Source organism: Marmota monax, unplaced genomic scaffold (genome assembly GCF_021218885.2).
Source record: "Marmota monax isolate L192 unplaced genomic scaffold, Marmota_monax_Labrador192_F-V1.1 WCK01_AAM20220418_F8-fsc00136, whole genome shotgun sequence".
NCBI classification, from domain to species: domain Eukaryota; kingdom Metazoa; phylum Chordata; class Mammalia; order Rodentia; family Sciuridae; genus Marmota; species Marmota monax.
The window spans coordinates 184,578-472,935 of record NW_026693905.1 but is presented as its reverse complement, the minus strand read 5'-3'; the positions used below and the strand labels follow the sequence as shown (position 1 = coordinate 472,935).

Sequence of the window (288,358 nt, the reverse complement as noted above, 5' to 3'; positions counted from 1 at the left end):
GTATGTGTATATATGTATGTATACAAATTTTCATTTATGAATTATATGTATTATTTTGTTTTTATTAGTCACTTTTTTAATTGCTTTTATTTTTTAAATACATGAGAGCGGAATGCATCACAATTCTTATTCACATTTAGAGCACAATTTTTCATATCTCTGTTTGTATATAAAGTATACTCACACCAATTCATATCTTCATATATGTACTTTGGATAATGATGTCCATCACATTCCATCATCATGGCTAACCCCTTCCCCTCTCCATTCCCCTCCCACCCCTCTGCCCTATCTAGAATTCGTCTATTCCTCCCATGCTCCCTCTCCCTACCCCACTATGAGTCAGTCACCTTATATCAGAGAAAACATTCGCCATTTGTTTTGGGGGGGTTGGCTAACTTCACTTAGCATTATCTTTTCCAGCTCAATCCATCTCAAATGCCTGATTTTATTCTCTTTTATTGCTGAGTAATATTCCATTGTGCATATATGCCACATTTTTTAATCCATTCAACTACTGAAGGGCATTTAGGTTGGTTCCACAGTTTAGCTATTGTGAATTGTGCTGCTATAAATATTGGTATGACTGTGTCCCTGTAGTATGCTGTTGGATTATATATCTTATATAATGTATACATAAACTCCAAAAATGAGAATCCCAATGTCAAACTCGGGGAATTTGGGAATTTAATGACTATGTGTTAAATTAAGATTTGCACATTGTATCATTTATATATCTATTTTTACATTTTATTGTGTATCATTTATGTTTAAGTTACCATAAAATGTATCAGAGCATGATTTTAATATTGCTTTTCCAATCCCTAGAAGGAAATAGAACAATAGGGACAAAGGTAAATGCACAAAAAGATAAGTCATGGAATTAAACCAACTGCTTTAGATCTTGCCACCTGCTGTCACTTAGGCTACATATACTATCTAAACAGCTCAATACAGTTGAAAAATCCACATTTGTTAGCATGAATGCTACCCCCAAGCAGTTCTTTCTAACATGTTACAATCCAAAATTTATTGGCAAGAATATTTTCAGACTCAAAGCCTTAAATTCCTGAGCACAACTAAACAGAGATGGTTAGGAAGAAACATCTATCTTGCATTGCTCTGAGCCTGTTTCCAACTGCTCTTCTTTGGCCTGGAGTGGGAACAAGTAGGAGACAGGATTGGAAAATTAACAGACAACATTCTGTTGTCTTAAAATGTTATGTCAAGGAATTTAACCTGTGACATCTTTAGTGCCTTTGCACAGAAAAGGTTGAAATTTGGTTTAAAAAAAATGACTTCTACTATCAAAGGTGGAAAATTTGGAAGTTCCTTCAAAGCATACATACAGTAAGTGAACTTCATGTCTATTATGACCAGGCAAACAATTTAAAGTTAGCTGCAATAGATTAATTCAGTATCTGTAAATACATATTGTTGTTATCCTTCATGCACATTTGAAGGGGTGAATAGAGGTGCGAATAGTTCTATGAAATTGAAAAAAATTCTACATCAGTCTTAAATGGGTAATTAGCCTATAGATCAATGACTTTTTAGTGCAAATGATTCTTTTTTTTGTCAATAGTTAAAACAGAAAAGATTTCTATGATATATGATTAGAAATAGAAGATCCACAAGGAAAAGAGATGAAATTTCCCTGAACTCAAAAAAGCTACTTCAGGGAATAGGACTGCGCTCTGGGGCATGAAAGTAACTAATGGCCTTTACTCCCAGTGTATCTTTTTTGTTATTGTGTAGACAGAATGATATTGCTGTCTCATATTAATATACTCCACACTCTCTGGTACCCTTTTATTCTCTGACCATTTGTTCCAATATGATACAATTTTCTTCTGATTATAATCTTGTTGTGTCGGCCTGCTCCATTTTATTTTCTTGAGAAAATATAGTTATTCTGAATGTTTTAATCCTATAAAATTCCATCTCTTCTCACAATAAATGTCATTCTCACAAAATGTGAATGTTCTTTTCCAGTTCTCTTACCTATCTCTTGAAGGCCAAATTGATGTACATACATGGTTAAAAGCTTTAAAAGCTTTTGTATGGATGTGGCGGATAGAAAAAATATGTTCTCTTTTGAAAGGCAGAGATCTCAGTATTGAATTTTTCCTATGATAACTTTGACTTTCCATAAAGCATACTGGTCCTCCCCTTTGGTTTCATAAGTAGACCATGAACATGCACTTTATCAATCCCTGTCATCAGCATATTTTTGAAATCACTCTTTTTTCCACCTTACTAGCTACATTTTTCTTTTGTAAACTGCCACATCCTGTGTCCTTTTCTGCCCATACTTCAAACATATCCTTCTGCTTCCTGCCCCATCGTTTCCCTTCCCTTATTAATCCTATCAAATGTTTCTACTATAATATTTCCTCTGATTTCCTAGTCTATGGTCAGGAATATCTGAATATGTTTTCTTACTTGGAACTTGGTCTCTTCTCATAACAATATTCAACAGGCACTTTTCACAAATGGAAGCCATTCATTTTCTTTTTTCTTTGAGAGGGTAAGGAGGAGAAATTTACATGATTTTTTTGTTTCATTTTATTTGATCCAGGATCACTTGTCTCCAATGAGCCTGAAGCAGCTTCCTGCCTTAAAACAAAGCATCCACACATATCCACTTAGTCCCACTCTAAACACCAAGCACTGGGCCATCCTTCCCTATTCTTGGAACACTGAGCACCTAGTTCACAGTTACCCTCTCTCCTTTATTACTGTCATCCTGAGCGAATCTCTAAGATGGTACACCTAATGAGTTAAACTCCTTATGCTCCAATATTAAAATTAGAATCAAGTCACATGACTATACCTGGGACATTTGTCTTTAGCTGAAACCCTTATACTTCTTAGAATTTGAATTCTGAAATTCCTATCTCTGCCTATAATATTTTAGCTCCCCCCACATCACCCCTATCCCTTTAATCAGCTCTTCATCAGAAACCTTCATCATAATTCCTCTGTACTCAACAAAATGTTCTCTTTTGAAAGGCAGTGTGTGATCTCAGTATTGAAATTTTCCTATCATAACTTCGACTTTCCATAGTTCGTCTTCCCCCTTTTAGATTTACTTCTCACCTTTCCTGAAAGAACCCATGGTTAATTATTTCATGTTCCATTTCCTGCACCCTGGGTCCCATTTAGTTCTTTTATCTCTCGTACATCTCTTGTCAACCTCAACTTAGCTCCATCTAAGGGCCATCTCGATGCATAGACCGTATATGAAGGAAAGTAAAAAGACCAGGTTTGGAGTTAACTTGGACCAGAATCTTAATCTATTCTCTGCTAGTTTTCTAGTGTTGAAAGTTTCAGTTTTATTTTCTTTAAAAGGAAGTTAACTTTTATTATCATCTTGTAGGATTTTTTTTTAAATGAAAGTTACAGGATGCAAATAACATGGGCTCAGACACACACTTGGTAAGTAATGGTTCTGTTTTCTTCTACGTCTTTCTCCACTGATATAGAGTCTATGACTTATATGCTGTTCAACTTTATCTTGATATTGCTTCCTGACTCTTTTTTTCCTGTTCTCTACAATAATGTATTTCCTTTTTGTCCCAAGACATACGCCCCCTGATTCTCAGCAGATGATATGCTCTTTTTGTCTCTTTTCTTACCCAGATAATATAAATCATTAGGTTTTGAATTCCCCTAGTTTCCCTTCTAAACTTATCTAAACATAGTTATTCCCTCATATCCACAGGAAATATGTTCCAAGACCATCCCCAACAGTGGATGCCAAAACCACAGATACTACTGAACCCTAAACTCTATTTCTTCCAATACCTGCCTACCTAGGATAAAATTTAGGTGATAAATTTTATCAGGCAAGAAAGAGATTAAGCACAGTCACTAATAGTGAAATATAATAATTATAACAATATGCTGTTATAAAAGTTATCTGAATGTGGTCTATCTCTTTCACAAAATATCTTATTGTACTGTGTTTATCTTTTCTTTTTTGGGGGGTGGGGGTGTTTCTGGGATTAAACTCAGGGGCACTTGACCACTGAGCCACATCCCCAGTCTTTTTTTTTTTTTTTGTATTTAGAGAAAGTGTCTCACTGAGTTGCATAGCCCCTCGTTGTTGCTGCTTGTGATGTTGTGAGATTATACAGTAGGGATGTGATGAGAGGAGGCAAACTGAATAACAATAGGCATTATAATATAGCATTAGGCTTCTTACTTTAACACAAATGCTACTCATCTACAACAACTGATCTGGTAGCCAACACAGCTACTAAGTGACTAACAGGTAAGTAGCATATACAGTGTAGATACTCTGGACAGAGGGATGATTCACGTCCCAGGTGAGATGGAGTAGTGGGATGACACATGATTTTATCATACAACTCAGAAAAGCACACAATTTAAGACTTATGAATTGTTTATTTTCGAAAATTTCTACTTCATAGTTTTAGAATGCAGTTGACCACAGGTAACCCCAAATCAAAGAAAGTGAACTAGCAAATGAGGGGGGACTATTGTATTTATCCATGAAGTACCTCATTTCCTTGACCTCCCCCCTTTATCTTTAATTTGATCTTGTCACATTTTTCTTCCCCTAGATCTTTCATCAATGACTTCTTCTCTGGTATCAGTAATCTCTCATCTTTGGATTATTTGCCCACTCTACCAATCTGCTTCATCCTTTAAAAAATTAAAAATGAGAATATGTATTCCTACCTTCACCTGAGTATTAAAACTCTCTTCAAAGGTCAAATATGTGAAAATTGGCAAGTCTTAGGCCTTCACTTGGTCCCTATCTCTATAGTTCTTGACATAGTTGTCCAGAACCTACTTTATGGTGATATCTTTCTCTGATGTTTATAATATATCCCTGCTAGGCTTTTTACCTTCCAGTTTCTTTACTAATCTTGTTTATCCCTGTTTACCAGTTGTTTATTTGCAATTCTACCATAAATATCTCCACATTGAGCTGTCATTATGTAAAGAAATGGTAGGATTCTGCCCTTTTTTCAGTGGACTTTTTTAGTAAACAAGTCACAGAAGTATATTAAAGCTATTCCTCTTTGTCTATCCTGTCCATACCTGTAACCCTGTCTCCTACCTGCCTCTCACTTTGGTTGCTGTGCTGCATATTGCAAAGCAACAGTGCTCACCATAGATATAGATTTTTCCCTCACCTTTACAGAGGTACAACTGATTCATAACATTGCATGTGCTTCATAATATGATGATTTGTAATACATGTAGAGTCAAATGATCACAACCAAGTTAGTAAATACATCTATCACCTCACCTAGGTACCATTTTTTTATTTGCTTGTTTTGTTTTCTGTTGAGAACATTTAAGATCTAGTCTCTTGGCAAATTTCAAGTATATAATAGGATATTGTTAACATATTATATTCTCACTTATATGTGGAATCTGAAAAAGTCACACTCATAGAAACAGCCTAGAATAAGATGCTATGTTCTCACTTATATATAGAATCTGAGAAGAGCACACTCACAGAAACCAGGAGTTAGAAGGTAGAGGAATGGGAGATGATGGTGAAAGATCACAAACTTTCTGCCTTTCTGTTGATCTTTCTTTAAAGATTCAGTTTCTTGGAAAATCCAGCTTACTACATTTCTCATGGGCCTGTGTGGCAAGAAACTACAATAATAAGCTTATGTTTCGGATATGAACAAATGAAGTGAGACTTCAAACTAGTTTTCTATCCTGGCCTCACACTCTTTGCCACTTTGAAGCCTATTTGTAGCTGACTGCTTTGCTTCTAGGAATTTAGTTCCCATCCACTGTGGTTGTTCCAGGTCACTTTACAGACTTTAAGGGTCTTCCACTGCAGTGGTAACTGTCAGGTTCCCAAATTCAAGTGAGCAGTTAGTGGGGATGCATTATGTCTGACTGAAGACCTCTAAAATATAGTATAGCTATAAGATATCCTCCAATGCATCTGCTCTAACACAAGTAGGCTTCAGGGAAATGCCATCATTCTTATGTAATAATAGACTACTCTGTTTTTTATCAAGATATGTTGCACATTAGCACCTGCTGTATGCCAGGAAAATAAATTTATATAATCCAACAATATGAAATATGAACGATATATGTATATTTATAATGTACAGTTTATTAGTAGAACTTTCCTTGTCTCCTCTTAATTTTGAATTGATTCTCAGTCTCATAGGTCTCTTCTGTTTGGACTACTAGAGTTATACCACAATCAGATATTACTGATTCTTCACATACCAGGTTTGAAGTTTGAGAATCTTATATAAAGCTCATTCAACAACCTAAATCCCATGCTGTTTTATGTTGCATTTTTAAATTAGAAAGGATAAATATCCTGTCATGTGATCTATTTCCTTTCCATGGCCAAATGGGAAAAACAGTAATCTCAGCTTTCCTTGAAGAATGATAATAGTGTAAGTAACTAGTCTCCATCATTTAAGCTTCAAAATCAAAGACCAGACTTCCTTTCCTGCAACAAATGAAAAAATAGAACTGCATACAGTCAAGGATGAAACAGAAGTTTGTGGAAAAAAGTAAGGAAAAAAACAAGTAATTTTCTGTTTAATATTGTTTAAAACATAACTTTGAAAATTCTTGAGGATACAAAGGTTGGGTGTCAAGGTCAGCACACAAGCATTTTCTTTGTGTCTTTTGTTCATACATGCAGAGATTACATGGATTTCAGAAACTTGATCCCAAGAAGGTTACAATTTAGAACAAAAGAATATGCCATTCTTCCATTTATAGTATTTTATAATATCATATATCCTAGATAAAAGGAGTAAAGAAAATGCAATATATATATATATATATATATATATATATATATATATTAGAAACTCTCAGCCATTCCTCTATTATCACTGCCCACCATCCTCCCCAAATAAATGCTGTGAGAATTATTCCCCTATGCTGCAATTTTTAAGATTAGAAATAAAATTTATATTGAAATTGAAATATTCAAATATATGTACCAGCAAATGGTAGTACCTACATTTACTGATGCTCTGAAATGGCAAAACAACATTCAAGAGGGGAAGAAAATCATGATGAATATTTTAGGTAGTCCCACATCTGTGAGAAAAATCAGAGGTTCTATTGAAAATGAAGTAAAAATATATGTTTTTTCATATTTATAAAATCCTGGTGAGGTTAAACATGCCTCCAGACTTTCTTAATAAAGAGAAATAATTACTTCAGAAAATTTGCTTTCAGAATAAAATAATAATACTGAGGAATTTGAGCAATTTTTGTTACCTTTAATAAAAATATCTCTTTCCTACTGCTAACCAATATTATGACAGTAATAGAGAAGTGATATATGCCTAAACCAAAATTTAGCGTTACATTCCCCTTTCGTGATACCAATGATTACAAGAGACATGACTATAAAACAAAGAAAGTGATTACAAGAGCCATGCATTGTGGGGTTTAACATGATGCTGATTATCTTCTAAGGAAAATATCAAATCTAATGTGTTTGTGTGGGGTCAAAATTAATAGATTATTCACTTGAAAAAACAAAATATCTACAACTGTCATTCAGGCAGTTATACATGACTTGGAATGCACATCTCTTAATTGTCATTTATAGAACAAGGGACAGAGAAACACTAGAGCAAAGCCCCCACCACACAAGAACAATGGTCCTAAGGTCCAAATTCAAAAGTTCTGGTAGGTGCCTCAGCAAAAGAGAGATCTAGATGACTTTGCTGATTGAAGTTTAAGGTGAGAAAAGATCCTTCTTTCATATAGAGGCAGAGATGAAGAAAGTAGGCAGTTTATAATATATACAACAGTGATGTGTAACATTTAATATACATATATATTAATTTGTATAATATATGTCTTTGTTTGCAATGCTGAGGAGCAAACCCAGGGCCTCACATGTGCTACATAAATACTCCACCACTGAGCTACACCCCAGTCCAAGAAATTTTCTATTTTTGCTGCTCTCTTATTTCTTTAAATATATACTGCCAATGATGAATGGTAATAAAAGAATTTCAGATTTTACTTTTTTATAATGATGATTTCATAAATTATAGTTATAATTGAAATAATGGGAATTTGTTCCTTCAGTGACAATTCTGTGAGCATCCACTGTATGTATAAATCAAACTATGTTCCAGGGAAATAGTAGCTGGTAAAATAGACACAGTTTTTGCCCTTGACCTTGTCAGTCTAGTAAGAACTAAAAGCAAGTGAAACAGGAATACAGTTGGATAAAATGCTAAAGCAAAACAAGGAGGAGCCATAGCTGAAATGGGGGCCCCAGAGGTAGGGTTAGGCCAGCTTAGCAGAAGACCCACCTTGAGCAGTATGTGACAGAATTTGGATTTTATCTTTTCATATACACTGCCTTTATGCTAATTATTTTAAACGAATTTCCCAAACTGTCTGCTTGGCATCCACATACCAGGAAGAGAATCTGGAAATGACTCTAAAAATATCCAGAATGATTTTCTTCAGATTGAATTTCCAAGTAAGCAAATTATCCAAAAATCTACTTGGCAGAGGTGAAATTAACTCTGACAATGAAATATATCTATTTATACACTAAAAAGGATGGCAAATTTGAGGGGCTACCAGTATAAGGATATTAGCCTGCCTGGATATTTAGCAGAAATAAGAAATATGTCTGTCCACATTTAAATCCCTTACCAGCTGATTCCTCCAGCTCCTGTTGCCTGACAAACTCACTCTTCTAAAATATTTCATATCGTAAACTCTTTTATCAGCTGGAATGGAGCCAAACAGAACATCAAAAACTAAATTTCTCAAAATGTACAAAACATTGGAGAGGCAGACTGCACCTGCAGCCCCAAGAGCAAATGTGTTGAATAATCAGGGATCCCAAACAGAGCTGCACTAGAGTAATTTACTCAGCTAATCATTATATGAAATAGAACATTTGATTTCTGCACCAAAGTTGCATTGAAGTAGATGCATACCTCATTCGATTAAATAAGACACCACAAACAAAATCATTTAACTCGATGGGAGATTCTTAGTAAGCACTCAATAAATCTGAATTCCTTTCTTGGAGAAGGCACTGTATCTTCCACTTCTTTGCATGTATGAGACAAGGTCTGCATGACATCCTCAACTATTGAATTTCACCTAAGTCCTTAGTGTAGAGTGGAAAGATGACCTATGCGTTTAGATATTTAAGTTTAAAAACCCCATAAGCGTGGTATTAGCCTGTTAATATGCATTGAATCTGAGTCTTTAAGTACACATGTGGGAACAGAGAGCAGGACTCCTCACCTTTAATCAGTCACAGAACTAGTCTCCAGCTACTTGGGTATCAAAGATTAGGAAGTACAGCAATCTCAGTTCACTTCTTTTCTTGGTGCTTGCTGGCCTTTCCCAACCTCAACTAATTTTGAAATGGATCTTCAGTTTAAATCGTTTTCTAGTGTAAATAAAAGAGTTTGGGTTTCCAAGGAAATATGAGAAAATGTTAGAAAATGTAAAAGCTGAAGTATCTCTAAAATGTGCTATTACAGTTTTCAGGAAGCTTATTAGAAAGCAGGCCCAAAACTCATTTATAAAACAGGGCCAAGATTTTTCTCTTTTACTTTGTTTATTTTTTCTTTACCTCTGCTTTTATATTCTCTCTTCATTTCCAGTGCCTAGAAAGTAGTTTACATAACATATCACCTCCTACATCACACGGCCTCTCAACCCATAAATGAATGAATGCATGCCAGAGCCCAGATACACACATGTACACAAATACACACAAACTACATACAAGAAAAAGCACTCTTCTATAACACTGTTTCTAAAATATTATGGGTGCATATGGCTAACTTGTGGTGAATTAGTTAAGAAGGAAGAAATTAAACCTGTATGCTTTCTTGTCTATCAATATATCTATTTTGGAGTTTTAGATTCTGAGCCATAGAAAGTTGGAAACTATATAACATCACACCTCTTATGACTTTTTCACACCTAAAGTGATATTGAACTAAGTACAGTGGTTACATCTGGTATAAGAGAAAGCGATAGGGGAGATTTCACCATATTATGGTATATTTCCTCAGTTTCACAAGTTAACATCACTCTAATTTTAAATAGTTTTAAAATCAATAATGTTGACTTAACTGAAAATGTTTTAATCTTCTTTAGTGTCACATAAGTTTTAGTGCATCTTATAATGTGTCTTAGATTCTATAAAACATACTATATTTAAAGCAGTTGCATTGTGGGGATATTTTTACTTATGATTTTTAGTATTTTAAAATATTTTAGATAACAATAAGGAGGAAATAAAGTGAATAAAAAGTAAAATGCTGGTAAAACAGAAGTTAATACTTGAATAATTCATGGCAGAATTGAATATTATAAGACACATTAAGTGCATTTTAGTTATTTGTATACCTGTCTTATTTCTAATTAGAGTACAAGAGACTATGACATCCTAATTACCTTTGAATTGCCTCTGGGATGCAGCACATTGCCTGGTAACAACTTCATAACTTAGTAAACATTGGTTGAATAAATGGATTATGACGTGAATTAACTATTAAGCATATTGTAAAAAGTCATATGTACCTTTTTTCACATTTCTCAGATTTCTTAGCATTTATCCAACCATGCCTTCTTGACCTAAGAAAACCAGACCTTCTGAAATTTAAAATAACAGGACCCAATTAGAAATTGATGATTTTGACTTTTCTTTCTTTTTTAATATATTTTTTAGCTGTAGATGGACATAATAGCTTTATTTTATTTATTTATTTCTATGTGGTGCTGAGGATCCAACCCAGTGCCTCATATTTGTGAGGCAAGCACTCTGCCACTGAGCCAATCCCATACATGACTTTTCTTTCTTAATAATAATCTAGTGTTATAGTGACACTATCTTCTGCACCTGTGATTAAAGACTTTGTTATAAAGTAGATTGAGGTTTGTTCCTTTGTTCACAAAGCTTCTGCCAGAGGACTCATCATTCTCTAAAGTCTCCCAACTATCTTACCTTTATGAAGAGGGGAAAAAGACACATTCATCTTCGTAACTGAGATGTTTGCTTAGTACAGTGTCTAGCGCTGGTCTTCTGTAAGTGTTGGATAAATGACACAATTGAAGAGCCTAGAAAGTAGTGCTTATTGGTAGCAGACCACAAAGATCCTCCTTAGGAAGATGGCCTTGTAACTATGTCAAGCAGATGTGGAAAGCAGACTCTGCCCTCTCTCCAAGATGCCCACATCCCTAAACCCTGGAATTTGAGAATATATTACCTTACTTGTGAACAAGATTTTTACAGATGAGAAATTCATGTGGTTTATTCTGGTGAACCCCATATAATTACAAAGGTCCTGGTGAGAAAGAGGCAAGAGAATCAGAGAGAATGAAAGAAATGTGATGGCAGAAGCAGAGGTAAGAAAGAGCAATATGGAGCCATGAGCCAAGAAATTCAAGTATCCCGGAGGAACTGGAGAAGGCCCAGAAATGGATTCTTCCCTAGAACTTTCCTAGAGAATGCAGCTCTGACAACCCATTTTAGTCTTCTGATCTCCAGAACTGTCCTGAGTTCGTATGTGTTAGAAGGAACTACATCTGTAGTAATGTGTGTTACTATGTGGGGAACTATATGGCATGTAAATCAATTAGGAATAATTTTTGGCATCAAGTAGCAGGAAACTCAATAGTAAAACAGCAAAAAAGTGCAGTGGCCCACATATTAAGAATTCTGATATGGGACAGAATGAGTGGCTTCATTGCTCAGCAATGTCATCATGATGTCACTTAATTTTTTTTCTGTATCTCTATTATGTTTTTCTCTTAAGACCAGTTCCCTTATGTTCCCTTATTAACTTGGGAAGGCTCCCAGTAGCAATTGGAATTAAACTTTTTTAAATTCACTTTTAGCAGGCAAGAATCAGACTTCTCATAATTACCTTGATAGACTTGAACTAATCAGGGTCCATCCTGGGAGCCTCCATCAAGGGTTACCCATGACAGGGAAGATGGCTGACCAAGATCAAGTTCTATTAATAAAGGAAAAGGGCATATCTCAAAATACTGTGATTAGGGGAGCTTGGGAATGAAAGTGGTTAAGCAAGCTCCAGGGACATGGTGCCCTTAGTTCCAGATCTAGGAAGCAAGCTCCAGCCTTTAGTTGGCCATGTTTCCCCTTGCTCTGTAAGGACAATTGTATAATAGAAGCAGCAGCAATTAGTAAAAACTCATGACTCATTTTGCCAGGCTGAGACTGGCAGTTAGTGTGGACTTTCCTCCACCTGGGGAATGGCAATGTGCCCAGCACCTTGGCTCATCATTCCACCGTCTGGCATACCTGCTGCGAGTCACTGAGCTCTGGATTAGATTGACAGCAGATAGCCTCTTGTGAATCATCCCTAAAAATGGCACATTCCCTTTGAAAACTGATAACTATTCATACATTCCTGTCTATACATTATTGTAGTCTTCTGTGATGTACTTCTATTAAGAAATCTACTTTTTAATATATGTTTTACAAGTATCCGACATGGTAGTTCTGGGGAATTTTCTCCCTAACCACTTCTGTAGCTAGACAAAGTTATACAGGGAAAAAAAGAGGACACACAGAGGATACTAATTGGATACTTTTAAGGTATGGATGGAACTATACACTTTGGGTTATTTTATTTAATCTCTAACTTTCAGAGAATTATTTTCCACAGTTTCACAGAAATTTGAAAGCTAAGTTGCAAACCCTGTAAATATCAGAGCTGTTATTAACCTTTGGGCAGTAGGATTCCGAACCCTGAGTTCTTTCTGTGTGCTTAGTGACCACTCCAAGAGTTGGATATCTGTATAGAATTAACCTACAGGAATTGTCCTCTCTTAACACTGTGCCTGTAATTTAAGAGTTATCCCAGGACTGGTTCTGATGCACTATAAGCAGACTGAGAAATCTGAAGAGCAGTAAACTTTCCCCAAATTTTCTTGGATTAGAGAGATGAAAAACAGTCTCTATAGTCTGGTTCCAGAAAAAAAAAAGTCTAGAATGGATCTAGTAGCATAGTGACCCCCTTAGATCTATTTTACCCCAAAATTAATTGTAAAGGAAACCTAAGTGCAATGACATTTATTGTTAAGAATGATTAGGATAGTTTGGCTTTCTAGATAGGTATACCTTTCCTCTACCTTAGCGCTAAGCATTTACAGAGGAATATCAGACAGAGAATTGTCCCTTAACATCCTCTGTTTCTAGAGATCTTTCAGAACAACACACAAATTGTACACAGGTCATGTGTACAGCTCAAGATAGCTCAGGTCTCTAAGAAAGAGCTCCAATAATACTAAATTTGAATAGGCTGAGCTGTAATATTTCATAATGATAGGCACTGTGTCTTATGAACAGTGCATCCTTGTTACACATGCAGAGCTTGACCAACAACAAATCACTATTGTTATGTGAAGGCATAAACTAAAGAAAGAAGTGACAATTTTGTAAACCTACATTTGATCAGCAGAGAGGAAGGCCAGAATAGAGCAAGATGGTGATACGGTGTTGAAAGGGGGGAAATTGGTATCATTATTCAACTACACTTACGGATCACTTAGTGATCTCAAACAATGAAGGCCAAACTATAGTGATGACCTTCAAAACAGTGCAAATTCCACTATTGGTGTTTGTAGGGTAGAAACTAAAGGTCTTTTTACCCAATAAGCATCACAAGAATTTTCAGCCTTTGCAAAATGTTAGTGTTTAAAAAAGCATTTCCAGTTTCTGGCAATCTGCAAGAAAATGCCTAAAACAATTTTCAGAAACGCTTCTATTGAACTCTACTGAAATTACATTTTATGCAGTCCTGTGTGGTTGCTTCTGCTTTATTGTTCAAGAACTGTTAATAATGAGTGAGAGTTTTAATATCAGAAAATGAGAAGCAGAATGAGACCCAAGGTTCTTTTATTTTATTTTTTTAATAAAAAAGTAAAGACAAGACCCTCTTAGAGTTGGTTTCCAGAGATCATTTACTGGCATATACATTGTTTAATTTATTTCTAATTTTGAGACAAATCAGTATATAAAGAAATTAAAACAGAGCATGTCTTTCAAATGAGATGACTCAAAGTCTCTCCCAATTTACCAGATATTTTTTCACGGTAGTTGTGAATTAAAATCTCAGAATAGAAATGACCACAGCTGTGGTTTGAATGTGGTGGTCACTGCTTGCCTCACAGCTTCCAGTGGATGTTTTCCATGACATAAGCTCAAGTATTACTTTCACTTCTGCATTGATGTAATTGGTTCTTGCTCTCCAAAGCAGAATTTATTAAGACAGTTTCAGTAAATACAGGAGAAGGACCCCAAATAACTACTGAATCCACTGGGTACAGATAATCTCTGATCTGATTCCAGATCCTAAGGGGATTCTTGGTACTGTTGTACGTTTAAAACTCTTTCTCCACTTTGCAAGGGAAAGAAGAGTGACACTTTTTTCTCCCAAGAAAATTGGTATGCTTAAAAAAACAAAAAAAAAATAAACAAATATAAGAAGCAGCACCTTTCAAAGTACTGGTTATCAGGTGTTTTAAGGACACTCAGGATGTATTCATAGTTGTGTTCAAAGGAATAGTCTGAGACCATCTTTTCTAAAGAGTTATAACTTCTCAGTTGCTATTAAGAACATACACGCTAAAGCTAAACTTCCAACAGTTTTTGCATCAAACCAGATCTTTGGTAACTTAACAAAATTAAGAGGTACTTTTCTCTCAATAAAGTTATTGCAAGTATGAAAGAGCAATGATGCTTTTCCACATGGGCAAGTAATTTCTGCAAACGTGTGAGACGTGAGGAGGCATATTTCCCAAAGTCAGTTGCCTCTTTTTCTGCCAGCACTTTTCATTTTGAGTAAAATATTTTCAGAATGCTCGAGAAATTTCATTATTTGAATAGGGAGCTGGAACATCACATTTACAGAATATTTGGCAAACTTTGAAATGTAATGTAGAAAACAGAACAATCTATAAAATTGTTGATGATTTCTTCACAATTTATGATTCTGAGTGTAGCCAGATTTGATGGGTGAAGGTAGATGGGGGTTTTCAGGTGAAAGGCAACATCAGCATCCATGTCATCTGCAGAATACTGGTGACTGCAATATTTCTGATCCTGAATAACCCAATTCAAATCAATAGGCAATTTGTTGTTTATCCCAAGTTAAACAAAACAGAGCAAAACAAAGTATTCCATTAGATGTCAGTGCTAATCCACCAATGGCTGGAACACCATTTAATTCCACTGAGGACAAGCAGTTCTGCCTCTATTATCTGAAGTATTGCTTAACCCTCAGCTTTGCTTTGAAAACCAGGCCTCACTTTGCATCCTGAGAGCAATATTAATTCAGAACTGACTTGGATTTGTTCCTTGGGCGAAAGGTTAAGTGATCCATAAATTTATTTCCCTGTAGATTTGGAAAAAGAAAAGCAAATATCACAGTGATTTGTTAGCCAAGTTCTGCAGCAACAGAATCATTGAATCTCTCTTCTATAACTAGAGTCCATGCCATGTGGTGAATAGAAAATAATTAAAATATTTATGGCTCACCCACTTGAATGATGTCAATGACCAAAAAGTTAACATCTCAGAGAAATCTGATTATTAAGGAAATGTCTCTAACCTGTTCGTGTGTGACTAAGGGCTTAATTCCATCGCAAATGTGCAAAGAAGCATAATTCATCCTTGTAAAATGGCTTTTTGTTAACATAACTTCCCTGTATAGAAGTCTTCAGCATCTTTAAACCAAAACATATTTGTTGAAAAACAGAAACTATATTTTTCAAGATCTAACTTTAGATTTGGTGGGTCCCTATCCAGTGACTCAACATTAAGTGTAATAAGTAGCTTTATAACTCATGGCAGGTGGTGCTATGTGCTGCAGATTTTGTGATTTCAGGTAATAGGCTTCACACGTAAACGCTCTCATAGAAGAGGATGTACTTGAAAAAGATAATAGTGGTGGAGAGATTCTTCAGGATGGCACCATCCTCTCTCAGCAACAATGGCTCAGTTGTTGAGCACTCATCAAGCACATGACACTGGTCTGTGCTTACTGAAAGTTTCCATATTGAATTCTATGTCTTTTTCTAAATGAAGAGGATTGTGTCCATGCCCCTTTGTGTCTCCAATTAATTGTTCAATATGCAGCCAAAGAGTAGGGTTTTTCCTCTGAGAATTGCGAAAAGATACACCAGATATAGAAAATCATGGACTAGAAGGGGCCTGAGATCAGCATTTTTGGGCTCTGCCTCTCTAACAATACTGCTGCTAACTCCTTTCATTAAAAAACATTGCGCATCACAAAACCAAGGGCTTGCCATGCCTACCCATGTCTGTGGCTCTACTCCATGCTCAAGCCCCCATCCTACCTTGCACCCTTCCTCACGCTCAGATCCCACTAAGTATACCTCCATTCTGTCAGGAAACTTATTGAGCATACCACTCTGTGTCCCTGAAATAGAGAGTGAACAAAACAGACATGTTCCAACCTTCGCTGAACTTATGGTCCAGTAGGGAAAAAAAGATTATCACAAATAGTTATTTAAGCAATTACATGTTGCATGGTGCTAGAAAGAGGTTCAGATACTCTGAAGGCCTATAATAAGGGGTCCTAGCTATTTCCTGAAAGATCAAAGGAAGTACCTCTAAAGAGGGAAATTTAGACTAGAACTTGAAGAACAGTGAGGAAGGAGGTGCGTGAAGAGGAAAACATTCCAGCCAGAGAATCTAAATGGTCAAGGATGGGGGCAAATCTTGTGAAAAGTAAGTGTGAGATTATGTAAACCACAAGTAGACCACAAGGCAACCAGAAACCCAAAGGATAAGAAGTGACTTGATCAGATTTCGATTTCTTAAAATTCACTCTGGCTATTGTGTATAGTTGTTGAGACAAAAGATTTTAATGACCAGAGTGGAAGCTGTTGTAACAACTCACACATACGGCAACTATCTGTTGGTAAAATAGCTTTGCCCATCAGTGTGTTATCCACTGACATATTGCATCTATCCCTCCAGGTGATTAATACATATTTAAGACACTAGACTCAGACTGAGAGTATTATTGTTTTGAATAGGAGCTACTAACCTGTCCAAGACCATCTCAGAGCATTTCAATTTAAAACCAAGTCTCCATTCTTTCAAGAATATGCAACAAAAAGCCTAGTACAATAAAATACACTGTGCCTCCTTTCCTCTTACTGCAGAAGATATCTGAATTGCCATGTCTGTGTGACTTGCTCTTCACAAAGGTGCAATAGTTACCACTTGGGCTGTTTTTATTCTAATAGTTCTTCCCCATTAAATTTTACTTTATCTATGGAATTCTCCTTTTCTACTTTGGCACTTATTAGCACTTTTTTTTCTAAAGATGATCCTGTGACAACCAGATTATAGAAGTTAAACAGGACCATTGCCAGAGCAATAAGAGGATGAATATACCACTAACTCCACCTCCCTGTCCCCAGTGTGATCTTTCACTCAGGAAGCTGTGCTGGGTTTCAGAATTATGCCCTATTCACATGAAGGAGGAAGTTTGGGCCAGTTTTCCTCCCATAGTGGATATCTGTCCTTTCCTCCTCCCTTCCTATTTCTTCAACAATGTCTCACAATCTTGGATGCCCTACCAGTGGACACTCTGCGTCCCTCTCCAGACAGAAGGCATATACTTACTTGCTGGTGGCAGAACATGTTTTCCAGGCAGGAAACCTTTCTCATTTCCTCAGTTTACAGAAAAGTTCGTGGAACATGCCATCTGCTGATCCCATTTCCAAAGCACATGGCTGCTTCGTCAATTGGTTATATTGAAAGCTAACTAAAATAAATCATGTTTGGGAGCAGGTAATAAATTTCATGCAACCAAGTCATGCCTGTCTCCTCTCAGTTCCATCCCTGGGTCAGGTTGGCCCTCCTAAAGTCCTCATAGTTGGAACACATTCGATTTTCCCCTTTGCAGACTTGCTGCCACTGAATTTCATTGTCATGTTTATATTTATTTTCAACACTGACAAAAAGAGACAGCCACAGAAAATCCATGGTCTACCATCAGATAGTATTAAAAATATCCTCTGTCCTTTGTCATAACATTGAGTCCTGAGGTATCAAGTCCCTGTGGTATGCCAGGCACTGTTTCATGGCCGTCAATGTTCCAGATGGGCAGCAGAGGTCCAGCATCAGGGCACCTGAGTTCAGACTCTGGCTGTGTCACTCAGTAGTTATGTGTTGAGGGTTATTTAATTTCTCAGTGCCTCATTTGGAAAATGGGATAGAAGATAACAAGAATTCCCACCTTCGGGGTTATTGTGAGAATTATGTGACTTAGTTTACGTAAAGTTCTTAGATGTGTTCCTGGCACATAGTCAACACTGAGTAAAGTTTACCTATTAGTCTCTTATTTAAACCACAGAAAATTTCCATTTGAGTTATGAAGAAAGCTTAAGTAACTACCACAAAGGCATTCAGAGTCCATGACCTTAACTATTTGTTTTTTATGTAAGGATTCAAGAATATTTTTATTTTTGGTTATACCTCTTTAAAAAAAAAAAAACTATAAACTTCTTTTTTGACTCTGCTGTCAGCAAGCATGGATTCAAAGTTAAAGCTTAGTAATGAAGTCATTGTGTTAAATTTGCTGGTTGCCATTTGGGCTTTCCCTGTTTTCATGATTCTGAATTTCTATTAATATTTCAATTCAGTTATTGTGGTGTATGTCCCTTTTATAATAACCACCTTGTGAAATGGTTCCAAAGAGCAAAGACATGAACATAGTTTTTTAAAAAGAAGATTTTCAAGAGGAAAAACCAGCTAACTATAGAAAACAAAGTTTATCAAATGGATGAATTTTGTTCCAAGAGGGACCATTGAGGTATAAAAATAAGGACAGTGTATAAAAATACAAAATGAGGAGGACTGCTTGTCTTTTAGCACCTGCCTACCTTTTCTATCATAGCTCCTATAAGTCATGTAGCTAGAAGTGCCCAGTACTCCAAAACTAATTAATGTAACTTCTCCAAACAGGTCAACTAACTTCACACACCTGCATCTTTTTTACATACCACTTCTGTACCAGGAAAGTTTTACTTTTTTCCATTGTGTATATATACCACATTTTTCCCTTTAACTTCCTTTTATGTCTTCAGGTTTACATCAAACATCATATTCTTTATGATGCAAGTGTTGTCTGACACTCTTAGACATTTACTAACTCTCCTTTTTTGTGGGTGCTTTTACAATGCCATGTACATAATATAAAGATTACCATGTACTGTTACTTATACTTTTAAACCTGGGGTCATGTTTTATCCATCAGGAACCAGAAACAGTAGATTCTTAATGTATACCTATTAAAGGAAAGACAATGGTATACATTCACATTCAATTTTCAGCCAAATGTAGAACTGTTCCAGTTTGCTCCTCTACTTTCTATCAGACTATGAATGTTTTTTTTCAAAGAAATAAAATCCATCCTAAAGTTCATTGCATTGAGCCCAAAGAATAAAAAGTCAACAAATAAATTTTCAAACATTATATCTCAAAGACCTGGAAAATCAACAAATCAACACCAAAAGTAGTAGAAGACAGGAAATAATTAAAATCAGAGCTTAAATCATGAAATTGAAACAAGAGAAACAATTCAAAAAATTAACAAAATAAACAGTTGGTTCTTTGAAAAAAAAAAAGAAATAAAATTGATAAACCCTTATCCATGCTAATGAAGAGAAAGAGAAAGAGAAAACTCAAATTACTGAAATTCGTGGTGAAAAGGGAAATATGATGATGGACACTATTGAAATACAGAACATAATTAGAAACTATTTTGAAAATGTATATTTCAATAAAATATAAAATATTAATGACATCAACAAATTTCTAGAAAAATATTATCTACCAAACTGAATCAGGAGTACATACACAATTTAAAAAGATCAATTTCAAGTAATAAAATAGAAGATGCCATCAAAAGCCAACCAACAAAGAAAAGCCCAGAACCAGATGGTTTCTCAGCTGAGTTCTACAAGATCTTTAAAGAAGAATTAACACCAATCCTCCTCAAATTATTCCATGAAATAAAAAGGAGAACCCTTCCAAACCCATTCTATGAGGCTAGTATCACACTGATACTAAAACTAGACAAAGACACATCAAGGAAAGAAAACTACAGACCAATATCCCAGATGGACATAGATTCAAAAGTTCTCAATAAAATTCTGGCAAATCTCATATAAAAATATATTAAAAAGATAGTTCACCATGACCAAGTGGGGTTCATCCCAGGGATGCAAGGTTGGTTCAACATATGGAAATCAATAAACATAATTCATCACATCATTAGACTTAAGGAAAGAATCATATCATCATAAATAGATGCAGAAAAAGCATCAGACAAAATTCAGCACCTCTTCATTGTCAAACCACTAGAAAAATTAGGGATAGTAGGAACATACCTAAAAAAGGTAAAAGCCATCTACAGTAATCCCAAGGCCAACATCATTCCTTTTTGGGGGGTGAAGTGGTGTTTAGTCTTTAAAATTTTTTAATCCATTCTAATTAGTTATATATGACAGTAGAATGCATTTTGACTCACTATACACAGATGGACCACACCTTCTCATTCCTCTGGCTGTACATGGTGAAAAGTGACTGCAGTAGTGTAATCAAACATGTAGGTAGAATAATAATGTCTATCTCATTCCACCATTCTTCCCATCCCTGGCGCCCCACCCCTCCCTTCAACTACCCTCTACACAATCCAAAGTTCCTTCATTCCCCCCACCCCAATATGGATCAGCATCTGCTTATCATAGAAAACATTTGGCCATTGGTTTTTTTGGATTGTCTTATTTTGCTTAGCATGATATTTTCTAGTTCCATCCATTTACCAACAAATGCCATAGTTTTGTTGTTCTTTAAGGCTGAGTAATATTCCATTGTGTATATACACCACATTTTCTTTATCCACTCATCTGTTGAAGGGCATCTAGGTTGGATCCATAGCTTAGCTATTGTGAATTGAGCTGCTCTGTAGCTGATTTTAAGTCCTTTGGTTGTAAGAGGAAGAATAGTATAGCTGGGTCAAAGGTGACTCCATTCTAAGTTTTCTAAGGAATCTCCATACTGCTTTCCATAATGGTTGCACCAATTTGCAGTCCCACCAGCAAAGTATGAGTGTACCTTTCCCCCCATATTCTCACCAGCACTTATTATTGCTTGTATTCTTGATAATTGCCATTCTGAATGGAGTGAGATGAAATCTTAGAGTAGTTTTGATTTGCATTTCTCTAATTGCTAGAGATGATGAACATTTTTTTCATATATTTGTTCATCAATTGTATTTCTTCTTTTTTTGAATGAACATAAATTTCTATTCATTTGAGTAAAGAGAAAACAATAGTTTTTGGATTGTATGGTAAAAGTTTAGACTTCTAAGAAACTGCCAGACTGTCTTTAAAAGTACCAATTTGCATTCTTGCCAGGAATTCTCTTTCTCTGTGAAGTGTCTATTCAGTTCCTTAGCCCATTTATTGATTGGATTATTTGCTTTTTTTTTGGTGTAAGGTTTTGGAGTTCTTTATATACCCTAGACATTAATGCTCTATCTGATGTGCATGTGGTAAAGATGGAAAAGATTTTTACCCATTCTGTAGGATCTCTCTTCATGTTATTGATTGTTGCTGAGAAGAAATTTTTAGTTTTAATCCTTCCTATTTACTGATTCTTAATTTTATTTCTTGTGCTTTAGGAGTCTTGTTAAGGAAGTCAAATCCTCAGCTGACTTTTGAGGCTAGTTTTTCTTCTATTAGGCCACAATGTCTCTGTTCTAATTCCTAGGTCCTTGATCCACTTTGAGTTGAATTTTGTGCAGAGTGAAAGATAGAAAATTAGTTTCATTTTGCTACATATGGATTTCCAGTTTTACCAGCACTGATTCTTGAAGAGGGTATCTTTTTCTCCAATGTATGTTTTTGGTGTCTTTGTATAGTATAAGATAACTGTATTTATGTGGGTTTGTCTATGTGTCTTCTATTCTGTACCATTGGTCACAAGTATATTTTGATGCCAATACCATGTCATTTTTGTTAGTATAGCTCTGTAGTACAGTTTAAGTTCTGGTATTGCGATACCTCCTACTTCACCCTTCTCGCTAAAGATTGCTGTGGCTATTTTGAGTCTTATTTTTCCAAATAAATTTCATGATTTTTTCTAGTTCTATGAAGAATGTCATTGGGATTTTTTATGATGTATAATTATATATAAAAATTTTTCAGGGATTTTATTGATTTCATTTTATTTTTTTAAATACATGAGAGCAGAATGCATTACAATTCTTATTTCACAGATAGAGCACAATCTTTCATATCTTTTTATATAAAGTATGTTCACACCAATTTATGTTCTATACATGTACTTTGTTTTATTTTGCATTACAATTCTTATTACACATATATACCACAATTTTTTATATCTCTGTTTGTATATAAAGTAGGTTGACACCCAATTCGTGTCTTCATACATGTACTTTGGATAATGATGTCCATCACATTCCACTATGTCACTGGAATTTTAACAGGAATTGCATTAATGGTGGCGTAGCCATTGTGACAATATTAATTCTGCCATTACAGGAGCATGGGAGATCATTCCATCTCCTAAGGTCTTCTTCAATTTCTTTCTTCAGTAGATCAAGGACCTTGGAATTAGAACAGAGACCCTATGACTAATAGAAGAAAAACTGGGCTCAAATCTTCAGCATGTCAGTTTAGAATGTGACTTCCTTACCAGGACTCCCAAAGCACAAGACATAAAATCAAGAATCGGTAAATAGGATGGATTGAAACTAAAAAGTTTCTTCTCAGCAAAGGAAACAATTAATAACATGAAGAGAGGGCCTACAGAATGGGTAAAAATCTTTACCACATGCACATCAGATCGAGCACTAATGTCTAGGGTATATAAAGAACTCCAAAATCTTAACACCAAAAAAGCAGATAACCCAATCAATAAATGGGCTAAGGAACTGAACAGACACTTCACAGAGAAAGAAATACAACTGATCTACAAAAAATGTTCATCGTCTCTAGCAATGAGAGAATTGCAAATCAAAACTATTTTAAGATTTCATCTCACTCCATTCAGAATGGCAATTATCAAGAATACAAGCAATAATAAGTGCTGGTGAGAATATGGGGGAAAAGGTACACTCATACTTAGCTGGTGGGAGTGCAAATTGGTACAACCACTATGGAAAGCAATATAGAGATTCCTCAGAAAACTTGGAATGGAACCATCTTTTCACCCAGCTATCCCACTCCTTGGTTTATACCCAAAGGACTTAAATCACCATACTACAGAGATGCAGCCACATTAATGTTTATAGCAGTTCAAATCATAATAGCTAAATTATGGAACCAATCTAAGTGAATTGATAAAGAAAATGTGATTGAGATACACACACACACACACACACACACGCACACACACACAGTGGGATATTACTCAGTCTTAAAGAAGAATGAAATTATGGCACTGACAGGTAAATGGATGGAGTTGAAGAATATAATGCTTAATGAAATTACATAATCCCAAAAAACCAAAGGCCAAATTTTCTCCCTGCTATGAGGATGCTGATCAATCATGGGGAGGGCACCTAGGGAAGAACTTTGGATTGTGCAGAGGGGAGTGAGGTGAGGGGTAGGGTTGTGGGGATGGGAAGGATGGATGGTGGAATGAGATGAACATTATTATTATCCTATGTAGATGTATGATTGCACAAACAGTGTAACTCTGCATCATGTACCGCCAGAGAAATGAGAAGTTGTGCTCTATTTGTGTACAATGAGCTGAAATGCATACTGCTGTTATGTATCACTAATGAGAACAAACTTAAAAAAGCAAGACACCATAAAAAATCAAATCCAACCTTAGAAGCCAACAATTTACCATCTCTGAAAATGCAAAAGCCCATGCTAGAGAACAAGGGTAGTTATATCATAACTTTTCTTTACTGCTCCCCAAATAATTAAAAGACAGATTCTTATTATGTTTTAATATCTTATAATGCAAGGGTTATCTTTGGGCATATATATTGCTTTTTCCCTGTTGAAATGATTCACACTTTGAAGGAATGCCCATATTCTAGATATAATGGTCTAAAAACATGTCTAAACTGAGGAATGGATTCATATTTTGTGAATCCTGACATATAAAAAATCAGAGACCCTCTTAAAGAAAAAACAGTACAAATTTGTAGACAGAAAATTGCTTTGATCTCTGTTTCCCAAGGCCTTGAACGAACCAGTACCCAACAGAGGCCCTGAAGTTCATGATTCACTAATTTCATGGTAAAACTGCCTGTGTCCACAGTTTATTATTAATGGGTAAAGACCACAATATGGAGACTCCTTAGAAAACTTGGAAGGGAACCACCATTTGACCCAGTCATCCCACTCCTAGGTTTATACCTAAAGGACTTAAAATCAGCATACTATAGTGATGCAGCCACATCAATATTTATAGCAGCTCAATTCACAATAGCTAAACTATGGAACTAACCTAGATGCCCTTCCACAGATGAATGGATTAAAAAAATTGTTATGTGTACACAATGGAATATTACTCAGCCTTAAAGCAGAATGAAATTATGGCATTTTAAAATGAATAAATGGATGAAACTTGAAAATATTATGCTAAGTGAAATAAGCCAATCCCAAAGAACCAATGACCAAATGTTTTCTCTGATATGTGGATGCTAATTCACAATAGGGGGGAGGGAATAGAGGTACTTTGGACCAGACAGAGGGGACTGAAGGGAGGGGAGAGGGTATGGGAGTAGAAATGATAGCTGAATGAATCAGACATTATTACCCTGTGTGCATATGATTACATGACCTGTGTAACTCTACATCATGTACAACCAGAAAAATGAGAAGTTATACTCCATTTTTATATGATGTGTCAAAATGCATTCAATTGTCATGTGTAGCTAATTAGAACAAATTAGAAGAAAAAAATTTTAAATAAAAAGAAAATATTAAGTGGTTTCAAGTGGTTGGGGAGAGGTTGTATTGGAATCTCTGTGGTGATGTAATGGTTCTATACCTTAATGTGGTGGTTGCAACACATGATAAAATATCATAGAAGTATATACAAACATTGTACCCATGTCTATTTTCCATATTTTTTTTAAATTTTTTATTGGTTGTTCAAAACATTATAAAGCTCTTGACATATCATATTTCATACATTAGATTCAAGTTGGTTATGAACTCCCAATTTTACCCCAAATACAGATTGCAGAATCACATCGGTTACACATCCACATTTTTACATAATGCCCTATTAGTAACTGTTGTATTCTGCTACCTTTCCTATCCTCTACCATCCCCCCTCCCTCCCCTCCCATCTTCTCTCTCTACCCCATCCACTGTAATTCATATCTCTCCTTGTTTATTTTCCCATTCCCCTCACAAACTCTTATATGTAATTTTGTATAACAATGAGGGTCTCCCTCCATTACCATGCAATTTCCCTTTTCTCTCCCTTTCCATCCCACCTCATGTATCTGTTTAATGTTAATCTTTTCTTCCTGCTCTTCCTCCCTGCTCTGTTCTTAGTTGCTCTCATTATATCAAAGAAGACATTTGGTATTTGTTTTTTAGGGATTGGCTAGCTTCATTAAGCATAATCTGCTCTAGTGCCATCCATTTCCCTGCAAATTCTATGATTTTGTCATTTTTTAGTGCTGCGTAATACTCCATGGTGTATAAATGCCACATTTTTTTATCCATTCATCTATTGAAGGGCATCTGGGTTGGTTCCACAGTCTAGCAATTGTGAATTGTGCTGCTATGAACATCGATGTAGCAGTATCCCTGTAGTACGCTCTTTTAAGGTCTTCAGGGAAAAGTCCAAGAAGGGCAATAGCTGGGTCAAATGGTGGTTCCATTCCCAGCTTTCCCAGGAGTCTCCATACTGTTTTCCAGATTGGCCGCACCAGTTTGCAGTCTCACCAGCAATGTACAAGAGTACCCTTTTCCCCACATCCTCTCCAGCACTTGTTGTTGTTTGACTTCATAATGGCTGCCAATCTTACTGGAGTGAGATGGTATCTTAGGGTGGTTTTGATTTGCATTTCTCTGACTGCTAGAGATGGTGAGCATTTTTTCATGTACTTGTTGATTGATTGTATGTCCTCCTCTGAGAAGTGTCTGTTCAGGTCTTTGGCCCATTTGTTGATTGGGTTATTTGTTTTCTTATTGTTTAATTTTTTGAGTTCTTTGTATACTCTGGATATTAGGGCTCTGTCTGAAGTGTGAGGAGTAAAAATTTGTTCCCATGATGTAGGCTCCCTATTTACCTCTTTTATTGTTTCTCTTGCTGAGAGAAAACTTTTCAGTTTAAGTAAGTCCCATTTGTTGATTTTTGTTATCAACTTTTGTGCTATGGGTGTCCTATTAAGGAATTTGGAGCCCGACCCTACAATATGTAGATCGGAGCCAACTTTTTCTTCTATCAGACGCAGAGTCTCTGATTTGATATCTAGCTCCTTGATCCACTTTGAGTTAACTTTTGTGCATGGCGAGAGGAGGGGATTCAGTTTCATTTTGTTGCATATGGATTTCCAGTTTTCCCAGCACCATTTGTTGAAGATGCTATCCTCCCTCCATTGCATGCTTTTAGCTCCTTTATCAAATATAAGATAGTTGTAGCTTTGTGGATTAGTCTCTGTGTCCTCTATTCTGTACCATTGGTCCACCCTCCTGTTTTGGTACCAGTACCATGCTGTTTTTGTTACTATTGCTCTGTAATATAGTTTTAAGTCTGGTATCGCTATACCGCCTGATTCACACTTCCTGCTTAGAATTGCTTTTGCTATTCTGGGTCTTTTATTTTTCCATATGAATTTCATGATTGCTTTATCCATTTCTACAAGAAATGCCATTGAGATTTTGATTGGCATTGCATTAAACCTATAGAGAACTTTTGGTAATATCGCCATTTTGATGATGTTAGTTCTGCCTATGCATGAACAGGGTATATTTTTCCATCTTCTAAGATCTTCTTCTACTTCTCTTTTTAGGGTTTTGTAGTTTTCATTATATAAATCTTTCACCTCTTTTGTTAGGTTGATTCCCAAGTATTTTATTTTTTTTGAGGATATTATGAATGGAGTGTTTTTCCTCATTTCCGTTTCAGAAGTTTTGTCGCTGATATTCAGAAATGCCTTTGATTTATGCGTGTTGATTTTATATCCTGCCACTTTGCTGAATTCATTTATTATTTCTAGTAGTTTTTTTGTAGACCCTTTTGGGTCTTCTAGGTATAGAATCATGTCATCTGCAAATAGTGATAATTTAAGTTCTTCCTTTCCTATTTTTATGCCTTTAATTTCTTTCGTCTGTCTAATTGCTCTGGCCAGTGTTTCGAGAACTATATTGAATAGAAGTGGTGATAGAGGGCATCCCTGTCTTGTTCCAGATTTTAGGGGGAATGCCTTCAATTTTTCTTCATTGAGAATGATGCTAGCCTGAGGCTTAGCATAGATAGCTTTTACAATGTCGAGGTAAGTTCCTGTTATCCCTAGTTTTTCTAATGTTTTGAACATAAAGGGATGCTGTACTTTGTCGAATGCTTTTTCTGCATCTATTGAGATGATCATATGGTTCTTATTTTTAAGTCTATTGATGTGGTGAATAACATTTATTGATTTCCGTATATTGAACCATCCTTGCATCCCAGGGATGAATCCTACTTGATCATGGTGCACAATTTTTTTGATGTGCCTTTGTATCCGATTCGCCAGAATTTTATTGAGGATTTTTGCATCTCTGTTCATCAGAGATATTGGTCTGTAGTTTTCTTTCTTTGAGGTGTCTTTGTCAGGTTTCGGAATCAGGGTGATGTTGGCCTCATAGAATGAATTTGGCAGAGCTCCTTCTTTTTCTATTTCCTGAAATAACTTGAAAAGTATTGGTATTAATTCTTCCTTAAAGGTTTTGTAAAACTCCGCTCTATACCCATCCGGTCCTGGGCTTTTCTTGGTTGGAAGTGTTTTGATTTCTTCTTCTATTTCATCTATTGTTATTGGTCTGTTTAAGTTGTGAGTATCCTCCTGACTCAGTCTGGGCAAATCATATGACTTAAGGAATTTATCAATGTCTTCACTATCTTCTATTTTATTGGAATATAGGTTTTCAAAATAATTTCTAATTGTCTTCTGTATTTCTGTAGTGTCTGTTGTGATATTGCCTTTTTCATCCCGTATGTTAGTTATTTGAGTTCTCTCTCTTCTTCTCTTCGTTAGCATGGCTAAGGGTCTGTCGATCTTATTTATTTTTTAAAAGAACCAACTTTTAGTTTTGTTAATTTTTTCAATAGTTTCTTTTGTTTCAATTTCATTGATTTCCGCTCTGATTTTAATTATTTCTTGCCTTCTGCTACATTTGCTGTTGTTTTGCTCTTCCTTTTCTAGGGCTTTGAGATGAAGTGTGAGCTCATTTATTTGTTGGTTTTTCCTTTTTTTGAGGAATGACCTCCAAGCAATGAATTTCCCTCTTAAAACTGCTTTCATCGTGTCCCATAGATTCCGATATGTTGTGTCTGTATTTTCATTTATCTCTAAGAATTTTTTGATTTCTTCCTTTATGTCTTCTGTAACCCATTGATCATTCAGTAACATATTGTTCATTTTCCATGTGATGTAGGATTTTTCCTTCCGTCTTTTATCATTGATTTCCAGTTTCATTCCATTATGATCAGATAAAATGCATGGTATTATCTCCACCCCTGTATATTTACTGAGGGTTGCCCTATGGCATAATATATGGTCTATTTTTGAGGAGGATCCATGTGCTGCTGAGAAAAAAGTATATCCACTTGATGATGGTTGATATATTCTATATATGTCAGTTAAGTCTAGGTTGTTGATTGTGATATTGAGTTCTATAGTTTCTTTATTCAGCTTTTGTTTGGAGGATCTGTCCAATTGTGAGAGAGGTGTGTTGAAGTCACCCATAATTATTGTGTTGTGGTCTATTTGATTCTTGAACTTGAGGAGAATTTGTTTTATGAACGTCGCAGCACCATTATTTGGTGCATAAATATTGATAATTGTTATGTCTTGTTGGTGAATGGTTCCTTTTAACAGTATATAATGTCCTTCCTTATCCCTTTTGATTAATTTAGTCTTGAAGTCAATTTTATTCGATATGAGGATGGCCACCCCTGCTTGCTTACGAGGACCGTGTGCATGGTATATTTTTTCCCAACCTTTCACCTTCAGCCTGTGTATGTCTTTTCTAATCAGATGTGTCTCCTGGAGGCAGCATATTGTTGGATTTGTTTTTTTAATCCATGTTACCAGCCTATGTCGCTTTATTGGAGAGTTTAAGCCATTAATGTTTAGAGTTACTATTGATATATGGTTTGTACTTCCAGCCATGTTTGATTATTTATCTTCTTCTTCTTTTTTTTTAATTTAGTTTGTTTCTCCGTGGTTAGCTTTCCCCCCGCCCTCTGTCTTTATAGAGGCACTTCCCACTGATGGTTTTGGTTATTGTTTTTCATTTCTTCCTCGTGTAGTGTTTTGCTCAAGATGCTTTGCAATGCTGGTTTTCTGGCTGCAAATTCTTTTAGCTTTTGTTTATCATGAAAGATTTTTATTTCGTTATCGTACCTGAAGCTTAATTTTGCTGGATACAGAATTCTTGGTTGGCATCCATTGTCTTTCAGTGTTTGAAATACGTTGTTCCAGGATCTTCTCGCTTTCAGCATCTGTGATGAAAAATCCGTTGTTAACCTTATTGGTTTACCCCTGAATGTAATCTGCCTCCTTTCTCTTGTAGCTTTTAGTATTTTCTCTTTGTTCTGTATATTGGATATCTTCATAATAATGTGTCTTGGCGTTGGTCTACTGTGATTTTGTGTGCTCGGTGTCCTGTATGCATCTACAATTTGTATATCCGTTTCCTTTTTTATTTCTGGAAAGTTTTCTGTAATTATTTCTTTCAGCAGGTTACTCATTCCCTTGGTTTGAATCTCTGTACCTTCTTCTATCCCGATGACTCGTAGGTTTGGTTTCTTTATGTTATCCCATATCTCTTGGATGTTTTTCTCGTGGTTTTTAACCAGCCTTTCTGAGTTGGCTAGGCTCTTTTCAAGATGATATATTTTGTCTTCATTATCTGATGTTCTGGCTTCTACTTGCTCCACTCTGTTAGTGATACTCTCAATTGAGTTTTTAATTTGGTTTATCGTTTCCTTCATTTCTAGAATTATTGTTTGGTTTTTTTTTATAATCTCAATCTCCTGATAAAGATGCTTAACTTCTTCTTTTATCTGTCTATGTAATTCATTTTCAAAGTGTTCTTTCACTGTTTGGATTTGCTGTCTCGTATCTTCTTTAAGGTTCCATTCCATCTGTCTAAGGTATTCCTTGAGTTCTTTATATGACCATTTTTCTGCTGACTCTAGGTCCTCCTGAATATTTAGGCTGTCCTTCATTGTTTGTACTCCTTTTCTTCCTTGCTTTTTTATGCTGCTCATGTTACTTCTTGTTCTGTTTGACTGCTGAGTTACTGTTTACTCTTATAGATTTATTTGATGCTTGAGAGGAAAGATATTAGAAGGGAAGGGAAGAAGTCACTGTCGCGCTGGTTTCAATGCAGTTATCTCCTCCGCCCGTGACGCCATTTCTTGTTCTTAGTGTCTTTGTCATTCAATCAGGAATCCTCTGGAACAGACAGGCAGATCTAGTGACATTCAGCGGATCCCACAGTGGAAGGAACCTTTGTTTATTAATTTTCCATTTTTCTTGCTTCCAAAGCAGAAAAAGATCCAAAGTGCAGGATTTTTTTTTTTAACCTGATGTCACTTTTGGTATGTTTTATTCAAATAATCAGTCTTAGTGAGACAAGTGTAGTTCACTTTGCAAGAATTCCATTAATCTTGGATTATCTGAGCAAATTGGATGTATGATGGTCCTTTCAAAGAAGTGTCCCAGGAAAAGTCTAAGTGATAATCACTCGAAGGGGCTCAAGAGTACTATTCACAATATGCTTGCCGCTGCCCGCAGTCGGGCCCTTGCCTGCTGAGTCCATCCGTCGGGCCCAGGAGCCTCAGAGCAGGACGTGAGGGGTGGCCCCTCTGCTGGGACTGGCTCTCAGAGAAGGGATGGGGAGGACCCGAGAAAGCAGCTGAGGCAGCTGCGTCCGAATGCGCCGCTGATACTGCCGATTCCCGCGGGCGGAAGGTGTCTGCGAGGCTGTGTCCCCGGGATTGCGGCGCCCGGAGCGCAGCGCTCGCCTCTGGCGCGGAGGCTGAGCGCCGGGACGCGGCCTATTTTCCATATTTGATATTTTTCTAAAGTTTTTTAGGTTATAACATTGGAGAAAATTGGATAAAAGGAACACAGAGACCCCTCTGTACAACCTTTACAACTTCCTATGACTCTATTATTATTTCAAAATAAAAAATGTAAAAAAATAAATTAAAAAAGGATAAAGACCAAGTTAAAGAAGATCTTTATACATATACAGATCCTCTTTAACTATATATGTGTGAAAATCTTCTTTAACTTGGTCTTTAGATATATATAGTTAGTTATAAAGAATATCTATAAATATGTAAATAATATACATAGATATAAAGATTATGTATAATATATAATAAAGAATATATATACCTCCTAAAAACTTAAGGCCACAATATGTTGTTTATATGCTTTTGTAAGCAAATAAAAACTATGGAATTATATAAACCATATTATTATAATCTGTGTCATTCATTAGGAATTAAACCAGGGCTAAGATGAGTTTGGGATGTGTGTGTGTGTGTGTGTGTTTGTGATCATCATTTTCATTTTAGGTAATTGATTTTTCATTATTATGGTGATAATGTGTTAACTTTTTAATTTCAAATACTGAATATAGCTTTGAGTGGGGTTATCAAGGAATGTACACAGCAAGGAATTCCAAAGAAGTAATTCTTTGGAGGCGTCTTTGGGATAAGCCCACAGTCTCCCAAGGTGACTGTGCGAATATACTACATGTACTGGTTTCAGAAATTCTGTTATATTTGTGACAAAATTAGCCACATTTTTCTGAGAACATCGGCTGTATTAATAGATTGCTCCCCAGGCCTCTCATAAACACATGCCTCAAGAGAAACAGATAAGAGGAGAGAACATAAAAGCTCCATGACCTACCAATGGGGTTCCAGGAAAACCATATCTGGTAAATAAAAGACTGCCCAGTATATCACCCTGAAATTACTTAAATCAATCACATTTTGAAACCAGGGGGGATATTCCTCTTTGGATAAGACAAACTTAAAATGAATACAGAGGCATACATAACCCACAAGAATAGAACATAATCAAGAAAAGTCAAACCAAAAATATACCCCTAGACTTCCATGCAGGTACCACCTGATTGTGGCAAAGGAAAATACAATGCACATTTCAAAACAGCTTATCATAAAGACAACTTAAAAGCATATTCATACCAGAAAGAAAGTTTTTTTTCAAAATAGCTGGTTCTACCAAAATTTGTGCAATCTGACCTGAGTGATAAATTTATGCCAACAGCATCTCCCAGCAGGAGGCTGTACAGTTCCAAAAGGCAGAGTTTCCTAGCCTTCTAAGGCTAATGATTACAGTGTAGTCCCATCCCCAGCTCCAAGCCTGAAAGCAGGTGTCTTTCTCATAGGTGTTCTGACAGGCAGATATTAAAGAGCAGCATGTGTCAGAAGATGTAGGAAATCTTCTGGCCTCTCTGACAGATTTTACAGTGCAGTGTTTGTACTGTCAGGGTGGTGGTTATGACAAACCTGAGAGATGACAGTAATAGGAGTGTTTAGGTAAGAGAACAAGCTTAATAGAGATGCCACTGTTGACAATAACATGCTTATGTTAAAAGAAAAGAGCCTGCTTTCATTTTGCTCTGGAAATTCCAAAGTCTTTTTTTAATGTATTTTTTTCCTCAATATTAAAACACTCACACACATTTTAGTTCTTTGCAGGGCAGAAAACTAAACTGCCCATTATATTGTCTCATCTTTTTTTCAAGATTCCTCAGAACATCATATCATTGACATTCTTCAGTCAGGGCATTAGTCTGGACTTGAAGCAGAACTTACACAGAATTTTGAAGTGAGCGTGAAATGATTGCCTATTTTTCTGGATTGCACTTCAAATTAACCTTGGAGCCCAAGCTCAGGAATGGTTATTACTCAACATTTGTCTGGAAGCCCAGCACAGTGTGCAGGGTACATACATATCATTTTAAACCAACTATCTGATTATTACGTATCTCAAAATGTATGCAATAATACAATCTTTATCTTCACAAATGAATATAAATTTTATATTTCTTACATATCTACAGACATTCAAGTTAATTACAGGGTCTATATCTCACTTCTAGCAGTGGCCTACTTCCTAGTTATTTGAACTCCTCTAGATATATTGTAGTTTAACTCTGTATGGGTGCTCAGTGGTACAGCATTTGGGAGAATGAAGTGCCAGTTGTAAATTGATGCTAAATGAAGGGGTAGGCTTTAAAAAAAGAAAAAGAGAAAGAGTCCTTTTCACTTCTAGGCTTTAATACTCATCTAATTATAATGATTCCAAATTCTCTCAAGGCTAAAATTAAACTTGGCTCTCTGGATAGCCAAACAAGTGACTGTTCTTCTACACCACCCTGCTTCCATTTTCTTTCAGGCTCATTTTGAACATAAATTGGTTAAAAACAGTCATATTTTGATTGCCAAATTAAATATCACTGAAAGTTATAAATTGAAAGGGCCATTCAAATCCAATACCAACCAATTAGAACCACAGAAGAACATCATCATCTCCCTTCCCAACGAAGATGGGAGAAGGCTGGTATTCAGGGAACACAACATTGGCTCTAGAGGGACATGTTGGTCAGGACGATGCATCCAACTAGATGGAGCACGCAGAGCCAAGGGGAACATTACCAGAAGCACAGTTCCAAATGAAGAGCCAGATGAGAGTCAAAAAGATGATCCAAAATTGAGCTGCCAATCTATAGCAGGCTTGCCAAAAGAGACAAGCCCATCCATGAAACTAATAGGCAGGAAATAAAAGGAGTTTTCCATGGGAAAGAAGCCTTGAAGCAAGTGCAGAGAATAGACCAGAGATATTTCTGAGGTAGGAGGACACTTGATTAGATATTATTAAGGGATCCAGAAGGTGTGATTTTACAGTAGAGATCACAAACTCTGTATGAGCATAGGTAGGATAGGTGCAGAGGGTTTAAAGATGACATCTTGGACCCAAGCTTTCTGAATGAAAATGTTGCCACTGATATTTAGGGGGCAATTTTCTTTATCTCTGTAGCTTTAGTTTTCTCTAAGATTGGTATAATCATGGAGATGATTTTGATGAACAAATTGGTGAATACATGTAAAACATTCTTAGTGTGTGAGAATTAAGTAAGAAGAAATAGAAATATTTGGGGGTTCATGTTTTTCATTCAAATTAGTATTTCTTAGAATTTGGGGGAATAACTTTTACAGTATATTATTATAGTATAGTTAATTAGTTTGATGCTAGAGATTGAACCCAGGGCACTCAACCACTGAGCCACATCTTCAATACTTTCTATTTTTTATTTTGAGACAGGGTCTTGCTAAATTGCTTAGGGCCTTGTTTAGTTGTTGAGGCTGGCCTTGAACTTGAATCCTCCTGCCTCAGCTTCTTGAGCAGGTTGGTATTCTTAAAACTTAGATTAATTCATTTATTTACTAAAAGACAGAAATTTGGCACTACATTTTTGTCAACCAAAATGTAAATTTCACATTGAAACATTGGTAACTATAGATTATATACCAAAGTCTCAATGTGGTAGCATCAGCTGAAGCAGATAAAAGAATTCCAAGTGGATGCTTCTGGAAATGGACCTGTGTGTGGTAGGAGAGGGTTTGGGATGCAAATCATTTTTAATTATAAACCTGTGGGGCTTGTTTATTTCTTAAAATGTATATTTCCCCAGTAAAAGTGAAAATTAATTTAAAATGTAAATATCTTGCATGGAAACTATCCCCTAATCTCTCTTCTTGAAAGTAGTTTAATGATATTTCATGAATCTCAAAGAGCATGTGGATAACTTATAACTGTCTTGGTTAAATGTTATAGTTGTCTTCCTAGTTATGCACTGTTCTTTGGTTGGAATTGCCTAGAGAAAACATGTAAGATTTAGTTTTTTCTTACCTTGTCCTAACTATTATTAGGCAGAGAAGCCTTGTCAATGACATCTAAAATTGGGTTTAAAAAGTTAGATTTTTTTTCCTCTCTGACTAGTACATTAAAGAATAAGTATAAAAGATAGAATATTGATTGAATTAAGTATGTACTAAATGGGAATCAGTATTTTCAGACCTAAGGGAAAATATTTTGATAAATATTTTTACCAAATAGAAAAATAATCATCTAGTAAAAGAAGCTGTCATACCTATCAATTAAAATAATTTAAGTCAAAATGTATGTGTATGATATGCATAGAATTTATCATTATGTCATATTTCTTTTAAGTTGCTTTGCATTTGATTGAAACTAAGAGTAAAACTATTTTAGATCCCTTGTGCTTTACAATACTCACACAGGGAAAAATTAGGAAACTATTATACTTGGGAGATATTGAAAGTATAAAAATAAACACAAAAAAATTTTAGATTTGCTCCAAAGAGTTTTAAAGGCCAATATTGTACTATTTTGAAGAGAGTTGTAATTTTAAAAACTCAGATCTCTAGTTTTCTTTTTCTTTTTAATTTTTTAAATAGGATTCCTCTCAGTCATAGGAAATGTATCACCAGAACTATGTCATCAATGTGAAGCAGATGGTGGAGCAATTATCTGGTGTATTGGGCACTACCAATGGCCAATTCATAGAATATGGGCCAGAAAATTCATTCTGTGCTTTCAATCTGCTTTCTTGTTATGCTAGGGTTTTTTTTTTTAATGACAATCTTTATATTAATTTAGTTCTCATTGTATAAGCTTCATCTAAATCTCTCCCCCCCACCCCACTCTCTCTCTCTTCAAATCAGTTAGAGTTACACAGTGATGATTTTAGGAATTGAGTAGTATGAGCTATAATTTACTTGTTAATATCAGTTGGGCTTAGTACTATTAATCTTTTGAGGAAATAAATACTGCCTCTACTAGTGTATACATTTGAATACTTCATTTATTTAAAATCATATGGTATGGTTCACAGTTTAAAGAAGGCACTGTATTTGTGAATTTTGATCCAAAATTATGTGCAAGAATAAAAGACTTTCAAGAAACATTTAATGCTCCTATTTCTCAGCCCTTAGGATAACACATCCTAAGTGATGTATAAATTTTATTTTTAATTAACAATGGGAAATGAGCTGGTAATTGCATCTTGGTTAGAAATTTTCAGTTTTGTTTTTAAAGACTTTATCTTTTTAGAGCAGATTTAGGTTTACAGCAAAATCAAGAGGAAGATACAGAAATTTCCCATGTGCTTCCTGTCCCCTCACATACACAGCCTCCTGCATTATCAACATCCTCCACCAAAGTGGCACATTTGTTACCCTTCATTGACATATCATTAGCATCCAAGATCCATAGTGAACATTAGCGTTCACACTTGGTGGTGCACTTTCTATAGTTTTGAATATAATTAGATGTTTTCACCATTATAGTATCACACAGAATACTGCTCTAAAAATTCTCTGTGCTGCTGATTCATTCTCCTCATTACAACTTTGACAATCACTGACCTTCTCACTGTCCCCAAAGTTTTGCCTTTGCCAGAATGTCTGATAGCTGGAATCATACAGTATGTGTGGTCTTTTCAGGTTGACTTCTTGTGATTAGTAATATGCATTTACATTCCTCATGTCTTTTCATGACATATAGCCTATTCCTTTTTAGTAGTGAATAATATTCCATTACTTAGATGTACCACAGCTTATTTATTTATTCACTTTGAAGAATATCTTTGTTGCTTCCAAATTTGTGTAATTATGAATAAAGCTGCTCTGAACATCCTTGAACTGATTTTTGTGTAAACATATGTTTTCAATATCTTTATGTAAATGCCAAGGGGCATGATTTTTTGATTATACGGTAGAACTCTATTTTTGTAAGAAACTGCCACACTGTCTACCAAAATGGCTGTGCCAGTTTAGATTTCCATCAGCAATGAATGGGAATTCATTCCTGTTGCTCCACATCTTTACCAACATTTGTTGTTGTCTGTGTTCTGGATATTGACTATTCTAATAGGGATATGGTAGTATCTCATAGTTACTTATTTTGAATTTTCTTAATGACATATGATGTGGATCATAATTTCATGTTTATTTACCATTTGTATATCTTCTTTGGTGAAGTGTCTGTCAAGGTACTTGGTCCAATTTTAACCAGGTTTTTTTTGTTGTTGTTGTTCTTTTGTTCAGTTTTAGATTTTTTTTTTTTTGTATATTTCAAAGAATGGTTCTTTATCACCTATTCCTTTTGCAAATATTTTTTTTCCTTGATGCTTGTCTTTATTCTCTCGGTGGTGTCTTTTGCAAAGCAGAATTTTTTTTCATTTTAGTGAAGACTTCCAGATTGTTTTTAATACATTATCATATTTAATATCTTCAGTTATCCCCAGGCGCAGGAGTGCATGCCTGTAATCCCAGTGGCTTGGGAGGCTGAGGCAGGAGGATCACAAGTTCAAAGCCAACCTCAGCAAAAGAAAGGTGCTAAGCAACTCAGTGAGATCCTGTTTCTAAATAAAGTACAAAATAGGGCTGGGGATGTGGCCCAGTAGTTGAGTGCCCCTGAGTTCAATCCCTGGTACACCTTTCCAACCCACAAAAAAATATCTTCAGTTAACACTATTTGGCTTCTATGGGTGCTAACAGAATTACTTAAACTAATTGTTTAGATACCCAGTTATAAAATATTTTGTCTGCTCTGAGAATAATCAAACATTTTTAGTTCTAAATGTAGACAATGACTAACAGCAATAACAATGGGCATCTTATTGTGTAATTAAAATTCTTGAAACTTTCATTTTTTATTATTTTCTAAACATTTATAAGAGTAGAAAAATAGTATACTAAAACCTCATTCACCCCTCACCCATGTCTAACAACTGTCAAAATTTTGTCGGTTTTGTTCCATTGATCTCTTCCACTCACATTTTCATGTTTTATATTAAATTTCTGAAAAAAATTTCCAAAGAATATGTTTCAAGTTTAAATATAGACTATAGAAAAAAATGACATTGTTTATGAAGATAATGACTTCACAAAATAACCTTATCAATTTGTGTGGGTGTTTTAGTAAATATTTTTTGCCATTGTAACTGGAAGAACTGGTGAGAACAATTTTAGGGGAGGAAGAATTTATTTGGACCTCATGGTCTCAGTTCATAGGTGGCTAAATTCATGGCCCTCAGCCAGGGGTGAAGCAGGACATCATGGTGAGAGTGTGTGGCGCAGGAAAAGCAGCCCAGAACATGAAAGTCAGGAAGCAAAGAGAGAGGTCCCCTCACCACAGGCAAAATATAAACCCCAAACGCACACCTCCAGAGACTTCCAGCAACACCCTGCTTGCAGTTACCACCCAGTTAATCCATTGAAGTAGATTAACACGCTGATTAGGTTTAAGGCTCTCATGACCCAAACATTTTACCTCTGAACTGTCTTTACATTGATTCACACATGATTTTTTAGGGAACACCTCATATCTAAACCAAAACTGTGTATTTGTATGTATTCTAAATGTAATTTTTATTTTAGAAATAGTTGAGATAATTGTTTTAGTATTCAGAACGCCTTACAGAACCACATCAAGATCTTTTGAATATGTACAAGATTCTCACTGAAACTAAAAACATATCAACCTAGATAAAATAGCTCTTAAAAAAGTTTTCTTAAGTTTTCCCCTAAAAATATGAGGACTATTAGGATAGCCTTATAAAAACATGACATATGTTCTTATTTTCATAATTATAATGGGTTCCTTTTTTTTTCTTAATTTAATACAGGAAATTCAATGTAATTTGCTGGGATAGTGTGCCTTTTGAGGTGGTATACCCTGAATATATTCTATTCAGATATGAATAATGTTAAATATGTGATTATTAATATGTAGTTAATGAAAAAAAGCCTGAGTTATGGAATATTTTCCATATTTTAGTTCAAGCTCTTTTATGTTTCTTTGTGACTCCAGTCCTGCCTCCAACTTCCCTGTAGTTTGTCCTCGGAATTTTTTCTTTGCTTTCTTTCTTTTTTTTTTTTTGCATTTTATAGCCCCATAATAAATCAAGGGACTCCAAACACTGGCAGTCTATTCAACAAAATAATTGTGCTGATTTTTTGAGAAGTCCAGATGAGTTTGTTTGCACAGGAGTCTTTCAAGCAGGCAAGAGGATGAGATGAGATGGAATGTCAAATAGAAATATAACAAAAGGTAAAGCATTATTTCCGTGGCCTAGAATGTGGCTAGTTTTGCTTGTTTTTTTTTTTTTTTTTTTTTTTTTACTACAAAAATGACTTTGGAGGCTGGGGATATAGCTCAGTTGGTAGAATACTTTCCTCACATGCACAAGGTTCTGGGTTCAGTTCCCAGCACCACAAATGACTTCGAATTGTACATCTGAAATTAGTATCTAAAGTTGACTTTTTTCCCCCCATTTCAAGCATCCATTCATTCTAAAATAAGAGCATTTTGTTTCCCATTTGAACATTCTCATTGTACACTCTCAAATGTCATGGTGGACTCTCAATGAGACCCTTCCACCTGCCTGTCACTTTAATTCATTCAAAAACAGACCATGATCCATGCAAGAAAATTAGAAGCAGCTTTTACCCAATGTGAAACTGCAGAGGAAATAGAGCTACTTTTTCTATGTACCTTGAATTTGGGAAGCTATGGGTGTGAACCTGATGGAACTGCCAAGTGGAGAGCCTGCCTGCAAGTGAATTTGCACTGTAGAAAATAGAAGTTAAAGGCAGGGAGTGGGGAACACATGTGGCACCACTCCAATGTCCTGCTTGTTATAAAGACATTCTTAAGACTATTCTTCCCTGCCACATTGAGTTAGTTGACTTCCTTTTACTTGCTACTAAAATTGTCCTAACTGATACTTCCTGTATTCAGACAAGTCAGACGCTCTATTTTTTTTTTCAGAAAAATTACAATGTTAACTTTGCTATTTTTATGCCTCATGTACATATCTAAATCCTGTCTGCCTCATTTCTTTAACCTGAAGTATTCATCAGTGTCCTTAATCTCAAATTGTCTACTTGCTTTTAGAAAAAGTCCATTTTATTCAAATGGAATAGCAATGAAGAGATTAAGTGTATCAAGAATACAAGCAATAATAAGTGTTGGCGAGAATATAGGGAAAAATGTAGACTCATACATTGTTGGGACTGCAAATTGGTGCAATCAACTTGGAATGGAACCACCATTCAACCCAGCTATCCCATTCCTCAGTCTATACCCAAATGACTTAAAATCAGCATACTATAGTGACATAGCCACACCAATGTTTATAGCAGCTGAATTCACAATAGCTAAACTGTGAAACCAACCTAGATATCCATCAACAGATGAATGGATAAAGAAACTGTGGTATATATACACAATGGACTATTACTCAGCATTAAAAGAGAATAAAGTTATGGCATTTGAAGGTAAATGGAAGGAATTGGAGAATATTATGCTAAGCGAAGTAAGCCAATCCTAAAACACTATAAAAGGCCAAATGTTTTCTCTGATTAGTGGATACTGATCTATGATGGGGGAGTACATGGAAAGAATAGAGGAACTTTGGATTGGGCAAAGGGGAGGATGGGGATGGGTTATGAGAGTAGAAAAGATGGTGGAATGAGATGGAATCATTACCCTAGGTACATATACGATTGTACAAATGGTGCGTCTCTACACCATGTACAACCAGAGAATTGAAATATTGCGCTCCATTTGTATATGATGAATTGAAATGCCTTCTGCTGTCATGTACAACTGAGTAGAACAAATAAAAATAATAATAATAAAAAAAGAGTAAGAACATGTGATTGAGAGATGCTGAATGTAAACAAACTAGTCACATGTTGCTTTAAGTTGTCCCTGAAGTACAAAACCAGGTCATCAGACTTATAATATACAGAATGTTACATTTGCAAAGATGATTTCACAGAATTATGAGTTAACATAAATATATTGAACACTCACCTAGCGGCCAAATTAGCTGAGCTTTCTGACCTAACTACTATCATTTCCCTTCAGGCTGTTGGATAGCCAAGTCTTTATGGACAATCTTGGGTAGGCATCCTTGTTCCACAATAACCCTGTTACCTTGAAAAAGTCACTTCATTTCTCCATGATTCTGTTCTTCTCTGTAACATGGCAATAATGCTTCCTTCAAATTTGGTGCTAATGAACTTGTAATAAGTGTAAAATAGTAAGGAAAAAAGTAGATATTCAGTAAATGGAACTCAGAGGTTTTATCTTATCAACCACTTCAAATGATTTTGAAGGTAATGTAGCCAGTAGGCATCAAGCTTGTGTTTCTTCCTCAGCAAATTAATTGTCAAAGATGTGGAATTGAGGACTAATCTCTCTGTGATTTCAGGGAGCTTAGTCTTTCTTTAAAATTAGCAGATTAGAGCATGTTTAATTAATTTAGCCACCACAAATTCATACAAAGTTTGACATTAACTTTTCCAGCTATTTTTTTTCCTCTTGTGGACAGGGCATCCACTTTAGTTACAATTATGTTCTCATATATTTGCATCATTTTTACTATAAATAATAATAGTGTAGTGACGCTGATGTATCACTTAACCACTTTTATCTAACAGACAATATTTCCCTGGAGTTGGAAAAAATGAAGTTCTAAAAATAAAGATGCAAATACTAACAATTCACCACCTTAATATTAACTAGCAGAAGTTAAGATTATTTTCTTTCCCACAGACAAACCTCTATATTCAAGAAGCAAGGTTTCCTTTTAACAAAGTTTTTCTTGACACCAGTTTTGGCACTAAGAGAAAAATTCCCAAAATATGAGAGCTCTGACTTTTCAAGTCTTAAAATATGGTAAATTCTAAAAGTGATTTTATTAATTCATAAGATAAAAAGTGATTGTATTTTAATTAATTTTTTTGGTATAAAACAGATGTCTTTGGCTCTTTCTCTACTCAAGAACAATAGGGAAGAATCCATACGGTCTGTGGTCTGGTCTGAACTACACTTAGCCATAGCTTCTCAGATCCTCAGTAATAAACCAAAACTCGAATTTCCTCTGACATCAGAAAAAGCTTTTCTGAAATTTTTCAAGGCTCCAGGTGCATAGGGTCCCTGAATAAATACTATTCCAACACTGATCAGCTGCATAGGTGAAGACCAAGTTAGGAAACAGGTCTACAAGGATTTCTTAATGAAAGCAGGTGGCTGTTGATATTCTAAATAGATTCAATAATTAGTTAGAACATTTTTAGGACTTTAGGTGCATCTCACAGAGGATTTCAGTAATATCCAGAAGACAGCTCATGTAGGAAAGCACCTGTTCAAGAATCTATTCATTCATGTTCTCCTAATAAGGGGAAAATATTTTGAAAACTGTAACAGTAAGGCCAAAAGTTTTGTCCCTAGCAAAGGATGCTTAAATTGTTGGAATTATTTACCTGCTGCAGTGTAGATACTTCTGGGGAATTTCAAAACACCATTGAAGATATGTGAAATGTGATTTAGTTTATTTTGCACCCTACTGCTGATCAATATAATATTTTCAGAAAAAAAATGTTACTTGGAAATATCAGAGAAATGCCTTCCTAAGAAAGATGTGGATTTTATGTGAAAGACAAAAACAACAATAACAACAACAACAACAACAAAAAAAAAAAAACAGGTTTTTATGTTGTTTTGTTTCTATGTGTCTATTTAGGGAAAACTTACAAAACTTCTCTGTGGAGAATTCACTTGCTTAATAAATAACATTCCATACCAAGTTAAAGTAATGGTAGATACAGCTTGCTGTATCATTTAAACACATCATGTATTCTAAGTAAAGTCCACATCCCTGCTTGACCAAAGTCCTAAAGTAAGACATTGCAGCTTTCCTTGCCCTCTCTCTTATCATTTTTATGAAATTAGCTTCTGCCAACAGAAATTTAAAATGCATTTTTAGGACTATTGTACTCTGTATTTACACTGCAACATCAAATCATCTTCCTTCAAGTAGTGTTACCTACAAGGGAAAAGTTTGGTCCCCTCAGCAAGAGTATACATAATCAAAAATACTGGGAAAGTTTATAAATTGTTACAAGCACTTAGGCAAGTTAAATTTCCAAGTAATATTTTTTCTGAAAATATTATATTGATCAGCAGTAGGGTGCAAAATAAACTAAATCACATTTCACATCTTCTTCAGTGGTGTTTTTGAAATCCCGAGTAATGGCCCAGGATGGGCCATTAATGCAAATCCTCAAAATTTAAGTAGTTTCTTGATACTTTTCATTTTGAGGCATCTTTTAAAGAAACAACAGATGCCTCTCCACATGCATTCAAAAAATCAATACAATTAATCAATAACACTCTCCACAGGTAATAAATGCTGAGAAGCATTTCTGCCTATCTGTATTGATTGAGAGAATTGCTTCAAATTGGTTCTGATGTGTATAAAAATCATTTCCTTATTGATCAAAGCCTGTCTTCCCCTTTCTGATATGTTATTTCATATACGGCACTCAATTGTTTTAGTCTCCATTCTTGTATATTTGTGATAAACAAATTTCTTAAGATCTGTGAGTGAGACTAATTCGAATGAAATATAAAATGGGTGATTTTGTTTCTTTGGGGGAACATATTGCTTGAAATTTAATCAAAGCATGAATAACCACGAGAAATTTATTCTAATGAGAAATGTAATGATGTATTTCATTCACATTTTCATTATTTATAATAAGCCTTAAAGTTTTGAGGCTACCTCTATTTCTTATGACAGAATTTTGTTCACGCAGATTCCATGCGTCCAGTCCAGAATAATGCTTTCTCTAATGGTACAAATATGCCATTGTAGCCAATTACGGACTCAAAATATTGCTAGCAAATAATGTTTTGTAACATGTTCAAACATATAAGTGAAATCTGAAACATTTTTCCTAGTGTATGTGTTCACTGTATAGAGTAATAAGAAAATCATGTCTTCTAAATTAATTTTCTAAAGAGAAAGTTGAAGTTTCAACAGAATATTTAGTAAGTCTTATTTAAAGGGGCTATATTTACCTTTGACTCAACTAATGTACGTATCCACAGTTGGGTGGCCAACTGGTATTTGGCAACTGCTGCTTCACTGGGGAAATTTGATTGCTCATTGAGAGTCCTCCAAGATAGCTCAGTTCCTGACTCTTGATATGTTAACCACTGGTGTGAATCATTCCTCCAACAACAAAAATTCAGATTCCTGGCAGTAATTTCATGAATTTCATAGCCAACATCATCTATGTTTTTATCTGGATGTTCCATTACAATATGACATGATTCTGACCAGTGAATACAGTGCTATGAAAAGTGTTTCTGAAATAACATCTTCTTAAAATGTGGCTTCATTAAAAAGTTTCATGCATTGCAGTGAGGTTTGCTTGAATTTTCAGGGACTAGGAATTGCCACGTTCACAAGTGAGTTTCAATGCCTTTACCTTAGGTAATTTGACTTTATCAAGCTAACAAATTAATTCTTTTCTTATTAATTTTTAAGAAGTATTTCATGCAAAAACAGATTAAGTTGAAGTATCTCAGCAAAACAAGAACAGTTTTCTTTATAGTAATAATTAGTATAAGAAATTGGGTCAAATATGTCCATTGTATTCACTATTTAGGTAAGACTGAAAGGATATTTGCAATTTTGAAAGCATAGGCATCTGAAGGATGACATATTCTGGTTTGTTTCCCCTAGAGCAAAAATGAAATGAATTTTCTATAACATCTTAATATAAAACACTTACCTAAAGAAGTGGAGGTATCTTTTCTGCCCACTAAGGCACTTTTGAATCCTGGGAACATTAAATGGGATCCTCAGGCTCTGAAAGAATAAAGGCAGCCCTTCTAACTCCCTCACTTATTCTCAGACACAAGTTGTGCAATCAGATATTTGGAGTAAAAAAAAAAAAGCCAATGAAGTAAAAAGAGAATGAAAAATTTTAAACACTTCTTATACTTAAAGAAAAATTAATTTTAAATTATTCCTAGAAGGATGCATACATAGATTCAGCTGGAAATTGGAGCTGCCCACTGAAGAGATGTTTACTGAGTCATGTTGCATTTTAATAAGGGTGGCTTGATCACAGTGGGAGAGACAACATGGAGTCGATCAATAAAAATTCATCCAGAGGTATTGGAGCATGACGTGGAGAATGGAGCATGAGCTCTGAAGCCATGTGGACCCCAGATTCAAACTCCACCACATCATGAGCTGCAGGCCTTGGCGAAGTCACTTTAATCGCTCTATACCTCATCTTCCTCTTCTATAAAGCAGAGTATATGCTAGCACTATCCAACAGAAATGTAATGTGGGCCAATATAATTATGAATAGAATAGTAGCTACATTTATAAAAATGTAAATATATTTATATTAATATATTGTGCATATTTAAAATATGTATAAATCTATTTTTAATACATCTCAACATATAATCAATACTAAATTATTAATGAAATATATTACATTTTCATAATAAGTCTTTTAAATCGAGTGAGCATTTGACAATGACAGCACATTTCAATTTTTGCCAGCTGCATTTCAAAGTGCTCAGTAGCAACACATGCATTGTGTCTATTATAATGGGTGATGCAGGTATATACATGTCCCATAAGCATTGTTGTAAAGATAAAATGAGATAATGCATGTAGAGGAATTATCACAGTGCTTGGTAAATAATACATTCTAGAACTGATACTTGTGACAACTATTACTGTTATCCACTAAGTATTGATTATAACAATCTGCTCGATAAACTGGGTGAATGCAAAAACATGACACGATCCCCATCCCTTAGTTAGTTGAAGTTAAGAATATAAGAAAAACACAGGGTTAACCATTATTGATGGCATATTATTACCACATGTGCATTATTAAAATGTAAGAAATGCTCAGGAGAGGAAGATATGCTACTAGGGATGTCTTATACCAAATGAGTTAAGGAAATAATTTTGAATTGAGATTTAATACTTTTGTTAAAGATGTGGCCAGGGATACCTTCCTTCACTGGAAAGGAAAGTATCCCACCAGTGGTAATAACAGAAACAAGAATCCAAAGGTAGGGAAATGAAAAATATATTTAAGAAATGAGAGCAAATTGATGAAGAACATAAGGTTCATGTGAGAGGGTACTGAGTGAGTAAATGCAGATTTATATGGGAGTATCAAGGCATCAGAAATCATGCTGAAAGTCTGGACACCGTCCATTGTCAGAAAGAAATAGCAAAAAGAGTACCAACTTAGGAGCTGAAGCTCTGATTTCAGTCAGATACTGCAACTGGCTCAGAGTGTGTGCTTTCTACCTTGTCCAAGTCATTTCACCTGAGCTGCTTCATTTGTAAAATGAGATGGCTGGTTTAACACAAAAAAACAAAAAACAAAACCCTAAGACTGTCAGAGATGTAAAGTGCCTCTTTGATGTTGCAGCTGCTGCTTTTGCTATTGATTTGTTTATATTTATGGCATTCTAGGATGGCAGTAACATAATTGAAGAAATACATTAAGAATGAATATAGGTAGATTCAAGAGTAAAAAAAAAAAAAAAACTAATGAAAAAAAGTTCCTTTTGGCAATCATTTCAGTGGGCCCAATATTTTAAAATGAAGATTTTAAAATGGTAGACATAACAGATGGAAATAGGTTTACTACAGAAAATTGATAAAGAAGAATGATCAAACCTGAGTGTAGAGAGAGAAAGAAATTAATGTTTCTACAATTTGGAGTATGGAAAACAGAATTAGTATTCATAATAGAAATGGGAGAACTAAGGAGATAATTTAACTGGAGATGTGGGAAGATGTGTAAAATTATTTTTTAAATTATCAAGTATGACTTTTAGTAAAGATACTGTTTGCTTTAAAATATATGTATTTAAGGATTAATGGGCATACACACACACACACACACACACACACACACACACATGAATAATGATTCCTGTAAGAACATAAATGTTTTAGTTTCAGAGATTCACAAAGTAATAAAATCAAAACTATGTAAAACAATTATGAGATTACATCAGCATTAAATTTAAGAACTTATTTACTTAGGGAATTCAGTGGTATTCATAGAGAAGCTCCAAAGTGTCACACTTATCTGAATCTTAATTTGTGAAAGAAATGCTAACGCCATTAAATGAAGCAAGACTTTTTAAATAATAAGGATTTCATTTCAAATCCAAGCTTGACCTTCTCTGGGTTCATGCTTCATTTACTAAAAGGAGAGAATGTCTACTTCATAAGGGCGAGTGGAAAACATGGAGTGAAAGGTGGAGTTCTAGATACAGAAAAATTGATAGCTACTATTAGCTCTCTCCAATAAACATGAATGCCAAAGAAATGGGCTCCTACCTTTTCCTGTGTTTCCATAAGTATGTCAAGTTCCATAACTATTGAAATTATTGCTATACTAGGCAGCATGCCAAATCCTGGAGGATTTTTCCAAATAAGGAGGCAAGTAAGTATTGAATTTAAGATAACTCAGCTATTCCAGCAGTATGGCTTTCAAATCAAATTGAATTTTCACACATGTATCTACTTAAAGTTCATTAAAAATTCTATAGTATAAAAAAGTGCCAATATTTTATTTGCATTCTTTACTATTATTCTTTATAATTAGCATGGAATAATAAGTTTCCTACTTATGTTTGTTAATCAGTGGTTATTATACTCAGATAAAATTTTACACTCTATTTTCATGGGTTAACTCATTCTATAAATTTTTGAGGGCTTCTATTGCTGGTGGTGTTTAAATTAGTAAGTGCATTCAAATATTTGATTTTTTTATAACAAATCCACTTATGACTGCCTCTCATTCAAGATATTAGTGGAACTAGTTCCCCGAAAAAAGTTGCTTGTTGAAACAAAGGATAAAGAAGCTGTTAGTAAATACAGTTATCTCATCCTAGACAAAGGCCCCAAAAACATACATTGAAGAAAATATAGCTCTTCATCAAATGGTGCTGGGAAAACTGGAAATCCATATGTAGCAAAATGCAATTGAATCTCTCTCTCTCACCCTGCACAAAACTTAACTCTAAGTGGATCAAGGACCTAAGCATTAGGCCAGAGACCTTGTGCTTACTAGAAGAAAAAGTAAGCCCAACTCTCATGTTGGCTTAGGAACTGACTTCCTCAATAAGATTCTTAAAGCACAAGAAGTAAAATCAAGAATCAATGAATGGGATGATATCAAACTGAAAAGCTTCTTCACAGCAAAGGAACCAATCAAGGATATAAACAGAGATCTTACAGACTGAGAGGAATTTTTTATCACCTATAACTCAGAGCATTATTATACAGGATATAGAAAGAACTCAAAAAGCTTAACACCAAAAACCCAAAACACAAATAAACCAATCAATAAATGAGCAAAGGAACTGAACCATCATTTGACAGAAGAAGAAATATGAATGGTCAAAGATATATGGAAAAAATGTTCAAATTCTAGCAGTTAGAGAAATGCAAATTAAAATTACACTGAGATTTTATCTGCAGAATGTCAATTATTAAGAATACATGTAACAATAAATAGTGGTGAGAATGTGGGGAGAAAGGTACTTTCATACATAGTTGGTGGGACTGCAGTTTGGGGCAACCACTAAGGAAAGCAGTATGGAGATTCCTCAGAAATCTTGGAATGGTACCACCATTTGACCCAGTTATCCCACTCCTCAAGTTTATACCCAAAGGATTTAAAAACAACCTACTACGTGATGAAGTCACATTAATGTTTATAACAGCTCAACTCACAATAGCCAAGCTATGGAAACAACCTAAAATATCCTTCAGTGGAGGAGGGGTAAAGAAAATGTGGTATATATGAACAGTGGAATGTTACTCAGCCATAAAGAAGGATGAAATTATGGCATTTATGGGTAAATGGATGGAACTAGAAAATATCATGCTAAGTGAAGTAAGCCAATCCCAGAAAACCAAAGGCTGAATGTTCTCTCTGATTTATGGATGCTAACCCAAAACAAGGGAGGTTGGAAAGGGAAATAATAGAAATCCATTGGACTTGACAAAGGGGAATGAAGGGAAGGGAGAGGGGAGAGGAACAGGAAAGACAGTAGAGTTAAATGGAAATAACATTCCTTGCCTTGTATTTGAATATATGACCAGAGTAACTCTCCATCATGTACAACAAGTGTGAGATCCTAAGTAGAATAAGTTATACTCTATGTATGTATATTTTATCAAATACATCCTACTGTCATGTATAACTAAAGGAACACACTAAAATTAAAAAAAAACAGTTAAATAATGTGGAAGGTTTAATCAGGTAATTTGGTTTTTCAATTCCGGAAGAAGTTGGAGGGGAGACATTTAAATAAATATAGTGATTGATTTCACAAACAAAAGCAGAATTTGAAAAAAATTTATGCTTAACAGTTTAAAAAAAGCTTTATTAGTTTTATAAAGGTTATAAATTTGTTTGAATCGAGTTTCAAGAGTTCTACTAATAAAGTTTGGCTCTCTTTGTTTTAATTCTAAACCAATGGATTTCTATTATTCCCCTTCCCCAACCTCCCTTGTTTTGGGTTAGCATCCGAAGAACAGAGAAAACATTCAACCTTTGGTTTTCTGGGATTGGCTTATTTCACTTAGCATGATAATTTCCAGTTCCATCTACTTACCAGCAAATGCCATAATTTCATTCTTCTTCATGGCTGAGTAACATTTCACTGTGCATATATATATATATATACCATATTTTCTTTATCCATTCCTTCACTGAAAGACACCTACATTGTTTCCATAGCTTGGCTATTATTTGTTGATCCACTATAAGGTTTGGCTCACTTAATAGCAGAGATTAGGAGAAATTTAGTTCTTACCTTCCAAAGCCAAAATAAGTTGTTGAATTCATCCAATAAAAATAAAATAGATAGCAGGATATATTATCCTCATTGAACTCTACTGGTCCACAAAAATATTGATTTACTAAATGAGAAATATTCTTAAGTCTTGATATATAAAAATAAGTATTGATTATGAGTGAAGAGATAGTCATAATCAGGCATTGTTGATATACACTGAGTTATTCATATAAAAATAGCAATTACAAAATTAAATTGATCTTATCAGATTATTTTTTTCTCATTCTGTGAAAAAATTTGTGCACCTTAATAACCCCAATGCAAACAAAAGAGAAAAAGTAAGACACTTTTTGGCAAATTTTATTTTTTTAATCAGTCTTAGTAAACCATACTACTCTTCTTAAAAATCATATATTTTCAGTCATGTCATAACTCTGGAATGTGTATATTCAGACTTTGGTTAATTATTCCAACTAAAATAACATAGTGAATAATTTATGTAGGAATTTCTGTCAAAATAATTTTGTCATATTTTGTTTTTTCCAGGTAATAAAATAAATATATTTTATAACCTATGTCTTATTATTTTACATTTTTAAGAAGACATATTTTCTTTAAACATGAACATTTTTAGTGCAGGCTCCACATGAATTTTTCCAGCACTACTTAAAATTTTATCCTATTATATTTTCATTCTATTGACTTGTTTTAATATAGATAAATATTTAATTCTTCCTAAATTTATCATTAAGACTCTAACATTCATATGACAAATGACTTGTATTGTGGCTTGTTTTCATTACCAATCACCACAATATTTAAAAAATATATTTATTTATTTTTTAGTTGTAATTGCATACCTTTATTTATATGTGGTGCTGAGGATTGAACCCAGGGCCTCACATATGCTAGGCAAGCACTCTACCTACCACTGAGCCACAACCGCAGCCCCTCACCATGATGTTTTAAAAGAGACCTTATACATTTCCAGAAACACTTTACTTTCTAGAGATGCTACAAATAATCAGGCTGATTTTTTTTTTTTTTTTTTTAGAGTGCCACCTCTCTCACACACCAACTAGATATTAATGTAGTCACTGCCTCATCCTGGGAAGCAATTTTGACAATCTTGTAACCTAAGGATTTCATTTCCCCATTTCCAGCCAAACTGATGTTTAAGTGAGACATTATATGCTATGTAATAATCCAATTACTTTAAATAAGGTTGAAGGCAATTGTAAATTTATATTCATTTTAGAAATTAGTTATTATATGTATACATTCTTTTGATCTTTTGAAAATGAGTTCAGGTAAACCTGAAAACCTCACCATAAACTTGCTGATTCAAAATCTGCTCTAGTAAAGACATATTTTTTTGAAACACCTGAGGCACAGCACTGCTGAATTACATATTCCTATCATTAGGTTCCAGTATTATCATTTTTCTCCATCTTATTGAAAAAAAAAAACTTTCAGAAATTACCCAGAGCATTCATAAACATTTCCAATTATGATTTTTTTGGACAACAAATGACTTGTATATGTAAACCAAATATTAATGGTTTATAGCTAAATATTTTCCTTTTCCATTATAAGCTTTGATCCTTTTTGGTTTTATTTTGTTTCAAAAATTAAAAAAATAATAATATTGACTCCCTTCCCAGCTATTGTATAAAGATTACAAGAGGGCTGAGGCTATAGCTCAGTGGCAGAGCACTTGCCTAGCACATGTGAGGCACTGGGTTCGATCCTTAGCACTGCATAAAAAAAATAAATAAATAAAAATAAACTTAGGCTGTCTGTCTACAACTACAAAAAGATTTTTTTAAAATAGTACAAGAAAAAAGTTATGTTTTTGATTCCTAGAAAAGTCACAAACAGCAATTGCTACAGAGTGTGGCTAGAAGTGAAAAACATATGTAATGCCTCTGTCAGCAAAGACTTACTAGAAAAGAGGGTTTATAATAAATATTCACATCTGCTGCTTTGGACACTCTAATCCATCCTAAGGATCTTTGCTGTGTCAGGCTTTGTTCTAGATGAAGAGGCCCAGTAGTTATAAAGGTTTGCAAATAGACCATATTTATCATGGTTAGCTTTACTTTTAAAATTCTCTTTGTTTCCAAGATATTCATGATGTTTGGGATATAATTTGGAATTAAATATTTTGCTATGGCTTTCATGGTGATACCATTCTAGAATTCATATTATGAAATGGATAAATTCTGTTTCCACAATATATTTCCTACCTAAATCTATGAAGAAGGTATCATTGAAAACCATGCTGTACCTTTTGTGAAAAATAGTGGCTAAGAACCCAAGCTGTGGATTTGAAGTACTTGTACTTTAATGTTGGCTCCTTCCATCTCTAAAATGCCATCATGATCTGGTTTCTTAGCTTTCTGTAGCCTCTCCTTCTTCACTCACACATCGGCATTAATGCTGTTTTCCTTGTCATTAGAATGTTGTAAGAAATGTGTGGGATTATCCACACTGAGCACTAAATATGATATCTAGCACATTGAGAGCTTAAAATTTTTTTAAACATCATTGGTGATGCTTTCTATGATTAGATATTCCAGTGGATAGAACTAATGTTCTAGTTATTTATCATAAATGCTAAACTTATGTAAAACCCTTCTATTGACTTCATTTGCCTCTAAGTTCCATGATAATTTATCACCAGGCTTTTAAAATAAAACTTTTAATTAAAACTAAATTCTTGCTGAGCACGGTGATGCACAACTGTAATCCCAATGGCTCAGGAGGATGAGGCAGGATGATCCCAAGTTCAAAGCTAGTCTCAGCAGCAGTGAGGCACTAAGCAACTCAGTGAGACCCTGTCTCTAAATAAAATATAATAAAAAGGTCTGAGGATGCGGCTCAATGGTTGAGTGCCCCTGAGTTCAATCCCTGGTACCCCCAAAAAGCAAAAGAAAGCAAAACTGAATTCTTGGTTTGTTTTCACTATGAAGAAATGATTCACTAAAAAGAATATGACATAAAAATTATGGGAATGCCCTGTATTTTATTTAGCTAAAATACATAACAAAAAATTTGTTTAACAAAGTTTTGAATTTTAACTTAAAATAAAAATCCCAAGTCATTTTGAAATGGAGATATTTATTTTCACTTCAACTCCAGAGACAGTTTGTTGAGTTCATGAGTATTATCATTTTAAAGTAAAAATTTATATTATTATAGTTTTGAACAATGATTTAGCATAATTTTGATAAATAATTTTAAAGTAGAAATACCAAAGATACATATCAATTATTCATGATACATACTTGTAGATATAGATCCTATTTTTTCATAATTTGAAAACTATGCTATTTTAAACTTTTTGACATAGTCATTTGAAGAAGAAAGTTGCCTTCCTTAGCTGCTTTCAATCTCATCTTTTCAGAATGATTTATTAATCACAAATATAAGGAGAATGGCAGAGTGCTTTGATGACCTCTGCATATAAAGTAGGCAGAGAATTAAACTTCATTTTCCCATTCTAAAATTTTATAATCTATTCATTGATGTGTCTAAATTTTTACTCAAATTGTTTTTATACAGGCAGGAGCTAGTTTATACTAAATGACTGACATCTAACATAATAAAATGATAGTCTGCTGAATCACAATTAAATAAAATATAATGTTCTATTGCTTATAAGATGTGACTGCTTGAAATAAAATCAATCTCTCTCCTCTCTCTCTCTCTCTCTCTCTCTCTCTCTCTCTCTCTCTCAGGTCGAGTATTAGCTCAAGCGAGTGGCAATGGGGTTATCCATTTGCTAGATCTTAAATCTGGACAGATTCACAAACTGATGGGCCACGAGAGTGAGGCACACACGGTGGTGTTTTCCCAGGATGGAAGAAGTCTGTTTTCTGGAGGTTCAGACGGAACAATTCGAATGTGGTCTTAATAGTCAGCAGCGTATCCCACTGCAGAGGGCATTCCCTTGAAGGCTTAAAAATGCTTCCTGGAGTCCCAAACCAGTAAATAACTGGTTAAATATACCACTAGGTAACATTTACAATTTGCTTTAAAGCATGCATTGGACATGTTTTGTAGCGTTCATACTGTTACCAATAAAATAAAGAAAAAACTTTTTGCTCATTTATTTGTGTCTGGGTCCTCGCCCCCCCCCCCTTATTTTGATAAGAATTTAGAAGCAGAGCATCTTTGCTAGGGTTTTGGAAGAAACAGCTTTACAATGACGCCTAATGACAGACTAGATGAATTACAGGAGATTGATTTTTAATGTTAGAGAACAAACTGCAGGAAGACGCGGCTACTTTTTTTTTTTTTAAATCAGACCCAAGCTGCAGAAGACTGAAGTTTAATCATGTAGCACAGGGAAAGTATTTTGTCAACCAAAGGGTCACATAGATTAGGCGAGCATACATTTTCAGATTCTTTGATAACGATTATGCCTTATCTGTTAATAATAATCAAGGACTGCAGATGGCTTAAATCTAAATGCATCTCTCTTCCGGAACTTTCATTTCTGCAACTCATCCAAGAATGCATTAGGTATAATTATAATTTTTAAATTTTGTATTGTAATTTCAATGCAATTAAGTGTTGCGCACGTAGAATGCTCCCCCCCCCCCCATGCACGCATCGCTGTATAAAGTGCGACTGCTTAGAGAACACTCTAGCCTGGTCTAAAGAAGCAGCTCGGGGATTTCGACCAAGCTGGGCTCAGAAGCCAGTTGTTGGCGCTGTCCGTGGTGCTGAGGAATTCCCGGCTGCCGGCAGAATGAGCTCCAAATCAGCAGTCTGCAAACTGCTCTCAGTGATGCAGAAACCCAGCTAAAGTTGCTCCTTTCCTTCATGTCCACAGTTAGCATTTTCTGGTGTGTAAGAAGGGATTCAAGCAACATATCGTGGACGATGCTGATGGTATTGCCGGTGGAGCGGGCTTTAAGCTACAGTACGCTGTTGCTGTTTGTGATCCTCAGAGCCTAGCCAAATCACCTCTACTGCCGTAGCAAACACTGTGTAAGTGAACTCATGTGTGGAGGAGGCGTAATCAGCCAGGAAATTTCATAGAAGGATCTAAGAAAATGCTAAAAATAAGTTCAACATGATTCTGCTACTGGGGTCTGGATTTCTACAGGACCAGCATTGCTTCTTTCTTTGAATTCTGAAGACAGGTCCAAAGCGTATTTCTTATGTGTGTCTGCTGTGTTTCTCTCTGGAAGGGTGGGAGACTGCTTCTTGACTGTGTTTTGAAATGGGAGGTAGAGAGAATGGATTGCCTTTAGTTCATGCCTGAAAATGTATTCTTTGGGTGATTAAAGAGGAACTGCTTTCCTAAAACATACCTGACCTTTAAGTTCATATTGGTCTTTGACCCCCACCACCACCATTAACCTCCACAGTGACTAGGTAAGTGTATCTTATGACATGAGTTATGTTTGTTTTCTAAAAAATATTTATATAGATGCAGTCATTTTAAAGCATATGTAGCAATATGGGGAGGGGTGAAAGTTTAGCTGGGAAGTAATCTTCAGTTTAGCAGTGTTTGCTTTCTTATTAAAAATCTTCAGATAATCATGTCATTGGTTTCTCTAATGTATCTTTTCTTAATAGTGTCTTAAATTGCACTAGAGCACTCAATTATGAAGAAGGCTTTTTAAAAAAAATAGCCTAAGAACTTCATTATATTAAAAAGAAAGCCTTGTATTCTCCATGCAGATTTTAAAATGTATTTCACAAAATAAAAGCATGTTTAATGTTTATATAAAGTAGATATGACACCCCTATTTCTACCTTTTAGTGTACATTTATCATAACCTGACACATTAATGCCTACCTGTGGCTTACAAAGAGATCATTTTCTGTGTCCTTTTGAAGCAGAATCATATGTGTATTTTATATGGCTTATCTTGCATGTATTGACAGATACTCCTGGAGTATTATAAGGACGCTCCCCTTTCTTCCAAGATAAACTTTCTAAATATGTAAGATGTATATAAATGTATGCTCTAATTAGTAAAATATATTTATGCTTTTTCAGAAGCTCCTATTATGTTTGTAGCCTCTGTAGTAATTTAGGAGGAAAAAATGCTTTGTCAAAGGGAGCTCCAAGCTTCTCAAGTAGAATTATAGGTTTGCAATTTCTTGTTCTGTCATGACTCATTATTTTTGACATATTTTAAGAGAAATCCATCTCTTTTATCATTACTACCCAAAAGGAATTCTAATGTCAGAGAATTTTAGAAGAAATTCTAATATCAGCTTTCTCTTAAAAAGGACATGAATATACTACCTTCCATCTTACTATTACTACAATTTGCATATCTAACTTAAAATGCAAATATAGCCTAATAGTTTATGAAGTTGCCTAGCATTATCTTCACCTTATTTAATATTATCATCTGTATATATTGAATAAAATGAGATATTTTACCATTGCTCTTAATATAATGTGAAAATAAACCAATGAGTGAATTTATGATTTGAAAATGTCCTATAAGCAATCTTAGTAATATTGTCATGAAGCTGATAGCTTTTTGATAAACACATGAAATATTTCACAACTTTTCCTTATCTAATATTCCTAAAAGTTACAGTTTCCCCAGAGCTTTTGTGTGAATTAGTCACTCTAAGCATTTAAATAAGAGCCCCACTATCAACATTTCCAAGCACTAATATTAAGTGAAGTTTACCAGTCAGAGTCACTATTTAAGAAGGTATATTCTCTATGAATGGCAATGCCTCATTATTATTTAAAGAAACTTCCATAAACAGTTTTTATGGTGGCATCTTTGTGCAAATTGCCTAAATGCAAATATTTTGGGCATTTCAAAGGGTTATATTTCCAAGACTGTATGATGGTATTTATATATTACATGGAAGTAATTAATTCAAATGATATTATAAAATTACTAGACTCAAGTTGCTGTAAAAAAAAAAAACAAAAAAACTTCATGGGCATATCTTTCCTGCCCACTAGGAGCTTACCTCCTGAGTGAAACAAAGATGTGGACAAAAGTACAAATGCATTTGATTTTAACAAATCCTTTTCAATAAATGGAGTTCTTTAATATTATTATTTTAACTCTTCTTTCTCTTATTCACTGTGAAATAGTTACACTGTTTTTATTATTAGCTATGTTTCCAAGTCCAGATCCATGTTGACTGAAAAAAGTAACTCATGTTCAAATCACTGTATTAATCCAACTATTGATATAACTAAGTAGGAGAGCTTTTATACTGAATCCATCCCAATTATAACCTACAGTCAACTGTTGGTTTATTCCATTTCTTTTAGAATTCATTACTTTATACTAATCATCTTTTGAGTTTTGATGCAGATGATGATAACATACATCCCTTCTACCATTGACTAGTGCAGTTAAAAGAAAAATAGAGCATGTGAGTTCAAATATTATTGAACTCTTTGTCAGTAGCTCCATATACTCACTTTAAACTTCAGTAAAATCACTTCATATAGTTAGACAAAACCAAACCTTTGAAATTTAAAAGATAAATACAAGGTGAGGGTTTCAATGTAAAATAATTTCATAAAGGACATATGTTAATGAGCACATTGCCAAGGATACATTCCCCAGACTTGGCAATGAAGTATGAATGATTGCATGAACTTAGTCTATTTTAGATCTTAGTATCTTCCAAATTGAACCCAGTCTTGCTATCTTTCAAATTGAACCCAAACAATCAATATAAGAACATGGGATTTAGTGAATCTATATTCTCTTTATATATGTCAAATTATTTTTTAAATATTTATTTTCAGCCTACCCCTCTTGTATTCCCATGGAAGGAGCTGAGTATATGTAATAATAGGAGGACACCCAGAAGTCTTTGAGGAGGGGCATGGCTCTTCATATTCATGAAGCTTGCATACTTCTATTGGTCATCCCTGGATTGGTCACCTCTGCTGCCATCAGTCATGAAGACTATCCTGCTGATGAAGGTGACCAGACCTCCAGTAATGACAATCTGATCTTTGATGACTATCGAGGGAAAGGGTGTGTGGATGACAGCGGCTTTGTATACAAGTTGGGAGAACGGTTTTTCCCAGGGCATTCCAACTGTCCATGTGTCTGTGCTTTAGATGGACCTGTTTGTGACCAGCCAGAATGCCCGAAAATTCACCCAAAGTGCACAAAAGTGGAACACAATGGATGCTGTCCTGAGTGCAAAGAAGTGAAAAACTTTTGTGAATATCATGGGAAAAATTACAAAATCTTGGAGGAATTTAAGGTATGAATTACCCTCCATATTTATTCAATTCTAATTTTTCACATTGCATGCTTAGTAGATTGTTACATTAAAATAAAAATTGGAAAATATTTCGAAGTTTATCCTTAATTCATAACATTATGATTTTAGCTAGCATAAATAAGATCATGCTTGAAATTTTGGCCAATTTCTTGGTCAGTATTTGTAGAGTTTCATAGTAACCTTTTTCTTAGAAGAATTTTGAACATGATTAATGTCTTTTATCTTTGGCCTTTAAACATTTCTTTGTATTATTATAAAATATGTTTTCTGAGGGAAGGAAATTTGTTTGTAGGCTATGTGTCTATTAAGTTTTGTTACGTTTTGGCCATTTAGCCTATATTTGGAGCCTTTTAACTGTGGTCTTTAAGTATTTGTTTAGTGTGCGGAAATGTAAGTGCTATAGTAACATGCTTCCAAGCTGTGATTTTCATGTTAAGAAAATACACTGGGCCTACTTGTTGTAGAACAAGGTCCCTGTCTGTTCTATGCTTACCAAACTTTTTACTTATAGGATTCATAGAACACTGAATTTTTATCATAGTGTATTTTTAAAAAAAGACTCATTTCTTTTCAACATACATGGTATTTCTTAGTTTTCTTATGCTTTTGACTTAGATTCAAGGAACTTAGAGTTCATTTTTATCTATTCTTGGATTCTCTTTTCTCCAATGGCTAGTTTTCATTAATATGTCCTATAAGCCAGATATGAATCCTGAGGGCATGATAATACATCAAAAATATCCTCTTTAATTGTAATGACAGTTTGTGCCTTGGAGTGTCTGTCATACTTATGTCTTGATTTGAAAGGTTCTCTTTTTGTCTAACCATGTTCTGTAGCAAGGTACTCAGAATAATATAAGTAAAAGAAGGTATAGCTAGATTCCATTGCTTTCAGTCTCTTATAATTATACTTATTTTATCAGCTTTCTTAGACATAGAATGTTATTCTAGACTTTCCTATTTTATGTATAAAAGTTTGCTGTACAATATTGACAAGTAAAGAGCTAGGAAGTCTAGTAAAATTATCATTATTGGCATCAAATAATAGCAAATAGTATACTATTATGCATTTACTGATGACTTTGTGGTCCCTAAAATATTAGCTATTTTTACTTTCAGGTTAATAATGAAAGTAAATACAAGTACTCAACACATCAAGGTTTATAGAACCATGTCCAGAATTACTGTCACTCTCTTGTAACATACATATATATCTAGAGTGCAAAAAAAAATTGTAGGAACAGTACTACCCCAAATTAAAAAGTACATCAGGAAAAGTTTGTGATGTACATATAATTTAGTAATTAGTATTTAATAAAGAAGATGAGAAATTGATTACATGAATTTAATCAATTCACCACTAAAAAAGTGCTATAACTTCCCCTCTATTATATAAGGTGATAACCATGTTACCATGTCAAACAATACAAATATGTATGAACAAAGAGTTGATAATTACTATACCCCTTTTAATTATCTCTCTACTATAATCTAACCCTACTCTATCCCTCTCTAATATATAACCTATTGATGTACACAGCTTTGCCACTTGACTTTCTGTGACATTGGATTTTTAAATGTGTGTTGTTGTTGTTGTTGTTTTTCCAAAATAGATGTCATGCTTTTGTAAGAATGAGGAAATAAGATAAAGAAAGTTTAGGTAACTTCTCCAAAAGTTAAGACAAGTAACTTAACTTATTCTAAATGCCACCTTTTTGACAGTGAAATCTATTCAGCCTCTTGAAGCACTCTCTGGTTAGATAAACCCGGATTCAACACCCAAATTCATCAATGGGAGTAAATTTTTGGATGGAATCCCTAAACTTTTTGAGTCACAGTAGTACATGAAAACCATATACTAATTAACTCTCTTGGGAAGAGATGTTGGAAATATTTAATGAAATATAATTTAAGTGAAGTTACTAGACTTGCGGTGACAGATACAAATTAGGTATTGAATAAAGGGTTGTTCTCTAGTATCCAGTGACTAACTCTATGTTCTAAATTATGCTATGGCTTTGCCTATGTCTTTTAATGGAAATTCAACTTTAAAAGCCTTTCAAATGAAGTAATTCCAATATATTTTTAAATGCTTTACTTATCCATATAAACTGTAAATATTAGCCATTATTTGTCATCTTGCTTCTCTTCCAGTTCAACTTCAAAGAAAAAAAATGTTTAAATAGAAATAAAATTAAAAACAAAACCAGCTTGCAATGAATTAGTACATAATTTTTAAATATGTATAGAACTTTCATTTAATAATTTTGATATATTATTAAGGCAGTTGAAATATTATATATTCTTTGCATATAATATATTCATCCAATAAGCATTTATTGGACGTTCAGTATGCAAGATACTGTAAATATACATAAATTGGAAAACAGGATACACAGAAGTCAAAGTCTCTTCTCACAAGGCTAATTGATTTAGAGAATAAAGGCAGTTAAAAGTTATATTTGTGACTATAAAATTCTAATATAATTCCCAAGGGATTGTAGTATCAGAAACTTATCAGTAAGTATGAGACTTGGTTAAATAATTTTTTTTAAAAGGATGGTCAAAGTTAAGCCTGTTCTTTAAGAAATGTTGAAATTGATCTGAATTCCAAAGTGGAACTGCTGGAGCAAAATAAAAGGTAAATTTGCATTTGTGTTGGTGGACAGTGGATAGAAGAGACTGGGCCAAAGTATAACAGATATAAAACACCAGACATTGTGCATAGAGGTGAACTAGTTAAACAAGATTGCTAAAGAAGATTATCTTATATCCAAGTATGAAATTGAAAAGAAGTGAAGAAAAATTAGCGGTGGGGGAAAGACAGCTATTGAAAACAAAACAAAACAGATGTGATGATTGGCATGTGTAAGAACAAAGACATTCAGTGTTGTTGTCAGGATAAAATCTAAACTCACTAGTGTAGACTAGATCACTACTCACGAACTTCTTCAAACACTTCAATCTTCAGTGAGTTCTCTTCCATGTGTTTGCATTTTCTGTCCCACCACATGAGCACTTTGTCAACATTGCTTACCTCTATGAGTCCTCGACTACTTCAGGACTCTATTCAAATGTCATCTTACCATCTGTCCTAGTGCTGTGTCCCAGGCTGAATCCCACTCCTCTTCTACATGTTCACACAACAAGCTGTGCCCACCTTATAACAAGAATGGGAATGGTAATGGTAGTCAGACACCATCAAGAGCTTTACATGTATTAACACATTTCAAGATTTGCAAGACCTATGTTTTCATTAGCACCATTTTACAGATAAGAAAAATGAATCATCAAAGTATAACTTGCCCAAAAGTGAAAAGTGGAAAAACTAGGGTTTCGCCTCAGGCAGCCTGCCTGCACTCTAAGTTCTTCACCCTCTCCTGCTTCTGTCATAGTGCCATAACACATGCAATATGAAACTACCTGGGTCATCTGCTAGAAACTACGGTTTCTTTCTCCAGTGTGAGACCTTTAAGACTAGGTACAATGTTTTCTTATTTCCTATTCCCAAACTCCTGGAGTATGTAAGCCACGTGGCATAATGGGTCTGATTATAATTGAACATATAGAACAAAGAGGTTAATTAGAATCCCTTTAAATTTCCTTAGTGTCTGTTTATGTGTTGATCTCTTTAAGTTTATGTGAAGACTGATCTTCAGGTAGCTAAAGGTGCAAGCATTGTTCCCAGATGGAGCACCTGTTTCCAGCCTGCTTCTACTGTCAACTCCTCTCCCAGGCCCTTCCTAGCCAAGGCTGGTCTTGGATGCTATCTCCATCCCCATGTTGCAATGACTGCCCAGTGTTTTAGTTGTGCTGTCTCACCCTATATAATTTCAAAACGTATGTCACACCTCAATCTTTTCTAATTAGAAAATTCAAATATAAATTGATCTATATATGTTTCCTTATAGGAAGAATAACATTCTTCATAGAGGTTGTGGGGATACATTTTTCCATTTTCTGATGCAAGCTTTGAAAATAAATTTCTCTCTAATCTTTTTGAAAACTCTAAATTCTCCAGTGTTCTGGTAATATTGTATTAAGATAAAGGTCACTGTATAGTAGGTTCTCTCATCTTTTTTTTTAATATGTTCCCAGGCAATATGACACTGGAACCTACTTTTTTAGGAAATAAAGTGCATAAATAATAAATTATAACAGCATTTCCTAGTCCCACCCCCCCAAAAAAAGTTTATTAGAAATGTAGGCTCTATCTGCTTTGATTTGTGCTTAAGTATCTCATGCTGAGTTTCCCAAAGGAGAAATAATTTCTTATTTTGCTTGGTATTTTTATAACTCTGCTAGAATTAGCCTTTTTGGATATTTCTTTACACTTTATAACTTGTACTGATTTAGTTTTAGGTCAGATTCTGAAGGTCATACTACAGCTGAAGGAGATCCTATTTCAGATTTTGCATAGCCGGTTTTTATTTTGAAGTGATTTTCTGCAGTCAATACCCAGTGTCCCCAAATCAGGATTTGGATTTGGCTAAGATCTGCCTTTCCCTGCTGACAGTGACCTTCCTGCTTTCCCCATTTCTAACCAAGGATAGCTGATAAGGTATCTTAGTTTTATATTTGAAAGGTTTAGTGTAAATAATTGCTTATGTTGCATTTTTGTGTATATGTTGTTTTCTTTTAAAATAAAGTTATTTTCATGTCATGCTAAACTGCCTAGTTTTTGCCCTGAATTTTTCACCTAATATTTAAATCTTGAGGAGTGAAAACAAAGATGGAAAACAATTCAACAGGATATTTTGCCAAATTATTATACCCATAAAAAATATTGATGCCAGTTTAGGTTTGGAATTGATTTGCTCTTTAATGGGTATATTCAAAAGGAGAGAGAATTTCCAAAATTTTCATTAATCTGTACCCACATCAGTAATGCCAATATTATGTAACATTAAATCTGTAAAAATGTTTCAGTTGAAAGGATTTTTGAATTTAGGTTTGAGAGATTTGTTTTATGTCTGGTTGTTTTTAATATGGAAAAAGAATGGAAGGCAACATATTTAAGGAGCCTAAGGATCAGATTTACAAAGGAAAGAGAACATAATGGAGACTGCAGGGAAATCTCAGTTGAGGAGACTAATAGGTAACACAGTTCCCATCACTTTACCCTATTTACTCACCTACCTGCCATTGAACCAGTCTCTATGAAGGGTATTTGAACTAAGTAACATGTTTACGCAAGGCAAAGAAATATAGAAGCATCTTTCCAGAAGTATGAAGGTTATATTTATTGTGATAGCAAATAAATGGATAGATTTTGAGAAATACAGGTGGGATTTTAAAAAATTTAATACAGTAGAGGATTTACAAATAATTAGCATAAGGGTAGGGGAGTCATCATTTTAAAGATAATCTCCAAAGAAAATCCTAGAAAATATTATAATTTCACACACTAAAAATGATTGAGAATTTTTGTGGAAAGGTTGAAAAGATTAATCCCATAATTATTCACTCCACAAAACACACGTTCCTGTTTTTCAGAGTATATTGGGGCTTTGAAAATGAACATGGCCTATGAATGAGTTAAAGAATGGCTCCTCCTTTCAAGTTACTAGGACATAACAGAGATTGAATCATGACTGCTGCTTAATCTGAGGCTCAGACGCAGCACGCTGAATGCAGAGGTTCAATGTGGATATTCTCAATGAGGGATTTCCATCTTTGTAAATAACTGAGAACTTTGATTTAATTTTTATAATCTTTTACCTGTTTTGGGGGGTACAGTCAATTTTATTAAAACAACTTTATGAAGGTCATCACATCCTTTCTTACTACTATTAAATTGTGCATAGTTGGCATTTAATAAAATTCACAAATGTTTCCTCCATCTATGAAGGAGATCAGATTTTAAAAATAACTTATTTTTTAAAAAATCCCTTTGATAATAGGGGTGATCCTTTTCATATTTAACACTTTCTAAAACAAAAGAGTAAAATTATAAGACTGTATGACTTCCACATTCATTCCCACAGGTGTGAAATAGGCCCTTTGCCGTCAAAATTAGTCTCTTGCATTACATTTTAAGAGACCGATGGCCACCAGCCATTTGGTTTGTAGTATGCAGGAGCAGTTTTTCATACTCGTTCACTGATATTTATTGCTGTCCTTATTGGAAGATGCTGCTATTAGTGGTGATAACTGCATGATAAGTATGACTACAGAGATTTGTGACTGGGCTTCTGTGCCCTGTGCACATGGGAAGATTGGTGCTTGATTTGCAGCCATGTCTGAGATTTGCAGAGCTTGTCACCATTAGTGACTACCTCAGACTTGGGGTCAACCCTTGGAAGTTTATAGATATCATTGCCCTTTCCCTGCACATGCACCAAGAATGTGAAAGATAAAGCTGAGGGAAAAAATGACTTCATAATGCCCCATTCCAAATTTGAGCTACAGTTGTACAGGTTTTGAATATGTTTAAAACTTGCCTATTTTTAATTGTGTTTTTACTCACCAGAATACAGTGTGAAATTAGCAAGCATATCTTTTCTATTTCCTATACCTTATTTCATAACTCAGATCTATTCATATTTTTGGATATTTTTAGATTAATTCATACATCTATATAACATAGTCTTGCTTCATAGATGCATTGATTTGTGTGTGGGTGTGAGTGTGTGTGTGTGTGTGTGAAACTGGAGAAAGCGTGAGTCCTCTTGTCTTTGAGAAAATTTTACTTTCAGATTAGGGGAAACCTCTATTTCTACTCCTTAATAGTTCTGACCACATTTTTGTTTTGTTTTGCTTTCCTGCAGCTTGATTTATATACAAGGCAGTGTGTTTTATGAAGGACAACACAAGAAAAACCTCTCAGTGTATTTTTTATCTGTGCTTCGTCAAGCTTTCAAGGAAGGGCCTAAGACAAATAGCTAAAGGAAGATTTGAAGTGATCAATGGGTTTGTTTTCTCAAACAATAGCTACTATTAATTGGAGACTGGCTTATTTTAGAGTCTGTGCTTTGCACTTTCATCATCACTACTGATTAGCATCAGTCATTTCAGTCTAACACACCTCCATTGTTGATTTCCTTGACTTTTGTCTGCCACACAGCAGCATATCACAATAAAGCTATCTTTGCAAGGATTTAATGACATCATGGAAAAAGTGAATGAAATTCTAAAGGAACAAGAAAAACCAATCATCTCTTAAAAAGTTTCTGATGCATTTCTACATGACTGTATAAAGTTGTCTAAAGGGTATAAAAAGTTCATTGAACACAACTCTTAATTTTCGCCTTGTTATATCAGATAACAAAACTCAAGACTTTAAATTTTCCATCTGTAGAATTGAAACAATAATATCATCACTTATCTTAAAAAGAACAAATAGTATACAGAATTTGAAAATTAGAATATTATGTCTCAATTTATAAGTACAGATTTTAACTACTAAAGAGTTTTTTGTTTTGTTTTGTTTTTTGTTATTGTTGTTGTTATTATTGTTGTTGTTTTTAACAAATAGGCATTTTTTGGCCTGGATTTTCAAAACTTTTTAATACTGACCTTTCACTACCATTACTACTTCATGGCTTATGATTATATTTGTGTTTCTGAGTTTAAATAACTTCTTTCAATTATAAAAGTCTAACATTATGGTTTTTATGTATACTTTTACATACCTACCCCTAAGAACTAGCCATAGAAATTGGATCTATAAAGAATCTTTGAAGTTACTTTGTCTAGCTCCCTATTTTAGAGGTGATAAAACAAAGACTAATAGAAACTTAGTTATAGCGCCATCATGACACAGCTCATTATTTGCAAAAGCAATATTAATACATCATTTTCTTGTGGTATCTCTTCTACATTTTATTATCTTCAGGTTTAACAAGAAAATTCAAGCTGATTCGCTTCTTCTTTTCTAATAAATATGTTGGATGCAAAGATTTATTTCAGCCAATTGTATATAGAAATGTGATATGAGGACCTATCACCATGGCAACCCAGAGTTACAAGTAGAGAAGAACAATAAAATATTGGCACATCTAAAATCAATCTTTGATTCAGATTGAATACAATTTGTGAAACAAGCTGAAGTTTGCAAAGGCTCTGATAAAAAGGGGGTCTGTTGTCTGAAACTGAAAAAAATCTGTAATTAAACCAAACAATATAGCCAAAATAAAATATAAATGTCTTTCATTAGATACTGCTTATTTACTTTCACTGAGACTACTTTACTCTAAAAAGTAACAAAGAAACTAAACTACTGTTCTTTCTCATATATTTTGGTGATTTTTTTTTTTTTTTTTTTTGCAACTGAGACTGATAAGCTTTACTTTTTCATTCCGCAAACTCCTGCCTCTCACTAGATGGCAGGAATGGAGTGTGCAGAATGGATGGAGAGTGCAAAAATCTCTAGTTCCATGACATTAGAACAAAGAAATATCCCTAAACCAGCTGATCATAAGTATGACCTAGGGAAGAAATGTTGCAAAAATCCCCATTCCTTCACCTCTCCTGCTTTTAATTTAAACCATTTAAATGTATATCACTATATAGATATATAAATATATTTTCTACAAATAATGTAGATTATTTAAATTTATATTATTCTATAAATAATCCCAGAATATTCTAATCAGTTGGTTTGGGGAATCATGGTTTTAAGGTAGGCTTTGCCCAGACTGTTTTCGAAGGGACACTGGAATCTATGAGATTTTTAGTGAAGATTTCCAGTTGTTTTTCATGATCACCTAAGTTTGAGGAATGATGAATCTTTTAAACTCTTCTGGAAATGTACAGTGCACATTTGAAAATTGAGACCACTTGAATGTATTTATGAAATTTTTTGGAGAATTTATGTATGTTCCACATCTAAGAACTCAACAGCTGGTAAAAACTGGGTTTTCTAGTAGTCCCTACCACTTCCATCCAGGTGACCTAGGCACACAGTACTTTGTCTGTCTGGATGTTCATCTCCGAAATAGAGATCTCAGGAGAAACTACTTGGCACACAGTAAGTGATTCATACAGGCCACCTGCCATTTTTACTACGATTACTACTAAGTCATATTTAGTCTAGGATTTCACAAATTTATGTGACAGTAGATCACTATTTTTCCTCAGAAAATCTATTAACATTTAAAGTTCCCACAAGTCCAATGAGACAGTTTTCAGAACTACCCTGCTCGTGGTTCAAAATGGCCTAATTACCATAAAAAATAAATAAACAAAGTAAAGATATTTTGTCCATCTACAACTAAAAAAAATATATTTTTAAAAAGTGACCTAATTATTTGACTCTATGGTTAGTTAATGATAAAATCTATTTGTCTCTACTTCTTCTTGAAGTTCCCCAAATTGCATTTATGTGACTATTATGGTAATTTATTAATGTGTGTTATATAAAACAATTTAGTTGAAAAATGACTTTTCAGAATAATAATGATGATAACCGTAATAGAACCAATTACATAGAACCAATTATTTAAGTTAGGGATTGGCACACTAGAGGCCATGGGCCAAATCTAGTTCACAGTTTCCTTTGTAGCTTTAAAAGAAAAAAGGGGGAAGGGGTTAAGTTTTAAAAACTTTTTTGTAAGTTTTATTGGAAAACAACCATGCTTATTCATTTATGTATTGTTTGTGGTTGCTGTTAATAATGTCCTAGAGACTATATGATTTTTTAAAATCACATATTTACTTTCTGGACCTCTATAGAAAAAGTTTGCTGATCCTTGATCTGGACTGAAGTTGTTCTTCCCATTATACCTCACTTACATGTTGTACTGTCACCTGTCCTTCTAACCTGAATTCTTGAAGGTCACAAATTCTTTCGGGTCATGCTAGATAAAGAGTCTACATTAGTTGTGATGGACTCAGGGTTCTCTTTGAACACATATACATTTAAAAAGACCTGCAGAAAAGTTACATTTCATTGCATACTTGGCTCCAAAAAGTATAGCTTTGCTCTTGGCATTGCTGTATAGTAATTTATTAATTTTTCACTTACTCAAAATTCTCAGATGAAATAAATAAGCAAAGATTATAACATGTCCAACATTTTTATATCCCACATGTTCTCCTTTGAGGGTAGGACAAGTTACAAAAGGATATTTATTTATTTAATATGATGAACATATTCAGTGTTATATTAGCAATTGAAAGTATGTATATGGTCTACTTACTTGGGTATTCATTCTATTATTACTTTATTTCATTGATTTTATTTTTTAAATACATGGCAGTGGAATGCATTACAATTCTTATTACACATATAGAGAACAATTTTTCATATCTCTGTATATAAAGTATGTTCACACCAATTCATGTCTTCATACATGTATATTTGGATAGTGATGTCTATCACATTCTACCATCATTGCTAACCCCCTGCCCCCTCCCTTTCCCCTCCTACCTCTCTGCCCTATCTAGAGTTCATCTGTTTCTCCCATGTGCCCCCTCCCTACCCCATTATGGGTCAGTCACCTTATATCAGAGAAAACATTCAGCATTTGTTTTGGGGGGATTGGCTAACTTCACTTAGCATTATTTTCTCCAATGCCATCTATTTACCTGCAAATGCCATGATTTTATTCTATTTTATTGCTTAGTAATATTCCATTGTGTATATATGCCACATTTTTTAATCCATTCATCTACTGAGGGGCATCTAGGTTGGTTCCACAGTTTAGCTATTGAGAATTGTGCAGCTATAAACATTGATGTGGCTGTATCCATGTAGTATTCTGTTTTTAAGTCCTTTGGGAATACACAAGGAGAGGGATAGCTGGGTCAAATGGTGGTTCCATTCCCACTTTTCTTTGTCTTCATAATAGCTGCCATTCTGACTGGAGTGAGATGATATCTTAGAGTAGTTTTGATTTGCATTTCTCTAATTGAGAGAGATGATGAACATTTGTTCATATATTTGTTAGTTTGACTGTATATCCTCTTCTGAGATTTTAAGTCAACTTTTGCAATCCATTAAATAAACTTTTCTTACATGTGAAGAAGTGGTAGTATCTGCCAAAATACATGAGACAACCACCTGGTCCTCAAGGTGCTCCTAGACTCTCACAGGGAATACAAAGTACAGGTGTAACCAGCACAGGTGGCTTGTGAAGGTTGCTGTAGTGTGAAGAAAGAAGGGGTTCATTCTGAAGGGCTAAGGGAAAATAGCCCAAGAATGGCAAAGGTAAAGAAAAAACTTGATCAGAGAAAAGTGAGACAGCTCAAGTGACCAGTGCACATGGTACAGAGTGTGAGATAAAAGTGGAGAGGGAACATGGGGAGGGAGTGTGGGGCCAGTTCAGTGTGAAAGCCAGGGTCAAAACCTGAACAGAGCAGAGAGTTCCTGGAGGACGTGGGTTGGGGAACTAACCAGATTTGTGCCTGCAACAAACATGAACGATAATAGAGGGTTCTAGAAAATATTTTGTAAATGTATTCGCTCATTAAGTTAATCCTACAATACTTTTATGCCTGTTTTATAAATGAGAAAACTAACTTTCAGGGAGATTTGTGCTCTTCTTCTTGTTACATAAGCAGGGATTATCAAACCTGACAAATCAAGGAGGGATTTCTGCCTCTAACTCTAGAGCTGTCTTCAATACACATTATCAGCTTTGGTGAGACTCCTGACACAGATGCAAGTAACGTAGTAGAGAGAGTCTGGCTCTCCCTTGAGTGTATATATGTGAATAGATGTTTAATTATAATTCTATTTCATAGTTAGTCTCATATCTTTTTCACAGAAATATAGTATACTGATAACATGAGGAAAATTCTTTCCCTGTTCCACATATTCCAGGGCTCAACTGGTTTTAGTTTAGAATTCCCGCTGCCTAGATAAAGGAAATGTCACACACACACACACACACACACACACACACACACACACACCATGGAGTTTTATCTAGTAATAAAAAAAATGAAATTATGTCATTTGCTGGAAAATGGATGGAACTTGAAACTTGATAATATTATGTTGAACAAAATAAGCCAAATTCAGAAGGTAAGTAATTGTGTATTTTCTCTCCTATGCAGAAGTTAGAGTGGAAAAAAGAAAAGAAAAGTCTGATGGGGGGGCGGGGGGTGAGGGAAGGTCTCATGAAAATCAACGGAAGGTCAGTAAACTAGAGGAAAGGGACCAGAGAAGGGAAGAAGAGAGAAAGGAGAAATATGTGAAATGATATTGGCCAAATTATATTTTTATATTGTGTGCATGTAGAATATGTGACAACAAACCCCACCATTATGTACACCTAAAATTCGCCAATAAAAATATGGAAAATAAATAAAATTCACATTGCTAAAATAAGTAGAGGCACATCAAAGGCATGTTTCTATCCATTTGAAACAAACTACATTTTCAATACATTGAAGACTAACCAAGATTATTTTTGCAAATGTAAGAATAATATTTTAAATTTTAAGGCAATGAAATGTAAATTTTAAAAAGCATAGAAATTGTTAAATGATTTTTGCAAAATTAGAAATGCAAAAGCTTCTATCATAGATATTGCAAAAACTCCAGTGATAAGCAAATGAAGTCATTTTTCTTTATAGTGAGAGAATAGCCGTGGCGCCTGGAAATTCCACTTATTTTCACTGCATGGTAGTTTTATTGCTCTCTTCTAAAAAATTAAAATTGTTCAGTCTAACTTTAACTTTATTCCCAACATTAAAAATAAAATTCTGCCAAAATAGCAAACCTTTGACTGCTGAGATTTAAAAAGCTTCATTAAGAAGAAAAAGGACAATCACAGAAAATTTTCCTTTTGTTAATGAGACACTAGGACGTTTACATTGAAACTAGAAGATACTAAAATCAACACTCCAAAAACTTAGAGCTAAAGTTACCCTGTTAAAAATCTGTTTGGGGCAAGAGTATGATTAAAGATTGAAGTTTCATCTCAGTAAATAAGAATCTAATTAACTATCTAAAAACGTTGTTCAATGTCATTCTCAATCTAACCACAATTTGAGTGCGAACATGCTGCATTTTAAAAGATGAAGTACAAATTGCTTTCAAAACTCAAAAGGATATATTCTTCACAAATTCAATATTTTAATTAATTTGTAATGGAAATAATTATACCATAATTTAATAAGATAATGTATGACTAATGTTCTTCCTTGACAAATACACAAACTTGCAAATAGACAAAGGGGAGGGAGGACAGAAATACTGGTCAATTTGAAAGCTATGACAACAATAATATTCATGAAACCAAAGCTACATAGTTTACATGTTCTTTCACATATTACATGATTCCCTTGATGTTTTGTAACAATCATTGAGAAAATCAGAGCACATTAATATTATATTATTTTTAATACCATCTTGCAAATTAGAAAATCCAGGCTTAAGTAGTTGAGCCTCTCCAAAGTAAAACAGTAGCATTTAATAGTAGGCCTTCCTCTCCAAATGTGCTTATTCCATAACCAAATTCCACTGGGAGATAACATTAACAATGCCTATATGTGGTTACAAAATTGCCACTGCTTCTGCTAAGACCTTTCTCCAAAACTCCACACTAAAGTTTATCAAGAAATTACTCAGTGACTTTTACATGAAAATATACTTTCATGTTATTGCCCATAAGCCATCTCAATATATGTTCAGGGAATGAGGTAAGCTATGAAATAAGTATCAAATAATGAAATATAAAATTTAGTGGGAAATCACTATTTGGTCTTAAAATTGGAAACGTCTTTTATATCAACAATTATAAAGCACTTAATATTGTTCATTTTAATTACTCCCTCTTCATATCATGTCAAAGTACAATATTACTACCTAATGGAAAATGAAGAAAATAATTAAACTTTTAGAAAATTTTTGCTCAAAGAAATTGAGATAATAGTAAAGAAGGAGTTCTTAAGAAGTAGTCTGATTGCCATTCCCAATACAAATGAGTTTTGTTGTCCCAAGCTGATAATGCCTCTCTCTTAGAGCCTGAAAAGCCCTGAATTCAGTGTCATGCATGCAGTGCTAGCAGGCAAAGTTACTACCCTCTCTCCTTTCTGTTATCACTTCCTTCCAGTGTTTCCTGTAGAATAGAACTGGTCGCATTGTCTCTTACGTGATTCTCTCAGGCTGTGGAATTCTCACAGTGATGTACTCTACCTTAATTGCCCTTGACCTTGATTTAATGCTAATATAGATGACTGGCTCTTTAATTGATACCAACAACCAAAAATGTCCTTTCCAGTAAAATCAGGGAAATGTTGAAGTCATACAGTTGCTCATTTTTATTCTGATGCATTCATGTGTGACCCATGGAGTAGTCTCAGAGTGGAAATAAGTAGGTTTTGCTGCAAATGCTTAGATCTACTGTTGATGAACTTTCATGTTGAAGACCTCAGAGACAGCTAAAACAGCCTTTTGTTTTGTTTTGTTTTCTTAAAAGCACACTGATATTTCCTTGATAAGTGTACTCTGCCTACTTAAAAAGATACACCTGTTATGGAAACTAAACTGTGTTTCTTGCTAACACTCTCCTTATCTGCATTGTATTTTGGGGGATGTTATTTATATTTTAGAAAAATCTGTAATTTATTGTCATGAGACTCCTTGAAAACATTCAGGGAAAAAAATTGGTTCTGTTTATCAGAATAGGCAGTATAAAATGCCCTTAAAGCACATGCCAAAATATAATTTTAAAAATTTTTAGGAAAGAAATTTTTAAAATATGCCATTAGGATAATGTTACAATTGTGTTGCAAGTATGATGATGAACTTCTAAAAACAAGTTTCTTTTTGTCCTTAATAATTAATAATTTTTGGATTGGTACTTTGTTTCCAAAACTTCTTGTATTTTTCTGGTTCAGATTAAATGCAAGTAAAAACACAAAGATTAACTTCAATAATTCAGTCTTCCGCTATAAAAGTTACAGCCATTATTCTTTTTGATTAAAAATCTTTTATTTTGCTTTTATTATTGCATTATACTTCTGCATTGAGTTGGGTTCATTTTGAATGGAATTTTAATTTAATTTGCTCCATTTAAGTCCCTGGTGTCCCCCCTTTCCCTTCCCTCTTTCCGCCTCTATTTCCCTTCCTCTACTCTATTGATCAATCTTCCATTCATTTGTTTATTTTTAATTGGTGCCTTATAGATATACATAAAGATGGAGGCATTGTAATACATACACACACACACACACACACACACACACACGGTAATTTTTTTAAAATTCATTTCACTTTTTCTCCCTTTTCCTTCCCCTACTCCCTCACCCTCAATCTCCTTTCACTCCACTGATCTTTCTTCTAACTTTATAATATGCAATCCCCTCACTTTTTATTACTTCTTACTTTGCTTTACCTTCTGTGTATGAGAGAAAATATTTGGCCCTTGACTATTCTGAATCTGGCTTATTTCTCTTAGCATAATGTTCTTCAGTTTTATCCATTTATTAGAAAATGCCATAATTTTGTTTTTCTTTATGGCTGAATAAAACTTCATTGTGTATATATACAGCCTTTTGTAACCCATTCATATATAGATGGGCACTTGGGCTGCTTCCATATCTTGGCTATCATGAGTTGCGCTGCTATAAACATTGATGTGACTGTATCACTATGGTATGCTGATTTTAGTTCTTTTGGATAAATAATGATTGGGATAGCTGGGTCAGTTATTCATGTAAAATATTGGTTAGCCCAATAGCTAAGTTGTGGAACTATCCCATATAACCACCAACAAATAAATGAATAAAGAAAATGTGGTCTATATATACAATGGAGTTTTACACAGCTGTAAATAAGGATGAAATTATGATATTTGCCTTTTAAATGGATAAAATTGGAGAGTATCATGTTAAGTGAATAATTCAGACTCAGAAAGTCAATGATCCAATACTTTTTCTCATACACAGAAGTTAAAGCAAGATGGGGGTTGGGGGGCTAGCCAGGCACCATGGTGCACGCCTGTAATCCTAGCGGCTTGGGAGACTGAGGCAGGGGGATCACAAATTCAAAGCCAGCCTCAGCAAAAATGAGGTGCTAAGCAACTCAGTGAGATCCTGTCTCTAAATAAAATACAAAATAGGATGAGGATGTGGCTCAGTGGTCGAGTGCCCCTGAGTTCAATCCCCAGTACCCCCCAAAATAAATTAATTAATTAAATAAGGGGGAAAGGTAGAGGACACTATGAAAATGGAAGGAAGATCTATGGAGTGGAGGAGGGGTTTTAGGGGAAGACACAGGGATGTGAAAGGGAAGGAACAGCAGAATGAAGTCGACCAAATTATGCTATGTGCACGTGTGAATGTACCACCATGGATTCCACATGTATGAATATTTGTAAAGCACCAATTTATAAAAACAATAAATAGATGTGGGGGGGAAAGATCAGTGGAGTAGAGGAAGGGTAATGGTGAGCAAGGGGAAGGAAAAGAAGAGTACTAGGGACTGAACACAGAATAAATTATATTCCATGAATGTGTGATTATGTCGAAATGAATCCCATAATTATTTATAGCTATAATGTACCAATAAAAACATAAAAGCAAAACAAAACAAATGGCTTTTAAAAATCAAGAAAAACATGTTAATACATGCCTATAATACCAGCAACTGGAGATACAGATAGGGCCTGAGACAGAAGAATTGCAAGTTTGAAGCCAGTCTCAGCAACTTAGTGAGATTCTGTCTCAAAAACTAAAATTAAAAGTACTGGGAATGTAGCTCAGTAATAAAGCACCCCTGTGTTCAATCCCCAGTACCAATCTTAATTATTGTATTGTCATTTATTGAAAGCAGGACAAATATGTCGGTCCTCTTGTTATAGCTTATATACCAATCTTTTATACATTTAACAAGTGCTCTGAATAAATATTTCTAAAATTTATATAATTCTAAGTTATAGTTCATTATCTAACTGGTTATTATAAACACATGGACAAACCTAAATGTACTCTTTGCACTCATCTTCCTAAAACTTTGCTTCAAAAAAATGAATGCTTTTGGCAAAAACACTAGAAATAATATTCTAGATGTATTATCAAAATACCAACTCCTCTAGAGAAAGTCAGAACAGCTACTTCACTTGTAAATCAAATGATACCATCATATACATTTGCTGGCCAACTATAAAAAAAAATCTATATATCAGATTTTTCTATTTGCTTCGACAGCATTAAAATTCTTAAAGAAGTCCCAGCTCTATATCCATAATGTGATAAGACTTAAGACCTCAGTGTTTTAAATATGCTCCAATCAATGGGGCAGATTGCTGAAGAGGTCCTCACAATCTCATTAGGCCAGGAACACTAAGAAGCATTTTAATCAGTGTTTCTATGGGACATCTTTCAGATGATTGTGAATTTTGGTTGAAATCCATTGGATCCATTGATTATTAGGTGACATCTGCTGCATGCAAATGACTGGCTACAGGAGTGGCAGTGGATGCTAAATACTCTTGCACTTTGCAATTTAATGTATATTTTAATGAAGTGAACAGTGAGATTCCTGACAGGCATCAGCAACTTTGAAATAGTCTTCCAAATTTCTCATACATTTTGAAAGTAATGAGATTTGTTCCATAAAGTGATCAAATTTATGCCATAAATTATCTACAAAAGAAGAGCACTTCATAAAGCAGTAGTTTTTCCTTTGTGGAGATCAGATTTTAAATAGTTATTTAATGGGATTTTTTTTTTGGGTAAAAAGCAAACTGAGCTGTATTTTCTTTGATAAGATTTGGCCATTATCAAAGAAATGAAGCACCACAATGCATTAAAAACCTTATATCACTTGATCAGAAGAAAAGCATTGACATGATTAGTGTGCTAAGACTCGGCGCTTAGAATTTCCATCAATTTTTGCGTCCATCTCCTCAGCTTTCAACAGTATTAGCCAAGGGTTTTCTAGGAAGCAAGTTTTGTTCCTCAGACTAATCAAGCTGTATTTTGTTGGACTTGGTACTCTAACTCATCTTTTAGGAAAATGAACATGTGTAAAATCAATGCTTTTTCCTGGAAAAAAATAAAATATACTAAAATAATGTGCTTAATAAGCAAATATTTAAACTTGACACAAATTATTAAATGAGACTAGCTTTTCTTAAGACTCTTTAGCAATACCTCTGTATGTATTCATGTCTTAATTTCAGTTAGCACAGAATTTTCTAATGCAATAAAAACTCTGTAATCATCTACTATTAGATAACCTGGTCAATAGAGTGCTGGAAGATTGGCTTACTTGTGATCTGCACAATGAGTGTTAAGAGTTTAAAACTACCTTCAGAGAATTAGTTTATGTTTATCGTCACAATATTGGAATCCAAACAGTTATTTTATGACTTAGAGTCAGAAATCTGTTTCCCCAAATTAGCCTCTACAATATTTTCTTCTAATTTCACAATTGAGAACCCTGAATTTATAACAAACACTGTCATCTTAGCCTTCATCAAATTTAAATGGTACTGCAATGTTTCTGGTCACTAAACACACCTAATAAATTAAATATAATACAAAGATCTCATCCTTTTCATGCCTGATGAACATAGATGAAACTGCCTAAAGGTGTGACTTCACAAATATGAAAACAGATTCTACATAAATGAGTATGTCTTTGAGTTAACAAATACTTATTGCATTCCTATCATGTGCTAAGATGACTTCTAAGTGCAAAAGATGTAGCAATGAACAATATATCATTTGTATGTGTGTGTGAATATATATATATATATATATATATATATATTCACACACACACCCACACACTCACTCACACACACACACACACACACACATATATATATACATGTATCATTATATCAATAAGTAGTTGCGAATCTATAGGGATAGCAGACAAGAGCAAATAAAAACTAAGAAGAAATTAGCAATAATAATTCCAGGAACAGAGAAGATAGTTTCTGAATGGATAGCAGGATGTGCAGAGATGATGGAGGGACTGGATTACCTGGGTGGTCCAGGAAAACCTCCCAGGAATGTGGCATTTGAGTTGATTCTTGAATGACAACACTGCAGGAAAAGGAAATAAATTTGGGGCCTTTCTTTTTCCTTTTTTCTCTCTCCCTCCCTTCCTTTCTCTCTTTCTTCTTTCTTTCTTTCCTTCCTCCCTTCCTTTTCATTAATGATTTACAATAAACACTTTAACCATTCACAGCTACTCTTTATTTGAGGCTTTTTTATTTTTCAGTGTGTTTCTCACATGATTAATTCTATCAGCTCAAAAATCCTCCCACCAATCCAAATCCTGGAAAACCTTATTGCAACCTCTTCCATAACGAGATTTCATTTTGAGTAAAAACAAAGAGCAAATCATAAATATTGCTTTAAAATATAATCTTATACTTTCAGTTTTCTACTTTTTAGATGTCTTTCAAAAAGCCACCAGTGACTAAGTATACAAGTGAATAATATTATGATCATTTTTATGTGCCTCATAATAATTCTGTGAGGTTGCTTACTACTTTTTACTCCCATTTTATGGAATAAGAAATTAAGGCAAAGGAAGATTATATAGTTTCCCCAACATTTATAGCTAATCAGTAAAGCACCTGAGATTAGAATGCTTGTTTTTACGATGATAGCACAGTCACATAGAGTCAACTAAATGAAGCATTTTTTTTCTAATTTCACAAATTGAGAACCCTGAATTTATAACAATATTGTAATCTTAGCCTTTATCAAATTCAAATAGTATTGCAATGTTTCTGGTCACTAAACACACCTTGTAGACAATGGCCTTTTTCTTCTGGGTACTGTCTGAACAATGCCAGTAACAGCCACCAAGTAATTCACAATACCTTTATGAATGTCACATGGAACAAATATTCAGGCTCTCCTCAGTTGTGGATAAATAAATCCTGGTGTATTCAGAGTACAAAATAAGTTCCCATTTCTATAAGCATGTGGAAAATGTCATGCAACCAGTCAGCGTAACATCTTTTATTAATCCTAATTTGACCTTCAGTGATACCCACAGTAGCTTCTAAATTGTCAAAAAGAATATATTTGACAATTTTTCTGATATTATTCAACTACTCCAGTAACCCAAGTTATTAGTTCACAGGCTGCTTCTACATTTTAATAACTCCTGGAGCATTTCATTGTTTCCAAGATTCTGGTATCTCCCCTCCAATTCTCCAAAAACTCAAAAAAATCACAATGACTAAGATTTCAGCTAGAAGATCTTCAGAAGTTAACTGTCTTGAAACCAATGTGTATTGCTGTTTTCCCAAATGCCAACAGGGAAAGTTTGAGTATTAGTCACCCAAACCAATATTTGAGAGTCTCATATTGCTCTTGATTCCTTCATATTCATCTCTAGTAATATATATGTCAGGAAACTCCTTTGTAATCTAGAGACATCTATGATGCCATTTGTCATACAAGGATGTATTCAGCAATGGGAATTACAGGTAAAACAGTCTCTGCTTAAATGTAGTTCCTCATTAGATATTCAAAAACACTGAGATGGAGGTAGAACAGATTTATAACACGTATGTAGTATTCAAATCATCAAATATATACACTAAAACTTTTGATCTTTAATCACAATTTCAACTAAAATTTATGGCAAGGTATATATAGTAAATGTTACTTTAGTTTCAAAAGATTACATAGAAATAAAGTGTTCCCTAAGATTTCATAGAAGATTTTGCTTTGCTTGTATAAAATTTTATAATGGTATCATTTGATCACCTGACTTACCAAATATCTGGGTGACAAAAGTCATGTCTTAGTCATAATATCACATGCTTTTCTAAAAAAAAAAAAAAAGACTAATAAGAATAATTTTTTTCTAACTACAGATTCTAACACTCTATTCCTCTAAAGATAGTTTTATTCTTTAATCTTTGATTTTTATAGGAACTTTTTCAGGTTTAATCTATAGTTTTCACATTGAAGAACCCAATAAAAGGAAATGTGTAACGAGCTCAGTTCTAAAGATATAAAGATTTATCCAAAGCACCAAACCATTCAGAATTTTACACCATAAGGTGGGAAGGATTTTAAAAGTCTGAACTTAATGTCAAAGTGGCATACTACTGCTCATTCCTAGTAACTTCCTGCTACTTAAGCAATATCTTTTTAAAATTGGAAGGGAAGGCGAGGGCAACAAGGAAAGTCAAATTGAGAAAGATAATGACAATAGGGTCAGAACTAGTAAGCTATGAAAGCAGAGAGGCTTGGCAGGTGAGGATGGAAAAGGACTTTAGCATGGGCATCAATGGATTAACTTTCATGGAGTTTTCAGAGTTGGAGCAGAGATTCATGGAGGCTTAAGATGTGAAGAAATAAATTGAAATACAGAGTTTTTATATTTATTTATTGGCAACTGGGAATTGAACCAAGGGTGCTTTACCAATGAGGTATATCTTCAATCCTTTTTTAATATTTTTTAATTTTGATACAGGGTCTTGCTAAGTTGCTTAGGGCCTAAGTTGCTGAGGCTGGCCTCAAACTTGCAATCCTCCTGCCTCATCCTCCCGAGTTGATGGATTAATAGCAAGCGCCACCATACCTGGGTAAAGATGTTTGTTTTTTTTTTTAATTAATGAAAAGAGGAAATAACATGAGATTCTAGGGGAGAAACAAACAAACCACAAAATATAAATAAAACCAAGTTCAGGGCATGATTAGAAGCTACCAATAATTAGAGGGATTTTTTAATGTTTTTTATTACTCAAAATCCCCTTTAAAAATCACCTTTTGACCTTAGTCCTTCCTCAGCATATTTCTCAAAATAAATATAGTCTGTCTTTGCTGTGCTTCCTGAAAGCACTCCTTTGCATTGACAAGGAGAGGGAGACGCCTTCTGATTAGTGTCCTTGGGGACCTTAGTTATCTTAATGGAGCTTGCAAACTATGGGGCAATAAAGGAGCCCCACTCTCCATCTCTGTTAACTACTATGCTGTAGGATCAAGTGGAGCTTCAAGAAAACCCTAGCCCTTGGGATACCATAATAGATTCCTCCGAAAATGCTTATTTACAACTCACCACATAGTGGAGAGCATAATTGTGCCCTTCAACAAACTTGTTGTTGGATTAAGAAACAGCATTACTTTATAATGGATTGTATGGCTAATTATTTTGTTCAGAATAAATTTGATAGCAAAATAATTAAAGTTAGATTTTCATTCTTCAAGCACAAAGCAAAGATGAAATGAATTTTTAAATAATTAATCGAAATGTTTTCACTCCCTCAGACTGTCTGGGTCAGAGAGCACCAATATGACCCAAATTCTCAGGTCCAGGAAAATATAAGAACTGACAGGGATCATGGGCAGTAGCCACAGAAACAAAGAAAGGGGGTTCATTAACACATTTATGTGTGAAGAACTGTGGCATTGGGTAGGGGGCAGAATTTTCTAAGACCAAATAGCTTGATTGAGAAGTATGTGCATGTATAACTTCTTAGACCTCCAAGTTTTCATTCTAGAAATCTAAACCTCAGTTTCATGAGAAAATAGAGCTAGAACTTGTACGGTATGTAAAACTAACAGGCTTTCCACTGCTTTATTATTTGTGATATAGGCAGTTTCTAGAAAGGAAACAAAAAAAAATCTCCAACTCACTCTTGGTTGGTAAGTAAAGATAAAATTTCCTTTTCAGCCCATTAATATTTTTTTTCTCTTAATTAATCACTTTTCAATTCCGGTCTCAGAATCTTGACTTAGATAGTGGTTTTTTAGGTCAATCGATTTTAGTTCATTCATAAAAGCAAGCAGGCAAGATGAAAGACATTCACTAAATCTTTCAAAAATCAGTGTCTGTATTCTGTATGTTTGGATCCCAAATGCAATCTCCTCTAAAATTCACATTGAAAAAATGCCATTCAGAGACTAGGTTGGCTTGAAAAAGAGTTTTTACAAAGGATAAGGATGTGTGCTTACCATTTTCTTGTTTCCAAGTAATTCTCCTCTTTCTCAGGAAGGAAAAAAAATGACAAATGGCAAGAACTATTACATATGTTCTAATATCATTCTTATTTGCCAGAGGACGGCAAAGCAATCCGTGCATCTGGAAACCAGACCACAAGATGACATATTAGATGTCCAAACATTTCTCTGGAAACATAGGGACAAAGATATAAGAAAAGTCAATCCATGAGTGCTCTAGTTATTCACGGCAATCTGAGCTGTGCATGGCAGCCCACCTTGGCTTGGATGTTCAAATGAACTTCCATTGGGGGAGAATGATCATACACATGGTAAATGGAGTTAATTCAGTAAAGCCAATATAAACACTGATGTTTTTGTCTTCTGACAGCATATGAATGTGCAAGCATTAAGTTATAGGAGAAAAGGGGCTAATTTTAGATTTGTTCCTAGCCCTCTCCATGTGAATGGTGTCGCTGTGAGCCCAGCAATGAAGTTCACTGTGTTGTAGCAGACTGCGCAGTTCCTGAGTGTGTCAACCCAGTCTATGAACCAGAACAATGTTGTCCTGTCTGCAAAAATGGTAAGACCACACTGCATTAGCTTTCAAAGAGGGGTTAGTGCAAAATATTTCACTACTGCACACCATTCAGTGCAAGAGCCCTCTAAGATCTGCCTGTGGCTTTTCAATATGGGCATAGCCAATTTATATTTTTCTAAAGCCTAGAAATGAAAATAAACCAGCAATGGGTTTTCATCTGGGGAATTAAAGCTCTTGTAAGCTGGCTTGGTTGTGATCCTATTGCTTATTGTTGATTTATAAGTAGGCTATTGGAAAGGACACAGTAGCATCTTTTTATAGTGATTGCATTTTTCTCTCTTGTGGGGCTTATGGAGCAGTTCCCCCAATATCATAGTGCACAGTGCATCCCGGAAGAGAGAGCAGGGTGAATGTCAGGTATTTTGCTTTGGGCATAAATTAAGACATCAGGTTTAAATTCAAAATATCACAGAAATACAAAGTCAATTATCCGTGTACTTAAATTTAAGTAAGACTCAATAGTTTAGGGATATTTTTTCTAGGTTTTGATTAGAGTAGAGCCTGGTTCCTATGAAAATTGTCATGGAGGAGGAGTTGCTTTATTGATAAGGTTATGGATTCATTTATGTACCTCATGGGATGGAAAGGTTGAAACAGCTCTGATATCCTATTCACCCCAAGTCACATGCTGCTGCAGAGGAGACAGTGCAGTACAAGAAACCTGGGACAGCGAGATGGCATATCAACAAAGCCTAGAGCAAGCTCTTTCTAGTGACCATGTTCTATCAAAAAAAAAAAAAAAGAATAATACATCATTCAGCCACATTCCACAAATGCCGCTTTCCTTGGGGAAAAAAATGGCTCCAGCCCTTAATTAAGCTGAGGTCACTTAACCTAATGCTGAATCCCTATACCCTTTCTTGAAGTAACAGTGGTCATCTTCCTCTATGATACATTATTTTGTTCTAAATTTGGAATTTTGTAAACTCATCTACTAATCTTTCCCTTTTTGGAAGGATAATTAGTGAAAAGTAGCATCAGGTTATTTAAAGACAAAACAAAAGTGCTCTCGTTGTTTTTATAATATATTTTGTGTTTTGGTACCTTCTCAAAGGACTTACAATGAGCCCTTCTTACATTTTTTACACACATGAATTTGACTGTCTCTGATCGCATACATCCATTATGTTAAAATATTAAAGTACTCACCTGACTTCTCTTTCTTCTTATCCAACTGACTTGTCAGGATGACCATCTCTCTGATTTAGAGGATTGAAATAAATATCTTCCTGTAGTTCTAATCCATCTGACACATGCAAAAATATCAAATTTAAGACTTTATATCTTTAAAAAGATTTTGAAGAAACTGGAAAAGCCATAGGAAAGAACAATAAGATGATTTAATGGTTGAAAAATAGGACCTATGAGGATTGGCTGAAGGAGTTAGCATAATTTGTCCTGGAGAAGGGAAAGCTCAGGGGAGACCTAACTGTCATAAAGTATATGAATGGTTAGTCTCAAGTAGAAGAGGACTTGTTATTTTTCATTTTCTCCAAGGATAAAAAGAAGAAAAACTCAGCTTCCTAATCAATCTTTAAAAATAGGATTGACAAGTCTTTGACTGAAGACTGTTCACTTTTTCTAGAAGCAACTGTCTAAACAGATCCGTAAGGATCTTTTCTTCCCTAGGTGGCTCTGGTTAACTTTGTCTCACTTTTAAGTAAACACAATTATAGTTAAAAACTTGTCTAAAATACCCAGTATGTTCATTGAATTACAGCATCTTCACCATGTATTTATAATACAATTTTTATACATGCCTCTAGTACATCATCCTAGCTACACTGTACCAAAGCCTGAAATATCTACAGTTATGTCAATTGCTAAATCAGACACTAAAAACTAGTCACATTTAATTTGATGCCATGCAAGATTAACCTGTTCCTATCGCATCAGAATAGAGTTTTGTTTTCAGATGAAAACTTTAGTACAAAAGTGGACAACAAATGAACTTTAACTAATCAATAAATTAGTTAACAAAGTAGTAATCTTGGTGTCCCTAATAAACAGATGTTGAATATACAAGGTACATTAGTTAAATTTTCTGCCTTTTTTTTTTTTTTTGGTCCATAAAGCAGTATAAAACGGTTACTCCTGCTTCCTCTTGCTACTTTAAACAAACTTTCTCTTATTTTTTATAGGGGAAATGAAACTGGATTAAAATTAAAGCAAGACTAATTCTTTCTGTTAAATAACATTAAAAGATGTTATTTTTGCTTTACTATTAAATGCCACTAATTAGTCACTTGTGCCCCAAACGTGAAGTACAATCAAAATAAATGAACAGCATTTCAAAGACCACTGAAAACTCCTGTGACCAGGATTTTTCTTAAGGAAACAGACTAAGTCTCAATACTTGCTCTATTTCTAAGACTAGCTAATAAAACAAAAGCAGATGTCCCATATACAGAAGAGATAGAAGGATAATAAATGTTTATCATGATGAAGTATAACCAGGATCATTTCTTAAATTTCCAATACATTATAAGTTTATCTTACTACATGTAAGATGATAAATTTTACCATGATAGTTTAAATTATTTTAAAAGTATTTTCTTAGTAAAAGGAAAGCAACAAGATAAAAATGTACCCTATGAATTCAAGTAGATGCAATGGATTTTAATTTGTATGTAGTCTTATTACATTTTCTTAAAACTTCATAAATATTGATGGTTTTGGATGGCAAATATTTTCCATTTGCATAAATACCGATTGTCTTGGCTGTCATATTCTTTTTATTTTTTATTTTTTGCGTATCAAGATAGTATTTCCTGCCTTTCTAAATTAGAACTTGCCAAGAGCAAGAGACATTAAAGATATAAACTATAAGTTTAAAGTAATAGAATCTATCTCACCTAAACTTAAACTCAATAGTTAACTAATACAAAAATGCTTTCTTTAAGATTATGTAAGAGCAAACACAACAAGGAAGCCTAATAATATGTACATCATTTTCTCAGAAAATAGGAGTCACCCATTAAAATATAGCAATTATCTCCAGAAATAGGTATTTTTAATATCTGAACTGGGCCCATGGGTGTGGCTTAGTAGTAGAGTGCTTACCTGGCATGCAAGAAGCCCTGAGTTTGATCTGCAGTACCCCCCACCAAAAAATATAGAACCTATAAGGTGATGTACTCTCTAGATTAACAATGGTAAACTTACTTTATTTTTAGGATTACAAAAAAAAAAATAAAGGAATAGGCTTATAGAAATTTTCTCTAACTATTTGAAGATTAAAAAAAAGAAAATGTTAAATTTCCCAGTCTCAATGATTACCTCAAACAGGATTTCCAAAGGTTATTTATGAATATAGTCAAACCATAAAATATATGCCATTCTTATTGAAGTTAGTTCAACAAGAAGAAAGACTATCAATTTAATTTGAATAAAATAAATTAAAATATTAAGAAAAGATGTGAGAAAAACAGGGGTAATCTTTCATTTGGGAAAGATGGGGGGAATTAGCATAGAAATTGATCGTTTTCTACAATATTATTAAACTTTTACTTCTCGTTCCTCTACACGTCTGCAAGAGCTGGCAATCCAAATGCCTTCCTGAAAAAATCTGACATTTCTAGATTGTTTTTCTTTCCCTAAGATTGTATTATTTTGACCTAAGTTTCAGCCTCAGGCCTTTCATGTGAATTAACGAGAACTCTTTACAGCTTTTGTCTTCATAATATGAAAAAAAAAAATCAGCACAGTATCTGCTTAAAGAAAGTATTCTAGTTCACAATGTCATATAAGTACTTAAGCATTTGAAAATTGATCATACATTTGAATAGTAATATATGTGTGTATGTACATATGTATTTATACATACATATTTAGCCAAGAATGCATATTAATTTTTAAATGTGAACTGATATTAATTCAACTTCTAGCTCTGTAGCCATTCATTTCATTTTTAATTGTCTACATATGCTAATATTTTTGTTCCTAGTCATTAAAAATTCATGGTCATAGACTGCCAAATATCTGAATTAAAAAAATAAAGTACACGGCCAGTTATTGAAATAATTGATCATTAGACCATCCAAATAACTAACTGCGTTTTTTTTATATCACATCAGTTTGTATGTCAGTGAGTTTTATATTTTCAGTGACTATATTTTGGTATATAGTCAGTCATTATTCAGCGTTCTGAAGGAAAAGTTACTTCATGAAAAAATGGAAGAGACAGGATGTTCTGCCATAATCCTCTATACACATTAAGTGAAGCGTATCCATCTCCCTTCTAACTAAACTCAACATGACATGAGCTCTGTCCAAATATTTAATTTCATGTCCCTTACTCTCTTCTAGTTTAGTGGTGATACAAATAAGGCAGCAAGTATACTAGCTAAGAAGGTAAATACAAAGGAAGAGGTCAATAAAGGGTACAGACCATGCACAAAACGAAAAGGACTTTACAGATATCCAATTCTTTCTCAAGGTACTGGGAAGACATGTTTGCTGTATACAATTGTTAATATCTCTAAAATTTAATGAGCTCCTCAAAAGAAAAAAGAAAAACAATTCCATATGGTAGGAAATGAGCAAAGAATATATAAAGGAAATTCACTGAAGAAAACTAAAATGTCTAATAAATTAGGGAAAATATGCTTAACAAAAAGGGATAGAAATTAGAACAATGAAATACCAATTTTATATTGATATTATGAAGTTGAGACAACTTTTAATAAGGCACTTTCTTTTTTTTATTAGTTGCGCATCACAATACAATGATCTTGACATATCATACATTTGAATCAAATGGGGTTTAATTTCTCATTTTTCCAAATATGAAGGTTGCAGAATCACCTTGGTTATACAGACATGTATCAGAATTTTCATTTCACTTAAACTCAGCAATTTTACCTCTTGTAGTTTGTCCCACATTCAGCTATACAATTTTCTCTGCATTTTAAGAGTGAAAGTTTGGGAGAAAACCTAACAACAGTCCTTCAATGAGATAATGAAATATATTGCACCCTTTAAAAAGACATTACTGATATGTTTCCTGCCATGTTAAATATACTATATAAATTATACATCTTAAATGATATATATTTAAAACATTTTTAAATAAGGTACAACTTTAAATAGATAATAAGTTGTATGTCCATAGGAAAAGAGCTAACTAAATACTCAGTTGAATGATAGCAATGATTCAATGGTTACCTATGGGGAGTACAAGTGAGAAGGTGAAGGGGTAGAGAAAAGAACTGAAATCTTTAATATATGTATTAATGTAATATAATAAATCCATTATACTCCATTATATATTTAATTTCATGTATGAAAAGTACGATGTTGATACAAATCAAAGATTACAAACTAAAATTGAAGCTAAAGCGCCACTCTTTGTGATTATTAATGAGAAAATCTAAAATAAAAATACAATTATAAAACCCTGATTTAAATGTGTGGCTGGTAGATTTTACAAGGGGAAAACAGTTCATGTATTGTATACTCTTATCACTCATGGTCAAGGCAGCATTCTTCAATGAATTACATGAACATTACTGCAGCAAAGTATGTGATAGTCATATTAGAAACAATGAGAAAATATAAAGAGGAATCTCACATCACTCACACCAAGTTTTAATTCCAAATAAATTTTGGTATCATAGAGAAATTGGGTTATGAGAGACTGTGGGAAAGGGATTATACATTTTGTTATCAAACAGAAACTAGCAGCTTGTTAATTATTACACATCCTGACCAAGTGGGATTTGTCATAGGTTGGCAAAGAGAATTTAACATGAGGAGCTCTGCTACTATAATTTGTCCTAAAACTAAATTGTGAAGAAAAGTCCCATTATTATTTCTATCTGCAATTAAAAGATATTACCTATATTAGCAAATGCTAGTGACAAAAACTCTTGATAAAATATATAGATAATTTTTTACATGATAAAATATATCTATCTCATTCCTGAAGGTCAGAATCATGTTTAATAGGTAAATTCTAAAGATATTCCTTACAAAATTAAGTATAAGATAAGGGTACCTAGATAGATAGATACTAGTTAAAAAAATAAGAAAAGAGAAGGCTCAGAAGAAAAATTGGAAATAAGGAGATGAAACTGTTACCATTTACACATGATATGATTTGTACACTTAGAAAATTCATGAAAATAGACTATTATAAATGACAATTTAATCCACTGTCATGTACAACTATGAAGAATCAATAAAAATGAGAACTTAGTAAGATAATAGGGTACATTATAAATGTAAAATATCTACAATATATACATATTTTTGTACATGTATGATAACTTATGATATTAAAATAAAATTGTGGTATTGGTGCATGATGCAAAAATACCAATGACGTAAAATAGAAAGTTCATAAGTAGAACTACCAACATGAGAAAATTTAGTATATGATGAAATCATATTTGAAATCATTGGAGGAGAGATGACTTGTAGAAGAAATGGTTTTGGGACAACTATATAGCTATCTGAAAAAATATTTTAAATTCTTCTCCCATAATTCAGGGAAAATTTCAATTGAACAAAGATTAAATACAAAAATTTTCTGAAAAATTACAAAAAGTCTAGGTGATTTGATTTATAATCTTGAATGGATAGACAAAACCTTCTATATTCTAAAACAAGACAAGATTTAAAAAATCACAAATCGAATCTAGAGGAAGGGAATATTAATTTTATATGTAAGCAACTGATTCTCCAACATATATAAAGAACTCTTAAAATTAATAAAGGGAGAGTCTAATGACTATTTTTAAAATGGGCAAAGTACTTCAAAAGGAATTCCAACGATAAAGAAACAAAAATGGCCCTTCAACATGTAAAATGGCTCAAATCCATTTACAAGAAGGAAACCGCAAATGAAAAATTGATACCAGTTTTTTTTTTTTTCTTTCACCCAGCAGATTGGAGAAAAACTAGGTTAAAAATTCACTTGGTTGGGTAAATCAGGCATTCTTTCATACTGCTGGTGGATTACATAAATTGGTACAGCCATCAGGGAAGAAAATTTGACAGTGTGTATAAATACCATATGTAATACATAAATATATCAGATATATAAGTGGATATACCTTTTGCCTTAAAAATTCCCCATATATTTAAAAACTTGCGGAATGACAAATGAACAATGTTGTTCATTTTCTTTCTTGTGCTTTTAGGGTTTTCTGATTAATGAGACACAATCAGAAAAGTTCTAGAAACAACTATAGATCTAAATTTTCTTTTAATATATTATCAGTTGATAATTTAAAAAAAGAGTTTATTCTCCTGGAACTACTCAGTGAAACATTTTCTTGGATTATAATTTAACTAACTTCCACTTACTTTTAGGTCTTCATCTCCTATAATGAAATTTAAATTTTAATATCACCTAGTTCAAAATTATGAAAGCAATAGAAATCTATCAACAGTAGATAACTGACTACTTTTCAAATAAAAGGAAGAACATTAAATAAATAACATTTGGGAGAAATATGTATATTTTATAAAAGTCACAAAAGTTTACTAAGAACTATAAAAAATAAAGTATATCAGGTTTCTAAAGCTGCAAACTCAAATTAAGTTGCTATTTTCTAATGATAAATTTAAATAGAATTATCAAATTTTCTATGTGGTGTCGTTTTTAAAATAATGCAACAAAATAATTATTTCCTGTGGAAAATACATGAATAAGGATAATAGTTGAAAAAAGGATGCATTTGATGGAATGTGGATATTAATCTACTAGCTACATTAAAATAGTGTATAAAGTTATAATTTTAAACAGTGGGATACTGAATCTGAAATAAACAGAAGTAATAGAAAGTAAAAATGCAAGTCAGATGTATATCACAATTAAAAAAAATTAGTACATAATTAAAATGACACTGAGTATCTGATGAAAAAATGCATCCTAGAAACACATTCAGAAATTTCATCATGTTTTTAAAAAATGAAATTACATACCTAACTGATTTATTATATAAAAACAAATTTCATTTGAATTAAAAATTAAATTTCAAAAATTAAATCTTAAAGGAATTTTTAAATGATATAAACATTAACTTTTCCTTAGGATATGAAAATTCCTCCTAAACATATAAGCAAATAAAGGATTTCTCAAAGGAAAAAGTGCAAATGTATATTAAGTAATACATAGTTTCATTTGTAAGTTAAAAAGAAGATAGTCTCTAGGAAAGGGTGAAATGCAGCAGACATTCTCATACATTTCTGGTGAAAATAAATGAAATACCCCTTCTGAAGGGCAATAAAAATATGTATACCCATGAGCCAGCAATAACACTTTTAGAAAGAGATCAAAAAGATATATTTAGATAAGAATATAAAAATGTACATATAAAGATATTTAGTACAAAGTTGTTTTATAATAATACATATAAAACCTAAATGCTAAATATTGAAGAATAAAGTGACTTTTAAAATCCATTATATCTACATGAACAACTAAAAAAATTATTACGAATAATATTTTAGGAAAAAATTGTGCACATCTCTCCCCCCAAAAAATAGATGATCAGAATATATTACTAAATTTAACTACTAGGAGATGATAGTCTCACATACACATATATTTTGTCACTGTTTTTGTTAAAAGGAAAATATGTCTGTAGAAAAAAAAAACTAGAAGAAAACATGCTAAAATGTTAAAAGTGCTTAATTCTAGACAGTAAGCTAATAGATGATTTTACTTTCTCTTTTTGCTAGCCTATATTTTCTAAATCTCTTACAGTAAATATATTATTCTTGTGACTTAAATTTACTATTTAAAATAGAAAATGGAAAAATTTATAATCCAGTTGATACAAACATTTTCCTATTTTTATAATTAAATTATTAAGGACATGTCACTTACTAAAAATGACACTATGATTCCTTATAATAATTTGTACTCGGTAAATTAATTAACTAACTAATAATTTCTACCACTTGACTTTTCAACTCCTTTAACATTGAGATTCTTTTAAAAGTGTTTGGAAAGCTTCATTGCCCGTTTTATGCACCTATTAGGGAAATCGTTAAAATATTCACTTAAGCATATCCATTTACACTTCTGTGAAACTATTTTGATATATCAGCCTCAATTGCATGCAACTCTTTCACATTTATTTAATATTTTCTCACTTCCTCTAATTGTCTTGTGTAGACAATTAGTAACTAGCGAAACATGCCATAAAACAAACACTCTGAAGATGAAAAATGTGCTGGGAACTGCACAGCACATATCCATTGGCTGTAGAGACCCTGAAACAGTTCATGATGAAAGCAGGTCTATGAAAGGCAGTTTCAAAGTCTGCATTTCATTGACTCCTCCACTGAAGGTCAGAATTATCATATTCTTGTAGAGTAGATGTCAAAACAGAGTAATTATAAATAGCTCTTTTAATGAGCCACAACAACAATTGCCTATTTCTTTCATAAAGCTTCCTTCAAAATATGAAAGGAAATATTTATATTTATATTCTCTTAGACCAAAGGTATTCCCTTTTAATTCATCAGCAAACTAGCTTTCAGAAGCATTATTTCACAATATTGACACAATGAAAATTAATGCCACATTCATTTCCTGATAATCACGTCTCCTCTATAATTACCCAAACTACATGGTCTTTAAGAAAATGTAGAAAGGAAGGCCCACACATGATAAAAAAATATATATATATATTTATTTTTCTCTGTGTTTCTCCTTAGCACATGGGAAATGCTTACAGATTGTATTTTCCCTACATAAATGTTTGGGGCTTTGAGGCATACACCTTCTTCCCTGAGAACAGACAAATGAGGAAGCTGCACTGTCTCCTTCACGTGCCACATAGGGCCTTACTCCTCAGTGCTCCACTCCACAGGGCACTTGAGGTATCCGAAGAAATGGGCTGAACACAGATAATGTCTTGCTTCTGAACATTCATAAAATCTTGAAGAGAATCTGGCTCTAACAGTATCCAGGGCTACTGTTTAGTGTATCCCCCAGAGCCTATTCTTAAAACCACCTTGTGTCTTATTATAGCAACTCTTTTCAATTATCACTTAAAAAATAGAATATTACATTTTCTAGGATTGTAGCCTGTAAATTCTAATAAACCACCCTTGTGAATGGTGGATAGTAGAAAATAGGCAACTGGAATCATCCACCAGTTTCCTTAGGAGTTGATGTTATAGTTTCAGAAGTCATTAGATGGGATGGTATGTGACCAAGAAGCCAAGGTTTTGGGTCTTGTCAAGAGTCATGTACATCTAGAAATAATTTCATCTCTCTGGGGGGCTCAAACCATTGGCTCTGGGAGAGTCTAACTAAGGGGCAACACCATTGCTCTTTCTCAGGAATGGTGGACCACCAGTCAGTAACATTCCCCAATCTCCCTGCTCATGCAGCCTAGACACCCATTTAACTCTAATAAGCACCCAAGACCAAGTGGTCACTGTTCCTGCCAAACACACAGGTTAGGGCACATAGCCTCCTTTCATCCAGGGCACCTGCCTGATATAGACACACTAAGAGGACCTTCTTCATTTCATATCAGAATTGCTACATAGGGGCCCAGACTTTGCAGGGAGCTGGAGTTCAGACTGAGGTATGCCCCATCATAACACATTCCTCTTTAATATTCAGTGTTAACACTTTGGACAGTCATATCAAATTCACAGGAACACACATGTGTGTGTGTGCAGTAATGTGTTCTTGGCCTTGTTTGAATGCGATTGTCGTCAAGAGCACTGGGGCCTGAGAAGCCTAGAAAGCCTCACTTCCTCTTAGGATCTCCTCCTCAAAAGTTACAAAACTCACAGAAGCAAGAGTCTGATGGATACTCCCTCAAGCACAGTTTACTATTCTCACAGATAAGACCAAGACTTCTTAGGCCTTCTGACTCCCTGCTAAAGAGTGGGCCACAGAACTCTGGGCACTCCTGCAAAGATCCAACCCATCCTTCCCAATTGTCACAGCCTAACCTCAGCATCTGGCTTGAGACTCTTAGCACTCACCTCAAGGTGTCCTGTTTTCCTGCTTTTCTCAGATACCTCCAGAAGTCCAGGACCAAGGGGTCACCACTCAACCACCAAGGAGTTATGAGCTGACATCCCAAGCCATCACTTTCTATTCCCTTTCCCTGTCTCATTATCCTCCATCCCACCTACTCTCATATAAACAAGTATGTATGCCACTCATTCAGGTGCTGTCTCACCTTCTCACATGGTTGCCATCAACATGAGGGTGAAGTTTTCTGTTTAATTCTCTGGTGTATTCTATGACAGCATGTTATATTCAAATATATGCTTTTTAATAAATGAATAAACAAACATCTATATTGTGACTTCATCAGAGCTGTAGTTAAAAAATAAATTTGATTTTTATTTTAAATTATCTTTAAATATATTCAACTTCACACAGAAGAGTTTCCATATGGAAAATCTGGCATGCATTAAGAAGTCAGAAGAAAGATGCTTCTCAGATTTTTCCTAATTAAGCTTGGTTTGGTTTACCTCTAACATTAGCCTGCCTATCTGCATTATCTGATGAGAGGCATGGCAAGGTGATCGAGGACAAACAGGGTGACTGTCAGGGAAAACCAAGTCCAGCTTCAAATTGTACTGCTACACAATCTCACTGTGGACACCTAAAACTTCTGATGGTTAAGAATAGACTTCATGTACTGTGTCGGTCACTTTAGTGTAAAATCAATATTCCACTTTAGCCAGTATTATTCTTAATGATGTATTTTATCTAATTGTAAAGATTAAGTAATTTAATGCTTAAAAAGCACCTAGAACACATAAGGATTAATAAATGAGACCTAGTGTTACTTTTACCTAGCAGTGAGATCAATTATAGTCATTAAACCAGACGTAAAGAAACATATCTGGAAAGGGCAACAGCATGGACTACCAGTATGCATCTCCCAGCATTCCCTACTCTATAACTCCCAGCATTCCTTCTCTATAACTCACCCTTCAGGTACCTAGCACAGGTATCCTCTCTTCTCAGGGACCATCCTTCCTGCTGTCTCTTTGCCATGCAGGCTGTGTTCTTCCCCATGTTGAAACTAACTCGGCCTGTATTTTGTGACTTAGTCACCTGATAAGCTCCAGAACACTCAACACTGGTATACGATACATAACAGGTGTCTTTAATGCCTGATGTCCCAGCTTTTAGTTATGTTAATTATGAAAATTTTAGAAAAGAAAGAGTTTATGAGTGCTAGAGTATTTATGAATGTGTGGCCATATGTGGACATGACCTGCAGTACAATAAAGGGGCACCATTCTGATGGGTTCAGCAGATTTTTACATGGTATTAGATGGTTTTGCAAAGGGCACTCATTGGATTTCTTTAGAAAAGTGATGAGCTTTGATAAAACATGATTTGAAAATATTTGGTAAAATCATCTGAACTTAATGTGAAGATGAAACAAATTCAGAAAATGTGCCTGAATATCTGGTTGGAGGGATAAAACCAATTGTAGGAGATAACATTTAACTGTAGAAATCAAATTATGCAACTGAAAAATAAATCGGGAATATAGCATACAACCAGGACAAAGGAAACTCATTAACCAATACCCCTTCTGGCATACAGTGATTGGAATCCTCCAGGAATGGATGTGGCTGAGGCAGTAAGCCCTTGCAGTAAGACCTCTGATATTTAAATGTTGCTCTGAGCTGCTTCAAATCAATCTATCAGAAACAGTAAATCTCTTTTGAAATCATGTTTATGGCTGGATGCCCCTCAGTTGAGGAAAGAGAACTAGGAAGCTGTTGCATGCATATTTATTTTTGCTTACATGTGCTTCATTTCTACAAGGCGATGGCACAGAGCGGCCATAAATGTTGCGGCTTGCCAGGGTACATAACCAGCCAACCCAGATCCTCCCTCCCTTTAACCCCTCACTTTTATGGGTCTTGCAGAAAGGTCCATAAAGCAACTCACCTGCCTTCTGGAACGCTAAGCTCAGTTAGTTTCCATCACCATTAAGTGACAAAATAGTCAGCAGTGTTTGAACATCCAGAGCTTGAAAGCCTCCTTGCTTCAAATTTCTATGTCAGGATTTAAATTAGGGGCAAGACACAGGGCACAGGGACTGATGTCACCAGTTTAAATTGAGAGATTCTTTGCATCTGCTTTTGCTTTGTCTGGCTTTCTTGGATTTGATGTGATGATTTCTTTGAGCACAGAGAAGGATGACATGGAAAACAACACAGTTAGAATACTGCTGTGAAAAGGAGGGCACAAGAGTCCTCCAAGCCAGAATTCCTGCAGGTTGATGGGAAAAACTTAATTGGATTCTGTTTCACCTCCCAGTAGATGCAACTGTCAGGTTTCTGAGCTGAGCATAGAAACTAGCCCCCTCTGCAAAGCCATCTGATAACAGCTGAAAAGCTGCTGAACCCATCAGAATGGTGCCCCCTCTACTGTACCACAGGGCATGTCCATATACATCCAGACATTTATAAATACTCTAGCACTCATAAGCTCTTTATTTTCTAAAAGTTTCATAATAAATATAACTAAAAATTGGAGGGAAATAGCTGGGACATCAGGCATTAAGGACACGTGTTATATATTGTATACCGGTGATGAGCGTTTTTGAGCTTATCAGGTGACTAAGTCACAAAATACAGGCCCAGTTAGTTTCAACATGGGAAAGAACACAGCCAGCATGGTAAAGAGACAGCAGGAAGGACTGTCACAGAGAAGAAGGGATACCTGTGCTAGGTACCTCAAGGGTGAGTCATGGAGCAGGGAATGCTGGGAGAAGGGAACAGAGAGATGCATACAGGTGGCCTATGCTGAAGGAAACAGTTGTCCTTTCCAGACATGTTTCTCAATGCCTGGTCTAATTATGATCATTGATCTCACTACTAGTTAAGAGTAACACTAGCCCTCATCTATTAAGCCCTATGTGTTCTAGGTGCTTTGCAGGTATTAACATATTTAATCACACAACAATCTTATAAGGGGAAACAGTTATATTTATCAATTGGTGGGGGATGAAACTGAAGTTCAGCTAAAGGAAGAAAATAGCCCTAGCATATACCTCTGAGATTTAAACTTTACTCTTTCATACTTCAAAACTTATGTTCTTAACTAGCAGTTCTCAAAGAGGAGTTCCAGAATTATCCAAGAACTAGTCAGAATGCAAACTTTTGAGCACATCCCAGATGCATGGAACAATACATTCTGGGGTGGGACCCGCCAGTCTGTATCTTAACAAGCTCTCCAGGTGAGTCAGAAGCTAGGAGTTGAGACCATATGGTTCCTTTCAGGTGCTCGTTAAGGAGTCTGTTCTTTCAAATGAAGAATTTGGTGTGGAGGGGGAAAGCAGAAGCTGAAATTGTTATCACCCATTAACTACCTGAGAAGAAGTTATACCAGGACAAAAAGCAAAATGAGGAAGGAGAGAAAAGACACAAAATGCCCTGGAGTCAAAGCAAGGCCACTGTGTTGATGAGGAAGGGTGGTAAACACCAACAGGGACAAAGGCAGATTCCCCAGGGTCTGCAAGTGGAAAGAGTGGGAGATGCCAGGAAGTTGCATTCAAGACTGTCAGTCAGTCATTCTGAACAGTCATGACATTCTGAAGACAAAGCCATAATCAGTGAGAGGGAAAGCCAATAGATACTTCTAAAAACAGCAAAAAAAAAAAAAAAAAATGAAAGAAAGCAGAATAATAAAAGGAAAGGTTGTGTGAGATGAGCATAATGGTTGCTGATTCATTCATCATTCATTTTTGGTCCTTTTTCCCTGATCTAAAGTAGAGATTGTTTCAAGTGAATTGTTGTTTCTAGATTAAGTCATGGTAACCATAATATTTTCAAGTCATAATTTATCTAAGAACATTCCAATCCTTTGAACAGTTTTACTGAGGTATAAATGACATAGAATAAATACAATTTTAAAGCATGGAATTTGCTGTTTTGATGTATGTGTGCCTATGAAACCATTATCATAATGAAGGTAGGGCACATACCCACCCTCCCAAAACTCTCCTTCTCTTCCGTTCTTCTCTGCTCCATCCCATACCAGTCAACCTTTGTTCAGCACTCTGTCCTCATACATCATTTTGCAACTAATAGGATTTTGCATAAGGAGAATTATTTATTATATCCTGTCTTCTATCTCACTTCTCTCACTCAATATAATTATTTTAAAATTCATCTGTGTTGTGACACATATCAATAGTCTGCCCTTCTGATTGCTGAGTAGTACATTGAATCACTATAACACAGTATGATTTATTAGTTCCCTCATTGGTGGACATTTGAGATGTTTCTAGTTTTTGATTATGTTACCACAAACATTCCCACACAAGTCTTGGCATAGATGTAGACTTTCTTTTCTATTGAAACTACCTAGGAATCAAATGCTAGATCATATGTTTGTGTATATTTAACTTTTTTTTAATGCCAAACTGATTCAGGGTGGCTGTACCATTTCAAATTTCCATAAAAATGTACGAGACTGCCATTTCCTCCACATCCTCACCAATGCTTGGGATCAGCAGTTCTGTTTAATTTTAGATGTTCTAGTTAAAATATATTTTTATTTAATTGTGATGTTAAAATACATTTTTCCAAGTTCCTTTGATGAAAAGTAACTTTTCAATGCAATTTTTCCATCTATATATGTTTGGTGAAATGTCGGTTCAAATCATTTGATCAATTTTTTTAATCATTTGTTGTTTTATTATTGTATTTGGAGAGTTCTTTATATATTTTGGAGACATATTAGATATATGCTTTGAAACTATTTCCCAACTGTTCATGGTATCTTTTTGTCCTATTCATTAAGTGTCTTCTGAAAAACAAAGGTTTTTGATTATAATGAAGCTGAATTTATGAATGTTGTATTTTGTGAATTGTGCTTTTGGTTATAACAAAGAAATCTTGATCCTACCCCTAGGTTAAGAAGTATTTTTCTTGTCTTCTCCTGGAATTGTTTCAGGTTTCATATTTTACACTTATTTCCATGTTCTGTTTTCAGTTTGTGTATGTGACACAAGGAATCGATTGAAGTTTTTCTTTTACTAAAGTATGGATATTCAGTTTTAGGACCATTTACTGAGAGGACTTTCCTTTCTCTACTCAATTGAATTTGTATCTTTATTTAAAATAAGTTTGTGTGTACCGTTATTTTATATATATATATATATATATATATATATATATATATATATATATATATAAAATGTACATTATTCACATATATTCAATATACATGTATATTCATGTATGTTTCATTATAAATTTGCAACTGTTTCCAAACTCTATTCTGTTCCATTGAAAGTTGTTTTAGCTATTTTCGGTACTTTGCATTTATATCTGCATTTTTAGAATCACTTTATCACTTTCTACCCTCCTTCCTAAAAAACACTGTTTGGATTTTGGTAGGCATTGTATTGAATCCTATATAGCCATTTGGGGGAAACTGACATCTTAATAATAAGTTTTTCAACTCATGAACATGGTATGCCTCTCCATTCATTTAGTTATTTAATTTGTCTTATCACCATTTTGTAGTTTTCAGAAAACAAGTCATTTTCATCTTTAGTCTGTTTTATCACAAAGTATTTAATTTTTAATGCCATTGTAATTAGTATGCATATTTACTTTTTATCATTTGCTGCTAGTATATAGATATTTATATTTTCATATTGTTCTTAGGTCCTAAAACACTGCTAAACTCAATTATTGGATCTGGTAGATTTTTTGTTGTTGTTTTATTTTTGTAGATTCTATTGGACTTTCTACATGTTATCCATGAGTAAAGACAGTTCCATTGTTTTCTCATAAATTTGCATGGCTTTTAGTTCTACTTTTTATGATACTGCACTTTCTAGGATATTCCATACAATGCTGAATAGAGTAGTAAAACAGCATAGCCTTCTGTTGCTCTGATCTGAGCAGAAAATCATTCAGTATTTCACAATTAAATGTGATTTTTGCCCATAGAATTTTCATAGATGCATGTTACCAATTGGAAAAATGCCCTTCTATTCCACTCATGCTAAAAATTCTTGTTTTGTTTTGTTCATATTTGGGGACTGATGGTGACTTTTGTGAAGGTTTTTAACTGTGTCTGTTGAGAGGATCTTTTTTATTTTACTTTTCTTAGTTCATTACTATAGTGAATTAAATTGGTTGATTTTTAAACTTTGAAGTCAAATTTTACAAATTCAATAATAAAATTTACTTAGTCATAAGGTACTATCCTTTTAACATGTAGGTCGAGTTGATTTGCTAAAATTATGTCTAAACCATTATCATCTAATTTTAATGCTCCAGTTTTTGTTGTTGTTGTTAATGTTTTTTTTTTTTTTTTTTTTTTTTATCAGGCTTTGGTATCAAGGTACTGCTGGCCACATAGAGTGCGTTAGAAAAGTATTCCCTCTTTTTTAATTTTCTGGAAGAGTTTGTGCAGAACTGGCATCAATCCCTCCTTAAATGTTTGGTAGGGTCCAGCAATGAGCTATAATGTTCTTTGAACTTCAGTTTCCTCTGTGAAAAGGTTATTAAAACAAATTCATCTTATTTATTTATATAGGGCTATTTATGACTTATTTCTTCTTGGCTTAGCTTTGGAAGTTTGCATCATCAAGGAATTATATATTTTTATCTAACTTGCTGAATTTCAGATTATTGAATTATTAATAATATACCCTTAGTATATTTTTAATATCTTAATATTATAGAGTCATTTCATCTTTCTCATTCTTGATATTGATAATTTCTCTTTTGTATGTTTTTTTCCTCATTAGTCTAATTATAAATTTACTGATTTTTTTCTCAAAGAACCAACTTTTGAATATATTAATTTTCTCTCTTTTTTTTTGTATTTTATAGATATGATATCTGCTATGGTCCCTATTTCTCTTCTTCTACTTTGTGTCTAATTCATTTTTCCCTTTTTAATTTCCCAAGGTAGGCTATAGAGTCATCAATTTGATTCCCTTTTCCATTTCTAATTTAGATTCTAGTTCCTAGCCTTGTTTTTCATTTTTTATTTTGAAAAAGGGTCTCACTGAGTTGCCAGGTGGACTCATTAAGTTGCAGTCCTCCTGTCTCAGCCTCCTGGGTAGCTAAGATAATAGGCATGCTTAACCACACTTAGAATCTCATTTAGGTTCATCTACAACTTTCCTCTAAGTTCTGCTTGACATCATCCTGCCAATTTTGGTATGTTGAGTCTTACATATTCATTAAATTTAAAACACTCTAATTTCTCTTTTGATTTCTTCTTTAAAACATGGATTAAATAGAGCATATTAGTTAGTTTCCAAATAGTGGGTATTTTCATGGTATCTATTTGTTATGGACTTTATATTTAATTTCACATAGATAAAATAATGTCCTGTTATTATTCAAATCCTCTTATATTTAATGAGACTTGCTTTATAATTAGAATATATTCTATCTTGGTACATGTTCCATATACACCTGAAAAACACATGTATTCTGCAGTCCTTTGGTGTGATACTCTATAAAATGTCAATTAGGTCAAGTTGATGAATAGCATTGGTCAAGTTTTTATGTGCTTATTTATATTCCATCTTCTTTGTTTTATTAAGTATTGAGAATGGGTCTGAAAATTCCAAATATATTTGTATTTGTCTACTCTAGTAATTCTCTCAGCTTTTGCATCATGTGCTTTGAACTTTTTTAGGTGAATAAATATTTAGGAATTGTTAGGACTTTTTCATAAATTTATCCCTTTGTAATTATAAAGTGACATTCTTCATGCCTTTACATTCTTTGCTCAGAAATTTACTTTGGTCTGAAATTTATAAAATCATTCCAGATTCCTTTTGATTAATGTTAGTATATTTATCTTGTTCCTGTATTATAGTTTTATCTACATGTGTGTATATTTAAAGCCCTTTTCCTGTAGATAACATGTATCTGGATCTTGCCTTTTAATCCAGTCTGAAAATCTCTACCTTCTAAATGAGATATTTCACCCATTTATATTTAATTTGAATTATTGAATTGTAGTTCTGTTTAAATCTATCATTTTTCCCCTTACTCCCATCTCTTTATTCTTTTCTCTTTTTTAATTCCTTATTTGAAAAAATTGGATAAATTTATAATTCTGTTTTTTTTTATTATTTTGGCTACTTAAGTGATAATTCTTTAATTTTTATGATTTATTTTTATTGGTTACTTTGGGGATGATAGTATACTACTTATTATACTTGGCCTTTGATAGAAAAATTATACCACTTCATGTACAGTTTCAGAATCTTATAATAGTTCACTCAAATTTCAATGCTACTGACTTTTTACAATTGTCATATATTTTGTTTTTATACATTTTTTAATACTTCATCTTATTTTTGTTTCAAGAGTAAGTGATTACTTATCTAAGAAGATTTAAATAATAAGAAAAATCTCAAAAATTTATACATCGATAAATTTCCAGTGTTTTCCATTTCCTTTCTGTGGATCAGTGTTTCCATCCTGTATAGTTCTTCAGTCTGAATTACTTCCTTTATTATCTCTTGCAGTGATAATGTACTGGTAAATTATTTAAGCTTTTTCATATCTAAAGAAAATTGCCTTCAGATTTAAAGATATTTTTGCTAGTATAGTATATTGGCTGACAGTGGCCTTTGGGTTTTGTTTTGTTTTTCTTTCTTTCTTTTGAAGACACAACTTCACTGTCTTCTCCCTAGCATTTTTTTTTCTGGCAAGATATGTGAACCATCCTTATCTCTCTTCCTATGAATATGAAATTCTCTCCCCCGTCTTCTTTTAATATTCCCTTTATCCCTGTTTTTGTGCAGTGTGTGTACCTGCCGTGTTCACATAATTTTCTTAGTGCTTCTTACACTTGTACTTCATTAAGCCCTTGAACCTGCAGATTTACAGTTTCTATTGAATTCCCAAAATTTTAACCTTTCATTTCTTCAAATATTTTTTTTGCCTCTCCTTCTTTGGAAATTCCAGTTAGACCTGTACTAGGCTGCTGTTTTAATCAGCTTATTTTGCTACTATAACCAAAAAACCTGACAGGAACAATTTTGGAGGAGGAAAATCTTATTTGGGACTCACAATTGCCGAGGTCTTTGTCTATAGATAGCTGACTCCCTTGCTCTGGGTCGCAGGTGACACAGAACATCATGGCACACGGGTGTGGTAGAGGAAAGCAGCTCAGGACATGGCAAACAGGAAGCCAAGAGCACTACTCACAAGGGACAAAATAAACCCCAAGACACACCCCCAGCAAACTTCCTGACCATAGTTATCACTCAGTTAACCCACTCAGATGAATCAATACACTGATTAGGTTGATTAGATTATGGTCTCATAACCCAATCATTCTAAACTTCACTTCTAAACTTTCTTGCATTGTCTCATGAGTTTTTGAGGGTCACCTCATATATAAACCAAAACAGTTATTTAAAATTTTCCCAGGACTCATTATTCTGATTTTTGTGTTTTCATTTCATATAGTTTCTATTGTTATGTTTTCAAACCTGCTAATCTTTTCTTCTGCAATGTCTAATCTGCCAATAATCACATCAATATTTATTATTTTCATCACTAGACATTACTTGTTTTAAATTTCATTGTTTATACTTAAGAATTTTGAGTATATAGAATGCATTTATAACTGTTTCAATGTTTTTGTCTGCTTATTTTGATCTCTATATTATCATTTTGTAATTTTTATTGATTGCTTTATCTCCTTATTTTCATGCTTCATGGCATGTCTGGCAATTTTTAATTGAATGTCAGGCATTAAACATTTTACCTTGTTAGGTGCTGTGTATTTTGTTTTTCTGTAAATATCGTTGAGTTTGCTGCAGGACAAAGTTAAGTTTTGTGGAAATAGTTTGGTCTTTTTATGTCTGCCTCTTAAGATTTGTTCAGTAGGACCAGAATGGTATTCAGTCTAGGGATAATTTTTTCCCCAATTATTAAGAAATACCTTTTGAATAATACAGAATACTTCATTAACTTTCCCAGTCCTATATTCCAGTGTTTCCTTCCTTTGAGTAGTTTCCTGGTATGCATGTGTCAATCAATACTCAGCTAGAGGGGAATCAATGCTTGATCAATACTTGATGGAAACCCTTCTGCAAGTATCTGGGGTTCTCGGTCTTTGTGCAGCTCTCTTTTCAGCAGAACCTGGTCCTAAAATCTAAAGCTGCCTGAGTCGCTCCAAAATTGCAGCCCTATTTCTTCAACTTTGGGAGTCATCCGGCTCTCCTTACCGAGTGCTATGGCCTAGAAACTCTCACAGCAGAAACATGGGATAACCCCAGGAGGCTCCTCTTACTTGTTTCTCCTCTCTCAGGAGTCACTAGCCTTCATTGCCTGGTACACAGTGTCTTAAAAAACACTGTTCATTACATTTCATTTATTTTTCATGATGTCTAAAGGAAATGCAAATCTTATCACTGTTTGTAATACCTTGTCCATAATTGGAAAAAGATATTTTAATTTCAAACTTGTATTTTTCAAAAGACCAAGCTCCATGTAGTCAATATCTGTCGCAGAAATACAGTAATGCGAACCAGTTTGTAACTCGCCAAATTAAGACACTCATTGTCCCCAAAATAGCCACTACATGATAGTCACTCAATAAATATTGAGTGCCTCCTTTGTCTTAGCCATTATAGTAAGTATAGTTTACATAAATTATTTCTAATCTTTAATACTATAACAGATTAGGAGGTTTCTCCTCTTTTTTATCATACCTTTTATGCAAAGGAAGGTAATTTCAATTAACAGATATTCAATTAACAGGTATTTTGCTGTGCCAAATACCTAGCAAAACTTCCATATTTTTTTTATTCCAAAGACTCCATGCTTTCTGCCATGCTATAGTTATTATTTACCATAAAAATAGAATTGGGGACATTTAATAATGGATTTTCTAATTATGCTTTCCAGCTAAGGACTTTATAACATTTCTAATTTACCACCTTTAGAAAATTTAGCTGACAAGTAGAATTTTAAAAGAGATTTTCTGTAGATCAGCAGGAAAATAAAATTTATATTGCAAGAACAAAAGTGATAAAATAAAAAGAATATAAAGTGATTAACTTTATCACTCAGTTTCATGCCAAATCCTGAGAATAAGAATTTGCAGTCAGAAGAAAATGAGGCCCAGAGATGCAGACTTCAAGGGAGACTCAGGAGGAAATGGCTTATTTGACAAACCACCAAATACTGCATACAATTGCTGACCTAAGAACAAAACTGTTGGACTTTCTTAAAGCTGTATTACCTTGGTGGCTTACAATCTCCTTCTAAAATGTTGAAGGAAAAAGCTTTTTAAAAATTAATATTACCAATTTGACATTCATTAAGGGTATCAAATAATTTTTTACCTAAAATTATCAAAATTATATTTTTGGAAGCCATTTAATCTCAGATCTTAGTTTAAATATTTCAAATATGTAAATATTTAGTAAATATTTTCAATACCAAAAACAAAGCATTGTAACACTTCTGTTATTATCATGTCACAAAACATCATTACATTTTACTACTGAATTGAACCAATGGGAAAAAAATGCACAAAATATAATAAAACTAAAAGAACATTCCAGAATATTGTACCAGTAACTATATCAAATATTCAGAAATGACAATATATCATCAGTGTAATCTATGCAGTTAACTGCAACCGTATATTAGAAGTTGGTCTGCTTTAGGTCTATACCTCTTCACTGAAAACTTACCACAGGCACATTTACATATGAGAAGATGGAAAGAAAAATCTACACAGCACTTAAGATCACCATTATTCTCTTAGGGATAGCTAGAAGTAAAATATCACCTTGAAAGACATTAGGACAAAATAGTAAAATTTTCCAGAACTATTTCCATTCCATTCAGTTACTTAAAGTTTCTACATTGAAGCAAAATATAAACCTTAAGGCTGTTTTCTTCCTGTTGAACAGAGAACTAAGGAAGAATCTTGGCTATATACAAGTGAATATTTGTAGAATGATTATTGTTCTTTATGGTGTGGCTGTAAAGGGTGGAAATGGAAATGATTTCTCCTGGTATCAACACTCTGCAGGCATCCAAAGAACTTAGAGCCAGCTTCACTAAAGAGAGAGAGAGACTTGGATATCATTAAATAGGGTTGAATTTATTAAGAAAAAAGGACAAAGGCTAAATGGTACTACATGTAAGTCCTCAGATGAACCATTAAAACATGTAAAACATTATGGTCCTAATGTGGATACAGGCATAGACCCACTACAGAACAGGTATATTTCTAAGACGAGGACTGGACTACTCTCTTTAAATATATTATTTTCCAAATGACTTTTTAGATAAAATGGAAATGATAAAGAATAGAATTTTGAAGCTGCAAGGGCCTTTGGAAATCATTTGTTTTAATACCATATTTTGCACTTGGAAGACAAGAAAATCCAAAGATGGAAGGTGATGTTGAGTTATTCAAAGGATGACAGCAGGAAGAACTAGAAATAGAAGCTAGCTCTGCGCACTCTCAGGGCTCATATTTTAAACTAAATAAATACATATTCTCTGTAAAACCCTATCGGTACTTATTGGTTTGTTTTCATTTAACTGTGTTGCTTGTACGTTTTTATGACAAGTATTTTATAGGATTTAATTTGTTTTTACATGCTGCTGGGTGTTGAGTGCCAATCAAATGATTCTTAAGGTTACTTTTGATTTTGCAAATACTTGCACACTTACAAGTAAAATTATGCGTTTAGAATATTAATGGCAACATTTTCTAAGGAAGACCCTGAGATCTGACATGTTATTAGGTTTGGAAAGCATACATCAAGGTCAACTTTAAAAATAATTCAAATTGCTTTTTGAGAGAACAGATCACAAAACTTTTTTTGGGGGGGGGGGCGGGGGGGTTACTACAGATTGAACTCAGGGACACTCAACCACTGATCCACATGCCCAGCCCTATTTTGTATTTTTATTTAGAGACATGGTCTCACGGAGTTGCTTAGGGCCTCACTATTGCCGAGGCTGGCTTTTAACTTGGATCCTCCTGTGTCAGCCTCCCGAGCCACTGGGATTACAGGCGTGGGCCACCACAACTGACTCAAAACTTTTTAATAGAATGTTGAAAAACAGTTGATGAGAGTTCCTTTTCAGAATCCATGTCTTTCCAGGAGTATGCTTCGTTATTGTCATGATGACCATAGTCCAGAGCACAATATAATAAACCCTTATACTTAATGCAGTTTATCAAGTTTTCATTGGCTTCCTTCACTCAATAAATTCATTTATTAAATACCTATGTGCTAAACATTTTGCTAACTGCAAGAAATACAGTAGTGACCGAGATTCAGACCGTACCTTTAGAAACTTCCAGGCCTTAATAGAAGTCCAGGAAAGCAAACTAGAAAAGAAGCAAAAATTTTCACTGTCATATGCTCTAAGAAAATTATAGAGAAAACTTGCCAAGGAGGAACAAGAGGGAGGAAAAAAAGTAAGTAGGGCTTTAAGTCATCTTGGCTATATTGGAGAGAATTAATCACAAGAAACCAGCATAGAGCAATCTACCAGTTCTTATGCCTTCCTTGCTGCAGAATATTTGAAATGTTATGTCTACTTATTTGAGCATAGCTGCAAAGATTGATTTCATGTATCTGCAACTTAATAAATGTTAAGAGTTTTTTATTGATATCCCATTATATAATATAAATAATTGATAGAATGTCAGGAATTCGCATGTCAAATCAACGTCTGTACTTTCTGATATCTAACCCCACAAAAAGAAAGAAAGACACAATGGAATTTAGGAAAATAATAGACATATAATTGAAAGATTAGTGCCTAGGAAATTAAGATGGGGATTGGAAACTTCATTTGAAAGTATCTGTGAATTCTTTTTGTTCTTTCTTCTGGACCCACACTACTTGATATTTTTCACTCATCTTGTCCTGTTCTTCTGAGAGTCCTAGCACTTAACTCATCTGTAATTTCACACTTAAAACACCCACTGGCAAAGAACAATCTAATTCCAGATGATAGCACCTGTATCTTATTCTTAGAACTTGGAAATATTGACTTCTATTATTTCAGGAACTTCAACACCAAATACCTAATATTGGGAGATTCCTTACAGGGAAAAAAAAGGTGTTTATTTCTCAAAGAATAAGTAACAACCTCTGTTTGAAGCCCACTAATGAGACAGATACATGATCACGTAATGGGCAGGTGAAGACTGGGTCAAAATTAGGTTCAAGGTCATAGTTTAATCATCCTGATTACCAAGCACATTTTCCCCATGAATTTAAATTCACTCTTAAAGGCTATATAAATGACTGCTCAATCATTTTTATTGTTTTCAAGAATGTCTCGGTCATCTTCCCAGCATATTCAGGTTCAAGATGCTCTGAGCTGAATTACATTCCTGGAAACCTGTTGGAAGAAAACTTTCGTAGCTCAAAACATGCTCCCCTTGAACTTTCTGGCCTTACTTTGCTTCTCATGAATCTATGATTATGTATAATTAAATAGAAGAGTAAGGTTATTCATAGAAATTCATTGGAGACTAAAATTGAATGAATGAATCAATCAATCAACAGGCCAAGGCAGAAGTTGGTAAAATTGAATTGTTTCAGGCACTGTAGGATGAATAAGTTGGATGAAAGCTATACAAAGTAGGTTTGTCTGTAAAATAGACATTTATTGGTCAGCCATATCAGTTACTGAACACATGTAATCTCATTTAATCTTCTCAATAGACCTTTTACAGATGTGACTAAAATAGAAAATTACTTATCATGGGGACCATGAATGGAAAATTGTAACACCTGTGTTCCCCACTATTTTCTATCCAAAACCCATGCACTTTCCACTACACCACACAGCCAAAGTGTGCTTCGTGAGTGCACTTCCTGGGTAACAGGCATTCATATACCTCATTAAAAAAGAGCAAAACTGAATGGAGGTTAGGGTTCTACAACAAATTCATAGGATTCCATGGGTTTTGTTACTATAGATGTGTTCTGAACCTTGTTTGAACTTTCTTATTTTCTCTGGTTGCATTGGTGAGTGCTTTTTAGTTGCAAGTAACATAAAGGTCAAAAAGGTTTACCTATCTTAAACATCCAGGGCACCTGGCAGTAGGCCTAGCTAAATCAAGGGACTAGAAGAGAAAGCCTGCATTTCTTCTATTGGTTGGATTTTGAGGAACTTCATGGTGACCTGAGGGCTGCCAGCAGATCCAGATGTTCTTCCTCATGTATCTATATCTGGTTGTGGAGGAAAAGAAAGGCTATTTTTTTTTTGTAACATAAATGTTGAATGTGACTTAAATTGGCTAGAATTGAGGTTAGTCAGATTCCTGAAACAATCCCCCTGGGTGCTGGAGCCACATTTTCATCCCTGATGGGGATGAAGACAACAGCACTAGAGTCACTGGGCAGTGAGAGTGTGTGTTCCCCCAAGGAAAATAAGAGTGCAAGTTTCAGAAAAATAGGTTCATGTTTGATAGGTGTCAAAACACATGAAATTTTCATAATAGGCCAAAATTAGGGAGAAAGTATAAATATTTGTTATAAAAAATAGTCTGTATGCACATGCACCAAAGCTATAGGTGTTTGCAACAATCATAACAAACACATCAAAGGTAACTTAAAGCTAAACAAGATTTTGATAAAGTATGTCACAGTCATGCTTCTGAATGTTCAATTCATACACAATGAATGAAAACCATCCTTGAATATAAGAAGTCTTGATGGGGAACATCTTCACCCAAAGATAGACAACAGGTTAAAAAGACCTTGAATACAAGACCTGTCTCCAGAAAACTGACATTTCATGTCTCCATGGTGATGGCATGAAGATTGATACCAATACTGGCTGACTTCCCTGGTTGGTTGCTGTGGAAGTAGAATTTTCTGGTACTATATTTAACAATATTCATTTGTAATTTAGAGCCACCAAATCTGTCAGACAAGTCAGTGGATACTCTACTTATCAGGGATTCTAAAGGTGGGCTTGCATTTTCAGTGTGAAAATATATGTAATACACCATAATCAGATATCAACCTGGGCTCTTTAACCAAAGTGATATGTTTCATATGTAATCACCATTTTTGAATGTTAATGTTTTTTCTTCTCTTCCAACAACAACTTTAAAATATTTGTTTTGAAATAAATTTTCAGAAATATCTGCTTCAAATGTTTTTGGTAAATAATTTAGTAGAACTTAACACTACTCTGTAATCAAAAGTGAAAACAGAAAAATATTAAGGCATACTTCTAATGTCATGAGAAATTAAGCTAATTTCTTAAAACTAATAAAATGGTGAGTTCACTTAAATCATGCCCCAATAAATAATAATGATGATAAAGAAAAGGAATATGATGGTCATTAATGTGTTCCTATTATTTCAAGAAATGTGCTTGATATCTTCCATGCATTAGTTCTAGATTACGGTACAGTTAAGCTTCTATAACAGGTAAGCACCCAATTTTCAGTTGTTTAAACTGATAGTAGTTTATAATTATTCGTTTGAAGGTCTAAACGAATATTTCTTGATGGTTGGTGACTCTCTTCCAGGCTGAGATTCAAAAACTCAGACTCATATCTTGAGAGTCTACCGTACTGAACTTATAGTATCCAAGTCTTCTTACTCACTAAACTCAAAGGAGGAAAGCATCAGTTCTTTAATGGACCAGACCTTGACTTTTGCTTAGTATTATATGGCATGCTTCTTTATAAGGAAGACAGAGAACTGATCTTACTTTATGTCCAGTTCTGGGAAATGCATCCAAACCCAGAGAAGTTTTTGTGTTAGTCATATTTCATCACTACTACCAAAATTCCTCACCAGAGCAATTTAGAGGAAGAAAAGTCATTTTGAACTCATGGTTTCAGAGTGTCAGTCCATGACTGGCTCACTATCACTTTGGCTCCAAGGTGAGGCAGAGCATCGAAGCAGAAGGGCATGGTGAGGAAAACTGCTTACCTCATAGCTACCTGGTCACAGAGAGAAGGAAGAGCCAAAGGGACAAGATATAATCCCCGTGGGCATATAATCCTCAGTGACCCACCTCCTCTAGCCATGCACCACCAACCCACACACAGTTACCCTCAGCAGAGAAGTTCTTTCAAATTATTAATTTATCAAATGGATTCATTCCTTAAATAAGTTATAGCTCTTGGAATCGAATCATTTCACCACCACTAGACATTGCTCCATTGTCTCACACCTAAGCCTTTAGGGTACACCTCATCCAAATGGTAACAAGCCTATACAGCAACCTTTCTTTAAGATGGTTTCATACAGATTTGTTGGTGTTATCAGATGAAACACAACTTCATAATAACAACTCTCTAACTAGAATGTGTCATAATGGTGTTTTCAGATAAAAGCAACTTCATAAACTCTCTAAATAGTATGTATAAAATATTTTAGAGAGAAAACTATTGCCTAAATATATTGTTTTCAGAATATTTATAAGCATTTCATGGAATACACTTTGAGAAATGTTACATTTTTATGCCACCTGTTTGGTGAATATTCATGTAGAAATATTTACATAGGTACACCTAATAGTTTTCTGATGTCCTTGAATTTAAGAAGTATCTTTATCCATTTTCTGTTGCTATAACAGAATACCTGAGAAGAGGTATTATTACAAAGAAATAAATTTGTTTAGGCTGATGTGTCTGGAAATCCAAGAGCACAAAACCAGTGTCTGCTGAACGTTTTGTGAGCACCTCCTGGCAAGAGTGCAAGCAGGTGCATGCAAAAAAAAAAAAAACACTCAAGGGGCAGCCTCACTTTATAACAACCTCCTCTCACTGTACTAACCCAGCCCCATAAGAACTACATCAATCCCTCTTAAAGTCCCAATTACCTCTTCAAGTTTCTACCACCTGTCAGCACTGTTACACTGAGGACAAATTCAATGTGAGTTTCAGAGGTGACAAAACATATGCAAAACACAGCAAGAAGGGATGTGCTAACTGAGCCTCATGACCAGATCTATCTATAGCCCCTTTACTTGTCTTTCCTACATCCTTGGTGAAATGTGAGCTAGGTCAGAATAGTAACCTGTATTTATGGACATGCGTGAAGCTCAACAATCATCTTGGTCTCATTAGCACCTGTCTAGGTGCGACGATTAATTGTAGTTTCCCTGATGTTGTGAGGAAAGAATTTAAACATCACAGACACTTCTCCAAGATGTCATGCCAATCGGACAACTTTATCCATGAAAGACAGGAGGGCTTGCAGGTTTAAAATTCATAGATTCCTAAATCATTACACCCCAATTTTCAATAATATCCTTTAAAATTACTATCTGCATTGCAACATGGAAAAAATTAGAAAATATTTTACTATTTACTTTGAAGGCATATTGTTTCTCCTGCCTGTATAACAGAAGAATATCTTTCCCAAATAGAGGTTTACCAAAGTTAACCCAAAAGAAGAGGCAGCCTGGCATAATAGGAGCCATGTGAATGAGGCCTCCGGAGACTGTGGTTCCCTTCCCTTAGCAGTGAGATCTTGAGCAAGTCATTTCATCTCTCAGGGCTATTTTCTCGTTTGCAAAATGAAGTCAACAAGACACCCTGCCTGCCTCCCAGGTCTGTTGTGAGCATTAAAAATGATGAGAGAATTTCCTCAAATATGAATTATAGAAAGACAAAAATGCATATTTGTAGAAAAAAATTGCAACATATGAGGAGAAAGCATTTTCTATTATTGAGTAAGTAAGCCCTTCATTTTGTTCCCATCAAGGCAATGTATAATACAGTGGAGTGATTTTGAGCAGGGCCTATGACAATAGAGAGACTAGCTCTCCAGGGCAACGTCTTTGACCTTGAATCAACTCTTTATCCGCCCAGCAACTTAGATTTCCCAGGTGAACCCAGGAAAATAATACATTCCTCATAAAGTAATTATGAGGATTAAATGCCATAACATATGTAAAATGCTTCTAATCGCACCTGTCACGTGACAAATGCTGGCAACTTACTGCATCTATCAGGGAAGGATATTAGATGTGATTTATTTGGGGCTTGCTTTTTCCAACTTCCCACTTTACCCAGGTCTCTATGATTGCCAAAAAAGCAATACCAAGCAGGATCGGAATTACGAGTTCATTGGGGAAATAAAGGATTTCAGGGAGAAGTCCAAATCTGGTTTGGGAAAACTGTTCTCTCAGCACACATTGGGCTTGCAAAGCCCCTAACTTGATGCAAATTGCTTATAACTGTTGGGCCTGCTGCTTACCGGCCCCCAAAGCTCTTGTTTTGAAAACTTTACATTTCATGTACAAAGGCCCTTTCTGTGACCCACAGACCCAGACATCTTCTCAAAGTGATTATCTCTTTGTTGTACACTAAAGGGGAATTAAAAAATTATGCATCTGTTAAGAAATTTCTTCAAGTTATAGAAATGATATTTTATTCCCAAATGGACCAGGGATGACAAATTCAAATGCTATATGGACTGAGCAAGTGAAATAGGTATGTGAAGGAAGGCCTGTACACTGTCAAGGGACTCTCTGTATTAAAATAAAACCAGCAGAATATTCTTTGTTTCAAAAAAAATGGTATCTTTCCATCTATTTTTGAAACTTGGGTCTATTTTGGACTTTTATTTTCTCTCACTTTAGATGGAAATACTCAAGAGTAAAAGAAAATTAACAATAAGCATAAGTAATTAATTAATTAATAATAATAATAATAAGCATAAGTAAGCAGATCTATTATTTAGTCCCCAAGTTGGGGAGAGATTATAGTGGAGCCTATGGCAAATGAGAGAAAAATGTGTGATATCTCAAATGGAGTACCGTCTGCCCTTGTCAATGGCGGTCATGTAAAAATGTGAGACTAATACTAAGTCTTCCTGTTATTAAACAGAAAGCCATAAATCTGCTTTTTAAGTGAAATCTCCCAATTTTTGAAAGTTAGCTAGGAAAATAAACAGAACTGTAAAAACATAATAAATGCCAACAAAAATTGCAAGTCATATGTGGCTTTGTGATTGCTGACAATCATGAGGACCTCCTTTGAAAAAAAGAAGCCACTGATTGCAAAGGAGCTAAGGGACTGGCCCAAGGTCACATTGATACTGTCAAAGCCAGAAGTTGAATGTGGATCTTCTGACTCTGCCTCAATCCAGGAGAATTAGTCCATCTTCTCACATCCAAAGCAGCCACAACATTATTGATAATAGAATGCATGAACAGAGAACACAGCAGTTAAATATATGTGTTTTTATTATTCCTGACTCTCTCCTGTTTTGTCTCAAGAGATTTCTCCATTTTCTCATGTATTATCTAGGACATGATAAAACCCCCTATCTCCCTTTCTTAGTGTGATAATAACTCTCACACTCAGAGGAAGCAATCTTCTGCTTGGGAGTTAATGTCTTTGTAGATTTAGGGAAATATACTACAGTCAATATGCAGAGTGGTTTGGCACAAAAAAGCACATATTGTATCATTTAAATCAGTATGTCAATGATATATATAAATAACGAAATCATGCACATTCAAACTGCTAGCTTGCCTAGATTTTAATACCCAGTGTGAGATGTATCGACCACATGTTAGCATTCTGGTGAAAATGCTAATTTCCATATAGCATAGTGATTGCAAAAATACTCACTGGGTTACAGATCAGGGCATCAATGCCAAGTACTAATGAAAAAAAATTTTGGACATAGTGCATCTAATTTTCCCAGCCTCTCATGCTCTGATGCACCACAGGCTTAAACTAAAAAGATTACTTGTGGTTACCTGGTGAGCTAATGCCACCCGACCCAAAGTTACACAACAGCAGGCACTGAATAGCAAATTAGTAGGTAGTTGGGAAACAGTGATTAAAACCTGAATCTGGCCTCGTTACATCCATAATTATATTTATTCAGTGCTTCAGTGCATTTGGAAGAGAAACCATATTTCTCTCTGCCTTTCTCAGGTGCTCGCTCTCTCTTTCTCCCTCTCTTTTTTTGATATTTCATCTACTTATTAATAGTGTGGAAACTCAGGAAGAAAAAGCTGAACTTGAAAAAAACATTCATCTTAGAAATTGGTTATGTAGCGGGAACCAAAGTGTTCTCTACACATCCAAGGGCCTTGATTAACTTTCTCTAAAGAGTCTGAGCCCCTTTAGAATCCTAGTCTCAGGGAGCCTAGCTCTTAAACCATGATCGAATCAAAGTTCTGAAGAGGGAGGGAAGGTTGCTAATTATTAATTTAATAATTATCTTCCATTATGTTAATTTATCTTCCATTTGCTAAAACTATATAATACCTCCAGCTAATATCAGTTTTTTAGATTTGAACAATCAAGAAAATATATGCCAGATAAAAAGGGATAAATCCCAATTGAGCATAAGATGCCCTTGGTGTGACCACTCAGCTCCCCAGTAAGGCTGTGAACTATGTACTTATTATAGTACCAAGCAATGGAAGGAGCCAAGATGGGCTCTCCTTTAACCCCTCATGTACTAGAAGGCACAGTCCTGCATTCTTATTGCAGGCAAACCTTGAGAAATTTACAGAAGCCACCCTTGGTTCAACTTCAACAGGGACCAATCTCTCTGGTACAAACATCTGTGGTAGAAATCGTGTAAGCACCCCTTAATGTATAAGATGATCTCTTTTGTTTCCTTGACCACAACCTCTGGAGAGAGGCCATGCCTTTCTACTTTCATCACCATCCCTGGAACCATAACAAAAACAAAAGCTAGCTCATGTGGAACACTTAGTGCTTTACAGGGGAGCTTAATTTAAGCCTCACAAAAATTTACAAAGTGCCTGTTGATTTTCATTATTCCCATTGTATAGCTGAGGACACAAATCCTTAAACATACTAAGCATCTTGGCTAAGATCACACGACTAGTAAATGAAGTCACAGGGTTTGAACCTAGGTTGGCTGACTTAATCCCTGTGCTAGGCTGAATGTACAATAAAGGTCCACATCTTTCTTTGAATTTCATTAACTATTAAAGTTATTAGACTATTAAGGGAATGGTATTGAAGGAGAAATATCTGTTCTATTTTTTATTTTTATTTTTATATTTTTGGAACTGGGACTTGATCCCAGGGTACTTAACCACTGAGCCGCATTCCCAGCCCTTATTTTTTATTTTAAGACAGGGTTTCGCTAAGATGCTTAGTAACGTGCTAAGCTTCTAAGGCCGGTTTTTAACTTATGATGCTCCTGCCTCAGCCTCCAGAGTTGCTGATATTATAGGTGTGAGCTATCACACCTGGCTAAAACAGCTATTTTAAAAAGTCACTTTGGTTCAGATAATGTTCTGCATGTAACTAATGTATTGATCAAGGCTAACACAGATCATAAACAAACAGCTTTCTCCTCAATTCCTACCTTGTCTTTAAACTTCTTCAGTTGAATTTACAATGTAGACATGGTCTTAGGCGCTTTAGGTCACGAACACAGTCACAATTCATTAGAATGTCTAGTCTTAAGATACTAATCAAAACTCCAAATGTGAGTTAATGTCAAATACCCTTTCTTCCAGCCACCATCCAGAACCCAGGCACAGGTATGAAGGTGAGGTCCTGCTGCTCCATGCCCTCCCCATGCACCCACCCACAAACTTCTGTTTCTAAGAGGGCAGGGAGACATGACACTCCTGGGGAAGAACCCAAATAGCCCCACACTGGCTCCCTCTCTCATGTGGCCCACAGCCATCTCTGACCTTGACACACATCTCCAAGTAGCAGCAGCAGCTCCCTCCTGATTCTGACACAGGAGTTGGCCAGCCATTCAGTCACCTCCATTATTTCCTAGTCCCTAATCCCTAAACTGCCTTTGATTTCCTAGGCCTAAGCCAGCATGGGTCTACTATATCTTCAAATGCAGGAAACATTTAAAACTCTTACATAGGTTCCATGATTAGACTTGGGATCAGGAACTACTACCACCAAAATGGGACAGAGAGTTTTAGGCAGAACTGATGCTTCCACAAAAGCCTCTTCAGCAGTGTTCCCTCCAAGCACATTCATTTTATGATTTCCTCCAATAATCTTTTTTTTTTTTAATTGACCCATTTTAATTATTTAAAAACAATACAACACAACATCAAATTTCCCTCATTACCTACAATTCAGTTATATCCAAACATTCTAAGACCAACAGTCCTCTGCCCAGAAGCAGGAGATCACAAGGGGACACTGAAGACACACGAAGGTGAATGTGGAAGATCAGAGTTCCGGTGGTGGCTCCTGAGTCTTCTGTTCCAAACACACTCCAAGGTTTGCCTTTTATTTTGTTAAAGAAGGTATTGGATGGGAAGTTCTTTAAAATAAAATAATTTCATCCCAGACACCAGGTTTCTTCAATGATAGATCCATAAAATTTGTGTTTCTGATAGGAATAAAAAGTAATTTTTACTTTAAAAATGAGGAAAAGAGCTGGGCACGGTGGCTTGAGAGGCTGAGGCAGGAGGATCACAAATTCAAAGCCAGCCTCAGTAATGACGAAGTACTAGGCATCTCTGTCTCTAAATAAAATACAAAATAGGGCTGGAGATGTGGCTCAGTAGTTGAGTGCCCCTGAGTTCAATCCCCAGTACCAAAAAAAAAAAAAAAAGAGAGAGAGAGAGAGAAAAAGAAAAATTCTGGGCTGTCCTGGGTCCTGGTTTCTTCTTGTGTCTCTGAATATGTGACGTCAAAAGATTTAAATCACACTTATTATGACACTATGATGATTAGTACTATTTTTTTAGATGATAAAAAAATAAAATACCCAGTAGACATAAAAATGGTTAAAAGGTTTTTTACTGCAGCTCAAGATACAAAATGAACATATAATTGAGATGGTAACTCCATTGGCTATTCCAATTTACCCATCTGCTCGTCCCCCATACAGGTTCAAGGGACGAGCAGAAGGTTTTCTTAGTAATATAATCATGGCACTAGCTGTGATCATGGCAGTTTATTTGAGGTCTGCTGATTCTTTTCACACATGTAGGTAAGCAAGGCTACGCTTCTCCAACTGTCCATATCTGAGCACATTCAGCTTCAACCATAGAAACTAGCAAGGAAGGAAGAATATATTTATTCCAAGATTCACTTACTGGGATTTTAAAGCGCCCTTTCTTCCTTGGAGCCCAGAGTGGTGGCAATGTGCTAGCGACTGCTGTATCTTCCAGCATGTGCTCCCATCCTCTGAGGGTCCTGAGAAGGATAGTGGATTGGTCCTGGAGCCCTCATGAAAGGAGCAGGTGGTCTCATTGGGTGGACCATGTGTGGCCCCAAACCTGGGGGTGGGGGACGGGGCGATCCCAGGCAGTGGTGGCAGGGCAGTGTTTACCACAGTGGAGGGCCACTTGGGAGGAGGTTGAAGTAGGTGGCAGAGGCTTCTGCTGCTGCAGGAGGAGGAGGAAGAGCTCCAGGCAGACCTGGAACAGGCTCCAGCTGGATCCCAGAATCTTTGGTTTCATCCTTCTCTTTTTCTTTTCCTCTGGCTGCCAGGGATCTTTCCCATTTCACCTTGAGTCTGCATCCACTGACAATCAACTTATTAAAGGACTTCTCAGCAGCCACTTCTGCAGCCTGCCTTGTGGCAAACTGGATGAACGCACACTGCTGTTCTCTGTACTACAGTGATCCTTCGAATCTCTCCGAACTGGTAGAAATGATTTATGAGATCTGTCTCAGTAACGGTATCGCCCAGACCACCAACATATAGTGTGGTGATAGTTTTATCCTCCGGTGGGTCCAGACGAGGCATCATTGAAGCCTGCATTAGAAGCTTATCTGCTACAGGGTCATTGATTCCATAATAACGGTCTTTAATATTTTGATCAGCAAGGGGGTCATCTGGATCTGTAGGCTTCTCATGTCTGTATGGACACTCTTCCCCTCTTTTACACTCTCCTTTCACCCAGAAGGAGCAAATGTGGGGCTGATTCCTTTTGTAGTAGGGTGTGGTCAGGGCCATTTTGAGCAGCAAGTCACTAGTAGATGTGGCTTTCCCAAGCATGCCAACTGGCCGTGTTCCATCAGAGTTAGAAATTTCTCCTTCCATATTTTGTGTGTAGTACTCTTTGTTGACATCTGAGTTTGGCACATCATCTTTAAAAGACAATCCTGCATCACGAACCTGGATGGGCAGGCCATACTCTAGGTCTAAGAGGCAGGTCTGACAGATGTTATTCAATTTACTGCAGGTTTGGCACACCTTAGTCTTCTTGAAGTGCATACAGATTCCAGGACACCAGTGAAACACTGTAAATGGCCTGGCACAGATTCTTCATTCTTTCTCATACTTATCTTTGGTCATTCAGATATATGGGTTTTCTCCAAGACACATCTGGCATAGAATGGGGAAGTCCGCGTCCTCCCAGTTCTACCTGTTGTAGGTGTTGGAACTTAGAGAGGCTGTCATCTTGAGAGCGTTTGGGGGCAGTGGTAGCTTCTGAGTCGGGCCCTCTAATAATCTTAATCCTGCAGAAGAGTTTAAGACCCATGGAACAGTGTGTTAGCTTTCCATCACCATAAAAAAATGTCTGAAACAGTCAATTTTAAGAGAGGAGAGATTTATTTTGGTTCATGGTTGTGGAGGCTTCTGTCCATGGTTAGTTGATCTGGGTGCTTTTGAGCTTGTAAGGAGGCAGCAGCTCACAGTGGGAGTACAGGGCAGAGTATGCTCCTCTCCTCGTGGCAGCAAGAAAGCAAAGAAAAAGAGGAAGAGATGGGGGTCCAAAAAAAAAAAAAATCCCCTTTGAAGACACATTCTTAATGACCTAAAACCTCCTACCATTAGTATCAGGTTGAGGACCATGCTTTTAATACATGGGCCTTTAGGAGACATTCCAGATCCAAAATGTAGCAAATACTTTGCTTCCTTTATAAATTCTTCACATGAGCCAAGCCACCTCAAACTAATTTTGTTATCATGATATCATGTCATTTATAACTGATGGGATAAATTCCCCTTTCTATTATCTTTTACAGATATATTCATAGTTCAGTGATGATACTGTATTATCCATACAAATTTTCTATCTTGTTGCATTCATTGTATTACCAATCTTAATTAGTGCATAATATTTTACTTTATTATTTTCCATTTTTATCTATTTGTACTTATTGTTGGACTTTTGGGTAGAAAAACTTTGACTTTTCATCTCTTTTTGTATCCATCAAGAAGGAACATTCAAAATGTAATGCCTTTTAAAGTGTCCACTTTCTCAAGGAATTTACAGTACTTAAAATGATTTATTTTATAATCTAGAATACAGCAACGAGTAAGAATATTAGATCTAATTAAATTACATTAGTTTTCATGTTTTAATATTTTTTAAAAGTAATGACTAGCTCCTGATTTGTATGTTAATAAAAGAGATAGATAACTTGAATTAACAAAACTAGAAAAATCCAAAAGTCATTGGTGTTGTTGGCAATTTTGTAAAGTTATGGTTAAAGAAGATAATTAAGCAAGAAGATAATTAAGTTCCCATCCCTAAATGCTGTCTAAAGAGAAACAAACAACTACTTGATGATAGTCGCACTACATTCAGAATGACTAATTATAAAATTAAAGGGGACATTTTAGCATTTGAGTTCCTCAGTAAATTTTGTAACCATTCCCAAGTCATGTTCAATTAAGTATATTTCATGCATATTCAAGAAATCTAGAAGAAATTGCTCCAGGGCTGCTGTAGAACTTCTTGGAGTCAGGGACCCAGGCTGTTGCCTTTCCCGTGTCACTTCCTCATCCAAGATGGCCCCTGGATCATGAGTCATTACATCTATACTCCATGCTTGAGGAAGGAGGAGGCAACAAAAAGAGACACATTTCCTTCCTCAAAATGTACAACATTGTATCCCATTGGATAGAAATTAGCCCCTTGACCACACCTAACAGCAAAGGAGCATACTTACTGAAAAGTTAGCCTTATTCCAGAGTCCCTGAGCCAAGCTACAAGAAGCAGGATGTTTATTTCAGATGAAGAAAGAAAGAATGAACAAATAGCAATGGGCACCACGGGATGAGATGATTTGTTGACTATTATAACCTAAAGCCAAATACAGAGAACGGAGCCAAGTGGTAAGACAATGGGAATAGAGAGGGATGCAACTTCTAAGGAAGGAATCATCTTGGAAAATGATGACAGGGATTTGCTAAAACAACCCCCCTGTCTTCTTCTGTCTACCTCTTTTTTCAACGTGACCCTGTGAATTTCCGTGACAAGTAGAATGCAGGAGAGGGATGTTGTGAGACTTCCGAGGCTGTATCTTCAGAGCCTGACAGCCTCTGTTGCCACCCTCTTGCAACACTCTGCCATTACCAAAGGAAGTCCAGGATGGACCCTTGAACTATGAAAGACCATGGAGAGCTAAAGGCCTAGCTGACAGCTAGCCAGGATTGCAGACTTGTGAATGAGGTTAATTTTAGAACTTCCAGCATGTCTGAGCTGACAGCTGACTGAAAGCTTGTGTGTAGCTTGGGAGAGCCACTGAAAAACTGGTCACTCCCAGAAGTATAAGAAGTAATAAATCATGGCTTTTTTAAGCCACCAAGCTTTGGTGTGGTTTGCTATATGGCAATAGCTACTGGTACACTGGTATATTTGAAAATCAACACAAATAATGATATCTGCCATGCCTTGAGGTGCTGGCTTTAGATTTTATACAAACTACAGTTCTAATGTTTAACAATCCTGATTACAAACACTGAAATATGGACTAAATTCTAATTTTGTAATATGATAGCATTGGTACTATCCAGGTTCCTTTCCTTTTTTAAAAAAAAATTATTATTTTGGGCTCAGTGGCAGAATGCTTGCCTAGCACGTGTGAGGAACACCCATCAATCCTCAGCACCACATAAAAAATAAATAAATAAAGGTATTGTGTCTATCTACAACTAAAAATTTATTTTAAAAATTATTGTTTTCAATCAATATATAGACACAAATGTTGTGTGTATTAACAGGGTGTCATAATGTTCAAAGTAGGTACACATTATACAATGTTCCAATCAAGCTAAACATCTTTATTTCCTCAAACACTTATTATTTCTTCATGGCGAAGACCTTTGAAGTCATTTCTTCTAGCTGTTTGAAATGCACAGTGCACTATTGCTATCTTTAATTTTACCTTCTTAGAAAAGCATCACAAATACTTTATTGGATTCTTGAAAATAAAATCAACGCAGAGCCTCATTATCATGTTTGTGCAAAAGATACTACCTCCCAGACACTGGTGCCTAATATATCTTTAAAAATGTTCTTGGTTAACAAGATAACTAATGTTCAATATAAGGAAGGTAATTTAATAAATAGGAAAAATAAAAATGACTGAAAGCAAAAGAAAAAGTATCCTAAGGAATATGTAAAATAAATCACTTTCTTCCTAAAACAGACTACTCATTTCTTCCTGCCCCATAACTCCTTCTCATGCCTGTGATCTACCTCTTCCCTCCATCCCAGTGCCAGCTTGGAGACTTTCTTTGTCTTTTTCTTACTATGTTCCCCCACCAACAAAAGGAAGAAAGAAATAAGCAATAGTTATGTCTACATATTGTGACAAGGTGATAGAAAAATACAAAACGTTCATTTATCACTGATTTTAGTCTACTTGATAGCCAGTTTGATTTCTTTCTTTTCCTTTTTTTTTTTCACCTTATTTTTCCTTAATCCCTATTGTCTTGGAGTCTGAGCATTTATCCATTCCTGGGGTAGGGAGAAGTGTCAAAAGACCATTTGCACCAAATGTACTAGTGCTCATTTTCTCAGCCACTCCTGACAGCAAAGCACCCACCCCTCCCTGTCTCCTTCCTTTGATCACAAACAGCAATACCTGAGCAGCGGCTTGAAATCAATACACTCTCCCTCTTTCAGCATCCCCATTACAGGAATAAGGGGGCTTGAAATGTGAAGTTCTGACTGAGTGTTTATGTGTCGTGTAAACAAACCCAAGAGCTTCAGCATAAAATGTCATTTCCAGGCACCAAGGCTGAGCCCTCAACCCCTGTCTGGATGGAGATTGAGTGCAAAATAAGAATTATTGCTACAATTTCCAAGAAAACAAATGAATGGGCAGCAGGAGATGAATTTAGACTTTGATAAACTGAAATACAGTAATCTGAATTAATGGGGCAACTATTTGAGTTTTTCTGTTAGGTTTTCAACTTCATTTATATGACAAAGATCAGAATAACATATCTGGCAAAGAAAGGAAGGAAGGAAGAGAGGAAAGAAGGGAGGGAAGGAAGGGATTTTTGAACATTATAATGTGCCAGTCAATTCTTTATTTAGGGATTTGATGCCCAGAATATCAATATCTCTCTCCCTCTAACCTCCAACAATTTGTTCTCTTTTATCACTTCTAGATTTCAAGACCCACAACACCTAGGGAGTAATTTCTCCATGTCCTATCCCTGTCTCCTGTCGGGTATAAAAACAAGCAGCAATACATTTACATTGAATTTAAATAGACTGATGCTTCCTGTGATGAGATTTAAGGTGACTTGCAGCTAATTGGAACAAAAACAACAATAAGCGGGTTTGTCAGGTGAGAGTGAGAGAGCCAGCTATTGAGTTTATAGATTCAAATGCTGCCCTTCATGTTTGAGAACGGGACTCTTCACCCACTGGCAATGGAGGAACATTCGACTTTTTATCTAGTAACAGGGTGCAGAAGAGGAACTGTGGCTAAGCTCAAGGGACTAACTTGCTTCCCCAGGGTTGCCTTATCGAAGTGCCACAAACTTGAGTGGCTTAAAACAGAAATTTATTCTCTAACAGTTTTGGAAGCTGGAAGTCTGAAGTCCAAGGGTCCAGAGACCCTCAGGAAGAAGCCTTCCTTCCTAGTCCAGCTTCTGGTGGTTTCTGGTCATCTTTGGTGTTCCCTGGCTACAGAAGCACCGCGCCAGCCTCTGCCTCCCTCTTCACATGGCCTTCTCCCCTGTGTGCCTGTGTCTTCTTTCCTCTTCTCATAAGGACACCAGTCATGGAGTTAGGGTCACCCTTTCCCATTATGGCCTCATCTTTACTAATTATATCTGCAAAGACATTATTGTCAAAGAAGGTGACATTCTCAGGTTCTGGGCAGACATGAATCTGGGAGTAGAACTTTTCAATCCAGTATCCAGATGGTGAGAAGTCAGGGAGTCTGAATTCTTCCCCAGGATTTGCCATAAGTTTATTGGGTGTTGGACACCTCACTTTACCACCCTAGGTCATAGCACTGTACCTCAAAACAAAGGGCTTTGAACTTGGGATTCCCTCGGAGCCTTCAAATGCTAACCATATGTGGTTCCCTCTCGTACTCACCCACAGCCCTACCAGTTTAACAGTGGCAGACATCACCCAGCCAGCAGCCCAGCCAGGGGGAGAAGTTGAGTTCACCCAGAGAACAATGGAAGATGGGCTCCTAGAAACAGCTTAGTGAGAAAAGGTCTGAACTTATGGGTTTCTTCTTAAGGTAGAGCGAGAGACAGAAATCATGGAAATTTTGAAGTTCAAAAATTTGATTTTTTTTAACATGCTTATTTTAAAGTCCCTCTGCAAGGGATTTACAAAATGTGCAAAATGTGGTAAAGAGCAAAGCAACGTGCTAACATTTGTGTTGTATTTTTCATAATTGAATTCTGTCTTCGCAAGCTACAGTCTCACAAATTCTTGGCATGGGGGTAGTGTGGATGTCAAACATACCACACCAATGAGCTTTTAAACAACACCTTTTTCTGGCTCATCTATATTTTTCTAGCATGCAGATATATCCTAATGAAAATTACTAAAGAACTCTTTGAAGCTAAGATGTGAAGAACAAACTTTTTTTTCTTTTACCTGTAGAAGTATGTATCTTAAAGGCCAGTTGATGGAAAAGAAATACTGTGCAGTGGCAAAGTGACAAGCCTGGATTTGATATCTAGCTCTGCCATTCATTGTGACCTTAGGCAAGTTATTTAACCTCTCTGAGTTTCTATTACCTCTTCTAAATAATGAAGCTAATAAAAAGTATCTCCCCAATAGGTTGGACATGGAGATATAGCTCAGTGCCTATCACACAGGGAAGCAGGGAGATGCCTACTGCAAAATATAGCAGGAGACTTCCTACCTGTACTCAGAGTTTGGGACTGGAACTCTTTACTCTGGGGGATCTTTGAAGACAATCAAGTTATCTTCTCTAGTGCCCAGTTGAGTTGATAGTCCAAAATGAGTGAATAAGTGAATTGCAAAGAAATAAATACAAAGAAAATTTAGTATCATGACTAGGCATTAAAAAATATAATGTAGTTTGGATGAGTTTATTCATGGAAATAAATTACTGAAAGCACAATAAATTGGACCCTGGCCCCTAAGCGATGTATTTCTTATTTCATTATTTCATCTGGGAAAACAGTAGGCTTTTTCCCCCTTCCTCTATCATGTAAGTGTATAGACTCGTGTGTGTGTGTGTGTGTGTGTGTGTGTGTGTGTATGAACAGAAAATAGCCATAGCTATATGAAGCTGTAATTATATACTCAGAGCCCTTTTAATTGCTTGTTTATCACAAGGCCTGATGAGGAATGTCACAGACACCGTCATTTTTTTTCAAAGACCCTGAGCCATAGAAAGGTTAAGTGGCTTAGTGAGGAGCACACGGTGAATCAATAGAGAACAGGACGTAGAGCCTGCAGCCCTCGAGTTATCGCTCAGCACAATTGCACAGGAGTTAGCACTATTTGTAATAGCGTGTTCTTACAAGAAATCTTAGGAGACCAGGAGAGGGAGGGAAATGGATCTGAAACAGGTAACCGTTTGCTTCTAATTCTTTCTGTGCCCCAAGCAGACTGTCTTGTTCATCTGGCAGCTTCACAGAGCTTCCAGAACAGCACCTTACAGCATTGGTAATTACTTGTCTCTGCGCCAAGGTATAGAGATGAACCATGGAAGGGGCCACCAGGACTAAGAACCCTGCAGCCCACATATGCTGGAAGCCTGGAGGAGATCCCAATGTACGGGAGAATACTGCCCCTGGAATCAGCCAGCCAGGCCTTTGAGATTTATTTCATTTAACGTTTCCCTCGCTGTCACATGCAACTCCTTCAGACTCTCACTGGATCTCCTGTAAGCTGCCCTTACTTTTCTGTCAAGTCTGTTTTCTACCTGAATGCAAAGCAAAGCCCAGAGCTTCTAGGGAAAAGATAACTAGATTTGGTAATTCAGAGTGTGTGCACCATCATGTCTTCCCATACGTTGAACCCCAGTTCCTGAGGATATGACTGTATGCAGAAATAGTTTGTAAAGCTAATTAAGCTAAGTGAGGTTATTAGGGTAAATCCTAATCTGACTAGTGTCCTTATTAGGTGAGATTTGAATACAAACATACACAAAGGGAAGAGTGTGTGAAGACACAGGACCCAGGCAGCCATCTGGAAGCCAAGGAGAGAGGTCTCAAACGAAACCAACCTTGCTGACACCTTGATCTCAGACTTGTAGCTTCCAGAATTGCAAGAAAACAAAATTTTGTTGGTAAAGCCAACCGGTCTGTATTACTGTTATGGTGGTTCTAGTAAATTAACATATTAAGTAATCTCAATATTATATTCATTGCCAATCAATAAGCATTGGCTTAAAAAACTGAAAGTATTCAGTCATCCTTCTGCAGGCACCTACTGTGTGCCAGGCTCTGTCCACTGGCTAGGGTTACTGAGGTAAGCAAGATGTAACTACTGCCTTAAGCAGGCTCACAAGTACAGGAGAAAAAAAAGAGAGGAAGAGATGATTATCATAGTGTGATAAATTAGCAATCAGACAATAGCATGCCCAATGAACCATGGGAGCACAGAGGAGCAATATATAATCCAAAACACGCACAGAGAATAAGGGGTCAGGCAAGGCACAGAAGAGAGGTTTGCACCTGGGCTGTATTTTGAAGAATAAATAGAAATGAGACAATGATGAAGGGCCCTTCTATGAAACAAGGAGCCGCATGTGCAAAGGAAACAGTTGGTAGGAACACAGAGCATTCAGAGCGCTACACAGTCCTGTGGAATTGAAGCACCTTGTGTGAGTGGAGGTCCTCAGAGAGGAGCTGGAGAAAAGGCAGAGGGCAAGTCACCATGCCTGGGGGACCAGGAGGCTGCTGATTATAAGCAACCAAGCTGCGACATTCGTCCTAATTGAAGAGAAGGTGCTTTATTAGATTAGGTGCAGGAGTGAAGAAACACACACAACATCTCATAAGCCCAAGAGTCAGGTGGCACAGAAAAGTAGAATATTGATCAGCCCGCAACAACCGCTCCAGGTTTATTGATATTCTGGCTACCTCGGGAAAATGCATCTCCTCCCAAATGGTTGTTGGTGACTCCTGCTGCAGGGACTCAGGGACTTCAGATTTTACTCCTCCAGGTCTTAGTCTTAATGGGCCTGAACTTACATCTTCTGCCTCACCACTTCTTTCTTCTCCTCTGCACCTCATGGATTCTGCTCACCCCAGTTTCTAAAGCATCATAGCTGTTGCTCCCCAGTGACTTCAAGCAGTAGACTGCACTAGAAGTCTCTTCTGTGATTCTGATACTATTTATGTCTCTCTGATTGCTCTCATGAATACTTCCTAGGGTAGGGAATCTGATCAGGTCAAGATGTCACAGGGCAATATGGAAAAACTTTTAGGCAGAGCTGGAGGACTAGTACCACTTCTACTCAGAGGGCTGCTTTTCATTCAGGCCCTTGTCCCTTGGCTTTGGCTATAGTAGTGGGTCATTGTCATATCAACTGGTGCTCAAAGAAATAATTCTAACTGACAAGTCAGAAGGGGGCCGTAGCAGGCAAATGGAATTTCATGGCTTTTATCTATAAAATGTTAAGGTGTCATTAAAAGATTGTGAGAACCAGAATATAAATTTTGTGCTAAAATATTATTATAGCAGAAGAGGAAAGAATGATTTGAAGTGATATTACCTAAAGATAGAAAGACTAGTTATGAAGGGATTACAGTAACCCAATAAGAAATGCCAAGGACTAGAAAAAGGTATTGACAGTGGAATAGACAAGAAAAAGACAGAGATGAGAGATTTTATATATCATATCAATATGGTTGATGAACAGGCATATATGGAAATGATAGAAATCATAGGAAATAGAACCGTCAGTTATAACACGGAGATTTCTGGCTTAATAGACTTTGCACTCATTTACTAAGATGAGGATACCAGAGAGAAAGGGAAGATGATGGATGTAGTGTTAGGCATGCTATATTTGAGATGACCTTGAGATAACACACTAGTCTGGGCAAGTAGCATTTCTAGTATTATTTTAGCTAAACTTTCCAAATCTAAGAGGCTTCACACCATGAGTCTGTTCTTGCTCAGCCTGTGTTAGGATGGGGGTGGTCTGCTCCATGCAATCTCCTGGGTCCTCCCATCTTTTTCCCATGTTCTCAATGTCACCTTGGCCATGCCTAGGTCTTGACAGGGATGAGAATGTATGAACAGCGCACCTGCTCTTAAATATCTAGGTCCAGAGGTGCTGTGTCCCCTTTAGTCATGCTCTTTTGCAAGAACCAGCCTGAACTGATGGCTGATGATTTACTTTGGAAAGGATTAGTTGTATACCAAGAGCAGGAATGCAGCCAAGCTCCAAAAACACTGAGACCCGGGCTTGCCAGAACTTTCTCCATTTATGTCATCTGCCCTTCTTAGTTTTTACCTCATGGTAAAAACATGACTTGTGATAGCTACTAGCCTCATTTTCTTAAGAACTAGACACATGAAAGAGAGATTAAATCTCTCTCTCTCTCTCTCTCTCTCTCTCTCTCTCTCTCTCTCCCAATTAATAAGCTTCTAGGAGAGGTTTCTGGCTGGTCCAATGTAGGCTGTATATTTATCTTTTGACTTTAATCGTCTGAATCACGTCCCAGGAGCATGACTGTTAGGAGCCACATTAAACTACATAGATGAGGAAGGGAGAGAAGAACCAAGTCCAAAGGGTGCAGGGATGTGACAGGGGACTTGGATGAGGGAGCAGGGCTAATCACGCAACCAAAAAAGTAACCGCTTCTGGGAATGATTAAAGTGTGGCAACTGAAACTTTGGAAGGAGGTAAAGGACCAAAAAAGAGAATATAAAGGGAAATGAGCCCCAGTAGAACCCTGAAAATATCACTGTGTGAGTGCCAGGAGAAAAGTGAGTCAGCAGAGTTTACAAAAGAAAAACCTTAGGTGCACCACGTGATGCCCAGGAAGGAAAGAGGCTCCTGCAGGGGAGAAGGGCCAGGCCCAGGATCGCCACACAGGGGTCAAGTCACCTGTGGACATAGGAAACGGGGGCCAGGAATTACAAATCAATCATAATAGACTGTAAAGTTTAAAAAGCAAGACTACAGCTCCAAAAGGTGAATCCTGGACTCATCCCACCAAGGGAGAGAGCCAGCACACAAGCCCCCAGAGCCTGTGATTCTATTTCTATGAAATTTCCATAAGAGGGAAATCTATAGAGATGGAAAACAGGTGAGTGGATACCAGGGCCTGGGCGAGAGGGGGAATAGTAATGACTGTTTCGTGGATGGGGGGCTGCCTTGGTGTGAGGCAAATGTTCTCCAATGTGCTAGTGCTGATGGAGGCATGAGCCTGTGAATATACTAAAAGCCACTAGGTTGTACATTTTTAAATGGTTAGCATGGCAAATTGTATGTTATCAGGATTTTCCCTCAATTAAAAAAAAATAGACGGCTAAGCCTAAAACACATGGAAAATGATACAGCAATGGGTTAGAGAGAGATTTTCTTGAATGTGCTACTTGTGGAAGGAAAGACACAATAAGGGGGAGAAACTATGTAAAAGTAAGGGGTTGCGTTGGATGTATTTTTCTGTCTGCATGGGAATATGTAAAATGCAGAGCATAAGTACTGGATTAAATTTCACCAAGGAACAGGAGCATGAATCCCAGAGACAAAGAGTTGGTAGGAAAAGAACAATGAATTGAAGAAATAACTCTTGCTTTTCTCTAATGGAGTGAATACATAGGCTTTGGGGCAAGCATTTTAGATTCATAGAATATTGTGATACGTTAAAGTTTGTTCAACTTCTTCACTAACTAGGAAGGTTAAGTAACTTGCCCCAAATCATAGATACCCTTTCATGCCCTGAGTCCTTTATCACCGAATTCTAAGAAAAAAATCTCACATAGAAGAAGATGAAGCACATTGAAGCCAAATGGGGATCTTTCAGAATCCCTGTTCCACTGCTTATCAGCTATATCATTAGTCGAGTTACTTAACCTCCTGAGTTTTATTTCTGTATATGTCAAATATGAAAAAAAAAAAATCTACTTTTCAGTTATTACAGTTCCTATCCAAACAATAAGCACATCACAAAAGTTCTCTTTTCTTCCTGCCACTCCAACTTCTCTCTCAGGTTTTATCCCAATTATGAGAGAGCTTGAAATTTGTGGAAATCAAATGAAAATATAGGCATTATTGTAGGGTTTTTGTTTGTTTGTTTTTACCTCCTTTGTATTATTAGGGATTGAATCTAGATGCCTTTTACCACTGAGCTATATCTCTAGTTCCTTTCATTTTTTAAAAAAAATTGAGACAGGATCTAAATCCCTGAGGTCAGCCTCAAATTTGGGAGCCTCCTGAGTTACAGGGATTATAGGTGTATTAGGGTTCTCAGGAGGAACAGAATCAACAGGAAGCAATTATAAAAGGGCAACTTACTAGGTTGGCTTACCTGACCTTCTGCTGGATAGTCACAACGGCCATCGGCAGGCTGGAGGGCTGGAAGAACCAGTAGCTTCACAGTCCAAGAGACTGAAGCCCCAGAGCAAAAGGGATCAACAGTGCTACCCCAGTCAGAGAGCAAAGGCTTCCAGAGGAATCCACTTTGGAAGAGTGAAGAAGTGAGAGTCTGAGATCTTCAGATGATCACAGCAGCAATCAAGGAGCCATTCAAGTAGAATCAAGCATGCGTCTGCGGCTGCTTCCTTGTTCCTCCAACTTTTATTCCATCCAAGCCATCAAGCTATTGGTCGGTGTTGCCCACAATTAGGGAGGGTCTCCATTTCAGTTGGCTATCCCACATGCCAATCATTCATAGATGCACCCTTTTATTGACACACCCATAACCCTCTTAATCCTTGGTATCTCTTAATCCAGTCAAACTGGCAATTCAAATTAATGATTACAATAGGTATGCACCATTGTGCCCAATTGTGTGTTTATTGGATGCATTTTTATGCCAAAGATATGAAAGGGAAAGTAGCACAACTCAAAATACTGTAGAAGCTCAGGAATGTAATAGCAGAGGGATAAAAGTGAGCATGATGACAGCTGACATAAGAAAATGAAACACAGTGAACAAATCAAAGAGGAGAGAAGTCGAAAGCAATTTTCTGTGTATGGTGCATCTAGAAAGCACAATGTGATGCAGGGTGACCCACTGAACCCCTCAGAAGCAGGATGTGATATCCATCCTTAGAGATCAGGGTTGGTGTTGGGGCTACACAGCACTCAGGGTGTGATGGGTGACAATAAGAAACAGCTGTTAAAAGAACTGTACAGTCCATCGACCTTGACCACGTGAGGCTATTACAAAGGAGGTGCTACCGTGACAAGGGCCTTCTCTTGTGGCTGACAGAACAGCTGAGGGTCTGTCAACTTAGAACAACAATGCATCAGAGATCCACCAAATCAACAGTCCAGTCGACCCAGACTACTGTATTGTGAGACATGTAGAACAACCAGAGCCCAGAGGCTACAATCAAAGCAGAAAATGGGATACTAAAACACTCAGGATTCAGGAGCATTTTACAATGAATGTCTTCATTTATCATGTGTAAATTAACATTTCTGGAAAATTAAATATTATAAATGCATCAGAGAAAATTTTCATTTAAAGGAGACATCTATTGCTACTGTGAATCATCAATTTTAATAATTTTTTCCTAATTTTGAATGTTGGTATGTTTAAATATATCAGTCAGTGTTTCTTAGGCTTTGTTGCTGCAACAAACAAAACTACTTATCTCGGGGACTTACAAAAAGTATTAAACTTGGACTGAAGAAGAGTTCAAATATCCTGCTCACATTATTTATCAGATGTAAGTTGATGGTGGCTCTATTTCTCATAATTTCTTCACTCTAAGATCTAAGCTGAAGAAGCAGTTTCTATCTGAGACATCCATTTTTCTTAGCAGAGGGGGTAAAACAACAATGGCAGAACAACATGATAGCTCATGCAAATCCTGTTTATACAAGGAGATTATCACTTTCATTCATGTCTGTTTGGCCAAAGAAAATCACCTGGTCAAGGCTGTGTCAACGGATCAGGGAGGAAAAAATAATATCTTTCTGTGGGAGGGAGACAAATAAAAGAAAACAATACTAAAATCTTCATCACATATTTCTAATGTGGGGTGCACATACACATATAAACATGTTAAACTTTTAAAACTATGCTAGCACAGGTAGGGTTAGGTTGACCTCTCTGAGAAAACCAGGCACGATATAACAACATCCTACCTCACCTCAGAAGAAAATCCCAGGGTAGAACTTCATGAATTCTGAGAGGTAGAGTTCAAATAAGTATGACTTCAATGACTATCATTCTATTAACCCATAGACTATCTGGCTAAGCAGTCATCTCTGTGCAAATGACAAAACTTAACCCCATGCTAACAAGATCCAAAGGAAAACGATTGGATCACAGAACTGAAAATACAATGGGAGGTATAATGTTAGACATGGCTAGATCCAGAAGTGTAAAAAGATCTTAGTGGTTCTGCTCATTTCTTCCACACTTTGGTACTGCTTTCCTCTCTGTCCCTTTTATTCTTACACGTGCTACCCAACCTCACCTACTTTATGGTGAAGGTGACCACTATCAGTTTTGTATCCTACCATCCAGGGACTACAGTGAGAAGGAAATGTCTTTCTAGTAGCTCTGATAAAATTTTCAAGGAGGATTTTGTTTGGTCTAGTTCAGGTGCTGTGTCCAACTCTGAAATCAGGAAAAAGAATATCCTGAAGTCAGGCCTCAGTGACCTGTCCATCTAAGATAGGGGACTGGGAAAAATACGAAGGCCCACCTAGAATTCATGGATAGAACAGAGTTGTTCTAGAGTTGACCAAGAGATTGTTGACCAAGGAGATGACATGCAGAAAAGGTAAATAAGCAAGAAAAGTATATCTAAGAGCTTCCTATAAAGATTTCTGGGATGAGGCTATATCTTTCCCTATTCACCTATCGCTACATGTCATTTCTTTCTTTCTCCATAATGGACTACTCTAGTACCAACAACTTACAGGAAGCTAAAGAACAACTTATACAGCCAAATTCCTATAATCTCATTTCAAATGTTTTAAAGCTCAAAAGGAAGTCAGGAGGAGACATCCCTCCTACTTTACTATAGTTATTGTATTTTATGCTAAATGCATCCTCCATATCCTCATCAGTATCTGAAGAGAGTATAGTGATTTTATTTAGCACAGCTTCATTCCCACATGAGAAGGAGACTCTGTGAATTGCGTATCTAAGGTTTTCTTTCTTGTTGAAATGCCTTCAATTATTTACCCAGTCCTGTGTGAAATAAAATATTATAATTTCTTCTTAGAGACATGAAATAAAGTATTCCTCAATTATTCTTATTTGGAATTTTCTTAGCAAAAGAAAGCTGCTTTCCTATGCAGAGTGAGAACAAGGCTATCATTATGATTTACAACAGATAAATTTGCCAACCTCACTGCTAAAAGTATTTTTGCAGCAAACTGAACAATAAGACCCACGCTGCATATCACCAAAGATTTTCTCAGTTGAAAATTAGGAATGACTGGCCTTGACCCTCACCCAAGTCAGTCTCCTTTTACCCCTCATGTTTGTGATAGGTCTTCCATTTTGAAGGAAACTCTCTCAGCTCATCTGTGAATCTCAAAATCTACTCAGATCAATATTGTTATTGTTTACCCCTTCATTCCGGAGGTTCTTAAAAGTCAAATTAGAAATTAAAGTTTATCAGAACTAGGCAGGTGTTTCCTGCCTCAAGACTTGAATGTACTTAAAATTCATCCTTGAAATGTTATACAACTATGTTTTTTTATAGCGCAAAGTACTATTTTTTAAGTTTCTAATTTGGTGTCTTGGGTGTTTTCTTCTTGTTTTTCCTTTCAAGGACATACTTCAAGTAGAAAACTTTCTGGGAAAAGTGACATGACAAATATACTGTTATTCTTTGCCCACGAAATCGTTTCCATCCAGGACAACTCCAAGATTTCTAAGGCCTTTGCATGACTTTCATTATTTCTGAACTGTCTTCTAATACAGTATGGTCTTTAGTTGGTGTCTTCAAACTGGACCTCAAGCTAGGTTATCAAGAACTTTTACGAACAGCTATTTTATACCTTCATGTTGATGAGTTCCACATTTTTTTTATTATTATTATTATTTCTCACTCTTTTACATTTGTCTGACTTTAAAGTTCTCTGTATTGGAAAATATTTCCTTAATGCTACCCACTCTAACTGTTGAGTCACAGTTGCAATAATTAAAACTATAAAGGCGGCCCAGAAAATCCCTGCACCCCATCTTTTGCTGCTTCTTCACTGCTATCTTCACACACACATGCCATTTTACATCAGCCAGTCGTAACTCTGAGAACTTGTTCCCTGAGTATTCTTTTTTATTCCCCTTTGAGGACCGTGACCTTCTTGATGGCAAGGATTGTGCTTCTTGGTTGTGCTTTTTGATGGCAAGAATCATCTTTGCTTCACCTGAAATGCCGGAGTAGCTTCTCGGCAGATAATTCATTACTTGAAGGATTTCATGTTTCCATTACTTGCTAAGATAATGGAACAGGGAGCTCTTTCAAACAACAGTGCACTGGCCACCACTGATGAACCACCATGAGAGAACCTCACTACACACTCCCTCCTTTCAGCAGATTACTGAATCTCTGTTTCACTTCCTCAACTATAAAATGAGAACTAGGATATTTCTACAGGTATATTATTCCCATCATCTACTGCACAGGGCTGTTGTGAATATCAATTATCTCTGCAAAAGTATTTGGTCACTTTGGAAACCCGATGACCATTTTTCCTAAAGGCACACAAGGCCCTGAAACATTCACACTCAAATTGTCATTTTACACAAAAGAATATTTGCTTGAAGAGAAGCGCAACCTCTCTCTGAACTCCTCATGACTACCTTCAAAACATGTAAATTGCAGAAAATAATATTTCAGAAAAGCTAACAAGTCAGTACCTGTATTTTTTGAACAGAATGTTTTATATGTTTGAAAGGAGAGATGCAACAGGATAGCTCCAAGCTTATGAAACATTTTCCTCTTCGGGGATTGGTGTTAACTTACTCAAGCTATCAGGCATCCTTTTTCTGGATTGTGACAGCTATTTGCTGCACTGTGTTATTTTACAAATATCAGTTATGCTGTGGTCTCCAGACCTGTCAATCTACAAGAGCACTGGCTTTCTGAGCAATGGTAGACCCCTTAATTAATTTGTTGTTTGTAAGAACATGTTCGCCACAATGCTTCAACCACTTGGGGGGTTGATTTCACAAGAACAGAGCAAAGGTGTCTTTCTTAACTAGGGCACCCAATTTCCCCAAAGAAGCACAGATTGAAGAGAAATCTTATGCAATTATACACTATTTCTTACAGTTGTTGCTGACCAATTAAATCTTCAATAACAAATATTTTGTTAAACAAAAAAGCTATAGTTTTTAACCAACTATTTGTTCTAAAAATGTACTCTTTTATATTCTCTTCTCACCAGACACTTGGTTCTCAATAAAAACATGGTGGTGATAACATTAAGCATACTCAGGTATGGGGCCTGGTGATGCACACCTGTAATCCCAATGACTCAGGAGGCTGAAACAGGTGGATTACAAGTTCAAAGCCAGCCTCTGCAACTTAGTGAGTCCCTAAGTGACTTAGCAAGATTCTGTCTTAAAATTTAAAAATAAATAAATAAAAGGCCTGGGGATGTAGCTCAATGATTAAGTGCCCCTGGGTTCAATCCTTTTGGGGAAAAAAAAAAAAAGAATGCTCATGTTATCTTCTAATTCATCAGGATTGGAGATGCATTTTTCAATGTATCAACTTAGTATGTGCACGTGTATATTTGTATATGTTGGCCCTTTCACACTTTGTTTCCATCTCACTTTTAACTCTGCTAATTATACAGTATGAAAAGACCGTATTTCTTTGATAGGAAACAATGGTCTTTTCTACTATTAAGGTGAAATGCTGATTTCTTATTAAAAGGCAAATTCTATATTTCAAAATGTTGAATAAGCCAGTACTTAAGAATCCCAGCTGGTTAAATTTAGAGCACTGGAAAAAATCCAATCCAAGAATAGTCTGGCTTTAGGCCTATAACATTTGTATTTGATAGTATATTGGAAAGAAAGGGAAAGAAATGCATTCATTTTAAGCCCTTGCCGTTTTACATATTGTTCTTCTGTGATAGGCAAATGGGTGTTGATAGTGGTGTTGGCCTCAAAATCATCGCTTCCCTGAAGTGTTTTATTTCAATTGTATTATGCCAGTTTAAAAGATCTTTCTGTTTGCAAATGTTTATGCTGAAATTATCTTGTCCTGCTTCTCTGAATTCAACTGCATCCTTTTTGGCTTCACCCAGTTCGTGTAACCTCATGTTTGAGCCATTATCCTTCTCAAAATATTTCAGGTTCATAGATACCCAGATATCAGTACTCATGGATGCAGTATGGAACTTACTTTTGACAACTTTCTCATTTACTAACTGACTTCTAATTCACCCAGCTCACACTTGGGCTCAGGAAAAAAAGAAAAAAAACCCACCTGATGACCATTTCACCATTTCTAACCCCAGTTTCCAAGCTGCCATTTTTGAAAGCAACTCTGATTATCAGTATTTCTCCAATGTGCATCAAATCACAAGAGTAGTGATTAATATGTCTGTCTCTGGGCCCCATCCTAGAGCTAATGGATTAGAATGTTTGCAAGTAAAGCCTGGGAATTGGTATTCATAACTCCACCCCGAGATTCCAAAGTTTGACAACCACTGATCTTTGATGCTCAGATTTCTATAATGATGGTAACTTCATACCCTCTGCCAAGGCTGTAGCCTATATGTACTAGTTAGGGTTGCGCTAGGTGCTATGACAGATGAACACCCATAGCCCTGTGGCCTGATCCAATAAACATGTGGGTAGAAATTCCCTGTTATCGGTGAGGAGTCCTGCTTCCCCACATGCTGAAGTCTGAACAATAGAGAAGCATGCCGAAGCAAGCATATGAAGCAGGGTTTATTTAAAAAGGGGCAACATAGACTTCTCCCATGAGGGAGAAGGGGGCCATAGCTGGTATCATGGTATCCTAAGAGGGGGGGTGTTTTGCCCTTTTTATATGCTTTAGGCTTCCTCTGTTCTCCTGCCTTTCTCCCTTCTCTTTCTCCTTCCTGCATACATGACTAGGCCCAGGAATGCTCAGTGGGAGGGCCAAAAGATGGAAAACAGGTGGGCTGAAGGGGGAAGGGCTGGACGGAGTAGCCAAGGACACATTAACAACCTTATATAGCTCTAGGCAGGGAAGGGAAATTCTTGGGACAGGTTAGTTGGCAACAGGTTGGAGCCGGGCAGGTTCTTGGTAAGATCTCTCAGGAGACAGTCCCCAACTTCCCAGACTCACTCAAAATTAGCCTCCTATATCTGACCTGACTCGATTTACCTACCTACACTGACTGCCTGTCTAATTCTGGCTTCACTTAGACAGTCATTATATGATCGAACCTAACAGGGAGTCTGTCTGCTTTTAAATTGTATCCCAGGGTTGCCCTGGGCATGAAAATCTAGGCAATCAACACAGAGAATGGAGGATCATCTAGGAGACATTTATGAGTCTGGAAGTGGCATCCATTACTCCTGCCCACATTCTTATGGCAAGAACTTGGGACTCCACTTAGATGCCTCAGAGGTACCGGGAAATGCAGGCTCTGGGCATCTACTTCCCAGCAACCTGGACACTAGGGAAGTGGAGAAAACACATTGACGGACCCTGGCTTTCTACCACTATGTGCTACCAAGGGTTAAAACCAAAGTGCACTAATTGTAAAAAAAACTGCCTGTGAGTAAATAGCAGAAATATCAGTAGAGTAGAGGGAATGAAATAGGGGAGGGAAAGAGGGGAGGGGAAGGGAAAGTACCGGGAACTGAATTAGAACAAATAATATTCCATGCTTTTATAATTATGTCAAAATAAATTCTATTGTCATGAATAACCAAAAAGAGCCAGTAAAAAATGCCTTGTGAGGATTATACCTCACCATTCTGTTACTTTCCAATAAAATAAAGGGAAGACATTGGCAAAGTTTGCAAAATTGCCATCTAGCTTAAACACTACTAGGTACACTAAACAATTGTAACAGACATATCATTCTAATAGATACAGGAGAACGCAGAATTTTGACAATACGTCTGAAATTTTCAACCTGCAATGAGCTATAAAGCATAATTTTTATATATGCATTGATTCACTGGTGGTTTTCTCAGAAAAAAATTTAGAGTTCGAGGGCCATTCATTTTGCCTTTACTTGTTTATTTATTCAGTCACTTAATATTCACTGAGCAACTACTAAAAGTTAGGCACTCTTCTAAGCACTGAAGAGACAATATACAAGCCGATAAAAAGTTTTTTGTTTTTTTTTTAATGGGCAGGGGGTAGAGTTCCATGGTAGTGTGCTTGCCCAGCATGCACAAGATCCTGGGTTCAATCCCCAGCACTGCAATAAATAAATAAATAGTACAAAATGCCAAGTGCATGGAAGAGACTGAGGTTACAGAAAATGACAGGGGCTATTATTATACATAGGAAGATTGGGAAAGGCCTTTCTTAGCTGTGAGCATCTGAGCCCAAACATCAGAGAAGCCAAGGAGGGTGCCTTGTGAACAATCATGAGAAGAATACACAAGGCAGAAGGAAGAGGAAGATCAATGTGTCTCCTATGCAAAGTCTCTAACATATGCACATAAGAGAAAGCTCCCACACACAATTCTGAATGCCAGTTTCACCCAATGGCATCATCTTTCTTAGAAAAAGCATCGACTACATACTTTCATTTGTCTGCTCCAATAAAATGGTCAGGGAGGAATTGTATTCAGCTGAAAAGTAATAGAAACATAAAAAATAGGAACGTATACAAAACAGGGTATTTTCTTTCCCTCAAATAAATCACAGTCAGGGAGCAAATATTGGAAGATTGTGAGCAAATGCATAAAATCGTGGTTGTTTTAGATTGCCATGTTTTGACGTATTTTGTTACAGAACAATCAATAACCAAAACAATTAAATACTGCTATTTCTTTTTATACAATATTTTTTATGTTTCCTTCTTATCCAGTCTCAGCTTCAGTCAGTATGACCACTGAACTTGAAATATTGGCAAGTTCTCAATAAATGTTAGCTATTATTATGTAATAATACTTTGTTAATGGCAAGTATAAAATAAGCATAAATATTCAGTGATAACTACTATTGAGCATTGTTTGCTGCTAGCTGTCTCGTTGAAACTCTGAAATGACACCGTGTCTTCTTTCATAATCGCCTGTTTATGTCATTTTTATTCTCTTCTATCAATTGCAGTCCCTCCTCTTTTTTATGTACTACAAGGTTATTTTTTTCCTTAATTGCTTACTCTTAGAAGTTCTGTGAGTGCCATTCCTGCTTCATATGATGAAATTTCTTCTTCATTACACTTCATGTTTCTTCTTCCCTTTTTTGTCTCTTTCACTCTCCCCTTCTGATAAGAAGCTGCACCAGACCCTTGACACAAGACCTTACTACTTGATATCCCCCCAACCTAACATTTCATAACTGGCATTTTTATGGAGTTGGAGTAGGTATTTGTTAGTATGTGTCACCAAAATAGACTGGCAGTGCTTGAGTGGAGTTAAGTTCCAGTATCTTCCCCACTCTCTCATTTGCAAGTATTGAGAAGTCAGTTGAAAGCTAGTTGCCCTTGTATCGGGGATCTACCTCCAATCACAAGAACAACCTGCAGAGTATCTTTATGCAAAGTTGTGTCTCCTGAACTTTAGCAAGTATGTGGTATGTCAGAGAAATGATACATGGAAAATTTTCTTAAGTTTCAGAATATTAGATTGACATTTTTCTAAGTTGACTAGTCCTGGATCATTTGGGGCTGACCTATATATAAGACAGGAGGCATAGTACCTAAAGTCCAAAATACTTTCAGGAGCTGATAAAATGCTTTCATTTTTTAAAAAATCAGAAATAAGAAAATAGACTAAAGTTGAAAAAAATGTTTTAATATTAACATATTCATATTGATGCCAATGCAGTAGTAAAATATAGTTGTTGGTATATTTTATGGAGAAAGGGACCCACGAAGGCAAAAGTGCCTACAGCCCATGAAAGGCATAATGTGGTCCAAGATTTATTAGGCTAATCATTCTCAAAATTTATAAAGCATAAGGATTTCCTGGGATGCTTTTTTTAATAATCTAGACCCTCAGCATCATAGTGGCATTTCATAAGAAGGGTGAGGAATCTGCATTGTTAATGAGCAATTTAGATAGCTCTACTACCCATTGAATTAGAGGAAAACTAAAGAAGTAAAACCAAAAAATGATGAAGGGTTTGCCTCTCTGCAGCAGGGTTAAGAAATGGGACAAATCAGGTGTGAGTGTGTTGCTTTTTGTGAAGCCTTTTCTCTCTTGATTTGCTCTTAACAGATGCACACGGCTGGCATTAAGCTGTTGGCTTTATGATCAGCAGCTACCTGCCACTCCCTTGGAACTCTCCCATTTGTGGATAGATTATTCTGCAGGGAAGGAGCACAATTTGTTGACTACAAGAAAACCACTTAAAATTGTACACTGGCAAAACAGGACCTATCAGGCTAGCCCTGAAATCCTCTGAAGTCCAGTGTTTGGTACAAATTGCAGCTGTCTCTGCATACAAATGGGACTAGTTGGATAAATGATTAAAATGCTAAAGAAAAACAACAACAACAATAACAACAAAATACAGGCTTCAAAATGAGAAGATGGATTCTTTGTTTTTCATTTGAGTAGCCTTAGATGCTTCCATTCCCCCATCCCCCGAAAGGGGTGAAATCAAGATGTACAAGGCAAAGAGAAAATAGGACATCATTTGGTTGGAATGACTGACATTGAAATGAGTTCCCTCTGACCCATGCACACACTAAGATGGATCAAAGAGGCCCAGCAGGGAAGGATTGCTGTCCACATATAAGTATGTGACACCTCCATCTGACTGCTCACTTGTGATAGGCTGTGTAAGACTTGCTTTCAGCATCTTACACGTCTGATGTTTGGGGGAGCTGAAATTTATTAAGAAGTTCAAACAGATTGCCCAGCAGAAGTCAGCTTCCAGCCACGCTGGTTACACACAGGCCAGTAAATTATTCTTTAATTAAGATGAATTGAATAACCACCAAAGGATTTGTCAGGGGGCAGGGCCTGAACAAAGCTAGAAATCTTACTTCTTTATAAATAGCAGCAGCATCCCTAGACGAGATCATGACGTGTTCCACAGCATGGACTGGCATTATTGGTTATTCTCTCCAAGTCCTGGGAAACATAATCCAGTGCTTCATGATTGCAAAGTGCCTCATAGCATTCATTATTTTATCTTCACAACAAGCCTGTTGGGCAGCCTGGAGATGTGATTCCCATTTTACACAGGAGGAAACAATCATAGAGAGATTAAGTAACTCACCCAATGTTCCAGAATGAAAGAGGATAAACAAGTCCAATTTTGAGCTGTGAATTTCGAGCATGTCATTGAGCTCATTGCTTGCCTAAAATCTCAAAATAAATTTGGTCTGAACACTTAAAAAGATACCATAATTTGTCGAATTAAAGATGTCTTGATGGACGGGAAAGCTATTTCCTGTCCACCCCCATCTCCATGGACATGTTGTGTGAAATTTCTTATCTCAAGGACAGTGCTGATTTAATTGGAAAGAACTGTGTTCTCATTTCCTATTTTGGCCACCACAGTACCCCCAGCCATATGCACAGTGGCCATCTGGAAAAATCTGTTCCTAACTTTCAGGCAGTCTTGTATCTATTTGCCCTGAAACTGTTTACCTACTGGCACTGCTCTTCCTGTTTAGGAGCAGTGTGATTCTACTTGGGTTTACTTGAGATTCTGCCTAATAACCAAAACAAACAGTGGTGCATAAGCCTCCATGGAGAAACTGCACACAGATTTGGAGAATACTCCCCCAGTACTACTCTATCATTTTGCTCCTTTTTTTTTTTTTGCCGTTTTTGTTTTTCACAAAGAGATGTTGAATTCATCTTTGGTTCATTGTATTCATGACTGCAAAGCTTGTTGTTTTTTTTTTTTTTTTTTTTCTCGTCTACTTTTTTCAGTCTAAGAAATACTCAAAGGTATAATCAGGTCCTTCCACAGTATTTAATTAGTCATAATTAAAAGGCATCTACACAAAGCACAGTATTTTCAAAGTCTTTTCTTCAGTTACATTGCTAATGAATTACGAAATTAATTGGCATTGTGAGTTACAATGGAATATGTCAGTGAGAAAAATGTAACCATCTTATAAAATTGTCCTCTTTTTGTAGATCATGTCTTGTCACTGTATCAAATTCAATGTCATTCCTAATCATTTTAAAAAAATGAAAATCAAACACATGAGAATGGTGGAAAGTTTAGGACAGATAAAGAGATCGGGAATATTCTTGTAGACCCATATTCTAGTAAGATATTTTTAAATTGTCAAATCCCCAAGTTATTTCATTACTTTTTAAATTATTCTTAACCTCCAATTCTCTTAGAGATGGTAGAGAAAGTGTTATTAGAGACAGGGATATAGTAGGAGATGTTTGGAAAAAGGAACACTTATTTTTATACCTAGGGATCTGACTTTACTGCTTAATGATATATATGTAAATATTATACATATGATTACTCCAATAACAATAACAAGGTCTCATGAAGGACGCTTTAATAAAGAATTTGAAAAATATTATCTTATATTACTCTTTCACAAGGCTGTTTTTATAGACATATTTAAACTCATCCTTTCAATTTAAATGAGTATAGTGACCTTGTGAAAACAAAATAGAGAAATCAAACACTATCACTATATCAGAAATGATTAAGGATTTATGTCTATAGCATGAGAAAAACTTTTACAAATCTATAATATAAAAATACCAATGAAGACAAAGGGCATGTAAAATAGATCCATTTTACTAGGAATCCAAACAATAAAAAATCAAAATGACATAGCCCTTAATATCATCACTAAGGATTCTTAAAACCTTAAACCCAGTATTGGAAATGGACATTCTGAACCATTGCTGCTTGGAATACGAATTGATGTATCTTTCTGAAATGCAGTTTAGCTACAAGCATCAAAAGATTTTGAAATCACCACGTTTTGATTTAATAATTTTACTTCTAGGAATCTTTTCTAAACACATGTTCAAAGATGAAGGAAAGCATTCGACAGTTATTTATCATAGCAAATATCATGGTAATTTGTAATACTGAAAAAGTTACATAGTCTAAATGCCAATAGCAAAATTTAAAATGTATATTTTACATGACTATTATGCAGCCAACAAAAATATTTCTGAACAATACTTAATGATAATAAAGATATGATACATTTTGTGAACAACAGAATATAAAACTGATACCCGAATTTTTTAAAGTCCATGTCTCAATATATAGGAGAAAGAACAGAAATACATTTAAAAATTAATATAGGTGAAGTCTAGGTAGTTGAAATTATTGGAATTTTTCTCATTTAATTTTTATAAAACATTCTGCAAGGAAATGTGTTTTATGATTACAAAATGCAAAATTGATTTTATAAAACAAGGTCAGGATTAACATTTTTCTTTGAAGTAACAAATACTACAGCAGAATCATATTTTTGAAGTATGTGGACTAGTGCAAAAATTAAATGTATTTGAAAATATGCATAATATTTAATCTTCCAAGATTAAATTAAACTGAAAATGTTTGTAATATTTAAATTGTGTTTCTGAAGACCCTAATGCCTCAATATTCAAACCATAGATATTTTAACATTGTTAAGGAATTTACTACTAATAATAGTAGAAGACAAATGACGTTAACCTACCCAACATAATCAGATAGAGTTTAATTTCAAATTGAACTTTATTTGGAGTCTTTAATTCTATTACACAATTCAGATGTCCACTAGTTAATGAATCAGACAGAAAAATTGCATGTATGGAATGATCCTAGAAATAAAGGTTAATAATTATTAGTAGTCATTTCACGTACATTACTCTATTTGACTTTCACATCTGTAAATAGGAATAACCTTCTGATTAGAGATGCAGAGAAAGTTTTGAAAGCAGACTTAATGATATTGCCCAAGGCCTCTTGGTAAGTCAGTGATGGAACCCAGGCTATGACTTTGTACCCCTGATTTCTAACCCTGGATCAAAATCTGGATTTTGTGTCTTTGTACCTACTGCCACCCTAAAATAATTACATGTGGTTCTATCAAAAATATTTCCTAGGAAAGTTATGTATAAGTGTAACATCATCCATAACTGGTACCTGTGATGAAAGTATTCATATCTGTGAAACACTCTTGGAGATAGTCATGAGGCGGAAGTACAGAGATTTCCACGAGGTGGCATGTGGCCTACTTCTCTTTTGGTGAATGGGTTTCAAGGGATTTGCAGCTATTTGCTCACTATATTTTTCTGTAGTGTAATTTCTATTTTAACCCCTTTTATTATAACTTTGTCTTTCTTTATTCAGAATCAGAAAGCCATTTGATACTTGTTTTGGAAACTTTTGAATCCTATATAACTCATTAATGGGATCCAGATGTAAGCTAAATTAACTATTGGAGACTGTTATGATCAATTATTTTGTACTTCTGGGCTCTCTGTGGCTCTGCTGAAATGTTTAGAAATTACAATTCATTCCCCTTATTCATTAAGTAGTATGCATTAAACATTTAATTCGTGCACATGTTATCTGGCCCTTCTTCTTGGGGGTTGCTTTCTGTTAGTTCTGAAAAATCTCCTAAGAAAACTATTATTTCAAGTTTCTGCTCCACAGCCCATCCTTCACTGTATCCCTCTAGGAAAGGCAGAAGGTGCCAAGATCCACCCCACCCCCCATCTATCCATCCATTAAAAAAGGAAATTTTATTAGTAAATCGACTTAGAGATACCCCTCCTACAGTTCTTTAGGACTCTTCGATCTCTTGTAAAATGCCAAAAGAAAGGTTCTTTATAATCTTGGGACTTTACTGGCTCTTGCAGTCTCAGTGTAGTGGTTTCTCTAGAGATCAGGAATTGCATTCCTAACCATTTAACAATGTTCCCACAAAGTGTATCATTCCCTCTTCAACAATTACTGAATAAAAGAAGGAAGCTTAGAAAGCTCTACTCTTGGCCCACAGAGTATGCAGAATAACCACTCATGAATGGAAGTTTACATCCCAATCCCTAAACTCTATGAATATGCTACTTTGTATAACAAAAGTTTCTTTATAAATGTAATTAAGCTCAAGTACCATAAAAGGAGAGATTATCCTGAATTATTCAGGTGAGTCCAACCCCTTTTACATTGTAAATCTTTTGAGAGAAAAATTCAACCAGCTTTACTATAAAATCCTCAAGGGTAAGAATCCTATCTTATTAATCTTTTTTATTTACCTATATAACACCTTGAACTTATTTGTAAATACTTGTTAAAGTAACCAGGAAATGAACACTTGTGATCACACAGCTATGGAGTGAATTGCTTCCTCCCAAAAGGGTATGTTGAAGCGTTAAAGCTCAGTGTGAATGTGTTGGGAGATTATACCTTTTGGAGATAATTAAAGTTAAATAAAGTCATAAGGCTGAGAACCTAACCCAATAGGACCGTGATCTTATAAAAAGAAGAAAAGAGATCTTTCTTTCACTCTGCCATATGAGAATACAAGGAGAAGTCAGCCACCTGTAAGCCAGGAAGAAAGCTCTCAGCAGAAACCAAATCAGCTGTCACCTTGTTTTTGGATTTCCCAGTCCCTTAGAGCTAAAATAAATAAATGTCTACTGTTTAAGCTGCTTTGTCTGTGATATTTGTTATGGCAGCTTGAGAAGACTCACATATACACCCCTGGAACTTACTAATATACATCTCATGAAATGCTTCATTATTTAAGATGAAAGTATAAGGAAGTTGAGTTGGATGAAATCATAGCCACATACAAGCATACGTACATTCATATTCATCCACATACATGCATGAATACATGTATTCATGTATATGTGTGTATGTATGTGTGTAAGTACATAAATCCATATATATATATATATATATATATATATATATTATGATATTTTGGGTCATTCTTGAAACAAGTCAGAAACTTGATGCTTATCTTTGCCATGTTTTTCCTTTTTGAGACACTTTATTTGTAAATCACACCTCACTTACAAATAAACTATCCATTTCGCTTGTGTTATTTGATTATGAGTTCAGATAATGCACACATGAGGAATTAAAATGAATTTTTTATTCTACAATAAATTTGCTGGAAAGCAACTGTGTGGCTACCTGCTCAAGCAAAAAATAGGACAGCAGGTCTTTTGTTTGTCACAGTCACTGTACCATCAGGCGACCATCAGGAAACCTTTACTATTGTGATGTGTTAAGAATCACTTGCATTTTAAAATCATCACTGTCGCTTCCTAAAAATTCTTTCATCAATGTGACAGGTACCTGCTGATGAATAATAGGGTTTGTTTTACAACCAGAAACCAGTACTATCAGGTCAAAATGTAAAATTCAAGAGTAGATGCATTAAATTCAACATCCAAGAATTTCAAACCCAAGAGCTGTCAAAAGTAGCAACTACTTTCCTTCCCCCACAAAAAAGTGATAGACCACAAGAAGAATGTATAAGTGGTTGTAACTGGAAACGGAATCATTTATGACTTTATGTATCAAGGTTGGCATGATGAATTATGACTAGAAGTATAACGATCACATAAACTACAGCATCTAAGTGAAATATGTGCTAAGAAGTTCCTCCTGAAACATCACTGGTTTTCAAAGCTAACTCCTTACAGAATCCACTGAAACTCTAGTGATTTTCAAGGTTGATGCTTCTAGAATCCTCTATGGTGGTGAGTTCACCACTATAAGGAGAAGGTAAGGCAACACAGCCCTATTTATAGAGGAAATCTGCACCTTGCTGTTCCAGTTCAGTTAGTAAAAGATGATCACATGGCTACAATCAAAAGAAACTGAAAAACCAGTTTAGTACTGATGGTAACATTTTGGAAATAAGTGTCATGTTGGTTAGAAAAATGATTGCTTTCAGGTCAAGGAGGCCCAGCAATGTCTCTCATCAATCCATACACTTCTACCATGACCTTCAAACTGTACCTCCTTCATCTTGAAATTCAATCAGCTTTCCCAGTTAGGAACATCCAACAACATTATGCGAGCAGACTAATGTGTTTGTGAATTGATTATTGAATTATGTCTAAGATGTAAAAATAACAGTTCTGAGTAATGTTTCTGAAGATGTACAAAGTAATGACTTGGTTTTTCATAAGGGCAATACCAGAACGAGAAAGGTCCTTGTTACCTGACATTTAATCTTCAGGAAATTAATTACATGTGAGAATTCGTAATGTGGCAGAGACGATCTCTCTATTGTTGATCCTCAGGACTGTGGAACAGAGTCCAACATGATATCTATCCATATCTGTTCCTCATTCATTTATTCACTCAAACATTCATCATATAATTTTGGAAGACCTAGTCACTGCCAAACAAAGTTTGCTGCTGGTGGTCCTACTGAGACATGTGTATTTTCTTCATGGGATCAAGGATCCTCAAGTTTGGAAGAAAATTTACAAATTATAGAATAGAACCCTCTAATTAATACAAGAGCATCACCTCCAGTATCACTAGCAAGGGATCCTGGTTAAGATCTTCCAGAAAGCCCTAAAGACAAATTCTCAGATGTGTGAAATATACTCTCCAAAATGATCACTAGCAGTCATATGGCACTCTCAGCCCAGTCAGCAACTTGAAAGGATCTCAGATGCCAGAAGTGCTCATTAGGAATAACAGCAGGGTGTTTGGTGGGGCAAATATCTTTGGCTCTGGGTTTTGTTTATCAATGAGAACTGATGGATGGTTCAGCTTAGATACACACACTCATGTTAATGGCTTCATCTACAGCTCTAAATGTAGCACCAGTTTATTTGGATTAGCAGTTGTTAGGGTTTATATCAAAGGTTTATTCTTTTCTATAATCATTTACTTAACATTTTAATTTTTGCTTCTCCAGCCTTCCAACTAAAGTGTTTAAAGATGATCTCTGTGTTCATACCAGACATAGACAGCAAGCATTTGTATTGTGCCAAGTGCAAACAAGAAAAAAAAAAAAGCATCAATTTCTGATCTCTAGGTAATATTTTTCTTCTGCTTCTTATATCATTTTACGGAGTACAATGAAATAGTATATTTTAATATTAAGGCAAATTTTTGTAAATATATCTGAAACCTTCCTTTGTATTCATTTTACTCTGTCTAAATGTAGATGTAGATATAGACATACAATGGAATACTAATGAACATAGTTATTTTTGCAACTAAACATCAGTCCCTACTCCAGAATATTCAGTTGCTAAGGAGCTACATTTTGCCAAACAGATAGTGTAGTAAGAGGAAATCGTGATGGGTTTTTGCAATCCTGTGTCACACAGCAACAGGATATTAAGCACCTGTAGTACTTCTCCTTTATTGGGTCAATAGCCCACGATCTAGTCATGAGTAAAGAAAGATTGAACCCCGTAAATACATACACACGTCTGAGAACTGGCAGTTGCTTTTTGGTGGAAATGTGTTATTCCAAAATTGGCATAATCACAGTTTCCACCTCGTTTATGACCAGCATAAAAAATTGCATAAAATATCATGCACAGCTGTACTCAGAAGGAAGATTCAATTTGGGCTTTGTGCAGCCTTGACTTGCTGCCAGTGCAGTTACATACATCATCTGGGGCTGCATTTAAAAGGATAAAATACAGTTTTAATTCTGGTGGCAAATTTATTTTTTCAAAGCGAAATAAAAATGTTAAAATAGACCATAAAAAGCATAAGGCCCCTCCCTGCCCCCTGCCCAGTCCATCTTTTGTTAATATAATGTTAAAGGGTTAGCAAAAGATGGGAAAGCCATAAAATAAAAGGTTAGGACTGCAGCTCTATCTATCCTCCCCACGAGGAGGCAGATCTGGTGGGTTTGCATGCACCTTTTCATTATTGAGACAGCCTCGTTGGGAATATTCTCCGTGAACAACCTCAAACATCCCTGCTGCTTTCTTTAAGAAATCTCAAAGGCCAGAGTGATAGAGAACAGCATGAACAAGCTACTGAGAAAAGGCAGCGTTTTCATCTGGAACCCAAAAGCACAATATAGCACATGGTTTTACAAGGAGATTTTCTTCATCCCTGCAGAGGAGAGGGCTGACTTCTAGCATCCTGTATGGCCCCTCATCACAGAATCAGCCAACTCTCAAGAGCCTTAAAGGGCCAGCTGCCTCCTTTTACAATCAGGGTCCAAAGAAAACAAGTGAGGAGGCAAAAGCCACATGGATAATTACAGACCCCTCTTCTTTGGAATTTGGATGCAAGTTTCTTTCCACCTCTCTGTGCTGCTTCGAAGTGTATGGCACCAGGAACTAAGACCAAGTAAAAATGTCCACTGAGAAATACATTTTTTATCTAATGGTAAGCCCGATGGAGTTTGCACAGATGCTGGAGAATCAATTGTTCTCATCTCTTTCTGACACGTATTCAGCCACTCTACTTTGATAACTTGACATGAACCTCCTTGGGAGTATTTGCATCAAAGGAATTGGCAAATACTACAAATCCCGCCACCTGTATAGACATTCATCAGCACATTGCTCCCTTTATTGCACCACCCAGGAATCAGCTCCTCAGTGCTCAGGTGTAATGCTGCTCACCTACCAACACCTACCAACACCCCCTACCTCACAATTTTCAGTTACCAACTCTCAGCCCTTTACAGCATGGCTTTCCAGAAGCTGTTTTGAGTTTTCTTCAAAACAAAAAGGAATCTTAAGAACCACCTGCTGCTGGCTGTCCGGGCTATCCTAGGACTCCTGAAGTCAGCAGATTCCAAAGTAGACAGTTTTGACAATGACTTACAGAAATTGAATATGTTCAAAATTTTTTTTTCCAGAGCTTGAGTTTCCAAAAATTTTATTTCTTTCATTCCAAAGAGTGCATTGATAACTTTGATCTATATAGATTATGTATAGTTTACCATGAAGCAAAATTTTGCAGCAAGAAAAACAGGTGTTTTATATTTTGAAAAAAAAAAGAAGCTAAGGAAGAAATGTATATAGAGCTGATTCAGCTCAAATCAGAAAAGTCTTTCTTACCAACAAGATGTGAAGAAATAGAGCTATGAGCTTGTGTAGGTAGACTTTTATATGACTGCAATTCTGACATCTAATGAGATCAGTGACCTTGTACGAGGTACTGACCTTTCCAAGCCTTGCTTTCCTCATACGAAAAATGGGAAGAAAAATAAAAACTTCCTTTTAGGCTGATGGCAATATTCAATGAGATAATGTACACTAGACCCCATTTTCATTTCCATGAATTTTGCTCTGACAATCCTCCTGCACCCCGTTCTCTGTTTCTTCCCTGCATTATCAATTTTTTGTTCTCAAGATTTTATTCCCTACCACCATTCAGATGACCTCCTATAATATTGCCTAGGCTTTCAATGATCTCCATATGACCAAATGCATTGGTCAACTCTTTGTTCTCAAAAAGATGTTTATCTGCTTGGAGAGGTTAGTAGCTTACTCAGCGTCACGAAGCTCAGAACTGCAAACAAAAAGCCTTATCCTACTTGACTTGACATATGACACAGCTATTCCCCTTGCTCCTCAAAATACTTCTTCATGTGGCTTTCAGTACCCCAGACACTTAAGGCTTCCTTCCTACATATGGACCCTGCCAATTCCAGTGGTGTAAAGGCTGTGAAGGAGAGCTGCACGGTATTATGACAGACAGAAATGGGGGCACTGAAACCTGGTAAGGAAGATGGAGACACAAATACACACAGAGATAGTTTGGACTCAGGCAAAAGCACATAAAGAATCAACTAAGGGGCTGGGGTTGTGGCTCAGTGGTAGGGCTTGCACCTTGCACATGTGAGACCCTGGGTTCGATCCTCAGCACCACATAAAAATAAATAAATGTGTTGTGTCTATCTACAACTAAAAAAACAAAACTTAAAAAAAAAGAATCAACTAAAAATGTGTGTCAATTGATTGGAAGTCTAGAGTCAGATTGGTTGAATTTCTTTTTCCAAATAAATCACCACTTTCTCTATCCTTGGCCAAGATGCCTCAGTTTTCTCATCTGCAATGTATATATAGCAATAAATTTATCTCATAAGTTTCTTGGAGGATTAAATTTTGTAATTCAGATAAGCACTTAGCATAGCATTTGAAACAGTAAACACACATTAAATGATGATGCTGATGCTGATGCTGGTGATATAGCTCTTTGGCAGAAATTGAAGGAATTAATTTGGCCTAGAGAATGGGCTGTCAATTTAGGAGAACCATAACAGATACTAAGTTAGGTTTCTTTCCTCCAACCACAAACTGCATGAGGAACATTATCAGTCAGGAAAACCCATCTCTGACTGGTGTGTGGTTTCTCTTTTAGGGCACCTTCTCCTTCCCTATCCTTCAAGATCAGGATTTTTCCACTTCCAAATACCTCCCTATAGAAAATGATCTGATAGTAGTACCATTATTGGGATTACTTTTCTCAGTAGTACTATATGTTAAAAGCTTTATCTGAAACTGTGGAATGAAAAGCTTTATCCCCTAAAGAATGTTAGCAATCAGTAAATTAAATGAGATAATTTAGCTGAAATCATTTTTAATTTATAAATTGCAATGCAAATATTAACCTTCACATGAGATAACCTACTTCTACAAAACCCTTAAATTACTAAGGGGAACATCTACTTTATTTGCACAAGCTCATCAAGAGCATAGTGGGTCTGGAAGGCCAGTATTCCTCAGGAGCAGCACATTAATCCAAGCCCTATGGAAAAAGACTTAAATGCAATGAGCACTATAGCACAAAACTCAAGCTTACAGAGTACTTTACAGAGTACAAAGTTTTCACTCTTTCAAAACCCCGTAACATGAAAATTAGGCTGATTTATTCCTGATCAGAGTGATTGGGAAACAAAGGGAAAGGAAGAAGCACATGGATACAAATGTCCCCAGAAGTACAAAGCCTGTCCTTTGTCAAATCCTGTCCTCCCATCTGGAATTCCTACTTCCTACAATGTATTGCAGATCCCCCCCCAAAAAAAAATTTAAATAGCATACACAGTGCACAAAACACCTTGCATGGCCCTGGAGCTATAAGAGATGATAGGACATAGTTCTTGTCCTCAAGAAGCATGCAAGAGAAGAGAGTGTGCAAGCCACTGAAATAAATAGTCATTCAATATAACAGAAATTACAAAGAGAAGAGCAAGCACGCAGCACTGTGACAACACTACTCTCAGCCCACCCACGTTGGAAACCTTTACACCACGAGTGACTCTTAAAAATGGAGGGCCTAGCCAGGCAAAGAAATTAGATAGGATTTTCAAGAAAATGAAAGAAAACAAGAACCAACCACAGCAGTGTTCTGCTTAAATTCTTTCCCAAGCAGTAAGTCATTCACAGAATGCCCCAGGTTCCAGCTAGGAAAGTCTTTGCCTTCCTCCCCAGAGATGCTGTATTGTTTCTTTCCACTCATCCACAGCCACTGTCCCATTTTGTCCCTGCTGCATCACTCTGAAGGTGCATGTCCTGCTGATGCATCCATACACCCAAATGAACTTCCCTGAGGTTCACTTGCATGACAAAATACTGTGAGCTCACAAAAAAAGAAAGGTCTAGAAATGTCAACAGAGATTTATTTATGTGCAAAGAGGTACAAAACAATACCAAAAAGGGTTAAATACATTAGAGTGCATTCACAAACAAAACACTCCAAAGCTATCAAAAAATACATAGTTTTGAAGTTCAAATACTATTTAATGGTGTGGGGAAGTTCTCAGAATATAATGTTTGCTGATAAACACACACACACACACATACATAAATACGCATAGTCACCTTTTATGTTTACATAAGGTTGTGATCAAAGTAAGAAATTCAAGAAATAAAGATGAGCAAAACAATATTTAAATGAATATCCTATATAGTCCCACCAGCCACACATTATTCATGATGAAAATGTAAGGTTATATTTTTCCAGCCCATTCTCCATACATACCTACTCTTTAAAAACAAAATTGGAATGTTTCTTGTAGTTTTTGCATCAGACATTATGTTCATCTCATGTTAACAGACTATCAAGGACACTGTTCCATATTACTGTTCTTCAAAAATTATTTTAAAGCCTGTAAATATTTCATTTTTTGAATGTAATATAATTTACTTAGCAGTTTCCTCATGGTGGACAGTAATGATTTTCATTCCCCTGTTATAAATGACTCTCCAATGAACTTCCTTGACCATGAGTCTTTGTTCATATATTCACTTATTTTCTGAGACTGGTTATACAGAAGTAAAATTACCAGGTCAAAAGGTAACAGATTTTTAATGTTCTTGAAATATGTTTCCTAAATTGCTCGCCAGAAAGGTTATACCTGCTGATACTTTTACCAGTGATGTACGACGGTACCTGTAACTCTCTCCTGCCAGCATACAGTGATATCTTTTACCATCATAGCCAGAGTTTCTTTTTGATGCTGTATTATATCAAATAAAGCAAAGTACACTGAACCGTAGACACAATGTGGTCTCAACAATGTAAAAGTATGCCGAGGAAAAAATGAATGAAATACATGAAAGTGTAATAAAATTTTCAGCATCTGATGGTAGAATAATATATATTTGTTACTTCCATTTAGCAACAATAATAATAATACACACTTATTCAAAGGCAGCCATGTTTCCAGAAACATACTAGGTAATTTATATGCAGCATTTCCTTTGATCCTCAAAATCCCAGATAGTTTTATTACCTGATTTATAGAAGGAAATGACTAGGGCAAGAAAACTAGGTAAAGGCTGAACAAGATTTAAACCCAAGGCTAACCAATTCCACAGTTTTTGCTTTTTCCTCTTCTTTCTCCTAATTTCCATATTCTTACTCTTTATCAATATGCATCTGTTTTTTTCTTAAATCATCAAAATGATTAAAGTCATTTTTATCCCTGTCCCTTACTATCACTATTGTCAATAAATTTTGACCAATTTCCCCAGAAAAACAGTTCATTTATTAGCTCAAGGAGGTAAACATGCCATACCCAGAATATCCACTGTGACCATCAAATGCAAGTGGTCATCAGCATCATTACCTAGAACATCTCTTTCTTTACTTCAGAAACAACAACCCCACAGGTGGCTGCTGATCCCAGCAGATTAACTTGGCCTAGGCTTGTGGCACATCACTCTGGCCAGGAGAAATGCTGCCTGTGTGTGAGCAAATGGGCTACGTTAGAGAGCAGTGAGGAAAGTCAGAATCCAACATTGTGTGTGCTGCATTAATAAGATGATTATACTTTCTCTGTTTTAAGTGTTGATTTTATTCATTTTTAAGAAAACAGCAGAGATCTGCAATCTTAACAAAGAAAAAAAAAAGAAGACAGTAGACAGAAAGCAATGGTGTAAATATAATGTGTCCTTAAGTTTATCAATGACAATTTTGCTTCTTTTATTATTAAAGTCCACATAGCAGCTATTTAATTTTACGATAGTCTTTAACACACAATATTTTAAAAATATGTTATACACCAAAAAATTAGCATATACAAAGAAGTCATTATAATAACTTATTCACAAAGACACATCTGGTTAGTTTTTTTTTTTTTTTAACAGACTACTTAATTATCATTATGAGCTATCCCATTTGCACCAAGATGAATGCAATACTATTTTACAGAATGAGAAGCTACTTTCCAAATTATTGTTTTTGTTTTGGTTTTTATTATATTTGATATGTTACATATTTATACTGAGAACACAATACACAAAGCAATAAGGAAGAAATAAAGGATATTTACATGAAAGTAAAAAATCCCAGAGCTAACTTTTTTAATATTCAAAGAACATGCTGATGTTCGTGTATGTAATATATTCAGACACATCTTCAGACATTTATGCCAATATAGAAATAAGCATTAATAAATCAGACTTTGTTAGTAGACTGTTTCAGGTAAAAAGAACCAGGTGAACATCTTCTATTGACTTTGTCAGAAGAGAAATAAATTTTTACAATGATTTTTTTTTTCATTTAGTAGACTCTTATTTCTAAAGCTGTTGTGGCCAAGTTTTCTTGGCCCCTCAAAGACCTTAATTCATTCCAACTCAAGTTGACTGCTAATTGTTGCCTTCTGAGCCAGCATGCATGGATGCTCAGAGCCCTTGGGCATTTGTGGTCCTGATAAAAGTGTTCAGAATTCCCCGTCCTCGTGTTCCCAGAGCCATAGCACTCTGGGAAACTAATGGCATTTTCCTTTTCCCCATTTCCTCTGAGGCGGCCAATTTGGTCACAAATGTCATAAGCTGCCTATTTACTGGTTGTTCTTTTTTCACTTGGAATGCATGTGTCTCTCATTAGAGAAGGAAAAGTATTTTAGAAAATTTAATGCACACTTTTTTTAACATTAAAAAGCTGATTTTCTCTTCTAACTTGGTATTTCAAGAAACTACTTGAAATACCAAGGATAAGTTAATACAAAATTATTGTTTAAGTCTTAAAAAGATTCAAGTCCTGCCAAATAGTCTGCTTTATTGCTATTTTTTTTTTCCTGGGGTTAGTTACCTGTGAAGAGTTGCTTGATAAATGGATTGATGTAATTCAATCTGTACAGGAAAAAAATTAAGAAGTTCGTGTCTTATATAGTCATAAGTTTATCTTAAGTCTGTTTGTTCATTACTAGAGAAGAAAAAAAATTAAAGAAAAATTCAAACGTATTAAACCATACCATACACTATCAAAAAGAACAATTTTTAAAAAAGACAAATTACCATTGTACATGTCTTGTCACCTAATAGCTGACAAGCCATGCTATAAACATTTGTCTTTCTGTGTCTGACTGGTGTCATCTCAGCCTTTTTTCTGGTTCTATCCACCTAAGCTATTCTCAGTTGCTAAATAATGGAAGTTCAAGCACAAAATAAAACCCTAACACCAGGAAAACAATATCTGTTTTCTAGAATGTCTAGACTTGCTAAATGTAATTCTTTTTCCAAGAGTTTCTAGTTTCTGTAAAATTCTTAGATCTCATCCTGGTTCTGAGAATTTTTCTCCCTGAGTCTAACCTGAAGCTCAGGTTTTCTCATATATAAAAATGAAGGACTTACAGCACAAGGACCATTGAACCGTTTAGGCCAACAAAAATTATAATTAAGCAATCTTTATTCTAACCTTCTTTATATTCATTTCACAAATGTGCATTAATTACTGCTGCATTCCAGGCACTGTATTGGGTGCTGAGGTCACAAAAGTGAGTGAGAAGCACAAAGTCCCTCCCCAAACTTAACCTGCACCCCAGTGAGGGAGTCACTGTCCTAGTTATTTTTTCTCACTAATGTCCCGAGCTCTTCAAATGACTCTACTTTTTTGTTCTTATTTAAAAGAATCAGACTATTTGACCATCAAACCAAATATATTGTAGGCAGTTATCATATAATCTTGGCTTGAACAAAGGTTAAAGGAATAAAAAAAAAAAAGATTCCATTTCTGTTTCTTTACTGACAGCTTCAGAGCCAAGGGCACTTCAGCTGACTTTATGCTTTTCAGAAATGTCAAGTACAAGACAGGTCCACACACCATTAGAGTGGTTTGTGTTTAGAAAAGCCTGGGGCGGGTGGAAGGGCTTTGTCTCTCCTTCTCTCTCACTTTTAACTTTAAATAAATAAGGAGCTCATTAGTTCCTCATGAATTCCTGTTGCAAGGAAAAAGGATTTCATTCTATCTCGTCCATTTTTCTGCACAGAAAATCCCTGACTGGGATTCTTAATCACCTTGAGGTCAGAGATTCTTTTGAAAATCAAAGGAAGCAATAAAACCCAGGCCTGGGAAATAGGGGAACCTTAGGCAGGAACAAGGCTCAGGTTCACATGTGCAGAGAAGGGTCTTCATACAGTCAGAAAGTTCATGACTTGAGTTAAGCAACTCTGCAAGAGCATTCAAAAAAGGATTGCATTTCACAAGATGCATCCTACAAAAACGGGCATTATTGTTACTTGTGGGGGAGGGGGAACGTTTTGTAATAAATAAGTCTGGCAAATGCTGGACGTATTTAAAAATGATTTTTCAAAATTCTTTAAGATATTGATGTGTATGCAGCAGTAAGTTCCCTAGGTTCTCTGGCATGGGACCCCTGTCCCCTACCCACCTTTAAATGATCTCTTCTGACTATGGTTCCTAAGAAACACTTTGGGAAAGAGTTCATTCCTTAATCTCTACCATGTCTCTGGATCCATTAGGGAATTTGAATTTTAATTTGGCTGAAGAAGATCATCTGCTACAAGGGGAAAAGTCACCTAATAGCTGACAAATAATCATTTAAGAGAATAATGTTAAGATTGCTAGTTAACGATAATTGGGACATGGACATTAAAAACAAATAACTCTCCATTTGATTTATGAAACGTTTTGCTTTTTACTTATACCTTTGGCCCTGAACTCAATGTGGTATGAGTAGAGCACATGGAAGCCTTCTCTGCTTGTTCTCTCATGTTAAATACGGATTTAAAAAATTAGTCTGTATCATTACTATGAGAATTGAATGTTAGTACATATAAAGCTCTAAAATAGTGTCCAGCATCTAAGTGCCCAATAAATGTTAACTATGATTTTTATTTTGTATTACATTAAGATATTTTATTGCCAAAGTATTGTTTGATTAGTTCAAAATAATGTATTTAGCCACAGAGAGGTGAGAGGTATTAATATTCTTAAAACCAAGCAATGGCTACTCTTAGAATATCCTCATATAAATGGAAACCTTTAGAGAAAAAAATTCAGATGTTTGGAGAACATCTAGTTAGCCATTTGTTAACCAGAGAGCTGCTTACAGTTCCCTTTTGCTTTATACAGATATACACAGCCACATCACTGTTTAGAAACTTGGCTAAAGGATAAAGTGAAAGTGGATTTGTTCTCCCAGCCAATATCTTTCAATCTTCTTTGGCAGCATTCAGTTCCTTTATGGTGGAATAAAATAGATGACACAATTAGGAGCTGACTCATTTAATAGAAGAACCACAGTCCAACATAAAGAAAGTCACCGTAGCCAACCCAGGGACAAAGAGCCTGACAAAAGTCTGGCTTAATTCTACCTTTACCTGCCTCATAATCATACTCTAAGCTAGAAGAGATTGGAAAATTCCATTTCTTCCTACTGGTCTCCCTTTTTTGTTGCTTTCATTCTTCATTAAAACCCATTTTCCACAGGACAGTCCACTTCCTCCCCTGCTTAAACCTCTCCAACGGCTTCCACTGAGATTCGAATGGAGAACCTAACTCACTCTGCAAGTCCCGCATGATGTTGTCTGCCTGTGACTCCTCACATCACAATTCTCTCCCCCCACCTTGGCCTTTCTTCTGTTCCTTGAGCCAAACTATCTTTGCACTGGCCATTGCCTCTGCCTGCAAGGTTATCCATCAATCCTTCCTGGCCTGGCTCTGTCTTGTCACCTGCAGAAAAAAGTGATAAAAGACACATCATGCAACAGTCCTTCCCTCAACTTTTTCCTGCTTATTGTCTACCATACTATCAGTTTCATTTTCCTTAAGGTATCAAATTTTATTTGGCATTAGCTAATAAATTAATATTGGCATAAAAATTGTTCTAGTTAGTTATTTCTGTGGTATAAATAAATTCTTCTCTCTCTGCTGTAACTTAGAGAGCAGTCATTCTTATTCATTTATTACTATTGACCTGTATTAAGTCCCAGTCATTAGCTGAAATGAATACTAGATCATTTCTTTCACAATAAATTGCAAGGTATATAACCATTAACATTAATTGTAAAGCGATTCCTCGGTCAAAGAAATAATAGTAACAGAGGAAACTGAAGCTCACATATTCCATTCACAAAGCGTTTTATAGTTTTCAAAGAGTGGACTTGCTTGCATCTTGGTTGATGTTGTAAAAATTCTGGAAGGATACATAAATTGTACAATATCAGCATTGGAAGACAACATAAATGCCTTACAACCAGCCAGTCAGCTAGCATTTGAGTCCCTTCCATGATGTTCCTACCAATAGTTATTCTCTGTTAATAAGAAAGTCTCAGTACCTTTGAGCCTGTTCTTTTCTTCCTTGAAGCCTTCAGGTTCTCAAAAATCCCCACAAGGTGAGATGAGACAAGCATCTTTATACCTTTATCCATAGTCCTATTTTGATATTTTAAATTCAAGAGGAATAAATTTAATATCTCCTATGCACAGCTGCCTTTCAGATTTTTGGACAGTTATAATATCTTCATAACTTTTCTTCTCTCTGTATTCCCTTCAACTCTGTTTAATATGCCTGGGAGTGATCTTCTTAATTTATATCACTTTTTTTTTCTAGCCTACTTAGCAGGAAGAGCCTAGAAATGAACCACTTGCTATAGGTAACTGGGTCACCATAGAACAAAGCATTCTGTCAAATAACATGTTCATGATGTCAAAAAACAATAACAACAACAAAGCTTCCCAAATTACCTGGCAGTTTTAACACCCAGAGGACAGCAAAACAAATGAACTTGGAGAATACTAGCTTCCATTCATCAACCACCCACCATCCACTAATCATTTCCAGTCTCCGTTTACTTTCTTGAAACTAAGTTCATACAGAGTTTCTTGTTAAATTTTTAGAGGGAAAAAGAAAAGCTATCTAGTTCTACTATACAAAATTGCCAGTACATGATTGTTTTAACCTATGAACATGGAAATTTCTTAAAGCTTGATCTAATGAATGTATAGATAGGTAGATAGATAGATAGATAGATAGAGAGATGCATTTACTAGAATATGTTTCAGACATGTTTCAAGTGAGAAATTGGTCATTAGAACTTGCCTAAAGTCACAAGTAAGGAACTTGCTTAAGGTCAGGAGGCAGATCATGAGAAAAGCAGACAGACCCTGGGCCAATGTACTCAGCCTTTTCCAAGGGCAGCCTTCCAGACTCCTCACAAAGCCATGAACATGTCATACTGTGGGGCAGATTTCAGCCATTCCATATTAAACATACAGAAACTTATTCAAGGGACTTAAAGCCAATGTGATAGTTTTGGTATCCAGCGTTCCCGTTTGTGTTTAATGTTAGTAGTTTTGTATTTTGTAGGTTTTCTGAATTTTTTTTTTTAACTTCAAAAAAGTCGATAAAAACTAAATAACCAAAATCTGTTTTCTTATTGAATGTTATAGGCATTTCTTCTTACAAGGATATAAGAACACATATCTGATTGACAGCTTTAGGTACAAGACAACTTGAAAAAGCTTGAGAGTCAAAAAGTGCTTGTACAAAAGCCATTGCCAAGTCCTAGTTTTGTTCCATTGTAGTTTTCTATCTAAATTGTAAAGCTTTCTACAAATAGGGTTTAGAGGGAAAGTGCTGAGTAATTCTCATTATTGCCTCGATTCTGCACAGGGGTGTTAGCACAGTGTTTGGAGAAGTCAGTCACTATATTTAATTTATGTCTTAGACCAATGGAATAATCAAATCATCTATGGGCATGTATTAAAGTGATTCATGTGTATGCCAAGGTATTTGTTAGTTTCATCCCTCATCTTCTATCAGACACAGGACTAGCAGTTCCAAAAATCCTCCATCATAAAAATCACACAATTCAGTGGACTCCATAACATCCCTAGCTTAAAAACACAAGCTTCTTCCAGACTGGTGCTTCTTCAGGTCTCGCAGCAATAGCAGAAATAACAATAGCCATGTTAAAGTCATGAGAATTATAGCAGTTCAGAGAATGACTTACCATGCGGAAAAAAATAAAATAAAATTACTCTGTACTTAGGTTACCATTTCTTTTGCATAAGTACTTTTAAAATGAATATGTGTCAAGTGGGGCCCAAGCCAAAACTTCTCTCCTTCATAGCTCACCTTCCCTTGGTTAAAATTTAGATGTCGTGACAGCACAGCCATTTCCATGGCATTGTAGTGTTTGGTTCTCAAAGACAACCAGCAATTATTCAAGGAGGAGAGAAAGTGGATGCCAGAAGCCGAGGGGGCTGACATTACCCGTTGAGCTCAGCTGTAAGTAATGGCAGAGTCTTCATTTTCTAATAATATGAAGTATTGATCTGCAGTTAGCCTTCTGTTTGCAGTACGCACTAAGAAACATCTGTCACTGCTCTCATGCCATGGCAGCTGATCCTTTATTAACACCTCCTTACACTGATGAGCCAAAAAGATGGGCAGCCAGGGCTACCCACTCCTGACTCATGGGCTTATGACTACCTGTGGGACTTAATAAGGTACGCTAGAGGAGGAAAGGCTGGTACAACCAGAAGATGGGACTTTCAGGTAGTGAGACGAGAACAAGAAGGGCCACAAAAAGGAATTGCAAAGAAAGATTTTAGGTAGAAACAGGTTTCCATAAATCATACGTAACTCATGCACACCTTGAAAACAGATAGGTGTCACGGGTAGCCTGGTTATATCTGTTTCCATCTCATAGCATGTTAATACTACATACATTTATGCATATATTTGAATAATTTTATGCACAATTGTGAGTAAAGCTCATTACCAAAACAGCATTAACCTGCTAATGGTATAAAAGGAAGACCCCTGGATTCCCCAGTCCAGTACTTAAACAGCCACACTTAACTTTGTGTGGTGTACAAGGGTGGGTGGATGTATTGGCTGCACTGGTAGTCATGTTAGGATTGATGAATGGTAGAAAATGAAAAATACAGTCATGTCAACAACCAGGGTGGTTTAATATTTTCACCCACACAGTAATTTCAATGTTTCCTGAATCTAGGTTATTCCCATTCTTATCCTTAAGTGAACTTAACTGTGTTTTGGCATCAAGCTGGATACTTTTCTGTAGATGCAATAAGAAGGAAATGGGAAGTGGCTATTCCCTGAGGACCTTCCAACCAACCCACACCCCTACAAATCTTGAATTGCGGGGGGATCACAGAAGACTTGAAAAATGCAAGCCATGCAGAAGAATGAGCAGAACTCCCTGCAGTCCCACCCAGCCAGCAATGTCTGTAGGACGTCAAACATGCAAACACATTCTGACCGCGTGTAGACTGTGGAGTCAGGACAAATTTTTTCTGCTGAGGATGTGAGGAAACACTGCCAAATAATTATTCCTTGGAAGTAACAAATGCTTTTTAGATCAAGTTACTTTTTCCTTAGTATGACATTCCTTCTTCTAAATGTACGGAGGGACAGGTAATTCGTTCTGGCACAGTGGAAAAATGGGAAAATAAAAGAAGCAATTTTGCATTTTCTCTGTATTGGAATATTAGGTCTATTCTGCAGGTAATCAACTTTGCCGTGAGTTAAGTGTTCTGTTTTTCAGGGAGGGCAAACTACTCCGTCGGCAGATGTCAAACAAAGGCTTTTCTTAAGTGGGCTCTTTGCCGAAGTGGTTCACTTCACATGAAGGCAGAGTCAGAGTTATACCGACCCACGGGACACTACTACCAAGGCACATTCTCATGTGAGTGAGAAATTGTTTGGGCAAAAGTCCAAACAAAAGCATAACTATCAATGGAGCTCTTATTTCCCCATTGCAACAGAGCAGATTTGGACACCAGAGGTCATCTTACCAGAGTTATCTCACCTGTCATATTTGAAAGGACAAATGGAAATGAAAACTATAGTGACACACCCAATTACAGCATTAGTGGCCCCACTCATGCACTGATTTGATTTTTCTGTAATCTGCAATCTTCCAACTTTCCTCCCCAGGGAGTGATGCCATATTTCTTTCTAGGCTCCATAGATTAGGGAAAGAAAGCCCCATTCTCTGAGAATTTCCAGAAAACATGACTTTGAGATCACCAAATGCAAAGGAAGCCATGGAGGTAGAAAACATCAACCAGGGACTGACAAAAACCTGCTCCATGATTCACATAATCCACTCTGACCACATGCAAAATGCCTACAGCACAGCACCTGGAACAGAGTAGAGAAGAAATAAGTCGCTAGGACTCATAGTGTCAGTAATATTGGGTGGATCATCATTATTGCTTCAGATCCTAGGTGGAAAAGTTGGTAGTCAATTGCTTGCTTTGCTTATGTGGATATTACTGAGGTAAGAATGTATTTTTCTGATAAATATTCTATAAAAAATCACCTCATTTCATTGAAGCCACATTAAAAAAAAAACAGATACCCCATATATTCCATGGATAGCCTTCCCACAGACGCGAATAAACAAATTTCCACCTTTCTTTTCAACAATTTAGTAATTTTTATGAATGTTTTGAAATGACTTTAAATTTGTTTTCCATTCTCATTTGGTAGCAAAATCAGGAGATCAGAGGAAAGGCTGATATCTATCTCTTCATTTTTACCTCAGTGGTAATTTTGCAGGCTTTTGCAAAACTATCAAAGTTCTTTATGTGGGCGGTTGTTGCATGTTTGTTTTGAAGTCGAATATTTAGAACATAAAAAGCTGACGATGGCAACTTTGTCTATTTGATGGTTCCAGCTACCTGAGAAAGCGGGAGAAGTGGAGAGAGATGGGGAGAACTCATTTCAGGGGTCACTGCAGAAACTTACAACTTCCTCCCACATGAGTTTTTGACATCTCAGAACAGATAGGAACAACCAGAGGTACTAAGCCATAACACTGGGTTGGGGACACAAATGCCTGAGTAGTGACCTTGTGCTAGACAGAGACCTCCTCCCCCCATGGCTGACTTCTGCATTCCTTCTTGTAACCTCCTCCTCTCAACCCAAATCTGTTCTGATCCTTGTACCAACTTCAAGTCATGGCTCCTTTTAGAGACCAAAACCCAGGAGGATCCACAGCTCTGCTCATGATTACCTGAAAAACCACTTAACCTTGCCATGCTCCAGTTTCTTTTGTAACCTAGAAACATAATAATGTGCAAAGTTACCTCACGGGATTGTTTTGAGCTGTAATTATACAGTGCATGTATATGTGTGCATACTCACATGCATATATATTTATTTATTGTCACATTGTAGCTTTATAAGGTATTATAGCAATAGTTAAAGATAAAGCCAGAATAATTAAATAAGCCTACAGCAATGATAGGTCAGTTAGTATTAAACAGCAAAATGCAGACCTATCTTCCCAGGTCCCTGCCCTTGGGCTCTGCCATTGACTTGTAGGTAACTTCCACTTCAGAGTCTCTGTCCACATTCATCCTTAAAGCAATCTAAAGTGATGGACTTCTCTGCAGGGTATAGAGAGAGAGAAAAAAAAAAAAAAAGAAAAGCCAAGGGATTTAATAAGTGTAATTGAAAAAAAAAAAAAGGATCTAGCACTCAAAACCATACTTGTTATTTCTCTTCATATAAATGCAAATTCAGCCCAAGAGTAAGCTCATGTGGCATTCTCTGATTTAAGGCATTTGCCTCGTAATAAACACAGACATTTCTCTGATTTTAGTCACCCAAGTGAAGAACAGGAGGTCTTAGGGAATGCCCATAATTTAGCTTTGAATTATTCGTATGTGGCTTTTATAATTTAAATTGCTGGGGTTATCTCTGGATAACGGCAGGCAGAGTTTAATCATAAAACTTCCAAGTGACTGTGACTTCCTGAGCCCCTCTTCTAACAAATATTTCTAGACTGTTTTCCTTGACTCATTGCCAATAAAATGGATGGAAACGCTTTCAATTCTCTCTTTTTCTTTCTTGGTCATAGCTTCAGAACCCTAGCGCTGCTTCATTCCCTTCAGTTGCAGATATTGGTGGCTGGAATCAAGGGCCAGGCCCCAGAAAAATTTCACAGGAGGGACATACATAGGGCCAAATTGGACCCTCCGATTCACACCGTGTATCTCTGAGAAGTGTGGTAAGTGTCCGAGGTACTGATGATGTTGCAGCCAAGATGCTAAAATAGACCAACATGCCACTCATTGTACCCAGAAGCCATGTTGCATTCTGATGCCAATTGTGCCACAAAGCATATTGCTCAGGTGTCATGCTCTTGAGTGCTATGCATTTTAATTGCACATGTTGCAATTAAAATTTAGGCTTTAAAGAAATTATTGTATTCCTTATGTTTTCAGGTAATTCTATCGCTGCATTCTTTTGACCAAAAAAAAAAAAAAAATTAACAATGGAAGTTGTAATATGGCTAGTCTTGAGTTGTTTCTAAGCAACTTCCACTTGAACAGGAAGAAATACATTACCACCAGGCAAAGAGCCTTGGTAGGAGACACAATTAATGCACAGCCAAGAGTTTCTGTATGGTGATGGGGACACCCATTACTCATTACAATGTGAACAGCGCCCCCTGGAGTTGTGCAATGGTGACATCCCGCAAGAACATAAAAATCCTGGAGAAATTTTCTTAAGACTAATTCAAATTAATTAAAACTATCTATCAAGAAAACATTTTCATTTCTTCTGCTCTCTGGCCCTAACTTTTCTTAATCTTAAGCAGAGTTACATGCAATCATCTCCTATGTTAACTCCAGCTCTGAAACTCGGTGATCCTGAGTCAAAGCCACTTTATAAACATCAAGTGATAGTGACTGATAACAAATGTCTGCCTCTTTCGAACAGTGTCCTTGTAACTAGTGTCATCTCAGTCAATGAAAAGAGAAAGAAATTCCTAATAACGCTTAGTTGTTTTGAAGCAGGCCTTTGGAAAGTGGTGACATCTCCGGACTGCCTGACTAGTTCTGGCTCTTTTGCAACTAAAGAAAATTCTGCAAAAAAAAAAAAAAAAAAAAAAAAAAAAAGATGAGTGGAGTGGGATCATTATAAAAAAAGAAAGTTTTATTGAAGCAATGTAGGCAGTATTTCAAAAAATGATTTCAGATTTGTTTCCCCCTAGCTGGAAATGTTCTTTAAGCTAAATAATAAAGTCTACTTTAAATCAAAGACAAACAAAACAATATCATTGATTTGGAGTACTGATTTATAATTTTTTATTTAAAACTATGCTCCTTACAGTGTTTTCTCAAACTATCTTTTGCATATCCCCAGCCAAATTCTTTATTGAGCTCTACTTTTTGATATTTCATTTATAAAACTAGGAGATATAAAGAAGATACTTTTCTATAAAATTTCCAATGTTTCTTTCCATGCCACTGATCCAAGATTCTCATCCTGCATGGTGCTTCCCATCTCCCAATCAAGACTCCCTTGTCTACATTGGCTTACTGGAACATGACCTGAGCTTGGCTTCCTAATGGGAAATATCATGTCTGTTACATCCAAATAGAATTAACTGCCACTAGAGAGACTAAAATCCAAGTGGCACTATGATTACTTACAAACCTTGAGTTTGAGACGCGTGAACAGAAAGGTCATTCCTAAAATTGTGTTTTTAAACATGACAGTTTCAAACATGACATGTTAGGCTGACAGCTTGACTCAGGCCCCATTGAACTACACAATATTTAGGTCAATTAGATAAATGGAGTTTTATAACAGAAGCCAATAAAATCATAATAATTAGAAATTCAACACAAGTTACCAAAAAATAAAAAGAATACACACTCACACTATCCTATGTCTGGAACCATCTAAGAGAGAAGAGAAGATACAGGGTAATATTTATTCCTTTCTAAAAGAAAACAGGAACATATAATCTCAGTTCCTCAGGCTTCTTATCCAAGCCTGAGTTTCACCCTGGGCAGACCTGCTCAACATACCCATTTAAATATTCTCCAGTGTCCTGTATCAGCACAGAGGAAAGAGCTGTGTTTTTCCTAACTTATACTTACCCAACTTTTATACTACACTGTGAGGCCCATGAGGACCTGTTTTTTCCACTCTCAGAGCCCAAGTGCAAGCATATTGCATGACACATAGTAAATGCTCAGTAAGTGTCTGTTGGATTGTTGAATGAAAGATTTAATGTTTTTCCCTTTCATCAAACACATCTATTGCACGCTTGCCACAGGTCCTTCCTGGCATATTTCAGCACTCAATAAACATGTATGTAAATCATGGTGCAACTTCAATCCAAAGTCAGCTTTTAACAGGAGATTAAACCTTACAGAGACTTGCACTTAGTTCTTTGACCAGTGGAACCCTCTGCATCCCTCATGACCACAGTGCCTTGGAACTTGAATTCCATGGCCTTTAAACTTCCTCTAATGTTTATGTACTTTTCAGCCAGCTAAGAGATTGACTTTTAGCCAGCACCCATGTAGTCCACTTTGGGATATTTGGTACTTTGGCTATCAAATTTTGGCTGAGAATCAAAATCTCAATAAAGAAAGAGAGAGAAAATTAGGATTTACCTTCTAGGTTTTTTGGTATGGAAAAAGACACATAATTTCCCTTCCCTTCCTTCTAGAACAAAAAATATTAACATTGTTCTCATGGTTTTGTTTGTTTCTAAATTTTGACACAGGATCTCACTAAGTTGCTGAGGATCTTGTCTAATTGCTGAGGCTGGCTTCAAATTTGTGATCCTCCTGACTCAGCCTCCAAGTTGCTGGGATTATCAGACTTGCACCACAATACCCAACTGTCCTCATGTTCTTATAAGTTCTCATTGCTTCTAGAGAGTTTGATAAAAATATATGTCTGATGTCCTCACTACATGCTTAAGATACTCCCAAATACCTTCAAGATAAAAATACAGATTTATAGCAGGACTTACAAAAGACTTATTGATCTGGACCCTTCTTTATTCTGTAAGCCTATGCAGTACGTTCTCAACAGTAGCCATCCTCCCACCAAATAAACACACTTCACAATACACTTTACCAGGATGACTCATTAATTAATCCAGGGCCCATTAGTCCAGAACACTTAACAAGTCCTTCCCCATGGCTCCCCCTCATAATCTGGTTAGGAGCCCATCCTAGATACACTTCCCATTATCCACCCTCATTTTTCCATTCACCCCTTCTGCAAGAGTCTTGAATCTCCTGGAAGGCAGGACTTGAGTCTTTGGCTTGAATCTTTAGAGCCCTAGCATGTTTGGTACTTCAGAACAACTCAACAAAAATGAGTGGAATATATCACATTTTCTTTAACCACTCATCCACTGATGGACACTTAGATTGATTCAATTTCACAGCTATTATAAATAATTCTGTCATTTGTCACAGCATGGGTGAACCTACAGGACATTCTGCTAAGTTCAGGAAACTAGGTACAGAAAGACCAAAAAAAAAAAAATGCATATTCCCATTTAAATGTGAAATTTAAGACAATCAAACTCACAGAAGCAGAGGGTAGAATGGTGGTTAGCAGAGGCTGGAGGTGTGGGGAATGGGAAGATCCTGGTCAAACCGTACAAAGTTGAAGTTAGAAGGGGAAATACATGATAAACCTTCAAGGTGACAGATATGTTTATTTGCTTGATTGAGTCATTTCTTATTGTAGACATAAATCATAATTATCACTGTGTACCTCACACTTATATATGACTATTATCTATTCATTGTTTTACATGAATGAAATAAATGAATAAATATATCCATGCCTTTTTACTTTATCAGACTTTTTATTTTATCAGACTTGCACCACAATTATAGTTCCTCCCAAAAGATTCTACATTCCTTTATTATTGAAACCATTAACCCAATTTGTAAAGCCAACAAAATGACTGACAAGCAAATTATTTCCAAATGTGTTAACAGTAGCCTTTCTTGGTGAACCTTCCTTGAAGCAGGTGCTAAGTATGCATACATATGGTCATGCATGCCCTGTGTCCAAGCAGTTCTCTCTTTCTCCCTTCTCCCTTTTGGTACATGTGTATTTCTGCTGCCGTTTCTCATGAGAGGACAGTAGGACATGAGATCGTTGTGCTTGGAACTGACTTGTAAGAGGTCATGGTAAACAAGGTGACATGTATTTATTGCATAGCCCAACATCTGCATGACCATGACAGACAAAATAAGAGACTGAGAAACAGACACAGCACTATATGTTGACAACCGCTGAATGACTCTTCATGAATTGTTAATTCCCTCTCAAACCTGGAAGCCATTATCACTCTACAAAATTACCACTTTGATTAGACGCATCCATAGACAGCTTCCTACACGCTGTAGGTGAGTACAATTGGCTTCTTGTATGAGGAGAGGATCAGTGGGATGCTTGGCCTATTTTATGCAGGTCAAATGAACATTATCATGTTACAAATGTCTCTGATTCAATCCTTTCAGCAAAATTGTGTTAAGCAAGTAACTGTGGCTTCAAGTGGTGTGGGCGAGGATTACTCTAGATAAAAGTCTGATGAAAACAAACACTTTTAATGGATGACTATTTCAATACAAACTTGAGTAAAGATAAAACAGATTTTTAAAGTCTATTCTCACTACCATTTTAGAATAATTTAGTACGCTTAGTAATTAGTACATATACTTAATGTATATAATGAAGCACTGTGATGTAAATTTTACTTAAAGAAAGATGTCCTAATACAATGTTTTCTCTACCCTCTCAAGGACTTTTATAAATGTTAGTATCTATTACCTTAATTTTGACACTCTGCTTTGTCAATGTTGTATTACTTAGGACCCAGAAGTGGTTAAATGGGTAAATCTGAAGTCACTTGGGTCAAAATCCACAGTTCTCAGTGTTGTTTGAGAGAGGAATTGGCTGTCTAGCTTTTTTTTTTTTAATACAACTCACATTAAAACTTTCATTGGGGAAAAACTCTCATAATTTCTGAACTGAGCACTTTTAAATTGCATCTACAGATCTTCCTTGCATGGACGGCTATCTGGCTTCATATCTAGCCATACTTGCTGAGATGCCTCCTCACAAAATTAAGCAACTATATAATCAATTAAATTTTTAAAAGGCAGTGTGATGGTGCTTTCCTTGGATGCCACACTGCCTCTAATTTGTTTGGAGACTATTATGCTTGATTAATAATGGTAACAGACACTTGGTAACCCTGCAAATGAGACGTAAATCAACTCAAAGGAGCAACAAAGCATAACCCAATTGGCACCAAGGGAAACTATTTATTCCCTACACTTGTTCAATTCAATCACAGAGAAGTTTATAAGATGATTCTGATAACTCTTCTCAAAATTTCATTCCTTTTTCCGAAATTCATCACAATCAAAATGTAAATGCAAAAATAAAGGCTGTGATTAGTTTACTGTTGATAATGTTGCCACTGCTAGCCAAAATCATTGTGTATACCTTGTATTAATTAGGGGGAAAGATCAATATGAATGAAGAGAGAGCTTTTAGTCATGTTTCTATGTGACTACTTATTATTCTGAACCATTAAATTGAGAATCTACAATTTCTATATTTCTTCATACTTTGTTAGTGAAATAAACAAGTTAACATGACCTTATATGGTAGCTATATCCAAGCTGGTGGTTATACTTTGTTTTCTGTTTTCTCTTCTTTGTGTTCTTTTTTTTTTTTTTGGTAAGCAACTTGTAATTAGATTGCATAAACATTTTATAGCTAACTTTTTTAACCAAAATACAGACATTGCCAAAACAGATTCTTTTCCTTAAAAAACAAATTGTAGCTCATAAGCATCACTGATACTGGAAAACCCTACATATCACACAAGTTAATTAAAACAACTTAAATTTCACCTCTAAAATTATTTTTAAAACTAGAATTAATTTTGATCTTGGGTGTACTTTTTAATGCCTCATGGGGCTTGTTTGTGTATGCATTTGTATTGAGATAGTCCACAGAAAAATAACAGATACATTAGCTAAAGGAATAATATAAAAAATTTAGGACGCTTTTGTTATGATTCCTCCTCCCCAAGAAAACCTCATTGGAATTGAGTATTACCCTGGAAGTGTTGCTATGTGGTGAGATCCATGTAAAATAGTGAATAATTTCTAATGATTATGGAATAGAACTCATCTGCTAAGGATGCCTCATAAGCCCTCTGTATTGGAAAACTTGACTTTAAAAATCATCAGAAAAATATCATACTGGATGATGACATTGAAAACAATATTAAAGTTTTGTTTTAGTCAGCTTTCTTGCTGCTGTGACTTAAAGAACCAACCAGCACAGTTGTAGAGGAGGAAAAGTTAGTCCATAGAAGGCCAGCTCCATACTTCAAGGCTTGAGGTGAGGCTGAACATCATGGCAAGAGAGGGTGGCAGGGGGGAGTAGCTCACATCATGGTGATTAGGAAGAAAAGAGAGAGAGTCCACATGCCAGATACAAATATATACCTCAAAGCCTCCGCCCAATTCCCACCTCCTCCAGTCACAACCTACCATCTCAGTTAATCCCATCAGGGATTAATTCACTGATTAGGCTAAGGTTACAGCCCAATCATTTCTACCGCAAACCTTCTTGCATTATCTCACTTGTGAGCTTTTGGGGGACACCACATCTAAACCATAACAAGATTTATTGGGCATTTACTAGAATCTGTAGGTGCATTTTTTTTTAATCTTCGTAATAACCTAGGAAAAGGGCATCCTAGTTTACAATTGAGAACATTAGAGCTCAGAGCAGTTAGGTTAGGAGCAAATCCTACAGGGAACAAATTCTGGAGCAAGATCCAGGCCCAGCAATGTGTGTCCCTGCTGTTCCTGATCAGTGAACCACTGAGCGTCCCTTCCTGAAAATGAAACATAATCTTTTCTTCTAAGAGGTGGTTTCTTCTTGCATTTGGAAGACAGATATCAGAGAGTTGGTGTCTTTAACTCTTGTATATAACCAACAGCTGCCCTTGGATGGCAGGCTTTTATTTTCAGAATTCCAAGTCTTTTGATGCTAATGAACAGTACTTTCTCATTGAGATTTACATGAGAAGGCAGAACTCATTTGAATTAGAAGAATCCTAGAGAAATCAATTTGCTCCCTAAGAAATGTGTGGTAATGGCAGACAGCTTTTCTTCTAAAATGGTTAGCATCTGTCAACAAGACATTGAAAAGCAAGATGAGAGAGACCTGGAATGTGTTTCATGATACTGTAGTATGTGACCTTAACAGTGTCAAAATGTTCTCTCCTAACAGTGACAGAGTCGGACCAAAGCTTTTTAGACAACAAATGAAAAGAAACCAGAAGATCTCCCTCATATACTTCACTCCTCTCTCTTACTCCTTTAATGTCTCTAAATTTAGCTTTTTTCCTCCATCCCAGGTAGCACTTTGTTGTTGTTGGTTTTTTTTTTTAACTTAAAACATGCTAGTTAGGTGATAACACATGGAAGGGATTAAACCACAGAAGGTAGTTCTTTTAGCTAGTAAAATTCAGCATTTTTCTTATAACAACTCAGAAGTACCTTAGCACAATATGGCGGGATGCTGTAGGAGAGGAGTTGCTGATGGGATAACAAGTACTGTGTCCTCCATTCTGCCATCTCCTGTCAAGGTCATTTGGCTCTTCAGATGGTGTATTTTTCAACCTATTTAATCCCCTCATTTTGCTTTTAGTCTTGGTAACCCCCCTCAAAGAGAAAAACAAAAAAACAACTAGTCCATCCTGTGACTTCTCCTTGGTTCTCTGATGGACATTTACCTATTTCCACAAGAGACTAAACTCACAGGCATACGTCCTGCTGCTAATCTGAAGGCTCCTAATCCTGCCCCCATGTGACAGCGGTCTCATTGCTTCCTGGGATCTTGATTAATCGATTAGCATGCTTGCTGACATAGGACAGGAACTCAAACAGCAATTGTCAAAGAAATGACTGAATGAACTTGAAATTTATAATGGAAGATGAGCTTGGAAAGAATATTTGGGGTAGTACATGGATAAAAATGGCAGTGGAGATAGTGCAGAAGAATTTGCGCTTTGGGGAAAAGCAGTCTCTTGTTTTTGATCCTGGCTCTGCCACCTGGTAGCTAGGATCCTGGTCAAGCATTTGACTCCAACAAACCAAGATTTCCCCATCTCTAAAACTGGGACTGGGATAATTATCATGTAAGGCTCAGCTCTATACCCAATAAATACACAACAATCGTGCTTTCAGTTATTTATTTATCTGTGGTAACTGGGTAATGCACTTACACTAATAACCTGGAGATTTTAATAGGACTCATTGAGACTGATACATTGTGGGCAAATTTTAGATGGCGTTAGAGTTCTGAGGAAGAGTAAGCACTTTTTGTTGTTGTTTCCCTGAGGTAAAAATGTGGAATCTAATTCAGAATAATAATAAACACAGACCAGAAGAGGAGCTCAGCTGCTGAGGAGCACTGTAGTTGTTTTATTTTTGCTCAGGTGGAGGAGGTCATTCATAATGGGACAGCCCTGGCTCCCTGAGTGAATGTAATGCTGATGACAGTCTGCCTGGCTGGAGCGGTCCCCCTCATGTTAGGTGGCTCTCACCACTAGGTTATTAACAGACTTCCTTCAGCCTGTCCTTGGATGCAGCAGTGAAACAAGCTGTGACCCCTGGGGACTATTTGCATCTGATCATTTATACACAAGCCACCAAGCTTCCAGGCGGTTTGGAAGATTACATAAACACCCCCAGAACCTACCAGGCTGGCAGTCCCCTCTCAGGTGCCCCGAACCAGCTGTTCTGCCTATCTGGGGACCTTCCTCGCTCACCGCATCAGTGAGCAGTCACTGCGGCTGACAAGACTTTGATGGTCCTAACACAGAGGTGGGAGCAAAGTTGAAGTGACTGAAAACTTCTCCTGCTGCTACCTGACTCAGAGCGACCCTGACATCCTTCAGAAATGTGCAGTTAATGCAAGATGCAGATGCTGGTGTTCGAGCTGCCAAGGCCAGCGGGGTACCTATTTTAGGTAGTATCCACCATGCAGTGACAGGGGTGCCCTGGGCAAGTGAAAATCGCCACAGGCACTGGTCAAAACAAGTTTCCTGCATCTTATTATCCCACTAGTGTGCCTCTCCTACGCCCTATCCAATCTTTCAACCTTCATGCTGTCTCTGACCTTTCTGCTCCAGGAATGGATTTATCTCAGGGGTGATTATAGCTAATGGCTGTACAATTTTCATACACTTTCATCCAAGACATATTTATATAAACCTTCCTATTACTGAAACATGTGCACAATTTAGAAATATGCCAACTTGAAGTTCACTTGCTCAGCAAACATTCATTGCACACCTACCTTAGTTTAGATGGTGATTGTTTCACACCAAGCCCCCCACCACCCGGCTTTTGTTTTCTGCAAGTTTCTGCTAGTTCTCATTGAAAAATCTAAATCATGCTCATGAAATGACTTATGCCTAAAAGAAAGGAACATTCAGTTTGCAAAGGTTTTCCTGGCAGACATTCAGCAGCAATAGCAACTTAATGGTAGCATCTCTTTTAAATTAGAATGAAGATTTTCTTCTAAATTAGAGAACTGAAAGATTTCTCCCATTCTGATACATTGCCTCTCCCCCCAATTCATACTTTCTTTTTTTTTTTTTTTTTTTTGAATGGGGAGAAAGATCTCACTATGTTGCCCAGCCTGGCCACCAACTCCTGGGATCAAGCGAGTCTCCTGCCTCACTCTCCCAAATAACTGGGACTACAGGCACATGCCACCACAGTCCAAAACTGTTAAAAGACTCTAATAGAGATGGCTTCATTAAAATGTGTTCAAATATAACTTTCAGCCCAGCCAACATTTAATTCATTTTGAGACCTCTCAATTCTTCATCTGTTTACCTTTAAATAGATTTGGTTTAACCATATGAAACGTAGGTATAATAACATCAATTTCACATAGATATGATTCAATTAAATAGAACCTATAAAGAAACACTAGTTCTGTTGCACAGCTTTAAATAAACGAATCAAACTAACTAATCAATATCATCATATCCTCCTCTTCATATTTAGTAAACAGGGTATTTTGAAGATAGTTATTAGATACAATAGTCAATGAAAAGTACTTGCCTTATCCAGAGCTCTTTCCAGAAAAACAAACTATGTTGTATTTGCTCCCAGAATGCATCTAGATTAGTCCTCTTGTACCTCCACATAACATCCTATATGCCCTCAAAAAGCTGAACTGATTAGGCTGATTCTAAAGTGCAAAGTGGTTTTAAAACATTAATAAGTTCTGGCCAGATCTGCCACTTTGATGCTGGATAAGGGAAAACCTAAAGTCTGTGATACAACCTGAATACCATTATTTGCTAATACCATGACTATGGAAATAATGATATCAAGTCATTGTAAGTTATAGAAATCTTCTCTTTTTATTTTACTTTATTATCAAATTTAACTCTATGAGGTTGAAGATACAGAAATTAAAATTGCTATTTTTATCTAAAAATGAAGAATTGAAATTCAAAATTACATATATCTGATCAGGTACAGAACCAAAACTAGAATTCCTGGTTTCTGGTTTCAAGTCCCTTGCTCTGAGCTTGTCAAGAGGAGAGACAAAGCAACTCCAGGAATACATGTCTTGTCACGTCCCCGGCATTCTGAATTATCTGGGTTTGTATTTTCATGGGATAGGTTAAAGGGTCCCTGTTTTAATGGAAGATCCTCAATGTTGTTGATTCTTCTTCTTCCTTTTTACAATTTTTTTTTCTTAAGCTAAAGTCAAATGCTGTCAGAGGATGTAGTTTGCAATGTAAAGCCCTAAAGAAAATCACAGCTGGCCCCTGATAGATAGCAAGTTGAATCTGCTGTCCAACAGTAGTAGCATGGCCAGTCTGTAGACCTTTTGTGACTTAGGCATTCCTTAGTTTGGTGGTCTTTCAAGAGCTTCCCATATTTCTAGCTTTCTTTCTCAAGACATTTCAACTTAAGAACTGGTACACTTGATACTCCCTGACACCAGATTCCATTCTCCCTATGGGGTAAAGTGTTTCAAGCCAGGACTTGGTAACCAAACAAGTGATAGAAAAATAGTTAAAAAAAAGTCTTCAAGTTTGGAATTGGCCTTGGGCAAGTTTCATAACCTCTCTGTCTTAAATTTCTTGTCTATAATGGGGGAACACTACCATGTTCATTGTAAATTAAGAAAATTACCAAAAGGTTATTGGATGAATCTCTCTCATTGTGCTATGGCTCAGATGCTACTCTATGAAATGAGAACTATTTTTCTCCTGTTTTTTCAGATGAAAAACCTTAGCATAGAGGAGTTAAGGCCAAGGGGATGCATCTATTGAGCAGAAAAACTGAGATTTGAATCCAAGTCCCCAAATTCACTTTGTTGTGTTGCTTCTCAATTATGCTGCTTCTTTATATATTTTGTACTACTTAAGTCATGAAAACTTTTATTCTACTTTCTTTGTGTAGTAGCACCTAAAATGCTCAATCTCCAGTAATTCTTTGCTAAATGCCTCTTCTAGCAATTACAGGGTAACTACTATGAAGGGTACCTGGTGCCTGTAGAACTCTGAAGAATTATAAAAGATAAATGTAGTAATATAGTCAAATTTAGTCTGGAAAGTTGAATCATTGTCTGCAAAGCTATCTGCAAAGATTAGATACATAGAAAAAAAATTATGAGTGACATGGAACACGGGCATGTGATATGTCTGTATGCATTTTCCCTTTGAAAGCCATTACAAATGGCTGATACATCTCTAAGTATCAGCCCCAAATAAGTTGCCATAGAAAATATAGAATGATGCATGACTTTCGCCTTTTGGATTGATGACATAAATTCTTTTTAACCAAGGATCACAGTAATGTAAGATCATTGTAAAGAAAAAAAAAAAAAAAAAAAAATATATATATATATATATATATATATATATATATATATATATATATATATATATATTTATTTATTTAAGGAAGACAATTGTCTTGCTCCAGATACAAAAGAAATCTCTGACAGTGAACTAAGTCTCAATAATGTATGTGGCATCCTTACATAGTATAAAATATTTCAGAATATATGATATTTCTGCAGTTTCAGAGCAGGAAAGAATCTAAGGAAAAGCATTGATGTCTCTTCTGGGGGAAAAAAAATTACCACTGTGGAAATTTTATAAATTTTTATAAATTTCAACCAAATTGAAAATATGGATTTAAGAAACCTTTCCTGATGGGAACATTAAGAATCCCCCAAACATCCTTGTTTGCCAAAAAGGCAACCATAATATCCCAGGAGTCCTCCTAACATGGTCTGAGGAAATCCTGTTTTTTTTCATATTCACAGTATAAAAGGAAAAATTTCCATGGACTCATTTAATCATTTTGGCATCAACTGATTCCAATTTTGCACAGATCTAGAGAAAAACAACAAACTCAAGGATTCTTACTCTAAACAATTTATTACATTTCTTAAAATATTTCTATATCCACCCTGTCCTTTACCTCCATGTCCAACACAGCTCACTATCTTCTTGATTTGATTTAGGATCTCAGGCCAGAGGATGGAAATTAGCATTCTTAAGGTTGAATGGGGGTAGTAATTTGCATAATGGGGGGAGTGGCTCTAGCTTAGCTCTAGGAAATGGATGGCCCCTAAAGCAGTACATGGAGCTAGATGTAAGTGATTTTTGCTTCCTCAAAATGTTGAATCTTTCATTTCCTTTTCTGGTCAGGCCTAGGTACAAAGCAGTGTGAAGGAATCACTGTGGCATTTGGAACATAGCTTCCAATATGCACAAACTTCAGTTTGATTACCATATGCTCATTGTGTTAATTTTCTTTCAGCCAAATGCTCCCTAGATCTTATTTGCTGTCTCTTTTAGCTCCTCCTAGATTCTCCTGAATTCTAATGTTTTCCTTCCTTGCTCAGTAATGCTCTAGTGGGGAGCATGCAGAAGCACTGTTTTATTCTAGAAATGGCCCACAATAGGAATAATATTGCACATCTATGCGGCACTTGTCCTCATTGCCAGCAATTGTTGGTTTCATCAAAATGAAGTGTAATGTTCACAAGCAAGAGGAGCAATTTTTGCAAATATCAGACTTTTAACAACAGAAAAACACATGCATCATTCAGGTACCTGGAATCTTTATCATAAGATTTCTATTACAATGTTTGCATATTTGAAATGAATATTATTCTTCCACTCTGAAGCTCCAGGATTTTTAACAATCATTTTTAGCAAACACCAAGAATACTGAGCATTACCAACCACATAAGTGGTCAAGTGAGAAGGTTCTCAGTGGTAGAGTTTCATGTTTAAATGAATCTATGCTACAGCCACGTCTCACAGAGTGAACTCCAAGGAGAATGATACCCTAATTTTAATACCAGAGGGAAAACCTACTTTCAGAAGCCTTGTTGGAAGAAATGCTATAATTATTTACTGAACTCCTACTATGCAATGTGCTTATTGCCTTTTTGGTGCTCAAAGTCCAGTGTGCAAATGGATGTATATGTGAATGCTGTTTGTGCCAGATTCCATCATAGAGATACAGGACAGGACAATGAAGGCTTCAAGGGAAAGTGGTCAGTTGAAAATAATGGCTTTTTGTTAATCAGGAGCTTGAATGACACCATTGATCCAGCCATGACCTGGGGACTTGAGGAAATTTTAGGAAACAAATGGAACCATTTGGGGTTCCATTCCATAAACTTTTAAGGTTAAACCCTCCTGAAATCCTTGAACCAATCCTATAACTAAAACAAGGATGATTCCAGTGGAATAACCAGAGTAGAACAAAATAGAGAAGTCTAGATGCGTACAGCCAAGAATAGGCTGGAGAAAGTTCTACATACAAACTGAGGCAAGGAAAAATTTACCAGAACCGAAAGGGCAGAAGATAGTCATGTTTTAACATATGATTTGTGATTGTGAATGTCTCTGTTCCTGGGGGTCTAGATAGGGCACTCCTTAAAAACAAATGATTAATTTTATTTAAAATTGTTTTTTTTTAAAGGCAAAGACTGACATCCACATGAAAGCAACAGAGGAGTAGATCAGCTGAGTAGCATTCACTCAAGATCATCATAAGGCAAAACTCAGAAAAATTCTATTTTGCTTTCTCCCTTGGGGACAGAATGCAATAATTGAAATGTTCTAGGTGTTCACGGTGGCACAGACACCTGAGATTAGAGATTCCATAGGAATCAAGCAAAGAAAAGCATATTCCCTATGTCCCTGTGTTTTAGTGAAAACCAGATAGCCTCACAGAGACCTCAGCAATCCTGCATTATCATGAATTTTCTCCCATACTAATAGCTGAAAACAAATTACTTTGCCCTGGAGAAGCACAGTGCATAGAATCTAGCAGGCACTGAGCAGGGCTTGTTGAGTGAATCGGCAAATACATGAAAGTTTGCCTGTAACTGTGTGCATGAGAGTTTTCTTCTCCCAGCTTTTTTCCAGTGATTTAGGTTTCACACTGAGTTACACGAGTTAACGCGAGTTCTGCTTTCTTTGAATGTTTCCTCAATTTGGAGGCAATGCCAATGTAATTCCAGGGCTGTCATTAAATCTACAAAAATCGTATGACTCATGGATGTTTTCCTTTCTCAGGCTTTTCAACAGTACTGAACTAGCACAGCAATTAGTCACTCGTACTACTCAGTCCTCTTTGTTAGTTCTGCTGAGCCACGTGGCTCGGCATCTCTCCTGCATTATGGGTGTTCTATCAGTGCTTAACAACCCAAGGCATGCAATTCACAGGCTTAAAACATTTGCACATTTTTTTTTCTATTTTTTGCCAATATTCTCAAGGGTATGCATGGATTTTTTTTTTTTAACTGCATGTTGGCAGAGATGATGTCCTTTTGATTTCTGAAAATGAACAGTGCAAGCCAGGACTTACAATTCATAAATAAATTTCCATGTTTTCCCTGCAGGATATAAATACTCTAAAACTCTGCCTACAAATTCAAATCTGAGCAGGGAACTCAACCAAATTCAGAGGATGGAGGTACTATTCTGAAAGCATTGAAGCATCCTTGATTTTTTAGTGTATATAAAGCAGTGAAGGGCAGACCACTAATACTTCAGTTCAAATCCCACCAAGTTGTTAACATGGACCATTTGTCAAGTGGTTCCCATGATAATAACCTGCTCATGGTGGGTAACTATCTTAATCTGTGTTTAAGCTGGACCCAGCCTTTCCCCTCCAGAAATTCTTCTTAAGAATACTAATAGCAGCATTAGTAATCAATGCACACTTTGAAATCTTTTAAAATCCAGTGGAAATTCTACTTTACATCTACACCCAGCATTTCTGGGTTAGCATCATTTACAGACTGGTTCATGTTTCAACCTTCCAATGGCTTCTGTGGACACATTTCCACAATGCAGTTGCTTAAAAGAAGACAAAGTCATATGGTGGCGCACGCCTGTAATCCCAGTGGCTGGGGACACTGAAGCAGGAGGATCCTAAGTTCAAAGCCAGTCTCAGCAATGCAGTGAGGCCCTAAGCAACTTAGCAAGACCATGTCTCAAAGGAAAAAAAAAATTTAAAAGGCTAGGGATGTGATTCAGTGGTTAAGTGCCTCTGGGTTCAATCCCGCTTACCCACCCCCCAAAAAAAGACAAATTTATTCTGAGATGAAGGAATTATCAGGCAGTTGCTTTCACTCTGGAAGATCTGGGGGCCAGAAGGGGGATCTTGCATTTCTAGAGGTGTCCTGCAGGAGCACCTGCTCCCCTCTCTCCAGCCCCTTCCTCACATCTTCTACTACTGTCTGGGAGCTTCCTGACTCTCTTCTGTCCAGACCCATGTGATTAACAATGAGTTTCCCTGGGTGATCCACAATAATGCCCACATCTCAAAATCCTTAGCCACCTCACTTCTGCAAACTTGATTTCACCATGGAAAGTAACATTCACAGTAACAGAGAAAAGGATATGGACATCTTTGGCAGGTCATTACTCAGCTTTCCACAGGTGAGAAGATCAAAGAGGACACAAATAGGGCAGCTCCATCTATTGAGGACATTATTTCTAAAGCCTTAGATGATCATGGATGAAAAGAAACAATGAGGACAACATAAAGTTATAGCTACAATCAGGCTGTATCAAGAAGCTGGCCTAGTCATATACCTATGCTACAAAAGATTGAGATCTGGGTAGAATTATAGGATACATTTCTTTGGTCTCCCTTTTTTATTTCCAAACATAACAACCTTGATGATACTTCTATTGCCCTACCTAGCGTCTCTGCTAAGGTTTGGAGATAAACACTGAGCTAGTTCAAAGGCTTCCTAACATCTTTCGTGTTCACTCTGCAAACTTTCTGATGCAAAGAGACAAACCCAGATATGCAGATGTTTAAAAAGTGCCTAACTCAGTGTTCAGAAACAAGCTGGCTGGAAAACCTGCATGTGAAATGCAAGTGCTGCACAAATTCTCTTTATTGCTCAAATGCTCCAGAAAGTACAATCCCTAGGGCTGTGTTGTGCCATTTGGAATGAAAATGAGCGTCATATGAAAACTTGGGTGTATCTAAAGATCAGTGGAATTTCTAGCAGATGTTTCGCTTCCCCACAAGATAACTTGACCGTAGGAGTGGTTTATAAATTCCACTTGGAGGAAATAAATGTAAATATTTTTAATAACATGTTGCTATTTCAACATTGGCTCTTCCTTAAAGTTCAAAACACAGTCTCAATTCATTCTTTTAATGTCTAATGCATTCAACTGAAGTTTATTACCAGGAATTAAATATTTTAAAATGTGTAAACTTGAACTCATCGCTCCCAAGTTTCCACATATCATCACCATCCTCCTTTTTCTCCCCTTAACCTGTTTGTGTTCTGTCCATCACAGTGAGTGGCATTACTTGTCACCCAGTGCAGAAACCAGGGATGAGCTATACACTTGGACCCCAGCTTCCTTCTCTACACCCAACATCATTACATCCTGCCATGTCTTAAGTGAAGATTTTCCATCATTTTTAAAAAGTTACACCTTAGTTCAGGCTCTTCTTTCTCTCCTGGATAATCACAATAGTTTTGAAACTCACAATCTTATCTGTGATCTTGCGCACCTTGTTTAGTCCTCTGCACTCCAGACACAGGGGGTTCTGAAATGCTTGCTTCCTATAACTTCCCAAACTCATATATTTCAATGACTCTCCAATTCCTGAGAGATTAAAATTCAAACCTCTGATTTTGGTACAAAAGGACTTTCCTAATCTTCCCCCAACTCTTTCTCTTGCATCTTCACTTTCTGGACTTCCTACCATTTCTAAACTCTCGAATTCAGCTACGAACTTCTTGACCCAGTGCTGCAACATAAATTAGAAAGATGACTCCTACTATTCAGATTTTACATCTCTTAGAATGAAACTATTAAAATATGTGTGTTGATTTTTTTTATAGTTAAATGGTGTCATAAGGGAAGAACTAAGTGCTTTGAAGTTTGGAGGTTAAAGACAATGGAGGAGATTTCATGGTAGCACTCACAACATACTTTAAGTTTAAATTTTTCAAAGGTTTATACAGAAAATTTATATAAAATAGATTCACAATGGGAAAGAACATCATTCTGATCTTTTACAGTCCTCAGTCAGTTTTTACAAGTTGTCTTCCTATTTTAAGGACCTGGCAGCCAGTGGTAGTAGATTTAGTAGCACCGAAGCTTTTTTGGTGGGCAAGTTTGCAGCAGTCTCAGAGTTTAGGGGAGATCACCAGAGGAGAGGAGAGTACAGAGAATGCTTTGGGTGGGTTGTTGTGAAACACACAAGCAGAAAGTGTGTTGGAGAGAGATAACAGTTCTTCTTTCATGAACATCCACTGTTGTTGGTAGTTTAGTTGTTTCCCATTTGGAACAATGACTGTGATTGGCTCCATTTCCTTTCAATCTATTATCCTTATTGACTTACTCTTCTGATATCCTTATTCACCCTTTTCCTTGCTGACTGCCACCTGTTTAGCAAATCCCCAAACCCCCATCAATCATCTGCCTCCTTGGTTGGAGATGGCCACATATCCTTTCTCTTTCAGGCCACAGTGAGGGCCAGGTTTTCTCTCTCAGTCAAGCTTCCACACCTAGGGCTGAATTTCTCATACCCTATTCCCCCAATTCCTCTCATACTCAGGAGAGTACTTCACTGCTTCTCGGCAGAACGAGGTAGCATCATTTTGACTCCCTTCCTGGCCAGCATCAAGAAATTTACCTGCGCCCACCTTTACCTTTATGTCTTAGGAAACGTTTCCTTTTGGTTAAAAGGCAGGTTCTGGTTCAGTAAACCTCTGTAGGGTCTGATGTGACTCATTTTTAACAATCTTTCTGGTGGAGCTGCTCCTGCTGGTCCAGAGATCATGGCATTTTTACTGGAGTACCTTCTCTGCACCAAGACCCAGAGCATCTTCTCAAAACCTCCAGTTTTTATTCCTGGCTCTCTCCTCTTAGCACAAGGTCATAAACATGTGTCCTTGATTTTAAAAAATATACATCGACTGGATGAATAAATCCCATCCCACTGAATGGATCCCTCTTTTATTTTGCTATCTCATCTTTCTTTCAAAACCACCCTTCTTGAATGTGTAGTCGATATATTTCTTCCCACATATCACTTTTAAAACCACTAAAGTCCAGTTTCTTCTCCACAATGACATAGAACTGCTCTTGCCACCACTGCCCAGGACCTGCTGAATGGCAAATTCAATGGATACAAATTCAATACTGAATTCAAATTTGGTATTTGTAGCTTCAGTTTCTTCATGAACACCTTCTTCTCTGTTGACTTCAATTCCATCATCTCACTCCCATCTTCATACTATGCCCTCACGGTTCCTGAGGGTTCCATTGCTCCATTTAAGACCTCCACGTCTATTCCTTGGGTCCCATCTATATTCATCTTCCTATCATCTTCCTGTTATTTCTTCTCTCTTTTCCCCAAGAATCCACATTTAGGGATTTATTCACCATCTATATCCTGAAGATGTCTGAACTGAGGATCAAATATCTCCCTTGATATCTCAGCCCTTCTATCTGACTACCTACTTGAAGCTTGCTATAAGCCAAAGACTTTTAAAATGAACATGTCTGTCACTAAACTTTCCTATTTTGTATTTCTCCTTTCTGTGAAAGATACCATCTGCAGTCCAGAACATAGGCAAGAAGCATGGACATAATTCTATTTCCTTTCTTTTTCTTATGACTTATATGCCCACATTCTATTAATCTCCTCCCTGTAACCTCTTGTCCTCTCTTCTCCACTCCTCCCAACCCGAGACAGGCCTTCCCCCATTTCTTTACTGAAGTAATTGCTGTTATTTCTCTCTGCAATCTGGATACCCTCTAACTTCACCCCTCACAACAGCAAGGGTGATTGGCTAAAGCATAAACATAATTATAGAAAGCTCTCGTCGTGTCCTGAGGCCTTTAACAGTAAGGGCCATATAACTCAGTACAGATCACAAGGTCTTTAGAACCTGGCCACTGCATCTCCTTCTCTTCCAGCTCAGTTCCAAATGAACCCTAAGATCCAGCTACGTAGAATTGCTCACCCGCCCACCACTGCCACCTTGATTCTTCATCAGAAAGTTTCCCTGTTCACTTGATTCCCCAGGACATCACTCAGCCCTCATATCCTCCAGGAAGAGGATATTTCCCCTCAGTGTTGGTCGGATCCCTGAATACTCCTTATCACATCCTATTCCTAATTTGATGCTTGCCTCTATCTGCTAGAGTTAAGCCAATTGAGTGCTAGATTTACCTTCCCACCACTATAACCACAGTGTTTTGTTATATCTAACACAGAAGAAGCCTTCAATGTTTTTGAAAAAAAAATGAATGAATATTCTTAGTTATCATCATCTGTTCATTAACAATTTCTGGGAAGGCAGCAGATTTGGGGATATTTTTTAGATAAGAGTGGCAGTATTTCCACCTAAAATTAACTATCCTGATCTATTTTCTCCCCCACTTTACCCTCTAAATTCAAAGAAAAATTCTTTGCATATGCAAAAACAAAAAGGAAGATTTTTAGACTTAGTAGCCAGCCCCTCATCAATAATTGCATTTTGCTTATTTGCTTGTTAGTGAATGAAACTGTTTTTGTTTGTTGTTTGTTTGTTTGTTTTCAGAGAGCTTGAAGGGCTCTTCAGTAATGTTCGATCATATAAAACGTTAGTCATCGTCCTACTGTTACCGCTGTTGACCGGTGACGAGTTCTTGCTTCCCCAATGTTGAAGAATAACACCAAAGAAGCACGCCGAGGCAAGGTCAGAGTAGAAATTAGAAGTTTATTAAAGGACAGCAGAAAAGACTTCTCCCAGAGGAAGAAGGGGACCCAAGAGGTGGAATCCAGTTGGCGGGCAAATGTGTTTCCCTTTTTATAGGTTTGGTGATGGAACGTGGGTTGGAAGGCCCGAGGGGTGGGACACAGGTGGGCCAAAGAAGTAATCTGGTCAGGAAGGACTTCTGAGTCAGCACCTTTTTGCTGGGGGCTGTTCATTAACATTTCTTTGAGGTGGACTTTGGCCTAGGGCCTTTAGGGACTTCATTAACATTCCATGAGTTGTCCTGTGTTTTCCCCGAGTCATTCTCCACACGGTCTCCATTTTAGATTTCACTCGATATTAGACCCGATTTACCTAACTACACTGACTACCTAATTTTAAATCTGGCTTCACTACCTGGAAAATATATGCTGTCTAAAGGCCATTTATGTTTATGATTAAAAAAAAAAACAGTGTCCCAATCCATGATCTGAATGACCATACAAAAGGTATTCTCTGGGATAAAATAGCTCCTCTGAGTGTCTCAGCATATCAGCAATGCAGAGAGTTCCTTTTAAAGTTCAGTTTTTTTTTTTTTTTTTTTTTTTAGAGGTTGTTTATTCTGCAGCAATTCAAGCTTGGACCAAACTGATTGTTTTTCTGGCTTAAATTACATTGCAGACCTCGAGGAACAGAACATAAACAGTTGGCAAATATACAGCCTTTAAATAAAATTGCCTTAACTTGAGGGGATTCCCTTAATATTGCTACTTATAATTTTTTTTTCTTTTTAAGAACTTTGCCATTTCACAGTCGCACATAGGAATTGCTTCAAGCTAAAGTTCTTTTTAAAAAGTACAGCAATATCTTTTAAACATAAATTCCTTATTAATAGGTTCTACACTAAAGAAGAATAGAAGCTGGGTAACAGAGCTCAGATAACATTATTCATTTTCTATCAACACTTCTATTTGGTCAGTAAAACTATACTATATTCTGAGTTCAGGAATCCATACCAGGCATCCTTCCAATAGATACAAAGTTATCTAGTGATTTCCAAAATCAATGTCTTCATTTCCCTTTTGTTCCAGTTCTAACTCTTTATTTTACAATTTCATTCACTCTCTTGTTAATATCTTCCATTCCTTTACTGCTGTCGTCACAAGTACCTGCCAAAACCCCAACTTGGATCATTGCTAACACTTGTAGAGTGCACATAGTGTTTGTTAATTACTCTCAGCAATTTATATATATTAACTCATTGCATAATGCAACAATCCTATTGGTGGGAGATAATCTTATCATTCTCAGTTCACAGATAAGCGAGTAAGTGTGTGTTATAGTGTGGGATGGCGAGGGACACACAGACAGAGTATGTGCCTTGCCTGAGGTCACACTGCTATTAAATGCTGACTATCTGCCTGGAGTACTCTTCCACAATATTGTTGAGCTCTGGAGGGAAAGATCACACAAGCAATCAAACTGCTACCACTATAAATTGTAGTCACCTTCCTCACTTGGACTGTCAGCCCTGCTCAACAATTTCATTATGCCTCCCCAGGCAGCTAGCTTTTCTATTTTGTCTCAACCCTTTCCTTTCCTCCTCTCCTCCCTCCACATTCAGCAGATTAGTGCCTTTCCTACTTCCCAGGGAAAATAGAAATTAGCAGAAACTCTTTCAGCCTCCTATTGCCTATTACAATAGAAGATGGTCCCCTGCTTCCATCTTAGAACACATAATTCCATGTCCTTTTCCTTTCTCAAGGACTCTATTCTACCAGTTATTCCCCACCTTTTCTTCTTTCACAATCATCTTTCTCTTTCCCCTTATTCTTTACTTCCAGCATTTAAACATATTTCTCTCTCTTCCATTTTGACTAGCTGTCCTCGACATTGCCTCCTACAGCTATTCACTGGACTTACTTTATTTCTACAACCTCTCTAAACTGGCTTTGGCCTTTGTCACCTTGCAGAAAATTGCTCCTGCAGGGGTTAGGATGAACTTGGCTCAGTCCTCACTTCAATATTCATCTCAGCTACATTTGACACTCACACCCCTCCTCCCAGGACCAAAAATGTTCCATCTTCTTTGTCTCTCTGATACCACATGCTCCCCTGTTACATCCTTCCTATTTGGACTTTTCTGTTCAGTCATCTCAGTTGGCTTCCTTTCTTGTTTCTGTTCCTTAAACAACACTGCTATGCTAGGTTGCTAAGTCTTCTTTCTTCTTACCCTAAATCCAATGTACCAGGGAAACCTCTTCACTCCCTTGGGGTCAATGACCTTTCATTTGCCAAGGACATCTGCTTCTCTGTCCCGATCAATTAATTGTACTCCCCTACTTAACTTCGTAGATGATGCGTCTGTACATCAATTCAAAATTCCTAACTGTAACCTATTCTCTTCCCCCAAAATCCTGTTCCCACACAATGTTCCATATACTTGCTTAAATCAGAAACTTAAAAGCCATCTTCTGTCTTACTTCACAAGTTTATCCACCATCATCTTAATAGAATCATAATGATTTTCTCTCCTAAACGTAGTTCATATCCACTTTCTGTTTCTCATGGCTACCACCCTTGTCTAGCCCACCATTGTAATTACCTAGAATAATGCAAGAATTGATTCAGTTGGTCTACCTTCAGCGAGACAACCCTTGCCTCTGCTTAAATGCATTATCTACATTGAGGCTAATGTAATATTTCACTAATTTGAAAATCTAAGTCCCTTCATGCAATGGTTCAGTTGCCATTTTGATGCAATCCCAAAACCCCAATTATAGTTTTTAAAAACATTAAGAACTTGACCTTTGCCCCCTCCCTCTGGCTCCACACTGCAGTGTCATAAATGATCTCCCATTCCCTACACTTTGGTTGCATACAAGGGCTGTCCACACATGTCCTTTTGCTGACACCTCTCACTTCCCTGGCTTCCTCCTACCATCACATAGCACTTCCCTGAGACACCCATCTCTGATTTCTAGATGAATTCCCTTTAGCATTGCACTCCTTATTTCATTTTTCATAAATTTCAGTGCATTGTTATTCAATTTTGAATATCTGCATATTTGCACAGAAAGTCCTTTTGTCTCAACATTATATTTCCACTGCCTCAAACAATGGTTGGTTCTGGTGGGTAGTTAGTATTTTTTGGTTGAATTTTAAATGATGAGTTTGTTATTCAAAAACTAAGTTAACGAGATACAGCTCATGAACTCTATTTATACTAATCTTGTCATCATTTCTGTCTCACAGTTATGAGGTCTCTACAGGCATTGTTAGTTATACATGAAAGAAAATGTCACTTTCTTACTTTACCTAATACACGTCTAATAATGCATTACTGTACAAACCATGGAAACATCAGCAGGGCATCTTTGGGCATATTTTCCAAAAATGAAATAACCTATGGATCATTTTTTCTCTTTAGTTGTAAAACATTTTGTATCTTTGCACATAATGAAAAGTTTTGTTTCATCTCCATTATGAAGTACAGTGTGTGTGTGTGTGTGTGTGTGTGCACACACACATGCACAAACACATACCCATTTTTTTGACCAGAGAAACTCACGTTCCATGCCTGCTCTCCCCAGTGAGGACATAACTTTCATTCTAGTGCATTCACTCTAGCATAGTATTTTAGGGAAATGAAAATAAATTTGCAATTTTTTCATCAATGAAATAGACAGTTCTCAAGATGATGCTAAAGTAATTCTGAGAAGTAGAAGATTGATTGCTTTAAAAAGTTTTTTTTTTAATGTGAAAGTTAGGTAATGCTGAGTAACATAATCTTTTCTAAACTGTTTCAAACCCAAAGATAAATATATACTATTTTCTTTCCAGTGATAACTGACTTGTTTTTTGGAAAGATAGGTCATTAAAGTACCCAAAACGGTCAGTTCCAAATGCCATGTCTCACACATGACTCCTTGATTCTCAAGCTGTCATGTGGGTAAAAATCACACTTATTGAAGAAACACAATAATGACAGCTCAGAGGCTGATGCTGCAACTTGAAAGTAATTGAACCATTTAACCACCATTTACTTGCTCCGAATTTCTCCTCAGAAATGACCCTTGCTAAAAGCCTGTGTTCCTGTAGCATGCTGAATTCACTGCTTTTGGATAAGCTTCTTCCAGAGCTGACACTAACTATCTTATCATCTTGGTTCCCAATGTTTTATCAAAGCTTTGCCTTATCCTAAAGCAGTGACCTTCTGGTTTAGCCTGCATCCAAATCACCTGCATCAGAATGTCACACCAATTTTGGGAGTCCCAAACCCTGGCTCTCTGATTCAATATGGCCTGGTGGGGGTGGAGAGTTTGCATTTCAAAGACACCCAAATGATGCAGTTATGGTGGATCAATGGCTTGAACTTCGACAAGCCCCTGTCCTAAACACAGGCACTTCTTCATGATGCACAACATTTCCTCTTGCCAAATTATGTAAAAATTAATCTCCTCTTGGCCACCTGTTCTCTCTTCCTTTCATTATTTTTCTAGGCCACTACTGTTTATAAATATATCATGGGAGCCGCATGTGTACTTTACATTTTCTAGTAGCCACACTAAGAAGGCAACAAATTAATTTTAGTTAACCCAGTAGATTCAAAATATTTGCTTTCAACATGTCATCTATATAAAAAGGTAATGAATTATTTTATCTGAATTATTTTAAGTTCTTTTTCTCTTATGTCCAAGGTCTTTGAAATCTCTATTTTTGAGACTTGCAGCAGATTGTACCTTGGATTAGCCCCATTGCAAATGCTCTATAGCCACACAAAGCCTAGTGTCTACTGCAATGGACAGGGCAGCCCCGTGAGTTTAAAGTGAAGAATATTAGAATCTGAGGGCTCTGAAGGTTCTTTCCATTACTGCACCCATCTTCACCACAAATCCTCAGTTCAAAGATGCACCAGATGTGTTATCAATTTAATCACAAATTTTAAGAAAAAAAGGAACATCAATGTATAAAACATATACATATACCAGCATTTATATCTTTATTTTTATGCATGGGACCAAATATAAATATGCCATGGAGCCTTACTTTAGTGAAGTTTTTTAAAAACTTGGTTGTTCTCCTGCCTCTTTATCCTCTTCATATTCTCCCTCATCAGCAACAACTCTTCTTACCAATATGATCTGTGCCAACAACAATGTATTTGTGCCTTATTTTTCTTCCTTTCTCATCTAATCCTGTGCAAACATATATACAGAACTTTGTTTATCTACATTTGCTTTATTAAACTAGGATTACATTATACACTATTCTCTGAATAATTGCTTTCTTATTCAATAATATCTCACAAAAATACCAGCAAGTCAACTAGAGGTTGTAATTTATTCATTTTAATGACAGCAGAAGAATGCATGGGGTACTATCATTTGTTCAATATTTCTGCTACTGGTGAGCATTTACTCTTAGATCTATGTGTCTTTGACTACTCTTCAACGGTGTTGGGTGGCAATCTCTTTTTTAGTCTTTAACTAGGTTTCCCCCTACCATATATGGTCCCTTTTCTTCCATAAATAAAAGCATTTACCATTATCAATCTTGGAAATCCATTTTAAATCATTCTCCTAATGAACCCCTTCTTGGTCAACAAATGGTGCAGCCATGCACTGGTCACCGGTTCTCTTCATCAAAACAGTAAGCAGGCCTGGGGGAAACCCACAATGACTTTATCACCATATGGCCACTTGCTTTGCAAAAAAAAAAAAATTAATTAACATAAATAAGATAAACTTCCTCATTCATGTTTTAAAATAAAAAAAAAAGAAAGAAAAGAAACATTAGACTAGAAATCAAAGGACCTAGACCCATAACCTATCCAAAGTCCTACAGATTATAACTCTGGTAATAAGAATAATTGGAATGATAAATAGCAAAAACTAACACACTAACATTTATTAAGTGACATGCACTGTTTTAAGTACTTTACATGTTAATTCATTTGCACATTAAAACTCTCATAAAGTAGTTTATTTAATTGTTTTACTAATATTCCCACTTCATGACTGAAGACATTGAGTTCATACAGCTAGCAAGTGGCAGGAGCAGGATTGTGGTGTGGATAGTATGGCTCCAGGGTCCTAATCTCTTTTTCCTTATCTTCTCTCTCTCTCTGAACTTCTGCATCCTCAGCTCTGAAATGGGTCTGAATTGCTGAGAAGAAATATGACAGTTATGTGGAAAACATTCAAAACTCCTACAACATAGAGTAGTCTTGTTTCCCTATGGAAATTTTGACTAAGATTATTCTATTATTCAAAACCAAAACTAACCAGATGGCAAACCCAGCCATTTTCTGACCAGCTTTTGAAGGTGAGACTGGACATAGGCAACCAGCTAATGCTGAATCTGAACTTCATTGGTACTCAAAGCCTGCTGATTTGCCTGAAATTAGAAAAAGAGCAACCAGCCTTTATCTCTATTGTGTAGCCTGACTGTCCTTCCTCTCTCGGCTCCAGCCCTTGCATTTTACTTAATTGGAACACCAAGCTATAAATCTTACATACTTAAGGGCCAGAAAACTCTCTGGAGCTCTCAGACTGAAATTTGTGTGGGAGTTGGGCAATATTGAATTTTCAAATAAAATGATTAACAGTCACCTTTAGGGCAACATCAGAGAAAAGAGTGCTTCCTGAATCTTGCCACTTCCATCTGAGGATGCTTTTTGGTTTTAGGTTTAATAAAAAGGATTCACAAGTAATGTAGAGGTGAGTGACTAAAAACAGAGAGATACTCCATTCCTGGTCTGATGGCTCCAATTGTTAATGGGGATCTCATGGCTACTCTCTGTCCAGGATGAAGAAGTCCATCAGAACACCTCACTTAGAAAGGCTTCAGGCATTTGGCCCAATTTTAAGTGCAATAAACTATAATTACAAGTTTTTTATAGACAGATTTTTCCAATATTTTAATAATTGAAAATGGGTGTACCTGATCAGAAAGCTTATTTGCTTTTCTTTAGCACAATAACATATATCAGACTTCATGAAGCAGAGAATTAAAATCAGCTAAGAGGAAAGGCAGAGCCCAATCCAATTCAATCACCAACTGAAGCCTACAAGCCTACTATTTGCTGAAACAATGATTTAGATGCTCTGCCAAATAAATATAGGATGTTTATGGCTTTACACAATAGGAATCCGCCTCATTTATGCAGCAGGAAGATCATTTACAACTAATTTTTAAAAGACACCAAGTGTCAATAATACATTTTCAAATCAAGGCCAGAGATTGCAATTCTCCAAAGTGGACTATTAAGCAATATGAAGTTGTTGTCAGAGAAGGGTTTTCAGGGACACCATACTAGTTTATAATCATAAAGCACCCATAAAGTAGTCATGACCAGCCTGGTTTTTCTAGTCTCTGGGAAGTTAAAAGCCCAACTTTAAAGAGCACCTGCATAGAGAAGCAACATGGACAAGCCATCTCCTCCTGAGGAATCTCTGTGCCAATCTGGCTGCTTTCCCCATTGACTGCTGGAACCACACTGCCTTCTTAGCCAGATGTGCTTTCTGGGAGCAAATTTTGTTTTCCAAGTACTGAGAAAAGGTTGCATGCAGCTGTTTGAAGGGCCATTTCCCTGACCTATAAGGGAATTTTGCAGCCAGACTTTTCATATATCTATTCGTTCCACCTATTCACCCTTTTACCTGTACATACATACATGCATGTGCATGCATACACACACATACATGTACACATACACACATACACACACACACACACACACACACACCAGTAATTTAAACACACTAGTTGTTTCCTTCTCCCATTACCATATCATCCCAGGTGTTATCAAATCTTGGAAAAATTGGAAAATCAGCTCGTATGCATAGAAAGATTGTCTTCTGAAATGAAGCATGGAAAAAAAAAAGCTGTATCCTAGCTCAATTTCTGATTAACTATGTGACTTTGCAAAAGTCATTTGACATTTTTATGTCTCGTCCCACCTGTAAAACAAAGAAAATAAAAGCTCATGTGAGGATAAAATAAGGTCATGCATAAAAAGCTCTTTAGAAGAATTTTAAAAGCATTATCTGAATTGAGTGCTGTCCCCTGGGTCTGGATTTCATCTGAGCTTCCAACAAGAGAGAACAGTACAGTCAGGAATAGGAGAATATAGGATTATGACTGACATGTGGAGTAAATAATAGCACTCAGAAGTTTGCCCTCATTGATTCCTCTTCCTGTTCTCTTAGCACCAGAAGTGAACAATTACCTTCTTTATGATTTGGAAAATTCTCTATGATTGAGGAAATTTCCTATGAAGAAAGCCTACCCAAGCCCCTAGAAAATCTACCAATGCCAGGAATTCATGTTCCAGCTTTCCTTGCTCCTAAGGAGCAGGCACTTGACAAGGCTTTGTCTGCCAGTCATACCTGCAGTGGACTTTGAATTATAATCTAGTGATTTCTAGAAGCACAGACCCAAGCCACAAGGCAGGGCCTGTCTGACAGGCATTAGTGCCAGTGGTTCCAACAGCAGCATCCAGAGGCCTGCTCTGGTGATACTGGTGGGGCCAGCAGCTATATCTGTGCCCAAGGGGAGTCTTCACTGGGCCCACCCTGTGGCATGATTTTGGCCCTTGCTTTCTTTGTGTTACTGCCAACTTGGTTCTCTTGGCTAGTCTGGATGCAATTTCCTTCAGTAAGTACTTTTTTGTTCATGTTTGACTAATGGATTCCTCCTCTATTCCCAACAGCCTAGTATCTCAATCACATGGACACCATTCTGGTTCACTATGGGATCCCAACTAAATTGTCTTCCTAGAGGTTACCTCTGCCTGCCCTCCAGCCCTTTGCCTTCTTCACATCAAATCACACATTTCCTGGGGCCTTTTCCCTTAGCACTTTGTTTTCTATAAGGCATAATCTGACCAATTAATTCAAGTCAATGTGTTAATTGCTAACACTAATTTAACATTACCCCAGCATTTTAGCAGATAGTGTAATGCCTCAAAGCAAAGGAGAAAAGAATGTTTTAGTGACCATCATACTTCTAGTCTTTGCCTGCAATCTCACAAGTCCTATATCTAGGACAAGGCAAGGCCTCTCTATTTCATCCATAGGTGTTCTACGGGCCAATCATATAGTGACATTGGTGCAATTTACTGAATCAGTGTCTTTACCTCATGTTAATACACACACACACACACACGCACACACACACACACACACACCCCTACAAAAAATACTTCAATGGCTTCCCATTGCTTTAAAATAAAGACCCAAATCTTTCACATGGTCAATAAGGCCCTGGATCTTGAGCTCTTACCAAGTGTTATGCTCTCAAATATTTATAATTTTGGGGACAGGGAGTGAGGAACAGTTTTAAATGCTGATTTTTGTACCTTTTTCTGATTTAGGTAATCTTAATATACCTACCTGTGGCCAATCAAGCCAACAAAATAATGGTAATTACAAAATTCCTGAATATTTAGCAATTTCCTCTTTCAAGTCAACGTGAGGTTCAGGCCCAGCACACCAATACCCCAATTTGCTTTTCTAGGAAGTTCACTGACCTCTTACTTGCCCACCACTACAATCCCACTAGCTTATTCTATTTCCTTCGTGGGTGGTCACATTCAACCTCCACCTCACTCAGCATCCCCATACAACACAACATACACACGGAACTGAGGCAGATTCTGTTACCACCCGTGGCTCCATGATCCGCTCCTTCACAACACTTATCCCAGGTTATTTATTTATTCCTTAAATATGATCCAATAATGTTTAACATCAAAACAAACTTTTGCAGCTGAGCACAGTGACACACACCTGTAATCCCAGTGTCTCAGGACTGAAACAGGAGGATCATGAGTTCAAAGCCAGCTTCAGCAGCAGCAAGGCACTAAGCAATTAATGAGACACTGTCTCTAAACACAATGCAAAATGGGGATGTGGCTCAGTGGTCGAGTGCCCCTGAGTTCAATCCCTGTTGTATCCCCTTCCAAAAAAGCTATTCTATATCCATGTACAAATATACCACAATGAATCCCTGTATATGTATGTATATACATATATATATCTCATATATAATGATAATGCCTAATGATGATGATAATAATAATAATAATAATAATAATAATAATAGAGAGATCAGTAGAGCAAGTAGACAGGGGGAGGGAGTAGAGAAAGGAAAGGGAAAGTACTTGAATATGAGATTGATTATATTATATGCATATACAAAGATGGCATGAGGAATCCCACCGTTCTGTATAATTATAATACACCAATAAAGAATAAAATCTATTAAAAAAAACAAGCGCACAAATATAGATCTGTAGGAGGCGTGATCAGAATGGCTATTGACTTCCTTTTCCAATACTTTCTATGCACCCTTTTATAAGGAAAATTTGGGGGCTTATGGAGAAAAAAGATATTGTTTCAGTCGCTACATGAATCTGTTTAGTTCTTAGAAACAAAAATATGAAGAGACCCTTCTATTTTCTGCAGTTTTCTTTTTTAAAATCCCTGGGTTATTAAAGCTGGAGAAAATATTCCAAATGCTTTTCTTCTGATCACTGGATACTCTGTGCAGGTGCCCCATGGTGGCTGGGGAAGCTCAGGTGGGAAGATGAAAAGCCAGGCTGCTTTTGGACTGAGCACGGGCTTCCCACGGCCACCTCGCCAGTGCAGCTCTGCTTTTGTAGACTTCAGATGTTGCTCTTCCTTGTACAATTTCTTGGGTTGATTTCTAACGTGGAAAAAAATTACAAACAGTTTTTATATCAGATATGCAAACTAAATGCTCAGAAGAGTACAAAATAGTAGGGAAATCGTTGTTTCACAAGAAAAATATTATTGGGTAGAAGTATTCCCATTTTCCCCTCTTTTCTACTATCTTCAACTCCCAAGGGGGGAAAAATTGCATTTCCAACTTTAATCCTCTCTACAAACCAGACAATCCAGGTCACCTTTTGTATTTGAGTTACAAAGCATTTGACTAAAGTCACATATATAATCAACTGGAAGAACCAGGACTTGAACCAGGTTTCCCAACTTATAGGCCACTTTCATTATGGTTCTTGGTCAGTCTGTGTTTTGGTCAGCTTTTTCATCACTGTGACCAATAGATCTTACAAGAACAATTAGAGGAGCTGAAGTCTACTTAGGGTTCATGATTTCAGACGTCTCAGTCCATAGATGGATGACTCCATAGCTCTGGGCCCAAGTGAGGCAGAACATCATGACGGAAGGTGGGGCAGAGGAAAGTAGCTCAGGACATGGCAATCAGGAAACAGAACTCTGCTCTCCAGGGACAACATAAAAACTTCAAAGGCATGCCCTCAGTGATCTATCTCCTCCAGCTACATACTACCTACCTATGGTTATCATCCAGTTCATTTCTATCAGTGGATTAATCCACTGACTGGGTTACAACCTCCATCATCTAATCATTTCACCTCTGACTCTTCTTGCATTTTTTCACACAGTAACCTTTTTGGGGATACCTCATATCTAAACCACAACAGTCTGTACCCAGTACCAGTGGGAATTTCACTCTGCCTTAAGGAATACCTCACTGCACACAGCATCTTCTCCATGGGGAATTTTTGTTTGTTTTAAAATATGTTTCCTGGAGACCATATGAATACACATTATATAACTAGTAAATGCATACAATTCAATAGATAAAACAGTCTCACTGCTTTCTAACCACATCCCAATCTTAGCTCAGTTTGCATCCTAGTACTAAAATGAATTGGACTTCTTAATTTTGACTAGAAGCTCAGGATCTGTGAAAAGCAACACAGCAATGAATTCCCAAAAGCTTTTTCTGGGCAACTAGAAGCCTCCTATGAGTCACGGAGATTCAAATCCATATCCCATTGAAGCTACCTCCTGGCTCTTATCCTGAGGTAAGAGTGTGTTCCTTCCTTCTATGATTTTTTTGTAAATATTAAATGAGACAAATTCCTAGCATGAAGTCAGTGTTAAAGAAATTATCACCATGCATTTGCATTGATTATCAATATTTCTATACCTATGTTACTAAGACTGAACTAATGAATAGATAGGGTCTGATCTATAGGTTCAGAAAATAAATTTGTTTCCAATGCGTAACTAGGCAGGTCATTCTGTTTCACTCAGTTGAACAAGCCATACTGAGGGCTTAATATTTGCTAGACGCAGCATTAGTCCTGGACCATAAGAACTAACAGATATTCAGTTTCTCCCTTCAAGTTGCTGACAATATAGACCATACTAGACAGATAGACCTCCTGCATGGTTTTGTTCTGTTTGTTGTTTTGGGTACTGAGGATTGAACCCAGTACCTCACTCATGCCAAACACTTGCTGTACACTAAACTGTACATCCAGGCCTCTCTTCCATTCTTAAAGCTCTCTAAGGAAGATCTCACCACATTGTTGGGAATCACCACATTCAACTTTCAGATATCTGAGGAATTAGTGTGTGTGTGTGTGTGTGTGTGTGTGTGTGTGTGTGTGTTTTCAATTCATTGAGAATCAGTGGATCTCCATTTCTTCTTATTTTATGCCCCAGAAAAAAAAGAGTACACATTTAGTCACCATTCTTCATGTAACAAGCCTTCATTCCCTGAGAGTTATTGAGTTATTCCTCTGTCTTCTCTTTCTAGATTAAATAATTCCAATCCCTTTAACCTTTCCTCGGAGGTCCTATTTGCTAGGCTTCAGTTTAATCATTTTCATTGCTTCCCCCCTGGAGCTTCTCCAAGTGGTCTGCATTAAAATATGTTGCTTTGCCATTGAGTTCACTCTTCAAAGCAACTTATCCCTTCACATAGACCATGGCAAAAGGAGAGCAGCCCCCAAATAAAAGGAGGACTTTCGAGAGACGTAAAGAAATATTTCCTAGGTAAGGAACTCATGTAGAACACTCAAAAGCTCAAAGCAAATTAGCATTTTCTGTCACACTATTAAGGAGAAAGTCCTAATACATGAACACTTTTTAAACAGTGCCACCATTCTGCTTGACAATTATCTAAATTACTTGTAAGTGGATAAGACTATTAACAGCAAACTGGAGATTTGCTGTAGTTATACCTGAGATTCTCAGAAAGGCACCAATAAAATCACTGTAGTACTAAAGTTAATAAGATCAAGCAAGCATTCTGTAAAATACCTCTAGTCATCAGATTGACAGTAGAGAGCTTATCATATTAATTATAGGCAGTGCCTTTGGTCAGTTTTGGCACATGAGAAGCATCTTTCTTTCTTACATCCATCTTTCTTTCTTATATCCATCAAAACAATTAATATTTCTTGGGCTTAAAGTGCAACAAATTCCAATGGCTCTTAAGAAATGATGTATAGAGGTTAATTCAATACATACTGGTCATAGCATAGCACCAACATGTGCAGAAGGGGCGAACACCAGAACTCCAGTACAGTATCCCATCAAGATGTGCACAGTGACTTGAAAGAAACTTCTTTTTACAAATTCCTCTCACCCTTTCCCTCTTATTGTACCCTTGAGACTATGCAGCCTCCTGTGCACCAGCAGTATACAAACGTGCATATGGATACGTGCGCGCGCACACACGTACAAAGTTAAGATTCTTCTATCAATTTCCAAATCATCTAAAGAAACTATGAAAACTCTTGCTGGGTAATATTCAGGGACTTCTATATTTTAAAACTACTATTAAGAATAACATGGTTTGCTTTCCCCATTTGGAAAAGTTAAGAGTGTACAATTAGGGTGAAAGTTTTGGTTGGAAAGGATGGTGGAGAGGGGGGTCCATGCATCCTCCAGGCTGACTGGTTCAAACAGGTTGGAGCCATACCTAGTTCCATTTCCAAAGCTACCTTGACTTTGGGAAGACCAGGTCTGGCCTAGAAATGGTGGGCTGAGAGAAGTCTGTCAACATCAGGCATGGGAGAACCAGCTGCATTCTGGAAAAGACTCTGCCAAGTTCTCTGAATATTCTCTCAGTTCTGAGTTCAAAACACATGCATGGTTTGGTGTTGAATTTTCCCAAAGAGGTGTCGTCTCAAAGGCAATCCAATCTATCAATGATTTAATTCCCCAAATTTACAGAATTAATATTGTTATCCTTAAATAATTAGCAATTAGGATGCCAAGAATTTACCATAGGATAAGAACAAGAAACACCCTTGGGGGTAAAGGCAGATCATTCACCAGTTGTTTAATTGTCAAGAGTTGACCCAATGTGTCTCTCCAATTCTCCATTTCTCCATGATCAGGCACATATCTCAGCTGTTCATGTCATCCAGTGAAGGAAAGTCAGTGTATGCACAGCTGAGGTCTGGGAGCACTAAAACAATGGGCATTTAAAGCTATGACATATGCAACAGCTATGTGTTGAGAAATATATGTTGTAGCTTAATTGTTCTTATTTTTATAAAAGCAAGCTTTCATGGGGCTGGGGTTGTGGCTCGACGGAAGAGCGCTCGCCTAGCAGGTGCAAGATGCTGGGTTTGATCCTTAGCACCACATAAAAATAAATAAAATAAAGGTATTGTGTCCAACTTCAACTAAAGAAAAAAAATTTTAAAAAAGCAAGCCTTCAATAATGAACTGGAACTACAGATAGCCTCCGATTTCATTTATTTGCTGGTAAAGACAGTCTTGTACAGTCTTATCAAGTGGTTAGAAAGTAAAAGGAGGGCAAGATTATTGACATATGCTGTCAGGCTACCTTATAGTGGCTATGGCAAGTAGCCAGTGATACTAGACACAACTCAGTGCTGATTCTCTTTACCCAAATGTGTACTTAAAAGACTTATACCAAATTTTTTTTTAAACCAGTGATTTGTACCACCTGTTCTAATCCATTGTATTTTGGGGAATAATTTTTATTCCATTTGAATTTAGAAAATATTATCAACTAATATTGAACACTAGCATCCCTACATTGGGAAGGCCAAAAGAAAAAAAATGCAAGAAAGTGATTAAATAAATAAGGGAAAGGGGGGAAAATATAGACAAGAAGTGAAAAACTAAGATTGGTGAATTTTTTAAAATGCACCTGAAATGAACAGTTGACTTCTGCAGTAAAGCTTTTCTGAACCTGAAAAAATAGAATAAAATTCCTGCTGATTTTCAAACCATTTGGGTCATTTTTTAAAAAAATAGAAGAAGAAGAAGAAGAAGAAAAAAAGATAGCCAGCAGATTAAAGGAACTCCATTTATAAAAATCAAATGAACCTTTAACAAAGCTTGTTTGGGGACATGAATAAATCATCTGGTCATGAATTATTCATTGTTATCAAGAAACAAGCTGGGGTTTCCAGGAACTGGGCTCAGGAGGTGCTGAATCTGGGGAGCGAGTGAGCTTATTTTCTCACATCCACCCCACGAAGGGAGAGAATCAACCATGGGCACCATCCAGTCCCGCAGACCATGCCAGTACTCCCCTAGTGTGTTCAGGGTATGCTTTGGCAATCTTTAAACCCCAGAGATTAAGTAAAATTTAATCCATAGAACCTAAATTAAGAAAATCATACATACTCAGTAAGCAGACAGTAAGATTCTTGAGCATTGTCTCACTCTTTTTTTTTTAAATGCATGATATACATGGAAAATATGAGCGATGTGCAAAACACAGTAAGCTGAAAGTTTCAAAGGGATGCATAGAAAGTTCCTTGATGTTAAGTTGCTAGCAGAGTCTGACCCCTTTGTTCATATCTTAGGGGATGGGATTGCTCTTGGGGGACAGAGGCATGGGAGCGAGAAGGGGAGTTTCCCAGATTTAATCAACTAATCGATGCATGTGTGTGTTCCAGGTCCAAACTGCTTTGCAGGAACTACAATAATTCCGGCTGGCATTGAAGTGAAAGTGGACGAATGTAACATCTGTCACTGTCACAACGGGGACTGGTGGAAACCTGCTCAATGTTCAAAGCGCGAATGCCAAGGCAAGCAGACTGTGTAGGACAAATTCCCAACCAATGACGAGTTCTTAGGAGAGAATGCTATGGCTTCTACACTGCACATGTTTAACACAAAACAAAACAAACCAACAAACTCCTGCCAGCTACAACAGGGTCACCAGCAAAACCTTTTAGGGTTGACAAAAGTGAATATTTTACTAAGAGGAAATTTCTCTCTTTTTCTCTTGCTATATAAAATATATATGGTATATAGCTATCTAAACCGCTTTTGTAATTACCAATGCTTGGTGGTGACTTGACGACTGGATTTCTGGAACAAAAAGAAAGAAATAGCCTTGCACAGGCTCCTTCCCTGGTGATGCCTTCGACCTGCCAGTTCACCAGGCCCTGATTTACTCCATTTTTCACTCTTCTGTACATCCTCCATGCCATTTCTCTTAGAATATTTTTTTTTCCACTATTAGAACCTAAAGGGCCAGATTTGACTACACAGAAAATTTTGAGATGTGTCAAAAAGGTTTATTAAAGAAGCATCAGGGGGAGCAGGAAGATGCAAGAGCATCCAACCAATCCCACCCCTGGAGTAAATAATATGCCCTGTAAGCTAAGAAAAGAGGGGTGCGCACACCAGCGGACCCTCTGCTGGACATGGTGGGCAACTGGTATTTTGTCCGTTATGTGGGGGCTCCTAATTTGATTCTTACAAACCACATATTTCATATGCAAAACCTTGAAACTGCCAATCAAAAAATGAATAGGTAAAGAACACCAGGAGCTTGACTCAAGACTCCAAAGAGACACAGGTATTTAAAATGGTAGCATTAGTCATCAGACTTTTTCATGATGCTGAATTTGAGTTTGGTTTGTAACTAAACACACTGTAAACCCACTCTGTCACTGGGCAATATAAATACCAGAACCAGGGTGAGTAGCCCCACTGTGAATCTGAACCCTTCTGAACCTTTCTGACTTCCTAGTTCAGCTGTGCCTGAAAGCCAGAATTACACATGAGCAGTTTTTATGGTTCAGGATCACATTTGCCATGTTACAGGAAAAAAAAAAAAAAAAAAAACCGCTCAGCCCTAAGTCTAAAATACAGATTCAGGACACTTTTTCCACCTCAAGTGCTGATTTAAATTAAAGATTAGGGTAGAGTGAGTCTTGCACAATATAATTCCATTTGTTGAACATTTTTTAAAATGTATATATTAGATACTGAACTATTAAAGTGAACCTTCGAAGAGTCTCAAGGTTGCCCTGGAAATGCTGCTAGTATAGTAACAGAAAAATACATAAATAAATAAAACATACAGGGTATCTGATGTCACCTCGATCCAAGTGCAAAATTTGTAATTCTGAGGCCACATGGCATAGTTAGTCACTTATTCCACTTGCCTGTCCTAAAAACCCTGGTGCAGATCTGATAGGGTTCTTGAGGAAACTTCAAGGTTGTCTTCATTACCAGTGTTCTTCTTTTTCTGCTCCCACTCTAACCTAGGTTTTGCAGTGGCTCCCGTGGAGTGCTATATTCTAGCTCAGGATGTCTCATCCTTAGTCATATCGACATTTTGGGCCAGATCACAATTTGTCAGTGGGGGCTGTCTTATACATATTTAGGATATTTTGCAGCATACCTGGCTTCTGTCCACTAGGTGCCAGTAGCAACCCCCAGTGGTGACAACCAAATGTCTCCAGACATTGCCTAATGGCCCCAAAGGGGTGAGGTGGGTGCAAAATGTTAACTGGCTGAGAGTCAGTGGTCCAGAATAATCAGTGGAGTGGTTTCTGCTCTGGTTGTATGTGTGACTTGGGTAAGCCCTTGAGTTCTTTGGGACATGCACAAACAGCAGCCCTGGGGGGGGGGGGTCAGTCACCTCTGTAAGGAGTGACAATTCTAACAGCATAGGTCCACCTTCAGGACAATCATATTTTTAGTCTCATCAATTGGTTTTTTGTTGAAAATTGTCAGTCTCACCTCCCTGAAAGCATCTCCTGTCATCAAGAAAGAGTTGTCATTTCCAAAATTAATGTGTCGACAAGTTGGACCTGACACTTTAATGCACACTGTTCTTGTGTTATGATACAAATAGCAATCCCGGTGCCATCCCGAGGAAGAGCATCCGGCCGCCTTCCCTTAGAACACCAATTTGCGGCAAGGTTGGAGCCTTTCAGTTGCCACCATGGATACATCATATAGACAGTCATGAATCATTCATGAACAATTCTGCATGATTTATGCCTCCACTCAACAGCAAAGGCATTGCACACTTCAGCTCATGTCTAGACAGAGACGTATTATAGAGCTTTCTCTGCCCTGAGGTTGCCTGTTGCCAGCTTCAAAAATCCACACTCTTGGAAAGAAATAATAATCATAATAAATGACAGGAAAAAGGTCTGAAACCTCAGAACATATCATTAGTAGGGCCATGTAGCATAGTACCTTATCTATTATTAAGGAGTTACTATGTCCTTTTCAGAAAACAGAAAGAGAGTGTAACTGGGAAGCTGAGGTACAGACATTTTGCATCAAAGTTTTGGTACAGGGACAGTCACAGCAAGAATTTACTAGAATGGAGGATAACATCCATCAAGATACTCTCATCAGAGGGTCTGCAAGAGGCAGCTACTCGGTGGCCTCTGTTACCAAGAGAGTCTTGTTGGGTTTCTAGCTTTTTTTTTTTTTTTCTTTTCCAGCTTCTCTGCAAGCTCCTTCCTTTAAGACTTTGTAGCACTGACAATTTTTTCCCCTTTAGGGAGAGTGATGAACCTATACTGTGACAGAATTTCTCCTAAACCAACCATCATTTTACAACTTCCTTCTACCCAGGTCATTGAGAAATTCTTTCCAAACTCTGAACAACATAGTTCTGGTCTGGTTGTTTTGTTTTGTTTTGATTTGATTTTTTTTTTCCTTTGAAGGCTTCGTTTGCAGCCACACTGTCACCTCTGTATTACCATTTCTCCTCTGCCTTTTGTTCTCTGGGTTCTTGGCTTTAACTACAGCTATGTTCGAATGAGGGATCAACATCCTGTTTGTAGGTCGATGCCTGTTAAAAATGATTCAGTTTCTAAAATCTTTGAAAAATGGTGTGCCTGAAAACTAGTGAGAAAAAAAAAAAAACTAAACACTAAACTGTAAAAAGGGGATTCTAGCAACAATATTTGATGTGTAAAAGAATATATTATTAAAAAATTATTTTGTTAAATATAAAGTGTGTTAACCAGCGAACATTGTTTGTGGTATATTTTCCTTCCCGAATCTCTTTTCTCCCTACTCCCATTATTTAATGACTAGTTCTTGGTGACTTCTATCATCTGAAAGCACATGTGTCATTGGAGTAGCATTCAATTAGAATTATGCATTCGCGTTAGCATTTGCCTGTGTACAGTTTCATTTTTCATTACACAAAGGCCAACTCAGGAATCACAAAAAAGGCTCAAATGAACCAGCAGCAAATGGTAGGAAAAATCTTTCCTGACCTCATGGATATATTAAATACTAACGATAATCCATCATTATTGCATGTTCATGCCTCTCTAAGCTCTCAGTCCACAGGATGCCTTCAACCCATACAACACACCTCTGAGGGAGGAACACTCTAATTACTTCTTTTAAATGCTCTGCCCAAGGTCACTGGACAGGAAGTAGCAAAGCGGAATGTCTTATAAAATTTTTCAAACTTTCACAAAAATTGAGAAAATATTATAAGGGGCCTCCATTCACCTATTTCCCAGGTTCAATACTTATCAAAATCTTGCATAATACCTTTTTTCCCTTAAATTTTCTTTAAAATAAGTATCAAGCATCATATCTTTTAGCCCTTTGCAACTGGCAGCAACTATCTCTGTTTAAAAAGTGGAGTTTTCTTGTAAAACCACTTTATTATACATTATTAAATCTAATAAAATTAGTAATTTTGTAATAGATCTAATATAGAATCCATATTCAAATTTCTTAGATTTTCCAAGATATGGTTGTTCTGCCTCCTAAATTCAAAGTAGGGCTTTGAACTCTGCCAATTGCAGTTACGAAGTATGATGTGACCTTGGATATTTTTGTTATTTTAGGATTTGTGTTATATTTATATATATAACATATTTGTGTTATATTTATATATAATATATATTATATATTTGTGCAATAATGATAGATTATCATTAGTATTTAATATACTCATCATTGTTAGTATTTAATATATTCATATGTTTAATATATTCATTTGCTGCTGGTTCATTTGAAACTTCTTTGTGGTTCCTAAGTGGGCTTTTGTGTTCACAGGCAAATGCTAAAGAGAATGCATATTATTTTCATTCCATGTTAAACTCCCTCCTAGACCCTGAGACTTATTGCCTTGAAAGCGAAATGAAGAACCCCAAGCAAGAACTGTTGCTGGTGGCCACCACCTAGAGGATAACACCTCTTCTGCACATAAGCTTTCCTCGGGAGTAAGAGTAAATTGTTATTTTCTTTCTCCATGAGACAAACATACTCCCTAATACAGAATCAAACTGGACAATATTTTGTAAATTGCTATCATCTGCATTGTTAGAGAAAGAAAGAAAAAAAGCTGACCACTAAGAAAACATCAACATGGTGTCCCCAACACACAACTACACAGTTCTACTCTTCCAATATTTTCTTAAAACAAGATTAGACTTTCTTGCATTTCAATTTCCTGTGTATCCAATTCTCCACTCCTTATGCCCGTTGTTAAAGGATTGTTTACAGTTCAATTCAGTCTCAGGTTCCAGGGAGAGGGCACTGGAAATCATGGCAGAAAAGCCATAAATGAAAAGTCCTGGGTTTGTTGGGCTCTATGTTGGGACTATTCCACTTTTAAAGAAAGATATTTCCCTCATTTTGAATGACAAAAATTCTCTGAGTCAGGAAACTCATCCATACTTTCCTTAAATTGGGGTGATGCCCTATCAGCAAGCCTCAAGCGGTACAATCCTAGTTTAAATGCCTGATTCTCCCCAATCGTCCTTACATTCTTACAAGGCACATTATTCTTTTGATGAACAAGACACAGCACCCTTCATAAAATAAAAATTAAATGCATTGAGTAGACTTTCTTTCATTTAATTTAAAGGACTCAAAATTTCTTTGATAGTCCAAATCTTTTCTGGGGTGGTAGTGACATGGCTTTCTTTTTAACTTTTGAAAATCTTGAACTCTTAATTCTTTGAATCCCAAATTCCAATTTAAAAAGTCCCTGTACTCTCATTACAAACTGATTTTGAGTGAGGGTACTTTCACAAAGCTACACTTTCAGAATTAAGTTTCAGTTTAAAAATTTTTCCAAATCAGTAGTTATGGGGAGAGAGTAGGAAAGGGAGGAAATTTGGATATAAAATTCAACTTTCATTTCTTGAGCCCCTTCCATGTTTTGGACACTAAAATGGCTACTTTACATGAGACAATGACTTGAATCCATTAGTTCAACCATCCTCATAGTCACCATGAAATTAGGGACTGGTGTTCCCATTTTGCAGACTGGGACACTGAAGTCCAGAGAGGTTTTGTGATTTTTCTCAGACTCACTCAATTAGAAAGATGCAGAATCAGCTTTTATAATGGAGGGTTGACAACGTTTAACAGAATAGCATCCATAAGATAGCTTAGACTAGAGTCTGCTGTTTAAAAAGGCCCTATCATGCACTAGTTATCATTATCAGGACTGGTGGCAACAGAGGAGATGTGGGTAAGATGATGCTGGATTTGGATCTTGTTACTTAGGTGAATAGTCTATTTCGCATGTGACAAGCAGTCAGGTGTGATTTTGAGTGGAGACATACCGTGAGAGATGTGTCTGGGAAGAAAACCCATTTGTTAAGACCTTGAAAATCATGCTAAGAAAATTGAACTTAGTTTTCATTGATACTTTGTACTAACTGATGTCAAATCAGAGAGTAGCATGGCCACATTTCTGTCTTGGAAACAATTCTGACAGCAGAATGAAGGATGAGTTGAGGTCTGGAGAGAAAGAGGTGGGGACACTAATAAGAGGTAATTACAAAGGCTCAGGAAAAAATAATAAGACTCTAATCTGATATGAGTGAGACTCAAACAGAACAGCTGGGACAACAGGACTCTATGGAGGATCAAATGGGAATTCAAAAATAAAAACTGTCACATTGCTATCTTAAATGACTAGAAGAACACTGATGCTAATAACAACCACCAATAAGAAGAAGCTACGCATTGCATGGAAGGGGGCACATGACCTTATTTTAGGGCATTATGCTGAAGATGCTGGTGATTTTTCAGCTATTTAGGATCAGATCTGCTTGTCTCTAGGGCAGCCAATCCTGTTTCTATTTGCCAACATTATCTTCATCTTAGTTTGAATAATCGCAAGTTGAAGGGTCAAAGTTCACTATTGGTCATGAGTTGTTTTTCATACTGTCCTTGAAATGAAAGTCAAAATTCAGAAGGGCAAGTATAACAGAATTCTTTCATTAGTTTATTGCATATTTAATCTCCTTCCAGAATTTATTTGCATACTGTGATACAAACTGCTTATGTGTTTCCAACAGCTCTCTCTGCTCTTGCCCCTTTGGAATATAAAATGCTGACTTTATTTTCTGTATTGTTGTTCACCAGGATTCTGGAAATTCAGAAAAGGGATTATTTGGCTGTCCACTATGGCCATCTCTGTTTTGTCTGTCTGTTTGAACAAACAAACCTCTAGGGTTAAATGGTGAGTTCGGCCCTGGAAAAGCCATTCAATTTGAGATTTCCAAGATGCTTAATCTTCTCCCATTATTTATATATTTTTGCCTTTGTTTGTTTTTTTGGGTTTCATTTTCTTTTTAATTAATCACAACATTGGGTCAGCCAGACCCATTAACAGCATTTCTCATTTAGACCTTTCAGAGATGCAGTTGCAGATGTAATTTAATTTGTTGACCCATGATCGATAGCAATTAATAGCATCTCTTTAATCTTGTTGAAAGGTCTGTTCTGGCCTCCAGTAGCCACCATCTCCAGGGAAAGGTATCCACACACTCAGGTAATTTAGCCTTCAGGCAATAGTTCCCCTCAACCGCCTACTTTCCTGGTGACTTAGTGTACATTTCAGAGATGGCCATTCTCTATAGCATTTTCAATTATGGTTCCAAATTTCATATAGGATCTATTATCATATTCCGCCCACAGTGGGCTCATCATGAAAATATGGGCCAAGAATGCTGAAAAGAATCCTAATTTTTTAATTCAGAAAAAAAAATAGATACAACTTTTTAAAGTGCACTATGTTAATAAAATAGATATTTCCTGGGACTTTTCCATGTTAGATAGTGGCTAACCAAGTCCCTGCAGTCCAGTCTTTTCATCTGTCATATTAATTAAAGGGTTTGTTCATTTATTCAATAAGCAACTCTCCAGATAGGAAAGGTGACACTGTGGCTGAACTGAATGTAGCATTTTTTTTTTCCTGTTGCCAAGGAGCTTGCTGTCTGATGAGATGAACAAAGCAAGTCTGTACTAACAGAGGGCAGTGCCATGCTCTAAGCAGGAACAGGTACACCAGGAACATGAGTGAAAGTAATGAATCATCCTGGGCCTGTGGGAGGGCTTTCTGGAAGGTGGAACTCGTTACCTGAGTTTTAAAAGAGGAATAGGTCAGGTAAAGAAGGGAGAAAGTGACAGATGCCAGTTTATAAGGTGTAGTTTCTGCTGACACAGCTCAGAACATGTACCTGCCTCATTTTGCTAATAATGAAATCCAGTGAAACCAGTAAATATGTACCTGGCACAAAATCAAGAGCTTTGAGCAAGTTTTTTAAAAAAAAATGTTTTAAAAAGCAAAGATGAGTCACCTACATATTGTTGTGAAATCATTTGTCTTGATAACACCAGCCCATCTTTTCTGTAGCCAATTCACTGGCCATTGGAATTCTTTCTCCTTTATCTACTTCAGGTACCCAGTATACTGCATTTTATCCAAAACTTTGTCCTTACCTCCCTTTAGTAATTTGGGTAATTTGGGTAATACCACCCCCTTCAGTTGTACTTGCATTCTTGGCCTCGTCTTTGAACTCCTACTTGGTATCAGGCTCAACAGTGGAAAGAAAGGAAAGTCTCAGAAAGCAAGAAAGAGATGCATTTTGGAGCAAGGATTTCTTCCCAAATGTATTGAAAATGTAAAATTTCAGAATGACCACCTGCTCTCCAAGCTCATAAGACTATTCTTAAAACCAATTGTCCAGAAGTTTCCTTGTTATAATTTCACAAGCAGATAATGACAAAGATGCTAGGCAAGATCTTATAGATAAATTTTGAGGTTATTGGCTATATATATAGAAGATATATAATATGTAAATTTCAAGTATAAAAATGTTTAAGGTACATATGTATATATATTTGTATCTATGTATAAATAGCAAAGGACTATATATCTTTAGAAATGTATAAAGATATAAATATTGCGGTGGACTGAAGGCTGTGTCATTAAGATCAATCAAGTACTTGCTATGTCTCCATCTCCCCAGTCCCCTCTTTTGTACCCAATTCGAGGCTTATTTAGCCCACAGTAATTCTTTCTCCACCTTCGCTTTGCGGTGAAGCATTTCATTAGTACTGCTTGATCATAGATTTCATTTCCCATCCCTAATCATTTGTGGCTCGTGTGGTCCATTGATTTCAGACAGAGGCGGGACATGAGCACAGAAGAGTTACAGAGGGGGATGAAAACCAAGCTGCCGTGGAATCTTAAATCATTGCAGTGACAATGAAATGTATGTATAAAAAATTTCTTATTAAATGTGCAAATTATTGACATAAATCTATGGTTGGGGTTTTTTTGTTTTTTTCTCTTCTTTTTTTTTTTCTCCTGTTTTGGAAACTGGATAATAATTTCTGCTTGAGATGGCTTTTCCATTTACCTACTGTTTACTGTCTGACATGTCCTTAAGGTCACCACTCCCAAGAACTGTACAGAGGACAGCTTCCCCAGGTATCCAGATGTACAGGAGAGCTCTATATGCAGTTGGAGGAGAAGGTTCTCCAGGTCACTTCATTTGTTTACACAAGGCACACTTATGTCCTGCTGGTTGGGCTAGCTACTCCCTCTATTTCCCCAGAGAACCCATTGAAGTTCCAGGACATTCTCAATCCTCAACTGCCTGTTTTTCCAGGCTGACAAGTATTCTGCTTTCAGGAATGTTAACTTTAATTGCCTGGGTTTGCTATCAATACCCACATTCACCTACTAGTTCATGGATTATTGAGTACAAGTCACACTTTGGATATACATAGTAGTCTGAGAGACTCTGAACCACTCATAAAGGACAACAGAACCAATCAAATTCCAATTTCTAGTCCCTTTTCTCCAGAAAAAAAAAATGATCTTTATCAGCAGACCAGAGGCTACCAAGAATCCAGAGTCAGCAGCCTACCATAGCTTCAGTAGACGTCACAACTAGGTGTTGGTTTTTTAAAAAAACACCTTGGAATCGATGTCCTCCAATGGACAGGGAGGCCAGGCTCACAACAGCAGTGAAGCTGTGAAATTATGCATCTTAAAAGGCAGAAAGCAACTTAAAAAATGGGGGAGGTGCACAGAATTATGGTATCTCATAACACCAATGTAGCATGCAATGATACATTTCCCTCTTTGCACTTGAAGAAGTAAAACTAGAACATACATCTGTAATCACATATTCCACCCCACTGATTTGCACTTGGAGAAAATGGAAGGCTAGTCATCAAACTCGTATGCCTATTGAAATGATGTCAACTCAGAAAAATACTCTTTGTTTAGTATATAATCTATATTTCAGTGCGTATAAATCCACAGCATGTAAAATGGGTCTATAGCATCGTATTGTTTCTTTAGCTGTCTTCCAGAAAAATAATGGGGCATGTTGGAAATGCATCACTTTTCCATTGAAATACAACTAGAAACATGTTCTGTAACCCTCTTCTTAGGAACCCAATAAAATACACATTTTTAAAACTCGCTAATTTGAGCAATGGCATATTTAGCATCATCAGAACTGAGGCTCAACTGACTTATCTAGCTCAAAGTAATTTCAGACTTGATTTATGTCTATTGAGCTGGGTCAAATAAAACTGGATCATTGAAAAGGTCCACTGCTTAATGGCTCCATAGATATTTCTGGAATCATGCTTGTAAGGCCAAAAGCTTTTGGCCTTGGTATGCAGAATTCATTCTAAGTGAATATCTGTTTAGTTGAGTTTATTGTGCTGAGAACACAACATGAGATCTACCTACCGTTAACAAATTTTTAAGTGTATAATACAGTATTGTTGGTTATAGGTATAATGCTGTAGAGAAAATTTCCAGAATTCATTCACCTTGCTTCACTGAAACTTTATCCCTCCAGACTCTAGTCAATAGGACCATAGCGGTGTCCCTGGCACAGGGGACATGTTCAATTTACTTCTTTTGGATGAGTCAATTAATAAACAAAAAATAAATATTGTAGACATCCTCAAAATACAAAACTAATTTTAACCTGAATCATTTGATTTGTTCCCTTCTTTTTTATGTTCTTATTGTAGGAGACATATATAAATCTCTCTAAATGAGCAAAATGCTTCATCATCAAATAAATTTACTATTTTCTAAACATTTTTTCTCATTTCTAAGAATATGTACATTATAGTTTTCTTAAATTAGAGGTCTAGTTGCTCAACATTTTGGTGCTAAAACCACCAAATGAATACAAAGTCAGTAAAGCAAGTGCATTTGATTAGAAAGAAGCATATTATCCCATCTCAGGAAAGTAGGGCAATGTAGACTACTTTTATAAAGACTTGTGCCTATCTTTCCTTCCATCTAATAGATCTACTTAGGACAAATCATTTGTCAGAGATAGGACCTGGTAAGATGTTGTGTATTTTTGTATTGATACTTTTTTGTTTTGGTCATTAACCTATTTCGTCAGAGAAAATACTCTTTGGCCTCTACGTTTGAGATTCTTAGGATGAGAAGGAGCTTATCAAAATGATTAGGAGAGCACATTAATATGAAGCATTTGAGCTTTCTTCAAGGTGCTGCAGATGGCCATGTGATGGGGCCACTCTAGGAGATTTCAGATAATCAACATGACCAAAGAATGTTCCCATCCAGCATTCATGATAAAGTCATTCTTTTTTTTTTTCCGTCCTAAGGTTTCTTTAGCAGTTGGGTAGAGTTTAAAACTGGAAGGGAGCTCAGAGACTGTGAATGACTCAATTTGGTGGTCATTAATTATTAGGAGTAATTTATATAAAGGATATTTACATGTTTAACACATCAAACATCGATAGTACTTATTATGATATATGATAGCAGAAAACATGTAATCCCAAAAGCACACCCAGTTCCCAGAAACTTAAGCAGTATCTTAAAGGAATAAGCTGAAGCTTTGATTTCCATCCATTAGGACTTCTTAAAAATATAATACTTGCTTAAAACCTGCTTTTAACCTATACGTGACACAGAGAACATCTCAATTAAGAATTCTTCCAAGGTGTGTTTCAATAATCCACCCAATTACCCAGAACTATCAGCCAAAGGACAGGAAAACTTATATAAAACTATTGAATGTATTCATCTAACTCAAAGACAATTTAGTATGAATCCTTATTTGCCACATGAAAGGCTCAGGTTTGATGTTGTGGATGTAAAGATGTATACAAAATAGGCTTTTTGTATACATCTTATAATATAGTGAAGAAGAGACAAAACACCATCAGGAAAAAATCACTACACAGAGGTTTGAAAGGATGTGAAGCCACACAGCGAGCATTTACTATTTTAAATTGAATTTCAGAGACAACTTTCTGGAGAAAAACACGTTGAGTCTTGAAAGATGAGTAAGGGCTAATGAGATGCCTAGAGATGCAGCTGAGCCAAGAGCTACAAGCACTTTCGTGGTACCCTCAGACTGAGGGGTAAAACCAGGCAGGCAGGGGTAGACCAAGAAAGCAAGGGCCCTGTGAACCCTCCTAAGACGCCACACTCCAGTCTACAGAGTTAAGAAAGCACCAAGGGTTTCCTATACCAAGTGTGCACCTTGGAAAGAGGATTATGTTTCTAGCTACACCATGAAAATGCATGTAGGAAAAGTGACACTGAACTGAAAACAGATCAGAAGTAAAATAAACTTGATTCATTTGAGCTAAATTTAGGCAAGATGATTATGAGGATTTGGTAACTGAATAAGGAAATTGAAGGGAAGTAGCCATAGAGCTTGAGGAGGCCTGAAGTACAGGAGATTAATAGGTTTGGTTTGTGGAAACACAATGAGTTAAACTTTAGACATGCTAAATTCCAGGCCCCCTTAAGATTTAAGTTTCTCTCTCCAGGATCCACCGAAAGTTCAAGGCCAAGGTCAAGATAGGAATACAGGTTGAAATGTCTTAACAACATAGATGACAGTTAAAATCACTAGGTAAGTAAGATTGCACATGAACAGACAACAGAACTAAGACATGGAAGCAAACCAAGTAATATATTGCAACCATGATAAGGAGCTCACAAACATTACTTAGCCATACGTTCTTCCATAGGCTCTTCATGCTAAGATCTCATTCAACGTTTCCTATAGTCAAAAATTCATCAAATCTTGTCCACCTATATTTTAGAGAAGCAAAGTCAAGAGCTAATGATGGATTAGCCATGAACAGAATTTAAGTGACCTGAATAAAAACTGACTCTCAGTTATATCAAAAATATTCAATGGAATGCTTTAGTGTTATACACCCATGCCGACAGATACATATATTGCTGGATAAAGGGCATGTGAGCAATTTATTCTCACACAAATAATTCTTACCTATATGTGCTGAAATGCCCACTTCTCAGTCCATTAGGTTCAATTTAATGCATATAGAACATGTCTAGAATCAATAAGACTTCGAAGGTTTCATTTTTAATTTTACTCTGATGAAAAATTCTTTATCCTGCTTGATATTTCCAGCACTTGAGCAGCATCAGCAACAGGCCCCACAGGAAGCACAAGGCCAAGGTTAAAATCCTTCTAAGTCAAGATGCTATGATACCCAAAGAACCAATTTTCATTGTATTGCATGTCTTCTAGTATTTTATTGGCTTGTCCAGAATCTGAGAGCAGAAGGGGTGCACTGGGACTAATTTCAGTTGCAGATGTAGAGCTCTTGGCATTAAATTTTCCTTAACTTTCACAAAATCCAAGGTTGCTGCTTTGGTTTATTAGTCATTAGCTAATTTTGTATCATGTAGAAAAAAACAAAGGTTAGGAATGCTCTTTCCTAAAAAAAAAAAAAAAAAAAAAAGTGTAATGGAAGATGTGTGTACAGTATCTGCTGAATTAGCAAGTATAGTTGGCCCTCTGTATCTGTAGGTTCCACGTCTGTGGATTTCACCAATAGCAGATTGAAAATATTTGGGAAGAAACAATTGTATCTGTACTGAACATGTACAGATTTTTTTCTTTTGTCATTATTCCCTAAACAATGTAACATAACAACTATTTACCAGCATTTATATTTTATCAAGCATTATAAGTAATCTAGAGATGACTTAAAATGTCCCATTTTATATACGGGACCCAAGTATCTACAGATACTGGTATCCTTGGGATACCAGTACTTATTCCTAAGTACCAGTCCTTATGAATATCAACAAACAGCTATTTTTTTCTGAAGAAGAAATAGGTTAAATCACTTTTATTCATGCCTAAAGTAGTGGTTAACTGTGTGCAAAAATGATGCCCTTATCCCTCTGGCCAAGTGGCATTTATCTAAATCCATCTTTATTGTTACAGGTGGGTTTTCCCATCCTCAACTACAGTCATATCTCATTCATATCCCCATCTGCAAAATGGCAGACTAGGAGTAGGACTAGGGTTGATGATGTGTATAACATATGAGAGTTCATTGTGTGGCAACCCAACCACAATCCAGAAAATGTCCTCAGAGCAAAATTTTCCTATACCACTCTACTAGCTTATATATCTTACATCTATCCTTTATTGATGCATCATCCCTGGTGATCCCTATATTAGTCTGATCCAGAAATTTACTGAATGGAATTTCATACCTGATCCTATAACTTTATAATATTTACAATTTCAACATTTATTCAAATATGTTATTTATTATTTTAAGAACTCACTGCAGGGGCTGGGCAACTGTTATTACTATGTTCTCTTAATGAAGAAACTAAAGTTCCAAGAGGTAAAATGGATTATATGACTAATAAATAGCGGAACTTATCTAGAAAACTAAGCACCTTCCAACTTATTTTTTTTTAGATTTTTTTTTGTTGATAAACCTTTATTTGATTTATTTACATGCTATGTTGAGAACCAAACCCAGTGCCTCACACTTGCCAGTCAAATGCGCTTCCAACTTCTAAGCAAGCCACAGCCACAGTATACCTTCCAACTTCTAAGCAAGCATCTTCTTCACTCTACCCCAGGCTTCCTGTTAAAAAAAAGAAAGAAAGAAAGAAAAAAGAAAAAGAAAAAAAAATCACTGAGGTCTTAGACTGAGGTCTTATCCACCCTCAGGCCTAATGTCATGGAATAAAGGATTTTTCTTATAAAAAAAGAACTCGTTCTTTGACATCCCTACCCTTTTCCCAGAGCCATATTTCTTTCCCCATCTTTCTCCTTCCAGAGCTGGACTTATTCTCAAAATGCTGGTGTGTCTCAGAGATGTCACTCCCATCTTTTCCAAGTAGGCACATTCCTACCGTTCCTTCACAAGACTCAAATGTGATCTTTCTAGACTCCTTAATTCTCATGAAATTCTTACTGTTGCTTCCTCAAGCTGTCAAAGGATAGCTTTGCTCATGTACGAGCACCTATTACCTTATGCTTTAATGTTTCATTCCAACCTTTCTCATCAGGACTGTGAGTTCAAAAAAAAAAAAAAAAAACACCAACCAAATGCTTATTTTCCATCCTTGTATCATCTGTAGTACCTGTAAGAGTCTCTGGCACATAGGAGAAGTTCAACAAGCATTGGGGGGAGGGGAGGTCTGAAAACCTTTAGTCTAAAATGTTGTGACAATGTGCTTATTCCCTCCACAATAACAGATGAATGCAAATGTTAAGATACATCATCAGGAAGAGATCAATGCAGGTCGAGTGTCCCTTATCTGAAATGCTTGGGAACAGAAGTGTTTGGGAATTTTTTCAGATTTGGGAATATCTTGATATACAGTGGGATATGTTAGAGATAGGATCCAAGTCTAAACACAAAATTCATTTCTTCATATACACCATTGACACATAGCCTGAAGGAAACTTTATATAACACTTTTAGTGAGCGTGCATCTTGACTATGACCCATCACATGGGGCCAGGTGTGGACTCTCCCACTTGTGGTGGCCTTTCAGCACTCAAAATGTTTTGGACATTGGAGCATTTGGGATTTTGAATTTTTGGATTAGGGATGCCTAATTTATACTAAAAATATTGTGAATCATTATGAAATATCTGTGATAATAGGGTAAGAATTTAGGGACAGTGGAGTTTTCCAATTACTTCTCAAATCTTCTCCCATAGGCAACTTCCAACACAAATTTGAATTACACAAAGTTAACAAATATTTACAATGGGCATTTGATATTGATGAGGAATACTTCAAGTCCTCTACATGTCCTTAAATTCATTATTTCAGAACTTCTTACAAAAAGGATTGTGGCTTTCTCCAAAACCATATTCTACTAAAAGTCATGCTTCCTTTTCATACCTGAATCATTAATTTGACCGTTTTTTAATATGTATCAAACAAATCTCTATCTCACCTCTATTACACATACTTAAAAAATGTAGTTGTGAGTACTTGATGACATCCAGTAAAGATCATTTGATAAAGAAGAAAGAACCATGGTTATATTGATGGGTGTGCTGGGAGGACCGGCATTTTAGAACCGTGTAGAGGTCATAGGAAAATTCAAAACCACAAATGTGAAATCAAAGTGCCAAGAGTTTGATGGCTGCTGAGTCCCTGTGATATATAACACACTGGTGAGTGCTACAGAGAATTCAATATGCATAATTGTCTCTGTTCTAAACATTCTACTAATTAATCTAGTACCCTTATTTCTATTGTTATTATTACTTAGGCTACTTTTTATCTAGTAGAACTCCCTAAAGAAATAGCTTAAAGTCTTCTAGTCAAAATGGTGCCTTGAATTAATGAATAATCTTCTCTATGACACTCCACAAAAGTGCCAAAAGATTGGATTCTTTAAAAAGATTTAAAACATGAAAATTTAAGATATATGTAAATATGTAAAAAAAAAAAGCTGAAAATAGAACATAAAAGAAAACAGAGGTAAGTGGGGCTACAGCCACCAGACCATTCAGATTCTAGGAATATTCATAGTATATTGATATATATGCATTTTTTGCCTAATTGAAAAGCCTATGAAAACCCCCAGATACTGGCTGCCTGAAGGAGCATAACTGGGTCTTTACTTTCTCCAACATCACATGGAACAAGAACATAGAGACATCACTATAAAAACTGGCTCTTCATGGGAGAGATTGAGTCTACAAAGTCAAAGAAAGGAAATAAGGAGCAGAGAAGCTGTGAAAAGGAATTGTCACTCAGGATGAGCTTGCAAGCTGAAATTTCAAGCATATTAAAAATAGCAAAGCTAAGGAAATAAAACCCAATCAGGAAGTCTAAAGTGACTTCAAAATAGAAATGTTTTACATCTTCAAGAAATGAATAACATCTGTAGCATAAGAACAAAAATTATGAAATCAAAGCAGGCAGATATGAATCAAGAATAGGTAGATAAGAAAAAAGCCAATTAGAATTTCTGGAAATTAAAACTTAGCTATTTAAATCAAAAGTTTAATATATTTTATAAAGGATTCTCTCAATACAATCAAAGTGCAAATTAATTTCAAGGCAGATGTGAAAGTAAGGATTTAAAAGGTAAGATAAATCTATCAACCCAAGTCAGAATAAAGGAGAGAGAAAATAACATGGTAACAGAAAATAAAAGATTTTAATTAAGTTCAAATCAATCAGTAATAACAACAAATATAAATGGATTAAAATTGCCTAATGAAAGACCCTCAGATAAGATGTTTTCAATTCGGCATCTTGTTACTTATGAGAGAAACACCTAAAAAAAAATAATAATAGTGAACATTCAAATAAAGGGATTGCAAAGGATACACTAGGACAAGACTGTTATTTGCCACTTTTGTTGTGTTGACATTTGCCCAGATATTACAAAAGCTACAGTGGATAAAACTGCTCAAGCCAAGGCATTAACATACTAGAAGTCACTGCCACTTTCCAAAGTCAACACAACGGGGCATTAGCTAAGTCAGAGAAAGCAGATTGTACTCAGTAAAATGACAGCAAGAAAAAACAGTGAAGCTCTATTCCAATTTGGGTTGGGATAATTTGGGCTTTTTCAAGAAAGAACATAGAAACAGAATAGTGCAAAGGTACAAAGGGTTGGTCAATATCATTATACCAGTCCAGCTGTGACTGCTAGCTGCCAGTTTCCCAGGAGAGGGTCCTATCCTCCACAGAAACTGAGAGACAGAGGCTTTCCCCTTCTTGATGTCACATTTTAAAGAAATGGCACACAACCTCTTGAGAGAAGCAAGTGTTACATACTTAAAATTGTGAGTCCATTTTGACAATTTTTTAAGAAAAGAGAGTCAGGAATGCCCCTGAGAGCATGTTGGCTAGAAAAAAAACATAGTAAACTTTTCTGGCAGCACTAAGCTTTCTCAGGGGGCACTTCTAGGAGGGCTGGGATCATCCTAGGGATGTAGGTGCCTTATTGCTAGAAGCCATGCTCAAAGCAGGGATTGGGACAGATTGTCATGTGCTCAGAGTCATACAGTTTTCACAGGCACTTGTAGAAAACAACACACAAATATCCCCACCACACCCCACAAAGCCAGTTTTTCTCATGGCTGTCCTTCACGATATTATTAATCCTATTAAATCTCAATCCTTGAGTACATGTCTTTTTAGTGTGACAAAATGGAAAATACAAAGAAAGCACTTCTGTTGTACATGGAGTATGTGTGCTTTCTTAAGGAAAAATTACTGTCCCCGTGTTTGATGGTGAAATGAACTACCATTTTTTTCCCATGGAACATCATCTATACTTGAAAGAATGATAGACAAACTATAGCTCTCCATGTTTGGGTTTTTGGCATATATTTTTCTCAAAAATAAATGTAGAAAGTGTGACACGTGAAGGATAACAACTAACAACAGTATCTATTGCCAATAATAAAGTTCAAGCTTTGAAGCGAAAATTAGAATTTTGGAAAATTTGTACTCATCACTGTGAGCTTGATGACTTTGCAATATTTAAAAACTACTCTAGCAAGATCAGTGGCTATATTAATGAATGTGATTTTTTTCTGTGCTGTATAATGAAATCTGTCCCTCAGAAGAACTGCATATTTCAGCAAGCCAGTATTTTCCAAATGACAATGCCTATTGTTACAAAGTCAAGCAGAGGTGAAAGAAAGTGCAGGAAACACCAATGGGTATCAGTATAACAGACTGCAAAGAATTTATTGATATAATTTCAGATTTCACCTTTATACTAATTGTCCAAAGAAAACTGCCCACATTTATGGTCTATCTTTCCTATGATTCAACATATTCTTGAAATTCATAGTCAATAACAAAAATGATAAAAGAAATGAATATTACTTACATCAAAAAATGAGACACAATGACTATTATTTGCAGGTGAGAGGATTGTTTACATATGAAATCCAAGAATGTATAAAACTATAAATACAATAACTTCAGCAGCAAGTTAAACAGGAAAAAAAATCAATGGCATCCCTATCTACAATCATACACAAATAAAAAAAATTAATGGAAATAAATTCTTCTTCAAAGTGGCAACAGAAAATATAAAGTGCCTAAGTATAATATGTTCATGTATTGAATGACATTAAAAAATTCAAAATAAATGAAAAATATACCACACACATAAAGGGAATATTACAAAGACAAAAGTTCTTCCCAAATAAATCTACTAATTTAATAATGTTCTTAACATAATTCCCTCAAAATGTTATGAAACTTATCCTGACTTTAAAACTCATATTAAAGTAAATGTCTAAAATGTTAAGCTACAATATATAATAATGACAAAGAATAAAAGATACTTTATATGAGATATAACAAAAGATCTACATAAGTATTATGGAAGAAAAGTTTTAAATTTACTAATAAAGACTTAAATATTTGAAGAAATATGCTACTTGGATGCAGAGAAAAAATCAATATCATAAAAGTATCAATTGTCCCACAAATTAACACAAAATTTCAGTGAAATTCCCATTAATTTTTTGGTAGAATATTTCAGGAAGCCCACTAAGTTAATTTTAAATTTATCTTTGGAATAATAGCAAATACCTATTCGTATTTTCTGCTAATCAGCTACTTTGTTAAAGACTTTAAGCAACTCTGTAATACTCCTTAATAACCACATCTATAACATAGGCACTAATATCATGGCTATTTTATACATGAGAAAACAGAGGCACAGGTTTAAAGAAAAAAATGTACCCAAGGTCAGGCAAAGAGTAACAGAGAAACCAAGATTCTTCTCCTATTTTCCTCTAATCTTCATGCCCTTAACCACTATACAATACTACCCAGAGTTTTATGTTAGTCAGTTTTTTGTTTCTATAACAAAAATATTTGATAAGAACAAGTTAGAGGAGAAAAGGTTTATTGGGCTCACAGTTTCCGACATTCAGTCCATGGATGGCTGAATCCATAGTCATTGGTCCAAGATGAGGCAGAACATCATGGTGGAAGGGCCTGATGGAGAAATGCAGCACAGGGCATGGCAGCCAAGTAGCAGACAGAGAGAATAAGAATCCAGGGATAAAAATAAATCCCAAAGTCATGCTCCCAGTGACCTAATTGATCCCTCTATACCCCACCTACCTACAGTTACCACCTAGTTAGTCCTTTCAAATTATTAATCTATCAGTAATCCATATCAATGGATTAATTAACTCATTGGGCTAAAGCTCTCATAACCTAGTTATTTTGCCTCCTGCCTTGATTCTGGAGTTTTGGGGACACTTTATATTCATCCCATAACAAGTACCAAATGAGGGCACTGCCTTGACCTTCCTTGCTGCTTCCCATTAATGGAAAGGGTCTGAAAGCCCCTGGGATCAATCTCTGTGCAGGAACCAGTGTAGACTGGCATGAGTGCTGTGGATAGCATGGTGTCAATTGGTTGTGGTTAGCTCAGGTGATTACTGGTGACAGATAAACTGAGAAAGCATTGACTGCTGGTGATGCGATCATTGACCAGAAGTTTCAGTGATGGATCTAAGGAAAAGCAGCTGTACCGTATCTATGCTGCTACTGGTTCAAAGTGATCCACTGTTGCCCAGTTGGCAAAGAGACTTTCAGATGCAAATGCCGCGAAGTACAACATCATGGTGTCAGCTACTGCTTCTGATGCTATCCCACTGCAGGACCTGGCTCTAGCTGGGCTGTTTTATGGGAGAGTATTTTAAAGATAATGGCAAACCTGTTTTGATCTTCTATGACAACTTATCCAAGCACGCTGTCTCTGTTATTCCAACAACCCTGTGATCATAAGACTTATCCTGAGGGTGTGTTCTATCTACACTCCTGGCTGCTGGAGAGAGCAGCTCTCTGGTGATGGCTCCCAGACTACTTTATAGAAACTCAGTCAGTGACAAATCTGCTTACATTCTAATGAATGTCATTTCTCTCAGTGACAAACAGGACTTCTTGGAAACAGAATTGTTCTATAAAGATATTTGCCCTGCCATTGATGTTTTGTCCCATGTCAAATCCCCTACCTGAACCAGGGCTATGCAGCAGGCGACAGATACCATGAACCTGGAGTTGGCTCAGGATCATGAGATCACTGCTTTTTCTCGGATGGGTTCTGATCTTAATGCTCAAAAGCTCTTGAGTTGTGGTGTACATCTGACAGAGTTGCTAAAGCAAGGACAGCATTTTCCCATGGCTTTTCAAGAGCAAGTAGCTGTTATCTATGCAGGTATAAGGGAGTATTTGATAAACTAGAGCCTACAAAGACCACAAAGTATAAGAATGCTTTCTTGTCTCATATTATCAGCTAACACTAAGACCTGCTGGGCAATATTGGGGCTGAAGGAAAGATCTCAGGAGAGTCAGCTACAAAGCTGAAAGAGACTCTAACAGACTTCTTGGTTGGATGTGAAACATAATCTCCCATGTATTCACATCAAATATTGGTTTAGTTTTGTTGTTTTTTTCCAGTAAAGTTGGCTCCATTTGTAAAAGGATTATTCCATACTTCTGATGTGCAGAAATCATATTAAAAATAAAAGTTTCATATTGCAAGGCCAAAAAAAAAATATTCCAAATTATTTTCAGGAAGAAAAAGAGTCGGGGGAGAAACTTTCATTATTATAGCTCAAGATATTATGATAATGATATATAAAAAGGTAAAGGTGCCAATGAGACAAACTGAAGAACTTACCTTTGATTTATGAGACTGAAAACATTTTAGATCAATGAGAAACAAATGGCATATTAAACAAATGTTACTAGGATAGTTGAAATAAGATCCCTAGTTTATTCCATACACAAAAGTCATTTCTAGGGGGATTAAATATGTTAAAAATAGAGGCAAACACTTTTAAAAATTGCAAATATAATTTGTAAAGGCATCTGTATAATCTTAGAGTAGGAAATAAGTGTAAATACACACAAAGCACAAACCATAAACTTAGAATTACAAACTTGCTTACATTGAAATAAAAAACATTTGTGTGACAAAATATACCATTAAAATAAAAAGACAGGAAGTCTGGGGAAACATATTTATTATATATAATTATCATATAAGAATTAGTATACAAAATTTATACTTTACTCTTACAAATCAATAATAAATAAATACTCCAAGAGAAAAATGACCAAGAATATGAACAGAAATTTCATTGAATAAGAAACATAAATGGTAAAATACACACATACACATACAAACACACACAAAGAGGCTTAAAATGTGACCAGTGATGTGCCACAAGAAGCCATTTTGTGCCCTCATGCTGAGGGATTATGCCTCTCTACCAAACTCAGCATTGTCCCACTCGTAATGTTATGTGGTAACTTGGCCACAGCGGAAAGACCTACACCATAGAAATGGGCAAATGCTGCAAATTAGAGCATTTCTGTTTTGTCTGTTTACAACTTTACCAAACACACGCTAACTTTAATCTAGAATAAAATGGTGTTTCTCATCTATCGGATTCACAAACTGTTCAAGAGCTAACAATGGCAAATGTTCACAAAATGCAAAACATTGAGAATACTCATACTCCACTGGCAGGATCATAAAATAGTAGAGTTACTTTAGAGAATGATTTGGTCATGTCTATGAAATTCAGGGCATCTTTATACTCTGATAGCAATTTCACTCCTTATAGAGAACTCCTCACGTGTATGTGCAAGCAAACATACATAAGTAAGCGTGCATGTTCAAAGCCAGCCTCAGCGGATAGTGAGGCCCTAAGAAATTACTGACACCAGGTCTCAAAGTAAAAAGGACTGGAGATGTAGCTCAGTAGTAAAGCAATCCTGGGATCAATTCCCAATACCAAAAGCAAGAAAGAAAGAGAGGGAACTAAGGAGAGGGTGGAGGGGAGGGGGAGAGAGAGAGAGAGAGAGAGAGAGAGAGAGAGAGAGAGAGAGAGAGAGAGAAGGAGTAAACAAAACCAAACGTGTATGTGGTAGAATATTAAATAGCAGTGAAAACTTGTGAACTGGAACAATATAGATCAATTTAGATAAATCTCATTAATCTATTGAGTGAAAAAGGAAGTTGAAGTAGGATATATAAAGTTTAATACTTTTTATTTGTAATATTAAAACATGAAAACAAAAACATCCTTTTTATGGATATATTTGTGTGTATATATATATATATATATATATATATATATACACACACATAGTGTGGATAGATAGATGATAGATAGGTAGGTAGGTAGATAGATAGATATTTAAAATTATACTAGATAGATAGATATTTAAAATTACACCAGACTTCCAAATATTTAAAGTCTGACAATACCAAGGATGTAGGGAAACACTAATTTTCATAATACTCAAAGTAGGAGTATGATCAGGCACAACTCACTTGAAAACAAATTTGGCAATATTTAGTGAAAAGAGAAGTATCTACCTGTGACCCTTCCAATTGGCTTCTAACTTTATTACCTTAAGGAAAATGTCTGCATACATTCACAAAAGACAAACTCAATAATTCCTATTGTAGCATCACTTTGAGTAGATTTCTTTTCATCAGAGAATAAATACCACAGGATACTGTTGAGCAGTTAAAGTAGGCCAGCTAAATCTATGTATGTCCACATAGGTAAATCTCAAAACAATACTATGACCAGGCATGATGGTGCATGCCTATAATCCCAGGAACTCGGGATGCTGAGGCAGAAGGATCACAAGTTCAAGGCTAGCCTCAGCAACTTAGCAAAGCCACAGGCAACTTAGGTAGACCTGTCTTTAAAAATAAAAAGAGCTGAGGATGCGGCTCAGTGGTAAATCACCCCTGGGTTCAATCCTTAAAAAATAAAACTAATAATAATAATTCAAAAAAAATAAAATTTTTTTATTAAAAATTTATTTTAAAATTTTATTTTAAAAAAATTTTTGTTAAAAAAACTAATAATAATAATTTTAAAAAATACTATACAAAAGGAAGTTATAGAATAACATATGTAGTGTTACATCACTTATGTCATTTTATAAGAACACATGAAGTACCATATTATTTATGGATAAATATAGACAGAGTGAAAATATTAAAATATAGACTAAATATAAACCAAATGAATAGTAGCATTTGCCTTTGGGGAAGAAAGAGAATGATCTATAGAAGCATAAAAAGATTATCTGTAATGATTTATTTTGTTGAGAAAAAAGATCTGAGGGAAGTGTAATAATAATATGTCAACATTTGTTGAATTTGGATGGCAGGTACATAGATGTTTATACTGTTATCTTTTGTTTGTACTCTTTTAAAATGTTTACATCTGTCCTCCTTAAGGAAAGTAGTATATTTCCTTTAGCTTCCTGAATTTGTTTTTGGGAAAGGGAAAACTGCTCAACTTGGAGTGAAACATGTGAGTTACAACACAAGCATTTCTATTAGATACTTGTGTTTGCATGGATGAGTCTCCTGCATTTTAACTGACAATGTAGTAACTCCCTAAAGAGAAGAATAAAATGAGCTATATTGAGTCACAGGACCCACAAAGCTGACCTTGTATATTAGTTTTCTAAGACCACCATATACTGCACCACACACTGCATGGCTGAAACTGCAAAAATGTACAGTGTCACAATTCCTGAGTTTAGAAGTCCCAAGTCAAGGAGTCTGCAGAGCCAGTTCCTTCTGAGGGCTAGGAGGGAGGGATCTGGTCCCGGCCTCTTTCCTTGGCTTCTAGCTGGCCATCTTCTGCCTGTCTCTTGGCATGACCCTCCTCTATGCATGTCTGATGACCAAATTTTCCCTTCTTATAATTACACCTGTCATATTGGATTAGATCTATCCTAATAACCTCATTTTAACAGCAAACACCCTTTTCCCAAATATGCTCCCATTCTAAGGTATTAGAGGTTAGGACTTCCACACAGAATTTGGGGGGAGGGGTGCAATTCAGTCTATGACACCTATAGCTTGTGGTCAATACTTAAAATATATTTTTTAAAAAAGGGAAAAAATGTTATCTTTAAAAAGGCTAAGCTCATCCCAACTTGCCGCAGTCCGGCTGGCTGCAGCAAAATAACCGGGGGGTGACGAACAACTTGTGTACGTTGATACAGCAGGAGTGGGAGCCGTTTATTGCAGGACAGGAGCAGTATTTATACATTCCACAGAGCTTATCTAATTAGCATAAACTAGATACATCAGTCAACCAATAAGGAATCTCTACACTTAATGGCTGGCTTTTGTTACTTCTCAAACCACTCCCTCTGGCATTTTGCCAGGCACCATCCAGACTTGTTTACGAACTCTAACATTCCCCTGGCTGAATGCCAGGTGTTATTTTGACTTGTTTACAGACTCTAACACCAACTAAAAGTGACTTTAATTTGTTGGTATTGTTTAATCGTTCAGAAGTGAGTGGGCAGCTCAGAGGAATGGAAGTTCCTTCCTGTTCAGATGCAAAATGACACTGGCATGGGTCAGGTCTGTGGCCAAAATAAAGGCTGGACCTGCCAGCTTTTCCTATGTCACGCTACATCTAGATGCTCAGGTGGACAGAAGATGATGCTAATGAAGCCAAAATCCTACATTTATTTCCCATCTGAGCCCATTAACTTCACCCATCCCTACACTTAGCCATCCCTAGCTATTGCCTATTGACCCAGGGAACAAATGAGGTCAATCAAAAATGGACATTGGCTGTGCAAAGGCCTTACTTCTATTTTGAGTCCCAGAACTTATAACCAAAGAGTAGGTAAAAGGCAAGAGGAGGCTACCTTTATTCCAGTTAAAATAACCCCTCATATGTGATTCCACACCTCCATAATCACATCAGATGATTAACATGGTGCACGAGACATCTTAACAGAGTAGAATAGTCAACACAAACCAAGGAATAGAAGGACCAAATTCAGACAAAAGACACGAAGATGCCACAGTCTGGGATTAACAATACTGTTCTAAGGGACCATTTTTCCCCCTAATTAAATGTATTTTCAATTAAAAGAGTTATAAATAGGTCAGAAGTGAAAAACCATGGCTACAAGTATTTTATCCTCACTTGTCAACCATTGCAACTCCCCTTTTTGTGAAATATTGTTGCATTCTAAAAAATAGGACATTCATAATCTTGCAAAAAAGAAATGTTTCATGTGCCTCTCCCTTGCTTGTTTGTCTTCCTCAAATCTTGGTTGCAATTAAAGATGATGGCTTCCTATTTAAACACCAAAGGGAGAAATGACATTCCCAGTTTCTCAGGAAAGCATGCCAAATTTCCATGTTTTTCCTCTTTATATGGAGAAACTTCTGGCTCCATCTTGCCTCAGGAGCTCTGGAGCCTTAGGATCAGTATGGATTGTACTTCAAGAAACCAGCTACAAACACAAAGCACTGAAAAATTTTAGGGAACTCTATTAGCAGTTTTCTCCTTTTTAATTTCATGGGATTATGACCAAAACATGGGTATGTGAGAGGTCCCTTTTGGTGACATGTAACAGAATTTTATTTAATCCAATAAAAAGAAAAACTGGGGACACCCATAGTGCTAAAGTCCAGAAGTTTACTTCTGGCATAGCTGGATCCAGATGCTTAAATACAGGCATCCATACCCCTCCATCTTTCAGGTCTACTTTCCTCAAATAAGTTTAAAGGAAGTAGGTCTAACATAGGTTGTAAAATTATAGGCTACCAGTTTAGCAACACCAAAAGAAAAACAAAATACCCAGCAACAATTCATATGCCCATCCGCAGACTAATTCATGCATCTAAGCAGATACTGGGCTCTCATCTCTAATAATTGGTCCACAAATCCACCCCAGACCCTATTAAAGGGATTAACCCCCATGCCAACCATATAGGATTGAAATGAGTAAAGGCCAGTTCCCCAAATGAAAACTGAGGTACTGTTACCCAAAGGGAAATGGAATGAATGTAGGCTACCAGCTCAGATATAAATGCTCTCAGTCACACAGCGGGTAGAGTCTGAAGCTTGGCCAACTCAATACAAATTTAGTATCATGGCTATAAAATAATAAATTAAAAATCCATTTTGTAACGCTGGTGGGTCAACCCTGCATTTTCATGGGGACACCTAATTATGACAAGTCACAGTTATTATTTGAAAACTGCTCTGTAGGTATCAGAAAACAGCAAATGAAGAGTGACACTGAAAGGTGGTTTAGCTCATCCCCAGCCACCGATAAAATCACACCTCAGCCTTCAATTTTGGAAGAGCTACAGGAACAAGGTACTTTAATAATCATTCCATTATAATTAAATTATTAAGAAAAATGATATACACTGCCTTTTCTAGCCCTCTCCATGCAAGGGAATAATTCCTCTGTACATGTAATTCATTAATTTGTTGTAACAATTAGTTTCAATGCTCTTCTGAGGCATGCTAATCTCTCACCAGGACAAAATGAGGCATCAGATAAAAGTTGTGCCTCTGAAGGGAGGTGTGAATTGCCAAACCCGATAATGACTTGTGGATCGAAATATATTCCCTCGCCTCAAGGATTGTTCACATGAAGTTCAAAAGTCTGTGAAAGAGAAGATAACCTCACCAGGGGTGTCGTGTCAACTGCCATTTAGAGATCCCCCATCTGGAACTTGACCTTCTTGGATTATCTGCCCAGTAGCAATCAGCCACAGGAACCAGACACGTTCTGCTCCCACAGCTAGGCTCTACCCTACCAAAATTAATGACAGTGTCACACTGTATTTTATGTAAATTAAGTCTATGTTTGTCCCAATGCCATTGTTTAAGTCTCATATGTAGCCAGATTTTTTTTGAATGCATTATCTGGAAGATGGAAATATGTTCCTCTGAAGAGGGCCTCAGGTTTTTTAAATTTGGAATTAAATAAATAAGGAGCTCACCATATGTATTCCTGGGACATTGCTTGTAGCGCTTAGCAGGGTCAGATGATCAAGTTTCATTACTGGATACATTTTCAGGCTTGCAATGGAGTCATAAGGAATTGATGGGAGCAGCAAATTCATTTAAAAACGGGTTTATCGCTTCATCAGGTATTCATTTAAGCAGAATCGACAGCATAACTGGATCTCTTTGGTCCTATGTGACATGTTTTTCCAAATGGAATGATAATAAGTATAGAGATGTAATAAGTAGTTAAAGACTTCCCATTTCCATGAAGCACCCAGATATTTGAAAGAAGAAATTACTTTCATTCTCGAGCCATTGCTCGCTACAGGATCAATGGCTAGCTGTTTAGGTCCCTTCTAAGGGGAAGTCTGGAGGTGCCATATCCTTTTGGTTTTCAATGAATGGTACTAACAGCTCTATTATACAGAAAGCATCATGGGAGATTTTGTTTCTGATGAGAAAAAGTAATAAATTGAGCATTTAAATAGCATTATAATGCATTTTCTTAAAGCTACTAAACCAGATAAAATAGGGACATAGCATGGAACTAATTAAGAAGATAAAATTTGGAAACAATATTATTAAGAAATATCAAGCTATTTCAGATTTCCAGAGTTTGGCAAATTATGCATATCCGTACCAATCTACTGTCTATAAAATCCAACTTTTAGTCAGAAACAAAGAATATATGTGAAATCATTGAGCCCTTATATTATGCCTAACATTTAATCAATTGTTTCATGACCCAAAAAGTCACCTCAAGATGTAAATTTTTGATTTTCCAAATACCTATTGTATTTTGATAACACAGAGAAACAAAAACAATGTAATAACATGTAAAATTGTTGCATATTATGTCATAATAGATAAAAATAAATATCACAAATGTTTCTTAACAGATTTCAAGGGTTAGTTACCGTCATTGAAATACAAAGATACTTATTGGAATACATACTAAAAAATGTAAAAAAAATGTCATCCTTATTCTAGAAAATGCCATATTAAACGGTATAGCTTAGATTTGCTACATAAATAGGCTGACTTCTGTCACAGTCTAGGCCACTGTTTCTCAACCTTGGCTGCACATTCACATCACTTGGAGAGTTTGTAAAATACCCCATGTCCTATTAAGTCAGAAAAATAAGGACTTGCCCCAGGCATCATATTGTATGAAGCTCCTTGTGTGTCTCCACTCTTCAGCCCAAACAGAATCACTGGCTTAGAGCACTGGTTCTCAAAATGTGTCCTGGAAGCAGTAACCTCAGCATTAACTGGCATCTTGTTAGACATGAAAAAGCAGGTCCCAGTTGGACCTACTGAATCAGAAAGGAGAACAGCAGAACAGCCCCTACAGGTAATCTGATGCAATCTGAAGTTTGACAGCTACTGATCTAGTGCTGGGAATAGACCACTGAGGGGACGAGGGGACATCTGGATCTGTAAGGCAGACACAATGGCCATCACCACTCACTGCTCTAGAGCAAAGAGGGCAGAAGATCAGGGTGGATCGAGGCTTGGAGGAGCTTGAAGTCTATACAATTTCAAGAAATTTCTTAAGAAAAAAGGAATGGAAACCTAGGTACCAAAGAAAATACCCATTTAGAATGTGAGGAATCACACCAAATACTAAATTTTTAATGTTAGGAGCTATCATAAACCACCAAATAACATAATACTCTCATTAATCAATTGACTAGAACAACTCTTCATTATTCTTTTCCTGCATTTTATTTTAACAAAATATGTTTAATTACCTTTTTTGTATGGGGAAAAAAATCCTAGTATTTTCTGCAGAGAAAGAAATGATAATTCAATCTTCCCTTTTAGCACACACAAATTTTTTTTTTATTATTGAGAATTCAGGAAAAGTGCCTGCAGGGTTATTGCTGAGTTTGGGAAAACCTCTATCAGGTTTCATTGATATATTACCTGTAAGATTTTAGGGCATTTTAAGTATTTCATTGCAGCAACTAATCTTAAACACTCTTTGAAGAGTCTCTAGCCAGGGCCTTGGAGATACTCTGTGCAAATGAGGGGCCTAATGTTTTATTCACATAGTACTAAATCCACCTTGCACAGACTTGTAATAAATTAACATCTCTAATCAACCCATCAGCCCATCACCTACATAACTCACTCCATTTCTGTGAGGAGGAGGAAGAGATGGTGCACAGAGCAGGAGTGTTAACGGAAAATCCCTCCTGGTGAAAACCAAAGAGAATGAATCATTGTTCCCCTGAAAGAGAAGGGAGGCCCTTGGGGTTTTCTACATATGGAGAAATGTGCTCAGAGAACTGAGGTTATAAGACCAGCCTGCCTTCCCTCTACTAACCTAAAAAGTGTGCTTCGGCTTGTGAAGGGGGAAAGGCCCTGCAGCACCTAGAGGAACTGTCTCCATAATGAAGTAAGATAAAGAAGCTTACAGTCGGGTTGAGCTCCAAAGCCTTCTCACCACCTTTGCGAGTCTTGTCCAAAATTAGAGTCCTAATGTTCCTAATCAGATAAAAATCCGGGTGAGGGTGACTATTTGGATACCGTTTAAAGGAGATTTTTATTTTGGTTTGCTCCTAAAGCAGTAAAGAAGCAGGAAAAAGTAAATATAAAGGACAAAGATACAAACAACTAGCATCTCTCTCTTGGTCCCCTCCTGCAGGTGCAGCTAAGGCACATAGTGAGCTACTTAACACCTGAGAGGAGCTTGGACTCTGAGCTGGTCACACCCGTAACCAGACACATGTAACTTAATATATACAAGAAATAATTCTGCTCCTTAGTAAGTGCCTGTCCAAGTTCTAGTTATTAAAATTTCTAGTATTTGTTCAAAGGAAATGAAATCACTATGTTGAAGAGACTATCTGCACTCCCATGTATATTATAGCACTATTCGTGAGAGTCTAAGATATTGCCTAAGTGTCCATCAATAGATGAATGAAAAGAAAATATGGCATGTATTCTTGTATATGGGATACATAGCAATGGAATACCATTCAACCATTAAAAAGAATAAATCCTTCAATTTTCCCCAACATGGAAGAAGCTAGCCAACATTAAGTAAAATATGCCAGGCACAGAAAGACAAATACCACATGATGTCTCTCACTTATGTAATCTAAAATAAAATAGTTAATATCATAGAAGAAGAAAGCAGAAGAATAATTACCATAAGCTGAGAAGAAAGAAAAAGAAATGAGAAGAGATTGATCACTGGGTACCAAAGTCCAGTTAAATAAGATGAAGTAGTTCTGGTGTTCTACCGCCCTGTAGGATGACTACAGGTAACAAGAATATATTTCAAAATAACTAGAAGAAGGGATATTGAATTTACTTGCCACAGGAAATAATAAATGTTTAAGATGATATGATATACCAAATATCCTGATGTAAGCATTACTCTATGTAAACATGTATCAAAACATGACACTGAACTCCATAAATATGTGCAACTACTATACATCAATTAAAAATGAAACTCTTTAAATATAAATAAATAGTAAAGTTACTGCCAAGCCATGATGGAGGCCATTTCTCTTTACATGTGTTTGCTTTATGGACTCAAGGACAGTACATTTTTGTTCGTGTAAAGGCATAATTGCCCTACAGAGCAAGTATTCAACAAAACTTTTTAATATGAAAAAATGGATAAACTTTCAGTTTACGGGGTTATAAGACATAAAGTAATTGAGTCCAGACATGAGAAATACTTTATACTTTTAAATGTACCTGAAATATATATTTAACAAATAGCCTGTAAAAATGAACATCTAACGATAAGCTTTTTAAAAACAGTATTTTTCTCCTTACAAGCTAACATGATGTCTTATTGGGGAACTCAGCAACAGCTTAATGAAGTGCATGGTATTCTGGATGGGTCTTGAAGGATGGAATTTCACAGATGGCATATACCAGGAAGACATTATAGATGAAGGGAAACATAATAACAAAAGACCCAAAAGTAAGAAATCGTGAGTGCGCATGGAGAACAACAGTAAAATAGTTCCAGGATGCTGGAAGGGGAAAGACCTGGACCAAAAGTTTGGGGCTCCAGTGTCAACTGAAGAGCTGAATTTCCTTCAGGGGGAATGTGGGTACCAAGGAACGATGAGGAGGGTCACATGCTTAGGATGTACTTTAAGAAAATGAATCTGACATCAAGGATGTGGCAAGGACTAGAGAAGAGTGTGACTTCAGATCCATGGGACCAGTTAGGATATTAAAACAGTAATTCAAGTACAAAGGAACAAACTGTAACCAAGATGGTAGATCTGAAAATAGAAAGAAGAGGAATGTAAGCAAGCTTCTGCCAAATGTCTAAATTGGGAGAATTTGTGAGCAGAGGTAAATAGGACAGAGAGCACACAGCAAAGAGAGAGGATCATCCAAGAAAGCTCTGAAGTTTAAAATCTGGAATTGTGTTAAGTTTGCTGGGAAAACACTGCATAACTCCCAAGTATTGAACTTTGAGGTGTACCAGCACCATACCTAACCCATAAGCTCCACAAACACAGGAACTGTGTGTGCTCTTCACCATTGAATACTCAGTGCATAATCTGTTATGCACTAAGAGTGGTTATTTAAGAAGTATTTGTTTTGGATAAAAGAATAAGAATTATAGTGGACTCAATGAGAAAAATTAGGAAAGCAAAGTACAGTGAGTATAGAAATTAGGGAAATCACATTAAATAACATTTACAAATTTTATTTTGCAAGAGGAAGAAAACCATCTAAGAAAGGCAGCAATATCATGGCAGTGTCATGATATGAATATAACATTTAGAGTTAGCAAGTTATAACTCACATGCTTAAGTTCACTAGAAGGCAGGAGAGAATTTATAACAAGGATATTTGTGCACCCCTGGAATGAGTTGATGTAGCTTTTTAAAATGTTTTGATTAGAAAAGGATGAGGGAAATTGAGTTTCCCACAGTATCTTTCTGAATAGTCTCATATTTTGAGGACTGCAGAGGTTAGGGAAGGAATGCATGCATAACATATTGCCAGAATGATCTTTCCACAGTTGCAGATGAAGACTGTCCTGGTAGTTCTTGCTTTAAAACCCTGCAGTGACTTCCCACTATGGATAAGAAAAATCCAACTTGAACCTTCCCTATATTGTTCTGCAAAATCTGTTCCCAGACAGTTTCTCCTGCCCCCATTCTGTACCTCCATCTCCTGTAACCATAGCACTGGAAACACACCTACCAGCTTTAGTTTTCCCAAAGGAACTCCGCTTGTTTTTCCTTCTGCTTGGCAAACCTTCCCCCAAACATCACTTCGTTCCCCCATTCACTCACTGTATCTAGTTAAGTGTACTCATTCTTCAATCTCAATTCAAACAGCACTTCTTGGGGGAAGCTTTGCCTCTTCCCTTAATTTCGGTCAGATTCCCCTGTTACATACTATTAGAGTTCCATGAATCTTCCCTGTACATTATCCTAGCATATGATTAGACACTAATTTGTCCCACTAAGTGTCACTCTCTGCCAATCTGTCATTCTTATCATTTGAGTATGAGGTAGTCCCCAAAAGCTCATGTGTGAAGCAAGGAAAGAAGGTAAAATTATTAGATGATGAGAGTTACAACCCAAGCAGTGGATTAATCCACTAATAGAGATTACCTGGATGGTAACTGAAGGCAGGAAGGGTGTGGCTGAAAGAGGTATGTCCCTTGAGGTGTGTCTTTGGAGTTTATATTTTGTCCCTGATGAGCAGAGCTCTCTCTGCTTCCTGACTGCCATGTCCTGAGCTGCCTTCCTCCCTGGTACTCTTCTGCTGTAATATTCTGACTCACCTCGGGCCCAGAGCTATGGAGTCAGTCATCTATGAACTGAGACCTCTGAAACTGTGAGCTCAATAAACTTTTCCTCCTCTAATTGTTCTCATCAGGTCTTTTGGTCACAGAAGCAAAAAAACTGACTCAACAAATCATCATCTCTGTGGCAGTACTGTCAGCTCTGGTTGACTTCATACTCTGAACGTCTAGCAGAGTGACACATAATGGCACTCTACAGATATTATTGAATAATATTAATAATAGCAAAAACAATAATATCAAACTTTATGCACTAATATCTATATAGTAAGTATATGCTAAGTGTTCTAAGAGCTTACATAAATAGAAGTCAGTAGATGGTAGTGTAAAATTCATGCATTTGGAAGCTAACGGTCTGGGTTCAAACCTCAGTTTTACCACTTATTAAATGTGTGGACTCAGAAAAACTATTAAATTATCTGGGCCTGAACTTCCCCCATCAATAAAACAAAAATAATGTAGAACTGTGAAATGAAAACCAGACATTGATTAACCTGCACAATGTCGTAAGTCTGGGAACCAAACCCAAGTAACCTAAATCTACCACTAACCACTGCATGAAGGGATAATAATATGTGTTGCACATAATATATAGATGGTTTTCATTTCTAAAATCACTGTATGGGTAAGTTATAACATTCACAAACACCTGTAACTCTCCCTCACACCCCACTCTCTCCTGACTTTTCTTTAAAGAAGTAGTCACAAAGCCTAGACCATGGGAAAAAACTCCGAGAAGAAAAGTCAGGCCAAGATTATTTTCCCATTCAATGCCATAGAGTGAAAAATAGAAGAGAATGACCCAAAATCAGAGGTGACCCAAAGTTAACCAGGGACAAAACTGCTGAACTTGTATCTTGCTTTAAATGGAATGTCACTTCACTAATAGCTTTCAAACACCACTCCTTTGCATGTGCACACCAATATGCTTTGATATTTATCACTTAATAAACACTTGAAAGATTGCACAGGATCTGTGTCCAATGATCCTTGATGACAAAGCGCTAGTGACCCAATCCTTTTCCAGACTTAATGCTATTTGCTCTGGAAGCCTGGTGCTGCAGCTCCTATGAAACAAATAAAGCACTCATGCATAAAATCAATTCAGTAAGCTCTCTAGGCAATGATAAATTTGGAAAGAAAACATGCCCACATAATCATTCCATCCCTCTAACAGCAGATTTCCCATGAAGCTTTGAGTCTCCCTACATTTTGACTTGCAAGCCTCTTTTAGAAATTACGCCATCAACTCCCATGAAATCCATCAGGGCATGTGCAGTCAAGGTGGAAATAAAAAAGGCAAAGAAGCTGTTGAGAAGGTGTTTAGAAACACCACCACTGCATCTTATATGGAAAGGCAATGACTTTTTAAGCCTTGAGTTGCTCTGCTTGCTCCTCTGCTTGCTCATTGCTGTTACTTATCCTCACATCAACCCCTTTCTATCCACCTGTCGGGTGGACAAACTTGCCTTGTTTAATGTAGAGGTCATTGGAGCTGATTGTATGGCTTATAAACCATTGATAAACAGCAGTATGGAGGACATCACCCTGATAACACAGGGTTTCCTTCAGTTTCTTGACGATCACTAGGAAGCATCTCTGCTTCTGAAAACTCAGGTGGGTCTCACAAGGACATTCACAAATAAACCCTGTGTGTTCTGGGAACCATTCAAGGAACTGCACTGCTGAAGTTTGAGAAAGACATATTTAAAAGTGCATTTTGAAATTGAAAACTGTGCAATGTTAGGCTCAAAAATCACCCTTTGTAGTTTTCGAAGATAAAGGAGTCAACTCTTGCTGTATATACCCCATCAGACCTCCCCAGAGCAGAGAAAAAAAGGGTTTGAGTCATTTAGAGAATGTATTGTTACTTCGCTGAATGTTCATGAGAAAACTAAGGGATTCTAGATGGAATGATATTGAGGATGGCAGTTGCTGGTTTCACCTCACTGGGTTCAAAGCAGCATTTGCCTGGAACTTCAGATGCCTATTGCACTATTCTTATTCTCATTGCAACTCCAGTTGTAAGAATGAGTTTTCAGAATGCACGTGTTTCATGTCAGGACTGTACACTCAATGAATTATGTATGTGCATGTGTTTGATGGCTTCCTTTTGAAATTGTCAGTATTTAAGTTTCTTGTGTCATTTTGAAGAAGAAAATGAAAAATAAATCTTGTCTTAAGGTACCTTTTTTCCTAAAGGGAACTGGCAAACATTCCCTTGTTACCCCTTCCAAGAAGAGGTCCTGAACAACAATGAAGTTGTTTACATATTAAATTGATAACACAAGTCTCTATGGTGAACGAAAAGCAAACTAAAATGCACCCTGGGGGAATTTGAAGGTGTAGGAATGTGATCTTGTTTCTGTCTAACCAGAGCATTAATATTAATACTGAGTTAGGTGTACTTCCTTAGCAAGCAACTCCTATCCCTAGGGTGCTCTCGCAGCATTCGCAATACCCCTGGTTTTCCTTCTGTTTCCTGACTTTGAAATGCAGGCATCAGGATGGTAGTATTCTCTTGCAGATTGATCCTTTCCTTATAGGTCAAAAAGAGCCCAAATTCATCCTTTAATTGTAATACAACCAGGCATGCATCACTTAATAACAGGGACACATTGTGAGAAATACCTCATTAGGCAATTACATCATGGTGCAGACATCATAGTTACACAAATCTAGATAGTATAGCCTACCACATTTAATCAAATATGATCAAATCAAGCACAAGAAAAAATGATGCAATCAATAGATGCATCCACAGATGCAGTAAACCAGAGTTGTATGAGGCTGCTGCTAGCCTAAACCAGCATACTGTTTTACAATAAACTTATTTTTTAATAAGTAGAAGGAGTACACCAATATGATGATAAAACGTGCAATGTTACAAATACAAAAACTAGGAGCCTAGTCTTTTATCATCATTGTCAATGACTAGCAGTCTAGTAGGTGTGTTTATATCAGCATCACCACACACACATGAGTGATACATTGTGCTATGGAGTCACAATGGCCAATTCACTAGGCAATAGGTAATTTTCGGCCCCATTATAATCAAAAGGGACCACCATTGAATATGCCATCCATCATTAACTGCAACACTGTATGCAGTGCATGACTGTGCTTAGTGCCTGTCTTTCTTCCTTCCTCTAGTATGGGTTCTTTCTCCTTGATGTCCCCCATCCTTAAGTTATGCTGAAAATTATACTATTTTCAATACTATCAGCCCTAGATTTTTGAAGTATGGGTGCTTAGGCTTCATTAATTAGTTAAATGAAAAATAACTAACATTTTTAAGTACATATCTAAAGTTTCTAGAACATTCCACCAAAAGAAAACTGTTCTTCACTCTGTCAGGATCAGGATGTGAACACCCATGAGCATGAGCACAGCCCTGGGACTCTTACTCCTGTTGTAGTGCACATGCCTTTGGAAATCCGGGGAAGATATGTGAGCAAATGTTGTAATTACTGATAAGTAACATGGGACACAGTGTTCAGGGTGTGAGATTTTTATGTGTTACCATTTGTGCTTACTTATAAAGCATGTCAATAAATAATAATCTAAAAGACTTTCCTCATTTTGCACACCATAAAGATCAAAAGATCATTCTAAAAAACTACAGATACATGTTAGAGTTGCTACAGTACATGTTGGAACATTTTGTAATTACAAGAGATTGATTCCATTTTTTAACCTTTTTTTTTTTTTTTTTTTTTTTGCTTCTTGCAGGAAGATCAGGTCTCTGTGCAAAATGGACAAATGAACATAAGGGCTTATGGTGTGAAACGGGAGAATGTCCTCCCTCGCACTCAAAAACTGCTCGTGGTGACGGGTACTAGATCATATCACTCACTTCAAACCATGTCATTCTTCTCTAAGCCCAGTAATGTCATTTTGTTGTAGGTGTATGCAAATAAAAAATTCTTGGTACTGGAAAAATATGTCTTTATCTGTTTGAACCTCCCAGTGCTAACATTGTTAAAACTGAAATATTTTAAAATTTATCCTGTCCAATCCAATTATTTTACAGATGAGGAAGTGAAGTCCCAAAGAGAGAAGTGACTTTAACCAAAAACAACACAGTAATGGAACATAATGTATAATTGCATTGGATTGGGATACTTAGAATATTATTTATAATGAAATACTTAGAATAATATAATGGAGTTTTCTATTAAAGATATTAGATTGAAACCATATGTTCATCTCCACCAAAATAACATTAAATAAAGGTTGTTAAATATGAAATGATAACATCAACAAAATAGGAAAGAAGAAAGCCTGTAGATGAGAGATTCCATGGATTTCTAGAGCACAGAAGTGGCTGAAGAAAATATAGGGATAATTAATGGAATAAGGCAGAAGTAGCATAAATAGTGCTGGTGTTAACATGTGGGGCAGATGGGCACAAGGCAAGGAAGTCCTAAAGTTACCAAAGTCCAGTAGACACAAAGAAAATCCAGCAAGCATATAGTAAAGGAAGAGATGGTTTTAAGAAGGAAGATTCCTAGAATTAAAGGTGAACGCCAGCAAAGTTGGACTTCTAAGAAGAGTGGTTAAGAGTCTTATATACCAAGATGAAAGTAAAGATGATTTGTAATATCAGGAAAAAACATTGTTGCACAAAGGAAAAAAAAAGAATGTAATCATAACTGGCAGTCAGACCTAAAACAGAACTAGATATGTTAAATTATTGATAGACCACTTATCATGTATGAAGAACTGTTTGAGTTCTAAGTTGAATAAGAAAATTTTCTTCTTTAGGAACTTAGATCTGATGAGGGAGAAACACACACACACACACACACACACATAATTGTTACGCAAGACTTACTAAACTGCATTCTGAGAGAATGGAAGGAGCACTCGCCATGGTACTTCACAAAGAGAAAGGCAAACCATACTCTGAAATTCAGAGTGTTTATAGACTTTAGCTTTAAAAAACAAATACATAGAATTTTGAAAGTTAAGGAACAATGGTAGGAAAGTCTTTCGTAAGGAGAAATGTGAAGCATCGAGTCCTGGAATCTGGGAAGGAGCACTCATGTTGGGAGTGGTGAGCATGTGGTGGATGAATGAAGAAATGGATGAATCTGGGAATGCCATGGAGAATGTGTTTTCCAGATCATGAAGAGTTTGGAATCCCAGAGGAAGGAATATGGATATACTTTAAATGCTTAAGCAACATGGAGCCATTGAAATATTTAGTGAAGGAGAAAGGTAATCATATATTATTTTTAAAATCAGTCTTTACTGATTTATAACCAATCAAATGCACTTATTTTAAGGAAACCTTTTGATGAGTTTTGACAAATATATATATTTATGTAGCCACCATCTCAATCAAGATTGAGGACATTGCTATCACTATTCCCAAGTAACTATTAGTCTGACTTCTATCACTATAGATGAGCTTTGTGGACTCAAAAAATTAATATAAATGGAATTATATAGTATATACTCTGTGTCTAGCTTTGTTTAATTGCTGTAATGTTTCCAGGGCCTCATTGTTGCTTTGCTTCTCTTTACCCACATACCTCAAATACCACATATTTCCTTCTGTCTGAAGGAAAAGATTAGGAAAGAGAAAGAACAGATCTTATCGTTAGCCTCTGTTCCAGTCACCTATTGCTGTATAACAAATGACCCCCAAACTCAGTGACTTAAAAGAACAAAATGCAAGATTGCATTCCTTCTTCTTATAAATTAGCCATTTTGCAGAATTGATGGAAGCATTCGTGTGTGCTCCACAAGGCACTAGTGGGACAGTTCAAATGGGGCTGGACGGGTGTCTGCTTTCAAGATGACTCATTCATACAAATGGTCCAGTTGATGCTGGCTTCTGGCTAATACCTAGACCATGGCTTTCAGACAGGGGTCTAGTTCTTCTTTATATAGATTCCTCCACAGGGTTGCTTGGGCTTCCCCTCTACATGGCAGCTGGATTCTATGAGTAGTATTTTAAGAGACAGGCAGTACAGGTATAAAGTGCTATTTCTTCTGGCCTGGACACAGAACTTGGAGCAATTAATTACTTTCTCAGAATTTTATCAGTCAAGCAGTAACAGAACTAATCTAGCATCAAGGGGCAGAGCATAGACCCCTGCCTCTGGAGGGAGAAAGTACCAAAGATTTGCAGCCATTTTAAATCTACCACAACTTCCATTCAAGGAATAAGTCTTTTTTAGGAAGAAGAAGAAGAAGAAGAAGAAGAAGAAGAAGAAGAAGAAGAAGAAGAAGAAGAAGAAGAAGAAGAAGAAGAAGAAGAAGAAGAAGAAGAAGAAGAAGAAGAAGAAGAAGAAGAAGAAGAAGAAGAAGAAGAAGAAGAAAGAAAGAAAGAAAGAAAGAAAGAAAGAAAGAAAGAAAGAAAGAAAGAAAGAAAGAAAGAAAGAAAGAAGGGGGAGGGGGAGGGGGGAGAAGAAGAAGAAGAAATTTCTTCACACTATGTATAGAAATTAATCTAGTGTTCTTGCCAAACATTTGGTTAAAGCAAATGTAGGAAAAATAATGATCAAAGTGGACAAACCAAATAATGGCAGAGGAAACAGAACTGATACAAATCATTGAAAATAATTTTTTATTCTAATTAAGCTGTAACTATCACCAAAGATATTAATAGAGTGAAATTGCATACATAAAATAAGTATAAGTTACCACTTTCCAAAAAAAAAAATGTGATCTAAGAATAAAAAAGGATTCCTGGAAACTATACATCTAATTATCAAAAAATAAAATTCACTACAAGATTGAATCTTTGGATATGGCCGACAACCAAGTTAGACATCTGAAAGATAACACAAAAAACAAATCACTCTGAATTTAAAGCTTAAAAGACAAAATGATAAAGCAGAGAAAAAGTAAAGCAGGCAGAAGCTAGATCCAGAAGACACAACATCTGTCCACTAGGCATTCCATAAGGAGAATTGAGAAAGAATTAAAAGAAGGAGATGCATAAGAAAACGTTTCCCTAACAAAAAGACATACATTCTCATATTGAGAAGTTACCAGTGTTGAAAAGAGTGAATGACAAAAGATTCACACTGAGCCATTTTCTAGTGAAATCTCTGAACTTTAAGTTTCAAAAAGAAAGCTCTAAAAGACTGTAGAAAGGGGCAAATATCTGATAGTAAAAGAAAAAGAACAAGACAAGTGTCAACATGGACATTAGTAATGTCAAATCCTAAAAGGAAATAAATTCATGCCTCCCTATATATGAGTGAAAGTGATTTGAACTTATAATTTTATGACTAGCCAAACTATCAAATGAATGTATTGACAAGATAATTACATTTTCAGACCTGTGAGGACTCAGAAAATCCATCCTCCAAAATCTTTTCTAGACGCGGCACTTAAAGTTTTATTCTAGTAAAATGAAAAAAGAAATAGAAAAAGGAGAGATGAGATCAAATACTGGAAACAAGCCACGGGTGCAATGAGACAGTGTCCTAGGATCACAGCAGTAAGGCAACACTTACTGGGAAGAATGGTTCAATTGCATTGCTCAAAGAATGTGGAAAAGCTAAATGAGAGTCCCATAAAAATGCATTTAGAAATTCTTGAGAAGAGGGGACAAAAAGCTCTATAAGAAAGTCGTCAGCCAAATGTGAAGCTGATGACGGTTGAGAAAAAGAATCTATTTGATCTTAGTACTGAGAAGGTTATCCTTTCGATGGCACAGGTTGAGTGACAAGCTCTATATTTCCTCTCTGTAATCAGCATCTTGGTGTAGTCCAATAATGAATAAAACTTACATAATCATAATGTATTATGTACAGTTTGTTATTTTAATTTTTATAATCAACCTATGGACATATAATGAAAATCTAGAATAATGAATCTTTCTCTCCCTCTCAAACATGTATACTTGTGCACATGTGAGCAACACACACGAACACACACACACGTGCACTTTTACTTACACTCATCTCATCCATAGAGTCAATGGACTAGCTGAGCAGAAGCAGGGAAGAAGAATGGTGGAGAAAGTAAGTTTGCAAATTTCCCAACTTTATACAAATCGACACTGCTTATAATTAATATTCAAAAACCAAGAGATTTAAGTATACATAGTTCTAAAGTAACAATTGGAGGAGCTCAAGGAATAATGTAACTAAAAATATCCAGATAAGAGTAGAAGGTAGCATGTATACAGATATTACTCATTTTTTCTAGTGGATAATATCTAGATGTTACTTAAAATATTCAATAAAGAAATAGGGGGCTGGGGTGTAGTTTGGTAGGAGAGCATGTGCTTAGCATGTACATGGACCTGAATTTTAAGTCCTAGGACCACCAGAAATATAAATCAATAGGGTTCATGTACCATTTAATATTAACAAGGTGGACAACCTTTTGTGATGAGAAGGGAGCTTGAGAAATACTTGAATACCCCCAGGAAGGGGCATGACTTTTTGTGACCTTTCCTGTTGAGCACTTGGGGGTCTGTGTACTGCAGTCCTGGGCGGGGGGAGGGAGGGGTGGGGGGTGGGGTCTCCGTAGTGCACCACAATATCCACTACAGTGAACAGCTGGAATTGATAATATCTCTGAGCTTATAAAGGGGTTCACTATTTGGGGTTTTGTTGTACAAAGTTTTCCTGTTACTCATTAGTTATGAGATGGTACTTTCTCATTTGTATTAAAAAATATTTTGTTAGAAATAACAGAAATATCTTCAAATCATTCTTTCCAATGTGAGTTTCTTTTTGTCATTGACTCTATAAAATCTTATTCAATTAAAACATTTGCTCAAAGTCTCCAGAACATAAGACATATTCCTCTTCTTTTGCAAAATGAAACTTTTAAAATGCATGAAAGCCACGTCTCTCCTAATTATAAATTCTCTGATAAATTTATTCTACTTCTAGTCTGCATTATGACGAGATAATAGTTACATTAAATTCCATCACTTCTTTGCCTATCAGTTATAAATACAGTAAGATTTTGCTAATTCTGTTTCCACAAAATGGATTTATAATTATTGTAATAGAGGATAGATTGCCATATTTTTATTCTTTAATTTTTAAAATAATACCTTTATAGTTATTATTAAAATAACACATATTCATAAATATTCAACAATTACTGGAAAATATGAAAAATAAAGCAATTAATCACTTAAAATCTGACCAATCCAAAATAACTGGTGACAACATCACTCTAGATATCTATACAGACTGGTAGGTAGATTGATAGATGAAGATAGAGATGAAAAACATTTATATAAATTGTATTAGATGCACCTACTGCTTTATACCGCCTCCCTAATCCTTACAACAGAGTAATCACTATGTGTCAAGTCTTAAAATAGTTGGGGTTATAATCAAATCCCTTAAAGTTTCTTATTAAAATCATTGGGTCTTGTGATCTATAGGCTTCTTCTGGTTTAAACTATCTGAAATACGTTGTTTTAAGTTTATAATTTCTGTTTTCATAATAATAAAAGCATAGCTTGTATATTAAACATTTCCAATGTGTCAGGAAATGAATGTGTTAACTATCTTTATAAGACGCATCTCATATAGTTCTTTCAATATGCCCATAACAAATTGAATCCTAACAGAGAGGCTGAGATACTATGTTCTAGGCCTCACATTTGATCTGAACCAGGCATTTGAATTCCAAAGTCTGCCTTCTTAAGCACTAGTCCATACAAAATTCATAAATCTCTCATTAAAACAACCCAGTATGAAACCAAACAATTAATCATGTTTTTCCTTATATGAACTTCAGGTGTTTTAAATTCATAAAAATATACTTCCACATTTATTAAATAATTAGCAAGAATATACTAGCTATCTGACATTGTATGTACTATGAGACAAAGAATTTAGAAAAAAAAAAGAAATCATTATGCAAGGAAACTTAAAATAGAATAAAATAATGATCAAAGGAAACTGCTTATATATTTTTATAATGTTTATAGTCACTGATTAGAAAATGAATTGTCATTTATTTTCTACCTATCCTTTTCTTAAGCATATAATACCTTTTTCTTGTAAAATTGCAAACACTCTAGACTACTCTACTTTTTTTCACATAACATTTCTTATAACATTTGTTATGAGCATTTCTTATATTATTTAATATCACTTTAAAAAATAATTCTTAGTAGCTCTCAGGATGTAATTTTAATGGGTACATTCTTGAATATGATTGAATTATAAAATATTTTTATTAATCCCCAATTGTTCAATGTTTATGTTGTTAAAAATTTTCTATTATAAAATAATATCTTTAATAAACTATAGGAAAAGCCTAGGACAGAAATAGAATGATTCAACTCTTTCAATTATCCAAGACAAGAAGAGGATGAAAATTTACTCAAGCAAAAAGTTTCTCTAATACTTGGAATCCCCAAATCATTTTTCCATTATGGTGTTCGAGCTTCAATAGTGTTCTCTCTACTTTCACACTCTTATGAAGTAACAAATTCACTTTCTTCTTTAAATCCCTTCCCCATTCAATGAGTTGTTTACTTCTGTCTCTCTGTTCTTACTTGTTTGTGTTGTGTGAGGTTCACCTTTGACACAGTGAAGATGCAATTGAAAAATATCTAAATTTCTGAGAAGAGCAATTCTTGCAATTTCTCATTATTTATCATCTTTTGTTTCCTAATTAACACAGAAAGCATTACAGTTCACCAGTCTGTATCAATGGCCCAATCTGAGTTTATCATCCTTATTGAATAAATTTTCAATCTTTGGTCTAAAAAATGCAAGCACTTCCAGTGAGATCCAATTTTTGTAAAGTAATGTGATATTAATGGCTTTAGTTATTTACTTTCCCTTAGCAGAGGGAAATAGTTGAGAAGCTTAATTTTTCTTGCTTTCAGGAATTTAAAAATAAAGCAATGAATAAATAAAGAAATAAAATTATCTAAAGGCAATAAATTATTCATCATCTTGCTTTGTCTTAAATCCCTGATTAATTTTTTTTCCATCATTTCCACGTGTACCTTTTTCGGCTCCATAATACTTCAGATACCAGTTAATAAATATGTGTGTCTGTGTGGTGATCACAAGGTTTAATAGCATGAATATGTTTATCAAATCCAAGGGACTAATTACTATAAGCTTTCCACTGCATCAAGGAGTATTTTTCTGGGAATTGAATATTAAAAATGCAAAGGTTCTCTCTATGCAAAATGTAAACTGATTTATTCTCAGAAGAAAAGATAGCATAAGCTGAAAGAAAATTGGCAAAAGGAAGGAAAATATATTCTAATTGGCTTCCTTGAATTCATTTTGGCTTTCTTTCTTAATAAAAAGTTGGAGGAGGAGACATTTAAAGTAATATGTACAAAAAGACCAGAAACCCAAAATAATATATGATACTAAAATTGTTTCTGAAATTCCATCTAATACATTTTGAGGTTAGTTATTGCAACTATAACCATTTGGATAAAGAAGTAAGTAGAAGCAAAAAGTAAATACAGAGTACAATTTCTCATGTATAAAATGCCTCCCTCATTGGTCACTTACTCTAGAACATTTGCCCCAAGACTTTTACCAGTTTACATATAAAAACTTGTAATGGGGACAAATACTGGCATTATCCATTTCATTAAAGGATGTCTTGTGTTTAAAGGATGCAATTTGACTCATGGTCTCTCAAGGTCATCGAGGTAGTCACAAAAGAGGGAGCATTTGTTTTTGACAACATTGGAGCAGTTTTGAGAATACATAAGTCCATTTTCCTGACTACTATTACAGGAAATAGGTCTCAGAGGCCATTTTGCCCAGTGGTTTTTAAATTATTTCCTAGAGCCCTGGGAATTTCCACAGAGGTGGCATAAATGACAGGGGAAGAGAGAAACTAAGCAGGCCTCTGTCACCTTTCAACAAAACTTTCTCAGCTTTTATCTGTCTTATAACTTGGAAGAAAACACAAAATTTAATTTGAGAAAAGAGAAATAAAATTGTCTGGTCCAACTCCTTTTATAGATGACAAACCTAAGTACCAGGTAGATTTGCTCACTGCTCCAATTTTCTACTGGTAAAATCAGATGTACCATCCAACTCTTACCTACCCCAGCACTATTGTTTTTTTTAATGATACCATTACACACTCTCAAGAGTATACATGGGATTAGAAGTTTTCAGAAGTCAGATTCAATTTTCTTCTCATAAATACCCAGATACAACTGGAAAATTAAGCATAGAAAGAATTATCAAAAGGGGGAGAAATGTATTTCATTGATCCAACTTTACTTTTCTATTTTCCATAAATCTCTAGTAGGTCTATCACTTTGAACAAATTATGAAATTTTGTTAAGCCTTAATATTATTGATTTTAAAATAAGGATAATGGTGTACCAGTAAATAAAGACCATTTCATCAGACAAGCAAAGATGAAAAGAAAAAAAGAAAAGAAATCCGGGCCACATCAAGTATTGTTGGGGGAAAAAAATGGGAATATAAAAATATTCCAGCACTGCACAGGAGAGCATAATATGGTTTGATCTTAGGGAAATGGCTTGGTAAAACCTAGTGCTAAAATGTTGAAAACCTGTGTGTCTTGTAAGCCAGAAGTAATGATACCACTTGTGCACCTATGTATCTCATAGGAGATCTATATAAGAATGCTCCTTACAGCATTTTCCCTTAAAGTGGAAAATTAAAAACAGAAGTCCATTCACAGGCACTAGATCCCTGATGTTGAGATTATATGATGAAATATTATATAGCAGTTAAATAAATGAACCAGGGTTTTGTACATCAATACATATAACAAAATGACCATGGGTAAGTTACTTAATCCTTCTTCCTTGGTTTCTCCATCAAAAATTGATAATGATATGTAACTTTATATACATAAAGCACCTAGAATAGTCTAACAAGCAGTAAGATCTTTAGAACTATTTACTTTTTGCTAACATCCACCTGAAAGCGTATTGAAAATAAAATAGCATCTACTCTTTTTGCATTCTGGACATATACTAATCTATAGAGATTGAATTTTTCAGGAATTTTTTTTTTAAATCACAATTTATTCTGGTTTTCCATAAATTTTTTTTTACACATTGAAAAAAGTATAACAGAGAGCTTCCAATCACTCCTGCAAGGTAGGCGGGCCTGCGACCCACCGGCAGAGGAGGAGCAGCGGCCTGCTGAGAGGCTGAGCCGCCCCCTCCCCCTGCACCGGCAAGGTAGAGGGAACTGTGACCACGCACAGAGCAGGCCCAGCGGCCTGCTGAGGGGCAGAGCCGCCCCCCACCCCCCGCGCCTCCCAGGTAGGTGGAACGGTGACCACCGACAGAAAAGGCCCACTGGCCCGCGGCGGGACAGAGCTTCCAATCACTCCTGCAAGGTAGGTGGGCCTGTGACCCACCGGCAGAAGAGGAGCAGCGGCCTGCTGAGAGGCAGAGCCGCCCCCTCCCCCTGCACCGGCAAGGTAGAGGGAACTGTGACCACACACAGAACAGGCCCAGCGGCCTGCTGAGGGGCAGAGCCGCCCCCCACCCCCCGCGCCTGTCAGGTAGGTGGAACTGTGACCACTGACAGAAAAGGCCCAGTGGCCCGCGGAGTGGCACAGCTTCCAATCACTCCTGCAAGGTAGGCGGGCCTGCGACCCACCAGCAGAAGAGGAGCAGCGGCCTGCTGAGAGGCAGAGCCGCCCCCTCCCCCGCGCGCCTGCAAGGTAGACGGAACTGTGACCACCATCAGAACAGGCCAGACCTGCAACCGAGAGACAGAACAGGCCCAGTGGCCTGAGGAAGGGTAGAGCCGCCCCCCCCCCCGCACCTGCAAGGTAGGCGGACCTGCGACCCACTGGCAGTACAGCCCCAGAGGCCTGCAGAGGGGCAGTGCCGCTGCCTGTGCCTGCAAAGTAGACAGAACTGTGACCGCCGACAGAACAAGCCTAGCAGCCCGCAGAGGGACAGAGCCGCCGCCCGCACCTGCGAGGGAGACTTTGCAACTATACAAGACCAATATAAATATATAGGGGGAAAATTCAATAGCACAACAGTTTCACCAAGTAGAAAGGAATGCGAACAGTATGAAGAGACAAGGAAAGAAAGGACCACAAGCATTGCAGGTCAACTCAACGTTAGAAGAGGTAATAGCTGCAGCAGATGGAATGTCAGATAAAGAATTCAGGATATATATGCTTCAGATGATCTGGAGTCTCAAGGAAGACATCAGACAGCAAAATTAGACAATGAAAGATCACTTCAACAATGAATTACATAAACAAATCCAAGAAGCAAAAGATCAACTATACAGGGAAATAGAGGTTATAAAAAACAAACAAACAGAAATCCTAGAAATGCAGGAAGCAATAAGCCAACTTAAAAACTCAATTGAGAATACTACCAGCAGAGTAGAACACTTAGAAGACAGAACATCAGACAATGAAGATAAAGTATTTCAACTTGAAAAGAACATAGACAGCTCAGCAAGACTGTTAAGAAACCATGAGCAGAACATCCAAGAAATATGGGATAATATCAAGAGACCAAATTTAAGAGTCATTGGGATACAGGAAGGGACAGAGTTTCAAACCAAAGGAATGAGCAATCTATTCAATGAAATAATACGAGAAAATTTCCCAGACTTGAAGAATGAGACAGAACCCCAAATCCTAGAAGCCTACAGGACGCCGAATGTGCAAAATCATAAGAGACCCACACCTAGACACATTATAATGAAGATGCCCAACATACAGAATAAGGAGAGAATTTTAAAAGCTACAAGAGAAAGGAAGCAGATCACATTTAGGGGTAAGCCAATCAGGATAACAGCTGATCTTTCAACACAGACTCTGAAAGCTAGAAGATCCTGGAATAACATATTTCAAACACTGAAAGAAAATGGGTTCCAACCAAGAATTGTGTTTCCAGCGAAATTAAGCTTCAGGATGGAAGATGAAATTAAAACCTTCCACGATAAACAAAAGTTAAAAGAATTTGCAGCTAGAAAACCATCTCTTCAAAACATCCTTGGCAAAACATTACAGGAAGAGGAAATGGAAAATAACAATGAAAACCAACAGTGGGAGGTAGGACACTAAAGGGGGGAAAATAATCAAAGAGGAAAACAAACCATGTTTAGTAACATAAATAAACAAATATGGCTGGAAGAACAACCCATATCTCAATAATAACCCTAAATGTTAATGGCTTAAACTCACCAATCAAGAGACACAGGCTAGTAGAATGGATCACAAAACAAGACCCAACAATATGCTGCCTACAGGAGACGCATTTGATAGGAAAAGACATACATAGGCTGAAGGTGAAAGGTTGGGAAAAATCATATCACTCATATGGACTTCGGAAACAAGCAGGAGTGTCCATACTCATATCAAATAAAATAGATTTCAAGCCAAAGTTAATCAAAAGGGATAAAGAGGGACACTACATACTGCTCAAGGGAACAATACACCAACAAGACATAACAATCATAAATATATATGCCCCAAACAATGGTGCAGCTATGTTCATCAAACAAACTCTTCTCAAGTTCAAGAGTCTAATAGACCACCATACAATAATCATGGGAGACTTCAACACACCTCTATCACCACTGGACAGATCTTCCAAACAAAAGTTGAATAAGGAAACTATAGAACTCAATAACACAATTAATAACCTAGACTTAATTGACATATATAGAATATACCACCCAACATCAAGCAGTTACACTTTTTTCTCAGCAGCACATGGATCCTTCTCAAAAATAGATCATATATTATGTCACAGGGAAACTCTTAGACAATATAAAGGAGTAGAGATAATACCATGCATCCTATCTGATCATAATGGAATGGAACTGAAAATCAACGATAAAAGAAGGAAGGGAAAAGAATACATCACTTGGAGAATGAACAATAGGTTACTGAACGATCAATGGGTTATAGAAGACATCAAGGAAGAAATTAAAAAATTCTTAGAGATTAATGAAAACACAGACACATCATATCGGAATCTATGGGACACATTGAACGCAGTTCTAAGAGGAAAATTCATTGCTTGGAGTTCATTCCTTAAAAAAAGAAAAAACCAACAAATAAATGATCTCATACTTCATCTCAAAATCCTAGAAAAAGAAGAGCAAAACAACAGCAAAAGAAGTAGAAGGCAAGAAATAATTAAAATCAGAGCTGAAATTAATGAAATCGAAACAAAAGAAACAATTGAAAAAATTGACAAAACTAAAAGTTGGTTCTTTGAAAAAATAAACAAAATCGACAGACCCTTAGCCATGCTAGCGAAGAGAAGAAGAGAGAGAACTCAAATTACTAACATACGGGATGAAAGAGGCAATATCACAACAGACACTTCAGAAATACAGAAGATAATCAAAAATTATTTTGAATCCTTATACTCCAATAAATTAGAAGATAGTGAAGGCATAGATGAATTTCTTAAGTCATATGATCTGCCCAGATTGAGTCAGGAGGATATAGAAAACCTAAACAGACCAATATCAATTGAGGAAATAGAAGAAACCATCAAAAGACTACCAACTAAGAAAAGCCCAGGACCAGATGGGTATACAGCTGAGTTTTACAAAACCTTTAAAGAGGAACTAATACCAATACTTTTCAAGCTACTTCGGGAAATAGAAAAAGAGGGAGAACTTCCAAATTCATTCTACGAGGCCAACATCACCCTGATACCTAAACCAGACAAAGACACTTCAAGGAAAGAAAACTACAGACCAATATCTCTAATGAACCTAGATGCAAAAATCCTCAATAAAATTCTGGCCACTCGGATACAAAAACTTATCAAAAAAATTGTGCACCATGATCAAGTAGGATTCATCCCTGGGATGCAAGGCTGGTTCAATATACGGAAATCAATAAATGTTATTCACCACATCAATAGACTTAAAAATAAGAATCATATGATCATCTCGATAGATGCGCAAAAAGCATTCGACAAAGTACAGCATCCCTTTATGTTCAAAACTCTAGAAAAACTAGGGATAACAGGAAAATACCTCAATATTGTAAAAGCAATCTATGCTAAGCCTCAGGCTAGCATCATTCTGAATGGAGAAAAATTGAAGGCATTCCCTCTAAAATCTGGAACAAGACAGGGATGCCCTCTCTCACCACTTCTTTTCAACATAGTTCTCGAAACACTGGCCAGAGCAATTAGACAGACGAAAGAAATTAAAGGCATCAAAATAGGAAAAGAAGAACTTAAATTATCACTATTTGCAGATGACATGATTCTATACCTAGCAGACCCAAAAGGGTCTACAAAGAAACTATTAGAGGTAATAAATGAATTCATCAAAGTGGCAGGATATAAAATCAACACGCATAAATCAAAGGCATTCCTGTATATCAGCGACAAATCCTCTGAAATGGAAATGAGGACAACCACTCCATTCACAATATCTTCAAAAAAAATAAAATACTTGGGAATCAACCTAACAAAAGAGGTGAAAGACTTATACAATGAAAACTACAGAACCGTAAAGAGAGAAATAGAAGAAGATCTTAGAAGATGGAAAAATATACCCTGTTCATGGATAGGCAGAACTAACATCATCAAAATGGCGATATTACCAAAAGTTCTCTATAGGTTTAATGCAATGCCAATCAAAATCCCAACAGCATTTCTTGTAGAAATAGAGAAAGCAATCATGAAATTCATATGGAAAAACAAAAGACCCAGAATAGGAAAAACAATGCTAAGCAGGAAGTGTGAATCAGGCGGTATAGCGATACCAGACTTCAAACTATACTACAGAGCAATAGTAACAAAAACAGCATGGTACTGGTACCAAAACAGGCGGGTGGTCCAATGGTACAGAATAGAGGACACAGAAACCAATCCACAAAACTACAACTATCTTATATTTGATAAAGGGGCTAAAAGCATGCAATGGAGGAAGGATAGCATCTTCAACAAATGGTGCTGGGAAAACTGGAAATCCATATGCAACAAAATGAAACTGAATCCCTTTCTCTCGCCATGCACAAAAGTGAATTCAAAATGGATCAAGGAGCTTGATATCAAATCAGAGACACGCCGTCTGATAGAAGAAAAAGTTGGCTACGATCTACATACTGTGGGGTCGGGCTCCAAATTCCTCAATAGGACACCCATAGCACAAAAGTTAATAACTAGAATCAACAAATGGGACTTACTCAAACTAAATAGTTTTTTCTCAGCAAAAGATACAATAAGAGAGGTAAGTAGAGAGCCTACATCCTGGGAACAAATCTTTACTCCTCACACTTCAGATAGAGCCCTAATATCCAGAGTATACAAAGAACTCAAAAAATTAGACAATAAGATAACAAACAACCCAATCAACAAATGGGCCAAGGACCTGAACAGACACTTCTCAGAGGAGGACATACAGTCAATCAACAAGTACATGAAAAAATGCTCACCATCTCTACCTGTCAGAGAAATGCAAATCAAAACCACCCTAAGATACCATCTCACTCCAGTAAGATTGGCAGCCATTATGAAGTCAAACAACAACAAGTGCTGGCGAGGATGTGGGGAAAAGGGTACACTTGTACATTGCTGGTGGGATTGCAAATTGGTGCAGACAATTTGGAAAGCAGTATGGAGATTTCTTGGAAAGCTGGGAATGGAGCCACCATTTGACCCAGCTATTCCCCTTCTCGGTCTATTCCCTAAAGACCTAAAAAGAGCATGCTACAGGGACACTGCTACATGGATGTTCATAGCAGCACAATTCACAATAGCTAGACTATGGAACCAACCTAGATGCCCTTCAATGGATGAATGGATAAAAATATCTGGCATTTATACACCATGGAGTATTACTCTGCATTAAAAAATGACAAAATCATAGAATTTACAGGGAAATGGATGGCATTAGAGCAGATTACGCTAAGTGAAGCTAGCCAATCCCTAAAAAACAAATGCCAAATGTCTTCTTTGATATAAGGAGAGTAACTAAGAACAGAGTAGGGTCGAAGAGCATGAGAAGAAGATTAACATTAAACAGGGATGAGAGGTGGGAGGGAAAGGGAGAGAGAAGGGAAAATGCATGGAAATGGAAGGAGACCCTCAGAGTTATACAAAAGTACATACAAGAGGAAGTGAGGGGAAGGGGAAAAATAATATAAGGGGGACAAACGAATGTCAGTAGAGGGAGCAGAGAGAGAAGAGGGGAGGGGAGGGGAGGGGAGGGGAGGGGGGATAGTAGAGGATAGGAAAGGCAGCAGAATACAACAGACACTAGTATGGCAATATGTAAATCAATGGATGTGTAACTGATGTGATTCTGCAATCTGTATACGGGGTAAAAATGGGAGCTCATAACCCACTTGAATCAAATTGTGAAATATGATATATCAAGAACTATGTAATGTTTTGAACAGCCAAGAATAAAAAATTTAAAAAAAAAAAGAAAAAAGTATAACAGGGCTGGAATTGCGGCTCAGCGGTAGAGTGCTCGCCTAGGGCGGGCGGGACCCCAGGTTCTATTCTCAGCACTACATAAAAAAAAAAAAAAGGCATTGTGTTGTGTCCATCTACGAAAAAAAAAAAAAGATTCATTCTCTCTCTCTCTCTCTCTATCTCTCTCTCTCTCAAATAAATAAATAAATAAAAAGTATAACATTGGGGCCAGAGTTGTGGCTCAGTGGTAGAGCACTTGCCTAGCATACGTGAAGCACTGGGTTCGATCCCTGGAACATATAAATAAACAAATAAAATAAAGGTATTGTGTCCATCTACAACTAAAAACAAAAATACTAAAAAAAAGTATAAAATTAAGTAGACACAAGAATATATAATGAAAAATTAATAATAAATCATTTTCATGTAATAGGGTTATGCTAAAAGTTTTAAAGATAACTTGTTAAAATAATCATACAGTGGTCATTATTATCTCCCATTTATTGTGACACAAATATATTTAATATCATAAAAAGATCTATAACAGATATTAGACAATAGAAAATATTCTAAAAGGGAACATTAACACACAAAAAAAGATATATATATATCATTTTAAGTGAAATATTTGAAATATAATACATGTAAATATTGATTTCATTTTATATTGACACTGGTTAAAGTTTTAAGAGTAAATACAAGAGTACCTTCAAATTAAATGTTAGGATACATATTGTTAAACCTGAAATAATTTCTTTTGTTAACAAGGAAAATATTTTTAGGATTTTCATTGAATTGCAATTTATAACAAATGTGAAAAGAACAGAAAAAGTCAGCAAACATGGTTTAGCAGCATTCACATTCTGCAACATTTAAATCTCCAAGCAAAATTCATAGCACTACACAGAATCATGTGACAAATTACCAATTTAAGGAATTTTTTGTTTCTAAAAGTTGCCATTCCTTAGAAGACCATTCATAAGATTAAAGTATACTTTATAGACAAATTTATAAATAGTTGTTTTGTCTGCAAGATCAACTTACTGTTGGCAGCAGATAGACCCACAAGCACATGTTCATAGTATGACCACAGTGACCAGAAACACTGATGAGATTGTGTCTACTTCTCTCCCGCACATATTTGTTCTGGTTCCTGACAGATAGACCTTAACTTCCACTCTTCTTGTCAGTGTTTTCTGCTTTCTATTTGTCATTAATGGATTCCTCCTAATCAACAGTATGTCTATGTTGATTTTTAAATTTCAATGCCTCCAAGAGAATTATAATACTCTTTTTCCACTTTCCAATTTTTTTGACTAATTTTTCTTAAGAGTTAGGATTTTTAAATATACAAATTTCCCTAGGAATTCTTGAGAGGAGTTCACACATGGAGACCCTAATAATCCCTGGAAGCATGTGCTGGAGATAACTCACCACATCCTGCTGTGGTCCTGCTAAGAAAGAATCCTTGGGACAGCTGAGGATGATGGTCCCTGCCAGAAGTGCTGCTCACTGGGTCTGGGATGAACACTAGGCATCTTCATTTTCACCAGTGCCTCAGGGGATTGTGGGGCAGACAGCACAAGACCAAACTTGGGTGAATGCTAATCAAGTGCAGGGAAACCCAGATACAAACCAAAAGTCATGGCTAGGAATCCTGTGTGACCAAAAAGGATTTGCAAATAACATCCTGACTGGAGGGAACAAGCAACAGAAGTGGGTGCTTTTGCCCTGGATGTGTGTGGTAGGGAAGCCTCCAAACCTCAAGACAGAACTATGTAGAAGCCTTCACCCCTGGGGTGGTGGACAGGGGCCTTACTGAGATCATGAGGGTTGGCAGCTACTGCTGTTCAGTAGCTCCTAGAAAGTCAAGGTTGGGTGGAGAGGCAACAAAAGGCAGAAGATGAGGATCTCTAGTGACAAGGCAATATGTCAAGAATTTCCAGGCTTACCTTATAAAAAGGGAAAAATTCCAAACCGCTTTTGTTCACTTTCTTTATGATGTACTTAAAAGGTATCATCTGACCTCATTGTACTTCTTCTCAAGAATTTTCCTAGCATTTTATATTTTCCAACTGCTTTACGCTCATGAACCACTTAATGATTAAGTTAATAGTTTCAAAACCTCATTATAAAGCAATAATGTCAACTCCTTGTTTCTGTTGATGGTTTGATTTTAAAATTTTTTACACAGTGCCATAGTAAGCCATATGCCAATATTTGAAAAATATTTATACTGTGTGAAATTTATGTATGTTTTATGATACTCGGTGCAGCAAGAAGCAAGCTTTAGGGCTTGTGATGATTAAGAGAAAATCTAGACTCCTGAAATATAAAACCAATACACATTCTCTCTTTATTCCCTCTGTGTAGAAAACTGGATCCTAATGAAAAGAAACACAACAACCTGGAGTCCTGTGTTCATGTTTGTAGAAAATCCTGGTTTCTTAATCAGTCCCCTGTCTCTGATAACAAGAGCCACTGAAACATGGCTACACTTGACCTAAGCTTCTACCTTCTGGGCCTGAACCTTTCTCTAGTTCCTCTCATCTTTTCTGGCTTTTGATTTCTGATGCCAAACTGAAAAGGGACTCCCCTTCTCAAATGCATCTGATAAGGCTCATTCCCATCCTGATCAAAGTTATACTATGTGGAAATTATTTGGTTATTTATGCAAATGTCATGAAGTAAGTGGGAAACCATCTGTGGAGTGGGGGGTGTTCACAGACTGCAGTTCTGATTTTAGCATTTAAACACTGCCACAAGCTGCTCTTGTGGCATATTGAGATCTACCAGCTACGTACACAAACTTTCAATTATGAAAAATGTTTAGATCTAAAACTTTTTAAAAATGAATCCCCATAGCTTTCAATAGACAAAGACATCTGCCTACTAGCACCTGGAACATGTTTCCACACTTAAACTCCATAATTAACACTTATAATGAAGACCATGGGATAGTCTATTGCCAAACTCGGATGGTCTCTGCCCTAACTCTGAGGGAGGTAGACCGAGAAGCTGACCTGAGGATGGATTGAGGCTTTGCTTCATGAACTCAGGCAGCATGAATTAAGGTAAGATATTCCCTTGCTGTCTTCTCCCTGACTCAAGCATTCTAAAATTGGTGCCAACCCAAACGTAACGGGCAGCCACTCTTCAACTGCATAAGACCACTGTTCTCTAAGACAGATGAAGAACCAGACTCATGACCTTGTCTTCACCCTTGTCTTTTTCCTATGCTTTGACAGATAAAATTCCAGAATGCAACCAGGTAGCAGCAAGAGCAATGTGGAAAAAGTGATGGGGAGAGCCATGTTTCCACAATAAACAGCAATGATAAATGGCACCTATTTATAAGAAAAAAAATGCTATATATACACATGGAGGTGGAGAAAAGAAAAAGGCTGAGAGCAATCCATGCTGAAAAATACCTTTTTAATCCATTGGTACAGAATAATTCTATTGGCATAGAGTATTCAATTAAAAAAAGCAGTGAGTTTAGGGAAAGATGGCATCTCACAAAGCATAATTAAATTAGATGCATATTATTATTTTATTATTCACATCACACAACTATCTGAGTTAAACACTGAGACTGAGAAAGTATAGTGAGATCTAGCCTCCAAATTCTTTGAAATCCATTCACTAATTTAGTATGTATTTATTGAGTACCTACAAAGGCATGGGTTCTATGGCAAACACCAAGCCAGATCAGAGACTGATGATGTTTATGCTGAAATCCCCTAAGTCACCAATAACCAATAATACAACTTAAATGGATATAAGTGAATGAAGAGAAGATTTATAACCATTTAGGAAAAAAAAAGAGTGCACTTCAAGGAAAAGGAATTAAGAGCAGCTTCCTAGAAGTTTGAGCTGAATCCTTAATTATAAGGTTAGGAATGAGTGAAGGTGTGGTAGAATATTCCAAGCCAAATCACTGACAAGAGTCAAGATAAAGCACAGGAAAAAACAAGTAAGTCAAAGAGGTAGGGTTGACACTTAAGCATGGAGGGCCTCAAATACACAGCCAAGGAGATCAGAAGCATTTTTTCACCTAGAGAGGCAGCGAGGATTACTGAACAACAATGAAAATATTCTAGTTGTACTTCAAGAGTCAGACAAAGCTGGATTGGAAGGGAGTGTTGCAGGAAAGTAAGAAAACTGTTTACTGAAACATTCTAAGTAAGATTTATAGAACATTTGATTTAAGATCAAGTTACAGTTTACAGATAAGGAAGCTAAACCCACAGAAAGTAAGAAACTCCCCAATGTTCACAAGAGTCAAGATATACACACAAGGTAAACGGCAACCAATGGAGAAATAAAGAAAATATGGTATATACATAAGATATAATATTATTTAGACTTAAATTTTTAAAAAATGAAATACAGTAACATGTGACAACATGGATCAATCTTGAAGACTTAATGCTAAAGGAAATAAAGGCAGAATACTATAGGACTCCACTTTTATGAGATATGTAAAATAGTTAAACTTACATAATCAGAGAATAGAATGGAGCTAACAGAGATTCGGGGAAGAGAAAATGGGAAAATTGTTATCATCTGACATAAAGTTTCAATAATATAAAATGAATAGTTCTAGAGATCTCTGTACGACATCATGCTAAAGTCAACAATACTATGTTGTACACTTAAACATCATTAAGAGAGTTCTCTCATAAGTTCTCTCATAAGTAAATACCATGTTCAAAGCCATATAGCTGGTAAGTGACATTGCCATGACTCAAGAAGGGAGACCCGCTCCAGAGTTCGTGCTTACCCGTTCCTCTATACAGCTTCTCAACCTTATTACCTCTCGGTTATAAGCCCTTTGCCAGCCATTCCAAAGGCTAAGGGCATGGTGATGACATGACCTTTAATAAGCAAATAGTTCAGGCATAAATAAAAGTAAAAAATCACAATGCAGACCATCTAAAAATTCTATGATAGGCAAGAATACAGATATCAATTTTAAAACATCCATACCACAGGTATTAAAAATGATATTTGACAGAATATTTAATAGCACAGAAATGGTACCATAATATGCTAAGAGAAAAAACAATCAGATGACCAAGCTACATCTATATCTTTGTGAACACAGAACAAATATAGAAATGATTTATGTGGAAATATTTACAGTTGTTCTTATTTATCTTGAAGGGAGGATTTGGAAAGACTTTTATTATCTTTATTTTTCTGTACTTTATGATCCTTCCACTTGACTTCTGTAATAAAACCGCACAATTTTCTAATGCTTAATACCAGTTTGCTCAGGCTTTTCACCACTCATATAGTCTTATGTAGTCCGAGTTCCGCAGCTTCATGTTTAGTTTCTTTAATATATTTGATCATGAAGCAAGTTCCAGGCCCAGTGCTCAGCAGTGGAGTTACAATAGTGACTAAAACAAATAAAATCATAAACCTTACAGCTTAGTGGAAAACAAATAAATCAAAATATGAGTTGTTTCAAAAGGGAAATTACAGATGCTAGGATAGTACTCGAGAGTACAAAGAAAGACTGGAGGAGGAAGGTTTAAGATGAAAAGTAGATGTGAAGTCAAGGCCAGGTGCGTATTTCAAGAGCAGAGTGAGTGCATGATGGCCTTAGGAGAGGGCATTTGGGGCTGGGGGAAAGACATCAGGATTCCAGAAAGAGGACAGAGACAGAGGCAGGTGTGGAATGTGGAGGGCCTGGAGAGATGTCGATCACGTGGCCCTCATCCTGAAAGCAAGGGAGAGTACTGTTGTGCCCAGGAGATAGGTCTCCAATAGTGCAAGAGACAATGCAGGGAGATGAGTGAGGAGGCTTTTCTAGAAAGGGTATTGGCTTCAACCAGAAAAGTGGCAATAGGTAAAGAGAGAAGCAAACGGATCCTGAGGATTTAAGAAGTAGAATCAATAGGGCTTGATTGCATATGGTTGGGAAGAGAAAATTGCCAAATACGACTCCCGGTGTCTACCCTGAATAACTGGATAGAAAGGAGGTACTTTACTGGGCTAGAAGGCACTGGAGACAGGAGGCTAGCAAATGATGAAAAAAACTCTAAACCACTTTAACAAAATTCTGAAATAATGTCTGTACTTCCTAATGAAAAGTTAGCCTGGCAGAATAGTCAGCCGTTCTAGAATTTAATTGTCAGGGGTCTGGGAGTTAAGTGATTAGCTTTCAGAAGTCCTTGTAAAGATAAATGATCCTCCTGACAGCTGGGATCTGAAAAGAAATACACAATCCTAACTATTTAAATAAGCAATGTCCTTACGCAGAGCTTACCATCACTTTATCAACCAGAGTGTGGTCCCAACAGACAGCAGGTGCTTCTTTCTGCATCAGTTCTAACTAGAATCCAGAGGCATACACCCGAGCTCAATCACAGTAGCATGCTAGGCCACTTGCTTTCCAGAATTTGGCAATGGTGTTGTAGCTTCAGGCTGGTGTCGGTTTTTTATTTTACTAGTAAAGGTTTTAAAGATGCTTTTAGTTTTCAAATCCTTTCTATTATATCTCTCAAAATTGATTATTTTATGATGTCATTGCTTTGAGAATTCTCCAGTGATTGATGGATACCTGGATCTGCGATTTGCAACTGCTGAACAGGTAGATGATTATGAAACAGAGGCTTGAAATTTTAAAATGCTCACAGAGGCTGGGCAAGCAGTATGAATGGCTGAAGCAGGCTCAATGTGGGGCAGGGCTGCAGGGCAAGCGCCTTGGAGAAGGGTAACCTTGCCTGACAGTTGGCAACACATGAGGGAGGAGAGGGTGCTGTGGCATTAGGGAGTATGCAGTCCTTTTTCCATAAGCAAAATGGCTACTCAGCTGATCCCTGCTATGAAGGAATGTGGGCCTCAAGTGACCAGCTCTTTTTTTTTCTATTTTATCTTATGCTTTTATGTGAGTCTTCTGGTTTGTAGATATTGTCAACTGATTCAACTTCTTAAAGATGTAAAAACCAAATGAAATAAACCTACCACAGGTTGTCCATTTGCAGCTGCAGTTGGAAAAACAAACGCAACTTTGCCCAGATTTCTCAGTCACACCTTAGTTGAAAGGGGTGATCCTTTCTGCCATAAAGATCTTTACTGTCTGGCATTCTCATTTCCAAAGAAGTCACCTTTGTCCACACACCCCTGCCAGCAGACAATGCTCAAAAAACTAAAACTGTGGAACATATTTTTTTGCAAGACACAAGGCTGAAAAATATCTTTGGCATTGTCAATCTTTGATGAGTACTAAATTCATTTAGGTGAGTACTAAATGAATCAAATCCATTTTTAAATTATATTTCGGTGTTTATTAGGCAACAGCACAAGACCAGACCAAAAAGAAAATGTGTTCCCTGCCCAAGGGGCATGAAGTCTACGCAAAAAAAAAAAAAAAAAAAAAAAAGACAAAACATTCCAGAAATAAAAACACCAGCTGGGAAGGAGGCATAATTAATGAAATAGTGCCAAGATTATTGTCTCCCTACAATTACCAGGTGTTTCTGATAGTTCAACAGAGACAGGGCTCGTGGTAAAAGGGACAAATCAGTAATTCACATCCTCAGCTTTATTTGGGACTGAATTGGTGAGTAAAGTTCTCACATGCTATAATGCTTTACTTCTGTCAACAGCAACAGCAAGTAAACAAATCTTCAGAGCATAGTAATAGTCCTTATTGGCAGTCATTCAGCAATCGCACAATTGCCTTGACCTTTACAGAAAATTAATAGCATTACATTGCCTTATATGTTTCATGGTCACCTCCATTTATTTTTTTAAAGGATTTCATTATTGTCATCTGAGTTTTTAAAGACTTTAGTAAATGGCGAGGAATAATAGGTGGGAAACATACACTGTAATTGACACATTATGATCCCAATTTTGTTTTTGCAAAATGTATATAGGCAAGGAAAAAGGGAAAGAAAGAAAGCAGCACGCACTGCCCATCTCTATAAGGTCATAATCACCGACTGTTACTATGATGAAAGCAGAAATTAACCATTCTGGCACCTTGTAACAGTTTAACATGCAGAAGATTAGGACGGTGAGAGAGTACAGAGTACAGAGTACAGAGGTTGAGAAAAAAATAAATAAGGATTCTGGAAAGACAATGGAGATGGGAGCAGGTGTGAAAGATAGAAGTCCTTGGAAAGATGTTAATTACTATAAACATCATCCTGAAGGTCATGGAGGGCCACTGTTGTGCTGGGAAGACTGGTCTGCACTAGGACAAAACATATTGCAGGGAGATGAATTAGGAAGGTTTTCCAGAAAGGATGGTGGCTTCTGCAAATGCACTGAGCTCTTACAAATCTACTCTGTGGATTCATTGTGCCCGCCCCTTATATGAAATTTCATAGTTTCCCTAAATTATTCTGTTGAGTATTTAATAAAGGAATAATCTGTTTCTCTGAATAATACAAAATTCAATCTAATCTAAGGATCACACAAGCACAACCAGCTGTAATAATAAAACTTCAAATTCATATCCAATTAGAATGTCTCTTTTCCTGTAATGAACAATAATGCTTGGATCCAATCCAGATCTGAGACAGCACAGTAGAGAAGGAGGTGACAGTTTGGCTTGTCTTTTGTGCTTTGCATCCTCCACAACTTGGTAGCTGCAAGGCGTGGCCTCTCCAGGGTTGGCTGAGAGCAAAAGGCTAATAGAGATAGATAGGGAAGGTTTTCCTTGAATGACTCTAGTGTTCCTCAACCTCTGGAAATGACAGTCCAGAGTTGACAGTTCCTTTCGCAGGGATCCTTAGCAAAATTCCTCTGAGATTCATCTCTAGGTGACTCTTTATAATTCTCTCCACAACTTCCAACCTCCCCTCTAATGCTCCTGTTTGTCAACAGTCCATACCCAGGATGGGGTGACATTGCATCTTCACATTGTATTCTGGACAGGGACTGTTTTAATATAATCCCAGGCTGTTCCTTTCAGTGGAACTTACAACTTGTCCACAAGAAACACATAGCTTTGTCTCACCTTCAAAGGAAGCACGGCTCACTCCCAGAAACTCTGATCAGTCTCTCACCTTGGGATTTCTAATGGAAAGAATCAGACCCCTGTTCTGAGTTTACCAAATTCCATGGGACAAATGTCAAGTCCTCCAAGTAGATCTGAAACCCCTAGACTCATATGACTGAGGCAACGAACAAAAGTCTGTGCTCTCAGGACAGGAGACCAAAAAAGCTATTGACTAATTCCTTCATCTCTCAAACATCCTGCATATGTGGTACACACCTTACTTTAGCACGTGGGGTATACCAAACCTACAACATTATCCTTAGCCTTTGTTGCTCCTGCTGAAACTTGATAATGAGTGCTGTTTGATCTCACAATATCTGCTCTCAAATTTTATTACAAAACTGTAATAACAAAAACTGCATGGTATTAGCATTAAAACAGACACATAGACCCCTGGAACAGAATAGAAGACACAGAAACCAATCCACACAGATATAATCATATGATCCTTGACAAAACCACTAAAATCATGCATCAGAGAAAAGAAAGCCTTTTTAACAAATGGAGAAAAGAGAGCCTCTTCAACAGATGATCTGGGAAAATTGGATATCCATATGCAGAACAATGAGACTAGATTCCTGTCTCTCACCCTGCACTAAAGTCAACTCAAAATAGATAAAGACCTAAGATTTAGACCAGAAACTTTGCAACTGCTAGAAAAAAAATATATACAGTCAAAAGTCTAAAATACAGGCACAGGCAACAATTTCCCCAATAGAAATCCTAAAGTTCAGTAAATAATGCCAATAATTAATAACTGGAACACCATCAAATTAAAAAGTATATATATTTTTCACAGCAAAGAAATCAATCAAAAGCACAAAAAGAAAACTTACAGAATGGGAGAAAACATGCCATCCTCTCAACTGACAGAGGATTAATATCAAGAATATATAAACAATTCAAAAAACTTAACACAAAAAAATAAAATGGGCAAATGAACTAGACAGACACTTTATATATTTTAACAAATATATGAAAATATGTTCAACAACCTTACCAATCAGGGAAATGCAAATCAAAACTACATTGAGATTTCATCTCACTTCTTTTAGAATGGCAACCATCAAGAATATAAACAATAAAAATGCTGGAGAGGATGTGGGGGAAAGGAATACTTTTACACTGTTGGTGGGATTGTAAATTAGTTCAACCACCACAGAAATCAGAATGGAAGTTCCTTAAAAGAATAGGAATGGAATCACCATGTGATCCACCTAAATAAATACTACTCCTTGGTATTTATCCTAAAGAAATTAAGCCATCATACCATAGAAATATATATTTACAGCAGCTCAGTTCACAAATAGCCTAAAGGACCAATCTTGGTCTCTGTCAACAGATGAATAAATAAAGAAAACATGTATATATACACAATGGAGTTTTTATTCAGCTATAAATAATAATAGAATTTTGTCATTTGTAGGAAAATGGATGGAACTTGAGAACATTATGTGAAGTGAAACAGGACAAACTCAGAAAATTGAGGGTTGTATGTTTTCTCTCATATGTGGAAGCTAGAGAGTAAAGGGGACAGAGACATGTGGCAGGGAGAAGGCATGGACATAGAAGGGAGACCAATAGAGGAAAGGGAATAGAGGGAGGGAGAAAGGCAAAGAAAGGGAAATAAACTAATTTCTTAAATTGGTGCATTATAATTACACATAATAGTGGGATCTGTTGTTTGTTGGTATTGACCAATTTATAATGTGTGCATACATGAATATGTAACAACAAATTCAACTACGATGTGTAATTATAATGTACCAACTTAAAAAATACAGAAAAAGTGCCATTTTAATACACAGTTGCATTAATTTCTCTTTCTTTAGAAAGTATTCTTACATTCACATGAATTATTTGATTACCAGAGGGAAAAATGAGTATTTTTTACCCTATACTATCCAGTGAAAATTCTGAAAACAATTAGAAGCAGTTGTATATATTTATTCAATCAAATTTTTAAATATTATTAATATTCTTTTTTTATTTAATGAAGTGTTTTATTTCAAAATTTTTAATTTTTAAATTTAAGTTAAATTTTTTGGTGTATTCTCAATCTGCTTTTCTTTTCTTTTAAAAAATTTGTTCTAACTAGTTATACATGACAGTAGAATGCATTTTAACACATCATACATAAATGGAGTATAACTTCTCATTCTTCTGGTTGTACATGATGTAGAGTTACACCGGTCATATAATCATATATTAAACATTATTTCTTAACTAAATCAACACAATATAATTTCCTTGAAATTTGTGTTATAAACACTTCCAAGCTTCTCTTAGAATCCTGCCACATATATAACCAGGACACACTACCTCCAACACACATCCCAACATCAAGGCTGCTTTCTCTTCTCCCTAAATCTCCCTTGTAATTCAAAGTCTTACTAAGGGAACACTAAAAGGCTAAACAAATAAGGGTGTCGAGATTAGCACATCTCTGGTGAAGTCACTTTATCCAAGCATTTCAGTCTAGAAATTCAACTTGATTGGGGAAGACAACATACCAGACTTCTCAGAGTAATTTCAGATCACACACCTAGTTGTTCAACAAGTATTACTTTCTTATGTTCTCCATTTGAATTGGTTTCTCTCTTGTGACTCCATGTTGCTGAATGGGGAAATTCAATATTGGCCATTTCATGGTACTCTGTTGACTTCAGTTTTCCTTAATTTATTCAAGGTATGCACACAGGCAGAAGTGGGTGGCAATACGGTCTCCTGATATCCTTTATGAAATGCCTCCTTCCCTAGGGAAAAAAGAAAAGCCATCCCCAACTCTTTCTACTCAAACTCCCACTCACCTCCCTGAACACTCACATTGTACCATTAATGGAGGATGGTAGCTCCCCCGACTAAATCACTCTAAAAAATAAATAGCCTAGAGCAAATCCATACAGGAAAGAGAAATATTAACAAATAAATCAGAGGGGCAAGAAGTCTGAGCAGAAAAAGTGGGTGAAGTGTGACATGAACTTGAAAATGTATTTCATTGCCTGCAATTTCAAATGCCGCTGATAAACTACTCTGACATTTTCTGGCCTCAGAGATACCCAGGTGGATTTAGGAGCTTGTACCAAGAAAGAGCTCACAATCTCCCAACAAAAACAAGGCAGTTTTAACTATGGACCACTCATCCTAAAGAAAATAACTGAGTCTGGGTAGAGGGTCATTTAATAAATTTAGCCCTTGTGGTACTAAATGGTTCTCCCGTAGCCTGGGAAGTTTTTTGTTTTTGTTTTTGTTTTATTCCTAAAAGCTTAATAGGCATCCACTGTATAGCTACTCTTGTGGGATCTAGCCCAGAAACAATATTAGATCCAATTCTTAATAGCATGTATTTATTATGAGCCTACAAAAGAAAATACCAAGTCAGAATAGAGGCAGAGCATACTTATGGCTGAGCTCACAGAGAACACAAATAACCAAAATACATGGCAGAAAGAAGTAGGTACCCAGGAGAAGAAAAGACAGCATGTTAAGAGAGGTAAGAGGATGGTAAGGTATATTTCAGAGAATGGAATTTGAGGCTGCAAGTGCTACACAAGACACTTTTAAATAATGGTGGAGATTCCTATAGATAAATCTAAAACTAGAAATAAAAGTTAAGGTCAATGGATAGGTGAGAAGCAAGGCATAGGGTCCTGGAGCACTCTACTGACTAGTATTTTCTCTAACATGAAGAACAATTTTAATAGATATAATCTCTTCTTATCCCACTTACCTGCCCCGGCCTTAGGTTATGTGCAATGAAGTATAACTTCCATTTAAAAATATTTTCAAAAAAGCACTCACTTGTATATTTCTAGCTATAGGAAGTATCATTTGATCACTAAAAGAAAATAGTTTAATTCAATTAATACTTTGGAAAATTCAGAATATTATTTGTAATTCTATTCCCAGAGACAAGCACATTTCATTTTTATTTAGAAATAAATATATGTAGATATATGGAATATAAGTCATTAGATAGATAAATTCATAGAGTAATATATATTGCTATGTGAACTTTTCATCTGGAGTGGTCAAAGAATCCATTCGTTCTCTGAAATAAATTCCTGTGCTTTTTGTTGCTGATGTTACCTTAAAATGTAGTCATTGTTGCTCTTATATCTCTCAATGTCCACCCAAGATTAAAATCTACAGTGAATTAAAGAGCTCTGTTCAGCTATCTCTTGGACTACATTATTGTCTTTAATTAGTTATAATATGTATATAGGACATTCGCTGCGAGGGAGCTGGCAGTCCTCATCAAATTCCAGGAAGTAAATAGAAGCTCCTTTAATCTCAGTACTCAGATTCATAAATGGAGGCATCCAGCAGTTCATCATGAGCTCAAGGTCACCTGGTACATGAAAGCAGGCCTGGAAATCAAAGCCAGGCTTGTGCAGCCTCCAACTTCTCCCTAAGGATGGAAATCTCTACCTAGATCTGGACCTGAGAGAGAATCTGCTTCAACCTCTTGGCTTTACCTACATGGAAACAAAAGTACTGAGAATTCTGTTTATTGCGTGGACCATATGGATGGCCAAGGACCAATATTTCTACTGTTTTAAAACTATGTATACAGAATTTCCTGAATACTGGGGGAAGGTATTAAGTATTAAGGTAGATGTTTTTCCAAATTAAAAAAGCAAGAAAGTTAATTAAAAACAAACCCCTTTTGAGTCAAAAATAGCATTTATTAAAAATGAAGAAAAGATAACCTAATTATTTTTGACTTGATGAAAATGATTTAAAAGTGAACTTAAAAAAAACTCAGGGTCTATTATTTCAATGAGTTTTTAAATTAAGTTATTAAGTCAATACATGTTTTATGATTTTTAATTAACTTTACTTTTTAAACATTATATCTAGCTTTGTCACATTTAAATCAGCTTCTGTTGATATGTATTATAAATCTATTTTTTAAGGGTGGGGCAGGGATTGTGTGGGTGGGTATGTGAACGATCCAAATATTAGCAATATTAACAAAATATTAACACATAGTGGGATTTCAGATCACTTTATTACCTTTTTCTTCTCTATGCTTGCTTATTTTGGCATTTTTCTATAATAAACATATTTCTTACATATGAAAAAAAAGCTTTTGCCAGTAAATCAATGATTTTCCCTGTCTTTGTGGCAAAATAACCACATATTATATTTGAAAAGCACTATGCTATTTGCTCATTGTGGTGAGCACCTTGACTACTTAATATCCATTCAAACCTCCTCAAACATCTTCCTATACTGCAGTGTTTGGAAAAGCCAAGAATTACATTTTTAGAGTTCTTTGAAGTTAGGTTCCAGATGAGACAGATAACCTCATGCAGGGCTAGAATTTGGAAGTTAAATGGGGAGGAAGACAGGTTGTGGGGTGCAGATGGTGCAGATCATGGAAGTGGTATGCTTCTATAGTTCCCCGCTGCTTGGCTGTAGCTTCTATCAGCAGTTGTAGCTACTGCCCTGTTCACAACAGAGGCATATGATTTTGAGGCTAGGATTAGTTCCTGGAAATCACGTTACCACCTGTTCCATGATTTGAATGTGTTCCCCCAAAATGCATGATTTGAAAATGTAATTTCCCAATGCAATAGTATTAGAGGTAGGATCTCTGAAAGGTGATTAGGTTATGAGGCCTTTGTCCTCATGAATGCATTGACAACATGATTCCTGGAGTATGTTCCTTAGCTAGAAAGTAGGTTTGTTACAAAATCAAGTCATTACAAAATCAAGAGCCCCCTCTTGCTCTCTCTTGTGTATGTACTCTTGCCCTTCTGCTGTTCACCATGAGATAATGTAGCAAAAAGGCCCATGTCAGATGCTAACCCCTGGATCTTGGACTTTCCAGCCTCTAGAACCATGCTTCAATACATTTCTGTTGTTTATCAATTACCCATTCTCAGTTTTTCTGTTATGGAAGCACAAAACATATTAATATAGCTTGGTTCTTGGATTTTTCAATGAATATTATGAACCATCTGATACATAGTAAGAAATTCCATTCTGCTTAAAACTAGCTAAAAAGTTCTGTTTCTTGCAATTGAACACTAACCTATGGAGACATGTTCAAAATGTTTTTGTACACCCTCTTCTAATCCCCAAGCTCTATCACTAATTTTTCTCCTTTTTTGTAATTGCAACATTAATATCTGCTTGCTTAAAATAAATTAAAATTAAAGATTAAGCAAAATAAAATCCATACATTAAGATTTGAAAATCTGTCTTCATGTTCCACACCCTTCATTCTTTAACCCAGAGGAATCCCCTGTTGATAGTTTGTTGTTTCATTTATTTCCAGATATTTTTATGCTTAAAGAAAGTGTAAACACACAGAGGTTTTTTTTTCAATTTTACAGAAATGATAGTACATGATATATTTATATAAGTGTACATAATATATATATATTTACATATATATTATACATTATATATGTATTCAATAATTTTTAAAAGTTTGTGTCTTCATATTTATATGTACTGAGCATCCTCATTCTTTTTAACTACTATGTATTATATCATACCGTGGAGGAACTAAAACATATTTCAACCTTCCCCCACCAATGTTGATGTTAACATTTATAAACAATGTTGTAATAAGTATTTCTTACTTATATCTTTGTGCATACTTCTGAATGTTCTTGAGGTAGATTCTTAAATCTAAATGCAAAAAATTAAATGTTAGCAGATTGCATTTAGCAATATTTTTAAAGAATAATGTTTGTTTAGCTTATTACTATATCACCAGTGCTTAGAACAGCATCTGCCACATAGAAAGCACTAAATAAATATGGGTGAAATGAATGCCAAATGAATGATTAAAAATGACTAGGAAATGCATTAATGCAATTCACCACATAAACAGATTAAAGGAGAAAAATAAATAAATATGTATACAACCATCATGATGGATGTCCCATAAATTGGGTGAAACTCCACATCCATTCCTGATCTTTAAGGAAAATTATTCATCAAGAAATAGAAGAAATATCATTAACCTGATAAAAGAACTTATCAGAAACCAACAGCACATAGATTTTAAAATATTCATAAAAGAAAGAATAAAGTTACCACTTTCAAGGTCTCAGCAATGATAAAAATAAACCCACAAGCCTGAGATAGGAAAGAAGGCAAAAATATTAAAAGACCTATTGACTTTCACAAAGAAATGCAAAGCAGGCCTAATCAAAAAGCAAAATCATCAGCCAAAGAGGGGCACTGAGTTAACTCAGAAGATGTGCATCATATTGGAGCAGGCCGGATGATCCAATTTTAATAACTGAAAAAATGCAGGATCAGACAAATGGAAGGCACTGAGGAGCCAATGGCTGGGCCACAGCCATTCTACCTCCTCTCTTCTCCAGGACTCCAACTTCACCAGCAGAAACAGCCCAATCTCCTCTTTCCCCCATTGTTCTAACATATCAGTTCTAAATGCCTCTCATTCCCCCACTGTATTCATTTGTAGAATACAGAGAGACCAAGAACAAGGGTCTTTTCAACCTCAGGAAATTCTGCGATAGAAAATCAAATCATAGGAAACAGTCAAATGTCCCATAATTTGGGATATTGCACAGCCATTTAAAAATATCCAAGCTTCATGTAGGGGAGAGGAGACTTAAAATGCATTAGGTATGAGTTAAATGGCAGTGTATAAAGCATGATCATATATGCATATATTTTTATTTCTTTTAATAATTCTATTGATACATAATTTATAGACCATAAGTTTACTTATTTAAAGTGTACAATTCCATTATTTGTAGTATATTTACAGAGTTGTGCATTCATCCCTATTATTTCATCAAAGAACATTATCATCATCCTTAAAAGAAAGCCGGTACCCATTACTCCTTCACCATTCTCTCTCCCACCAGTCCCAGAAATTGGGAAGTAGGCATTTCTCCCTAACAATTGTCATGAAGTTTTAAGATAAAGTACTTAGAAGTTTGTACCTAAATACAAATGCAAACCACTCAACTACTTTCTCTTTCCATAGATTTGCTTATTCTGAACACCTGATGTTAATAGGCTCATACAATATGTAGCCTCTGTGACTGGTTTCTTTCACCTAACATGTTTTCAATGTACTTCCACATTATAGTCTTTCTTTTGTTAGCCCAATGACGTTATATTACATGTATATACCCCATTTTATTTATAAAGATGTCTGTTGATGAACATTCAGATTGTTTCTGCTTTATAATTACTGTAAATAATGCTGCTACAAATATCCATATGCAAGTTTTTGTGTAAGTATGCTTTTATTTCCCTTAAGTGTATGAATGTGTGTGAAAGCAGGTAAAGATGCAGCTAATAGAAACTCGCACATAGACACCTTGATTTTTATCCCCTGTGTATGCATAGTTAAGATGAGGGTCTCCCTGATCTCTAGGCAAATGGGTAAACACTCATATGCCAGTGAACTTCATCCAGGTATTTCCTTTGTGGGGAGGAAAGGTAGATATCTCAAGCTTCATGTCCTTTTCCACCAATGGATGCTGTTAGGATGGCCTCACCACCTAACACCCAAGGATATTGCATCACTGGGGAATGGGTAAGGAAAGAGCCCAGTGCAAAGAAAACAGAGAAGAGGGCATGCTTATCACTCCTGAGAGCAACAAGAGCACCCAGAACAGGACCCAGCTTCTGGGGGACCTTGGCTCTTCTGGTTGCTTCGTCTGCTCTGTCCATCCTTCAAGGTTTAACTCCTATTCTTGGGAAACCTGTTCCCACTGCTCCATTCATGTCACCTCCACCCACAGCTTCTGCAGCCTGGTTGTCTGAAGTCACTCACTAGCCCTGCAGTGGTGTTGGTCTTTCCTCTCAAATTCCTCTCTCCCTGCCCAAATCATAAGCCCCTTAAGTGTGGGAGGAAGGAGATGAGTAGACCATGTCTTCTGCCCAAATTTCAGCTCCCATGACAGCACCCAGCCAGTGGCAGTTTCTTCACGACATTTTGGTTATCGATAACAATGACGTAAACTGATTGTGTGCCAGGGTTTTCTCCTTATTGATGTATTCTTGATCAGGGCTTTTTTACTCACAGAATCCTGAGATATCGAGGGTCAGAGATGAAAAGTAGCCTTGAAGCAAGCATCCATTCCCTCTCATAAATTGTGGGTGCCTGGAGGGTACCCAGCATGCATGGGTTGGGTGGAGAAAAGGATGCTTAGATCAGTTAGCAATGTCTGTCTTGGACATGGAGCAGTCAAGAATGGCAAGCGCGCCACAAATTTGCCATGCTTGATCTAATCCAACTACTTCATCTTACAGTGGGAGAGACTGAGGTACAGAGATGGGAAGTGCCTTTATCCAAGGAAAATCAATTTCCCAAAAGGGCTTTGTGTTCTTGGCGATGAGATAACACATTGGCACCATTCATTTGTGGCTGTCATGAGCGTGGTCTCCATAAAACCATCTTCCACTTCCCTTTGAGGTGGTGGATTTTGACATGGGAAGACACAATAGGAAAAGGCATGACTCAGATCTTCTGAAGCAGCTAAAGAGCATGTTAAACCATCAACAGCTTTATTTCTTTTTAAAGTCTTAGCAGTCAGTTCTTTTTTTGTTTTGTTTTGTTTTAATTTGTTATGTATGATAGCAGAATGCATTACACCTCATATTATACATATAGAGCACAATTTTTCATATCCCTGGTTGTACACAAAGTAGAGTCACATCATTAGTGTCTTCATACCTGTACTTGGGGTAATAATGTCCATCTCATTCCACCGTCTTTCCTACCCCCGTGCCCCCTCCCCTTTGCCCTATCTAGAGTTCATCTAATCCTCTCATCCCCAGCCCAACCTATGAGTCAGCCTCCTTAAATTAGAGAAAACATTTGGCATTTGGTTTTTTGGAATTGGCTAACTTCACTTAGCATTATATTCTCCAACTCCATCCATTTACCTGCAAATGTCATGATTTTATTTTCTTTTAATGCTGAGTAATATTCAATTGTGTATATGTACCACATTTTCTTTATACATTCATCTACTGAAGGGCATCTAGGTTGGTTCCACAGTTTAGCTATTATAAATTGTGCTGCTATAAACATTAATGTGGCTGTGTCAATGTAGTATGCTGTTTTTAAGTCCTTTGGGTATAGACCTAGGAGTGGGATAACTGGATCAAATGGTGGTTCCATTCCCACCTTTCCAAGGATTCATTCTCCATACTGTTTTCCAGATTGGCTGTACCATTTTGCAGTCCCATCAGCAACATATGAGTGGCCTTTTCCCCACATCCTCACCAACACTTATTGTTTTTGTATTCTTAATAGCTGCCATTCTGACTGGAGTGAGATAAATCTTAGAATAGTTTTGATTTGCATTTCTCTGATTTCTAGAGATGTTGAACATTTTTTTCATATATTTGTTGACTGATTGTATATATTCTTCTGAGAAGTGTCTGTTCAATTTCTTGGCCCATTTATTAATTGGGTTATTTGTTTTTCTGGTGTTAAGATTTTTGAGTTCTTTATATATCCTAGAGATTAGTGCTCTATCTGATGTGCATGTTGTAAAAATTTGTTCCCAAATTGTAGGCTTTCTATTTACCTCACTGATTGTTTCCTTTGCTGAGAAGAATATTTTTAGTTTGAATCCATCACATTTATTGATTTTTTATTTTAATTCTTGTGCTATGGGAGTCTTATTGAAGAAGTCAGGGCCTAATCCAACATGATGGAGATTTGGGCCTTCTTTTTCTTCTAATAGGTGCAGTGTCTCTGGCTTAATTCCTAAGTCCTTGATCCACTTTGAGTTGAGTTTTGTGCATGGTGAGAGATAGAGGTTTAATTTCATTTTGTTGCATATGGATTTCCAGTTTTCATAGCACCATTTCTTGAAGAGGTTATCTTTTCTCCAATGTAAGTTTTTGGCACCTTTGTCTAATATAAATTAACTGTAATTATGTGGGTTAGTCTCTGTGTCCTCTATTTTGTACCATTGGTCTATGAGTCTGTTTTGGTGCCAGTACCATGCTGTTTTTGATACTATTGCTCTGTAGTATAGTTTAAGGTCTGGTATAATAATGTCACCTGCTTCACTCTTCTTTGTAAGGATTGCTTTAGCTAATCTGGGTCTCTTATGTTTCCATATGAATTTCATGACAGCTATTTCTATTTTTATGAGGAATGTCTTTGGGATTTTGATTGTATTTGCATTAAATCTGTATAGTGCTTTTGGTAGTATGGTCATTCTGACAATATTAATTCTTCCTATCCAAGAACAAAGTAGATCTTTCCATCTTTTAAGGACTTCAAGGAGCGATCAATTTTTGCCTATATCTGCTCACTTAAGTTGTTTTTTAATTCCCAAATCATTTTAGTCATGTATATTCTGAACTCCTTCTCTGACATTTCACCTACTTCACTATCTATGGATGCTATTGTTGTAGTGTCTTGGTTTGTTTGGGGCACTTTCCTCCCTTATTTTTTCATGATGTCTATGTGGCACTAAATGACACAGATCATTTTAATTATGAACCTTCTGAACTCCTTCTCTGACATTTCATCAACTGCGCTGCTCATGGGTTCTGTTATTGTAGTATCCAGGTTTGTTTGGGGCATTTTCCTCCCTTGTTTTTTCACGTTGTCTATGTAATTTATTTTCTTGCAGTGTGGACCTGAGGTATTACAGATTCTACCTTACAATCTTGTAGTATCTGTGCAGATTATCTGTATCTCACCTTGGTGTTGGGCTTGCAGACCCTGCCTGTATCCCAGGATAGATGCTACTACAACTATAGGTGGTGGCAGAAATAGGAGGGGGTAACTTAAGATAGCAGTGGGGGTTCCCTAAGATGGTTGCAACATCTTTCAGAGATGGGGCTGAAAGGGTGGACCTTACACTGGCTTTGGGATGCCTGTTCCAAGATGCAGCTGCTTCTAGTCCCTATCTGTTGTCCCAAGGTAGGGGCTACCACATGGGCAAGGCTATGGGGATGGCTGCAGTGTCTCAAGATGGAAGTGGGTTAGACCTGGGCTCCCAAGTGGTGGTAGGGGAGGTGGACCTACCCTGCACAGGTCTGTGAGGAGTGTCTGGGCTGGGCCTGAGCTCTGACAGGGCTCTGGCAGAGCTCTGCCAGTGGCAGTGGGGGGATGGACCTGGGCCTACCTTGGGCCCGAACTCCCGTGCAGGTAAGCGAGGTGGGTATGGGCCAGGCCTGAGTTCTAGTGGGGGGATCTGCCGGTTCCATATTGTTTTTGAAAATGGCTATTTTTTTTACATCACTACTGGCAATATATGAATAAATCCTAATTTCTCCACATCCTCCACAATGCTGATTATTTCCATACTTTTTCTTACAACCATCCAAGTGGTGTACATTCAAGGGGCATCTCATTTTGGTTTGCATTCACATTTTCTTAATGACTAGCTGTTTTAGTCAGCTTTTTCACCATTGTGACTCTAAGACTCAACCAGAACAACTGTTAAGGAGGAACAACTCACGGTTTCGGAGGTCTCTATCCATAGACAGCAGGCTCCGTTCCTTAGGGCTCCAGGTGAAGCAGAACATCATTGTAAGAGAGTGTAACAGAGGGAAGCAGTGCACATGGTGTTCAGGAAGCAGAGAGAGAAACTCCACTCACCAGATGCAAATGTATACCCCATAGCCACACCCCCAATGCAACACCTGCTCCAGCCACACCTCACCTGCCTCCAGTTACCACTCAGTTAATCCTATCAGGGATTAATTTGCTAATTAAATGAAGGCTGTAACCCAATCATTTCTCCCCCAAACCTTTTTGCATTGTCTCACAGGTGAGCTTTTGGAGGAAACCTCACATCCAAATCATAACACTTACAATGCTGATTTATCTTTTTCTGTGCTTATTTGCCACTTATATAACTTCTTTGGAGAAATTATTCAAATTCCTTTCCCATTTTCCAGTTGGATCATTTGACTGTAGTCCTCCTCACGGGCTACAGAGAAGTTGGGAAGTAGGCATTTCCCCCTAACAATTGTTATGAAATTTGTATCTAAGTACTATATATTTAGCTCCTAATGATTTGTTATAAAATTGACATGTATGTGCAAGTAATGAATAATGAAGTTGCAAACTGAGGTCTAACCTCCTTGGAAACTCCAGGGCATCTGGTGAAGTTATCAGAAGAACCATTTAAATATTCCTTCCTTTTAAAACCAAAGAGCTGATAGATTCCTTTTGAAACCAAGAAGGAAATTTTGACCGGGGGGAAAAAAACCCTCAAGATTTCAAGATATAAGCTTTACTCTTAAAAAGCAGAAAAAGAGTATTTCATTTCTAAAGCACCACAGTGGAGCTGGGAGATGAGGTAGAAGTTCTTCCAAGGCAAAAATAAAAAAATAATAATAATATATTTACCCAACGATTCCTTGTTTGCCACTGTGTCAGGCACTACACAAGTCTAGACCTTCCCAACAGAGATGCCCCAGTTACTGTCCCAAGGAAGTAGTGTTCTCAGTCTTCAGGAGTGTTGGGCAGAGTTTGGGGTCATTGGTTGGTCCTCTCTGGCCAGATCAAGTCTTTCTCATTTCCCTATCATGTCACTTAAACATTAAGATTTTCAGCATTTTCCCTGATGTGAGCAACAATGGAAAATACCATGACATTGATATACTGAAGATTAAGGTGAGGTCAGGGCTTTAGAAACTTCACAGTTCAGTGAAGGAGACAGACTTGTAAGCAAATAACTATAGTTACTAAAACTCAATGCAATATGTGCTAAAATAGAAATAAGCACAGAGGAAGTCTCATCTAGGATGCAACGATAATAGTTTATCATCATTGAGTAATTACCATGTGTGAAGCCCCGTGGCAAGCAGTTTACAAACATTAGTTCTGTTGTGCATAAGAACCTTCATAGATGGGGATAGCCATTATTCCCTTTCCTGGTGATATGATAAAGACACAGAAAGGTTAAGTAACTCCATTTCATAACTAATCAACAGAGAAAGCAGAATGTGAACCCTGCTGTTGGAATCTGGAGACTGTGCCCTTGAGCAATGACCATAGACAAGTTCAACCACTGAGTCATGCTCAAGAAGAAAGTATTTAAATATGACACTGAGAGGTATCTCTCAAATACCTTCTCTCCCAACTCTTGGGACATCTGTTTTCAGTTTATGCACTCTGGAAACATCAGGGTAAATAAATAGCACATCCTTTAAGGGCCTAAATAATCAATTAAAAAAGAAATCAAAAGCATCACATACAGCCAAGCAGACTCACACCTTCATGGGGACAAGAGAGAGTGTGCCATTTCCCTCTTTGGGTCCTTAGCACGGTATCTAATATAGATGAGTAATTCAACACTATTTGTAAGAATAAATGATGGAATGAACAAACAAACAGATGAAAACACAAAATAAAATAGCTGCCACACTAAAGGTGACAATAGTTACAGAGGAGGAATGAGGACATCTCAGAATCCAGAACAAAAATGAGAAGTGCCTTGATTACTTCCAATGACAGGAAAACCAGCTATATGAAGATTACAGTTCACAATATTGACATGGAGTTTATCATACTGTTTGAATTCTAGAATATTACATTTCAAAGAGGAATAGACGATATCCAACCTGACTCAAGTTTGAAAGCTCTTCCTTGTGATCTCACAGGACAGCATGAGGTCTCTACTTGAACACATCAAATGGTGAAAAGCTTCTTGTGAAAACTTAAATCATTTACTGTACAAAAGTCTTCCCTATCCTGAATGAAACTGACTGAATTATGCTGTGTACATGCATGAACACATTGCAAGGAATTCCACGTTTATGTCTAACTATCATGCACCAATTAAAAGTAAATAAATAGAAGGAAAACCAGTAGAGTAAGGGGAGGGAGGAAGGGAAGGAATGGGGAAGTACTGAGAATTGAAAGGAAGCAAACTATGTTGTGTAAATTTATGAATATGTCAAAAGGAACCCCACTCTTTTGTATAAATATAATACATTAATAAAAATGCTTTATAAAAAAAAAACTTCCCTATCTTCACCTGTCTTTTTTCTGGTCCTAATTTTACTGCTGAAAACAACATCAAATAATCTAACCTTCTAGCTCGCAGTGGCCCATCAAATATTGAAAGGCTCTTTTCATGTTTCCTTGTTCTCCCTTTTGGGAATCCCCTTTTCCTTGAATACTTATTTCTATTGATTTCCTAAGACACATGCATCTGTGTTTCAATGGAACAGTGACATACTTGTCAGAGAATGACCATGGTCATGATGGGTGCTTTCCAGGTCTCCCGGTTTCACCATGGGAAGGAATAACATGTGAATACTCCCTACCCTTTCTCCCCAGAGTGAGGAATCCACCAGGATCATAGCTGCCTTCTGGATTATCTTGGAGCAATTTTTATATCCTCATGTTCTCTCCTCTATTTGCCTATTCTGGAGTCTTTAATAATATCCTCATCAGGTGCAAAGAAACAATGCAACCATGACTGTGGCTATTTGTTCTAGACCAGCTAATGAAAAAGTCAACTTTCTGGGAAAATTCTTCAGTGATCCCAGAATTCAGGCCAGGCTCTCTCATTTCTACATACCCAGATTTTTTACCATTTTGCCTTTTCTTTGTCATCCTAATGTCTCCTCTGGTCTTGCTTGAGTGTTCTAGTTGCCTGTTTTCCATTCCATTGGAGAATGAATGGCCCAGTACACACACAGTAGGCTACTTCAGTATTGTTGTGAAACAATCAAATCAGATTCAAAATATTAAAACAAGACTGCTGGGCTGGGGCCATAGCTCAGTGGTGGAGTACTTGCTTGCACATGTGAGGCATTGGGTTCAATCCTCAGCACCACATAAAAATAAGCAAATAAAATAAAGGTATGCTGTCCATCTACAACTACAAATTTCTTTTTAATAAAAAAAAACCCAAGACAGCTATTTATAAGCACTACTCTGTAAGCAAGAATGCACACTGAAGGAAGGAACCAAACACTCCTTCTTTCTGATATCAATATGACAAGCTTTGGTTGATACAATGGTATAGTCTGAGACCCTCTAGGATTTGCATTGTGTTCAGCAGATTAGGAGATGGCATGACATTCATGTAATAATAATGAAATTTCATAGGGTAGGAAATGGGAGATGGTATATGTTAAAGCAAGCAAGTTGCACAGAGGCTATAAGAAAGGAGCATCGATGACACACATTTGAAAGAGGACTCAGGATTGTCCAAGAAACATTTAGAATCTATTAAAGGTCATTGTGATTGTCCAGGACAAGAGGATACTACAGATGTGCAAAGGAGTCTTGATGTCTGTCCAGGAGGATAAAATGCTAAGGATCCCTGTTACTTGAGATTCTTATCTTTTTGAAAATACAGTATGGAATTTTGTAGCTTGTGAAGTCAGCTTCTTTCTTCAGTTCAGAATAGGCTGTGAGGCTCATTTGATTTCTAAAGGGCAACATGTCCTCTCTCCTTTCTCTAAAGGAGACGGCTTCCAAGCTCACCGTATTGGGAGCTGTTTTGCTCATGATGGCTCACACTCCCATGACCCACCCTTTAATCAGAGAGCAGTTTCAAACTGTCATTACTGAACTAAAGCCCCATTAAAAGACAGACAAAAACTTTCCGTATATTTACCTGGCTGTCTAAATTGAAGTTATATTAAGAAATTGCTTCTCTCTTTCAAGAAGTCATGTTTTTGTCATTTAGTAATGAAACATAATTGCACAAATCAATGGTAATTTATGACAATGAAACAATTAAATATTGATGAAATAAAAATCCCCAAACTTTAGTAATGAGAACAGGAATTTAAATCAATTCTGTACTCTTACACCAAAGCACTATTTCCAAAACACTAACCAGTTTGTATTTCTTACTTAAAAATACATTTCTAGTTCTCTACCATTTGCACAAAAAATTAATAATCCAAACTAATTAGCAAGATCAAATTTACCCTTATCAGTTTGTTCCTATTGCTCATCTCCCCCATAGCTTAAATACCAAGCTAACTCTTAGTTCCCAAATGACTCCATGCTATTTTATGGCTTCTTGCTTCCATGTTTATATTACAATGGAATTTTCTTTTCTGATATGCATTCAGGAGGATGCAATTTACCCTGAAAAATGCACCCAGACCTCACTTCCTTCAGGAAATCTTTCAACTAACCCTTCCCTCAGTGCATCCTTCACTCTGTCCTTTTTCTGCCACCTCTGCATTTCAATATGGCACCATATTGCTCTATTTATTTTGTTTCCTTTACCCACAATGTCTGTCTTGTGGGCTCTTTGGGAACAAACCAAGTTTTGTTTCACAATACTTCGATGACTCTTTAAATGCACTCTATAAAAATTTAAATCAGATGATACAATTTATTTGATAAACAAATGCTTAATATTTTCACAGAGTCTGCAAAATCAATGCAAATACTAGTACTTCATGTTACATAGCTCAGATTTGATCAGTATAATAATTTACAAAGTGCATAAGACAGATATTTTCATGGCATTAATACTTAACAGCCAGTAAGTAGAAATGTTAAGAGTCAGGGGCCAAGATTTGGACTCCTACATTGTTCAATACATATAAACTATTCTGAAAACAAAACATTCAGAGACTTCTGGTCAAATGACCTAATGAAGATAATCCCTATGGAATGAATCCCCAAATAATGATGCTGACAGAATGAAGTCGTACAGTGAGGTTATACACCCTACAATTTAATTTGTAGATGACTCTGTAACAGTGCTTCATAATTCCCTGCCTCCAGCTCCCACCCCCCCACACCCACCCACCCAAGGAATATATGGTAATGACTGAGAATTTTTGGTTCTTAAATTGGGGTAGGGGTAGTACTTGCATCGGGTGAGTAGAGACCATGAATGGTAAAAACCTCCTGCAATGCACAGGAAAGCCCTGTACAGCAAACAATTATCTGGTCCAAAATGTGAATAGTGCCAAGACAGAGAAACTCTGTTTCAGGAAATACAAACTAATCTACAGTGATGGAAAGAATATCAGTGATTGTTTAGGGGTGGGAGACCCAGGAGGAACTGCAAGGAAGGAATATAAAAGACCTCAAGACAACTTTCAGGAGTGATGGATACATTCATTATCTTGATTTTAATGATCATTTTATGGGTGTATACCTATGCCAAAACTAATAAGTTTGTGCGTTTAAATATGTGCAACTCATTACTTGTCCATTATACCACAATAAGGCTATTTTAAGAGTAAAAAAAAATTAAAATCCTAGAACAAAAACTGTGTTAGTAAGTTTTTCTATTACTGTAAAAAATATATGAGGTAATCAACTTATAAAGAAAAAAGGGTTATTAAGACTCCTGGTTTTAGAGGTTCCTGTCCATGACTCATTGGCCCTTTTGCTTTTAGGCCTGTGGCAAGTCAGCCTATCACGGTGGAAGCATGGGGAAGAGCAAAGCTGTTCACATCATGGCAGGGAAATGAAAGAGAAAGAGGGGTAATTAATACACCAACCTACCCCTGAAGGCTGGGAGTTGGATATGGCCTACATTTTCTATTTCAGTGGTCTTAGGTAACCACACCTTGACCTAGTAACTACTTTTCAAGTGACATCCCATGGCCTTAAGATATCCAATGTGCACTGTAGATGATGGAAGAAACAGAGGAAGAAAATGAGGGTGGTTGAAGGAGCAAATATAATTCAGTGTGAACTCTCTGCATTTGTATAAAGGAACCAGGTAAAAACAACAACAAAAAAAACCAAACAAACAAACAAAAAAAAAAACCTGTCCCTCTGATTCAGAACAAGGACCTGAGCTGGTTGAGAAGTACAACCTGGAACAGAGGTCTTTCTCATATTCCTGTCTCAACCAAATTCACAAATCAAGTAGAGATTATTGCCAAACAATTTGTTTAGAATCTACACCATTAGATCCTCAGCTGTGGATAAAGGGTAAGGCATTATCTCCAGAAGATATCATAAACCACACATGCTACCTGGACAGTAGCAAGAGGCCTCTTCCATTAACCCATAGAAGAGGAGTTGGCTAATAAGGCTAATATTCTTTTTCTGCAAAAGACACAAAAAGAGGAGAATACAGATAAAGGTTTTGTTTCAAATGTAGTGCTATCAGGGACAGTTGATGGAAACATAGACAATATCAACAGCAAAACCAATATGGTGGTTTCCAACCTGACTTGCTTATGAATTCAACAAATTTGTCCTGCCTCTTTGAAGGTTAGGCCAGGCCAATGGCCTAACGTTCTGGCTGTCTCTGTTTACTTGACAACTTCATCTCATCAAGCTATCAGTATTGTATTCCTCATTTCTCATAGTATCAAGCATGATGCTGACATTCTGTAAAGGCTAAAACAATAAAAGTCATTTGCTGACTGTTACTTCTTTTTTTTAAAATTGCTTTTATTTTTTAAATACATGACAACGGAATGCATCACAATTCTTATTACACATATAGAACACAATTTTTCATATCTCTGTTTGTATATAAAGTATGTTCACACCAATTCATGTCTTCGTACATGTACTCTGAATAATGATGTTCATCACATTCCACCATCATTGCTAACCCCTGCTCCCTCCCTTCCCCTCCCACCCCTCTGCCCTATCTAGAGTTCGTCTATTCCTCCCATGCTCCCTCTCCCTACCCCACTATGAATCAGTCACCTTATATCAGAGAAAACATATTGTGACTTCTTTAAGGCGTCATGACTATAGATGTGAATATTAGGGCAGAGGCTTTGTTCAGCAAGTTCAAATTATTTGGACATCATGGTTGCTGGTCAAACTCAAGTCTCCCACAGACAAGTAGTGATGGTATAATAGGGTATCACCATTTGCAGCCACTGTAGTGCCACTTATTTTTATTCCCACAGCTATGTGACTCCATTAGCTTTCCAAAACACCCAGGGCTCCATTCCTCTTCTATATCCCTCCCCACTGCACATATATTCTGTGGCCTGAACCCCAAACCTGGCAGACTGTCTGCAAAGAACTGGTCCTTTGGCTTTCCTCCCTCTTTCAAGACATTCTTAGATCTTCAATTCTGAATGTTTTGGGATGTTGTTATAAAAAGAACACTGGGGAGTAAGCAATGTTGGGGGAACTTTCCAAGTCTTGAGAAGGAAAAAACAATTATGAATCAAAACCTTAAGAAAATTACAGTCTCAGTGTCATACAAAATGACCTTTAATTGTCAGGAGTGAAAAATTATTCCACACCCAGGCTCTTGTGTCTATCAAGAATTTTTACATTGCAAAATCCAAGCTTCTGCTCTGTTTTAATAATGTCTTTAGACCTCTATTGGGAATTCTTTTAATATACAAAGATGTTAATTGAGAACAAGGAAAATATTTGAAGGACTTCATGACCCACAATTACCCTTTGGGAAAGTTGGATATTTTTCTCAATATATGAAAGAATATTTATGCTCTTCTTCTCTGGGCTAACTTCTTGTAGTCATAATTCTATCAGCATGAGCCTATATTGTGCATTTTAGAAATTCAAAAGAGTTTTCTGTCAGAGGTGGTGTCCCAAGAAAACTTAATGAGGAAATAAAGGCAAGAGAAATGCAATTCTCTTGTGAATGCAAATAGCCAATTTAATGAATTACACAGTAGATTAAAAAAAGGAGAAAAAGCAAACAAGAATTGGGCTTTTCATTTAAGGAAGCACTTACACACACACACACACACACACACACACACACTCAGAGTTTCAAGGTTTTCTTTTTATCTCAGAGATAAAAGAGTACAATGATATAATTTCTTTTCTCAATAAAAGGATTTCTATCATAGTAATACCATATATTAATATATTATTACACAGAGACCATTGAGAAGAGACAGAGGAAACTTATAAAGCAGTGTTAATGTTGTGGGGTAACATTTTATGCCTAAAATTTTATATTATAATAATTTGAACAGGGAAGATGCAAGTATTATGCAGTAATAAAGAACTGTTTTATTGAAGGATTACTTGTTCATACCCCCTGCTTGGGGTACATTTTTATTGTAATTTTTTACAATTATGCTGAGAGCCACAGCTGAAGGGGCCCCAGCAAACTTCCAGCTGCCAGCAAACTTCCAGCTGCCAGCTGATGATTGGCTCACAGCGGCCCCAGCAAACTTCTAGCTGCCAACTGATTGGCTCCTCTGCAGTGATGCTCATTGGGCTGTTTCCCTGCCCTTTCAGACCACGGAGCTGCTCATTGGGGGACTTTTTTTGGCTCCGCCCACGCGACCCAGCCAATCAGCCTCAAGAGCAGGAGGAGTGGGGGAGGTTGAGAGGCTTGTGGGAAGCCGGTGGTGGCAGTTGGGCTCTGAAGGTTTTTCCTGAGGAGCTGTTTTGTTTGGCATGTGTGGTTCTAAAAATAAAGTTCGTTTCTTTTGACAAGTGGCTCCTGAATTGTGCCCAGCCAGACTGCCAGCATTTGGTGGCCCTTATGGGGATCGAACCCGCGACCTTGGCATTATCAGCACAAATTATATAATGAAAGTGTGGCATAGGACAACAGGACACACACAAAGCTATTAATTACTGTCTGTAACTGCAAATAAGTGTGCAAAAACTTAACATCCATCCAATAGGAAATGTTTTAAATAAATTATGAAACACCTAGTCAATGAAATACTAGGCTACTATTAAAAAAAAAGGTGGTTTAACTTATTCTTACACCCTGGAGGAGTAGTTAATATTTAAGTGCACTAATCAGCAATCAGCAGTGAAATAACTATTAATAATAATTAGCATTTAAAAGTGTTGATCAAAAGCCCATACTCCAGAAATAGATTAATATAATTACATCATCAGTCTTATTTCCTGGTCAATAGCAAGGTCAAGTTAGTTTTTTAAAAATAGATTTTATTTATTTATTTATTATTTAACAAATATTTATTGAGCAACTGTGTAATTATAGTTATCTTAGCACTTGACTGATATCAATGAACAAAACAAATATTCTTCTTACCCTGGAAGTGATCTAATATGCATATGTGTTTTATATCTTTATTTATTTTTATGTGGTTCTGAGGATCGAACCCAGTGCCTCACGTGTATGAGGCAAGTACTCTACTATTGAGCTATAGCCCCAGCTCCATAATATATTTTTAAAACTTTTTATTGCTAAGATTAGAAGGTATAACCTTTCTGTCCAGCCATGGGGGATTAAATAATATCTGACTTCCAACCAGACAAAAGCAATTGGAAAACTAAACAGTATGAAATCAGAATTTATATACACCAAATAACAGAGAGCCCAGCACAGTAAACCAGAAATTCACAAACATGAAAAATGAATGTAATGAACTCTACAATCACCCTGCTTTCTTCACAGAAGCATTCGTTCCAGGCAGTAGCACTGGAATGGAGAAAATCCAAGCAAACCACTGTGATCCTGCTGACCAGAAGAGACAAAGAACAGGGTTCATGGAGACAAATGAAATTTGTAAGCAGAAACTAGAGAGTTATGCAAAAGAGCTTGGGAAATCTACATTGGAGTGTCTGAGTCAGTAACATTTCAAGACAACTGCAGGCTAGATAATTCCCAGTGCTCACCCAGAGCTGGGAGATGTCCAAGTTCCAACCCAATATTGTAGAGATTTCATTAAGGACACAAGGACATTCAATGGAGACCCCATGAGGGTCACACCTTAGCGATAGGGCTAACCTAGGTCTACAGGAAAGGATGCTTAAGACCCACATGAAGAAAGACAAAGAGCAAGCCTCAAAAGTATGGCATTATCTCAACTATCTGATAAAAATTAAAAATTCCTTTTTAAAAAGAAAACAAAAATCTTGATTCATTTTTTCTTTTCTTTTCTTTTCTTTTCTTTTTTTTTTCAATCAGTGCTGGGATGGAACCCCAGCCTCACCCATGCTAGGCAAACTTCTCTTCCATTGAGGTGCATCTTCATCCCAAAATCTGGATTCTTGATGGTGTCTAGCATTCCGTCAAAAGTTTCAAAGATTTGGAAAGGAGAAAACTACAACCCATAACCAAGAAAAAAAAAATATTAATCTAAAGTAAAGGTAACAGTAAGATGCAACAGAAAACATGAATAAAACAAAGAAATGGAACCCACAGAAAAGACCTAAATAGAACTTGTAGAAATGAAAAGTACAGAGTCAAAAATGACAAATTTTGTTTCTTTGCTTAACATTAGGTCAGATACTACTTGAAGATATCACAAAAGAAAATATCTAAACTGAGTCATAGAAGGGACAAAATCCTGAACAAAATAAGCTAGCACTTATTTACTAAGGGTGGAGGAAGGTAGATTGAATAAATAATAGCCCCAATTTTTCAAGTTTAATGAGAGCTATAAACAGAGATCCAATGTGCTCAACTAATTCCAGTCACATCATAATCAAACTGCTGAAAACCAATGATAAGAAGACAATCTTAAAAGCAACCAGAAGAAAAAAAGATGCTTTATTTAAAGGAAAGCAAAATGAGAATTATGTGGACTTCTCAGTAGAAATTCAATCCTAAAATAGTAGAATGACATTAAAAATATATATATCTCAAATTCCAAATCCAATGAAAAAACTTTCAGAAATGAAGAAAAAATAAAGACAAAAACCAGACAGAATTATCACTGCCAGACCTGTACAGATATAAATGCTTTCTGAAGTGATCCTGATTCCAGTTACAAGATAATCCATGAAACTAAAATCTGCACCAAGAAATGAAGACACCTACACAAAGCTAATATGTGGATGATGTATGGCTTATATTTTTAATATTTTAATTTATTAAAAATAATTTTAAGACAATAAGAGTATTATTATCTCATTATAATAATAACATGGGAGTTATAAGAAGACAGAATAAAATAATTACAAGATAATAGTTTTTTATAATAGTAACATGGGGATTTATAACAGATGAAGAAATGTAATGATATCAACAATAGCAAATGAACAGGAGAAATGAATAAACACTCTTATAGAGCCTTAGCTTTTAAATATCAAGTTGTGTAACATTTGAAAGTAGATTCTGTATTATAAGTACTAGAATAGCTAAGAAAAAAAATTAAGTAAACCAATAAGTTAAGTACTGGTGACACAGTGAAATAAAAGCAAGTAATTTATAATTTGTCATTATATGAAGAAATGGCCAAAGAATATTGAGCAAAAAAGAAAATTATTGGGGAAAAAAACTATTATAGTGATAAGCCAGGATGTTATATTATCCGTCTGAGTTTTGTGTTGTTTATGGGATCTGTCAGCTCTGCAGAGTTTGATTTGTTATGCTTTCTCTTCTCTTTTTAAATGAATATTCATTTTTATCTCCAGTTTTGTATTTGGAACCTTGTATTATTTATTTTTTTCTTAAAGAGATCTCTCAAAATTTAGGCTTATGGCTACATCAGACCTTTAGACAGGGTGCTGCCAGAAGGCCTGTGACAACAAAGACCCGGCCCTTCCAGAACAAGTGGCGAGGGTGTTTTTTGTGCCTTCTTGCTAATCTAATCTTTTATATATCACAAAATTGGGTCTTAGCCTTTTTTCAATGTAAAATATTCCCTGGTAAGGAGATTGAAGGGGAGGAGACTAAAGCAGGGTAGCCATATAATTTATCCATCAAAAAAGACACCTTTAAGAGTTTAAACTACCAAACTGATGGGATGTAGGCAGGAGGCACTAGTGAAGTCCAGCCCAGGCACATGGACAATTATAACCCTCACACCTCTCTACCTACTAGATACTCCAGAGAGCCTCCAAAAAAGGATTTTTGATGGACCAAATGGGCTTGGGTCACTTTTCAATAGTTGACATTTAAACATGTACAAAACATGTGTATACTGTATAATTGTGCGTGTGTACATATAGAAAAGTAAATACACAAAATCTAAGTTACAAACTCTTTAATGTAAGTATGTATATATGTATGTTTATGTATATACACACATATAAATATGAACTATTACAAACTGTTTTGTGTATGTATATTTATGTTTGTATGTATGGATAAATATTTATTTTTCAGAAATCAAAAATCTGCTGCCAGGGTTTTTAAGTAGTAAATAGATGATCATTTCAGATACACAGTCTTTGGAAACAATTGAAGATGTGTTTTTAGCGTTATTTCACATTGTGAAAAGACACAAATACCCAAGAACACATTGAGGGATGCTTTTCAGGCAGAATAATTGTATTACTTGTATATTTGTTTTCTTTATGGAATTCAGTTCTCTGTTATTTGTCACAGTAAGAAAACTACAGATCTCAATGCCTTTTCAAAGTACTGTCAAGGCAGAGGTGAGAGTAGGTGGTAGAAGACTGTTGAGCCTGAAGGCAGGAGGTACATTACATGCTTTTGGCTATCTTCTCTTAATCCCAAACCTCCCTCTTTGTGTGTAATAATCCCCAAAAGGAATATATTTCAGGAGCACAACAAAATTCCCTTCACTATCATTTCATGAAATAAGTAAATATGACTAGAATTCTCACTTTCTTCTATTTTGGTATGATTTCCTTAGAGTCTAGAAATTTTTAAAAAATAATTTTTTATTTAGATGGACACAATATCTTTCTTTATTTTTATGTGGTACCGAGTTTCGAACCCAGTGCCTCAGGCACACAAGGCAAGTGATCTACCACTGAGCTACCACCCAGTTCCCAGAGTCTAGAATTTGATACCAAACAATTGCCACAAGAATTTCTGATAATCTAAAAAATCATGTTTTTTTTTTTTTTTTGAAAATCACATGCATCACTAACTGATTTTCTGCTTCTATATGCTATCCAGAAAGAAATCTACCACCTAAGATTTCCTGAGAGTTGTCAATGGGCTTTCATCACAAGTGGCTTGGGCACATGTTAGTCACATCCATGTTTTCAAATGCAAGGTGACAGCAGAGTCACTCATAGAAAACACAGACTAGGTGTGGTTTTTCACTCAAGTCGCTTGCTGATTTCTAGTGAGACAGGTCTGTAACTGGTGGTGAGGGGTGATGAGGGAAGACAAACCTGCTTGGTTCCTAGTGTCTGTGATTGCATTAACATTTATATTAAAAGCGATGATTATTTTTTCAAAAAAAATGATTCTTTTGCCTATGACTGTAGGGAAAAGAAAATTCAAAAGTAGCTTTCTCTTCCTAGAAGTTGGAATGCAGTCAAAAGAATTATATGACAGTTCTTGAGACTTTAATAAAAAGTGCAATGCATTTACTTCCTGTTTTTTTTTTTTTATTTTTGATATCTGCTATTTCTATCAACACTACTACCAGTCGTTGCCATCCTGATTATTCTCATTGACAATGTTGATGGGAAGTTTTCTGCTGATTGAATCAATGAACAGGTGAAAGGATGACAGGAAGTTTAGGGAATTGAAAGCTGGAGACCTGCTCTGGGGGTCACTGCATTCCTGTGACTCTGCCTCCCTCCTCCCAAGACCTTTCTCCACTCTCTCTTTTGCTCTCCTTTCCTCGTTTCTCTGCCCACTCATTTGGCACTAATAGCAGAGCTAAATGCCAGCTCCCCCACTAATGAGATGCTCAGCACACCACTGTCACTAGTTTCTGCACTTCTTAATTTTATTTCATTACCCTTTTTTGCCTCCCTGGCCCCACTCCCTTTCCCCTTCCCCTATATTTAGTCACCCATTTTGTTATCTTTCAAAATTTCTCTCCTATACCCTACTTATGTGTATGTAGATAAGTATGCATTCTTGAAATATGTTTGGAGGTTATATAACATTTCATTCATGATATTGAATTGAAATCTCATTTTTAAAATACTTTATACTGTTCTCTATTCTAGCCATATTGTCATTTGTTGATGTAGTCGGTTAATCCTGATATCAGTGAAGTATTGTGGTCATAGCAGAGCTAAATGCCAGCTCCCC

At 36.3% G+C, this 288,358-nt stretch overlaps 1 protein-coding gene and 2 pseudogenes across 1 annotated transcript; 2 read left to right on the top strand and 1 right to left on the bottom strand.

Annotated features, from left to right (window-relative positions):
• Positions 1–54,709: 54,709 nt before the first annotated feature.
• Vwc2l (von Willebrand factor C domain containing 2 like) lies at positions 54,710–201,620 on the top strand. The gene is made up of 4 exons (XM_046462938.2): positions 54,710–55,466; positions 57,841–58,310; positions 81,606–81,735; positions 199,653–201,620. The coding sequence occupies exons 2-4, from the start codon at positions 57,921–57,923 to the stop codon at positions 199,799–199,801; spliced, it is 669 nt and encodes a 222-aa protein (XP_046318894.1). The 5' UTR covers positions 54,710–55,466; positions 57,841–57,920; the 3' UTR covers positions 199,802–201,620.
• Positions 116,822–118,082, bottom strand: LOC124105669 (pre-mRNA-splicing factor RBM22-like; annotated as a pseudogene).
• A 16,810-nt stretch (positions 201,621–218,430) lies between the features above and the next one.
• On the top strand, positions 218,431–220,967 carry LOC124105680 (ATP synthase subunit alpha, mitochondrial-like; annotated as a pseudogene).
• Positions 220,968–288,358: the final 67,391 nt, after the last annotated feature.

Excerpts from the sequence above, each read along its gene's own strand:
- Vwc2l (XM_046462938.2), top strand. The coding sequence starts at position 57,921 with ATGGCTCTTCATATTCATGAAGCTTGCATACTTCTATTGGTCATCCCT. Across the intron at positions 58,311-81,605 it reads AAATCTTGGAGGAATTTAAG|CCCTCTCCATGTGAATGGTG; the intron begins GTATGAATTACC and ends ATTTGTTCCTAG. Across the intron at positions 81,736-199,652 it reads TTGTCCTGTCTGCAAAAATG|GTCCAAACTGCTTTGCAGGA; the intron begins GTAAGACCACAC and ends TGTGTGTTCCAG.